Below are 281399 nucleotides of genomic sequence, written 5' to 3' on the forward strand. Positions count from 1 at the left end.
GGGGCCCTCCCCGGTCCCCCGGTCCCCCGGTCCCAACCTCAGCGCCCCAGTCAGCTGCTGCCCCCATCTAATATTATACTGCGGCCCGCACATTATCCACCATGCAGACTGGGGCCATCTGCAACTGCACACACAACACACACACACACACACACACACACACACAAGAAGAGAGGAAAAGTTTCTTATCATTGATGGCGCCTTCTGCCTGCACTCTCGCATTCAACCCCCCCCCCCACCCCACACTACACCACACACCACCACACCCCACACCCGCCACCATAATTCTCCCAATTTTTTTCCTCACAAACAACAGAAAGTTTAGTCCTGATGGACCGCCCCCCCCCCCCCCCCACCAACAACCAGAACCAACCATAAACATCTTGAATTAGTTTAATCTGTTTTAACTTAATCTTAAGTTAAAGGGAGAAAGTTTTATTTCACTTTTATTTCAATCTTTTTTTTTTTTATCTTATTTGAATCAACAAAGAGAAAGATTTTTATTTAACTTGTGAATAATCAGAAAAAAAGTTTATTTCTAGTAAATTTAACAAAAAAACTTACAGGATATTTTTTCCCCATTTTTAAAATATAGTGCATTGAACATACATGACTTTAAGTGTCTAGTATATTAAACTTTGCCAAATTAGTATTATTATTAGTTATTAGTATTATTAGTATTTACTCTAATAAGCTCAGATAAATGCTAAAATATATGAATCAGCTTATGACTTGTTTATTATAAGTCTATGATAAAAGTCTCATATAAAAGTGTATAAGTTCAATTTAGTTTTTGTAACTGAGTTTTTTAATCTAAGTAGGATTTAAAAGTCTTCAGTTACTAATTAAAAGACAACAAATATAAACATTTAAACTAATATTCAGTCTCATAAAAAATACATTTTGTTGTAAAAACTTACTGTATTTGTTTAGGTGTAAAAAGTGAGTTTTTCTGCTTCTTTTTTTTTTTTAACAAATTTGGTAAAGTAATATTCAGTTACAGTGTTTCATAGAAACTGAATATATATATTTTGTAGTTTATTTCACTTTTAACTTTTTTTTTTAAAGTTTTTCCACAGTAAGTTTTGACCTTTCTGACTGATGAGGATGCTTCAAACAGTGGTGTTTTATTTCAAAGCTTAAAGGTCACGATTGATTATTTAGAGGAATAAAATTAGTTCTAATTATTTCACTTCATTAGGAATAAAATGTGATTTAAATAGACAAAAAAATAAGCATAGATAGTTTAAGCAAATTACATCTTAGAATCAAGCCTGTTTTTATTTCTTAAATGCTTAATTGAAGTTTCTTTTTTGAATAAATAAACAAAATAAACATTAACTTTCGACTACTTGTGTGAGAAGGCATCGTCCACTTCTCCTTCATCTGCAGATAGTCAGCATATAAACAAAAACTTGGTCATTTAAACTGAGTAATTAAAGTCTGTTTTAATTGTTGAGGAAAACCTCATCATAAAATGAATGAATAGATCAGACATCAAGTGAAGAGACAGAGGCAGGGGAAAGGAAAATGATAAAGTCAGATGTATTTTCCATGTTATTAAACAACCATATGACACTGAGACAGGTTAACATCTCACCCAAACACGGTTTTCACTAAAGTATTTAATTATAAGTTTTCCCATTTGCTTTGACTAATTATCTTTTATTTGCTTTAAAATATGAAAAAAAAAATCTAATTATGCTGCTGAAATGTGACCAGCTGCACTGTGATACTACAAAAAACATTTTTATGTTTCTTATATCATCATAACAGTTCATAAACTCAGGCAGAAATGCGTTCACATGACGGTTATATTTCTCAGAAGTAACTTTGTTTTCGATGTTTTTATCTGTAGAACTCGTGTCATTGTTCAGCCCTTGCCCTGAGCGGCCGTTGAACCGGCTGTGTGTTCAGGCTGCAGCTCCGAGTGACGGCGGCCTGCTGAGGCCGAGGTCTTTGTCTCCTGAGAGCTGTCCGTGGTCCTGAACGTGGCTCAGCCCTGCTGCAGCACTGTGGAGCTGTCCGTGGTCCTCCAACCTCACAGGGCGGAAATCACAGCCGTTTCAAAGAACTGCGCAGGAAAAATGCACTTTCTCTGATTTGTAACCTGCAGAAACTTTCCAGCCCCCCTCCTCTCTCTGCTGGATCAGGGCCCGGGACTGCTCGAACCCCCTCCCTCTCATCCTCCTCCTTCTTTTGTTTACTGGATGGCGTTGTTGTTGTGCTGTTGTGGAACCTCTCTCTCCCTCCCTCTCCCGGCACCCACAGTCTGAAATCATACTGATGGCGGCGTGCACGGGCCGGTGATTGATTTCAGCTCCAATGCATAACAATAGGATTGCACAAAAAGAGCCTGCTGCAAAGAGATAAGAATTTAATAGAATTTCTGAAAGCGAAGGTTGGGCCTTTTTGAATATTCCCTGTACGAGCGTGGAGACAGCAGATAAAGGATGGCATTTGTGGGGACTATTCTCAAATGGCTTGTAATGAATGGTTGTCATTTCACTAATGGTTTCAAAACAGCAAAGCAAAAAGAGAGAAAAAGCAGAGTGTGAGAGCCAAGATTTTGGAGGGAGTTCCAAGTTGCACTCTTTAAGACCGGCTTATTTGTTGTTGTGAGCTGCTGCTGAGAAATCAGTGAAGCCTTAATAAAAAAAAAAAAAAGGAAGTATCAACAAATCTGGAAGTGACAGTGATCTTCAGTGTGAGGAGCAGGCGGGCGGGGGTAAACTCAGAGGTGAAGCCCCCCCCCCCCCCCCCCCCCCCCCCCCCCAGACATCCTGTGTCACCGAAGCCTCAGTCCGTCTTCTCCAAGCTGTCAGCGAAGCACATGCAAACTCTACGGAGGGCAGCAACATCAATTCCAGGTGCCGGAGGAGAAAAAAACTCACTCACGCATAAAGCCCTGAATGAATTTTTTTGGACGGTACCACTTTGTTGCGTGCGTGGGGGGGGGGGGGGGGGGGGGGGGGGGGGGAGACGCAGGCTGTGAGGGATTACACCAGCTCCTTATTGCATTTGTGGAACATCAAGAAGTTGTCAGAGGGTGAAATGCAGCTGTAAAAAATGAGCCGGGCGCAGTGGCTGCTCTCGCTGGAGCCTCCAGGGAGGGGGGGGGGGGGGGGGGGGGGGGGGGGGGGCTCAGAGATGGATGCCCTCATTCCTTCCATTCATGTTCGGCGGCCGTGTGCGTGTTTTAGACTTATTTTCCTCTTTGAGATCTGGAGGAAGTTTGGAGTTGTCTGTGTCTCGATGGTTTGGGATGATGTACGCCTTTCAGGGGGAGATAGGCAGCAGGGAGGGGGGAGGAGGGGAGTGCACATATGCCCATTGAGTTAGTGTGTAGTAAAAGGAAAGAGGGGTGGAGGAGGGAGGAGGGGGGGTGGGGGGAAGGGGGGGTGGAGGACCTGAAGCCCTGCCCATCTGATGCTGGAGGTTTTTACTACGGCTTCCGTGATGTCATGGCAAAGGGCGGAGGGAGGAGGAGGAGGAGGAGGAGGACGGGGGGTGGGTACAATGGCTCATGAGGGAAAGGTAAGTCAATATTACGTTTTTTCTCCCCCTCCTCCCCCCCTCCTCCCCTCCTCCTCCCCTCCTCCTCTCTCTCGCTGACAAAGGCAAATGAAGCCATGTTTTTTTTTTTTTTTTTTTTTGCTTACAAACAAGTAACATCTTAACGCCCTGGATACGGAGCCTGTGTGCGTGCAGCCGCCGCGGATGAGCTGCGTAAAAGGAGGCGGAGGAGAGGCCGGCTCGGTGCAAGCGACGCTCCGCTCATCCCTCACATCTGGACCTTAGGAACGGGATAGATTTCTTTTTTCTTCGAAACCACGGGATATTGTGTGTTAGAGGGTGTTTTTCTTTTTCTTTTCTTTTTCTTTTTTTTTTTTTTTAATCCAACTACTTCCCCGACCCGCAACTCTCCAAACACAGCAAGGACGCGGCGTCAAACCCTCGCAGGAGAATATTGGACACAGGTAACCGGGATTTAACGCTGTTTATGTGCACTTTGCGATCAGCAGATTTCATTTACAACGATTTATCCGGAACGAGCGGCTCGTTTTTCACCCAAACTTTGACGTTTCTTTGACGCGTCCTTGTAGTATTGAGAGCATCTCCTGCAGCTCGTTCGACAGATTAGTTTTAGTCACATTTTCCCCGCGTTATGGATGGAAACTTGTTCAATCCGTCGGAGGGGGGGAAAGTGTCCGGGGCTTTATTTATTTATTTATTTAGAGAATCGGGAAAGGGGTGGATGCTGGCGCTGTTTTTTTTTTTTTTTTTTTTTTCTTACGCCTGTGTTTACACCGCTGCCGCGTAATAAGTGGGAATAAACCAAGTATGGCGCTTTTCTCCGGAGCTCCGCGGTGCGCGTTTACCCACTTTCTCCGCCTCTGTGGGAGAGTTGGTGCGCGGGGAGGATCGCGGAGCAGCGCAGCCCCCCTCCTGGAGTGCATCCTCCACTCCTGTCCTCTAGTTTCACCTTCTCTTTTCGCCGGGGAGCGAAGCGAAGCGGGCTCCGGTTCCTCCCGCTCCACGTTTACTCCTCCGGCGGAGTGGACGTGTGGAGTTCATCAGCTGGATGTGCGTGCGTGTGTGTGCGTGTGTGTGTGTTAGCAAGGGTGGGCGTAGGAAGCGGGACTCCGGTGTGTTTTCACAGAGACAGTGAGGACGCACGGACAAATGGATGGACGGACGGACGGACGGAGTGTTTGGGGGAGGAGGGGGGGGGGAGGAGGCGGGATGGAGGGATGGAGGGAGGGAGGGAGGGGTTGGCCATTTGATCCTCTGCAGCAAAAAACAGAGATGCTCTCTTCAAATGTCAGCCGCCTTTAGTAGTGCGCAGATTAAAAAGAAGTGCAGAGAGGAGCGCTGGATATGCGCACCGGCTGCGCGCGGCTCCATTTCCCCTCGCGCCTTCTCTTTATTTATATCTTCAACTATCTTATTCTGAAGTGCTCACCCTGTCGGGCCGAGGTGCAGAATGTGTGTGTTCCTCCTCCTCCTCCACCTCCTCACCGCACCTTCTCGCTTAGATGGCCACGTAACATTACGCACGCCGCGCGCGCACGTTGCGTGTGTATGTGTGTGTGTGCGCGCGCGGTTTGTCAAAGGCACCTGCGTCCTAAGATGGAGGAAAAAAAGAGAGATGAGGGATGGTGGTGGTGGTGGTGATGATGATGATGATGATGATGAGGATCCGGTGGCGCGTGTTTTGTCACCTGCTCTGGAAGTTGCGCTCCGTCCGCGCGCCGGAGCCTCCCGGAGCGGATCCCCGCACGAGGAGCAGCCGCCGGTTCGTCCACGACTGGCTCCAAACTTACTTTTTCCCCAGTCTGCTCAGTGAAGGCGTCAGATGCTTCTCCGGGTTTATTTTTGGATTATCTGTGAATCCAAAGGAACTTTTTAATGAAATAGGTTTCTTGAACTTATGCTGACACGATTTAAAAAAGACTTATTGGACTTTTTTTTTTTAATTGAGTTTGAACCGCCTCTAACAGAGCTTCAACAGTCATGTAAATCAAGTTTTGTCAAACTGTAGTAACCCAGGTTAAACAGTATAGTTTTCTATTACTTTTCCATATTGTTAACAATTTCTAATCCCAATTTTTCTCCATTTGACATTTTTACACAGCACGAATGTTTACTGTAACATTATCAATAGCCTGACTCGCCGCTTCTTTTCATCATCATGACCTCTCATTAAAAACTGAAGGACAGGAAAAGGCATCCCCCTGTCCCACAATGCTCTCTGGCGCCCCTCAGAGGAGGCCTGCTCCACAAGTTTAGAATCCTCGCCCCCCAGTTTTACCTAAATTAAATAAATGTCCCCCTGTCAGCAACACCGTCTCCCATTTTTATCATTTTTGATTGAAATCAAAATAATAAAAACCTGTGACTTCCAAACTGAACTTTAATTTAACACTAACTTTATTCGATAAACTAATTTTAATAATCATAAAAAAGCATCAGTTTAATCAATTCAACAAGACAGGAAACAGTTGAGGATCTCAGGGCTCTTTAATCAGTTCAGTTATTCAGTATGTGACTGTTTCTGGCTGCTGAATGTTAAAATATTGCCGCTCAGACAGTATGTTATGGCGCTTCAGAAAAAAAAAAAAGCCACAGTGACTTTATTCATAGAGCACTTATTGAAGTAAAATGTGCTGCAGGAGGAAAAAAAAAATCGGATAAAAAGCAACTGGAGGATAAAATACATGAAAGAGAGAGAGATTAAAGAATGAAAATGATGAGGGTGGAATTATGAACCGGACCATAAGTAGTGAGATCAAGTCAAATCGGGATGTGCATTCGGATAAAAGTGTGTTTTTAGGCGAAACTCTATCTAATCTATATGAATGGAGTCTATTGTAACCCCGCTGAGCTGAAGATTTAACGCATCCACGGGCTGAAATGGTAAAAAGCACCTATTGTTTTTCTTCTGTTTACTTTTCCTGTGAAATGTAGCCCAGTTTCAGGGGATTACAGAATTAGGTTATTGGTGCCTTATGCTGCCAGTGGTGGAGGCCATAACGGCAGCGCTGCATGTTGCAGGCTCTGATATGAAGTTACTCATGTGTGTGTGTGTGTGTGGGTTTGTGTGTGTGTGAGTGTGTGTGTGTCTTTCATTTCCTTTTAGTCACTGTGATTGGAGGAAACCTCTCTATTTATGAAGGCCTGAATAGCCGCCGGTGAGGAGAGCAGGTGCCGGAGGAGGGAGGGAGGGAGAGCAATAAACATGTTGGAGGAGCAGCTGGGGCCAAATTGCACCCGTGTCATTCAAAGCCTATCAGAAATCTAAAGCAATACAAGCAAGAAAGGTCAGGGTCAGCCGGGGCTTTCAACGGCGAGCCGGCATTTCACAAGGAAATAATGAATTTCATGCTTTCTGCGCTCAAAGGGAAATAAATGAATAAGTAAATAATGGGAATTAATTAAAAAGTAATGTGTAAATATCTTGGCGAGCTCGCCGGCGTTCCAAACATTTTCCGAGTGTCGGACTGTGATCCGATCGCCCGCCGTACGCTTGTTTTTCCGCTCCGGAGATGCTGAGGAGGTCAGGGCTGGTTACCATGACGCCGCCTCCTCCTCCTCTTCCTCCTCCTCCTCTTCCTCCTCCTCTCCTCCACACCCCGCTCCCATACACGCCCATCCACCGCCGATAAGAGCGTGCATCTGCCACCCTGCCCCCCCCAGCCGCCTCTCTTCAAGTAGTTTGATTTGACCTTCAGGTGTGTGTGTGTGTGTGTGTGTGTGTGTGTGTGTGTGTGTGTGTGTGTGTGTGTGTGTGTGTGTGTGTGTCTTTAGACACAAAGAACAAGCTGTTTGGACAGCGAGTGTCCCTCTGTCTGTAACTTTTGATTCCTGTGTGTCTTCTGCCCCGGCTCGCTGTAATCACACTAAGTTGTGCTCTAAATCCTGCTTAACAGGAGCTCGGGTGTACAGCTGGGCCCCGGCCCCCACGGCCCCCGTACACACACTAATACTGTTACAGACAGTTCACCCTGGTATTTAATCTAACTATGGATTTAGGACTCTTTGCTCCATTGTCCCAGTACAGTAAGCTGTCCTCTAATGGTATTACTAAACTTTTGCTTTCTGGTAAAAGGTTTTAGTGTGTGTGTGCATGTGTGTGTGTGTGTGTGTGTGGTGATATTGAGGTCAAAAGTATTGATTAATTTTGTTGCTTTCATTCCAGAAGATAGGAAACTTCCCGACGATGTGAGCCTTGCTAAAAGCAGAAAACAGGAGTGTGTGTCGGTCTCCTTCAGCGAGCGACGTGAACGGGGCTGTTAGGTGTGTGTGAGCAGCTTGTGGGAAACTTCGGCCGTCCGGGTCAGAGACTCAGCTGACACACGGCCCCGGGCGGCCGGCCTTAATAGAGCGCCCTGGTGTATTTGGCATTTAAAGGCTCTCGTGTCCTCGTCCTCCCAAAGCCAACAATGCAGGAGGGATGCTCACTTCACTTCACTTCACTTCAAAAGAGGAGAGAGCGGGCGGGTCGGGGAGGAGAAATGAGTGAGATAGCTGAGACGGAGATGCAGACCAACAGTATTGCTGCTGTAATCACTTTTTCTCTGGGGTGGAGGGGGGGTTCGAGGGGGTGAAACTTGATAAACAAGCATTTTGTAAAGACTGCTGGCTCGAGCTTTGTGGAGGTTTGCGCGTCCTGGGCGAGGCCGGCTGCTCCGGGACCCTCGGCCCGGCCCTTTGTTGTCTCGCCGGGCCCACCATGTCGAGCGTGCGCCTCGGGGGGGCTTCAGGCTCGGGACGGGCCAGGAGCTGAGAGCGCTCGCTTTTTTTTTTTTTCCCTGCATCCTCTGAAAACTGCTGTGAAACCCAAACGGAGTGACTGCTCCGTTCTGTGCAGCACTGTTATTATTCAGACGCTGAGCTGCATTCAGCCTCCTGCTCCGGCTCTCCTTCTCGCGCTGACGGCGGCCGTGCAGAGATTATTTGATTGTTAAGTGAAACACTGAGTTCGGTGCTGCTGCTGGTCTGTTTCCCCTCCATCTTCCTCTTCCTCCCACTTCACCTTGACTGTAACTGAAAAGTGTGATGAATAAAGCATGACCGTCATGGCTGCGCGGAGCCCTGTACAAACATGTTCTCAAGCACGACGTCCCCGATGCTTCAGATCAGTGACATTCAGGGAGCATTTCTGTAGAAAAAAAACAGAATGCAGTAGAAACGTGGTGATCTACAGTATTTTTCTACTATTTTATATGAATCTGTTCAGAAATGTAGTGAATGTAGAGAATTATTAGCTAGAAATAATTGTGTTAAACACACACACGTGTGTGTGCACGTCTGATCTCGGCAGTGTTTGATAACTGTAAAAGACGCGGTGATGTCCGCTGTGTTTGACACATCACTGGTTGAAAAGTTCAGCCTTGAGCATTCGTGGAGAAATCCGCCACGCTCCGGGTGAACTTCAGACCGCGCCGGATCAGGGAGGATGGCGTTCAGAGCAGGCTGCGGTTCAGGGTTCACTGTTCAGGACTGAGTGTATGGTGGGCTGCTGCGTTCAGGGTCTGTGGCATTCAGGGCAGGTTGTTGTCCTGGGAGGTGTTCAGGGTGAGATGCGTTCATAATGGGAGGCATTTAGAGCTGCGTTCAGACCGGGTCCAGGGTGGTCCGGGTCCAGGGTGGTCCGGGTCCAGGGTGGTCCGGGTCCAGGGTGGTCCGGGGCTGCGTTCTCACACCTGGTGCCCGTTTCCTCCTGCGCTCGGTGGGAGGAAGCAGCGAGGACGATCCGGGGCAGGTTCACTCTGCTTCTCCCGGGCCGTCATCAGAAAGATGAAGCGAAGAGCTATTACCTTGATGAAAAAAAAAAGAAAAAAAAAAAAGTCGGAGGGTGGGGGAAGTAAAAAAGGGTTGATTTATGTATGATTCATTATTTACTGACCATTCTGAGCCCCCTCCTCCCTCACTCACACAGCCCCCTGAAAAGCTCCATAAAAATGCACAAATTTGATTGATTCTAATAGCAGACTGACAGGGACCCCAGCTGGGGCACCGTGTGTGTGTGTGTGTGTGTGTGTGTGTGTGTGTGTGTGTGTGTGTGTGTGTGTGTGTGCGCGTTCTTTCCTTAGTTAATAAAGGAGTGTCTCGGTTGGCTCGACCTCCTCCTGAAGTAGCATCCTCCCCCCTTTTGTCCACACATGATTTTTATCTGACATCTCCCGTTTTTTCCTCTTTTCTCCACCAAAAATGCCCCTCACCCCCCCCCCTCCCACCCCACCACACCCCCTCCCTCCTACCCCCCCCCCCATTCCCTCTTCTTCCCTGCAGAAAATGAGTTTCGAGGCGAGCTGGTGAACCAGCGGTGGACACGAGGCGAGAGGACCAGCAGCCGCTGTCAGGCCTCCCAGAGACTGCAGAGCCGTCGACCAATCACAGTGAGTGACAAGACCCCAACACACACACACACACACGCGCACACGCACACACACACTGAGCCCCCCTTCCACTCTCTGCACTCACTCACCACACCCTCCAACCTGATTTTGCTTCCTGGGCATTTTCCCCCGATCCCTAACTCAGCGGGGGCAGCGAGAGCGGGTGGAGGCAGGAGGGGGATGAAAAGCAGTGTGTGTGTGTGTGTGTGTGTGTGTGTGTGTGGGGTGAGGGTGGAACGGACAGGAAAAACATGAATCAAACAGCACACGGCGCCCCCCCGCCCGGCTGGGCCGGCCGGGTTTAGTTAAGCTCAGCGTGGCTCAGCGCAGCGTTTTCCTGCTGCTGACTTCACTTCACACGCTGGGTTTTTTTTTTTCTTCTTCTTTATCCACAATACAAAAAGAAGAAAGTCTAAAAGGACGTCCTTGAGCTGCTCATCTTATTTTTTGTCCATGATATTCCACCACCTCGTCTCTTTTCGCCCTTTCTCACAAACTTCTGCCTCAGACTGAAGGATCGGAGGGTCTCATTTCTGCTGCTCAACAAAGAGCCGGAGTGACGGAGGGGGGCCGGCGGAGGGGCGAGCTGGGGGCGGGGTGCCGTCCCCTGGGCCCGGTGAAAGTAGTTTCTGCTCCCCCCGATGGCTCAGGTTCATTTGATGAGAGGAATTTTATTGATCTGGTTTGAGTTCTGCTGTGCAGCGGGAGGATGGAGCGTCATGTGAAGCTTTTCCTTTAAATAAGAGCGTTTGATGCTGCTCTTAAATCACATCACGAGTTCAGCCATTAATGATTATTCATTTACAGAAATATTTTCAACTGTGTCACAAAATTGCACTGGAAAAAGACATGACCAGATTAAATTTTGTGTATTTTTTTATACGTTCAAAACATTTGTGACATTAAAAAATTACTGCAGTTTTCTATTTTCATATGTTTATTTTCAGTCAGATTTATTGTAGAATGATTTGTTTCCGTAATTTATGTCTTTTAATTCCTTTTTTCTATATTTGCAATAAAAATTTGAGCATAATTCAGTTTAAAAAACTGGCTTAAATAATGTAATCTGGAGCAATCTGCAGAAAGTTCTGTTCGACATTTTTAATACAAACAGTGAGCTATAACTTTTTCTTCCTAGAAGTTATAAAGCAAGAGAACAACTGTAAGAGCCTATTTTTCTTATAAATGTCTATTTTACAGTCATCCATGAGAGAAACTCACTGACAGTCATTTCTGCTTGTTGGTGGAAAACATTCCGGGTTTAACCGTCAGTGAGACAGATTTTCAGATATCAGTATAGCTGGACTGGAATGCTGCTTTGCTCTGGAGCTCGTCCTTTACTGCATATTTCTGCCAAACAGTCGGCGATGCTGAATGATTTTCTATCCTGGTCACTCTGCCGAACATGAAGCTTTGTGTGCTGTTCTGATTATTGATCCGATCGGATCTGATCGGATCCGATCGGATTGTCAGGTGGTTGTGGAGATGACGCTGCCAACGATACAGACAACACGCTGTTATTAGAGTCTTAGGAAACCTGAGATGGGAGAATGTTCAGTGATGAACTCTGAAGTCTTCCTCCTCTTCCTCCTCCCTCCTTCCTCCCCGTCACTCTGATCGTCCTCCATGTTGGCTTGTCAGCTCGATACTGTGTCTTTATCGTCAGCTGAGGTGTGCAGGTGATCCTGAGCTCACATCAGTCCCCCCTCCTCTCACCTGACCCCCAAGCTCCTCCCACCAGATGCCAAGCCCCTCCCACTAGACATCCAAGCTCCTCCCACCTGACCCCTACAACTCCTCTCACCTGACCCCCCAGATCCTTGCCATTGACCCCCCCTAGCCCCTCATCTGCTCATGTAAGCGTGAGGGTGAATGAAGGGTGGTTTATGTGTGGGGTGGGGTGGGGTGGGGTGGGGGTGTCGAAGGATGACCTTCTGTGTGAAGTCTTTGCCCCCAGCCAGCCATTTCCAGTAAGGCGACAGCACGAGGAGCGGAGTGGGGCGGGGTGGGGTGGGGCGGGGTGGGGTGGGGGTCTTCCTGCACCCACCGCTGCACACAAAGGACATAATTGATAATGTACAACACAGCCTGTAGGGATGAGCCGCGTCTTCCTCCTCCTCCTCCTCCTTTTTCTTCCTCCTCTGCTGCTGCTGCACACCACATTTCACACTAGTTAAACCCCCCCGACACACACACACTCACACACACACACACACACACTACCTCCTCCTCCTTTTCTCTGACATTTCTGCTGCTGTGTGAGCCCACCTACATACATCGTTCAAGGAGCCCAATTAAAAGACAGCAAGGTAAAGGACAAGTTTTGAACATACTTTAAAAGGACTCTTTGAAAGAGATGATGAAAATCAGGTGAATACCTGCCCGGCTGCACTGACTTTGTGTTCATACAAATTTAATGAGCGGGAATTGAGAAAAAGAGGAGAACTCAGATGTGCTTACCTATTTAAATGTGTAACTATGGTTACACAAACATGAAAGCAATAGGAACCCTATTCAGTCCAGGTTTTGATTCATGCAGCGACGCTGGATGTAAGGAGGAGAAGGAAGGAAAGCAGGAGTCACAGAAGAGTATGTCATCTTTTCATGAAAGAGGAGCGTGCGCTTCACTCTCATTTACACACACACACACACACACACACACAATAACACGCACACACACTCTCTCTCTCTCACGTTTTTCCTCTGCGCACAGCATGTACCACCAGTGTATATCTGATCTTCTTATGTTAGCATGAAATCCATGAGCTTTTATCATTTTATCTGAATCCACCAGCGTTCACTTCATCAGACCAAACACTTTGCAAGTTGATCGTAATAACAAAATGATGTCTGGTTATTTTATTATAAATACACATTTTATTCCGATTTTATTCCAAATGCCTAATTCTTGTAAAGTGTGACGATCCCACTTTAATCAAACTTACTTACAAGCTTTAGTTTTGTTCAATGTAATTAAAAATCAAGTGAAAACATAAAAACTAAGACAGTGTTAATTTATACATTGTCCATGTTTTCAATCTGAAAGAAATTCATCTGTCATCTACTCTGATATAAAATTGCATTTGCTGTGTTTTCCAGACCACAGGTCACAATTGTGTGTTTCTGTGTGTGTGTGTGTGTGTGTGTGTGTGTGTGTGTGTGTGTGTGTGTGTGTGTGTGTGTGTGTGTGTGTGTGTACAGACGTGCAAGTTTATCATGTTTTTATAACCTTGAGCAAATTAAGTCATGTGTTACCAATGTATTCCCAAAATACTGAAGGGTTTATTAATATTATTTATTGAAGCTTTTAATTTCTGCTGAGTTTTTGCAGATTAGATAATTTTACTTTAATTTAACATAATTTAACACATGAATTTAAAAAAAACTGTATTTTTTCTCTTCTCAAGCTGTTAAAGTACTGTCATATGCCTTCCAGGCATATTTTCCTCCAAGCAGTTTAATCTTTACAAGCTTGAAATGGTTATAGAATGTACCTGTAATAGAAAAGTCAGTATATAATCTGAAATATCACAATAACACAATGGAGTGTCAGAGACTAGTATATTATTTCCCCTTGAGAAAAGAAAAGAAAAGCAGATTAGAGAAGACAGGGAAGCACTAAAGTGAAGCAGAAGCACTTTGCCACAGTACCTGGAGTACTCGACTCCGCTGCTTCGTCCACAGACTCACATCGCAGAGTCAAAACTTAACATCGGAAAAATAGACTCTGTACTGCAGGGTGGAGAGGCTAACAGGGCTAAAGATGCTAATGAGGCTAAATGAGCTAGTGATGCTAACAGTCCTAAAGAGGCTACCGGGGCTAATGGGGCTAGTGAGGCTAAAGGAGCCACAAAGGCTAACAGGGCTAAAGAGGCTAATGGAGCTAACAGGGCTAAATGGGCTAGTGAGGCTAAAGGAACTACAAAGGCTAACATGCCGAAAGTAGCAAAGAGGGCAGTGCGGCTAATGAGGTAAAGGAGCTAAGAGGCTAGTGAGGCTAAAGGGACTAAAGGAGTTAAAGATGCTAAAGAGACTAGTGAAGCTAACGGGACTAAAGAAGCTAAAGAGACTAGTGAGACTAATGGAGTTGAAGGAGCTGAGACGCTAGTGAGGCTAAAGGGGCTAAAGAGGCTAGTGAGGCTTACGGGGCTAAAGGAGTTAAAGGTGCTAAAGAGGCTATAGTGGCGAATGAGACAAACAGGGCTAAAGAAGATAAACAAGACACAGGGACTAGCGATGCATAAAGGGCCCAATGGGGCAAATGGATGAAAGGGGCTAAATGAGCGAGTGAGGCAAATGGATCTAAAGTCCCTTTTCCATTGGCGCCTACCCAGCTCAACTCCACTCAGTCTTTCCATCATGGTGTTTCCATCTTGTGTTGTTACTTGATAGCAGATACTTTTCTAGTACTAACTTGGCCACAGTTCCAAGCCAGCTGAGTTGAGCTGAAGGTGTGGCGTCCATCGCTGATCGACCAGGCTGTGATGTCAGTAGAAGGGTGGGGAGGGCAGCTCACCCCGCCATTTTTAAAGCACACTCACAACAAGAACAATCATAGTCAGAGATGGATGCATAGAAATCAACCCCGAGGGACAACAACAAGGTGAAGACATTTCTCCTTGTGGCTGACGTCATTCGAGTTTTGGGTCGCCTCCCTATGACGACTCCACCCACTCCAAGGTCGTACTCTAATGAAAACCACCAAGACTGAGTCGAACAGTGCTAGAAATGTTATGAAAAAGCTCCAAAAATGGGATAAAGGGGCTAAATGGATTATAGAAGGGGCTAAAGAGCTAAAGCAGCTAAAGAGGCGCGTCAAGCTAAAAGGACTAAAGGAGCAAAATGAGCTAAAGAAGCTAAAAGAAGCTAAAGGTTCTAAATAAACTAAAGCAGCTGGATAGAATAGAATAGAATAGAATAGAATAGAATAGAATAGAATAGAATAGAATAGAATAGAATACTGGCACCATCATTGTCATCCAATGTTTGTTGTGGAAAAGTTATTGGCTGGTAAAGTAGCTAAAGAAGTTGAAGGTGCAGAAGGAACACACACACACGCACACACACACACACACACACACACACACACACACACACACACACACACACACACACACACACAGAGGAGTTAATTGCTCCGTTCAGAAGGTTCACAAAGCTGCTGCTTGTTGCAGCGACTTCTACATTAAGCATGCTAAATCAAAAGAGTTGCATTAGAGGGGCAACACAGCGAGGGAGGGGCTTCTCCCGGCCTGCACCTGTACGTCCGGCCAGACACTAAAGGCTAATGAATGGAGCGCGCCCAGCTTCAGAGTGGGAGGGTGAAAAAGAGAGGAAAAAAGCCCTCAACAACTACAACAACAGTGTGTTTCATCCTCTCATCTTCCTTCTTTTCATAAGTAGTCTATTAGCAGGAAAGGGGCACTGCCAAATAGAGAGAGGAGGAGGAGGAGGGGTAAAAAAGAAACAGGGACCCCGTGTTTGAATCCCACTGTGGCTGTGCCAACTCCACTATAGCGAGGCAACAAAGCAGCTAAGTGGCTGGGCATGGAGAGGAGGAGAACATGCAACTGGAGGGATAAAAAGAGGGCGCTTTGGAAAAAAGAAAAAGACGAGAGAGAAGCCTGGCTGCCTTAAGGCCCTTCAAAGGAGGCTAAACACTTTAATATCCTGCATGGAAAATCTGCAGATCTGCAACAAGCGCGGATCTACAGGTTGACCTGCGTGGAAACGGCGGATCAGCGTCAGAGTTCTGATCCAGAGGATCCTGCCCGTCGCCACCGGGCCGTCCTCACAGCTCAGGCTGCACACCCTCGCAGGATGGCCAAGGTCGGCCTTTGTGTGTGTGTGTGGGACACACCCACTCCCCTATCAGTCTCAGCAGAAGCTTCCAAAATAAAAGCTCGTACCAGCTTCCTGCCTTTACTTTGACGTGGAAATCTGAGACTGTGTACGCGGCAATGTTTTCAATTGAAAACTCAAAACTTTTGTTGCGTTTTGTCCGTTTACATGACGACGGTGCTCCGAGCCACTGAAAACACAACTTTTTAACAATGCTTCGTCTCTGCAGAAACAGCAAAAACACTGCGTTGTAAATAGTTCTCTCCTGCTCATGATGATTGTAGATGTTTTCCACTGGAGTGTCAGATTCTCCTGGGACCGTTTCAGTTTTAGTGCCCTGTGTTTTCATTGCAAAACCACACAACAGCACCCACCAGTGGCCCAACATGAAACCTACTTTGTTTTCAGCGTTTTTGCTGTTTCCGTGGAAACGGACATCGTTGTAAAAATGCTGTAGTGTGAACGGGAAGCTTTTATGAAACAACGCGCCTTTGCTTTAATCGATGTCAAATCTGACTAGAACTACAACAATTTGTGTGCTTGTTGTGAACACATGAAATGTTAACACTGAATTATGTTGGATAAATTCAGCATTTCAAAATGCACAGAACTTTGTTTTTTGTTTTTTGTTTTTTTCAGAGAGAACCATCTGGTAACTTCGTCAAGTAGAACCGTCCAGTTGACAGGAGTTCATCTTTTACCATTCACTATATACCATACTGGATAGATAGATAGATAGATAGATAGATAGATAGATAGATAGATAGATAGATAGAAAGATAGAAATGACAGAAAAAAGGTCTGTGTCCAGTAATCAAAGCTAATGGCTCCATTGTGTCTAAAAGCATCTGATAGCTTTAGAGTGCACTGAGAGCTGCAATGAGCGTAGAGACAGCACTGGGGAGGTGTGGTCAGGGGTGTGTGTGTGTGTGTGTGTGTGTGTGTGTGTGTGTGTGTGTGTGTGTGTGTGTGTGTGTGTGTTGTTTGAGGCGAGCTGAGTTAACACCTGCTCCTTTGTGGCTTAAAAGCTGCGCCTCTACTAAGTATCGGGCATGAAACGCACACACGCAGACACACACACACACACACACACACATGCAGGCCTCCTTAAAAGCGTTATTACAGTGGCTTTTTAGCAGCCTGTGTGTTTTTGCTTTATTATTATATTCAACATAGTTATGATTGTGGGTCCCTGAGCTGGAAGGGGCCGCGGCCCCTGAGCCGAGGCCGCCTGTGGCCTGCCTGTAGTCTACAATCACCAGCAGCACTCAGATGCAGGAAATTACAGGGAGAGTGATGGGAGGCGTGTATGTGTGTGTTTGTGTGTGTGCGTGAGGGGGGCTTGACGACGGTTTAACGATCCGATGGCCTCTCTGTTCCTCAGACTAACCAGTTTTAGTGAAGATGATTAAATCTAGATGGGAAATAGTGAGAACACACAAACCCTCTGCTGACGCTGTCTGTCTTCTCCGTGTCGTCTTCTTCTTCCAGATGAGTGTGGAGGGTGATGAGAAGCGAACTCGCACTCGGTCCAAGGGCATCAGAGGTGAGTATCGGCACTGAGCCGGTTCAGATGTGACTGGAGTGAGTGAGGAGTTACTGGATGACACACGTAGAATCCTGCTGCCAAACCCATTTTAATCAGTAACATGACAGCATCACAGCTGCCATTTCGAACAAAACATATCTTAAAATGTCCCTACCTATGCTGTTAATTTAAGGCAGATCTGCTGGAAGCAGCATGGTCTTGAAAGTAGCTGTAGTTTGCATGCCAGCCCTGCAGAGGGGGCTGTGTTTTTCACATGTGCACAGAGAACAACATTCAGAATGGCCAGTGCTTCCCCCTCATTTAGAGGTGTGGTTTTCAAAAAGTGAAGCGAGTCCTTTTTAGTGGTCGACAGGGAGAATTTTCAAGCTTTTTCAGCATCAATCATCTTGAAAACAAGTAATTTGGGAGTGAAGCTATAAATAAATTCAAATAAATAAACGTTGCTATTGCTTAATTAATTGTTTTTTGTAGGGTAACAGAGATGAATTAAAACAATAAATCTTCCTGATCAACCATCATTATAACAGTAGTTACAGACTATATACAAAGACTTAACAGATATTTCAAATTAAGTTTTGTTTATTTTGGACAAAAGCAAAATATTATTTAGATATTACTTGCGAGTCTGGCATTCATGCTCCCATGTCTCTCTGAGAAGAGTGTGTTTTGACTGAAGTGCACTTTAGAAATCATTTTCCTTGCATTGTGTGGCTGTAATCTAGTCAACAAACAGCCCAAGCTCAAAAACACTTTCCTGTTTCTCCATGAAAACTTTGAGGAAAAAGAGTGAAACACTCCATGTTGACATTTTACTCATGAAGTCTGGCTGTTGGTACTAGTAGTAGTAAAAATCCAACCTCAGCCTCCAAATCTGACATGAAGTCTGGAGTTCACACAGAAAAACCTGCTGCATTAAAAATAAATAAATAAATAAAAGCTACTTTATTTTTCCCTCTTCAGCCACAAGGGGACAGTGCTGCGGTTTGTCCTCCGTTATTTCCTCCAGTGAAGAAGTCTCCGAAACAGAAAATGATGCTGATCAGAAAATAAATGACTGTGAGGATAAATCCAGCCGTCATATAAAGATCCATTCAATCAATACACAATATCCAAATGTAACACGGCAATATTTCAGCGTATTGATTTATGTTTTATTACGGTCCTGGGATTTATTAAAAACTTGGCTTAATTTGACTTGATTGAGGCTTTTCAGTAGAAATTTAAACACTCTTACAGTTTGGTACCAAAGAGCCTCAGTGTTAGGTTTAAACTAACGCGGTGATGGATTTTAAAAGAAGTTTATAAAACTCTCTGAGTTTGTATAAATACATATTAGCAGTGTGTGTGTGTGCGCGTGTGTGCGTGCGTGCGAGTGTGCGGACACACATGCGTGTGTGTTTGATGTTTAGAAGCGAGACAGCAGTGCAACAGTTCACAGGGCGTTCAGAGCGCAAGAAGGCGTCCAGTCACTCTAACTGCATGATGAAAGACTGAGAAACTGAGATGCTGCGCACACACGCACACACACACACACACACACACACACACACACACACACATGCACTGGTGATGCCTGTGTGTGTGTTTACTTTGCGGCGTGTCCTGGTGCGCGTGCTGCCTCTGACATGTGATTAATGCATGTGGTATCAGCCAGCGCGCTGAATCCTGCAGGATTGTATTGTTTTCTCATTTTCGCTGTGGATGAAAAAAAGGATATTTCTCACAAACTCATTCTATCGCTCAAACTCCCGATCGATGGCCTGAGAGCTGCGCGCTCGCTTTATGTGCGAGAGGCAATTACTATAAGTCGCCCCTGCAAAGAACAGTGCGGCGTTTCCACTGATGGAGGCACTTTTTCACTCCTTTTTAATTTCATCTCTCCAATTATGAAAAAAAGAAAAAAGTAAAATGTGAGAGTGATTTAATTAATAGTAATGAATGCGTGTGATTGTTTGGCCTATTTAGGCCTTCCCGTGTGTGTTTGTGGGCGCAGTGTGTCGGCGTGGGGCTGTAATGTTGCTTGTCAGCGGCGCGTGAGGATCCTCGCCGGGTTTCATGCACATTTGTGATTTATTGATCTGAGTTTCTTTTTGAGCGGCGTGGCGTTCTGAGCAGTCACTCACCTTTGTTCTCCTCCCTCCCCCCCCCCCCCAGTTCCCATTGAGCTCGTAGGACAAGAGCTGAGGTAAGGAAACACCTTCATCTTTGTGCAAATCCCTTTCATAAAGTTCTTTTATGTGCACCACTGAGCGCCCCCCTCTTCCTCCTCCTCCTCCTCCTCCTCGCTGCACTCTCTATGGGTGCTTCTTCAGATGATGCTCTATATTATAATTACTATTTTTTGTGTGTATTTCCCACCATCAGCACTTCTCACCAGTGGTCAGAGCCTCCAACAGGCTGCTATTGATCTCTCACAGCCTTCCCCCACTTCCCGCCATGAACACGTACAGTAGATGCTATGAAAGAGGGAATATGATCTTTTCGCCATCCGATCGAAGGATAAAAGAGAGAGGATGGGGGTGTTGATTTTTTTCCCTCCCCTTCCCCCTCCCCCCTCCCCCCTCCTCGCTCTCCTCTCACTTTCTAAATGATATTTTCATCCCCTCTCATTTTGTCACACTTCACCTCAGAGCATTGATCTGCTCTCCAAAAAAAGCTTCAGGATTAGGAAAGGAGAGGGAAAAAAAGAACACACACACACACTTACACACTCACACACACACACACAGAGCGGAAACCAGGGAGCGTCTCATTTAAAATGCTAATTCAGCATTTTTTAATAAGTGAAATTAATAATAAGTATAATTGGAGTAATAAAGGGCGATTGCTGGGGGAAGTTAATGAGAATTGAAATGAGCCATCCTGAGGGGTCATAGCAACCTGAATCAAAGAGAGAGAGAGAGAGAGAGAGAGAGAGGGGGACGGTGAGGATGATGATGATGATGGCTAGCGGAGCGAGCCGAGCCGAGCAGGGGAAATTACAGCGGGCCTGGTCTGATCCCTATCTCTCACAGTAACAGGATATAGGCCAGGGTTGATGTACGACATGCAATATTATGTTTCCCCCCCAGCCTGATGCCACCTGCATTCACATGCATCGTGTTTGTGCGCTGGGAGTGGGCGGGGCCTGTGCGTGTGCGTGTGTGTCCGTGCATGCGTGAGGTCGGCTCAGTGTGCACGTCTCTGCTTTGCTTTGTTTGTCTCAATTTGACCTCTGTTTGCTTTCTTTACTGCCTGCTGCCGCCGCTGCACAGGGACTAAAAAAAGAAGTGCACCCGTGTCTTTAAGCATATCTCTAACCTCCATCCATCCATCCCATCCAGCTGCCCCACCCCTGGATGCAATGGCTCCGGCCATATCAGTGGGAGATACTCACGGCACAGAAGGTAGGGCAGATTTAAAAGAGACCCAGATGAAATGAACCCACCCCCCTTTCCTGTCCGTCCTCTCTGCCTGTCCGTCCGTCCTCCTCGTCCTCTCTGAACCACTGCATCTGCTTCCTGCTTTTCTTTCCTTCTACTTTTTTTTTTTTTTTTTTATAAAAAACAAAAAGTTTAGTGTTACGGGCAATGCACTTATTTGGTTTCATGGCGAGAGACAGATGAGAAAGATCAATACCACTCTGGTATCTGCGATCCTGAAGCGAGAGGCGACAGCTGGTGATTTCACCTTAACCCTTTAACGTCCTCTCAAAGACAAAAGCCACGGAGAAGTGCTTCCTTAAATCAGACCCGAGCTCTTTAGGAGAGAGCTGGACTCCTCAAGCCAGAACCAGACGACTAAAGACAAACATTCAGTCTTCAGAACACAGCTTGGCCTCTTGAAGGTCAAGGTTCAGATAGAATCACAGATAGAAGCACGATGCTGCAGAGTTAGAGGAAGAACAGTTTGATAGTCTGACCTGCACCTTAAACACTACAAAACATTGAAAGATGAAAATAAAAAAGCCTGTGAATGTCTGTAAATGAGGAGTTCAGTTAAATGTTTCCATGGCAGTGAGTCTGAGTTGTAGCTTGCGGCCGAGACACAGACTACAGATCGAACCTGAGTGTAACGATCCTCATGACGACTCGGATCTCTGGACGCAGCTTGGTTAAACACTGCGCTCTCTTCTGGTATCTATTAAACACAACATCTCAGAACTTCTTAAAGAGCAAAATGAGGCATTTCTGAAGTGATCTTACGCGGTACATGTCACGCAGAGTCATTTTTTTCATATTAAAGGAAGCTTAAATGCACAGTCTGTTCTTTAAGACATGATTTTTTTCCACTTTGTGTTGCATGTTTTTGCATGTTTCACCTCTTGTACTAAAGATTTCAGGTCTTCAGCAACAGGATCACATCAACCACTTCCTGCTTATTACAATCTGCTGCTTCACTTCACATATTAACCCAAAAATGCTGACGTTAAACTCACTTCAGGACGACAAAACCGAATGATATGAGCCTCTGGATCTTATACCATTCAGTCACAACGATCCAGTGTGACTCCTTCACGATTCTTTGCTGTGTCGACTGCTTCTGAGGAACACCAGTGACTTTTTGACTTTTACCATTGATGCTTTCCAAATCAGACTTGGGAATACGGCTGCTCTCACCGCATCCTTCTGAATAATCCTGTTCCACCGAGAGGAGCTGAGGGTGTGTGTGCGTGTGTGTGTGTGTGTGTGTGTGTGCGTGTGTGTGTGTGTGTGTGTGTGTGTGTGCGTGTGTGTGTGTGTGTGTGTGTGTGTGCGTGTGTGTGTGTGTGTGTGTGTGTGTGTGTGTGTGTGTGTGTGTGCTCTCACAGCCTGTAAATCCAGCCTCCTAAATAATAAACATTTAGTGGGCAGCAGTGAAATGTGATTTCTCCAGGCCTCCCTCCGTCCGGGTGTGTTTGCGTCGCCCTCAGAGACCCGGGGAGACTCGGGGCCGCTCGCTGGCTTGTGACTCCTTTATTGAGGGGCAGATATTAGCTATCTGTTTACATGTGTATTTGTTCAGCGTGCAATTTCAGATGTACTTTGTTTATAGATCGTGGCTCGTCTCCCCCGGCGTCTCCCAGGTGAGAGTAAGAGGGAGTTTATTGGATTTCACCCTCTGCTGCCTCGCCGCCCGCCTCTCCATATAAGTTGTTCATTAAACGTTCCACTCAATTGGCCAGGATTGGTTGTGATGTATGAGCGAGCGGGTTTGGCGCCCCCCTCAGGCCACATGCTGAACGAGCTCCCGTCCTCTGTCTCCACCTTTCCCCTCGAGTGTCCGTGTTGCTTTCAGTGACTCGGTAATCCTGATTCTCTCCTCTCCTCCCTCCCCCACAAGCATTCTGGGCTGCCCCATCGCAAGGAAGCGCCGCCTGGAGGAGGCGGAGGCCGAGCAGGAGCAGGAGCAGGAGCAGGAGTCCGAGCGACCCGCCTCCAAGCGCAAGTCCCACCCGCTGAAGCTGGCTCTGGACGAGGGCTTCAGCGCCGAGAGCGACGCCAGCAGCGAGGCCGAGGGCGACGGAGACAAGGATGCAGGGAAAGAGCAGGAGGCCAAGGAGGCGGAGGAGGAGGAGGAGGAGGAGGAAGGGGGGAGGGACGCTGCTGTAGAGGAGAAGGAGGAGAAGAAGAAGGAGGAGGAGGCGACAGAGGACGAACAGATGAACGGCCAAGAGGAGGAGTCACCAGTGAAGGACGGGGAGGAGGAGAAATCTGCAGCTGAGGAAGGTGCGAGTGGTCAGCCTCACTTCCCACAATGCAACTCAAAAGCACCCTCCAGTTAAACTGTGAACCTCTTCAAACTCTTCTCTTTATTGGAGACAGTTTGGTTTTTAAAACTGGGGGATTTGTTACGAATTTTGATTTATTTTCTAGTTACTCATCCTGTTTATTGAATCCAGCCATGCCACGCCACGCTGAAGCTGAATTAAAAGCTGAATATTCCCAAGATTTTCCTAATCTCATGAACCATAAACAACACTTGAGATGTCTAAAATGAGATGTTTAAATTTCAAAGAAGAAACCAGCACATTTTGAATTTCATGGCAAATCATTTAAAATCAGCTTTTCCATGAAATGGTAAAATATCTCAGTTTCACTTCAGTGAAGGTAAAGCTTCACGAAAGTTGAACCAGTCTGTAGATGAAAGATGTCGTTCAGTGTGTGGATAGTCTGGAGGATTGTGTAGTTTTGGGGCTGATAGCAGCTCACAGTGTGTGAAGACAGAGTCCGCCCTGGACGGCAAAGCCGGAGAGGCCCAGCTTACAGGACAACCTCGTCTGGAGACAACCAGACTTCTCTGAATCTCAGGGAAACGCTGTAGTTTACACGTCAGGCCACTTATTGTTTTTCTGTCAAGCCTACAGCTCCCGCTTCATATTGTGAGTTTCAGAAAAGTCGCTTTTCTCCCTGTTAATGTTGTCAAAAAGCAACAACAGCTTGAGAAGCTTTGAATCTGCGAGACAACAAAGTAGAAGTAGCAGAAGGTCCTTGAACGTGTCAGAAGTGTTCCACAGAGCGGTACACACCACACTTCCTCTCCAGCTCCTTCCTGCTTTTCATCCACAGATCGATTTCAGCGGGTTATTTTTATTTCATTGAGAGTTCACGGCGAACGACTTAGCAGGCAGAAAGGTGATGCTCTGAAGATACTGCTGACGGCGGCTCGACCTGCTATGGCGTGACCGGCGTGACTCACTCTCCCCGGCGTGTCGGCGCTCTGACCTCTCCGTCTTTGTTCCGCAGAGGAGGAGTGTGTGATCGTCGAGCCCGAGCGGGAGGCGGCGGCTCCGGCCCCGGAGGACTGCCGCTCGCCCTCAGAGAGCGCGGAAGACGTGGCCAATTCCCTGCTTCACCTGGGCAGGGTCCCCAACAACAACACCAACAACAACAACAATGCTCCGACGGAGGCCATTCAGCTGCCTGTTGCCATGGAGACTGAGGAGGATATCGCCACCGAGCAGGGTGAAGGAGTGAAGGACGAGCAGGAGGGGGACGTGGATGAGGGGGAAGAGGAGGAGGAGGAGGAGGAGGAGGAGGAGGAGGCGCACAGAGTTCAAGTGCTGGAGGAGTCGCCCGTTCTGCCGGAGGAGGCAGCCGACGTCGACTACCAGCAGGGAGGGCATCCAGACTCCGCCTACCCAGACTATCCCGCCCAGAGTGTCCACGGCGAGGAGATCAAAGGTGAAGATGTTATGGAAGAGGAGGAACATTTAGCCGTTTCAGAGGCAGAAACAGCAGCAGAGGAGGAGGAGGAGGAGGAGGAGGAAGATGAAGAGGAGCACAGGGAGCATATTCCGACCATTTCTGACGTGCCAACCGCCGTCCGCACCATCACCAGCATCGCAGCCGCTCAGGGAACACACATCAAGACGGAGGACCACAGGGCCAGCCCTCCAGAGGACTACACCCCCCACAGAACCAGTCCCCTCCACAAGCTGGACTCTCTGCGAGCGGCCTCGCTCCACGGCTTCAAGGCCAGCCCCCCGCTGAGCTTCGGCTCGCACCGGGCCAGCCCGCTGGAGGAGTTCTTCTCCCTCCCCAGGAGCGGCAGCTACAGCCTGCACAAGCCCTCGTCGTCCGCCTCCACCGACATCATCGAGGTCTGCTCCGAGAAGTCCGAGGAGAAAGACTACGACAACATGGACGGGGACGACGAGCGGGACGACGAGGACAGCCTGTCGCAGCGCTCCACCGTCACCGACGAGTCGGAGATGTTCGACATGACCCGGGGGAACCTGGGCCTCCTGGAGCAGGCCATCGCCCTGAAGGCCGAGCAGGTGAAGCCGGCCGGGCCCCGGGAGCTGCTCCGCGCCCCAGATATACACCACCAGCGCTACTTCACCATGGAGGACCGGCCCAAGCACCTGGACATCATCCGCAAGAGCTACTTCAGCAAAGGTAAGGCCAGCGCGAGGAGCGGGAACTGAGACGGTCTCGCATTGTGCTGGTGCTCGAGTGCCTCTTAGCAGCTGGATCAGACCTTCAGCCACAACAGGTTGCTCTTTTATCACCTGCAACAGGATTTTATACTAACTAATATATCTCGTTTTCAAACTTCATTTAAATAATTCCTCTCTGATACTCTTTAGAATTAGGAGATACTGTGAATCTACGGTTAGCGTTAGCTTAGCTTGTATCTCTAAGTCTTTGAGACAAAGTGAGGAGCTCAGTGAGTGACCCGAGTGGCACGAAGGATTGTGGAGTAAATTGCAGAGAGAGTTGTGTCTGAGTGTCTGCATTGCTTTCACTCCATGTGGATTACACACGTAGATTAATAAATGATTAGCGAGGATCCAGAGAAGACTAACGCCATGCCCCCGACGGCTTCCAGTCTGGACTGATCACATATTAGCAACCTCGTTTTCTTCATTAACTCGGCATTAGATGGAACTGAGAATCCGTTGAACTTGTTTCAGCAGTCAGCCGTCGGACAGGAGTGTGTAAGCCTCTTACCTGCCTGTGGTCTCTGCAGGTGAGCTTCCAAACAGAAAGCTGTATTCAATGTGGAAATGCTTTTCACAATACAGGTTTTCCCGTTTCTTTGATAGATGGCGTGAAATGATACTGAAATAGCTCAACTTGCCAAATGTGACTTTATAATGTAAAACATGTGGCTGAAATGGCTAAAAGATAGGGCTAAAAGGACTAAAACATCTAAAGTAAAACTGTTGAAGCATTTTTCATTGTTTCAAATAGCTAAAAGAGCTACAAACAGTTAAATTGTTTAATATATCACAAATTGCTGGAATAGCTGAACTGCTAAAAACTGATTTTAGGAAGATTCAACAGTTTTTAATCATAGTGATTCAATTTCATAAATTCAGCCAAAGTCATTTCTTTATTTTCAAGGCTGAACATGTTTTGCAGATGGGTTTTATTTCGTGGAATCAGCTCTCTTCGTCCCGTCAGTCGCAGGTCTGAGCTGTGGTAAGGCACAGATAGAAAGAAATGGACTCCAGAAATGAGAATCCGAGGCTCTGTGAGTCTTTGTTAGCGAACGAGCAGCTGATCGCTCCCTGGGTTCAGCCTGACGGTACATTCATCCTACAGGTCAGACCGAGTGTTTCAACACACTGCAAGAAGGCAGGAAGACTGTTCTGCCTTAATAATATGAGTGGAAAGCAGCGGGGAAGAGTCAGCAATTGGCCAATTGTAGGAAAGAGTACAGAAAATGATGTGCTAAAGCAGCGCGAGTTGTCATGTCCTGAACTTGATGTTTGGAGCGCACAAATAAACACAGTGTACCAAATAAACAGCGATGAGTCACGGAGCTCTGTTTAGATCCTCCCTTTTCTATTGTGATGGGAATGAAGTGCTTCCAGCTGAATAGACTTCCGTGAAAAGGGGGAGCGGGAGAGGAGGTGTGCGGGTCGCCGGAGTGTTTGTTTACGTGCTGCATGTGTTGGAAAGCCTTGTATTTGGCAGCTGGCGCGCTGCCCGCTCGTCATGCTCCTCACAGTATAGCAACAAGTGTGATTACATGGCTGCCCGTGCTGCCCTGTCCCCCCCCCCCCCCCCCCCCCCCCCCCCCCCCCCCCCCCCCCCCCACCCGTGACGTCCCCGTTCTGCTCCACGCTAATTAGGAGATGCATGTCTCGTTAACATTCAATTTGAAGGCCAACAGAGCATCGCGCCGTCCTCTCGCGCCGTTCCCCCCCTTTCCTCCGACACCACTGGAGCTGGGTGGCCGACCTCCACCGGCGGCAGGGAGGAGCGGGCCCACGATAGTCTCTGTCAGTTACACCGTCATGTCATTTTCCTCATGGTGTACCTTCACATTTTTTAGTGTTATTTTTTTTTTCATTCATTTTAAAAAATAGAATTATTGAGCATTGTGAGAGTGACTTTACAATCTGTTAACTACCTGATGCCTACCTGATCATTCCATAAATTGTTTCGGTCCTAAAGGCATGAACAGAAACACACAGATCACATTTGGAGCGATGCATTAAACGCGCGGTGCATTTCCAGGGATACATAAGGCATGAGGAGGGGATACAGATGGTGTTGCTTTTGTACAGTTGTCTGAAAAATGTCTAGATTTCATGCTCGGCGGAGCACAACGTCTGAGGGCTTTAACCACTTGCTTTTGTCCCCCTTGTTCGTCTCACCTTCCCGTCTCCGTCCTCTCAACCCTCCGCCCCTCCTCCCTCCTCGAACCCAGAGAGCAGCCGGCCCGAGAAGAGGGAGATAAAATGCCCCACGCCGGGCTGCGACGGGACAGGCCACGTGACCGGCCTGTACCCTCACCACCGCAGCCTGTCGGGCTGTCCGCACAAGGACAGGATCCCCCCCGAGAGTGAGCGCTCGCTTGATTTTCTTTTTGTTTTTTGTTGTTTTTTTTGTTTTGTTTTTTTTTTTTTTTGCCTCTGCTGCTTAGAACAGCAAAATAATATGCATGCAACATGATGTGCTGCTGTGATGACCATCAGCATTAAATCTAAATGACCCAAACAAGTCAATTTAGGCAGCTCACGCTAGTGTTTTTATGGCTTATTACTCTAGTTTATGGTTTATTGAAAATAATGTTTTTACTCAGGATTGGTTTGAGAAACCACCATTCGGTTTCCAACCGATCGTTTCTCTTTAAAAGTGTGTCAAAGTGTTCTACTGGTAAACGGTTCTGAGTTACCTAAAACAATGCAAATACCAGTTTTTGTGGTTACAATATTGACTTAAATGTAGGTAGAGTGATACAGTGTGTGCCTGAGACAGTCTGAGGAGGGCTTCAGGAACCTCCGCCACCCTTCAGACGTCAGGAGACGCCTTTCAGTCCAGGGCTAGTGCTCGTTCCTTTCTTGTTTTCATGAGACGAAATGAAAATCAGGCACAAAAATCTTGACTTTTGTCATGAGGATTCGGAGGGCGAGGTTATGCGGTGACAGAAAGCTCATGTCTGTTTGGTTCACTCATCCAAAGAGACTAATAACTATTATTAGCAGGTTTTTTTCTTTGAAACAGACAGCTGCTGCCATGTGGAGAGAGGAGGGGAGTGGAAATATTTATGAAATAAATGCAAAAAAGGAGTACAGGCTTCCATCCGAGCGCAGGAGTGCGCAGGCAGTCTTTGGAATAAAGAGTGTTTTCAATTATTTAAATGAGATTGTGGATTTTCCCTCAATGTGTGATTGTGTGTCTTCTCCGCAGTTCTGGCCATGCATGAAAATGTGCTGAAGTGTCCGACTCCCGGCTGCACCGGTCAGGGCCACGTCAACAGCAACCGCAACACACACCGCAGGTAATTACTCACGCGCCGGACGGCGCCGCGCTCGTTTCCATTGTTCCTCTGCGTGAGGTTCTGCAGGTGAGCGCGTGGCGCTCCCCCCTCTGTGTATTTGCAAGCTTGTACATTCATATATGCAGGACAGCAAATGTGTCAGCGTGCATCAGAGTGATGTGGACCTCTGCAGTCAGCAGCATGCACGCCTTTCACTATTCAGCTCCTTTCCTTTGCTTTCTTTCCGCCCGTCCCCCCCCCCCCCCCCCCCCCCCCCCCCCCCCCACCAGCCTCTCCGGGTGCCCCATCGCCGCTGCAGAGAAGCTGTCCAAGAGCCACGACAAGCAGCACCTCTCCCAGCCGGGCGCCGAGCACCTCAAGGGGAGCCCCAACGACCGAGTGCTGAGGTGGGTGGTCCGGGAAACAACAGCTTCATGTGCTCTGTGTGTGAAAAATACAATCATGTGCTATTCTACATTAAGTAGAACCTTGTTAGAGAGAGCCTCTGGCCCCCGGTCTGGAGTACATGACAGTAAAATGTCTAAATTCAACAGCAGGTCAACAGGAAGCTAGCTTACTGCGTGCTGCCTTTAGTAAACAAGAGGACTAACTAGCAGGTAAACCTGAGGTCAGTTCCTCCCAACGCCTTCCAGAACATCAGCCGCAGACCCAGGAGGAAGGAGAGTCTGGACCATGTGCCTCACCTCCGACCAGCTGATCGCCTCCCCATGCTAATGTCGCTAGCTTACAAGCCACAGAGGTCAGGGTCTGGCCCAGGACTGTAAAATCACAGCTGAAAGAGCATCAGCTGGTCCGTCTTTGCTCTGAACAGCTCAGATCTGGACAGAAACCCTGGTTTATTAACATGGTGAGGAACCCAGAGAGGGTCAGGAACTCTACATCCAGGAGCGCAAGAGTCCGAACCAGGGAAGGGACGGACCTGACGCCGTGCCAGGATGTGTTTTCCACCACAGACCGCCATGACCTTGATCTGAGCGTCGACCATGAGGGGCGGAGCCACCCTGTGAGCGGTCTCCATAATGAGCGGCTCGGCGCCCGGCGGCCTCGTCTCGACGGTCACCTGGAACACTGAGATCTCTCTATCTGCTCTCATCTCCACCCGACCGGCCGGGCGCCGCCGCCACGGCCACAAGAATGATAATTAACACCAGACAGACGTCGGTATTATGCTAAGTCCACGCTCTTCCTCGTTGGTATTTTAATTAATAATGCCACCGATAAGCTAATTATGCAAGTTATAGGGGCATTGCAGGGGGACAGGGAAAAATAATTGCTTTCCTAGAGGAAAAGCTCATCAGTGGTCGGACAAAGCATCGAGGATTAAAACATAATAAGGCCGGCTTTGTTTTCTTTTCTCAGATTGTTATTCAAATGAGCTCGGTTGTCTGTTGGATGTGCGGCCGAAGAATTCCTCGTGCGATCCGTCTTCTAATGGAATCCATGTTGAATTAATAGAAAACGCCTGTGATCAGTGCTGGAAAGTTTCTCCCTGCAGCAGAGCGGCTCGCCAAGTTCGAGTTCTGTTGTGGCGAGGACAGAAGGACAGGAGGACATGAGGACAGAAGGACATGAGGACAGAACGTTAACGCTCTGGTTTTCCTCCAGACTGAGCAGCACAGGGTCCGTTCAGGTCAAAAATGGTTTAAGTTAAACTTTTAAAGTGTCTTTCACTGTAACTTCCCCGTTGATGACGAGTTAATATGCATCTTTCAAGAATGAGAAATTTGTTTCTAATCATCGGATGATTCGAAAATGTGGCAAGTGTTTGAAATCGAGCATCAGAATGATGAAAGAATCGGCAGCACGTCGGCCATCGAGGGTAAAAACGCTCAAACCGGGGAGCGGCGAGTCGACAACAGGCGGAAAAACGGCCGTGTGCTCAGAGGCTTCCCCCGACTCGTCTGTCAGACGTTTCTGACTCTGCACTTTCATCAGTTCTGACACAGTTTAGTTAGTTTGAACTGAGTAAACAACTTAAATCCTCCACACATACCGTATCCTGACCGGGATCGATGTGCGTCTAGCTGCCAACGAGGATTAGCAGCGAAGTGGAGCCGTCTTTTCTGCAGATGTCGACAGAAATCAGTGTAACTTTGTTTTCTCGATGGTTGGTGTTGGTCAGTTTCTCTGAAGTGTAGTTAATAAGATTCAGTGTCTTGTTATTTCTCCATCAACGGGCCAGTTTGACACAACCACCATTTGTGGGGTTCACCAACCTCTTTCCTCTTAAAAACAAAAGCAGGGAGATATCATCAGTAACAATAACGTCTGAATGCTGCTGTGAAAATATCATAGCTTAAATATACGGACAATGATTTGATAAAAATAACTAATTTTTACTGTAAAGAAGTGTATAATAATTACCCACACTGAATATCATGCTAATGCTAACTCAGCTTTACGTGGTAAACCTGCGGGTCACTCCTGCTCTGAAGCTTCATTCCGTTAGCATAATTTAGCGCGCATCATGTGACTTCAGCCACGTTGGCCTGACATGCAGTCAGAAACACGTCCAGGAGTCAGCTGAACAGGCGGAGAGCTGACGGAGCCAAACGCTCAGAAGAGCGAGTCATGCTGCTCCGGATCGGACGATCGTACAAATTTAAAATGAGGGCAGGGAGTGCAAAAGTGTAAAAAAATAAGAAAGGTCACTCCCCTCTGTCTGCCTCCTTTATTAGCTCGTCCCCTTCGTCTCTGGGCCTGTCCTCCTCCTCCTCCTCCTCCTCCTCCTCCTCCTCCTCTGCTCTTCCTCTCTCTCTGCCTCTCTGTGGTCTATCAGTGGATTTACGCCAACAGGTCTGACAAAAGCCCGGGCTCTCCAGGAAAACGAGAGGGCTTAAAGCTCATAAATTCCATGCTGTACAACATGCAAATGTGCCCTCTGCTGATAAGAGAGCTTTTAATCCTGCTGCACTCCTGCTAAGTACACCGTTGCCCCTATCTTTACTCTCTCTATTTCACTCTCCACTCATTCTTTCACTCTCTCTTTTCTCCTGCTATCGGCGTGAGCATTCGGTGTCTCTTTATTGCATCAATCCTCTTTTATTGCCCATCTTGGCTCATCTCTTTGACTTTCCGCGGCGTCTCCTGTCTGTAATCCCCTCCGCAGGCCCATGTGCTTCGTGAAGCAGCTGGAGGTGCCCCAGTACGGCAGCTACCGGCCCAACATGGCGCCGTCCACGCCCCGCGCCAACCTGGCCAAGGAGCTGGAGAAGTACTCCAAGGTGTCCTTCGATTATGCAAGCTTCGACGCCCAAGTGTTCGGGAAGCGCACGCTTGCTCCAAAGATGCTCACCAGCGAAACCTCACCCAAAGCCTTCAAAAGTAAGACCGGCTGAGTCTGACTTTTCAGTCCTGTTTTCAGTTGTGGCAGTGTTAGCTGTACGCCGTGTTAGCACTGAGTCGCAGGTGACGCTAACATCACAGCTAAGTAAAAGAAAAAAGACTTCCTGTAGATTTTGAGTTTGTTGAGTGTCATTCATTCTGTCTTGGATTATATTGGATTCTATTGGATCGCACTGATAGCAGGAAGTGACACGCCCCCCTTTTGAACAGACACACCCACCAGTGGCAAGTGGGCGGGGCTCGTGTAGTCAAAGTAGAAGCACCTCCCCCAGCAAACCACAGAACTGTTGCTATGTTAACATGACTTTTCTCCATTTCTTCTTTTGTTTTGGGAGAATAATTTGCATTAAACCCGTCCGTCCTCTGCAGCTAAGCCCTCATTCCCCAAGTCGTCGTCGCCCAGCCTCAGCCTGCACGAGTACGGGAAGAGCTCCTCCCTGGCCTACGACTACTCGCACGACGCCGAAGCTGCTCACATGGCGGCCACCGCCATCCTCAACCTGTCCACGCGCTGCTGGGAGAAGCCCGAGAACCTCAGCACCAAACCGCAGAGCAAGGTGATGGAGCCGTCGCCCGCCCCGCCAGGTCCGGCTGATTTTCTGATTGTAAACCGTCGCCCGGCGCGTCTCTCCGTGGCACGCGGAGAAAGAGACTATTAGCTGATTGTGGTGCTGATGAAACAGGCCACAGCTGGGAGATGAGAGGGGATAGCGGTGGGTGTGCCCCCCCCCTCCTCCCCCCCCCCGCTCCTCCTCCCCCCGCTCCTCCTCCCCCCTTTCCTTTTTTTTTTTTTTTTTTTCGTCCCCCCCTCGCTCGGCATGAATATATCATCAGGAGGCGCTGGCTTACAGCAACAGGACGGTGTTGAGATTCAGTTGCATCACCTCTCCCATCGTCTTTCATCGTTTCATCCCTCCATCCCACACACTCCTCATGTTGTTATTGAATTTGGCTGACTGCCAGTTCCCTGGATTACTTTTCCACCAGGTAGCCTTTTTTCATTATCTGCCGGACGGATCTACTGCGCTCCTTCTCCACCCCCGCCACTCCGTCTTTCATTTTCTCTTTGCGTCTCTTTTTGCTCTCTTTTATCTTCCTCTCCCTCTCTCCCTCCATCCGTCCCTCGCTCGCCCTTCCCGCTCTCTGTGCGCAGGAGGTGTAATTGGAGCGCCACTTTCCCCCATATTGTGATTTTTAAAAGGTTTTCTTCCCTCGCAGAGGAAAGAAAGTGACTGCTTCATCATTTTTTCGATTCCCCGACATGGTTTAAGAAGATAAAAAGTGAGACTGAATGTCTGGCTGCTAAGCGGAGCAAGGTGTTGTTTCGGCGGGGCGGCGATCCAAACGGGGGCCTTCAGATCAGCCGGGGACTGATCTGGAATCAGAGCTGAAATCCAATATTGAAACAGTGGAACACAGAACTCATCAACCGGAGACATTTCTGGGAACGGTTCCCGGTTCTCCTGTGTTTTTTTTCTCCCTCCCCCTCTCCGAAACCTTTGATTTTCCTGGCCCTTGACCAGCTCATGTGAGCGCCATTTTACACGGATGTGGAGAACACGGCTCGTCTCCGCTCCGCGTTTCTGTTCACCTGCCAGCGCCGTAATGCGGCGCGCAGATGAATCCGGCCGCCGGTGCCGCTGGCACCTGAGATATCGTGACTAACGCGCTGAAGCGGGGAAGGTGGCGCTTTCCTGAACCTGAATGCGCGGCGTTGTGGAGAAGCGCGGTGCGTCTGCGATGGCGCTCGCTCCGGGGCGAGTTCTCTCCTCCCGTGAGCCGGTGGAGGTGGAAACAGGAAGAACATTTCACCTCTGGAAAGTTCGCCTCATGTTTGGGATGTTTAGTCACGATTCAGGAAATGTCTTCTTTAACAAACACACCGAGATGAGCCTGTTTAACCCTTCACACCCGGTGAAATCCGCCCGGCGCTGCTAAAGCGGCTATTTCAACGCTCTATTTCAGTTTCATAACATGTTAAAATCAACACCAGTACACACTATTTAGGTCAAATAAAAGCCAATATGTTGATAAAAAATACCAACAATGCAAGTGGTGAAGGTGAAAAAAATCATTTTGAACAGGAAGAAACCTGCAGAACCAGACTCAGAGGAGACTTTCTGCAGAACCACATCAGGAACTTCCTGTCTCACAGTCGAGCTCAGACCACAGGACTCGCCTCAGACCACTGGGTGTAAAACGATCCAAGACGCAGAAAAATCATCACAACACAGAGACTCTTTCAGAAAAGTTACATCAACGAAACAATTCTGACAGAAATGAAGAATCCAAGCTGAAATCAGTGTTTTCCAGTGAGTCATCCATCCCTTTTCAACATTTTTTTTTATCTCAAAACTCTTGAAATGTGTGTAATTTTGGTAAATTTTACACTTTCACACACATTTATTAGACAGTCTCAGAAATGAGGAAAAAGTCACAAAAACTGTTTGAACAAATCCTTAAGGTGGAAACTCCTTTTAGTAGTTTGTTTTTTTTTTTCAGAGTGTAAAACAAACAAACAAGCGGGTACTGAGGACGTCACATTCGCAACACTCTCTGTTATAGTTGTAAAAACTGTTTCACTATTTTAATCCCTTATTGGAAAGTTATTCTGGCTTTATTACGTACATGGAAGAAATTATTACATTTGTGGTTCCTAAGGGGGGAAATAGTTAACGGAACGTGAAAATGAAAATTTTCTACATTTAATCAAATATGAATCAACCTCAGTTCAAAGTGAAGTGAAGAAGAAGCTGATTTGTTTGTGATGATTCAGTCCTGCAGCTCTTTGCTGCTCAGCCGTTCTCCAGAGGAAGACAATTAGTGAATTCAAGTGATTTTTTTTTTTTTCCACGTTTCATCAGTTCTCATCGGTGCAGTAATTAGAAAAGTGGTGCTCGTAGGAATTTCCCACAATGCACGCCTCTGACTTCCTCCGCGTGCGTCTCCTCTCCAGGAATTGGACATCGAGGTGGACGAGAACGGCACCCTGGACCTGAGCATGAAGAAGCCCATCAAGCGGGAGGGCAGCCTGTCGGGCGCCAGCCCGGGCGTGCGCTCCCCGGACCCGTCGTCCTCCTCCTCGCTGCACCACGGCGGCAGCAGCGGCGTCACTTCGCCCAACCTGCTGGCGTACAAGCAGGAGGACTGGGAGGGGCCGCTGGATTACACCAAACCCAACCGCCAGCGGGAGGAGGAAGCGGAGGAGGTCAGTGCGGCGCCGCCACACAGGAAACACCGCAGCACAAACAACAACAGGCGCAATCCCCCCGAAGGACAAAACTCTTAATTGTTTACATCACTTTGTCTTCGTCTAATCCCCGTCGCTTATTTCCTGTCCCCTGCTTCTCGCTCCATTATTCATTGCTTTCAGAGTTACTGTACAGTTAAAACACCGCACTGTGGAGCCGAGGTGGTGTGTCAGGTGCATTGCACCATCCTGGATTTGGCATATGCTAATTTTGAGTCCTTTGAACTTTTTCAAAAGAAATATAAAGGGCCTTGAATGTTAATTTTTTATGAGGACAGTCTGCAATTGGAAACATCACTTGTCTACAGAAGAATAAAAGTGGATTGTGTGCTGCAAACTCTTTCGGCTTGTACACAAACATTCAAACTTGGCCTGCGAACGCCACGCGGCGGGAGGCGGGTCGGCGTGCGAGGATGCTGGTGGGTGACTGTGGGTTCTTCTTCAGATGGAGCTCACGGCGCCGTCCTACGTGTCGTCCGACCCCGAGGACTGCGACATGATGCAGGACTGTCTGGAGGACAGGAAGTACCCGGGCGAGGTGACCACCCCCAGCTTCAAGGTCAAGTTTCAGCCCAAGGACGCCAAGAAGGAGCTGCTCTCGTAAGTATGGAGGGACGTCATGACAGCGCTGTGCAGCAGGTGGCAGTAGTGAGCGCGCAGCTTCAGTCCAGCTTTACGTTTTCCTGAAAGCTCAGGACAGTAGAGGTCCGACCTTAAAATAAGACCCAATGTTACTGAAAGTCCGTGATTCTAGTGATAAAAAGATGTATTTTTATAGTTGACTTTCTAAAATCGGCACTTAATTGTCAAAGTTCTGCTGAGAACTGCGTCAGTCGTTTCTGTATTTGCCTTGAGAGGACAGCTCGGGGTGTTTCAGCTTCTTACATCACTTCAAACTTCATTCATTGCTAAATTAAAACAAACTACTTTTTAATATATTTCATAGTTTTCCATTGACCAGTAATGTAACAGTAATGTAACACCCTGAGCTGAGGTTGTTTAGAGTGTGTGTTCCTGATAACCAGTGTGTTGAGTGTGTGTTTGTTGCCCGTTCCTGAGCCCGCTGTCTGTTTTCTGCTTGTGCTCCACAGCGTAAGTCAGTTGTCTCTGGGCTCTGACCCGTCCTCTGTGTCCTCCCTCTGCAGGTGTCCCACACCTGGCTGCGACGGCAGCGGGCACATCACCGGGAACTACGCGTCGCACCGCAGGTACGCTCGGCCGCGGCGTCGCCTCTCTCCGCTCAGCCCCGCGACTAATTCAAATATTTTATTTGATCCCGACATGCCAGAGGCAATAATGTAGCGTGAGCCGAGGCAGCAGAGACCGTCATTGACTTTGATATGCATCAGTAATTTACTTCTTGCTGTCTGTCCTCTCCTTCCTAAATGACCTTGGTATGCCTTGCATTCTTGATTTCCCTTCACTCATGTCTTTCTCCTCTCTCCTTTCAATCCCCCCGGCTTCCCTCTCTTCCTCGTCCTCCTCCTCTGCCCGTCCTTTCTCTTTCTCTCTCAGTCTGTCTGGGTGTCCTCTCGCTGATAAGAGCCTTCGGTCCCTCATGGCGGCCCACACCCCTGAACTCAAGTATGTCTGCTCCTCCACCTTCGCTGCCTTCTCGCTGCTCCTGACGCCGGCCGCCGTCACAATGCTTCATCCTGCTGACATTAACGCTCCTTTGTTGCCGCCGCCGCCGCCACGTCTGTCACAGCGCTGGTTTTTTTTTCTGCTTGCTTCCACTTCAATCAGTTCTCGTGAAAGTGAAATGAAACTAATATCAAGCTTTTCACTCAGAGTTTATGCAGCAAGTCGCCTGGAAAGCTCAAGTTTAAAGCAGACAGAGTTCCTTCTCCTGGCTCAAGCCTGTGTCCATGTTATTAAGAAAGTTCTAAGTTGTGAAAGTGAGTTCACAGGAAGCAACAAAACAAACAAACAAATCCCTGCAGTTTTCAGACATGCAAACTACATTTTACCTGCATTAGTAAGAAAGGCTCCTTCTCTCAGAGACAGATGTTGTGTTGAATGGTGTCAGATTTGCTTTAACTCTCCCACTTCCTCATTACTGTGGTGTGCTGTGATGCTAATATTAAGCCAGCAAGTCGGGTCCTCATCCAAGATGGCGGCCACCACGAAGCCCCAGTGGCAGTCAGGTCTCTTTAGATGAGAGTATAAGACAAGTCCTGTGTTCAAGACCGTTAACGGGCAGTGTGTGTTCCCTGCTTCTGTTTGTCCCCATGACGCCACAAATCACCTCTAACACGTTGAAACTAAAGCACCGCAATATATTCTGACTTCACCACGACTGACAGCATCTTTAGCCGTACTGCGCCAGGAGAGCGAGAATCAATGTCATCTCATGAAATCTTCATATTTTTTGCAAATCAGATCAGCACAGCCGAGCTCGTCAGCATTATCACACGCTCATCTGATGCTGAATAAATAAACCTGCCAGCCTGATTTAGAACGGACTTTTCGTATTAATAATAGCGGTGTGTGTGTGTGTGTGTGTGTGTTTTCCCCTCAGATGTCCCACTCCAGGATGCGACGGCTCGGGTCACATCACAGGAAACTACGCCTCGCACAGAAGGTAACCCACACAGGAATACACACACACAGACACACGCAGACACACACACATATGTCCTCAAACACACACACAGAGACAGACACACAGCCACGCACGCACCCTCACCCACCCTCACACACACAGAGACAGTCAGAGAGGCCTAGTGACAGTTCACTGGATGTAGACAGGAAGCACATACTCACACACCTTTCACTCAGCCTGTCGCCAAAATAAGATTCTTCCTCATAATGTTCTCTCCACCAGAGCTTTTTTATTTCAACCCTATGTTATCAACTCCATACTTTCTGTTTTCAGTCTCTCTGGGTGCCCGCGTGCCAAGAAAAGTGGAATTAAAACTCCTACCAAGGACAACCAGGAGGACTCCGAGCTTTTAAAGTTCGTACCGCTCAGAAAGCCATAACGTCTGCTTTTAGCATGACTGACGGTAAAAGTAAAATGCAATAAAGAGAGAGGCAGAGAGAATGAGAGGGAGAGGGAGAGCGAGCCAGAGAGAGAGTCACTGTGAGTCATATGCAGAGGGAGGAACCTGCCCCCATGATTGAATCAAGCAGTAAGGTCCTTACTGATGGGAAAATACACTTACTACAGACACTGATTCTGAATGTAGTTCATGCTAGAATGAAGACGAGTACATGAGAAAAAATACATGAGCTTCATTTTGCATTTGCACACAAAACGAATTATGAGTCAGTGGCAAATAACGTTTGACTGGATGAGCGAACGTGAAACCCTTCCCCGAGCGCTGTGGAGTGTGTGTGTGTGCGTGTGTCCTGCTGATGTGTGCTGCTGCTCCAGAAACACATCAGTTCAACGCCACCACGAACAGACCTGATATTCTCGTTTCTCGGTTTGCCCATCCTGTCAAACCTTCTTTGTCGTTCACGGCATGCTCTGAACCCCGATAGCTGCATCGTCAATTATCATGATGATAAGATTTTATAATAGTGCCATGAAAACAAAACAGAGATGGATAAATTTGACATTTTCAGGCAGGAGCCTGACTTTGCGTTCTGCCTGCCTGACCTGTGCGCCTCCTCTCTCTCTCTCTCTCTCTCTCTCTCTGTCCTCTGTGGTCGTTCGACCCCGTCCTGCCTGCAGATGCCCCGTGCCGGGCTGCGACAGCCTGGGCCACATCAGCGGGAAGTACGCCACGCACCGCAGTGCCTACGGCTGCCCGCTGGCCGCCCGCCGGCAGAAGGAGGGCCTGCTGAACGGCACGCCCTTCAACTGGAAGGCCTTCAAGACAGAGGGGCCCACCTGCCCCACCCCGGGCTGCGACGGCTCCGGGCACGCCAACGGCAGCTTCCTCACGCACCGCAGGTCAGCTCACATTCCGGCCACCGACTCCGAGGCCCGCCGCTCGGTAGACGACGTTCTGTTGAGCAAGGCGGCGCTCTGTGTGTCTGCCTGCAGCCTCTCGGGATGCCCCAGAGCTCTGTACGCCAAGAAGAAGGCCAAGTTCCCCTCGGAGGAATACCTGAGCACCAAGTTCAGAGCCGGAGACGGTGAGACCGCCCGCCCGCCAGCGCCACGGGACCGGAACGGCGCCGGACGCCCAATCCCGACCTCACGCCCGCGCTCTGCTCCTTCCCCCGCAGTTCTGAACAACGACGAGGACATCAAGCAGCTCAACAAGGAGATCAGCGACCTCAACGAGTCCAACAACGAGATGGAGGCCGACATGGTCAACCTGCAGACCCAGGTGTGTGCCGAAGGACCAGACCGCCGCTGGTTCACTCTGCAGGGCAGAAATCCCACCGTTCCCCGGTTCCATGACGGCCGTCTCTGGGTTTCAGATCTCGTCCATGGAGAAGAACCTGAAGAACATCGAGCACGAGAACAAGATGATTGAGGAGCAGAACGAGGCTCTGTTCATGGAGCTGTCCGGCCTGAGCCGCGCCCTCATCCGCAGCCTGGCCAACATCCGGCTGCCGCACATGGTGAGCCTCTCACAAACACACACACACACACACACACACACACACTGGCCCCGCGCCCCCCCAGCTGAGCCTGGTTGTCGTCCCGCAGCAGGAGCCCATCACCGAGCAGAACTTCGACAGCTACGTCAGCACCCTGACCGACATGTACACCAACAAGGACTGCTTCCAGAGCCCCGAGAACAAGGCGCTGCTGGAGAGCATCAACAAGGCGGTGAAGGGCATCAAAGTGTGAGGCGCTCAGAGGAGCGGCGGCCGCGCAGCGCTACAATACATTCATTCAAAAAAACAAAAGGGAATTCAGGTTATTTTAAATACATGGCAACTTAAAGAAAACCAACCCAGGGAGCACTCAGCTTGAGGAGAATGACGTGGACCAAAATGCATCACTGCTGGGATTCGGAGGAAGCGGACGGGATCCCCGGCAGGCGGAGGAGAAGAACTCCGAACTCCGTGAGGGGGGGGCGGGGCTTAATGTGCTGTAGGTTTACCCGTCTCGCGGCGACGGAGCGACGGGGGGCGGGCTTTTCCCGGCTCGCCGCCCTTCGCCCGGCTCGCTTCGAGAGGCGGCACGAGGGGAGAGAGAAAACGTCCACGGCGACGCAGCAATACGAGGCGCCTGCGCCGTGTGGCGGCGCGCCGCCGAGGCGGCGACGGAAGAAAAACAGCAGATTAACCCTGAATCCTCCACCATTTGTTTTTTTGTTTGTTTTTTTTTTACCTGCAATGCTAATAGTAATAGTGTGCACACATTTCCAATTCAGTTAGTCATATCAATAGTATTTATGGAGATAGGAATTGCACTTCATTTCAATGAATAGTTTTGTGGTACGATAATTATTATTGTTATATATGAATTATTTAAACTGGTGAACTTTTAAATTGTAACTTATTGCCATTTTTGTTATTGAGGTTTATTTATTTGAAGCAATCTATTTATTAACTTTGTTTTGTAACACACACACACACACACACACACAAACACACACACACACACGAGAAAAAAGCAACTTTACTGATTATTGTCATGGGTGAAATTTGCTGAATATTTTAAAAAATCTATATAGACGAGGCATATTTTGTTTTTGGAGTAATTTAAGAGAAAAAAAAACCTTTTTAAGTGAAGATGTTTTATAACAGACAGAAAAATGTTTTTTGATAATTTTGCAGCAAAAAAAAAACTTTTTATTTCCTCCTTATTTTCCTCAATTTTTTTTGTTACTTATTTGTGTTTCTGTTAAAAACACACACACAGACAGACACACACACACAAACACACAAACTGCTGAGAAGAGGAAAAAAAAATTATGTATTTATTATTTATTTAATATGAAAGAAATGGACTGATATGGCTGTATATTTATTTTGTTATTTATGTGCGTGATGTGACGGTTGAGTAGTCTTAAAGATCCACTGCGAAGATTTAAATAAAAGACACAAAAATCGATTTAAAAAAGAAAAAAAAAAACACAATGTTTGATTTGCAAATAACCAGCAGCTGATTGTACGAGGAAAAAAAAGAGAAAAACCCAACAAAAGCAAACACGGTTTAGTTGCTGTCTGGTCTTTTCTTGTGTGTTTGCTTTTGTCAGGTGGAGGAAAAAAAAAAAGAGTTTGTAAAGATGTTACCTCTCCGAAGCGCTTTGTAGCGGCCAGCACTGGCTCACCCACACTCCTCTGGGATGTACCCTCACTCCTGTCAATCTGTGCGGCGGTACATCCACAGAGCTCGATTCCAGCAGTGTTTTAGTCCCACTGTAACGGATCTAAAACACACACACACACACACACACACACACACACACACACACACACACACACACACAGCGACATATCCAACCCTCGAGGATACCTGTAGGATGGCCTCCTTTGACAAACCTGTATCAGCTAAACATTCACACCCTTGTAGCCTTACTCTAGATTTTAATTTTTGATTTTTTGATGCACAAAGTGCCACTGAGAAGAAAAAAGAGACGACAAAGGAGAGCGATAAAGGGAGAGAAAGAAAGAGAGCAAGAGAGAGAGAGAAGAGAACTCACTTTTTTTCCTGATTCTTTCTGCAATGTAACAAATGTCTGGTCCCGGGACGACCACGGCATCGAGCGCGTGTCCGTGCGGTGGATTGTTTCAGATGCCTTTATTTCTCTGCCAAGATGGCCATAAGTACACTATATATACATTCTGTATAAATAGATTTTAAAGAAGCTATATATATGAATATAAACATACATATATTTTTCCAGTGTAATTGTTGACTTTGCTCTTCTTCTTCTCATTTATGACCTTATCAAAAAGGAGGTGAGATGCGAGGGGGCGGGGCTGTTACCAATAGGAGGCAGTTACACCTTATTCTTTTAAATATCACTGAGACCTGCTCAACTGTGGCTTTAAACATACCGTTCAGTCAAGCTGAAGTCGATGATCCGGTACAAAACTTTGGACGTGTTCTCATTGGTTTTCCTTTATTTCTCCCCCTCCTGCGTTTTTCTTTCATTGATTTATTCTTCTTTTATTTTTGTACCTTTTCCTGTCTGTCCTTGATCCAGATTTGTCCCAAACATCTACTGTGTGTTGTACTACTGAATCTGAGAAATGACTGTCAGTTTGAAACTCGATGGTTGACTCTTTGTTCCTAAGTGTCATGTGAGTTAATGTATTGTGAAAGAGTTAAAAAAGAGGCGGGGGTCGCCTCTCCGTGATGTTCTGCCGTGTTGGACGACGCGGCGCGGCTCCTGTGCTACGATGGGCGAAGGCCTGCGAGCCTTCTCTTGGGGTGGGGGGGGGGACTCGTGGTGTAACCTGCCTTTGAGTGAAGCGGCGCAGCTGCTGTGGTGTACAGTGACCATACCCGTGTGTAACTCTCATGTCAAAGGCATGTCGTCAATGTGCTTTAGCCAATGTAGAATGAAACTCCTTTGTGCACTTTCTGAAATACCATTGAAAATGCCAGCATTTTGAAGTCTGCACCTGTGAGGACCCCAGTCCAGGGCTGCGGGGACGGTGCATTTTTCTAGACTTTACCCCAAAGTTAGCATCCCCCTGATTCCCTCCGGCAAAAACCCCGAGAAAGTGAAAGAAGTCCCTGGCCAGTAGCTTTTGAAAAGTTTCAAGGAAATCTTGACACATTTTGGCACTTGAAAAGCAAAACTTGGCTTGAGCCAAATGAAAACACCGTCACAGGACCTGAGCGCTTCCATGGCTAAGCTAATGTGACTTCAAACGGCTCACGTCTTCTCGTGTTTCCACCATTTTGAAATCACTAGTAACTAAAAGAATTTTTAAAGAGGAATCCTTTCTTGAAACATAAGTAGTCTATCAAAGTGAAGTAATGACCAACTGGCTCTAACCACTTGCTAGCAAGCAGCTTTTCTAACATGCTAGTAAGAAACTCTCCTGTTAGCATGAACTCAGAAATTACACAAACTGATGAATGTAGACGTTAAGTCGCAGTTGTTTTCTAAAATTCACTTCAAACACAACAGCGTCAGTCTGTGTGTCGCCACAAGTTTCACGTCAGCGCCTGTCATCATTAGCTACTTCTTAGCAATCAATGGTTTAGGATATTTAACAGCTTTAAAAAAAAATACAAGCTGGCTCATGAGGTTTTTCTAACTGGCTCGATGGTTTAAAGCGCAAAATGGTGAACTGGGAAAGCTTGAAAAGCTACAGGCTGACACACTTCTCCGTTTTGACAGTCTTTATACTGGCTGAAATGCTGTAATCTGAGAAGCTATATTAATGACAAGAGTTTTTAAATTCTTTTGGTGAAGGCCGTCTGAGTGTGGTGTTATAGCATAAAGCCCATGACGGCCACGTTCACGACGATCTACTCAAACAGCTTCAAAGATCACGGGCGAACTCATGAGTCTGTCCCTTCTTTTGCAACATGTCGTCAAAAATACAATAATGACTCTACGAGTTTAGGCTTGAGCAGTTTGTGATAATGGAAGTAAAAACACGAGGAAAGTACTTTAGCATCTAAACCAGCTACATGTTAGCAAGTTGCTAACAAGCTATGTGTGGCTTTTTAAATATATGGAGATAAAATTTAAAAATCAGGAGGGTTTTTATAGTTTGCATGAACTTAATTTCTGAAATCCAAACAAAAACTGAAGGAAAAATGAATGTGGGAACCAGAAGTGCTGAATTGCTGACTTGTGTTGGGGTTTTCTGACTTTGTCCTATAGCTGTATGAAGATCCGGGGGCAGCGGCATTGTGCCACCCGTTTGTTTCTTTCCACCAATCGAAAAGCGAAAAGCAACCCACACGACAACATCAAATCAGAGATGTCTGTTTGATTCAGGGGCTTTTTTTTTTCTCTCACAAAAAAAGGAAATGTTACTTTCTTTTCCTGACAAATAACGAAAAAACAACAAAAAAAAAAAAAAAACCAAAAGAGATTGACAGGAAGCAGAGTTTGGTTCTCAGGTGACTGGGGAGAGCTGCGAAAGCAGAACAGAGCAATGCCATAGGTCAGCCAGCCAGCTGAGGCTACAGGCAACAGCAGCGGCTGGATCAAGGCCTCGTGTGAAATGAGATGAGTGTGTGGGAGTGGGAAATTGATTTGCCGGGCTACACAATCTCCCCTTTGTTTAGGGAGGAGGCGTTTGTTGCATAAATATGTGTCCGTCACTCAAAAGAATGTCAAAGCTTTTTATGACTTTTAAACCCACCCTCGGCCCTCCACCACGCCGTTGACCCCCCACCCCAACTTGTTCTTACTGTCTTGTGTAACCTTTCCTCAGGAAAGAGGGCTTGGATGCATTTGGTTAACAAAGTAGCGTATTGTTCTCTCGAAAAACTGCACGAGAACCCTACCCGAGAGTGTTAAGACTGTGAATATCCTCCTAACTTGTTTCATATGGCATGACCCCTTTTAAACTGCTTGATGAAATTGTCTACCGAGGTATGTAAATGAATAACACTGAGGCCTTGAAAGCAAGAGTGCTTTCAAGAAAAATGTCAGCTGAGAGAAGCGAACGTAGCCCGCGGTCTGTCCCTGCGCCCACGCGCTGTACGTTTCCCTTATTTACATAAAAGTACCGAGTGATGGAGTGAGGAGTTGTGTTATTCCAAATGGCAAAAGGAACAACAAAGCGGTCGCCAGGGCGCGAGTTTCCCTGAAGCGCCCGGGATGGAAGGAGAGGAAAAAAAAAAAGAATAAAACAAACCACAGGCATCGATGAAACTTTTCAGGGAAACCACCAAAATCCTGCTGTTTGCTGTCGTGGGGAAGGGGAGGAAAGTTCAGCCTAGCAAAAGAAGGGTGACACACACACACACAGGACACTCCCCCGTCCAACGTTTGCTAGCTTCGATTTTTAGCCCGTCCGCCAAACCTCCCCCCTCCCTCGCTGTATTCCCAAACTGTGTGGTCTTATCATGTGTGCCTTTCTCACTCCGCACGTTTCCGAAGCATAAGGGTATGTTTACGCCCGGTTCCAAATACCGCTGAAGAAAGCCCATTCGGTCCAGATCATGATGTCTTACTTTTAGGGAAGTGGGAGGATAGGAGCAGGGTTTTACTCTGACGAAGTAACAACCGGCCAAGGCCCGCCTGCGACGATGTGATACAACAACGAAAAAAAAGGAAAAATAAAACAAAAAAATACAAGAGTTTTCTTTATTGTTGTTTAGGCAAAAGAAACTGTGATCTCATTATTCTGTCGATTCAGGTACCGAACTGCACGAACAGTTTCTGTGAGAGGGAAGTCCGCAGAACGCCACCCGCCACTGTCACCGCCATCGATCGTCTCTAGATACCGCATCAGTGTGCAGGGCATTATTTTGAACCAAGTGGAAGTCTCTGTACATATTTGTATTCAGAAGAAACAGTGTTATCGTTGTTGTATTTGAAGACAAGTTGAAAACAGTTAAAAAAAAAAAAACAAAAAAAAAAGTTTGTGACAAAGAAAAAAAAAATCCACAGCCAAGGGTTGTCCTGCTAGCACATTTTTACAGAGAAGAGCTATTTTTACTGGTGATTTTCTAGGCATTGATATTGCTATCCTTTTAAAAAGTACAAAACTTCCAAAATTACAAGCACTTCCACAACAATAGATTGTATGGTACTTTTTGTTACTTTTGTAGATGTGGTCGTTCCTTTGCTACTGCACCGTTTTGTAAAGTGGGACAGGCCTTGGCTGTGTGTCCTCGGGGTCTCATGTTTTTGTTTGTGTTTTTTGTTTTTTTTTAATTAATAATTTATTGGGGGTTTCTTTTTGTTTGTTTGGGGAGTAAAACACTGTAGATGGGCCGAATTTGTGACTGTGTGTTTGTGTACTTGTGTACATGTTCCCCTGTTCCTGTGTCAGTGTTATAAAGCAGAGACGTGATGTCAGTTATCGTGGGGGTATGAATCATTTTAAATGTTCTCTATGAAAGACACAAATAAAGACTCATAGACAAGTCTGACTCTGTCCCATCTGTGTGTGTGTGTGTGTGTGTGTGTGTGTGTGTGTGTGTGTGTGTGTGTGTGTGTGTGTGTGTGTGTGTGTGTGTTGTTGCTGTTATAACACGCCTGATTTAAAGGTGGACTTCATAAAGTCTCTTTCCGAGGATCTCTGTAATGACACTGTCATTAGATTAAACCAGGGAGACGTCTAATACATGCAGGACAGGTGTCCTTCAGGACCCGGGTTGGAGACCACTGCAGGAGATGAAGCAGATGGGGGAAATGGGTGTAGCACTCTTAGCTCTGAGAATCATTGGGTTAAATTAAGGTTAGGACTCTGAGCCAGTTCCCAGAAGGCTGTGAAATACTGTTTTCGTCAGTAATGGTAAGATGATCATTTTAAGCACATTTGAACCAGGAATCGATTGATTATCCAAACTATTGCATTACAGTGTTTCAAAGGAACAAAATATGAAATGCCTGCATTCTGAATTAACTTAGATTCGATAAGTCCCTTTAATGCCATTCACTGCCGCAGTCCATGACAGTCTGTTCTCCATCACCATCTGGCCCTCTGGTCATGCTCTCACAGTCCAGTCAAAGTTCATTTCTAAAGCACAGTTGAAAACAACAGTCACCCTTCCTCGGCTGTAGCCTCGTCTTGGCGGAAAGGGTTGTGTGTCCTGCTGTGAGGTGGTCTACGGATTGGGACAGACGGCTGCAGTAATGCAGTCACTGTACCAGACTAGTGGTTCACGAAGAGCTGGGCCGTAAAGCGCCTCTCTCTGTTCACTGGTCAGTCTGCATTCCCACCCTCAACACCAACAACACAACAAGGGAGGCCAGGATGCTGGGTATGCGTGTACAATGTGTCTGTGGGTGATCTTTTCAGGTTTGTGGGACGGTTTATCGAGAGATTTAAACTTAAATCACGCGTGCTTCAAGGAGTAGTCTGCTCAGAGACAAGAGCCCTGCTCAGGGGTAACCTATCAGCAGGGATTCAAACCTGTGAACACACACTCACTAATCTAAACCTTGAGGCCACTGCTGCCCCAAGTTTTTGGAGTAGTTGAGTTTAGAAGGGAAGGAATCCGCTCGTTTGAAGCAGACTGTGTCGAGGGAACCAGCCTTCCTCCTGAACGCCAACATTTCATGGTGTTTCAGTGTGTACATACACACACATACACACACATACACACACACAGCCCAAGGCCTTTCTGACATGATGTAACACCGAAAAACTGAAGACTTTCATTTCATTCATTTATTTATTTTTGTTGAATCGAAGTCAGGCTTAAAGAGAGTGAAGAAAGCCTGGACTTTATAACTGCTCACTTATGCAATGTTCGCAATATGGATCATTCACATAAAACCAAGACAAAAGATTAGTTGCAAATGGGGTGAACATTGAAGCACAAACCATTTCTGCTCCCTTTTTAAACAGAGGACATATATAATTTATCAATGGTAAAATGTCCAAAGCTCAAGGTCATTTTTGTATATCATAATTTTACAGTGTATGTCACTTAGAATGATTCATTTGGTAAAACAAGGGTGTAACTTGAAACAGAAACATAAGGTTGTCCTTTGGAAAATTGAAAACTGAGCCAATTATGTAAAATGACTAATTCAGAAGTGCTGCTTGAGCAGTCGTCTTCTGACAGGTAGATAGGCTGTGTTAGTGTCAGGTTTAAGGTCAAAGGGCGTGGTTGTTTGGACAGAGGTGGTGGATGATGGGAGAAATGAGACAGACACAGTGTTTGGATGTTGTGTAACATGCTGCCTTTCCTTCTGCCTGCTGAACAAAATGCCGGACCTCCATCTGCTCTTAGCATGTAGTTCCATGTAGTTTTTATGTTGAGCAGCACTGACACCTGGTGGATCACACACAGCAACTCTGCATGTTCCCCACACTCACCAGCAGCCAGTCCACCAGCCAGAACCCTGCTGCCCTCCTCCACTCGCTTTACCCCTCTCCTTGGTTTGTTTGGTGGAAATTTAGCTTTCATCAATCAATCGTCATTCTTTAAGAATTGAATCATAAAAGATGAAGACAATTGACATTTGTGCTGTTCAGTGAATTACTACCATTTATGACCAATCTTTCATTCTGTGTGAAATGTGAATAAAATCATAGCAGGAATTGATTTAATTGAATGTTTAAATTTGATGCACGTATTTTTTATTTGTAAATGTCAACCTGCGGCCCTGAAGGGGTCCTGTGATGAGCAGGTTGCTGCCAGCGCACCGCATGTTTGACAACCCTGAAAACACTTCGGGACAACTGTGACAAGGTTTCAGTGAAGCTTTTATCACATGAAGGTTTCATGGAAGTTTTTTTTAAAATGTTCGGAACAATGACACTGAACTTTTTTATCTAGATGATGGAAAAAATGTGTGCATAAAGTGAAAACAGACACACACACACACACACACACACACACACACACACACACACACACGTATACATTTGGATATGACAGAATTACTGAACTACTTTTTGTCACTACCAGAACAAAAACATTGAGGTTGGTAGGTTGTCTCAGAACAAACTCTCATGTATTCAAGAAAGTCTGAGGTGGAAAGTTTTTTTTTTTTTTTTCTCTCTTATTGGGAAATGTCACAGTAAGAAGGCGAAGACAGAAAACTGTTGCTGCGCTGCAGACATGAGAAAGATCCAACATGGACAGAATGATGGTGACCTGAAACCCACACATGGGAAAGGTTTTTCTATTGAACGTAAAGCTGCACAATGCAGACAGATCATTCATATAAAACACTGTCTGCTTTTACTGATCAGGAAGTGATACCAAATCTACATCTAAGCACAAAAAATACACTATTTTAGGTCTTCGTTGATTGAAATCAATAAATAAGAACAGTGATAGGAGGAAAATTAGGTGAAATCCAGGCTTAAAAGAGTGAATTGGAGTGAGGAGTTGGGATGAAGCTAAAAGAAGTTACATAAACGGTTCGGAGACTTCAGACCTTCACCAAACTCAATGACAGGTCGTGTGTGTCAGACTGAAGCCTTCAGTAGTGTTCTGCCTGAATTTAAAAACCTCGTAATGCCACCATTAGGACTCATGGCCTATAAAAACCATCAATTCTATTCAGAAACGGTGTCTGATAGGGCATTGCATCGCTCCCGGTCTGAAAGCAATAAACCCAGTCAACACAATTCACGTTTCCCTCGACTGCAGCCACAACTGCACCACATAGTGCACACTCAAAAGCATCAACATTATTGAAATGAAAAGATAACATTTAAAAAAAAAATGACGAAAACGCAGCTTACTTACCAAAAGTGTCTATTTTTTGTGAACAAATCCATCCTTCTTGCTTTCCTCATGAACAGATGAATTATTCTGAGTGTCTTCAGCTGGGAAAAACCACAGAAGCAGTTTACTGTATTGTTTGCTGTGTTGGAACAGTTAAAAACAGGAGCAATAATCAAAGACTCTAGCCTGTTAATTACCCTCAAAATGAATAACTGAAGAACACAAACACTCCAGGGAAGAGGGTTATTTACATTTTTAACTGATTTTTGTTCCACTGATTGTAGGAGGCACATTATTTGAGGCATGTTGAGGAACATCTGACAAGATTATCAGTTCTGAATATGGAAATGTGAGAATTTGACAGCATTCTTTTGAGGAAAGTTTTGAGATATATGCATTTGTTATGTTTTGTTTTGGCTCGCTCTTCTGAACCCATCTGTGATAAAACTGAGTTTTGTTCCTCCATGTGCAAAGTAATGGTAGTTGTTGACATCCATGGCCTATTATAGGTATAAATTAATGTTCTCATGGGATGGTATTGAGGGTTACTGAAAAAAGTCACTGTTATCATTTCAAATAGCTATTTCTGGATGAAAAGCAAAACTCAAATGATAAGATCATCCTGGATTACAAATATACCTCTGCTACTAGCCAGGTGAATGTGTGTGCTGAATTCAGTGAGTTTTCATGAGTGAATGCACTGAGTGAAGAGATCCTCATCCAAGATGGCGGACATGCTCCACATCCGGGTCCCTTTGGCAGACAAACTAGGCCATTCTGCTGCGTGCGTGCCGTCTGACGTCAGCACGTCAGCTGGCTGAATGTTTACATCCAGCCGCGGTGTGTTTCTGAGCGGATCCGCTACACAACAAAAGGCTGAGGACCAGAGGAGCCGCTGAGAGCCGCTGAGACCCGGACCAGCACCCCGCGTCCCCAGCAGGTACGGTCCCGGCCCCGGCACGGCGCTCACACGGACGCGCAGGCCCCGCCGCTGCGCTCGGTCCGCGGCGGAGGCTCCACTTCCAGCCGCGCGGCTGCTCTCCGTTCTCCTTCTCTTCCAGGATTCTCAGCCGTATGTTTTGACCTTGTCGCTGCGTGACAGCCCGCTACCCGCACAGTGCGGGTTTTTTCGCGGATCCGCAGCTTGCCTGAAGGCTAGCCGCAGCTGGAGTGCGCGTGTTTCTTCGAAAAGAAGCGAGCCGAGTGGCGCAAACATCCACCGCACAGCCCCGGCGCAGCAGCCCGGTGCAGGCTGCGTGTCTGCGGGGAGGCGCTGCGGTGCAGCCCGCTCGGCGAGAAACACCCAGAAGAGCAGAATGGAGGAGTTTAGACGGAGCGGAGCTCTGGACGGAGGGCTTAGCGCTCTGCAGGGAGCGAGTACCCTACTAGCCTACTAAACCACTTACATTCAACACAACAACAAGACAACGGCGCCCTCTGCTGGGGAACCTGCTCACAGCAGCTGAACAGCAGGCCGGGGGGGGGGGGGGGGGTCCTGGACGGTCCTGGACGGTCCAGGAAGAGTCCACTCGTCTGTCCTGGATGTGGATGAGTGTCACTGCTCCAATACGTGAGGACAGACAGCCAGACAGACACATTGACAGCTGTGAGGGAGTTTGGAGTCATCAGTTAACCTCACATGACAGTTTGGACTGGGCTGGACTCAGAGGAACAACGCAAACTCCTCAGAAAGACGCTCAACTGAGAGGCGGACCTCCGCGACCCCGTGCAGCCCTCATGTTGTTTTCTTTTATCGTTATCTTTTCTGTTCAGGTGAAATCACCAGAGAATCAATTTCCTTCCCTCTGGTCTCTACGGGTCTCAGTGGCTGCATAAAGAGCAAACTACCTCCAACTCTGTCCCCTGAATCGTCCCTTTGGCCTTTTGGAGCAGACAGCAGCAGCTTTATTGTGATTGTTGACTCCTGAGGCTGGAGGGGACGGCGTTGTCCTGATGTTGGAGTGTTGGGGTGAAGAGCCACACTTCATGAGTATTTGTTCTGTGTCTCAGCTGTATGGAGACTTGATAATACAGACACTTTGCACGAAGCTTCGTGTCTTCATTAAAAACCTCCACACCTCGTCAGTATTTCAGGTTTGAACCGGGAGAAACTGATTCTGACCTCCCCTTTAATCCCCTTTAACCCCCCTTTAATTGGGAATTGGTTTATTTTGAATGAATTAATTCAGAATTATATTCATGAGCTTGGTGTTTACGTGGGAGAAACAAAGGGCATGATGTAGACGTCTCCCGGAAGTAAACAGCGTTTTTCTTGTCTTTCTTTCTCGATTAACTTTGACGCTAAAGATTTCAGCGAGTCCAGCAGGACGTCTCCATATTGAACATTTGAAACTGGATGTAAATGTGATTGGTCCCGCCCGTCACGTGACCGCATCACGTGGACAGAGGAGGCGCTGTGACAGGGCGATTTATACAAAACTTTAACTCATAATATGAAATCAACAGATGATTTATGTGGAAATCAGATTCTGGTGAAGCAGCGCGGCTGTAGAAACTAGTGATAGACCCCTGGATATGTTCTGAAACCAGGCGCTTTATGTTTATCTGCACTCTGAAAATCGACATTTTTGAATGGGACCCAGGCTCTTTTTGAAACCATCATCGCCCCCTGCTGGAATTTCCTTGGAATTACAGCTTTACAGCACTTCTGCATTATTTTCATGTTTTATGAGCGGAGGTTGGCGCTTGGTCAAAACTGTCGAAACACGTACAGCGGGCCGCCATGTTGGAATATTGCATCATCACGACGGAGCATGCGCAGAACAACCAGAATGAAGTCGTGCCGAATTAGCTTATAATTTCACTTCCAAAGGAGAATAAACCCGCCGGTATTCGGATTTAAACTTATTTCTGAATAAAGTTTTCAGGCGTTTACATGGTCATTTTAGAGCGGAATTAGGCTTTATTCAGATTTATAGTGGAATAAAATTCCCATGTGAAGACACGGAATGTCGTCCTTGTAGATTTCATAACTTGCAAAAGGCCGGTTTTGGCCTTCAGGCTGTTTCTTTACCACCAGTGACTGAGGGCATAAATACCATAGTTCTGCTTCCTGGAGAAGTTTCTACAGCACACACCCCAGAGCTCTGTTCAGGTGCAATAAATGCTGGACATCCCATAATAAACCTGGTTGTTCCTTTAATCCTTTACGGGCTGCTGGCAGCATTTGGCCCCCCAGGCCCCCCGGTGGCCCCTCCTTTACAGCCTGCTGGCAGCATTTGGCCGGTGTCTGGTGCAGCAGGACTCATCTGATTGGACACGTATCAGTTTTTCTTTACTGTGTCGATCTTGTTTGTGTAAATAACAACATGAATGTGTAACGGTGGGTCAGGAGACTTCACCCTGTGCTGACGCTGCTCTTCTCCCAGTCAGGATGGGCGGAGCTGTGAGTGCCGGCGAGGACAACGACGACCTGGTGGACAACTTAAAAGAAGCGTACTACATCCGCTCGGACCTGGTGGAGCGGGCGTTCCGAGCCATCGACCGGGCCGACTACTACCTGGACGACTACCGGGACAACGCCTACAAGGTGAGGACGGAGGGACGGAGGGACGGAGGGACGGGCGGAGCCTCACGCCCACTCACACTGCTGTCTTATGTAGGACTTGGCGTGGCGGCATGGAAACATCCACCTGTCTGCTCCCTGCATCTACTCGGAGGTGATGGAGGCGCTGGACCTCCACCCCGGCCTCTCCTTCCTGAACCTGGGCAGTGGGACCGGCTACCTCAGCACCATGGTCGGCCTCATACTGGGTACGCTCCTCCGTCTGGGTCCGAGTGTTGGAGCTCATACCGTGAGGAGCTCTGACACTAAGCTGAGACCAGATGTAGTTTTGTAAAGGTGGAGGAATATTCTGCAGTTCATAGAATCATTTCCATGCTTTAGTATCTTTCCTGCAGCTCCTCACTGCATTTCTGTCTCCTGAGAAGAGAAAAGTCATTAATGATGAAGAGCATCACTGTCAGAACTGAGAGAGAGGAGCCATTGAGGCAGAGTTCATGGTTAAAGTCCTCCAGATGTCACTATTCCTTACCAACTTCTAATCTCACACTGCCCCCTGTCAGCCACAAAAGGTACTGCACCATTTGATCTGAATCCGAAAGCTTCCAGAAGAGGAAGACACTGGACAGAAAGTACAGATGAAGAGCGCAGATGAGTTGTTCATGATAATAATGATTAGATTTAAATCAAGAGTCTTTTATGTTAAAGATACAGTTTGAGGTTCTTAAATGCCGAAATGAATATTTGCATCAGTTCAGTATTAAATTGATAATATTTATGGAGTGATGCATCCAAATCTAAAAAAAAAATCAACTTTGAAATAATTAGAGGAACACAAAAAAAGGTGCATTTATACATGTTAAATGTTAAAATGAGAGGAAACCATTTCAGGAGAATATTAATCCTTATTAAAGTAGATGGTTTCTGGTGTAAAACTCCACTTTGTGGTGCAGAACAGCACAATGAGCCTGACTGCCCTGTCTGTGCGTCATGATGGGAACATTGTTACAGATGTGTCAGTTTCATGTGTCGTGTGTGTTCATGTGTTCATGTTACGCGTGTCAGGCTCATGTGTTTGTGCACGAGATCAGATGTGCACACAGTCTGTCTGCATGCACAACAGCAGGGATTCATTAATATGGGCTTTTTGACAGGAGCTGGGTGTGCAGGTCCAGTTGAACCTAAACGTGCGGTTTTGGCAGGAGGTGGTTTGTTGATGAATAAAGTGTGTGTGGTGAAAATGCTCCAGGACCATTCGGGGTGAATCACGGCATCGAGCTGCACGCAGACGTGATCGAGTACGCCTACCAGAAGCTGGACTCCTTCATCAAAACCAGTGACAGCTTCGACAAGTAGGCGTCCTCGTCTCCCCTCCCCTGACGTTTCGCTCACGGTGGACCCCGGACACACCGTGACCTCTCACCCCTTCTCGCCAGGTTCGAGTTCTGCGAGCCTTCCTTCGTGGTGGGGAACTGCCTGGAGATCCCTCCGGAGAGCCGGCAGTACGACCGGGTGTACTGCGGCGCCGGCGTGCAGAAGGACCACGAGGACTACATGAAGAACCTGCTGAAGGTGGGGGGCATCCTGGTCATGCCCCTGGAGGAGAAGGTGGGCAGCTGCTTTGCTCATCGCTGGAAGAGGATGAATGGCTTCCTGGGAAAGCTGCTTGAAGTGTCTCCTCCGCTGTTTTGTCCCAGTTGACCAAGATCACCCGCACCGGAGGGAACAGCTGGGAGACCAAGAAGATCATCTCGGTGTCCTTCGCCCCGCTGGTTCTGCCGAAGCACAGCACCAACGGAAAACCCAAGACGGCCCCCCTGCGTGAGTGCCCCCCCCCGCCGCCGCCGCCGCCGTCTGCTGGCGTCCCCGTCCCACTTCCTCTCACGCCGCTTCTCTTCACAGCCAAGTACGAGGTCCGGACGCTGCAGGAGCTGGCTCGCATCTGCATCCGCCACGCGCTGCGAGTGACCACCGAGGGGGGGGACGCTCAGTCCCGGGGCCGGGGGTCCTCCTTCAGCGTGGGCCGGGGTCTCGCCGTGGCCGGCCTCCACAAGTACGGCCCCCGCTTCAAACGCCGGAGGGTCCACCGCCGCCACTGCAACGCCATGGTGCTGGCCACCCGGCAGGTGGTGAGCGGCGGCGCCACGGGCCCCGCCCCCGCCCCCCTGGACACCAACAACAACCAGGGGGGGCGGGGGGCGCCGGCCGAGGACGAGGAGGAGGTGGCGGTGGAGGCCAGGCGGCAGGTGAGGGGCAGGGAGAGGAGGGTGGGGAGGGGGCCCGGCGGCGGGGGGAGGGGAGCGGTGGTGGTGGAGGAGGAGGACACGGTGGAGGAGGAGGACGAGGAGGAGGAGCAGGACGAGGACGAGGAGAAGGAGACGGGCGAGCTGCTGCGCCCCCAGCCGGCCGTCAACGTCCTGCGGGAGAGGATCCTGGCGCTGCCGCTGCCCGAGCCGCTCAAGATGTACCTGCTCTACTACCGGGAGAAATGAGGCCCGGCACGGAGCCCAGACCCCCCACCCAGCCCACCGGGCAGGAACACCACCAAGTCCTGTACCCGGGTCCGCCTGGACCACCTCCTCAAGCCTGTCCCCAGCTCCTCCCTGGACCACCCACAATCCTGTCCCCAGGTCCGCCTCAGCCCAGCATCAAGTCCTGTCCGCCCCGGACCACCCTGGACCACCCTGGACCGCCCCAGACCACCCTGGACCACCCCAGACCACCCTGGACCGCCCTGGACCACCCCGGACCGCCCCGGACCGCCCTGGACCACCCCGGACCACCCTGGACCACCCTGGACCACCCCGGACCACCCCAGACCACCCCGGACCACCCCGGACCACCCCGGACCACCCCGGACCGCCCCGGACCGCCCTGGACCGCCCCAGACCGCCTCTCCTGAACCTCCTCTTATCTTCCTCCTCTTTCCTGCTCCTTGTTTAAGCCCCGCCTCCAGCTGCCAGCAGTCTGCTGATGCTGGGAAGAGTCCCGTTGCCCAGTGGGGTTTTGGGGGGGTTTGGGGGTGGGGGGGTTAAACTACTCTGGATCTCGGAGTATTTGGGCTCAAAACTTCCCAAAGAAACCCCAGATTGTTTCGTAGCTCGGCCCGCTTCATATGTGAACTGATCTCACAGCTTCTGCCCCCGACGTTCGCCCGGTCCGCCGTCAGGCCACAACAAACCGTGTAGCAACACCAGACGGGACTTCTAGCTCCACTTTCCGCAGACCGACTCACGTGGAGCCGGTCTCGACCCGGGTGGAGCAGAGTGAAGGAAAACAGAAGGTGAGGAGGTCTTTGTAGCTCTGCTGGTGACTCGTCTCCATTTGGACCACAGAGAGGTTCGCTGACCTCACTTCAGCTCACTTTTTAGAAAGTTAACGACCCTAAAGCCAGAGAGCAGAATTACATCCATCCCTCTTCTATAGCGCATCTTAAAGTCTGGAACTGTAAGCCTTATTTAAAAATAAATAAGCTCAGAAGAGAAATCTTTGTAAAATGTGGAGTGAAAGGAAAGGTGGTTGGCGGCGGGATGAGGTCCACAACCATTTCTGAGCTCCGGACTGAGCTGGCGTTCCCCTCTTTTCTATGCACATGCTTCATGTTTGTCTCCGTCCATCCGAGCGGCAGCCTCCGCCTTTCCTCCACATCCCAGTCTGAAGGGGAACAGGCAGGTGAAGTCCTCCCTCTTTACTAATATTCCATCTGACCGAAGTAAACCAGCATGATTCCAACACTCTCCTCTCACTGTGTTCTCTTTATCTCATCAGACTTGAAGTGGCGTGTACATACGGAACTGTTCTATGTTTTGTTTTGTGAATCATTAAAAAAAAAAAAAAAGATATTTTAATGTATCTTTAATTTAAAAGAAATCAGATGACCTGTTGTGGATTCTAGTTAGATGGGGCATTATTCTCTTCTCTCTTCATCTTTTTACAAACTTTCTGCTTCCTTCTGTGCCAAACTTCAGTCCGTGGAGGAAGTCAGTCATTCAGAAACTCTGAAGGTCTCAGTCTGTGTTGAGCGACGGAGAAAGAACAGCAGTGTGAATGTGGACACAGGTTCTGGTTCTGGTTCTGGTTTGGAGCCGCTGTGGGGAACATTCCTCCGGTCCTGGCACCGCTCCTCTGCTGAATGTCTTTTTCTTTTTCTATAACGTGACCTTTCAGTGAGAATGGCGTGTGTGTTTTTAAAAGTTGAGCTGTATTGTTGACTGCTGAAGATTAAAAGTTCATGATACAAAGAAAAACTGGCCTGTTTTTTTTTTTTTTTTGTCAGCAGATTGTCTTGTTTCTGAGCCAGATTCTCTCTTAATGCAACATTATACTTAATAACAGTTCAGCCATTAAAAAATGATCCAGAGCAGGGGCGTCAAACCTTTCTTTTCTTAGAGTCATTTTCTTCACAGAAACTGTTTCATTAGATAATCTGTGGCTTGTTTAAAAAGATGTGATAAATGTTCATTGTAAACAGTAATACTTCACCACAACACGAGAAAGAGGGGATGAAGGAGGTAAATAATAATCACTACATGATATTTCAAATTTTTTCTGTGATCTAAATGTTCTCAGAGTGAGTGAAGTTCCACAAATATTTCCATTTCAATACTCATAAAACAAATCATTTCAACCACAGAAGCAGAGCAGGATGGATTTTAAACTCTGGCTGATGAAGATGAAGATGTAATCAGGCCCACAGACGTCTGCAGTCAGTCAGTTCAGTTCAGTTAAAGCTCCAACAGGAGAGAAGACTTTACTCCACAGACACGCTCATGTTCTTCAGTTTATTCAGCTGTGAAGAGGGCAGCGTCCTCTGTCTCCTGACCGGGGACGGGCCAGACCCAGAGTCTGTCTCTGGCTCCTCCGGTTCCCTCCTCCTCCTCCTCCACTGGCTCTCTGGACTCTGCTCCACAGTTCAGTTCCTCCGTCTTCTGGAAAACAAGCTGAAGTTAGTCTTGGAGCCTGAGCCAGCTGGAACCAGGACCAGAACACTGGAAGCCAACGGCACGTCCCGAACCTTTCAGAGAACTGAGACTGAGCCAGAGATCCAAGCAGCCTCCAAATGGAAGTGGAAGAGGAAGTGGAGCCTGTTTGACGACGGGACAGATCTCCATCAGGCTGAAGGAATGGTCCTCCGTCACCTGCAGCAGAGTGACGTCCAGCCTCTGGAGCTCCAGGAAGCAGGACTCCCCAGCCATGAGGGACCCCCCCACTGGACCATGCTGAATCGCTGAGAGCCGAGACAGCTCATCAGGTTCAGACACCGCCTGGAGTCACAGACGGTCTCATGGTAGACACACGGTGTCAGGATTTATGCTCCACAAGTGAAATGTGGGAGACTGGTCTTGTTCGGAACCTCGTTCTTTGAGTCTGCGATCGACTTCTGGTCCTGAATGACCTTTGAAGCCACCAAGGTGTTTTTGACAGAGGGTCACTGTGCTGAAGGCGCCACGGTTCAGGACCTCCTCCACCCAGTAGTCCACAGCGGGGGAAGAGATGGAGTCACCAACCAGGACCGTGGCTGGTCCGAGCTGTGAGAGAAGACGTCGTTACAGATAAACATCGACAGCCGTTCAGCTGGAAGAAAAGGTTCTTCTAAAAAGGACAAGCTGGCATTAAAAGAGACATTATTTCTGTGTATCTGTCAAAGAGAGCAACAACGACCACCCTGAGGAAACGCTTGCCTGCCTGTGTCAACGGAAAGGCATAAATACGATTGTATAAGAATATTATTATTTTCATTCTGCCAGATTTTACATTTTTATTGATGCCTTTTCCACTACTACTGACACTTTTACTTTTCTTTTTTTTTTTCATTGTTTATTTGTTTGGAATGGACAGATGACTGCAACAGTTTTGCACCACAAGTCGAAATAAGAACAGATGTCCCTCCAGTTTTGTTGTTTAGAGTCCAAAAAGTGTGTATCGTCCATCATGACACATGAGTCCAAAAGGTGTTCAGACATGGGTTGTAGACCAGACTCACATTTTTCCTCTCACAACCTGAATAACATAACAATTCTAGAAGGTTAACGTCATTAGATACAGGTAATCCTCTTCAATATAGTATTTCCAAATTACCTGGAAAAATCAAAGCCAGGTAGGGCTCATATCACGAAGAAAGAACTCGGACACAACTTATTCAAAGATAGAACAGTTTAAATGAACTATTTACAGAGACTGGGGGGCGAGTTACCTGCTGTTCCTGTCTCTGAGATAACCAACAAAAAAAAAACAGTCAGAAAGGAGAACCCAAAACAAAACTGCCAGTTAAATCAAACAGTCTGCTCTCATAGGGGCCATGAAGGAGATCCAGTTGTTCCAGATTTGATAAAGCTTGAACTTTTGTGTTCTTAATCGATATGTAAATTTTTTCCAACTTGAATGAAGGTCATGCCTGTTGGGAATAAAATCTGAGTCACAGGCAAACCATCTGAACATCCTCAGCGTTTTATGGAGATCACAAATATTAATCACCTTTTGCCAAACTTGACGGGTGTGAGCCAGCCAGGGATTTCCTATCATCAAACCCCAATCTGCTATTGCAGCTTGGATGGGGAACTGTTTTGACAAATTGGACTCCAGCTCTTTCCTCTTAGCTATTTATGTATTAATACACCAATACAGAAGGGGAGTGATTTGTGCAGCATAATAGTAATTTCTTAAACACGGAACACCAAGCCCTCCATTCTCCTTAGCAAGCTGGAGAGCAGCATATTTAATCCTTGGTTTCTGGCTCTGCCAAATAAATCAGGAGATCCTTTTATCCCACTCCCTGAATTGGTTTTCACTCACCTCTATGGGTAAATTCCTAAAAAAGGTAAAGTATTTGGGGTAGAATGTTCATCCTGACTGCACTGATCCGAGAGCTAAGACTCAGGTAGGGGGTCAGATTCCATCTGCTTTTATACTTAAAGATATTGAGTCATAGTTTGCCTGGAAGAGCCCTGAGAGGTCCTGAGTCAGATGTATCCCTAAATATTTAATAATCTCATTATCCCAGTTTACCTCAAATTTCTTGCGCAAAGTCGCAGGGGTCGAATAATTAAGTGTCATCACTTGGTTTTTTAAAATATTAACTTTGTATCCAGATATCTTACCAAAACCCATCAAGAGCAGACATCAATTCACAGAATGAACTCTCAGGTTCCCCAGGCAGACCAGCACATCGTCAGCGAACATCGCCACCTTGTGTTCAACTCCTGACAGCGCAATACCCTTGATATTTTTTTAAAGTTCTGTGCAGATAAGCACCTTTCTTGAACAATCAAATAAACTAAGCAGCATTAAACTGACCAAAAACCTTGTTTTTGTGATTGTTTACCTGTCAAACTCTAAATTAGACACATTTCCTCATACATCTCTGTAAAAGACATGGCAAAACACTTTGACTCTGTTCTTCTGCCCAGAGAGTGAAATCAGATGGAAACACTGAAACACAGTCAGGTTAAAGTAGTCAAAGGAGGCGTCACAGAAAACGCTTCATTTTAATGATATTTGAGAATCAGTGATCCAACAGGCCGAACACTCACACACAATCAAACTGTCAACAACATGAAACTCAGAGCAGAGACTCGAAAATGAAAGAAGGAACAGTGCTTCTCTGCACTCAGTTGACCTCTTTGGCCCCCGAGGGGGTCACGGACCACAGCTTTGGAACCACTCATGTAGAAAGAGACAGATGAACGGTTTTTGGTGCCTCTATAGAACATCAGACAAAGTTATTATAATAACAAGGAGCAAATGTTGTGCTCTGTAACAATAGAAATGTTTTCCTTCATAAATATGTTTCTTTCTCCGCTGTAACGACTGTGCAACACTTTGAAACGAGCAAAAGCAGGAAAGGAAACAGCAAAGAAGAGCGAGCTTTTGTCCGTGAGCCGCAGAGCGAAGCCGCTACCAGTCCAGCTTCATGTCTGCTTTGCTCCACACATATTTCCCTCCTCTCCTCAGAAACATCTTCTCATCAAAGCCGCTGAAGCAGATGGCCGCCTTCACTCCCACGTCCAGGATGGACCTGGACGGCTGCTTCCCTCCTCCTCGACAGTCCAGGAAACGCATCTGGAGCAGAGAGACACTCCGTTAGCGCCGCGGTTCTGCAGCAGTCATGGAGCTTTCACTGACTCTTCCATGGAAACATGTCAGGGAGTCACTGGTTGATAGAACAAGACAATAATAATTTTAAAACACTTGAAAACCGTACGAGAATGAATGCAGAACCTAAAGATGGAGCTTGATTTGAACGGATTCCTCATGTTTCACTTTGAGTCAGAGACAGAAACTACGTACATATTCGTCCAGGATCAGGTAGGAGTTCCTCATCTGTGAAGGGAAACATTCAAACATGGTTACTGTGATTCTTCTGACGCCTCCATGTTTTTCTCACAGAGCTTCACGCGTCCAACCTTCTCGTTGGACTCGGGGACGAGGCAGGCGACGCCGCTGTGTCTGTCCAGAAAGTCCTCAAACTGTCGATCGCTGACCACGAACCTCCGGGCCTCCCTCAGAGCCGACTGTCCGGCGTTCTCCCCGTCAATCAGCAGACACTGGAAGACCTGAACACGCAGAGCAGACCCTCCAGGACCCGTCTGTCTCTGAGGACGCGCTCAGACGCAGAGCCGTCCTCACCTTCCAGCGCACCGGGTCCAGCTGGACGATGTGCTCGCTCATGTCCTCGTCCACGTTGAAGGCGTTGACGACCGAGTTGATCTTGAAAGCCACTCTGTACTGCTGGCACCAGGACCGGATCCTGTAGAGGTTCTGGAGGTGGCTCTTCCTGCCCTGAGCTCTGCCTATCAGCTGGTTGGTGTCTTCGTCGAAGCTGTCGCAGGAGACGGCCAGAATGTCCAGGAACTCTCCTGTTGGACAACGAGAAGACAGGATGTGGCTCCACATGTCCACACATGTCAACGGCGCCTCCTGCAGAATGAAAACGGTGGAGCAGCAGATGTGGCTGTTCTGGACAGTTTGAGTCCAGATTCACTCATTTTCCACTCACTGGCTGATCTGTCCAGGTGGAAACAGAGTAACACTCCTCAGAAACCACAAACCACGCAGCGGCTCACATTCAGCTGTAATAAACAGTGTGAAACGGGTTCAGTCTGGCCTCGTCTTTACAGGCTGGATTATTTCTGGATGTTTTGCTGTTCCTGCTCTGGTCTGAGTCTGATCGTCTGAACAGAAGCTCCAGACCGGCCCTGGTGGGGCCTGGAGTGTGTTCTCACCATACTTCTGGAACCAGCTCTCTCGGATCAAGCTGCCGTTGCTGACGATGCTGACGCTGGGCAGGTGGAGGTCCTGCTTACAGAACTGGACCAGCGAGCCCAGAAAGGCCCCCCTGTCCTGGAGGAAGGGCTCTCCTCCAGAGAAGTTGATCTTCTCCATGCCTACACACGAGAAGGACATCAAGTCCACGCACACTTTGATGTGTGTGTGTGTGTGTGTGTGTGTGTGTGTGTGTGTGTGTGTGTGTGTGTGTGTGTGTGTGTGTGCGCGCGCGCGCGCTCGTGCCCGTGCGTCCGTCCAGCTCCTCACCTGCCTCCCGGAGGAGTCTCAGCCCCCTCTTGGCCTCTTCCACCGGCAGGACGAAGGAGGTTTTGGCGGTGTGGAAGCAGAAGCCGCACTTGTAGTTACACTGGCGCGTGAAGTGGTAGTTGACGCTGGTCGGGGTGACCTCTGACCTCTGGCCCGGCGGTCCCGCAGCAGCAGCTGTCCAGTAGGAGCGGAGCCTGGAGAGGAGTGTGAGGATGGAGGAGCAGAGGAGCCGCAGGAGCAGCGCGGGAGAAAACACCAACCAGGACATGCTGAGAGCGCGAGCCCGGCGGAGGCGAGGCTCTTTAAATCCCTCCGAGGAGATCAGCTGATCAGCGGCTCCTCACTGCCAGAGAAACGAAACTGACGCTCAGGCGGCGCGCGCCTCATGGCAGCGCGCACCAGATGACAGATAAACAAACACAAGAGTGAGAGCAACACTTTACCATGTTTATTTATTATGACCTTTATTAAAATACATTTCATCAAATACATTTGCTTTTCTGTGTGTGTGTGTGTGTGTGTGTGTGTGTGTGTGCGCGTGTGTGTGTGTGTGTGTTGGGGGGGGGGGGGTCTTGCGTATATTTTTACATAATTTTCTCTTGATCTGTCCATTTTTCTAGTGGTTCACCCAGTGGCGTATTTACCTAGCACTGGGCCCTCATGCAGAATTCTTATATGTGCCCCCAATGCCAGAAATTATACATTTTTCAGACAAAAAACAACAAACAAAAAAAAAACATTCAGAAGAAGGTGAAAAAAACGCCCATAGAAGTCAAATATCTGTCAGTCATTAGAAATGGTCTTGTGTGGAAAAAAACAAAATTTGTCTGTAAATTCGTCCGTCAGGGTCCGCGCGGCATGAGGCTGAGCCAGGGTCTGCCAGGGAGAATCTGGTCTCCTGAGTACAGGAACTGCTTGTGAAACAGGTTAACTGCTAATAAGTAAATAAAATGTGTGGAAACGATCGTTCACTTCTTCTTTTTTACTGAAAAACGCTGCATTGCATCATTGAACATTTCACCACGTCCTGTCGGCTTTTTGTGACATTCAAAGACAACCTGCACTTCAGAGGCCCTTCTTCTTCTGTGGTGTCTGTGTGAAATAAGGTTGAACATGCAAACAGCACACCTAGTGGCATGAAGTGCAAATGCAGACATGGCCCCATTAGGTAGGTTCCCGACGTGTCTGTGTAAATTATCCGGGGGATTTCAAGTCGTGTCGCTGATATCCGCCGTCTGTCGGGGCCCCCTACCAGCAACTAACCGGGGAGTACTCGGAAAGGGCCCCATGCGGGGGATTTTCGACACGCTGTCGTTGCAGCGTCTAATGTGGCGCCTTTAATTTGTCATTGAAACTGACTGATGTCAGCCGTTCCTCGGGGCCCCCTTCAGCTCGGGGCCCTACCTGGGAGTGCCCCTCGACGTAATGGGCCCCCATGCAACTGCGTGCCTTGCGATACGCCAATGACGCGTCTGGGTTCACCTTTAGAGCTGGGCGGTGTTTCCAGTGAACAGGCTCTGGGCTCAGCTGATCAGATCATATCTGAGCTTTGCAGCTGCTTGATATAAGGATGAAGATGAAGGGACAGTGACACAGACGTCTGGACTTATTTACTCTCCGTACAGTCATGCTGTGACCCTAAAGGACCGAGCGTGGACGGATTGATGGAAGGTTTTGTCATAAAATAGTCCTTCAACATTAGAGCTAAACCAGAAAAGTCATCAGAAAGTGTCTGGAAGGAGAAAAACAGTGACTCAGAGTTTTGACTCCCAAACTGGTCAAACTTCATTTCAGCAGCAGGAAAGGTGTATTTTTCATTTCGGGGCGGTGTGTTTCCAGTGAACGGTCCCAGTTGCGTTTTCCTTTCCCAGCTCCTGCAGTCACTTTCGGTTTCCGTCTCTCTCCACCGCTGCGCTGTTTTGGCGCTCTGGACTTCTGCTGCTTCCCCGCGCGCACGATGGCTGCCAAGCACGCGCTGCCCGTCCTGCGCTGGTCCAGCCGTGTTTTCTCCGTGGAGCTGAACGGAGCGCCCTTCTACTTCGCGCTGGCAGACCGACCGGAGGCTGAAGCCCCGCGGCTCTTCGGGCAGCTGCCCCGCGCGCGGCGCTGCTTCTCGCTGCTGCTGCGCAGCGCGGACCGGGTGCACGCGGCCAGGCTGCACGCGCGGCTGCGGGACGCGCTGCTGAGAGAGCTGCCTCCGGAGTGCCGGCTCGCTCCGATGTGCTCGTTCCTGCCGGAGGTCCGGGACTCTGTGCTCAGGGGCTTCTTCCTGCAGGACGGCCCCGACAGCCCCTCCCCCACCCCGCGGCTCCTGGAGGCTCTCGCGCAGCAGCACGCGCTGCTGCTGTGCTCGTACACTCCGGACCGGGAGAACCGGCACTGGACTCAGCACGTGTGGTCACTTGAAGGAGGGACGCGGGTGGACGTGGGGACAGGGCTGTGTGTGGTTTGCTCAGAGGCTCCTCGGTGCCACCCGGCCGCCCTCAGCATGATCAACTCAGACGTTTTCCGCACGTTTCAGGACGCGCGCGACGTTTTGACGGAGGTGAGACTCAGCAAGTGTGTGTGTGTGTGTGTGTGTGTGTGTGTGTGTGTGTGTGTGTGTGTGTGTGTGTGTGTGTGTGTGTGTGTGTCCCTCCTCTCAGCTGCTCTCTCTGCAGTGTGTGGCCGTCCTCCCAGAAGCCTCCTCGGTCTTGGAGCATCTTCCCAGCAGAGCTCCGTCCTCTGCTCCACCAGCCTTCCCCGTCCTCGTGGTGGAGGGCCTGGACGCCACAGGTTGGACCAACTGATCCGATTGCAATGTCAGGCTGGAGACATCGCCTCATGGAATGTGTGTCCTCATCCCCCCCCCCCCCCCCCCCCCCCCCCTCCCGGAGCTGCAGGTAAGACCACCCTGACGGAGTCTCTGCGGGACGCTCTGGGCGCCGTCCTCCTGCGCTCGCCCCCCCAGAGCCTGGCCCCCTGGAGGGCCCTCTTCGACCGGGAGCCCCCCCTCCTCCGCAGGGCCTTCTACGCCGTGGGGAACTACGTGACGGCGGAGCAGGCGGCCCAGCAGGCCATGAAGACGCCCGTGGTTGTTGACAGGTGGAGGCGGCCCGGCGCTCTCTGCTGGTTCTCACCTTCTGTCTCCAGGAGGAAGTTCCTGGTCCCACAGGATCCATATTGACGTCCGTCCGTCCGTCTTGTCTCCCTCCCCAGATTCTGGCACAGCACAGCAGCGTACGCCATCGCCACGGCGGTCAGCGGCCCGCCCAGCGGCCTTCCGGACCCGGGTTCGGAGGTCTACCGCTGGCCCGCGGACCTGCTGCGGCCCAGCTTGGTGGTCCTGCTCACCCTGGACCCGGAGGAGAGGAGGAGGAGGCTGAGGGACCGAGGCCAAGGGAAGACGGAGGAGGAGCGGCAGCTGGACCACAACCAGCTCTTCAGACTCAGGTAAAGACTCCGGAGGACATCGTCCCGCTGCTGCTCGTCCCAGAGGAGTCAGAGAGTGGAGGGGACTCATCCGTCCTCCTCAGGAGGACAAGTCCAGGGAAATGCCGGTGTGTGTTCCTCCTGCAGGGTGGAGGAGGCGTACCGGAGGATCAGCGGCCCGCCCTGCATCGCCGTGGACGCCAGTCCCTCTGCAGACCAGCTGCTGCAGCAGGTGCTGCTGCTCGTACGGAGCAGATGCTGCCTGTGACCAGTTCAGGCTCCAGAGTCAGACCCAGAAAACACACACACACACACACACACACACACACACACACACACACACACACACATCTGGCCGTTGTCCTGGTGTTCAGGGACACTCAGAAGCTTCAGGTAGTTTTTAGTGCAGAAAAAGCTCAGGTCACATTCTCAAGAAACAACTGAATTGTAAAATGTAAATATGAAAAATAAAAAGATGTGATTATCAGTCTGTTATTGATCTGTCCTTCAGTCATGAGGAGAATTCTCTCAGCTCTTCAGCCATGTTTGGCTTCCAGCTCTCAAACTCTTGATTTTTCTTGAGAGCCTGAAAACACTCAACAAGTTCCTCATTCACCCTCTGCAGGATGAGGATATCTCCGTATCTCAAACTGACACAAATGCTGGATTTACCATTTAACATGATAAAATATTCTGAAACACTGACTCATCAGACTTCAGTCCATCATTTCTCATCTCAAAAGTTCGAGTTCATCTTTAATTTCTCTAAAGATTCCTGATGTTTCAGCTCCTCTCTGACAAGCCAACGCTCTATTTGCCAAAGAAAACAACTTCAAGCTTCTCATTAAAGTGTGAAAGCTTTCACCAGAGTCACGCTCACACTGTTTAGTGTTTCAAATGAAACAGTGAGGTGAACTGACTGGAGGGAGGAGAACCACAAAACCACCTTGAAGCCAGAATACACTGAAAGCCTTCCTCCATGCAGACACTGAGCGGACCTGCACCGTGACGCGAGGCCACAGCTTTCCCCACACTGTCTTCTGCTGTCCCCACTTATCTAACTTTACCGTCTGGAGGTGAATTGCAGCCACAAAACAAAAACAATGCAGGGGTCTGAAACATTTGGACCGTGGTTCAAAGCTGGTCCACAAATTGTTCATGTTACAAAGTAAGAATTCTAACGAACAACCGACTCTTCTGATTCTGCCTGATGCCTCGTGGCACCGTCACCGGAGGCTCTGGGTGCTGCAGCGGCGCCTCCCGGGCCTGGCCCGTGGAAGGACAGGACTTCCCGTTGAGGGTGTCCCATTGGGTGTGGCCAAGAGACTGTCGCCATGGATACCAGTCTCTCATGGTGGGGTGCCGTCTGGCAGCACAGGGCAGTTCAGGGCCAGTGGTCTGTGTGGGGCGGCGCAGATCACACCGGCGCGCTGGCAGGTCAGGTAGGACATCCACACTTTGGGCCTCCAGGTCGCGTCGGGTCACTGGTGCAGGATGTGGAGGGGCTCTGTCCTGTTGGAAAACGGTGGCGTTGAGGAGCTGCTGCAGGAACGGTGCTGCAGCAGCTGTCACTGTCCATTCTGCAGCTCCACTTTGTTCCAGCCAGCAAAGTTCAGTAAAGTTAGGCCTTACCATCCAAGGTCAGGGTCAAAGATCTATTATTTTTCATTTATGCAATGACCTAAAATGTTTTTTTAACTAATAATAATAAAAGTAATTAGCACCTTAGTGAAGGAGGTTCAGTGTTCATGAATTGGCCTGTTAAATTATTAACAGTATTTCTGTCAACCCAGTGGAGGTACAGACTGAAGCCCAGCAGTTTTGTGGGGAGGTGGCAATCACTTTGAAAAGGGGTAATCTGGCATGAAATGTTAAAGGGCAACTTCGGTTTTTTCACATCTGGACCTTATTTCTAGGTGTGTCATGCTCATATACTCACTCAGACAAACATTGTGCAGCTCGGAGGCCTCCAGAAGTTATTTACATCCAACCAATGTAGCCGCACTAGCGGGGGGGCCACGGCAATGGAGCTTCAGCGCGGGACATAATCTCTGCAAAATCGCTCATTTTGGCTGTATTTTTTCCTCCATTGGCACTGGGTTGCCTTTCGGTCGCCCGCGGCCTGGTGCGGAGCGCGGATCCGCCGGGCGGCAGAGATCTGGATTCTCCAGGCGAGGAGAGAGCTACGGCCGCGAGACGCGGCCGGCGTGGAGCGCGCATCCGCCGGGGAGCGGAGATACGCTTCCTCCCGGCGAGGAGAGACATCCAGCGGCCGCGTGCGAGCCGTGCCTCTTCGACGATGTCCAGAGCCTCCGTGGAGCAGCTGAGGGCCATTTTCTAACTCGCTCCCTGGAAGTCAGACGCCGGGGCACCGTGACAGCCGAGGCCGACTCAAAGTGCCTCTCTGCTGGGGAGAGGAGCTCCGCAACGTTCCCATCCGAGCTAATTGTGGCTAAGTTAGCGAAAACTGTCAGCTGACTCACCTGAAGACGGTAGACGTGCTGACTTTATGATAACACTGACGATGGATGAAGAAATACAGCCGAAATGAGCGATTTTGCAGAGATTATGTCCCGCGCTGAAGCTCCATTGCCGTGGCCCCTGCTAAGTGCGGCTACATCGGTTGGATCTAAATAACTTCTGGAGGACTCCGAGCTGCATGATGTTTGTCTGAGTGAATATATGAGCATGACACACCTAGAAATAAGGTCCAGGTGTCAAAAAATCGAAGTTGCCCTTTAACAAAAATATATTTTACCTCAGTAAAAAAAAGTGAAATATGCAGTTTATTGGATATATCAATGCTCTGTATACTTCTGTATTTCAATATCTTTCTCTGTATCCCGCAGGAGGTCAGGTCACAGATTCTGCAGGAGTCATCTTCACACTAATTCACTTTTGTTTTGTTTGTGTGTTTTACTGTTATTTTTATTTCATTTTATTCCTTAAAATAAATGTGTCTCCAGTTATCCTTGTTTATCACCTCTTTCCATCTTAATTTAAATGATCCTGTTTGAGATGTAGTGATGACAACATATGATTCCATTAATATTTTAGCTGGTAAAAACACAAGTATATGATTTACATAATTTCTCCCAATGCTGGTCAGTTATCAAGAGAAGAAATGTTTTGGATGAAAGAACCTTTCTTTATTTTATTTTATTTTGTTTTTTTGTAAAATAAAAAATGGGAAATATAACCTGTTATATCACAGGTTGAACACGGTTGGACTATAGGTAATACTTTTCAAGGAGCACTCCCACTCAGTAGATATAATTTCTGGGATCAGAATGAAATTGAAATACTCTTTAATTGAATTTTGAAATTGTATGTTTATTTTACATCCTTGGCAGACTGTGCGGTGCTTCCCATCCAGCTCGACAGGTGGCGCTGTCGCCAAACAGCGCGGCCCTCACGGTGCGGTCCCACAGATCCAGTAGGGAAACGGGGTTGCCAGATTGTGTACGCTTCACCTTGAATTCCGTACATTAACTGCAGGTTGTAACTTCTTAATTGTCCACTCTGTGAAGAGAGCTTTAAGTAATTTCCTGGTTAATGCTTACTTATGTTGCACTCACCCCCGATCATGCAGAGACATGATATTTACACGAGGTCGTGGATTTACTATGTAGTTTTTAACTAGGGGATGGTACAGTCGGACATGGCAACCTGCGCCGGACCGTAGCTGGGGAGCAGCCACGGTTTAACGGGAGACTGAGTCCGGGATTAGCTAACGCCCGCCGGTCGGAACTTTCCGTCTGCCCTCTCCGGGTCCGCCGTGGAGGTGACTGCCCCCGGGAAGCCGTGTCCAGTCCGAAGAGCCCGGTCTTTCCATTCTCCTCCGGCGGCAGGCTGGGAGGGAGCCCGCCCTCGCTGGGAGCGCTAGCCAGGTAATGCTACCAGCCGCCGGGGTGTTTGCCGTTGCTAGGCCGGCGCGGAGAGCTCTCTGCGGGGCTGCACACACCGGGAGCTAGCGGCGGTTAGCTTCCACAATTATTTACCGACTGCAGGGCGAAAAGCAGGAGAGAATCGCTCACTTCTGAGCCACATCCAGGCTGTCACACCGGTCCTACCGGCTGTCAGGCGACAATTCCCTCAAACTGGTCCTCCGTTGTGGAGCTCAGGATGGACGTTAGCCAGAAATACTGCCGGTCACGGTTTCTGCTGGACATGGTTACTACTGACCCAGAAAAAGATAACATGTAGGTTATCAGTGGTGAATCGTTTGAAGACATCTATTGGTTTTCTCAGTGGTGTCAAAGATAAGGTCCATGGGCCATGACCGGGTCCATTCATGTGTCAGCTGTTGTTGTTTTGTACAAAAGATTTTGACCAATGAATGTCAAGTAGAAGAAACCAGAAAACAATGGCTTTATGTGTCGTGTTACCTGGACATAGTTTTTAATGATGCAATTTTGTTTTGTGAATTTACTTTCCTGACTTTTCTCTTTGCGCTAAGTTGGTACTTTAATTCGAGTTGAGTATATTAAGCCATATATGTGTTTGTGTAATACATGCTTTTACTTTTTATTGTTATCATTTTTAAAGTAACTTCAGCTACAGTGAATGTGAGAAGTCTCTTCTCAGATTCGGTCCAGGAGTCCATCCATCACAGTTGAAAAGTGATGGCAGATGAGGGTGTGGTTGGTAACACTTTGTTGAAGTTTATTTAAATTTGAAAGACTGAGAAGCACACACACATTCATATGTATACAAACAGCCAAATGCTATAAGATAAGTAGACTTACTCAAGTAAAATACTAAATATTGTATGAGTTTGAACATTATCCTCCTAACCCCTTCAGGCTTCTGATCGATACACTCTAAATGGTGGATTCAGTGTGGATGAAGTGTGTTAGTGGTCTTCATGATATCAGCAGACATCTATTACTACAGACTGAAGTGCAGTGAATTTACTGTAAGTTAACATGAGGCAGTCCTGCTGCACCAAACCGAGCTTCACTTAACTACATCTTACCTGCTGGCAGCAGGACAGAACTCAGCAGCACTTAAACCACAGAATAAGAAAAAAATCACTTCCAGCATGAGCGTCAGTAGACGCCTGCAGTAGAATACAAAGACAAGTATTTGTCGTGCCATCCCGAGGATAAACTTCTTCTAATTTTCAATAGAAATAGCTGTTGTTTCTATGTTTTTAATGTGGCATTGCACTGTTTTGGCACCATTCGTGAGCATAGCCAAACTCGGAGGTGATGGAGACGCTTTATTACCTGTGTGGTTATATGAACGATAAATATGTACAAAACAAAGACTCCATGAACTCTCAGGAGAAGCTTTCCTTCAAGAATTAACTGTCTATAATCAGTAAGATGAAAAGAAACCCAGCATCTCCAGTTGTAAAAATGCCTTTTTATTTAAAATGTCACTTATCTAACATAAACATTTCCGTCATAATTCAGGGAAGTGTTTGGAGTTGTTATTCAGTCTGTACTGCTCGTATTTAGCTGATCGGTAACAATCCGGATCACGTGGAGCTGAGCTGAGTTTACACTCCGTGCGTCCTTCAGCTTCCTGTGAAGGACGATCACTGCATGGAAGACAAGAGCGCCCTCACATTTAGTTCACCTTAAAATAGACCTGTACTATTTACACCCTGTCCCTCAGCGTCCGCTGATTGATTTGATGCTGAGTCTTTATAGGAACCATGTGAAGGAAGGCGTGTCAGAGGTGCATGTGTTCACACTCGCTCTACCTCTCGCTACCTCTCAGCTAAAAAACACAGCTCTATGCAGAAATGTGACAGATAAATCACTTTATGGACAATTGAGCAGCAAAAATGTGAATTCTTCCTCAAATTATTGATGAAGATGGGATCTCTGCAGCTTTGGGGACGCTTCTGTTCACGTTCCCCCTCACAGCTTGGCTGCGATGCTGATGCTCTTTATGCAGTCAGCTCAGATCTCTGTGTTTAAATATTCTGCCCTTAATAAAATCCTCAGTAAATAAACAGCAGCTGCTTTTGTTCAGAGAATGCCTTATTTTTTTGAAAGGTCTTCAAAGATTAAAGGTTTCAGGTAAAAGATAAGAATATTGTTGTGGAATTTTTGGTGAATCAGAGCCAAAGATGACGAGTCAAGGTGTTGACGCTGCACAAGGAGGATTTATTGAGGATTGCAGAGGAAGCACACACAAATCAGCTGATTGAGAGCAAGGCTGTTGCTCCGGGGAGAATCCAACCCAACTCTGGCATGACTTCCGGCCATGCCATCTCATATAGCTAGATCTCACGAGACTAGCAGACGCTGTTTCCAAGTGACTTCAGACAAAACAGAGCGGCCTTCACACTGTGTTCCTGAGAACTTTGAAAACAAAGCATTATTCCACATCAATCCCTCCTGTTGTTAAATTTCAATTTAAACAAAACCAGACACAAAATAAATTCGAATTTTAACAATAATCTAACTCACTATCGGAAACAGTAAAGCCAGACAAAGTAAAACCAGCATTCATTTGCATCACTTGTCAATATTAATGTTTTCCATAAACATCAATAAGATCAGTTCCTCCAAGTGCATCGTCATTTTTTTATTTTATATGTCCTAAGTTACCTATGTTTCAACGACCATTTCCAACTGATCCACTGTCACAAAAACACCAAGCGACACTCAGTCATGGATGCACAATTTAAACAAATCAGCAACCCATGGGACAGTGACAGCTGGAAATACCTTCATGCCAAACAATCAATCCTGGTCCAGGCCGATCAACCAGGAAGGCAAAAGACAATCAGTGGCCGCGATGTGTCCAATCAAGCTAAACTAAGAAAAGAAAGAAAAACCATTAAAATCAGCAAAAACATTGAACACAACATTAAAACACTGAACATCTGGTCGTTCTCAAAGTCAGTCATCAATGTCAATGTTAGTTTGTTAGTAAGTTAGTTTGTCAGCCGTAACCCAGTCATAGTCACAGCAGATATTTCAAAGGTAAAATTAAAAACACAGAACATGGCTTCATAACCCGACCCCCCCTGCTGACAGGCACTCTGTACTTTATTCACCAGCAGCAGAATGTGACACATGTACCATGCATCCGTTGGCCCAAACCAAAACCTGCTGCAGTGATAATCTCTGCTGGAGCATCAGCTGCTCACAGACTATTTAGGAGCCCAGGAACCCAGTCAGGAGTCTGCAAGAGAAATAAGCATCAGGGTGAAACCGTGATCCATGTGTCCAAACCAGAATACCTGTAGAGAACTGTCCCTTCTCTTGGAATAGAGATAACAGGGTGGTCTGTAGCCAGGTAATCCCAGACCAGAGGCTGACGTTTAGTCTTCCTCCAGATGTTGACCCTCCTGTGACCTGGTCTCTGTTCCAGTCCTGCAGAAACATCCTTGTGTGGTTGTTTCGAACACAGAGTCTACAGCTGCAAACCAAAAATCCAGTGATGACAGCATCCTGCCAGACCCAGAAAAGACAACGTCTCCTCCCTTAGTCTGTAGCGGCAGATTAGACCACAGTTCAGGTCTTCCCGAAGACCAGGACCGGTTCTTCCCCTCCAGATCCTCTCCTCCAGAACGTGTCCAAGGAACGTCACTTTCAGCTGCAGCTGGGCTCAGGATGCTCGGCGGCCTCCCTCAGGAAGACGGTTCAGGAGTAGAACAGTGTCAGGCTCTTCAAGCTTCCTTCAACCTTTTAGTCTGAAAACATCATCCTCATACTGTATCAGAGTTCCACCTGACAGGTCCAGACCCAGATCCCCTCACCGCCGATGCACGAACTCCCAGACCAGAGACAAAGTCCTGGGCCAAATGTGAAGCAGTATTTACCTTTTTAGGTGAATGCAGCAAATATTGCCTTTCAGGATCCAATCTGAGTTAAAATAATGCAGCAGACAGGTCAGACAGGTCAACGACTGGACAGTAGCATGAGTCAGAGGCCCAAAAGACAAAATGATTTTAAAATCAATAGATTTTGAAGTAGCAGATAGTACAGTTCAGTTGATTTCTATAAAATCTTGGAAAAATGTCCACCCATCAGGTCTTCCTTGTCTTGGTGTAGAAAAAGTCGGTACTAAACATCATTGAATCATTCAATGACTTCATAAGACATTCAATACCTCCCATGACTTCTGGACAAGCATTCTATTGTCTATCTGTATCAGTTTGACATTTAGCTCCCGTGTGATTCTTCGAGGTTTAGCCAATGCTAAATCTGAGTAATCTCTTTATAGTTAGCTCACAAATACTCCAACTAAATCAAATAAGGGTGCAAATGTAATTCATTTCAGTAGATTTCTGAGTTAAGAATGTAGATTCATAGACAGTAACAAATTCTTGCAGCACAGTCATGTAAAAACATTGTCATGCTAGTTTTGTTATGTCGAAGGGGAAGGTCGAGATAAACCTGCTGCTTCTGTCTCCCCCTTCACTCAGTTTGAAAACCCGGAATGTGACCTCCAAGTTATTTCATTGAAACTGTATTGAAACAAATTCATTTAATTAATTAACTTTAATTCTTCACCCAACTGAGCAAGTGGTTGATAATTAAACCCATTTCACTAAAACTAGAAGCCCCTCCCCCTGTGTTCAGGTTACAGTGATGTGGGGGAGAAGTGACCATCATGGAGGATCCTGCTGCCTCTGGTCCAGTCTGAGCAGGACGGTTCAGCCCGTCGACCCACTGATATCTTCCTAGTGACTTGTCGCGGTCATGCTGCCTCATATTTTTCATCACGTTGCGGTACGCCGTTGTCACGTCCGATGTTTTCACGTCCGATGTTTTCACGTCGTAATCAAACCCACCGCCTCCACCGCCTCCTCCCAGCCAGCCACCCAGCCACCAGGAGCAGCCGTCTCCAAGAATGCGTCCACTGCTTTCGCAGTCACAACATCTCCCCTCCTGTATGGAAAGTCTCAGCAGAACAGAAGAACAGAGAATCGCCACACACGTCATCATCACAGAAAAAAACGATTTTCTCGCTAAAATCTGAGTTTCATCACTCCTGTGTGCGTGCGTGTGTGTCTGTACTTCCCGCTGCTGACAGAGCTTCTCCCTCCCGGTTGGCTGGTGCAGTGCAGCTGGCCGTGAGGATCGGGGCTGTGGATCGGAGCGGCGAGTGCCTGTACAGGACTTTATAACAAAACAAACACTCAAAAGAGAAAAACATATTAGTATATTATCATATTTGTCTATCAAACAGTGTGACTGGTGGACCTTCGTCTCCATTCTCTCACTAGTGCTGATATTTTCTCTGGATTGTTTTCTGTTCATGGTCCTTGGCTCCTCAGCAGTCTGATAAGAACCACTGAAAGAACTGCTTTCTTCAGCTCACTTTGGACGGATTAAAATAAACTGGAAATTTATGAGTTTTTTATGTTGCAATATCAACAAGTTGGTAAAAAACAGATGCTATGCGGGTTAACAGTTTTGTCAAAAAAAAATTGATAGCCTCAAATTCAGGTTGTCTTTTCTCTTTAACATATCGTGAATAATCATCCTGAGGATTTATCCTCAGGGAACCGTCCTCAAACCTGTCAATGACTCAAGCAGTGACCTCTGACCCTGCACACAGCTGGCAGTCTTGGAGAAATCAGTTTTCTCTCAAACAGGCCTGAATCACATGCTCTACAGCATTATCCAGGAAATGGTTCACAGGTGGAACTTCTGGCCTCTGCCCACCGACTGAAGATGGAAAAGAAAAGAAACTTACTTGGACAAACTTCCAGAGGCAGAGGTTTCTGAAAATTTAGCACTGAAGTACAAATACTGCTACATTGATTAATGCTCAATGACCCGTAAAAGTACCAGTATCAGAAAATACTTTTGAGTGCAAAGCATGTCTCTAGACAAACTGCTCAAAGTATTGTTACTTTTAACCAATGGATGTTTTGTGTTGTCAGTAGCAGACATTTTATTTGATTCTTCTGATAAAATACTGCATTCAGAGTTTGTTCCTCAGAGGAACAATGAAAAACTATGTCAAGACAGCTTGTCTTGTGTGTAGATATAAGCAGGAATTAATTTCTATTAAATGAATTCCCTCTCATTAGAAAACAGTTACTGGTTTTCTTCATTTTGGTCTAAGCTGCAGATGAATTCAATTTTTAGATTAATCACTTAATATAAATTCAAATCTTGGGTGTCCTCAGTAGACTTCAGGTTAAAAATAGTGGAGTAGATTACAAGTTCAACAAGCAACTTTGTTGACTCATTGATGGATTCCTTATTTTAAACATGTAAAAAAACAGGAAACAAAACAAACAGGTTGAAAACCTTCCCTTTGGTTAAAACCCTGCTTATTTTTCTTAACTTCCTGTTCTTCCTCCCTGTTCATCAAACCCTTCATCTCTTCACTTCACTCTGCCTCTCTCTCTTTCTCTCTCTGCCTCTCTCTCACTCTGCCTGTCTTTCTCTCTCTCTGTCTCTCTCACCCTGCCTGTCTCTCTCTCTGTTCTGGCTCTCTCTCTCTCTGTGTTCTCTCTCTCTCTCTCTGTTCTGTCTCTCTCTCTCTCTGTGTGTTCTGTCTCTCTCTCTCTGTCTCTCTGTTCTGTCTCTCTCTCTCTGTCCTGTCTCTCTCTCTCTGTCTATCTCTCACTCTATCGCTCTCTACCTCTGTCTCTCTCTCTGCCTCTGTCTATTTCTTTCTCTCTCTCTCTCTGCCTGGCTCTCTCTCTTCAGCATTTCTATCCTCACACTTCTCTTCAACAACCGGTTTTGTGGCATGAGTGAGGAGTCACAATCAGTGTTTTACACAGAACCAGCAAATGCAAAACCACCACGAATCAAAGTAAACTTTAATTCTCTCGGCGGTCTCAGATCACTCGGTTGTCTGCGCAACCAGCCAGAAATCATCGCTCGGGCCGTAGATTGTGACTCTTCTAAACATTCCAATATCTTGGTTCTGCCGACCACCCCGACCGGTGTGAACTTATCGAATAGTTGCTGAAAACTTTCAACGGGATCAGACCACGCCATGCTGTTCTACTTCCTGTCTCTTCTTTTCCTATGTTTAACACTTTGGTGTTTACCAAACGGTTAGCACAAACAATAACTGCACACAAAACAGCAACACAAACAGCAACACATGTCCTCTACAAACCTGAACAACCTCCCAGCATCATGACCTTCTTCTTTATTTACCCCCTTTTCTTTTAACGTGAAGAGAGAGTCAGAGTCGTGAGGTGTGACCTGCAGAATCACACTCACCAGGTTTTCAACAAGCTTCACCAGCAGAAATCTCCTCAGGCGACGCCGCTTCAGGGGCTCAGCCCTTCCACGCCCGTCTCGGATCTAACCCCAGTGAAAACCAGGCCGCTTCAGGGGCTCAGCCCTTCCACGCCAATCTCGGATCCAATCCGAGTGAAAACAAAGTCGCTTCAGGGACTCAGCCCTTCCACGCCAGTGGCCCCCAGGGCCGTCCAGACTCCAAGTCTAGAAACTCTTCCTAAGCTCTCTCAGCCACAGTTCCGAATTAGAATTAAATTATTATTACAACCCAATTGTTACTAATCATTAGCAATTGATTGATAAGAATCAATCAAAAAAATTTAGGGACATCTTTGGCTCTTTATGTTTAGAAATTTGCTTTTACAATTCCAATCAACCATGAAATAGTTCTTTTATCTAGTCAAACATCCCCACAGGTAAGGCAATACTTCCTGAGTTAAATATTTAACAGAGGAAACATTTGCACTTACCTCGTTTATGCTGTGTTTAGATCCCGGACGAGCCCCCAAACTGTTGTGGAATTTTTGGTGAATCAGAGCCAAAGATGACGAGTCAAGGTGTTGACGCTGCACAAGGAGGATTTATTGAGGATTGCAGAGGAAGCACACACAAATCAGCTGATTGAGAGCAAGGCTGTTGCTCCGGGGAGAATCCAACCCAACTCTGGCATGACTTCCGGCCATGCCATCTCATATAGCTAGATCTCACGAGACTAGCAGACGCTGTTTCCAAGTGACTTCAGACAAAACAGAGCGGCCTTCACACTGTGTTCCTGAGAACTTTGAAAACAAAGCATTATTCCACATCAAATATTATTCAGACAGTAGGAAGCTGGAACTTGTGGGCCGGTTGTTGGACACAGCTGTTACAAGGAGATTTAATGGCATTGAGCTCTTTGATCCATGTTTGGTCTGTCAGAGATAAATAACGTAGTTCTCTGCAGTACTTTTATACTGGAGCAGCTCTGATGTAAACACAGTGAAAAACGTCACAACACATTTTACCTTCATTTCAAAAAGTCTCACACAGACTGACATGTAAAGTCAGAAGTGTACATTTGAAAAGAGCTGAAATGTTCCCAGTCTGGCAGCAGCGTCTCTGTCCCTGCAGGTCCCGCCGTGGCCGTTCCGTCCCCGTCCAGTCCGTCTGAAGCTGCTCTGAAGACGGAGGACGCCGCTCCGTCACCATGTCCAAGACCAAGAGCTCCGAGACGGTCAAGGTGGTGGTCCGCTGCCGGCCCATGAACGAGAAGGAGCGGGCCGCCAAGTTCGAGCGGGTGGTCTCCGTCGACGTCAAGCTGGGTCAGATCATCGTGAGGAACCCCCGCGAGTCATCGGCCAACGAAGTCGGCAAGCTCTTCACGTTCGACTCGGTCTACGACTGGAACTCGAAACAACTCGACCTGTACGACGAGACCTTCCGGCCCCTCGTGGACTCCGTCCTGCTCGGCTTCAACGGGACCATTTTCGCCTACGGCCAGACGGGCACGGGGAAGACCTACACCATGGAGGGCGTGAGGAACGACCCCGAGAGGAGAGGAGTGATCCCCAACTCCTTCGAGCACATCTTCACGCACATCTCCCGCTCGCAGAACCAGCAGTACCTGGTGAGAGCATCGTACCTGGAGATCTACCAGGAGGAGATCCGGGACCTGCTCTCCAAGGACCAGCAGCACCGCCTGGAGCTCCGGGAGCGGCCCGACACCGGCGTCTACGTCAAAGACCTGTCCTCGTTCGTCACCAAGAGCGTGCGGGAGATCGAGAACGTGATGAACGTGGGCAACCAGAACCGCTCGGTGGGCGCCACCAACATGAACGAGCACAGCTCGCGGTCTCACGCCATCTTCGTCATCACGGTGGAGTGCAGCGAGCTGGGCGTGGACGGAGAGAACCACATCCGCGTTGGAAAGCTCAACCTGGTGGATCTGGCCGGCAGCGAACGGCAGACCAAGACCGGCGCCCAGGGGGAGCGGCTGAAGGAAGCCACGAAGATCAACCTGTCGCTGTCCGCTCTGGGGAACGTCATCTCGGCGCTGGTGGACGGCCGGAGCAGCCACATCCCGTACCGGGACTCCAAGCTCACCCGCCTGCTGCAGGACTCCCTGGGAGGCAACGCTCGCACCGTCATGGTCGCCAACATCGGACCGGCGTCTTACAACGTGGAGGAGACGCTGACAACGCTGCGCTACTCCAACAGAGCCAAGAACATCAAGAACAAGCCGCGGATCAACGAGGACCCCAAAGACGCCCTGCTCAGGGAGTTCCAGGAGGAGATCGCCCGGCTGAAGGAGCAGCTGCAGAAACGCTCCGGAAAGAGGAGGAGGAGGCTGAGGAGGAGGGCCGGAGAGGGGGGCGCCGACGACGACGCAGAAGGAGGAGACACGGAGGACGAGGACGACGACGGAGACGACAAGGGGGACTACTGGAGAGAGCAGCAGGAGAAGCTGGAGCGGGAGAGGAAGGCCATCATGGACGACCACAGCCTGGTGGCCGAGGACAAGGCCCGACTGCTGAGGGAGAAGGAGAGGAAGATGGAGGACCTGAGGAAGGAGAGGGAGGCTGGAGAGCTGCTCGCTGCCAAAGTCAAGGTAAGCCAGGTTCCACAGCCAGAGGAGGGACGTGTGGAAGTCCTTTTTGTTTGTTTGATGGCTGTTTGATGGCCTCTTTTCTCAGACCGGTCAGACTCTCCTGCCTTTTTCTCCTCACGGACCTAAAGTTTGTATTTTCCTTCATCAAGGCGATGGAGAGTAAGCTTCTCGTAGGGGGGAAGAACATCGTGGATCACACCAACGAACAGCAGAAGATGCTTGAGCTGAAGAGGAAAGAAATCGCTGAACAGGTGAAACACTTGACTTTCACCAGTTAACATGTGTCTTTAACCAAATCATCCGCCCGGTCTCCAGAGCAGGCTGCACAGCGTTCCCTGTTGCCTCCAGTCTCACTCGTCCTCGTGTGTGTTGTGCAGAAACGACGGGAGCGGGAGATGCAGCAGCAGATGGAGAGTCGAGACGAAGAGACGCTGGAGCTGAAGGAGACCTACAGCTCCCTGCAGCAGGAGGTCGACATCAAAACCAAGAAGCTGAAGAAGGTGAAGCTCCGGAACATCTGCTCGTTGTTTTCAACTCACTCCCAGTTGGTTGGAGAGAAAAGTCACGTGCACACATGCAGATGTTTATTTTGTCCCCTGCCTTCACATCAGGACACGTTTTGTCCCCTACACATTATGTAGAAGTAGCGCAGTAAACCCTTCTTGGTGAATAAGTTGAATTCCTGAATATGAACTATAGTTGAATTAAAAAAACAAAAAAAAACAAAAAAGTACTTCCTGTCTGATACTGGAATATCAGTGATGATAACTGGTCACAGTGGAGGAAACGACCACTGGAGGAACATGCAAACTCTGCACAGCTCAGCCCTCCATAATCACTGCATTGGTCTCACGTTCTGGATACATAAAAATACACTGAGAGCTCCAGTAAACAGAAGACTTGTCTCTGTTAGGGAAGTGAGCGGTTCTCCAGTGCAGTTTGAAGTCAGTGGAGAAAGTGCTGTGGATCTATTTCTGTCCTCTCAGATGAACTGTGAGACTTTGTAGCTGCTGCTGTTGGTGACGGGCCGCTCCTCTCTGTCCTCCAGCTGTTTGCCAAGCTGCAGGCGGTGAAGGCAGAAATCTCCGACCTCCAGGAGGCGCACATCAACGAGCGGCAGGACCTGGAGCAGAGCCAGAACGAGCTGACCAGAGACCTCAAACTCAAGTACGGAGTCCGCAGACCCAACAGACTGCAGCATTCAGGAGGACTTCAGTCCAGCACACACGAAAATCCCCCATGACTGAGGAAGCAGTCCTGAAGGCTTCCTGGAGTCTTCCTCAGTTCTGTGGAGAAATGCGGCTTGACTTCCTGTCTCCAGATGAAACACAAACACGTCCGGGCTTGTTGCTCTGTGTTTAACGCTGTGCTCGTGTGCTTGTTTTCCAGGCATCTGATCATAGAGAACTTTATTCCTTCAGAGGAGAAAAACAAAATAGTCAACAGAGCGTTCCTGGACGAGGAAGACGAGCACTGGAAAACCAAGCCCATCACCCGAATGGAGGAGTGAGTCCAGAGCGTTTCACATCGGAGTGCCGACATGTGTTCTTCACTCCTCATCTGAGCCCAGCAATAGAAAAACACACTTTGTTTTAGTGTATTTTTCACAAATTCTTCAGGCACATTCAGTCATTCAATCACGGGAACATTTACAAACCAGTGGTTCGCCTGATTTATGCTTGATGTTTCTCTGATCTAAAAATAGATCCCAGAGACAAATTCCTTTTGTATTAGTCTGCTAGACTTTAGAGAGTCCCTCCAAACTCCCAGTAAGCCTCCTAATGTTCAGACCTGGGACTGCAGGGAGTGAAGGCCATGATGGATTGGACATATCTCAAATACAATAATAAAAATCAGCGTTCAGATGTGACTGTAGCATAGAAATGTGTAGGTCTGCCTTTCTAACTGCAGCCTCAAACGTCAGTTTATCTCAATGACTGTTTGTCTGAGATAAAGAAAGCTCTGTGTCCTTCCAGCCACTAGGTGGCAGTGTTGTTATGTAGCCGCAGCCTTTTCTTCCAGAGAGGAAATCACACAATCAGCAGTGTGTTTGTGAGGATCTTTTTCCCCCAAAACACAATAATATGACAGTAACCCTTCATTTCCCAGCAGGCAGCTGTGACCGGTCCAGGACCAGGACACACAGCTTCCCCCTGAAGCAGAGTCTCGTCAGACTGACAGATCAATACAGCCGTTCGTTTTAGACACGGCAGTTTAGAGAACCAACCTAACAGCACATTCCTTTAAACGGACAGAGGAGTTTCCTGGCAGCCAGAATGTCAACATGAAGATTAACAGCTGTTAACGACTGTGCTCTGGTTTTATGAGAGCAGAGCAGCTCCTCAGTGTGTGTGTGTGTGTGTTGCAGTGACCATCAGATGCGGACCAGACCCCTGTCTGCGGTGGGATACAGCCGACCGCTCAGCCACTACGCTCGCATGGCCATGATGATGAGAGCAGACAGCAGATACAAAGTGAGCGTCTCCTCACCTCACTTCACTTCCTGCTCCGCTGTTTCCTTGTAGCTGCAGTAGAGGGAAGTTTAAAGGATAAAATAAGCCTGATCTTGAGTGGCTATATGTGTGTGTCTGTGATCACATACATTACATTTGCATTCCTCACCATTTTGAAGTTTTAGTACATAAAGTAGAATAACCTTTATCGAAACGTTGATCTTCAGAGGAATCGTATTTGATACTAAACAGCAACTGATTTGCAGCAGTTGACAACGAGAACAGAGGAACCTCAGGCTTGCTGTCACTGATATTGTCGCTTTGCTGTGAGTCAGTATGGACACACGTTCGGACTCTCCTGTGATAAATCACCGATCACTATCACCTGTGGTCGTTTGCCTGTGACCACGTGACATGAAGAGACAAAGTCTGCTTTTCAAAAGCCTCTTCATGGTTCAAGATCACGGTTCCTCCAGACTCACAGCCGACATCGAGAAACAGCAGGATGCTTAGAGAGAGAAAAAACACGGTTCTAAAACAGCCAGCAGTGAGTTCTGGTCCCAGTGAAACGGGTTTGGACTGAAACTGAAATCTGTTATTGGGGAGAAAATCCCAGCTGAGACGTTCAGGAAGGTTCTGGAGCCGATCAGCACTGCCCACCTGATCCTCGTTACTTTAGGCCTCCAGTTAAAAGGTCCTGATGATATAAATTTGGCACATTTCCATTCACTGCTGAAGGTACTGTACAGGTTATGCAAAAAAATGAAGGGGTGCCAGTGATGGTGAGCAGATTAAACTGGAGAATACTTTCTGAAAGCATTTTATCTAACGTCCTTTTTATGTTTTTATTAACGTGACTGCAGGACCTGTTGGGTCCTGCAGTCCTCCCTCAACCTGGAAGTGTTCAAACCTCCATCTCCTCCAGGCCGAGAACATCCTGATGCTGGACATGGACCTGCCCGCCAGGACCACTGAAGACTACCAGGAGCCGGTCATCGCCCCGAAGCTGGCGGCAGCTCTGGAGGACGCCCTGCGGGACGAGGACGAGATCCTGATCGACGCCTCGTGCCTCCACGCCGGCCCGGGCCCGACGCCGCCCGCCACGGCCGGCGGCAGCCTCAAGAAACCAAAGTCTGGGTAAGAAGCTCTGAGAATCCGCCTCAGGCAGAGACCGGCTGAAGTATTCAACCCCAAGACGTTTCCACATGTTCCACTTTACGAGCTGAAATGTGAAGTTTTCACTGATTTGATGGTTGAAAGCCTGAACTGTGCTGCTCTCTGCCCCCCAGCCGGCCCAGAACAGGCAAGAAGTCCAGCACCCCGACCTCCCCCTTCAGCCCCTCCAGTCCGGGATCGCCTCTTTACCCCAAAGCCCGTGGCCTGGTGCCCAAGTGATGGCTCCGCCCCCCGCCTGCTCCAGAACGCCCTCCCAGTGATGGCTCCGCCCCCCGCCTGCTCCAGAACGCCCTCCCAGTGATGGCTCCGCCCCTCGCCTGCTCCAGAACGCCCTCCCAGTGATGGCTCCGCCCCCCCCCGCCTGCTCCAGAACGCTGTGCTGCTCCACCAGTGTGTGTTTCCCTCACAGCAGCATGGCGCCTCACTGTATGACTCCACACACACTTCTGAATGAATGTCTGCACAGTTCCTTACTCACTGACACACATCACAATGTTCTTAATGTGCAGAACTGACTGACTGGACACGTGTCTGCTGGAGACACGTTCAGTGTGACGGCTCGCCTGTGTGTGTGTGTGTACTTTATGTCTGATTGTATTACATGGGAGCTTTAATGTTGCTGGAAAACATTTCAGGGTTTGTTGCCGAATTTAAACTGGGATGACTGAAAATGCTGAAGCAGCTCAGGGAGGTCAAACATGTGGCTTGTGGGCCAAAACTGGCCCAACAGAGCCTCCATTCTTACACTTTATAAAAGGAACATCTGGCGGACCAGCTTTGGACCACGGGCCACATGTTTGACACCCCACATTGGTTTTCTTCGTCACACCTGGCATTGAGTCCAGCACTTTATAGAAGATCCAGACCAGGACTGGATCCGAGGAGTCCAGCTGGAGTCTGATGGATCGTAGCTTCATGCTAAGCTAGCTTTAGCATGTGTCCACATGAAGACAGTCCAGGGTTCCCCTCACGGCCTGGACCAGTCCTGGATCAGTCCTGTGGTCCATCAGGGTGCCGCGGTGCCTTAACCTCCGCCCCGCTCCGCCCCCGTCTGAAGCTCCGCCCCCTCCACCTGCCAGAGCTTCAGGTGGAGTTTGACCTCAGAGAACTGAAGATCCACAAAGCATTCCAGCTGTGTGTGTGTGTGTGTGTGTGTGTGTGTGTGTGTGTGTGTGTGTGTGTGTGTGTGTGTGTGTGTGTGTGTGTGTGTGTGTGTGTGTGTGTGTGTGTGTGTGTGTGTGTGTGTGTGTGTGTGTGTGTGTGTGTGTGTGTGTGTGTGTGTGTGTGTCCGCTGCCTCTCCAGCCACTGTGACGTTTCACTGAGCCTCTCAAACTGATGCACATCGTTTCACTCAGTGTTGGAGGACAGGAGATTCTTAACATTTCAACCCAAACCATCGTCTTCATCACCTTCATCATCCTCAGTGTGTGTTTGGAGGGTGTGTGTCTGTCTGAGCTGCTCCTGAACTCCATGTATGTACAAACGAACGATAATTGCTCCTCAGATGTATAAAGAAATCTTAACTTATTGCAATCTTAATTTTTGATATCCAGATGTAGATATAATTTTGTATTGCTGGTTTTCTCTGTCTGCAGCTCTGTGATGTAAACTTCTTTTGTTTTCTGCCGGGACCGTCACGCGTCCCTCACTCCTGTCGTGTTGTAGCCAAACTGATTCTGCTGGTTCAGCCCGTTTAGAGTCCTGCTCTTTATTAAAGACACTTCAGTGACCTCCTGCCTGCTTCAGGTGAATTTGTTGGCGTTCAGGGACCAAACACGCCACGTTTAATCAGCTGGAATCAGATCAGATCAGATGAGGACCTGACCACACAGAGGAGGCTCCGATGGAGGACCATGAAGCTGATCCACTGGAAACAGCTTCGTTTGTAAAGTGGGGACAGCAGAAGACAGTGTGGGGAAAGCTGTGGCCTCGCTTCAAGGTGCAGGTCCGCTCAGTGTCTGCATGGAGGAAGGCTTTCAGTGTGTTCTGGCTTCAAGGTGGTTTTGTGGTTCTTTGAATTGTATCTTCACAGAATTTGATCCTCTCCTCCCTCCAGTCAGTTCACCTCACTGTTTCATTTGAAACACTAAAACAGTGTGAGCGTGACTCCGGTGAAAGCTTTCACACTTTAATGAGAAGCTTGAAGTTGTTTTCTTTGGCAAATAGAGCGTTGGCTTGTCAGAGAGGAGCTGAAACATCATGAATCTTGAGAGAAATTAAAGATGAACTCGAACTTTTGAGATGAGAAATGATGAAGTGTGATGAGTCAGTGTTTCAGAATATTTTATCATGTTAAATGGTAAATCCAGCATTTGTGTCAGTTTGAGATACTGAGATATCCTCATCCTGCAGAGTGTGAATGTGGAACTTGTTGAGTGTTTTCAGGCTCTCAAGAAAAATCAAGAGTTTGAGAGCTGGAAGCCAAACATGGCTGAAGAGCTGAGAGAATTCTCCTCATGACTGAATGACAGATCAATAACAGACTGATAACCACATCTTTTTATTTTTCATATTTACATTTGACAATTCAGTTGTTTCTTGAGAAAGTGACCTGAGCTTTTTCTGCACTAAAAACTACCCGAAGCTTCTGTGAGTGTCCCTGAACACCAGGACAACGGCCAGATGTGTGTGTGTGTGTGTGTGTGTGTGTGTGTGTGTGTGTGTGTGTGTGTGTGTGTGTGTGTGTGTGTGTGTGTGTGTGTGTGTGTGTGTGTGTGTGTGTGTGTGTGTGTGTGTGTGTGTGTGTGTGTGTGTGTGTGTGTGTGTGTGTGTGTGTGTGCGCGCGCGCGCGCGCGCGTGTGAGTGTCTGTGTGCGTGCGTGCGTGCGTGCGTGCGTGCGTGTGTGTGTGTGTGTGTTTTCTGGGTCTGACTCTGGAGCCTGAACTGGTCACAGGCAGCATCTGCTCCGTACGAGCAGCAGCACCTGCTGCAGCAGCTGGTCTGCAGAGGGACTGGCGTCCACGGCGATGCAGGGCGGGCCGCTGATCCTCCGGTACGCCTCCTCCACCCTGCAGGAGGAACACACACCGACATTTCCCTGGACTTGTCCTCCTGAGGAGGACGGATGAGTCCCCTCCACTCTCTGACTCCTCTGGGACGAGCGGCAGCGGGACGATGTCCTCGGAGTCTTTACCTGAGTCTGAAGAGCTGGTTGTGGTCCAGCTGCCGCTCCTCCTCCGTCTTCCCTTGGCCTCGGTCCCTCAGCCTCCTCCTCCTCTCCTCTGGGTCCAGGGTGAGCAGGACCACCAGGCTGGGCCGCAGCAGGTCCGCGGGCCAGCGGTAGACCTCCGAACCCGGGTCCGGAAGGCCGCTGGGCGGGCCGCTGACCGCCGTGGCGATGGCGTACGCTGCTGTGCTGTGCCAGAATCTGGGGAGGGAGACAAGATGGACGTCAATATGGATCCTGTGGGACCAGGAACTTCCTCCTGGAGACAGAAGGTCAGAACCAGCAGGGAGCGCCGGGCCGCCTCCACCTGTCAACGACCACGGGCGTCTTCATGGCCTGCTGGCCCGCCTGCTCCGCCGTCACGTAGTTCCCCACGGCGTAGAAGGCCCTGCGGAGGAGGGGGGGCTCCCGGTCGAAGAGGGCCCTCCAGGGGGCCAGGCTCTGGGGGGGCGAGCGCAGGAGGACGGCGCCCAGAGCGTCCCGCAGAGACTCCGTCAGGGTGGTCTTACCTGCAGCTCCGGGAGGGGGGGGGGGGGGGGGGGGGGGGGGGGGGAAGAGGAGGACACACATTCCATGAAGTGATGTCTCCAGCCTGACACTGCAGTCGGATCAGTTGGTCCAACCTGTGGCGTCCAGGCCCTCCACCACGAGGACGGGGAAGGCTGGTGGAGCAGAGGACGGAGCTCTGCTGGGAAGATGCTCCAAGACCGAGGAGGCTTCTGGGAGGACGGCCACACACTGCAGAGAGAGCAGCTGAGAGGAGGGACACACACACACACACACACACACACACACACACACACACACTTGCTGAGTCTCACCTCCGTCAAAACGTCGCGCGCGTCCTGAAACGTGCGGAAAACGTCTGAGTTGATCATGCTGAGGGCGGCCGGGTGGCACCGAGGAGCCTCTGAGCAAACCACACACAGCCCTGTCCCCACGTCCACCCGCGTCCCTCCTTCAAGTGACCACACGTGCTGAGTCCAGTGCCGGTGCTCCCGGTCCGGAGTGTACGAGCACAGCAGCAGCGCGTGCTGCTGCGCGAGAGCCTCCAGGAGCCGCGGGGTGGGGGAGGGGCTGTCGGGGCCGTCCTGCAGGAAGAAGCCCCTGAGCACAGAGTCCCGGACCTCCGGCAGGAACGAGCACATCGGAGCGAGCCGGCACTCCGGAGGCAGCTCTCTCAGCAGCGCGTCCCGCAGCCGCGCGTGCAGCCTGGCCGCGTGCACCCGGTCCGCGCTGCGCAGCAGCAGCGAGAAGCAGCGCCGCGCGCGGGGCAGCTGCCCGAAGAGCCGCGGGGCTTCAGCCTCCGGTCGGTCTGCCAGCGCGAAGTAGAAGGGCGCTCCGTTCAGCTCCACGGAGAAAACACGGCTGGACCAGCGCAGGACGGGCAGCGCGTGCTTGGCAGCCATCGTGCGCGCGGGGAAGCAGCAGAAGTCCAGAGCGCCAAAACAGCGCAGCGGTGGAGAGAGACGGAAACCGAAAGTGACTGCAGGAGCTGGGAAAGGAAAACGCAACTGGGACCGTTCACTGGAAAGACACCGCCCCGAAATTAAAAATAAACCTTTCCTGCTGCTGAAATGAAGTTTGACCAGTTTGGGAGTCAAAACTCTGAGTCACTGTTTTTCTCCCTCCAGACACTTTCTGATGACTTTTCTGGTTTAGCTCTAAAGTTGAAGGACTATTTTATGGCAAAACCTTCCATCAATCCGTCCACGCTCGGTCCTTCAGGGTCACAGCATTACTGTACGGAGAGTAAATAAGTCCAGACATCTGTGTCACTGTCTCTTCATCTTCATCCTTATATCAAGCAGCTGCAAAGCTCAGATATGATCTGATCAGCTGAGCCCAGAGCCTGTTCACTGGAAACACCGCCCAGCTCTAAAGCTGAACCACTAGAAAAATGGACAGATCAGGAGAAAATTATATAAAAATATACGCAAGACCCCCCCGCTCCCCAACACACACACACACACACACACACACACACACACACACACAGAGAAAAGCAAATGTATTTGATAAAATATATTTTAATAAAGGTCATCATAAATAAACATGGTAAAGTGTTGCTCTCACTCTTGTGTTTGTTTATCTGTCATCTGGTGCGCGCTGGCATGAGGCGCGCGCTGCCTGAGCGTCAGTTTCGTTTCTCTGGCAGTGAGGAGCCGCTGATCAGCTGATCTCCTCGGAGGGATTTAAAGAGCCTCGCCTCCGCCGGGCTCGCGCTCTCAGCATGTCCTGGTTGGTGTTTTCTCCCGCGCTGCTCCTGCAGCTCCTCTGCTCCTCCATCCTCACACTCCTCTCCAGACTCCGCTCCTACTGGGCAGCTGCTGCTGCGGGACCGCCGGGCCAGAGGTCAGAGGTCACCCCGACCAGCGTCAACTACCACTTCACGCGCCAGTGTAACTACAAGTGCGGCTTCTGCTTCCACACCGCCAAAACCTCCTTCGTCCTGCCGGTGGAAGAGGCCAAGAGGGGGCTGAGACTCCTCCGGGAGGCAGGTGAGGAGCTGGACGGACGCACGGGCACACACACACACACACACACACACATCAAAGTGTGCGTGGACTTGATGTCCTTCTCGTGTGTAGGCATGGAGAAGATCAACTTCTCTGGAGGAGAGCCCTTCCTCCAGGACAGGGGGGCCTTTCTGGGCTCGCTGGTCCAGTTCTGTAAGCAGGACCTCCACCTGCCCAGCGTCAGCATCGTCAGCAACGGCAGCTTGATCCGAGAGAGCTGGTTCCAGAAGTATGGTGAGAACACACTCCAGGCCCCACCAGGGCCGGTCTGGAGCTTCTGTTCAGACGATCAGACTCAGACCAGAGCAGGAACAGCAAAACATCCAGAAACAATCCAGCCTATAAAGACGAGGCCAGACTGAAGCCGTTTCACACTGTTTATTACAGCTGAATGCGAGCCGCTGCGTGGTTTGTGGTTTCTGAGGAGTGTCACTCTGTTTCCACCTGGACAGATCAGCCACTGAGTGGAAAATGAGTGAATCTGGACTCAAACTGTCCACAACGGCCACATCTGCTGCTCCACCGTTTTCATTCTGCAGGAGGCGCCGTTGACATGTGTGGACATGTGGAGCCACATCCTGTCTTCTCGTTGTCCAACAGGAGAGTTCCTGGACATTCTGGCCGTCTCCTGCGACAGCTTCGACGAAGACACCAACCAGCTGATAGGCAGAGCTCAGGGCAGGAAGAGCCACCTCCAGAACCTCTACAGGATCCGGTCCTGGTGCCAGCAGTACAGAGTGGCTTTCAAGATCAACTCGGTCGTCAACGCCTTCAACGTGGACGAGGACATGAGCGAGCACATCGTCCAGCTGGACCCGGTGCGCTGGAAGGTGAGGACGGCTCTGCGTCTGAGCGCGTCCTCAGAGACAGACGGGTCCTGGAGGGTCTGCTCTGCGTGTTCAGGTCTTCCAGTGTCTGCTGATTGACGGGGAGAACGCCGGACAGTCGGCTCTGAGGGAGGCCCGGAGGTTCGTGGTCAGCGATCGGCAGTTTGAGGACTTTCTGGACAGACACAGCGGCGTCGCCTGCCTCGTCCCCGAGTCCAACGAGAAGGTTGGACGCGTGAAGCTCTGTGAGAAAAACATGGAGGCGTCAGAAGAATCACAGTAACCGTGTTTGAATGTTTCCCTTCACAGATGAGGAACTCCTACCTGATCCTGGACGAATACGTACGTAGTTTCTGTCTCTGACTCAAAGTGAAACATGAGGAATCCGTTCAAATCAAGCTCCATCTTTAGCTTCTGCATTCATTCTAGTATTGTTTTCAAGTGTTTTTAAATTATTATTGTCTTGTTCTATCAACCAGTGACTCCCTGACATGTTTCCATGGAAGAGTCAGTGAAAGCTCCATGACCGCTGCAGAACCGCGGGGCTAACGGAGTGTCTCTCTGCTCCAGATGCGTTTCCTGGACTGTCGAGGAGGAGGGAAGCAGCCGTCCAGGTCCATCCTGGACGTGGGAGTGAAGGCGGCCATCTGCTTCAGCGGCTTTGATGAGAAGATGTTTCTGAGGAGAGGAGGGAAATATGTGTGGAGCAAAGCAGACATGAAGCTGGACTGGTAGCGGCTTCGCTCTGCGGCTCACGGACAAAAGCTCGCTCGTCTTTGCTGTTTCCTTTCCTGCTTTTGCTCGTTTCAAAGTGTTGCACAGTCGTTACAGCGGAGAAAGAAACATATTTATGAAGGAAAACATTTCTATTGTTACAGAGGACAATATTTACTCCTTGTTATTATAATAACCTTGTCTCATGTTCCGTAGAGGCACCAAAAACCGTTCATCCGTCTCTTTCTACATGAGTGGTTCCAAAGCTGTGGTCCGTGACCCCCTCGGGGGCCAAAGAGGTCAACTGAGTGCTGATTCTCAAATATCATTAAAATGAAGCGTTTTCTGTGACGCCTCCTTTGACTACTTTAACCTGACTGTGTTTCAGTGTGTTTCCATATGATTTCACTCTCTGGCAGAAGAACAGAGTCAAAGTGTGTTGCCACGTCTTTTACAGAGACGTATGAGGAAATGTGTCTACTTTAGAGTTTGACAGGTAAAACAATCAGTTTAATGCTGCTTAGTTTACTTGATTGTTCAAGAAAGGTGCTTATCTGCACCGAACTTGAAAAAATATCAAGGGTATTGCGCTGTCAGGAGTTGAACACAAGGTGGCGATGTTTGCTGACGATGTGCTGGTCTGCCTGGGGAACCTGAGAGTTCATTCTGTGAATTGATGTCTGCTCTTGATGGGTTTGGTAAGATATCTGGATACAAAGTTAATATTTTAAAAAATCAAGTGATGACACTTAATTATTCGACCCCTGCGACTTTGCGCAAGAAATCTGAGGTAAACTGGGATAATGAGATTATTAAATATTTAGGGATACATCTGACTAAGGACCTCTCAGGGCTCTTCCAGGCAAACTATGACCCAATATCTTTAAGTATAAAAGCAGATGGAATCTGACCCCCTACCTGAGTCTTAGCTCTCGGATCAGTGCAGTCAGGATGAACATTCTACCCCGAATACTTTACCTTTTTAGGAATTTACCCATAGAGGTGAGTGAAAACCAATTCAGGGAGTGGGATAAATGGATCTCCTGATTTATTTGGCAGAGCCAGAAACTAAGGATTAAATATGCTGCTCTCCAGCTTGCTGAGGAGAATGAAGGACTTGGTGTTCCGTGTTTAAGAAATTACTACTCTGCTGCACAAATCACTCCCCTTCTATATTGGTGTATTAATACATAAATAGCTAAGTTGAAAGAGCTGGAGTCCAATTTGCCAAAACAGTTCCCCATCCGAGCTGCAATAGCAGATTGGGGTTTAATGACAGGAAATCCCTGGCTGGCTCACACCAACAGCGAAAACTGTCAGCTGACCCACCTGAAGACGCTAGACGAGCTGACTTTATGATAACACTGGCGATGGATGAAGAAATATAGCCGAAATGAGCGATTTTGCAGAGATTATGTCCCGCGCTGAAGCTCCCTTGCCGTGGCCCCCGCTAAGTGTGGCTAAATCGGTTGGATCTAAATAACTTCTGGAGGACTCCGAGCTGCACCACGTTTGTCTGAGTGAGTATATGAGCATGACACACCTAGAAATAAGGTCCAGGTGTCAAAAAACCGGAGTTGCCCTTTAAGCATCACTGTTTGGTCAGATTTACTCTGAATAAGCTGAGCTTTGCGGAATGTCTTCACACCTCTGCCAGAAAGTCGTGAAGCCCCTCCTCCTTCCTGAAGGTACTTCCTGTTTGGGAGGAGCTTATGAAAAAAATCCCAAGAGGTTGTGATTTTATAGCTCCCAGAGGGCTCGCAGTTGAATTTTCAGGTCTGTATCTGCTGTAGAGGTCAAATAAGAGCAATAGAGCAACAGAGGTCAAAGGTCAGAACAGGCTTCATGTCTCAGTGAGGCCTCAGAGGGTTTAGTGACCTTATGGGGGACCTCTAAAGGACTGTCTGACAACAATCCAACTATAACAGCAGGAAGAAAGAGAAAAATAGGCCTTGCAGTATTTTACACTGAAGTTGGAGAGAAGGCCTCTGCAGCGCCGTCTTGTGGATCTGGTGCAGCACATCTATGTTAAAATGAGTTGATTTATCACCCTCAATACTTCAGAATCTACTGGAATACGATCAAAACAATTGAGAATGTATGATCTTAATGTTATGATACATAAACGAAGAGACAGTGATCGATTTGATTGTTTAACAAACTGTGTAACATTGTGTAAATTACAATTCAGAGACTTCTCCGTTCGATTGTTTACTCTTTTTTTATGGTTCATATTGTGCCCTCTGATCTGACTGTTTCAGAAACGATTTGAATGGTTTTGCTATGTTTTGAAAGTCTTGAACGTCTACCTGAAGTCATTATTCAATGCAGAGAGTTGTATTTGTGCTCAAACTTCTTGGAGCAACGCCCACTGCTTAAAAAAAAAAAACACTCCTGCAGTCCGTGATATAATTCACATGAACAATAAGAGACACTTCATTTTAAAATGTAGCTCTTGGTCGTAATTTGAACCATGACTCAACATTTGGATCATGAATTAATGACCAATGTGGTCGTTTGAATTGACTTGTCGTGAGGTGGAAGTAGCGAGGAGCATGCAGCCCACTGTGAGGGTAAATACACATTTATTTTATCAGAAATAAACAACAATTAAGAACGTATTGTTGAAGTCACTTCCAGATGATCGCAGGACCGCGTCTTGGTTTCCATGGAGATCAAGATGTGCAGCGCAGCGTCGGAGAAGCTCCAGCTGTCTTCTCTGGTGGCAGGTCAGGTCGGAGCGGCTCTGGAAAAAAAAAAAAAAAATCCCCCAATAAACAAGTGTGTTAGAAATACATCAGGAGGTAAATATTAGCTCCAAACCAGCCCTCGTCACTACACTATGTGAGAGGTGTCCCTGCATATTTAAATTAACGGCAAGAATAAGATGAAAAAGTCTGCATGAAACCCACAAATGTGAATAAAAAAAATAATAAAGAATTTGCATGAAAGATATTGTTTTTTCAGAAAAGTAAAGTACATCCCAGAAGAATACAAAGGGTCATTTTCAAATAAATAGACAATAAATAAATAAACTTAAAAAAAAGTGGAAAAACAAGGAAAACTAAGGAAAATGCACAGTCCATTAATTGAAGTTTTGCTTGAAGCACAAGACGAAACAAAACAAAAAAAGACGCATCTTTTAAATAAAACACAAAAAAGAAAAATTAAATGAAATCACGTTCAAAGTATTGAAAAACACCAAAGAAATTCTTTAAGTGTCTTTCCATTTAGGGCTGATTAATACTACATACACTATAACAACACAACTAAATCAGAGTTGTTACAGAGACGTATGAGGAAATGTGTCTACTTTAGAGTTTGATAGGTAAAACAATCAGTTTAATGCTGCTTAGTTTACTTGATTGTTCAAGAAAGGTGCTTATCTGCACCGAACTTTAAAAAATATCAAGGGTATTGCGCTGTCAGGAGTTGAACACAAGGTGGCGATGTTCGCTGACGATGTGCTGGTCTGCCTGGGGAACCTGAGAGTTCATTCTGTGAATTGATGTCTACTCTTGATGGGTTTGGTAAGATATCTGGATACAAAGTTAATATTTTAAAAAAAATCAAGTGATGACACTTAATTATTCGACCCCTGCGACTTTGCGCAAGAAATCTGAGGTAAACTGGGATAATGAGATTATTAAATATTTAGGGATACAACTGACTAAGGACCTCGCAGGGCTCTTCCAGGCAAACTATGACCCAATATCTTTAAGTATAAAAGCAGATGGAATCTGACCCCCTACCTGAGTCTTAGCTCTCGGATCAGTGCAGTCAGGATGAACATTCTACCCCGAATACTTTACCTTTTTAGGAATTTACCCATAGAGGTGAGTGAAAACCAATTCAGGGAGTGGGATAAAAGGATCTCCTGATTTATTTGGCAGAGCCAGAAACCAAGGATTAAATATGCTGCTCTCCAGCTTGCTGAGGAGAATGGAGGGCTTGGTGTTCCGTGTTTAAGAAATTACTACTATGCTGCACAAATCACTCCCCTTCTATATTGGTGTATTAATACATAAATAGCTAAGTTGAAAGAGCTGGAGTCCAATTTGCCAAAACAGTTCCCCATCCGAGCTGCAATAGCAGATTGGGGTTTAATGACAGGAAATCCCTGGCTGGCTCACACCAACAGCGAAAACTGTCAGCTGACCCACCTGAAGACGGTAGACGAGCTGACTTTATGATAACACTGGCGATGGATGAAGAAATATAGCCGAAATGAGCGATTTTGCAGAGATTATGTCCCGCGCTGAAGCTCCCTTGCCGTGGCCCCCGCTAAGTGTGGCTAAATCGGTTGGATCTAAATAACTTCTGGAGGACTCCGAGCTGCACCATGTTTGTCTGAGTGAGTATATGAGCATGACACACCTAGAAATAAGGTCCAGGTGTCAAAAAACCGGAGTTGCCCTTTAAGCATCACTGTTTGGTCAGATTTACTCTGAATAAGCTGAGCTTTGCGTAATGTCTTCACACCTCTGCCAGAAAGTCGTGAAGCCCCTCCTCCTTCCTGAAGGTACTTCCTGTTTGGGAGGAGCTTATGAAAAAAATCCCAAGAGGTTGTGATTTTATAGCTCCCAGAGGGCTCGCAGTTGAATTTTCAGGTCTGTATCTGCTGTAGAGGTCAAATAAGAGCAATAGAGCAACAGAGGTCAAAGTTCAGAACAGGCTTCATGTCTCAGTGAGGCCTCAGAGGGTTTAGTGACCTTATGGGGGACCTCTAAAGGACTGTCTGACAACAATCCAACTCTAACAGCAGGAAGAAAGAGAAAAATAGGCCTTGCAGTATTTTACACTGAAGTTGGAGAGAAGGCCTCTGCAGCGCCGTCTTGTGGATCTAGTGCAGCACATCTATGTTAAAATGAGTTGATTTATCACCCTCAATACTTCAGAATCTACTGGAATACAATCAAAACAATTGAGAATGTATGATCTTAATGTTATGATACATAAACGAAGAGACAGTGATCGATTTGATTGTTTAACAAACTGTGTAACATTGTGTAAATTACAATTCAGAGACTTCTCCGTTCGATTGTTTACTCTTTTTTTAAGGTTCATATTGTGACCTCTGATCTGACTGTTTCAGAAACGATTTGAATGGTTTTGCTATGTTTTGAAAGTCTTGAACGTCTACCTGAAGTCATTATTCAATGCAGAGAATTGTATTTGTGCTCAAACTTCTCGGAGCAACGCCCACTGCTTAAAAAAAAAAAAAAAAACACTCCTGCAGTCCGTGATATAATTCACATGAACAATAAGAGACACTTCATTTTAAAATGTAGCTCTTGGTCGTAATTTGAACCATGACTCAACATTTGGATCATGAATTAATGACCAATGTGGTCGTTTGAATTGACTTGTCGTGAGGTGGAAGAAGCGAGGAGCATGCAGCCCACTGTTGGGTAAATACACATTTATTTTATCAGAAATAAACAACAATTAAGAACATATTGTTGAAGTCACTTCCAGATGATCGCAGGACCGCGTCTTGGTTTCCATGGAGATCAAGATGTGCAGCGCAGCGTCGGAGAAGCTCCAGCTGTCTTCTCTGGTGGCAGGTCAGGTCGGAGCGGCTCTGGAAAAAAAAAAACCCAACAAAAATCCCCCAATAAACAGGCATGTTAGAAATACATCAGGAGGTAAATATTAGCTCCAAACCAGCCCTCGTCACCACACTATGTGAGAGGTGTCCCTGCATATTTAAATTAACGGCAAGAATAAGATGAAAAAGTCTGCATGAAACCCACAAATGTGAATAAAAAAAATAATAAAGAATTTGCATGAAAGATATTGTTTTTTCAGAAAAGTAAAGTACATCCCAGAAGAATACAAAGGGTCATTTTCAAATAAATAGACAATAAATAAATAAACTTAAAAAAAAGTGAAAAAACAAGGAAAACTAAGGAAAATGCACAGTCCATTAATTGAAGTTTTGCTTGAAGCACAAGACGAAACAAAACAAAAAAAGACGCATCTTTTAAATAAAACACAAAAAAGAAAAATTAAATGAAATCACGTTCAAAGTATTGAAAAACACCAAAGAAATTCTATGTGTCTTTCCATTTAGGGCTGATTAATACTACATACACTATAACAACACAACTAAATCAATCCTACAGGTACATAAGGTGCAAACTGGCATTTTCCTTGGAAAATAAAGCAAAATGAAAAGCCCATTAATTGCGGGCGGGGTGGGAGGGGAGGCAAAAAGAAAAAAACCCACATAAGCTCGGACACCTGAAAGTTTGCTTGAAGCATTGTAGCAAAGGCTTAAACTGTTGCTACAATGCGCTAAATTCAGCTTGTTGGAGAAATGACCTGGTCTTGACTGTCACTCCGCTCATTCGCACTGTTCCTCAGGAACTGCCAACAGGGGAAATCTTCCATCCTGCAGCTGTGTCCTCAGAGAGACTCTGGAAACTGTAGAAACACAAGACTTCATTTCCTTGACTCTGTTCCTCTGTGGCTTTGGAGACGGAGACAGCTGCCCTCCTTATTTCTACTTGCTGAAGTTTCTAACACAACTCAATACCGTTAAACAGGACGTTCCTTTATTTCCTCTGTCTGCTGGGCATGACATCCGTGTTTTCCCAAAAACCTGAACTGTGTTCACAGACAGCGATCACCAGACGTGTCCCTGAACCCGTGCAGTGGATTTCAGCCCAAAATTAGGTCTTAACATTCTTAAGGCTGTGCCGCCTGACAGCCTGAAGCTCACTAACATCCTATTCTGACCTGGGAATTTGTCAGTTTTTCACATTGTTCAATCAAACAGGTTCTGCGAAAAACAAAAAATCAAATAAGAGGCTGATAAGATACGGGTCAGTGTTTAACTAAGCACTCAGTAGGATTAAATGTTTCACTGAAAGTTATTCAGTTACGTTATTTTTTTCACATCTACACTGGCGTCATGGTTTGTTCTGCCAAGATCCGCAGTGTTTTTAACACATTTAGACAGATTGTCCCCTTTCTTTACTCCATTTTTGGGTAAACACATAACCCCCTGCATTGTCCCAGCTCAATGTCTGCCTCAGATGCCAAATTAGACGGCATCTAAGTTGTGGCAAAGCTGGATCAGATAATCGGACGATCAGGACGGGGTGACTGTTTCCCTGCCACTAAAAGCCAAATGCTATCAGCAGCAGCGGCAGCTTGACACAGATCAAATGAATTCTCTCATCTCAGTGAGATGAGAGAATTTGAAGCTGTTCCTCAGTGCCAAGGATGAAACATGCTTCTGATAGTTATCATCTGTGAAATCGTACCACTTTTCCAGGTATGTTAGTGCTGTCTTGTAGAAGTTGGTGAAATCCTGTCTGATTGTTGCAGTTTTTTGCTCAGGAAACTTTCTGAGTAGAGCACTGGTCTCCATTCCAAAAAAGGAATCAGATTCTCTCTTTGTTAGGGCCTGGTCTTAAGGCTGAGCATTATCTCATACAGCTCACAAATGGTCATGTTTTCTCCCTCCAACATCAGAACCACAGTGCTTTTGGGCAATGACTTTCTCCCAGGGACAGGAAGTAGCACTTCATGGCATCCCAGCTCTCATGTAGCCTCTGAACAGCCGGCCACTGGCTCAACCACCACTCCCCAAACCCAAGTTATTACAGGAAGTTGGCCAAAATCTTCATTACGATAATTTGGTTCAAACTGTTATGTATTAAATGTGTTGTAAACTGAGAAAGCAAGTTGACTGAGGCATTTAGAGTCACATTCAGTCTCTAAGTTTGGCAGTGACTGGTAGTTTGTGATTCCCACTCCTTCCTGGCAGGTTCCGGGTTTGAGTGTCTGCTTCAGTACCCCAGTCCGGCCAGGAGGGGTCAGCACGACGCTGCAGCTGGTTCCTGATGCTCCAAACCCAGCGAGAGAAGAAGAGGCAGCTGTAATGGAGGCTGCCCGGAGCGGTGTTGTTGTTTCTCACGGTGGGAATGTTTCACCTCCTGCAGCAGCGATGGGCTCCGTCCAGGCTCTGAGAGAGTTTATCGGCCAGAGACTGGCTGCTGCTTCGGGAGAAATATTCACCGCGTTTGAACGAACTGTCGTCCAGTACAAGGAGGAGATCGAGCGGCAGCGCAGACTGCTGGAAATAAACTGGAGACCTCAAGACAACTTCCAGAGAACAGGTCTGGTCACCTCTGAATGAACACACGAATCCTCACATTAATCCAGACAGCAGGTCTGATCACCTCTGAATGAACACATGAATCCTCACATTAATCCGGGGTGATGGTGATGCGTTCAGGTGCTGTTGGAAAATAACACGTCTGAATCAGCTGGAAGTGGAAACTTGTCCCTGATGTCTCAGATAAGGAGGACGTGTTGCATCCCGGCAGTTTATCTATTTATTTTAGGTTCCTTAATATTAAATTTGGCTGTATTGTGGTTTTCTAACAGTAATCTGGATCTTCAAACAGCCAATGTGCGAGAAAGTCTGTCTACATGCTGCAACTCAGAGCTTTTCTCCATGGACAGTGGAGAAGATGGAGGAGGAGGAGGTGTGTGTGTGTGTGTGTGTGTGTGTGTGTGTGTGTGTGTGTGTGTGTGTGTGTGTGTGTGTGTGTGTGAGTGATGGCTCAATCAGTGAATAATGTACAGTGGACTTCACCTTCTATTGCAGAACATTATACTTTACCTAAATCAATATGAGACTATGTGAATGTCAAAAAGATTAAGAATCAGTCCAAAAAAAAAAAAGAAAGAAAAACGGTTCTACCAGTAAGTTATTGGTTGATAATTACTGCAAATTTCAGGCAACCCCGTTTGAGTTCCAGGTGACCCCACATGGCTCCTGGCTCTGAAGCCTGGCTCCCAGAGTTTTCGCGTATCTTGTACTTGGAGAAAATTCGATTTGAGATCCCAGGGAAGTCGGCTCGGTTCCATCAGATATGGCATCTGTTTCTTGATCACATCAGGCAACAGAGGGGACCCTCATGACACTTTATACGTTCTGATTGTCCTTGGATATATATGTATTATGAGTGTGTGTCACTAGAGGGACTTTGACACTGGCTGAAATTCGGAACCGTGGCTGGTTTTGGGGAAATACGTTTACCTTTAAACCCCTCAGCTGCTGTCAGTTTGTTGAAATGAGCAGAGTTTCACGATGTTTCTATGTATTTTAAATGCAGCCTCTCTTGTCTCCTCCTTCACATCAGTCTTTTGTCTTGTTTCCCTCCAGAGAGTCCACAGCAACACATCGGTGAGCAGAAGACGAGCTCCAGTCTGGAGCAGGAGGAACACGAAGCTCCACACATTAAAGAGGAGGAGGATCTGGTTGCGGTGACCGTTACTGATGGCGAAGGAGACAATTCCCACCACTCTGTGAGAGACCTGACCACCCAGAGACTGACCGCTGCTGCTGAGGAAATATTCACCCTGTTTCAACAAGCTATCATCCAGTATGAGGAGGAGATTGATCGCCAGCGCAGACTGCTGGAAATCAACTGGAATCCTCAAATCAAGTCACCCGGAACAGGTATGAAAAGAAATGCCATTTTTTGCAGCGGGGTGAAGTCAAATATCTTTCCTCTACATTGTTTTTTGCCTCAATATATCGCAGTTCAAGTTGAGACTGTGTTCATATCCATGCTCTCACCTGTCTGGATTGATTAAAGAATCACTGCTCTGGGCTTCAGTCATAATCTTTTCCCAGTGTGTCTTAAACACAGTGGCCTGGTCACTGGCATTACTGACCTCTCGTCCAGCCAGCCAGCTTGGTTTTTCACATCATGAACGGGAGAAGCCTCGGGTGGAATGTCGTTATTGGTCATGGCTGGAGGGTGGTGCTATGTACATACCCCAGCTGCATTCAGCTGTGTGCAGAGGGAGGGTGGAGGTGCGCGCCAGCATCGCCCTGTCTGTTTTACTGAAGAGGAGCTATGTCTGTCTGAGGCGACGCTCGAATTCGGGAGTTGTTGGTTGAGTGGTGTGATGCTAACATGTGTTTAATGTTATTTATATCACTCATTTGACCTCAGTCCGGCTCATAGGAATATATGAATTCATGTCTGTGTGAGTAAAACATGAAGAAGCTGAAGGTTGACCTGTGGCATCGGAGTCATCTGCAAACTCTCTTGTCCTCTACCTCTCCAGAAACCCCCCAGCAGCATGGCTGGAAGGAGGAGCAGCTCTTTGGCCAGGAGAGAAGCTCTCAGCTGGAAGAAGCAGAGCCTCTGCAGCTCAAAGAGGAGCAGGAGGAATCAGAACGTCTGGAGCAGGAGCCCTGCAGCAGTCAGGAAGGAGATCCGCTCACTCTGAAAATGGAAACCCAACCCTCTACTGCGACTTCTACCGAAGAGGACAGCGACCTCTGTGACCCTGAAGCAGACGGCGAGCAGCTCCACTACGATATGGAAGGTAGGCCTGGGCCATATGGCCTGAAATCAATATCACGGTACATGGAGCAGTTCATCTCCACAGTGATACATGGATGATCACTACTGGAGGCCAGGGGAAGGGGGTGTATTCGTCATAACCTGTTAGTACGTATACCAGGCCTTTAGATGGCGCCGGAACTGTCATTTTGAAAGAAAGAAAGAAAAACTTTACCAAGACATTAATTGACTGAGATGACAGATTGTTTAAAGGGAATGTTTCTTCAATGACAGGTGAAAAGTGGGAATGAGTTTAACTAATTTAAGAGTAAAGTTCTGACTTATTGTACCTTTAACACTCGGACGACGAGAGAGGGACCATTTGTCCCTTTCCATGTATCAGACAAAAGAGGAGTCATTTGACCCAGAAAGGCGGGCTGTGAAGGTGATAAGCCAAGCTTTAGTTATGTGAATGGAGCATGTACATGACGACCAGGGCTCAGGCGGTGCCAGGAAGTCTACCCGTCTCTCCTGTCACGTAAATGAGGCAATCACAGACAATACTGAAAAACATCAAGGAACTTTCTATGCAAGAAGCGGGGCGGGAGGTGAACTACCAAATGTTTAAATACCTGACTGCACATTAGGGGTGTCAGTGTTTACAATTTTCTCTACACTTGTAACCGGGACTTCAAACCGACGTGTAACCGGCAGTCACATCAGAGGTTTATCTTTTTCTATTGCAGTTGCGCTATATGACCACTAGAGGGCTCTGTCTCCATTGAGCTACACTTCTTCATAATCCCATAAAATCAAAAACATTCCACTAGTTATCAGACAAAAGGGCCACTATTTCTGCTATTAAGTTGATATGTTCACTAAGTGTCTTGTCACATTTCTTTGATTTGTTGTGTATAAAATCCCTCATGCTAGCTTGTGAACCGCTAGCGGTAGCTTGCTAGCTAGCGTTAGCAGTCAATGCTAGCAGCAGCGTCTCTCCCTCCAGATTGTTGGGGTGTTTCTATGGCGGCTGGTCTCCCGTAGATCCCGTACTGCTGTTATGAACCAGTTCTGCCTGACACAGCCTCCACCCAGCAGTAGTTCCAGTTGGAAAAGCTGCCACGCCGCGCTCCGCTCGTTGTTAGCTGTCATCGCCTCCCCGAGTCCACTTGAACGCAACACTGGCTGTGGGTTTTTTTTTTTTTTTTTAAATCATTGTTAACTTTTCTCTGCATGTATCTATTATGTATGTGGAAAACTGCACGAGAGGGAACATTTAGTTAATGTTATTATCTGAAGCTTTCAGGTAACATCATTGCTCCAAAAAATATTATATATACGGTAGGTGAAAAAAAGAATGAGGAGGAGGAGGAAAATGTGTACATGGTTGTTGATTTTCCTTAACGGTTATGATTCTCTATCCGTGTACTCGTGTACTCGTGTAGACGTGTAGACATTGACACCCCTACTGCACTTAGCCCACCACTTCAGTTCATGCAAGGATTCAGTGGTGAACAGAACTCCTCTTGAAGGAACGAAGAGGCAGAGAAGACACACCCACGCAGAGGCATTGGAACTGATCCTCGCCGACATGGACCCTCATCTCTCGGAAGGAGAAGAAGTGAACCTTCGGCTGAGTTCCGACTCCGAGCTATCTTCAGGTTAAGATTTCTTTTCATGTTATTTCGTTTCATTTCAAACAAGAAAACGTTTCGTTATCTTTTTATTTTGTAAGACATTTGAGACAACATTCGGATAGAGAGGAGGAATATTTGTGATGTGCTGGAATTATCATGAGTGTCCATGCGAGCATTTGTGATGCCGTTTGACTTTCCCATAATCTGAATTTGTTCACACTGCAGATGAGGAGACTGCTCCTTCTCCACTGGAGAAGAGAGCTCGGTTGGAGACTGACCGGACAGAGACCGCGAAAGACGGCACAGTGTGGCGTGAAGAGCCGGTGGGGAGGCCTCTCCATTTCACCCCTATCGAAGCCCACGCCACTGATGGAGAGCCAGCAGCTGAGGCCAGGGGAAATGTCGGGAGTCGCCTTCAGAGCTTCCTCCATTTCATCACGCCGAAAATGCTTCGCGTCATCCAACAGTGGACTAATCAACACGCCAGGGAAACGGAGGATGAGAACTGGTCCGTGACCCTCCATGAACTAATGGCGTTTATTGCCATCGTCATCTTGCGGGGGATGACCAAGCTGCCATCGATGCGTGACTACTGGTCAGAAGATTTGGGAAACAAAAAAATCATGGAGATTATGTCCCGAAGTCGATTTGAAGACATCATGCGACACCTTCGCTTCGATGACAAGTCCACCCGCAAACAACGAGTGCAGACCGATAAGTTTGCAGCCATTTCCAGCGTGTGGGAGTCGTTTGTCACAAACTGCATCACATCCTACAGCCCTGGTCGACACATCAGCGTAGATGCACAGCTTTTCCCGTCGAAGACTCGCTGCCCTTTCTTGCAGTACATCTCAACGAACCCGGACAAGTTCGGGATCAAGTTTTGGTTGGCTTGCGACTTGAAATCCAAGTACATCTGCAATGTCCTCCCAGACCTCGGCAAGGACCCCAGTCGTCCCGGCGGAGAGACACTGTCCGAAGATGTGGTGATGCGTCTCATGGAACCGTTCCTGGACAAGGGCAGAAATGTTACGACGGACAATTTCTTCACGTCACTGTCACTTGCCCAACGACTGCTGAGCCGGAACACCACCCTCCTCGGAACAGTCAACAAAACTCGCCAGGAAATTCCTCAATCTGCCAGACAGACGGACCTCAAACAGTTCAGCACTCGGGTATGTTGCATGTTGTTGATTGTGGTTCTATGTGTGTGTGTGAAAGTGCTGTGAAATAAACAATATTTCTTTCTTTCACTTATTAGGTGTTTTCGATAGCTGGTGCCACGCTGACGGTGTATGCTCCCAAGCGGAAGAAGAGCGTCTGCCTTCTCAGCAGCATGCACAGCGAGGTTCAGACGGAGAATACCGCCAAGAGGAAGCCAAACACCGTCACCCTCTACAACACCACAAAGTGCGACGTGGATGCGATGGACCAGATGTTGCGGGAGTACACTGTCCGCAGAGGAACACAGCGCTGGCCAGTCGCCGTCTTCTACAACATGATCGACATGGCGGCGCTGAACGCTCACGTTCTACGTCAGGCGTGCACCGGGGAGAAGGACAGACGGGTGGACTTCCTGGTGAAACTCGCAAAAGAGTTGGCCAACTCTTATGTGAGTGCGAAGCAAGCACAAAAGGAGCAATCGCTTCGCCAACAACCGTCCACACCGACTCCTGGGAGAAGAGCCAAGCGCCAGGTCAAGAAGAACTGCAATAGCAATCCTGCCACCATGCGATGTGTGGGCTGCTATAAATACACCTGTGGACAATGCAAAAAGGAAACGCCATGGCTATGTGGAAATTGCCCTGCCACTCTCGAATACATGCACACACACACTGTGTGCTGATAATGTATAGGTTTTTGAATATGTGTGGATATGTTTTTTGTGCAATTTCTTTCAATAAATCTCACCAGCAAGAGAAAAATCTCACTTGTGTTGAAAAAGAAAAAAAAAAAAACCCAGGATGGGGAGCAAGCCCAGGTACATGTTTACCTCCGCCCCCCACAGACTAGAATTTGGAAAACAAATCTTGCAAGACAACTTCTTGGTAATCATGTACATTTATGGCCCTTCTCCGCTAGCACCGCCTTGGCCCTTCTCAGCCCCACTCGGCCCTGGAACCGTCATGTTTCCTCTCCGCTTTGGTCCTTCGACCAGGTACTTTTATGGTGTTGACCTGGCCCTGCTCCGGGGAGGTTCCACTGGGGCCGAGCAGGGCCGAGAACACCTCCCGTCTGTCTGTTGTTGTGGGTGAATTGAAAACGGTGAGGGGGAAACAAAAGCACCGGCCCACGAATGTCCCATATGAAGTGATGCTACTTGAGACTGACTTTTAGGCTTTCACATAAAAACTCGGCTTATCCCCAGCACGCCTCGCCCTTCTGGGTCAAATGACTCCTCTATGGTCTGACATTTAAAGGTACAGACACACAACCTGTCGTCAGTGGTGCTCACCATATGGACTTTTAGACAGGCTGAAATTCAAGACCCAGGCTGGATTTAGGGCAAAAACACTGAATAGAATGTTGTTGGAGCTCTGACTGCTTTGTGAAGTTGTTGAGAAACTCTGTAACATTGAACCTTGGAGTTACAGGATTTTGATCACATTAATAAGAACCTCTGTTGCATTTTGTTCTTCCAGAATTCCCTCAGCAACGTTTCTGGAAGGAGGAGCAGCCCTTTAACCACAAGACGACTTCCAGTCTGCAGCAGGGAGAACCCACATCTTCACATGCTCAGCTGGAACTGGAGACACAAAAGATTTTCCCGATTAAGGACGAAGTGGAGGAACCAGAGGTGGACGAACGTTCTCCAAGTCGAGAGGACGAACCTTGTCCGTTGAAGATTGAGGCCGAAACACTGATGGTGACTTTGACCGAGAGGCAGAGTTTCCTCAGTGAACCAGAGGCAGAACCAGACAGCGAGCAGCTCTTCTCCCACAGCTCTGAAGTAACCGACATTCATGACCTGAAAATGGACTCAGGATCGGTTCCAGATGAAGAGCTGGAGCCCAGCATGTGTCACAGCGGCGATGTGGACAACTCCCAGGATTTAGACTGTCTCTCTGAGAGGGAAACGGTAAAAAAGCCCTTCAAATGTGAAATATGTGGGAAATCGTTCAGGTATATGTCTCAGCTACAGAAGCATCACATCACACACACCGACGAGAAGCCGCATTCCTGTGAAGCATGCGGTAAAAGATTCAGGCGTAAAGATTCTTTTTTAATCCACATGAGAAATCACACGGGTGAGACGCCTTTTCTCTGCAACACCTGCGGCAAAAGCTTCACCAACTCGTCGTCGCTGAAAAAACACACAATGATCCACACAGGCGAGAAGCCTTACGGCTGCCTGACATGCGGTAAGAGTTTCATTCAGCAAAGTAATTTGTTGGTCCACATGAGGACTCACACAGGTGAGAAGCCTCACTCGTGTGAGACGTGTGGAAAAAGTTTCAGTCGGCAGAGTTACTTGTTGATACACGTAAGAACTCACACAGGCGAGAAGCCTCATTGTTGCGTGACCTGTGGTGAAAGTTTTAGTCGACAGAGCCAGTATTTGGTCCACATGAGAACCCACACAGGTGAGAAGCCTCATTCTTGTGAAACGTGTGGGAAGAATTTCAGCCGGCAGGATACTCTGCTGGTCCACATGAGAAGTCACACAGGCGAGAGACCGTATGCTTGTGAGACATGCGGGAAAGGTTTCAGTCGCCAGAATAATCTGTTGGTCCACATGAGAAGTCACACGGGTGAGAAGCCGTATTCCTGTGAAACTTGCGGCAAAAAATTCAGCCAACACAGCATCTTGGTGCGCCACATGAGAACTCACACCGGGGTGAAGATGTATTGTTGTGAGACCTGCGGTAAAAGGTTCAGTGCACGTGGTAATTTGTCGGTCCACATGAGAACTCACACGGGTGAGAAGCCATATTCATGCAAGATGTGTGGCAAATGTTTCAGCATACAGAGTAATTTGTTGGTCCACATGAGAACCCATTCTGACAATAAGCCGTACGTTTGCCAGAGGTGTGATAAGAGATTCAGACAACACAGTAATTTATTACGTCACGTGAAAACCCACGCAGGCGGAGAGCCGCTTCCCTGCGAAATGTGTCACAAAAGTTTCAGCAAGCATGAAATTATGCGCCACATGAGAACTCACGAAGATGTGAAACAATGCACTTGTGAAGCTTGTGGCAAAGTTTTCCGTCGCCAGGATAATTTGTTGGTCCACATGAGAACTCACACAGGCGAGAAGCCGTATTCTTGTCAGACATGTGGGAAAAGTTTCAGCGTCCAGGGCAATTTGTTGGTCCACATGAGAACTCACACTGGGGAGAAACCTTATTCTTGTAAAACATGTGGGAAAAGTTTCAATCAACACGGCATTTTGTTGCGCCACACCAGAACTCACACAGGCGAGAAGCCGTATTCTTGTCAAACATGCGGAAAAAGTTTTATTCAACACGGTTTGTTGTTGCGCCACAGGAGAAATAACAGATGTGGAATAATGGAAACTTCAAGGACTCAAAACTATTCTGGAAGCGAGACGTCAAAATGAGATAAGGATGGAATTAGGAACAGGAGGATAGAATTAAAACTTGGATAGAAAAGCAACTTTGGCCAATGTTTCTTCAATCTGTGTGTGTGTACTCTACTGATCAGAAACTGTGGATCACATGATAATTTTAGATATACATCCTACTTATTTCTAATAACCCTTTAACTGTTTGCTCGGCCATGTGGTTGAGCACATTTTGAGCCACTTTAATTTCAATGAGAGGAATGCTAAAGTTTTTACTCTGTGAACCAATCTCTACCACTTGGTTGAAGTATGTTATGCTAAAAGAAATCCACTGGAGGGCAAACTGTCCTGAAATATGGTTCATCTTTACCCCCTCTATGACCTTGAAGTGAAAATCAACCACTATATTTTGAATGTTATTACAAAAACTTTGAGAGAGGGGTTTTCTGACATGTTATAGTGTCAATAGTGTTACTTAACACAACTTTGTCACTTGATATCGTTAAAAAACCCAACTTACATGTGTGTGTGTTTTTTGAAACATGCTCAACCATGTTGATTTGTCTGCTCATGTTAAAGTTAGCAATTGAAGCTAATGTAAATAAAATTGACTTTTTCTATCCAATGCACTAAATATGAAGCAGAAATTGTTTTTTACAGTGGTATACATCATGATTATGCTAATAATTACTCTTGAAAGAACATTTTCTGAGTTGGTATTTGTAGATATGGTAAAAATCTTGGTAAAAAATGGGGAAATTATGATTTTCAAAACTAATTCCCTTAAAACCCTCTCGAGGCAGGCGTTGCAGATTTGCAACAGTCAAATTCTAATTACCTAATTACTCCACATCCATATTTATGAGGATTTTTTTATACTCCACTGCAGAACTTAGTTGTGCATTGGCAACAAACGGTTTCCCACTAGCTTACCAGATGGCAGTGCCGTCGCACTTCCAACATGTCTGCCACCTTGAGGTCACTGACAGGGATTTTCTGTCCCAATTTCAAGTAAGTATCACTACCAACCTCCATTAATTTCAAACCAATACTGCGTAAGATGAATCATGAACATATATCGATACAGTACGTGCCAAATAGTGGATTTGATCTCTTCTGTTTTTTCCCCAGGGGCAGTTCTATTTCAGCGTTGCAGATTTGCCACGTGTGGCCGGACAGGTACCCATGGATACCACATGCTTTATCTACTAGTTTGCCTATATTTTGAGCAACAGTTTAAACTAGGGTTATTTTCCTATCACCAGTGTTTACTTATTACTCTGAGGTGTCATTGAGGGTCTATCCTATGGAAAATGAAATGATTTGGACTGAAGTTACAAAACTATCAGAGGCAGATTTGATCAAAAACAATGGCATAATATGATGTTCATTTGACTGTGCAGTGAAGAAAACTGTTGTAGCCTAAATTCCATGCCACATATCTTAGTATAGATCTTTGTTTCACTGAAAGCTTTTTTTTGGCAAACTATCTTACAGAATGCTCTCTTTGCAGGATTTGCAGTGCAGTATGGCAGGCCGACGAAGATTTTATTCACTCGAGGAAGCTGTTGAGATGGTTTGCCTTCCTGATGGGGCTTTATCTGACGCAGGATCCATTTCAGATGATGAAATTGGTGATCCAAATTTTGAGGAAACTCCTGAAGCATACCAGTCTGACTCCAGCCTTGATGATGATGAGCCATTGGCAGCAATAGCAAGGGCTAATCGCAACCACCTTGATGTTGAAGTTCATAACGTACATGCAGACAGTGACACTGAGGCGCCAGGTGACGATGACCCTCAGACAGGCCCAGCTCCAGTCAACAAAGAGTTTTCTTGGAGGCAGAGGAAACCCCCAGCAGCTGACATAGACTCTTCCTTCCAAGGACCTGCGTTCTCACCTCCACCAGACGAAATACCAAGTCCAAAGTGGTATTTTGATCAGTTCATGGACAAATCCGTGTTTGAACATATTTCTCACCAATCTAACCTGTATGCAGGAATGAAGGATGGCCCAGAACTGAAAACAACCCCTTCTGAAATGGAGCAATTCATTGGTTTACACATCTTGATGACCGTAGTACGTATGCCATCGTACCGCATGTACTGGCAGACGGCAACACGCTACGACCCAATTGCAACAGTCATGGGACGTAAACGGTTTGATCATCTGCGAACATACATCCATATGAACGACAATACCAATGTGAAGCAAAAGGGTGAATCTGGATACGATCCGTTGTTCAAGGTGCGACCAGTACTTGAGAAAGTCCGTGCGAACTGTTTGAAAGTTGAACCGGAAGAAAATCACTGCATTGATGAGCAGATGATCCCTTTTAAAGGAAAGACTGGAATTAAACAGTATATCAAGAACAAGCCGCAAAAATGGGGAATCAAGGTCTTTACTCGTGCAGGCGTCACTGGACTAGTCTATGACTTTGAAGTATACACTGGAAAAGGGACTGTGACCAATGAGTGTGGACTTGGTGTTGCTGGTGAAGTTGTGCTTCGTCTCGTATCAGAAGTTCCAAAAGGACTAAACTACAAGTGCTTCTTCGACAGTTGGTTCACTTCCCCTGAACTCATTGTGGAACTGAAGAAAATGGGAATTTTAACAGTTGCTTCCATTAATCGTAACCGTCTCCGTGGATGTACACTCAAAAGTGACAAGGAATTTTCAAAGGTTGGGCGTGGTGCATATGAAGTGAAATACGAAGTGACAAGTGGGATGGCCATCGTGAAGTGGAACAATAACAAGGAAGTGTTACTGGCATCATCTTTCATTGACCCTGATCCTGTTGATAGATGCAGAAGGTGGTCGAAAGAGAAGAAGGAATATGTAGAAGTGGACAGACCCCACATTGTCAAGGTGTACAACAACAACATGGGAGGAGTAGACTTGGCGGACATGTTTGCAGCGCTCTATCGCATTGAAATCCGTTCACGTCGTTGGTATCTGCGCATCTTGTACTACCTGATTGACTTATCGCTGGTCAATGGCTGGCTCCTCTACCGCCGTCATCTCACCCAGAAGCAGGAGAAGAAGTACATGCCGCTTCTTGACTTCCGTGCTCAAGTTGCAGATGCCCTCATCAAGGTTGGCAAACAGGGAGACTTGAACAGCAGGAAAAGAGGACGACCATCATTGGAAGATGTTCCAGAACCCCATCAAGCTGCCTCACCTTCACCTCCACTTCAGAGGATTGTTGCACCATCAGTTGATGTCAGACTAGACCGATTCGATCATTTTCCCAACCATGCTGATAAACGTGGACGATGCAGACTGTGCAAGAGTGGCTACACGCAAACGGCCTGCCTGAAGTGCAAAGTACTGCTGTGCTTTACAAAGGACAAAAACTGTTTCTTGGACTACCACACGAAAAAGTGACATTCAGACATTGCCTTCTCAATAAGGGTTTGAGATGACTTTGTAACATTGTTTTGAAAAGTTTTATACAAATAAAGTTAGCGTTCATATCATATTCAGTCTGTAGTGCATGTCCTCGGTCCAACTCTCTTCACCATCTACATGCTCCCCCTCGGTCGTGTCGTCAGCAGGGCAGGCATGGAATACAATTCCACTGCTATGCCGACGACATTCAACTCTACATCAAGGTCACCCCCTCCTCCACCCCCCATCTTCTGTCCCTCAGCTGGACTCCTGCCTGGAGGAGATGAAGGCTTGGATGAGTGAAAACTTCTTACAGCTGAACTGCTCCAAAACAGAAGCCATTCATATCGGCACTCCACACCAGCTCCGTTCCTCTGTCATTTCCTCTGTTTCTTTTCTCGGCCACAACTTTACCCTTTCTCCCTCCGTTACTAATTTGGGTGTCAAGTTTCCCTCCGTAACATTGCCAAACTCCGGCCATCTCTCTCCCGTCCCGCTGCAGAGAAGCTCGTCCATGCCTTTGTCTCCTCCAGGTTGGACTACTGTAACGCTCTCCTCATCGAGATTCAGTGATTCATCTTGACTCGTGAAGGATCTTTGACGATGTCTCTTCCCGACCTGGATGAGAAGCAGCACTGACACGGCCCGCTTTTGGTACAGACCGAACTCCTCAACGGTCCAGAAGGCTTCATCGAGATCCACCAGCGGAGGAGCGGCATCCTGGAGCCCGGGCGGCGGCTCTCCGGTTCACCGTGTCCAGGAGGAGGGAGGATGGGGCGCAAGGTGGCGGGTCCTGCACTTCCAGCTTCGCTCTTCATTCCCTTTCCTTTTGTTTCCACTTTTGAGGGTTTGAAAAAAGACCAGACTTAAACACTCAGTACACAAGCAACTTCTTTTATTCACAAGGTAATATGATATTTGAATTCTGCAAATAAGCAAAAACTTTAAAATATAATTTGAAAGAGTAGACAAACAGTACATTCACACACACACACATATATATTGTGTGTGTGTGTATATATATATATATATACACACATATATATAGACACACACATTCCGACAGGCTGCTGTGCATACAAGAGGATAATGTTCAAAACAAAATACATTTTCAGAAAAGGTTCACATTTAGATGAGAACATTTTGAAAATTGTCCTGTTTACATGGGAATGCCAGAAATGTAATGAAACTACACACAAGAGACACATTAAAAATAAGAATCATGCCACTATGGATGCCAACATCTTTATGATTGCCCGTCTGCTGAGCTTGTTTAGGACTTGGGATTGAACCCGAATGTTCGACTGCTTAGCTCACATGAAAACAGCGTCAATGCATTTCATAAAAAGTTCAGTGGTTACAAGCACTGTTGTCATGTGAACACACATCCGAAATACTCATGCAAATGAGCCCCGGGTAGATATCGAATGGATTTTTAAAAAATAAACCTTTTAATGTATCTTAAAAGAGGCTCTAACCCTATTTGTACCACATCAGCAAGGCCCAATAATAACATTCAACGGACATGATGACATTTATCCTGCAGCTCCTTTAGTTTCAGGACAAAAATCTTGTTTGTGATTAGGAGGAAGCAGACGTGTCAAAAATGCCTGTTTTTCAACATTTGGGAAAGGTGTAAAGGAACGTTCGAAGTCATTTCTATTTGTCACAATAGAAGCTCTTTTAAGAAATGTTGGTCCTACTGAATTCTAAAACGGTGTCTCTAAAAGTTAAAAACACATTAAAATATGATATTCTGAGCAGAGACGTAAGTGAAAGAGTTTTGCTGTGTGCAGCCGCACGTTCAATGTTTGTTCAATGACTAGTTTTAGCTGTTTGGGTTGAATCAAAAGAAGATGAAGTGAAACTTGAAGGTTTTCTGCGTGAGGGGAAGAGAAATATTAGTGCAGCTTCCCTTTCTGAAGAACTCGCGGTTCAGTGATCTGAGTATTCAATTTATCATTTATATCCTCTCATTATAGAGGTACAGAAAAGTGCAGGAGACGTAATCTGACATGATATCAGCAGACTAAGCAGCAAAGGAGCCTTTTCTTCTTGAGATGGGGTCGTCTGAGGGCAGGCTGCCACTCTCACTGACCGGGGTCTTGATCCTGCATGTGAAGGTCTTGGGCCGCTCCTCTTCCTCCTCGCTGTTGAAGATCTCCATGTCCTTCTCGCCCTCCGCCCAGTCCTGCTCTCCCACCTTCCACCGGTAGCTGACGGCTGACGGGTTCAGCTCCTTTGGTCTCTCCGTGGCAACTCAGTGTGCATTTCGTGTCGCGGGGCGAGCGGGTCAGCGGCCTCGGCATCGCCTCCGGAATGGGCGCCACCTTCAAGCACACGACACTGTCCCCTGCAGCTGCAAATTTATCTCCACAGAGTACACACCCTCGTTGTCTCTGGTCATGTTGGTGATGTTGAGCACGCCGGTGGTTAATTCCATGGTGGCTCGATTCTCGAGGACTCCGTAGAAAGTCAGATCCACCATGTCCTTCACCCATTCCGCCACCAGGTCTTTATTGTGTTTCCACACGATGCTGACGATGTCTTCAGGGAACTGGGCGGGTGTCAGCACCAAGCTGCCGCCAAGCTTGAGGCGGCCTCAGCGATCACTACAGCCGCGAACGCCGACGCTGTCCAGACGCGGAGGAGCGCCGAGGGATCCATGTCCAGGAAAAATCCAAACCAAGGAAAAACTTTGATGTCCGGTCAAAGAAAAATGCAGCTGCTTCTCAGATCCCGGTAGGGGTGGGTGGATCGATCCAAATATCGATAGTATCGTTACAAAAGTTAGTATTGGTATCGGATCGATACTGTCAAGTTGAGATGGATTTTTTTGTTTTCTGCTCCTAGCAGAGTTTGTTTGTGTGCAAACAGCTCACTCCAGCGCTCTGAGCCCCTCCCCAGAGAGAGAGAGAGAGAGCGAGAGAGCAAACAGAAAGTGCTTTGTCGACTTATTTCACAACTTCAGACAAAGACACTGCATTATGTAATGCAGGACGGTAATTCCCTTCTGCGGTAACATATCACCACCAGCCTTAACATTTAAAAGCAGCTCGCCAAAAAGAGCACGGAGAGCTGCAAAGTAAACGAAGGGAGGAGGAGGGAGAGCCCCGACAGACCAGAGACAGAGGCCTCTGCCTGAGGCTTTTCAACAGGCGCCTCAAGAATACCCAGGGAGAAGATGTTGGTACTTCCAGCCTGGAGGAGCAGGCTCTGTGCAGGTGGATGGTTCCTCATCCTCATCCTGAGGGCCCAAAATCATCTCGGTGGTTGTGGCCTGTGTGACTGAGGAGAACGTAGATGGCTCCTCATCCTGGCCGCAGGAGGTCCTCTAAAATATTTTGAAAGTGCCCCTTAATTTCCATTGAAAATACAATATATTAATTACACAAGCGCCTCTGTGGGCTCTCTGCTCAAAAAAGACGAGGAAAACATTTTTTAACGGAAAAATACTCTTAAATATAAGTTCTTAGACAATATTTCTGGATGTTTTGTTGAAAGTGAGTTGTTATTTTGCTCTTACTTTGCTGCTGGAGCAGTGAATCTTGGTTATAAAGTGACACAAATGGTTCTGTGGGGTCTCTGCTGTTTTAGCTCTGTTTACAGAGATCAGCTGATTGTCCATGCAGTTTAAACATTTTTTGACTCTGTCAGAGTTTAGGTCTCAGTTTCAGTTTGATCGATTGCTATTTGGTGAATCTTTTTATGAGGTTTAGTTTCTGACCTTTCTGTGGTATACAGCATGGCTGTAAGTTTTGAATTTGTTTATAGCGTATTTGCACCTCTGCAAAGCTCAGCCCCAACTCGAAAAACTCTCAGTAGAGAAAACAAATGAATAGCAGAGAGTTATACTAAGTAACGTTAGCTTATTTTATCACATCCATTCCATAATATGGTAAATATAAGGAGATGACATGGCTTCACATCTTTGTCTTCTGCCCGTTTCTCCTCCTCTTCTTTCCTCTTTTCTCTAAATTGGGCTTTAATTATCGTTTTTCCATTTTTAGCCCTTTACCATCAACTTTCAAAAACATGACGACCCCCCACACCTCAACCAACAGTCAAGACTACGGTAAACATGACGTGATGAGCACAAATAAATGTCTTTTTTTCCTTCATTCCAGTGGCGCCCCCTAGAGCCGCCCTGGGCAATTGCTCATGTCGCCCACATCAGAAACCGCCGCAGACAGGAGGCGAATGACAGCCGCTGCATTTCACAGTATATTTGCACTAATGACTGGAGTTGTTTGAAGCACGTGACTCTGAGCCAGATGCTGTCTTGAACAAGCACGTGCGTTTTTAAATTTTTGTATTTATCGTGCTATATGCGACGCATTTTCAGGTATTTTTTTATTTTATTATTTATTTACTGTAGTATAACTACTCACGATATCCAGAGACAAAAAGGGGACCTCAGGGCATACACTCTAACAAAATTAATATTTTTAGTATTAATCTTTTTTGTGTGAAAAAGGCAAAATTATTTATTGTATTTTGAAATAAGGCTTCAAATGAAAAAGGAAAACTTTCTACAACTCCCCCTCCCTCAGTTTTGAATACCTTTAATTTTTTAACTGTAACTACTTAATTTCCAAATATTTGTGCTTTTCTGAGAAGAGATTATAGTTCATCACAGAGATTCATTCAAGCAGTGGATGATCTTTTCATCAACTCTGGACCAGATGAATGTTTACAGAGAAATAAAAGTCACTTCTACAAGCTGCAGCAGTGAGGCTCCGTCTGTGCTCGCTGTGTTCGGAGTGTCGCTCACACATCGAGGACCAACAGAGGAAAAGTAGTGTATCACTTTATTGATGAGAAATACAGTAGAAAATACTTCAAAACAGCCTTCAAGCAGTAACTACACAACGGAATGTTCAAAATGTGGGTTTGGTAAAGTTTTGACTTCACCCTGCATGTAAGAATAAATCTGACTTCGTTCTAAAAGGTCACAAATGAGATGAATCCTCTGAAGGTCACAGGATCCTCTCCTCCTCCAGGCTGCTGGAAAACAGACCCGCGAGTCCCGATGAAGCACCGAGCTCCTGTTCTCGGCTCATCACATCCACTAGTGCAAACCCAAACTCTCCCAACGTCTTCACATTCTCAGAGAAACAACACGGCAGTCCCAGAATTCACCGGGTTTCAGCTGGAGGTGAGAGCTCTGCTCTCCTGATCACTTCCTCAGGAAGAACGAGAGGAAACGCAGATCCTCAGGCAGGAGCTTCAGAGCTCCAGGTGAGTCCGTTTCCCGGGATGGTCCATGCCGAAGAAGGAGGACGGGAGGCCGTGGACGTCCCGCTCTCGCTTCACGAAGGCGGAGAAGGAGGAGACGCAGTTCCCGATGAAGTGGTCGGCTCGGCCCAGGATGTAGAGGTCCAGCTGGGCCGAGTCCGGCCGCAGGCTCACCACCTTCACCTGGAGACCAGGGCACAGAGGGTCAGTGAGGGAAGACGAGGCCTCGCCGTCCGCCGCCTCGGGCTCCTGTCCTCACCTTGCCCTTGAAGAGCGCCTCGATGTCTCTGCTGTGGGACTCCGAGTCCGTGGCGATGTAGACGGAGCGCGCCGCCGTCTGCTTCACCCACAGCCGGACGGCGCGGCGGATCTCCGTCAGGTCGGGCAGACACATGGCGGCGGTGAGCGGCAGCGCCGTCTGCCGGTTGTAGCCGACGCACTGCGGCGAGGCCATGAAGTGGGAGCCGGTCTCGCCGCGCTCCAGCAGCCGGCAGGCGTTTTGCTGGAAGAGCAGGACAAAAAAACGCTTTGATCCGCCGCTGCTGATCACACGTTGGGGGGAAACTAGCAAAAAAATCCAAATTTGGTATAAAAATGTAGAAATTTAGTTTTTTTTCTTTGCTCAAGTCTCCAAAATAACTTCGGATCCAAACAGTTCAGTCGAAATGACATTTTTTAACTCTTTAAATGGCGGATAAAAAAAAACCTTCAGACTGAACTACAATCAACATTCAAATATAAATCAGCATCAAAATGACTTTAGGAACTTGATATCTATTCATCTGATCATTCTGACAACTGAAAGTAATCAAAAGATTCAGAAATAAAAAAAGCAATACTGCCACCCAGTGTCTCAAATCAGAACTGCAGTCCAAATAAAAAACCAGAGCGTCCCTCAGATGCACAGATGCTTTATGAGAGTTAACCGGAGTGTTTACATTATTAAAATGTTCCCTCTGCTACCATGCAGCTCAAAAACATCCAAAGAGAGATGCCTCAGGAATAAATGTGAGCTGAGAACAGATGTGACCTGTGAGCAAATTAACCCACGTGAAGTGAAGGCCTTAAGCCTCCATCCTGCTGCAGTCAGACCTGAGCCTCAGCCGGAGGCGCCGCGCTCACCCAGTCCACGCCGATCCTCAGGTGGATTCCAACGTAGGGTCTGGTCAGCAGGTCGGCGATGAGCCGCTCCCCCTCCGCCGCCATGCTGTCGGACCACACCACGAAGCGCTGCAGGCCCACGTGCTCCTCCAGAACCGGGAACTGGGCGGGGGCTCCGGGCAGCGCCAGGACCGGGTGCTCGGAGGGGGGGAACCTGCCGGGGCGGAGCGGCGGTCAGTCGGGACGGAGCCTTCCGCGGCGAGGCGGCGCCGAACGGGACTCACCTCTTCATCCACTGGGGCTGGTGGTACGCGCTGAAGGAAATCCCCCCGAACAGCACCGAGCGGTCGAACTCCACCCCGACGTGATCCCAGAACGGCCCGAAGGGGTTCCCGTCCTGCGGAGAGCAGCCGCGTCACGGCGCTTCCCCGACGCCCGCCCCAACCCGCCGCCGCCGCCTCCCGCTCCTCACCTTCATGGGGCAGGTCTTCCTGTCCGGGCTGCGCAGCGCCGCCGTCTCGAAGCAGTAGGCGCTCCTCCGCCCCGGCGGCCAGTGCTCGTCCGCCAGCTGCTCCATGAAGGCCTCCAGGCTCACCACGCGGTGGAACGCCGCCAGGCTCTCCAGCTTGAAGAAGTCGCTGTAGGGAACGTGAACCTGGAGAACACGGGACCAAACCCAGCGTCACTCACCGGGGTACTGTCGCCATGGAAACCGATCCTCCAGCTCTCTGAACCATCGCAGACCCCCCGCTGTGCTGCTTACATTGGTGTACGGCGGCGTGTGGTGGCGGTACACGATCCAGGGAGGCACCGCCAGCGTCCGGTTCAGCATCTTGGCGAAGGCCAGCGAGCCCAGGAAGTGGTCCGCCTGGTTTCCAAAGCGACCTGAGAGACGACGACAGCAACGCTCAAGAACATGGACGCTCTGCGTGGAGCTCGCAGAACTGATAACTTTCATCAATGCAGCCTTTGTTGATGATATAAATATCAATAAAAACTGCCAGGCTGTGCAAAACCACAAATGTCAAGGCAAAATTAAAAAAAAAACATTTCAAACATAAGGACTGTGTGTCACAAATCAGCCTGCAGCATGCTCCAATCACAGAAAGTTAAAAGGAAACCAATTTTTCAAAAACACATTTCTCAAGAGTAGCAGAACATGCAGAACGCTACGGCTGCAGGAGAATTTATTGGACATTTCACTGGTTTTTCCAACAGGCTTCATTAAAATGGACTTCCTGTGGACACTGCCATAATTTCCAGTACTGAGTTTTGGTTTGTGAAATCATTTCCCACCATGTGTGATCTGCTCCACTACTAGGAAAAGCTTTACAGTTTACATTTAAAGGTGATTGTGGCTTCATTTCACTGGTCCGGGGCTCCTGAACTAAAATGATCCTGACAGCCTGGTGTTCATAAGAGGAGCAGGGACAGAGGACAGAGAGGACAGCACCCTGCAGTGTCTCCACAGCGCCACCCAGCGTATTTATCTGATATAACGTTACATTTCCAACACATTACAGAAGTTTAGACACTAGCTGGACCTGAAGAGGCAGAGAGGAGCTGAAACGAGCCACAAGAGCAAAGTTATAACAATGTGTGTTCAGAGACAGTCTGTCCACGGAGTGTCTCCGTCTCCTCAGCTCCCGACAGGACAGAACAAGTTTCACGGTTTGAACATGAAAAGACTCCTGAGAGGAGAAACTCTGCAGCAGGACGTCTGAGTCCGCCTGGAACTCATGAGAGGACGAAGTTTCACTGGATTTTAAATGAGATTCCTGAACGGAGGGAACTTTCAACATGAAGTGACAGAGCGGAGAGCGGCGGGACGGCGGGTCGGTACCGGAGCCCAGAGCCTCACCCATGCAGGGGCAGTACAGCACGTAGCCGCTCGGGTCCCACCGCAGCTCCTCAGCCGCGGACAGCGAGGCGAGCAGGGACAGGAGGAGACAGGGGAGAGAGTCCGCAGCCCGCCGACGGTCCGCCATCGTGCCTCATCGCCTCCGCTTCTTCTGTGGTGTTTTTAGGAAAAGGCTGAAACGAGCGGCCGAGCGGCCTCTGCCGCCCCCCGCTGGCCTGGCGGTGGAACAGTGTCACTGCAGCCTGGAGCTGCAGGTCAACTTTAACCTCTGTAACCTCTTTAATCTCTCTGCTCTCCACAAAATAATCTCAGCAAATAACAGATTATCAGTGGGACTGTCAGTGTTAACTGCATTAATCATGATTAATTAATGCAGGACTGTCAAAAGATTTTTTTAACCACAACTCATTGCAGAATTAAGATTAGGGTTAGCAATTAGCTCAAAGAAAAGAAAAAGGAGAGAAAACTTAGAATTCAGATATTTCTGAATCTCATGTCTAATGAATGGGATGTTGTTTTGTTCAGCTGTATTTTTAATTTTGAAGTAGACAAGTGGGTCTACATGGCACTTTATTGTGAAAGAAAATACAAACGGTAAAAAGGAAGTTCTTTTTTTGTGTTCATTTGATTCACAATTAAGACATTCTAGTGAGAAATGCTTTATATTATGGTCTTAAAACTGCTTTAAAATGCGAAATAATAGAATTTTAAATATGCACTGCAAAATGCAATTAATCATGATTAAGTATGGAACTCCTGTGATTGATCTGGGTTTAAAAATCGGCTATTGACAGCCCGAATTATCAGCAATTTGAGTTGCTCTTATCTTTGATTTGACTCTTACTCTTTAAAGATCCCAGGGATCAGTTGTGATTCTCCTTTCATTAAAATGAGGCTTTGTTGACAGGAGAGTTAAAATTTTTTTATATGGTGCCATTCAGAAACAAGGCAGTTCACACAAGGAAATGAAGAAAAAGTGTTAAAACAAAAGAGGTGAGGAGTGAAGGAACTAAAAGCTTGTTTCTTCTGGCTCTGCAGCGTTCTGGATGAAGAATCAAACTTCCTCCAAGTGAAGTACAGCATGAGACGGGAGCTTTTTAGAGAATTTGAGATCAGTTGTGTGACAATCCTTGTTCGTGGCTTCTTGGTTTCACACTTCTAGGGAGGTTTTATTCTGTCTAAAAGATATTTAATGTTTTTTTTTTCCAACGGCAAAATTTTACAGAAATTAGAATAAATAAAACTCAGACGTGGCCTCACAGAGAGAAGGATCTTTCAGGATCGGTACAGCCGTGGTGCGTATATTCACTCACAGCACACAGACAGTCGCATGAATGACAGTCACTCATTTAATCAGCATCCCAGCTTCATATCATCAAACCTTCACTGATGTCAAGAATAATGGAAACAACATGTCTTCAAATCACGAACCATCCATCACAGCTCCAGAATGCGAAATGGAAACATGAGAAGTGAAAGAGGAAACATCAGGATGTCAACAAGCAACATGTGAGGAAGAACTTCTCACAACTCAAACAGGTTAAAGCAGGAAAAGAGGGACAGGAAGTGAGTGAGTGCAGCAAATCAATGAATGGATGAATAAATGCCTACATGTGATTCTCTAATTGCTCATATTTCTGCCTGAAATAAGTGAGAAGTTTCTTATTTCGTGACTGATTGGCTGATGCACAGCTGAAGCTGGACGCTTCCTCCAGCAGTCTGGATCCGAGCAGAGACCGCCGGACGTCGTTCTAACAAACCTGCGTCTAAAACAACACAAAACAACACAACAGGAAGGTTTCACTCATCACTCAAATCTACTAACTTTCTTTTGTGTGTGTGTGTGTGTGTGTGTGTGTGTGTGTGTGTGTGTGTGTGTGTGTGTGTGTGTGTGTGTGTGGAGGGGGTTCGCTCAGTCTGGGGTTTTTTGTGCTGCAGTCTTTTTTTCTTCTTTCTTTGAAGGATAGTTAATCCGTCTGCATCCTCCGGTTCAGCCAAGCCCGTCTAACGGATTCTCTCTTTGTGCTCAATCACTCTCGTTTTTCTTTTCTCTGATGCTCGACAGCTGGCTGCTCTTTCCCTCTTTTCCTGTGTGTGTGTGTGTGTGTGTGTGTGTGTGTGTGTGTGTGTGTGTGTGTGTGTGTGTGTGTGTGTGTGTGTGTGCTCCTCCCCCATCTCCTCAACGCACACTGTTTCTCATTGTTGGAGATGACAGCAATGATAACAATGCGAAGAAGCACAGCTCAGTGCGAGTCTGAGGAGAGAGAGAGAGAGAGAGAGAGAGAGAGAGAGAGAGAGAGAGACTTCCTTCAGGTGGAAAACATCTCTCTCTCTCCCCACTCTGAGTTTTCTTTGCCTGTTTTCGACTCTTTGACAGATTTCATTTCCCTTTTTGCAGGACTGAGTTCCTCTAGACGTCATCTGGAGCTGCAGAGGACATTACCGTATGTCCAGCGTGTGTCCAGCGTGTGTCCAGCGTGTGTCCAGCATGTGTCCAGTGTGTGTCCAGCCTGTGTCCAGCGTGTGTCCAGCCTGTGTCCAGCGTGTGTCCAGTGTGTGTCCAGCGTGTGTCCAGTGTGTGTCCAGCGTGTGTCCAGCGTGTGTCCAGCGCATCACTGACGTCTCCCCATGTTGATCCATGTTCCTGCATGTTCCACCTCCGCTTGTTTGTTTGTTTGATGAACTCCTGTTATGCTGTTTACATGACTTAATTGATAGTTTAACCTCCATCTTTTAATCATGAGGCCTCATCGTGGAAAGTGATGGATGAATTCCATCCATCCATCCATCCATCCATCCATCCATCCATCCTTCTTGTCAGCCCACACGCCCCACATTCATTCACTCTTTCTGCTACTTTTAAACTGCTGTTTTCATATTTAGGTTGTTCTGCTTCCTGGAGTCCTGAGAGGGAACCTCAGCTCTCTCATACCTGCTGTTTTTCACTTCTTCTGCATGTGTTCGATTGATCATTTTTCCTGATTCTTCCATTTGTATATAAGTTACTCATGTGATACAAGATGAAATTCACTCCTACTCTTCACTTGTTTCTTATGCTTTAATAATAGAAATAGTTTTAAATGAAGGAAAAACAAGATAACAGGTGAAGTGAGGATGTTAAAGAGGTTCGAAGAACCACTTTTGTAGATATTCCTGAGAACATCACAGAGCGGCACAGCAGAATGTGTCTGACTGTGTCCTTTCATTCACTTTTATAGAGACCAGTGAGTAGAACCACTCTTCATTTCTTCTGGTTCCCTCATGCTGACGCTCCGGTGTGTTCCTGTGCTCTTGGTCATGGTCCTCCAGGTCCACCAGAGGCAGCCCGGCCCCCCGCCGCCCTGCTCTCCATCCAGCCGGCGGGTTGAGATTGTTTGTGGTTTTCTGATGGTCTCAGACCGTCTTGGAGTTATTTTTAGAGTCTCTCAGCTGCAGCGTGTCCTGGTGGCGATGCGGCCGCACGCCGCTCCACCCTTCCGCCTTATCACCGCGCTGCAGGCCGCGGCCGTCAGCTGTTTGGGGGGCTGCCGGCCCCGCCTGGCCTCCCCACCTCCAACCCTGCGTTGCGTCAGGAAGTTATCACACGCCAGATGATGGTGCGTCGCTGCGCCGCGTCGCCTCTGCCGCCGGGTTGTGTAAGATCTGAGGTGAGAGGTCCTCAGACGTCAGGGCTTCCTGCTGGACCCGGGTCCACAGCTCTTCTCTCCAGTCTCAGGAATAAAAAGACTCCAGAGACTCTGAGATCCGCCTGGCTCAGCAGCTCCGTCAGCCTCCTCAGGTCAGTCGACATCACGATGACGGTTAGTAGCCTCAGTCTGCTCAGGCCTGCTCGGTGTCGTGGTAAAAACTCCATACAGTCTTTCTGTGTGGAATCTGCATGTTCTCCCTGAGCACACGTGACTTTTCCTCTGACCTCTGACCCTGGTGGTTCTGATCGTGTCTCTTTCACGATGATAACCCGACAGCGGCGCTGCTTCTGCCCCGACCACAGGAAACCAAAATGCTGCTTTTAAAAGGAAAACTCCACATTGACGGCTCGGGGCAGAAGTGAGTCGCAGCGCGATGTGTGGAGCTGGAGTTAAAGTAACACGGTGGCAAACGACAGAAAAACAGACGAGTGAAGATGTCATTTAGCAGAGTGATTCACTGGAGCATCCTGTGCAGAACAGCAGATAACTAATGAAGCATTTGATTGAGCAGTCATCTGTTAAACGATGAAAACAGACTGGGAATAAATTCACTTTGGCAGATTTCATCACTCATGTCGTCACTGGGGGAACGCTGGAGACGTACGAGTGAACGTGGAATGTTTCCCGGTTGTGTTGTGCTGCTGTTTCACACATGTTGGCTTTATAGTGTGATTTGTAAAACACGTTGTTTGAACACAGAAATATACCGCAGAACTCAGGAATGGTTGACTTTTTTCGTTTCGTTCTTTTTGTGGAATTGATTGTTGATTGTTCAAAACCGAAGAAGGATGAAGTTTCAGTCTTCTGGTCACAGAGAGACATTAGTTTACTGAACAGCTGAATTTTCTGTCCACACTGTGGAGACACGGAGTTGAAAACCATTCTCAACTGTCTGAGAGTAAAAAGTACAGTTTTTCAGAGCTGAGCTGAAAAACTTTTTGGTCGGTGATCCACACACACACACACACACACACATACACACACACACACACACACACGCAGCCATCCTGTGAAGTTCTCTCATCCTGATGGATGGAAACACACTCCAGATGTGGACAAGTCGCTGCTCCCACTGATCACCTCTGTGCTCACTGATGCTGATCGTGGATCTCTGAAGTGGGATGTGTGTTCAAGTGTCAATGCATGTGTGTGTGGGTGTGTGTGGATCTGCGTGGAAGCTGGAGTGTTTATCAGTGTGGAAATCAGAAGAAAATGTGATGACAGTGTCATAAACACACACACACACACACACCTCGCAGGAAGTGGTGATGGTTCCAAGCTTGTTACTGGCTGTAAGAGACAGACTGAAGCTGAAATCAGCTGTGATGACAGGAACCGCGCTGGAATCCATACAGACACGGAGAGAAGCCTCCGTCTTCACGCCGCTTCACCTCATCCTGCCTCGAACCTCCTGGCTCTGCGGCAAACGCTCCACACTCGCAGGAAGTGCTGCAGAGGAAATCGAACTCCGACACGGCGGCTCCACACAGCGCAGATCTGACTGAACAACAGCAGAGATTCGAGGCTGCAACAGTCATGAACGTTACTCAGTTACTCCGACAAATCGCTGAAAAACGGCTGAACCGACGGCACATTTCCACTCATTTAATTTTAACTCAATTAATTAGTTTCCCGCTTTAATTAAACGGCAGTGAGCGTTAGGTTTGGTGTTCAGTGATTGAATTTGGGTTGAGTTGTGAGTCTGCTGTTAGTTCAGCCTCTCATGATATTGCAGGTTAAATATAACATCGGTTCTGCGGTTCCTTCCACGTGTTTACTGACGGGTTTTTCACATTAATTAGGATTTTCCATCATTTTAGCACTGGAGTGACCTCTGAGAGTAGTTCAGTTGAATGAACTCTCTGGTTCCAAATCAAGACGTAAAGGCCTTTCTGGAGCCCCGAGGGAAACAGCTACTCTGAATCACTGCTGCGGTGCATTCTGGGAGCTCACAGAGCCAACCTGGGATTTGAACCGGTGACCTGTGAGCTCGAGGCCAGCTGAACTGAACACTCACAAAATAGAACTTAACCAATGTGAGTGTTTGGAGTTTATTACTTCAGTCTGATATTTCAAACCTCCTGCTCAGAGTGTAAAGATTAAAAACGCTGATTTCAGTTTTTAATCTTTGGTAATTTGTTAGATTTAGTCTTCTGTATAACATGTGATCCTCTGTAGTCTCACCCCTGAACAAAACACAGCTTCTGAAATGATGATGGTAATAATAATAATAATAATAATAATAATAATAATAATAATAATAATAATAATAATAATAATAATAATAATAATAATAATAATAATAGAAACTTAGAAATTCTTCTGATATATCACTATGATGTGTAAATTGAAAAAAAAAAGCTTTCATGAAGTCATCAGTATCTGATCAGAAAATAAAGAAAATTTATGGATAAGTAATAAAAAGTCTAGTTTTGAACTCAAAGAAAATTAACCAAAGATTCTAGAAACCTGTAAACTTTTACTGTAAATCACCACAAATCAAATTACATGTAAAGATGTCAATTTCATGTAGAAAGACAAAAACTTCTTATAAACAAATAATTACTTTATTAAGTTGGATGAAAACAAATTTCAGGAAGCTGTGATAAATAAAATAAAAATTATAAACGCAACGTAATTAAGTAAGTAAGTAAGTACAAAACATGCTAAAAGTATCCAAAAGTATCCACATTAAATTAAACTTTAAATATTCTAAATGATCCAGCCAATTATTACACCATTAGATAAATAATTAGTTTTTATAAAGTTCTAAATCTTATTACAGATATCAAGAAAAAGGATTTGTATTGCCATTGTTTAATATTTTATATGTACCAAAAAATAAACTGATGGATAACAGAACCGCATAAGAAATATGGATATAGTTTGGTTTTCAATAAATTAATAGTGGTTATAAACTACATGTAACAATAAGAAAAAAGAACTCTACATGTGTCATTAAAGTACAAATAGCATTTTATTATAAATTTTATTATAAATATGAACAATTAAGAGTTTAAAGTTATAAACTATATGATCTGTAACAAGTAGCAAAAAACCCAACACTGAAAAAAAAGAAAACATCTATAACTATGTATGAATGTAAAGATACATTTTATTTATTTAATTTAAGAAAACATAAATAAATGTTGATTTCCATTAAAAGAAGAAATCGTGTTAAAATGTTATGAAACATACAAAGTTTACAGAAACAAGCAAACAAACAACAACAACAACCCACAAAGGATTAAAATGTTAACATGTAAATTGGTATTACTTCATGAATGAAATAATCCAATGTTGGGATTATTAAACCTGGATTATTCAGGTTTATGGATTATATTAATTTTATAAAAAAAATTAAGTGAATTTCATCATCTCATAAACAAATATATTCCTATAGAGAGTGAAACAAACCAATAGATAAGGGCTATAGATATAGGTAAGTACAGGTATATAATAATTAAATAGTTATTATAATAACAAATAATAATCTAAAAAACACAAAATAATCAATAGAAGTAAAACCATGAACAGAAAACACCAGAGGAGTCCGCTAGTTGTGACTTTATTGATAAAATAATAAAATTTTTTTAATATAAGTATCATGTTGTGTGTGTGTGTGTGTGTGTGTGTGTGTGTGTGTGTGTGTGTGTGTGTGTTTACCGGCTGCTTTAAAGCGGCCCTGAAAAAAAAAAAAAAAAAGGAAAAAGTTTGTGAAAGTGTCCTGTGACGTCACGCTCCCACAATGCTTACCGCCCCATAAGCGCGAGCTGCAGCCTGAGGAGCCACACGACTCTCAGGCCCCGAGACCCGCCACGAGCCGCTCCACCACCCCGCGACGCAGCGCGACGCCCCGCTACAGCCACGACCAGCCGCTCGAGGCCGGCAGGAGCGGCGGCGGCGCCGGGACTCTGCCGTCCCCGGGGTTCGGGTCCGGCCCGGTCCGGGATGGACGCGTCGCGCGGCTCCATGTGAAGCTGACTAATGCGCTGCTGGAAAGTTTTCGGTGGGTAAACTGCCTGTTTTTTTCTCTCTCCTCCTCCTCCTCCTCCTCCTCCTCCTCCTCCTCCTCCTCCTCCTCCCGGAGCTCAGAATGTGGCTCCTCGTGTGTGTTTGCGTGTGTGTGCGCGCGTGCGTGTGCTGCTTTTGAAAACAACTTTACGAGCTTTGTGCGCGCTGACGCGCGGCTGGCTGGAAACGCGTCGGCGCGGTTGCGCGATCCGCACTTTGCGTCCGGTTTATTCTATTTTTTTTTTTTTTTTTTTGTGGGGGGGGGGGGTGGTTTCCCCGTCGGGCGGTGTGGCAGGCTGTTTGAATTAGACTTCCTCCATGTTCCTGCCTCATGCCTTTCCCACTCTCTCTCCGCGGATAGATGCGCGGCGTGCGCGCACCCCGCCGATGTCCGAGCTCCTGATTTTTTGCGCAAACTTTGGGAGGCGGTGTGCGCTGTTTGTGTCATGTGCGGCGCGGTGCGGTGCTGCGCGGCGCGGTGCGGGGGGAGTTGGAGGTGGTCTGAGAGGAAACAAAGCTCCAGAGAGCCTCCAACGTGACGGCTCTCTCCGGTTACCGCCGCTGTCCGCACTCTCAGTCCGCCCTGCTTCAGCCCGACTGTTTTGGTTTGTGTCGCTGATCTGCTGGTGTGTGTGTGTGTGAGTGTGTGTGTGTGTGTTTTGTGCGTGAGAGAGAGTTTTTCCCTGCCTGAACAACAAGCCCCCCCTCCTCCGGAGCCGAGGGGTGTCAGCAGGGTCACAACGTGGGGGTTCACTCTGTGCACTTGTTGCTGATAAGTGATGCTGGAGTCCTGGAGGAAAAGTGTTTTACTGTCATGAAGAAGCGTCGCTGCAGCCCTCAGCGCCTCTTCTCTCCCGTTCAACGACAGAAACTCCTCTTTTCATCAGAGTTTTGCCTGAAATTCTTCCATGATGTTTAGAGTTTGTTTTTACTTGCGGTTAAAGGATTAAAAAGCTTCATCAGGTTGAGGAATTTTAATACAAATGAGAAGAAACTTGATTTAAATGCACTTTTCAAGTTTACTATAGTTCCATTATTACTCAATATAGATTAAAATCTGTACAGATGTCTAGAAATCCCCAAATTAAACAAATCCTAAAGTTTTTTTGATGTAAAAAAATAAATAAAAAGAAGCTCTGCAATGTATACTTTATTATATCTGTTTCAAACTCATTGATCAGGTTTGTTTTCTTTGCTTATTTTGTGTCATTTACAATAAATAATAATAAAACTTAGAAATGAAAGAAAAAGCGGATGATTTTTTTGTTTTAGAGAGAATTAAAAGATCATGTCAAGTTGAGATAAAATTGTTTTTAAGGCATCAGATTGTTTCCACAATTTAAACTGTTTTTTTAAGAATCCTAGTTTACATTTAGACAAAAAATTAACAATGAGAACAAAACAAAATGTGAAATCAGAAGAGGAAAAAGCTCCAAAAGGCCACAGAAATCTTCAACAAACACTTTTTATTAATATGCTGTTCACGTTGCAGACTGTTTTGTTTTTTCTGTTAAAATGAACTTTAACCAGTTTTGGTTTGGAAAAAAAAAGAAATATAGAAAAGTGAAGGAACTGAAGAGTTTTTTTTAATGTTGTGGAGGAAGTTAAAAAGGTTGAAGTTCTGTAACGGAATAGACTGGATATAAAATCATTCATCAGGTTTGTTCTTCTTCTGCTTGACTTTTATAATATAAATTAAATTTATTCAATCTGGATTAAAAAAAAATCTAGAAAAAAGATTGAATAAAGTTGTAAAATTAAAAGGATAAAGTTTATGTTTGTCAGGAGGAATTTAAAAACATTTGATCAGATATTTTGATAGAAATCAGAAACTTGTTTTATCATTTATTATTTGTTCAGAAATGAAGAATCAAAAGTGAAATTAGAAAACAAACTGAGTGTGGAGATTTTTAAGAGTTTTTTTTTGTTCAGTTTTCTCAGAGAAACCTTGAATCAGCTCGTTTTAAGATCAGATTTATTCACCAGGATTCTTCACATCTTGGTTCATAAAACAAGATCGAAACAAACTTGAAACAAAATCTAAAAGGATTTTATTTCAATTATTAAATCGTCTTTATTTGATTCAAATAGTTTGATAAAAATGGTTCTTGATTGGTCGATATTTTAAACAGAGAAAGAAAAGAATAACATCCCATCTGAAGAAGAGCTTTTACTCTGTAGGGAGGAAATAAATCATAGAATTCATTCACTCATTTTTCCAGCTGGTGCATTGAAAAGTGGAGAAGAAGGAATCCTGCAGCTGAAGCTGAAGAGAGTTTAGTTTTTCTGGAGGAGGTGACGTCAGGTCGACAACAGGCGACAGAAACGTCTGATAAACGTGTTTTGAAACCGTCCGTCAGGATTGAGCGCAGGTTAGATCGTCTCTGAGTTTACACAAGAATGAAAACAAACCTTTAAAAAGTGTTAAATGTAAAGAGTTCTGTTAGAAACCTTTGGTGAACGTCTTCTCTGACTGACTGTGGAAATGAGATTCACACCATTTCATTCCAGAGAAATTAGACATAGGATTAAAGTAGTGGATGAAAATCTGGACTTTTCTCTGTGGAAGAGAATCAAAATGGCTTTCTTGCTTTGAAATGTGCTAAAAACTCGATATAAATAATGATTTAACATCTGCGGATGTGCTTTTTGAGTTACAGTCACTCAGTTTTATATTAAAATTCATTAAAAATGATTTAAAAGAGAAGATGAGACTCAGACCTGATTTCAGTGGATTTGTTTGAGAAGAAAAGAAAGAAAAAAACTTGAAACTGTGATTTTATTTCATAAAATGATCTGAACTAAACTCTGAATGTCACACTTCAGGCCTGTTCATGTCTTTCTGAGTTTTCTGGATTAAATATTAATAAAAATTCTATAGAATTAAATGTGAAGCGACGACGGGCAGAGGTCTGTAGTAATATTAAAAATATTCCCTCTCTTGTTGTTTTCAGGACATTTGAAATGATAATGAAGGGATTTTAACTGAAAATGAGGCAGAAGATGTTGAGGAGGAGGAAGACGGTGTGAATGGATGAACCCTGCTGTGTGTTCAGCTTCATGTAAAGTCTTTAATTCATCCTCTCATCCAGCCTTTTGCCAAACGGCATGAAGTTAGTGTGCAGGATTTTGCAAGTTTGAGGATGTGGTTCAGTTTGAGGATTTCTGTTGTCGTTTTTCAGATCAGACCGTCATGAAAAACATTCTGAAGCGACCTGACTCCCAGCCTGATGGAGCGCCGCTCACTTCCTGCTGTGGCGCTGATTTATTCACTTTTTGGTCTTCTTGGTGTTTTTTAGTGGAAAACGGCACAAAACCAACCTGAGGTGGGAACAAACGCGTGGATCTCAGGAAGGATTTGTTGTGTTTGTGTGACTGTGGCCGCCCTGCGGGCCTGCAGACAGTAAAAGGACCAATAAATTTGCCGCTGTGTGCGTTTTGTTGCTCCTCGCTCACATTCATCCAGCGTCGTTTTGAGATTCATGAGCTCGCTGCCGTTTGTCGTCTTTGTCGAACGTGAACTCGGGGTGAACTTTGGGGTGTTTGAGGTGTTTTGGTGGCGTCAGGAGGAAGAAATGCTGCGATTCCATGAGAGGATCTGCATCAGTTAGGTTTGGAGAAACGCTGGAAATGTCTGTCGGGCTGTTTGCTTTCTGTGAGCACGACGTTTAGTTACAGTTACACATCTCGAAAAGTAACTTGCATCTTTAATTTTTCTTCAAGGGAGTGGGACATTTCAGATTTAAATCAGAGTTACAGAAATATGTTGGGAGAGAATTGCGGAACACGTGATAATAAAAAGTGAAATCAGTGGATTCAGGGTGAAGCTGCATCATTCTGCTCTTCTTTCATCTGCAGAAAAGAGTGATATCAGTTTACTCTGCTCAGTGCTGCAATGCAGAGCTTAAATGTTTGTTCATTAAAGACTCCTGATGCTTTTTATTGCCATGTGCTGCAGGCTGAGAGGAACCCAGAGGCTTCACCTGCCTCACCTGCTCTCAGCAGATCTGCAGAACACACTCCGTGCTCTTATTTTGAAGTCCTGCTTGTTGGCGACCAGGGATGTGTGTGATGGTGGCTGAATGAGGTTCAGGGACGACTCTGTCCGGCGCTCGCCGACGCACTGAGATCATTTTATGACGGGCTTTAAAAAAAACTCCTAAAACATCAGAGGAGCAGATTCGCGGGCGGGTGGAGCTCGGCCATGTCGACTTTCTCCGTCTGCTTCCAGAAACAAGCTTTTCTCTGAGGAGCAGCGCCGGAGTGAAAGTCAGGTTGGAGGGTGGAGAGAAGAGAGAGAGAGGACTGACTGGAGCAGAGAAGCCAAAACACAAACCGTCATCAGACAGGAAGTTCACCTCGTCGACGAATGGAGGCGCGATAAGAGGCTGGCATCGTTTCAGGCTGTAGAGAGTGTGGAGGTCCTCCTCCGCCTGAACCTACAGCAGCGTCACGAGAAAAGCAGTCCTGAAGCTTCAGTCAGTGATCCTCCGGGAAGATAACAGCTGGGCGATGCTACCGGCTAGGCCAGGAGTCTGCAACTGAATGACCAAAAGAGCCTTTTATTTAAATACTTTTCACCAAGACAAGTTGCTCTGGAACCACAAAAAACGTTTAACCTTTAAAATGAGGTGAATGCAGCTCATGAAGGTTCATGTATAGTTCTGATGCACAAATAAAAACTATGTCTTATTATGGTGCTTTTATGAAGTTTTAACTACGGTTCAGAATAGTGAACATTTTATTACAGTTTTTCTATTTCTGTACCTGATTTTAACAGTTTCGTTCCTCTTTTCAAGGGTTTTTTTTTTTTTTTTTGCTGATAATTTAGAAATTTTAGCAGTTTTAACACTTTTAGCTCTTTGTAAGCAGTTTGGAATGCTTTTTACAACCATATTTAATTTTCTTTTTTAAGAAATTCTAGATACTTCAGGTTTTTCAGCCGTTGCCTGATTTTCTCCCCTCCATTTCTTGTGGTTTTTGCAATTTTTCCCAATTTTACTTGTACCTTTCTTTGAACCCCTTTAGAACCAAGAGTGACTGATCATTTTGGAAAGTACTGTGGTGTGTCGCGATAATAAAATTTAGTTAAATATTTATTCACGTTTCGTGTTGTGAAGGCTTCATGGAGCCGCTGCAGAGGGGCTGAAGAGCCACATGTGGCTCCAGAGCCGCAGGTTGCAGACCCCTGGGCTAGGCTACCCAGCTAACAGCTGGTTGATGCTAATAGCAAGGCTAACAAGCGAACAGCTGACGGAAGACTCAGATCAGTGGTTTGTACATAAATGGGGACGAATCTGACTTCGAATCAGGATTTTACCGATGAAAATCATGGAAGTGAAGTGAGGGGAGCTCAGCCTCAGCCCTGCAGGACCAGAACGTCCCGTCAGTGTTCTGACAACACGGGATCGTCTCTGAAATGTGGAGAATCATGCTGGAGCTTGAGTGACGCAGTCAGCATGCATTCTGAGAATGTAAAGAAGTCACTGATATCAAATTCCACCTCCAGCTGAAACAGTTTTTGAGGCTCAAATTGAAGTTTAATATCCAGAAATCAGAAGTCAGAACGTGGAGACTTGAGATGAAATGGGGAGAATAAACTCAATCTCATGAATATACTGCAGATTAAGAGAATGAAAGCAAAATGTAGATAAGATAATGTGAAAAATGAAGAAGAAACATTAAAGAAATTAAGTGTTTATATTAAAAGAGAGAATACAGACAAAGTGTAGAGAATAAGAATGAAGTACAAAGAATTAATTGTTGATTGTTGAGAGAAAAGACAAAAAGCAGCGAATGAAGGTGAAATGTTGAGATTGAAGTTTCAGGCTGAACATGAAGAATCAACAGTTTTTGCTGAACTATCCTGACGTGAAGAAGATTTAAATGGAGAGGATGATGATAAAATGCCCGTTAATGTTATGAAAATGTCATAAACAGGAGGAAATCTTGTTTTTTTTTAATCTAGAAATTTCCTCCTAACTCTGAAAAGTTAAAGATAAGATGCGTTTCTTTCTCTCATTGGCGTGACGTCCGTCGACGTTACCTGCCGTTTCCCTCCGGACCCTGAACAGGACCGACACTCCGTCCTGCTCCGGAATATCTTTTTTTTTTTGGTCTGCTCCCATAAATCCCGGCTGATCGGTGTTATTCTGGTGTCGGAGCATTCCTCGCCGCGCCGCTCTCTAAAAATATTCCCCCGGCCGGCAGGGCCCGGGCCGCGGCCAGCTTCTTCTCATTAACTCCCATACATTACTGTACATTGCTTCCATGCCTCTGTGGTCCAGAGGCAGGGCAGCACGCTCCACACACACACACACACACACACACACACACACACACTGACACAGAGTGAAAGAGAGAGAGAGAGTTTTTTTGAGTCGGAGGGAGGTCTCCTCTGAAAATTCCCCACAATTCCTTGCACCTCTGGGAGCAGCAGTGGCAGCAGAAGCGGTGGCGGTGGCGGCGCAGCAGCAGCAGCAGCAGCAGCAGCAGCAGCAGCAGCAGCAGCAGCAGCAGCAGCGGCTGATTTCCATGAGAAAAGCACATCAGTTGGGTTAATGGGGGGGACGGCCCTCCGGGGGAACAAATGGTAGTTAATAACCAGGGAAGAATCGGAAAAGCTCTGATCCCTCTCTTTGTACTTCTTCACCTTCTGCAGGCAGGACGGCCGGGTGGGGGCCGGGTGGGGGCCGGGGTGGGGGCGGGGCAGGGGGGGGACGGGACACCGGGTTCACGCCGGAATGGAAGTTGTCCTCCGTGGGGCTGCGAGCAGATTGCGCTATTTGTTATTTTCTCAGGACAGCGGCGGCGAAGCGGGCGGCTGAGAGCGGCGCTGGGATACAGGCGGCGGCGCCGCCGCTCTGTGTTTGTGTGTGTCGGAGGAGATTTATTTATTTGGACGTGTGAGGCTTCACTCATCGCTGTCTGAGAGTCGGGACTTGTTGCTGCGTGAGGAGAGGAAGTGGAAGAACATGGAGTTTGAGACCCGACAAGACTTTTCAGTTGTTTGTTTCCATGACAACCGCCGAAAACACAACTTATTTAAAACGCTCCGACTCCATAAGAACTCAGCTTTTCGCACCGTGGCTGCAGTAAACACTTCTTCTGCACGTGCTCAGTAGAGACAACAGCCCCCACTAGTGGAGCAACATGAAAACTACTTCCTTCTCAAAATGTTTTTTAAAACGCAAAACCTTCCTGGAACTAAATTACAGAAACGATGCTTTTTGACCTGAGACGTGGAAACGGGACCTCATTCTCACGAAACCTGGTTCTTCTGATGGTTCCTGCTGTAGTTCACTCTCCGATGCTGGAGTTTGTTTATGTCTCTGTTCTGCTGAAGGAAAGTAAAGTTCCCCGTGACCCCATGACCCCATGACCCCGTGACCCTGTGACCCTCCGACATCACTTAACAACAACAGTCATGGCGGACTTCCTGCTGCAGAAGCTCCTCATGCTGTTTGTTTTGATCTTCTTGTGTTTGTTCACAGCACTCTAGCTGAACGTGAACGAGCTGCAGCTCCACCTACAGGCCTGGCATATGTACTGCATCGCTTTGAGTCCTGTGGACGCAGACATTTCCTGCACGGATGTTTTATTAACGATGAGGAGATAAAAGCTGACGTGTGAAGCTTTAGGAAGACGAACTGCGAGAAATGAGTTGCTGCTGGACATGCAGGACGCAGTGGAGCGGTGTTTACTGCTCAGCAGATTCATCTGGTCGTCAGGTTCGGTCAGGAAAGAGTCACTGATATGAAAACAGTCTTTCTACGTGACGACTGCGCCCGTCGTACCTGTTCTACTCCTGGATTTACTTTTTCATGACAACACACCTGTCGAGGCATACTGTGCCTCATGCCTTCCTTATCGGGGGCTTTCACACCTCTGCTTAGTCCTGTATTTATCGGAAGATGAGAAAAAACTGAAGCAAAACAAAACAACAATTGCAACATGAACTACTTCAAACATTGTTATTTATTTATGTACACTTATATAGACAATCTTGAGCCATAACTTTCTAATGTGAAAATAATAAGCCAAGTAGCACAAAAATAAGAATAAGAGATAAAACATTAATAAATGATAATATTATTATTAAAATAAATTAAGAAAACAACATTTTTTCAGATTTACATTAGCACAAGATAGGTTGCGTAATTTGAAAGTACACAATAAGAATAATTCTGAATATAGCTCTTAATTGTCAGCTACATACCCTTACATACATTTGGAATTAAAGAGTTTTTAAAGTCGCTGCTGTCTTCAGCCGGTGGGTGGAACAGATCGGATGTTAAAGGAATACTCCACCCAAAAAACAATTTGGCCTCATTTTCTACTCACCCTCATGCTGAGAAACACTCTGGAGCACTTTTTTGATGTTTCAAATGCAGTTGGAGATGTTTGGGGATTTTCGTTGTCAACAAACAGGGACCGACAGAAAAAACGGTCCATAAAGTCCACAAAATGTTCCCATTTTCCTTCATACTGCTCGTCCGCTGTAATCCAAGTGTCCTGAGTGCGTAACGTCCATAATTAATTCTTAACGAGGTCATTTAGTACATTTTAAGAGCCCAAACAGTGCGCTCTCATACAGCTCCATTGCATGTCTGCACGCAGCCTGAACTACGGAAGCCGCGGCAGACCAAGCAACACGCTTGTGCCCTTTCAGCAGGACACCGAATTCAAAGCTTTAAAACAGCAGCCAATCACTTTTGTGATTGTCCACAGCTCGGTCACTCACAGCAGAATATATACAGCGGAACTTCTTCTTCTACGCTTGCAATTTAGAAAAGTAGTCGCTGAAAGCGCGCAAGCGTCTGGCTTGGTCTGCCGCGGCTTCCGTAGTTCAGGGTGCGCGTGCAGACATGCAATGGAGCTGTACGAGAGCGCACTGTTTGGGCTCTTAAAATGTACTAAATGACCTCGTTAAGAATTAATTATGGACGTTACGCACTCAGGACACTTGGATTACAACGGACGAGCAGTATGAAGGAAAATGGGCACGTTTTGTGGATTTTATGGACCGTTTTTTCTGTCGGTCCCTGTTTGTTGACAACGAAAATCCCCAAACATCTCCAACTGCATTTGAAACGTCAAAAAAGTGCTCCAGAGTGTTTCTCAGCATGAGGGTGAGTAGAAAATGAGGCCAAATTGTTTTTTGGGTGGAGTATTCCTTTAAGTCCGTGTTCGGTCGGCACCTCAGTGGCCACGTTTACATGGCCCCAAAAATCCTCCGTATAGTCAGACTGTACCGTGAAGCGGATTGTGAATGATTCATATAAACACTGAGTGGATTCGCTTCGCTCGGAGCGGATTGTGTTTTGGATCAGATTGTACGAGGTCGTCTACGCCGATCGACAATCCGCTCCGTGTCTCACATAAAGGGTGCCTGACAGCGGAGCGTCTTTCGCTAGAACGACTACGATGTTCGGTCGGGTTTTCAACATCTGTTGGTCACAAGTTAACACGGACACCAGTTAATCTGAAACAGCGGCAGGCGGAGTGGAGCCCCGCCGCCGGTGTGTGATCGGCACAGCGCCGGGACGTGCCGCTCGGCGGGGCAGCGCATCATGAACACTATTTGAGCAGAGATCAGCAGATGAAAACACTCCGCTCGGCGCTGAGGACTGCTGGCTGCAAAGCTGCAGATCAGGACCTGAACGTTCCAGCAGAGACTTAGTGCCGTGTCTCAGATATGGCGTCCATTTGGGAGGACGCCGTATAATCCGCTTCTGATCGCAAATGCGTTTCATACGATTGTTTTCAATCGAATCGAAAGAAAAAATTCTCTCCCTCACCCCGCGCTCCCCATACACAAAACAAGCGCTCCCCCCTCTCCTTTCAACCAATCAGAGCTATGGCAGAAACAAAGCCCTCCCCCCGACCAATCACAATCACCCAGGCTGTGTTCGAAACCGCATACTTACCTACTACTCATACTAACTTATTGAGTATGCAGTGTGTTTACACTGGCAGTATGCGATTTTGAGTATGTGAGAAGTTCCCGGATGCATACTGCATTCGCCAGAAATGTTGAGTATACATCGTGTGTTCACTACTCATACTGAAATTGCCCAAGATGCAACGCGACGGACATTTGAATAAACTTTATTCAGTTCACAATGACTGTTTCTTCATGATGTACATTTAACAAGCTGAGTATGGTTCTAGATTTAATCTTCCCTCCATTGTTTGTGCTCGTAGGTATGTTATGTTACGAGATTTCTGATTGGATTGACAATGATTAAAAATAGTAAAAAAAAAGAAAAAAGAAAACACTTACATCTGAGAACAAGTCCATGCTGAAAGCGACCATGATGTACCGAAGACGGCGAGCCGATCTTTGTTGAAGAGCCGAAAAAACTCTCCGTCGGTAAAGCATCATAATTGGCATAATAAGTGGTCCGTTAACGGGACACCGGTCCAAACGGCGATGTTAAGCGAGATATATTGCTGAAAGATTGGCTTTTTGTTTTCAAAGTAAAAGCACAGATTTATCACTGAGGTTGTTTTGCATGAGAAAGGGAAAGGGGTGGTTTATTTTGGTGAAAATAACCGGAAGTGCGTTGCTCACTGCGGCTGGCTTGAATTTCGCCGAATTCGTCCGAACAAAATCATAAACGGCTCGTATTCGGACAAATAAACGACACACTCGGGCTCTAAACCACCACTTTGTCGCCTAATTTTAAAAAAAATCTCGATGAAGTTGTACATTTGACGAGTTTAGAGCTAAAGTGAAATCAGCTTTAGCAGATCGATTTCTGCTCATGGAAGAAGTGCAATGCATTGTGGGTTATTATGTAGTATGCTGTAGTGTAAACGCTTCGCATACTGTTTGATGGACTGAGTAAGCAGGATGCAGGATGGATAGTATGAGTATGTAAGGATGTAGTAGACAGTATGCGGTTTCGAACACAGCCCCAGACCTGGCCGTGACCTTGACTGATGGCCAGAATCTGATTATTGTTCCGTCGAGTTTAGGTTCTCTCAATCAATTTTTTTTTCGCGGTATATTTTTTCTTTTTGGCATAGCTAGTCCGCTGCCGAGGATGTTATCCTGATACGACATGGGACACATCGATCATCTGAGCTCATAGATTCTCACAGCAGCACGAAAAAACCTCAATCCAGACTGAAGAGGCGTTAGTTAGATATGTTTTTTCAACGTTTATAGAACTGTTTTTTTTCTGAATAAAAATAGAGTTAAACATTCATGTTGCTTCAATAAAGTTCTATTTTAGGATGATAAAAACCTCAAGCTTTACCTTTTAAATCGGAAACGCTGCGCTAAAGACAAACTTCACCTGGCAGAGAGAACTCGCTGATTGAAACCAGACGCGCTCACACACACACACACACACACACACACACACACACACACACACACACACACACACACCCTGGCACACACACACGGATATTTACAGGGCTAATTAAAGTCAGAGAGACCCTTCGCAGTTTGTGTTTTTACTGCGCACGGGCACAAAAGGTAGCGGCGCAGGTCTGAGGACCCCGGCGCATTCTGAAGGGGTCCTGCAGTATGCCGGGCAGAAATAGTAAGAGGATGCGACATGCTTCAGCCTGGCCGGGATCTTTCTGGGAAGAGCGGGCAGCTGCGGCTTTTCAGAACCTCGGTCCATCCATCAAGTGGCAGCTATGGTTTACAACACACACACACACACACACACACACACACACACGCCCCTCCTCCATGTATCTTCATCTCTCTCCCCCCCCTCCATCCATCCTTCCCTCCGTCAGACCTGGTTTACAGGCCCCGGGCCACTTCCGCCCGGCCGTCTGCGGCAGATTTATTAATAGGCTTTTTCTCTGCGCGGTAAACACAGCGCCGGCTTTTTGGGGGTCGTCTCTCAGACTCGTGCGTAACCCTGGGACGGCGGGGAGAGAGGAAGGCCTGTTGGCTTCAGAGATGATCCAGAGCAGATTAAATCACGGAGCCGGCGGCGGGAATAAACAGAGGGAGGAAGCCGGAGGGACCGGCGGAGTGTTGGGGAGTTTGTGACTCTGGAGCTGCAGATGTTGGAGGTGAGGCGGCTGATTTCATCCGTCGTTACGCGGACGGCGTTTTCGCTCAGTTTTCTGTGATGTCCCCGTCGCCAGCTTGGCCCGGTGTCTGAGCGGGGTTGACAGGACAGCGCCGACCCGATCCCCGACGCCCCCCGAGTAAAGACAGCTCAGTGTTTCTGCCGCCGCTGCAGACACAGGACTGGTTTATGCTTCTGCCGGTGTTTACACGGAAACCGCGAGGCTCCTCTGACATGTCCACACTGCAGCTCAGTGTGCATTCAGCAGACACGGCCGGTCCAGACCCTCAGAACCGGTTTCCTGACGCGGTTCTGAACCACTCGGCGGATTTCGCTAAGGCAGAGGAAGCTCACTGAAATGTCGCCCCGACGTTGATATCGAGGAAGAGGAACAGCAGGCAGCAGTGGACCCTGAGGACGTCGAACACCTTTAACGTCCATCAGTCACCTCAGGTCTCAAGGCTGCCGCCACGTGGCCGCCGGCGGTACTGCGGCGTTTCGTCGGCGTTGGTTTCCTGGAGACGGACAGAAATAGAGACGTCATGAATGCAGAGAGCAGCAGAAGCTTTCTGTGGAGCCACGTGCACGTCTGAGCGCTGAGCACGAATAAAGTAAATGTTTGACATAGTGCACGCACACACACACACACACACACACACACACACACACACACACACACACACACACACACACGGTTCCACATCCTGATATTGTCAGTGATATAGTCTCTCAGCGGACCTTGTTTTTCTGAGCCTTGGTGTTTGAAGGCCCCTGTGACGGTCTGAGTCCAGCAGAGACCCTGAACCGGTCCGGTCTGGAGCCTCTGAAGCTCCGTGGTGCTGAGCCGAGCTCCAGACGGCTTTGATTGTTCCTCTCTGGGCCACATGAAGACGTAAACACAGCGAGCAGCCACTTGACCAGAATAGGACGGAGGATGTGAAATACCACAGAGGGCTCCGTGCAGACCCTCCATCGCCTCCGCCGACTGGCTTTACTGTCGGGGAAACCAGGAATGTCTCTTCACGGTCGGCGCAGCAGCATTATGGAGATCTGCTTTTATTTTAGACGGTGACACACAAGTCAACACTTCCCCGTAGATCCAACAAAGACTTCAGAAACATTTAGGTCTACGATCCTCCGGCAGCGATGAGATCTCTGGCCGGAGCTGCTTCAGACTTCAGGCTGCAGTAAACGCAATGTAGGTTTAATGAATCAATATTGGGCCATTCAAATGGAAGTACTGGGACTCTGTGGTTCTGAGAAATCTATTGCATTTTCCTTTAGACTTAAACTACTTAAAAGATGTTTATTTAAGGGTCAAATGTGAAAAAAGTCAGCTTTAGTGTTGACGTTCCCAGTTATTCCAATAAATGATGAGTTGTCTTTCAAGTGTCAGTCACAGGAAGGAATAGGGAGTTTGTTGAAAATGTAGATATTAGTGGATTTTTGGAACATAATAAACATTTTTGTCAGTGACAGTATGTCCCTCTCTTCCTCCAATAACCCTCGCTATAACACTGACTGAGATAAACTTTTATAGTAATAATCAGGAATTAAACATCAGGCAGTTTTTATTTCCTCTCCTTCAATGATCTGAATGATATTTCAGTATTTAACGTGAATTCACATTTTCTTGGGTCCATTTGTTTCTGTGACGCATCTGGATGGAGAAAAAGTGAAAGTGGTGAGCTGGTGAGTGTGTGTGTGTGTGTGTGTGTGTGTGAGAGAGAGAGAGGGACAGAGAGAATTTCAGATCCATCCTGTGAGTCAGTACAGAGTCATGTAGAGTGTGTGTGTGTGTGTGTGTGTGTGTGTGTACACGTTACACACGTTTTTCCATCGTCCCCACAAGGATAGTACATTCTGACACGATGTGCCATGTGGGGACCTTTTTTCGGTCCTAATGAGGGGAAACAGTGTTTTCTTGGCCATGTTGTTGTTACTGAAAAAAGTAAAAGTGCAAAAACATGTCTTTAGGGTTAGGTTGTGTTGTGGTCTGGGTCAGGGTTAGGGGCTAGTAAATGCATTATGTTAATGAGTGTCCTCACAAGGATAGAAATACAAACCTGTGTGTGTGTGTGTGTGTGTGTGTGTGTGTGTGTGTGTGTGTGTTTCACTGGTACAGTAACACCAGGAGTGTGTTATCTGCTCAGTCGGGCCCAGAGATGTCAACCTATGACTCAGCAAATGTGGTGAAACTCGATCTTTGTGGTGCACAGGAGTAACCCCAGTGTGTGTGTGTGTGTGTGTGTGTGTGTGTGTGTGTGTGTGTGTGTGTCTGCGCCTCACACAGACGTTAATACAGTGGCAGGACAGATGATTGGGGTTTCCTTGTTTTGCTCTCAGTCAACCTCTTTAACTCCTAATGTGCCGGCTGAACGAACACGGCAGCTTCTTCTGGTTTTCTTCTTTAATGCTGAACTTGATCACAACACGCAGCACACAGCAGCAGGTTTTGCCTGTTGACAGATTTTCTTTTAACTATAAGTTGCCAAATGCAATACAATTTCATTCGGTTCTAAATTAAAGTTCAGGACACATAATTAATATTTTTTCCGTTTTTTGACTTTTGAAAGTCGCAAATGTAGAAAAGAAAAAAGTTTAAGTGATTTTTTTTTTCAAACATTTCAGTAAGTGCTCAATAAAGTGTCAGAAAACAGTACAACATGAACGGTCCAGTTCCCATGGTGCACCAGGAGACATAATGGATTTGTGTCGGAGTCGTCATGAATGAATCAGATAAATCACTCAGTGTGTGACTCACTGGAACTTTAATGTTAAATGTTTAATGTTTAAATATGTCACAACACAGAAAGAAGTTAAGAGTCTGGTTGTGCAGGAAGTCTCCTCCTCTATGCTCCATAATCTGATGTTAAAGGAGGAAGATGCTCTATAATCTGGATGATCAATCTGTCCTTCAGACTTCAGTCATTCAAACCACCAAAATAAAAGTCCAGTAGAGAAAAAGTGCTGCACAGAGAGGAATGTTCGTCCCTCTGGCAAAAAAGTGTTCTTGAAGCACTTCAGGAAATAGAGAGTAAACATATTGACTGAATTCAGTTTACCAGAGAGAATCTCTGGTCTGGATTTTAACCCCCCCCCCCCCCCCCCCCCCCCCGAAAAAAAAAACAAAAAAAACAAAATGCTGTGAAAATTTCAAACTTAGCGTAAAGGTAACAGAAAATCCATAAATAAAGCTCCAAATAATAATTTAAAAATAGGATTAAATCTTTGAAAAAAACCTGCATTTAAAAAGTATGCAAAAAGATAGAAAAATATTAAAAAGCTATAAAATTACAAATAAAAAGGAATCAAACCAAAATGAACGATTCTCAAGTAATTAAGAGTGCAAATTTAAAATCAAATAAGTAATTGCATGAAAATCCTTAAATCACTGAAGCTTGTGAAATAAAAAATTGTATCGCGTTAAAATAAAGTGTTAAACTAACAACGAACCTCTGCTTCACTTCTTCAGTCGTCACCTCTTAGCCTCCAGTGAGTGTGGTTCCATGGTGTTTTTAATTTGGAATGGATTTATTCTAAATTAAGTGATTCAGAATTATATTCATCAGCTTCCTGTTTACATGGGAAAAGCGAAGGATTAACTCCTCTCTCACGTCGGGGTCCGTGCAGCGTTCTGATTGGACGGGGCGGCCGTGACGTGTGACGTCTCCCGGAAGTAAACAGCGTTTTTCTCGTCTTTCTTTCTCGATTAACTTTGACGCTACAGCTTTCAAAATGTCCGCGTTGTTAAGCACCCGCCGATCCGCTCGTTTCATTATATCCAGTTCTTCTAAAACTGCCGTTAAATAAATCGTCTCCATACGAGTCGAAACGCGGACTGCGGGCCGCCATCTTGGAAAATTTTTGCAGAATGACCAGATTGAAGTCGCGCACAATTAACATATAAATCCACTTCCAAAGGACAATAAACCCTCTGGCCTGTGTGGATTTAAACCTGATTCTGAATGAGGTTTTCAGGCGTTTCCATGGTCATTTAGAGCGGAATTAGGATTTATTTAGATTTATAGAGGAATAAAAAGTCCCATGTAAACACACGATTCGCTCTCTAACTCCTTCTCAAACCTGCCTGCGTGGTTTCTGTTGCTCCTCGTGCTGCTTTTTGATCATTCCTCCTCCTCCTCCTCCTCCTCCTCCTCCTCCTCCTCCCCCCCCTGAACCCCCATTTCTCAAGCATACTTCTCATTCTCATTATTTCCTTCAAGTATACTCCTCTGTGCCATTCTCTTCTCCAAGCTTTGAATCCCCCTCCTCCCTCTCTCTCTCTCTCTCTCCTTCTCTCTCTCTCCCTCCCTCTCTCTCTCTCTCTCCCTCTCTCTCTCTCTCTCCCTCTCTCTCACTCTTTCCCTCCCTCTCTCTCTCTCCCCCCTCCCTCGCTCCGCTCCATGACCACTTACCAAATTTAACCCCTCACCCACTCAAATGCATTCCATCAGCTTCATAAACACACGTCCACCAAAACGCTGCTTTCCTCCGGCTCTCTCCTCCTCTTTACCCACATCACTCCATCTATTCTCTCTCTCTTTCCCTCTCTCTCTCTCTCTCTCTCTCCCTCGCTGAAGGACAACAACAAGTCTGAGGACAGGGAGAGGGGGACAGCGTTGAGTCCCCTCTCTGCGTCCCCTCCAGGGCCAGTGTGAAGTTTTCAGTTTGATTGAAGGCCTCCTTTCTGCGGTGTGCGGTGTGAAAGCTGTCCTAATTGAATGATAAAGTGGCCCGAGATGGAGTCCAGTGAATAGCCAACAATGGCCAGCCTGTGTGTGGTAGAAGGATTTTGGTTCACATCCAGCCTCTGCCTCTCCGCTCCGAGAGGGAGCCTATTATAACGCTCTCTGCTGGACTCGGTCACGTGACGCTCGGACTCGCTCTCTCCTGCCCCCCCCCCCCCCCCCGGCTCCCACCTCCCTGTTGTCCCTCCCCCCTCCCCACCGGGCTCCAGTGTGGCCCGGCCAATCGGCTGGCGGCCTCGGCCTCCTCTTCACTGCGCCGGTGTGGTTGGATGGTCTCATTCTGCCGGCCAGTGACTTTTCAGTCGCAGCCATCCAAGTGTGTGTGTGTGTGTGTGTGTGTGTGTGTGTGTGTGAAGGTGCTCGCAGCCTCGTGGCTCACTTCACTCCTGAGAAGCTGACAGAAAACGCAGGTTCATAGTTTGTAATGAGAGGAAAATCCCATCAGATGTTGTTTGACTGTTTTTATTTTGGCGTTTTTTTAAATGAACTTCCTGTCGGGGAGAAAAGTGGAGGATGTTCCAGTCCAGCTGTTCCCTACAGGGCAAACTACTTTATCCGTAGAAGCTTTATCCGTCCTCTTCGCTTTATCTGCGTTTTGACTGCAGGAACGTTTCTGAAGTGCGAGGAAGCGTTAAGGTAACCCGGGTCTCTGTAGTCCTGGGTCAGTGTCTGGTCGGGGGCGGGGCTTCCGAGAGCGCCTCAGATCGGGGTGGATGTCGACTCAGGAACCACGTTTTGTTTCCTGCTACAGGAGTGTTTAGTCCTAATGAACCAGTTGAAGGTGTACAAAGCTCCATCAGTTAAAGGCCATCCTCGTCTGCAGTCTTCAGGCCGGTGGACTGCTCTCTCCATCACTGATAAGACACTCTGCAGTCTGCAGTTCTCATGCCAGGCCACTAGTGGGAGCTGTTGGTTGTTTTTGTAATGAAGCCACCTGTTTACGAAGCGATGGAGCTGGAGTGTTTTCCAGAGAGGCTGAACTGTTCTGGATCACCTGAACTTTCTGCTCCGCCGCTTTTCTACAAAGCTCCTCGTTACGTTTTGATGGATCAGTCACCGAAATGTGGCGTTCCCGCTGCCTCTGTTACTGTCCTGGCCTCCAACGCCAGCGGAGCTCTCTTCTTCGTTGGTTTTCCAGACAGCGCCCCCTACTGTCTGTGCAACACCAGCTGGTCACTGAAGGCTGCAGGTTAAAATGAGACAATCCGTATCTGTTTTTAAAAAATAATCTTTTTCTTTGTTCAGATTTGCTCGACTGTATTGTTGATGGAGTGAAAAGAGGTAGAATCAGATTTCCACTGCAGTTTTCCTGAGATATAATAACATGACCACAAAACATTTATACAGTGAAATAAATATGTGGTCGTATTGCTGAAGTTCTGAGCTTCAGCTCCCCCTGTGAGGGCTTTGAATATGAAATGTAAGTGAATGAAATGCTGCACCTGCAGCAGGTGCGTTCGCGTCAGGTGTTAAACATGGACATACTGAGTGTTTCAAACAGGAAGTGAAGCAGCAGGCTGGAGCGGTGGTGTTTCCACCTGTCTGTGTCCCGCCTTCACCTTCTCCTCAGTGGATTTATTCTTCTGACTTTAAGCTTATTCCAGTCTGTGCTCGTGATCCGGTTGCTGTGCTCCTCTTGACTTCCTGTGTGAAGGGTTTCTGCTTCACAACAATGTCAAAGGTCAAAAATCAGTAGAATTTTCTGCTGATTTCTTCAGATTTACATTCTGTGGTGTTGATGTTCGATTCTTGAGAGAAATTGAAGTAAAAAGAGCTTCCTGTCGCTGTTTCTCTTGAGATAGGATTTAAAAACTGGAATTAAGAACCTGCTGGTGTGTTTCTATGTAACACTGAACTGAAACGTCTGTGAAATGATTTGTTTTACATAGTTAGAGGAGCTGTGAAGATTCACTGTGTCCACCTGAGAATATTTCAAACAAATTCACCAGTCACCAGTTACCAGACAAATTCTGACCAGAATCTTTTTATTATATCTGTTAAGTCCCAAAAACTATTTAGTTTTCTTGTCAACTTTTCGTTTTTTTTTTTTTTTTAAATCTGTTTCAAATGAAACTGTTTTTATGCCTGAGGTCGGTCCAGTAACTGACAAACAGTCGAATTGATTTTCTTTTAAATGTTTTTGGTCTTAAAAAATAAAATAACTGAATTTTAAAACAAATCTTAGAGAAAATAAACGATGAAGAAAATCTCTTCAATCAACAACAGAAGCTACCGGCAATATTTGCGTCTCCTTTTGATCTTATCGTTATTTTCTCCTGGTTGATGCTCTCTTTTTCTAAATAACAGTGCTCTTTCTCTTGGCCCTTTCTTCACTCTGCATCAAAAACGCACAGCAGCGTTTGTAGATTTTTTGATATTTTTGTCTTTGATTCCCCAGAAAAGCGTCTCGTTTCATTCAGCTGGTCTGAGGTAAACAGTTCATTTAAAATGTTCTCTTCAGTTCATCACACACTTTCTGCATCGTTTGAATTTCAGATCAGAAACCTGATTCTCAGCAGTGAGAGTGTTTTGTAATAATATGTACGTACTGTATGTTGATGCTGTGATAGTGCCACATTTGGATTGTTATTCAGCTTTTCAACTGTAAAAAGAAAGTTTTATTTCTTCACTTTTAATGAGAATAATATGAGAGTAATTAGCTCTTGATTGATCTGCTGAGCTGAATTACCACACTTGAATCTAAACACAACCATACTTCAATCATTTCCTCCTCTTTTCTTCTTGTTTATGTGCAAATAAATAAAGTTTGAATGTCCTCTCGCCTCCATCTGCAGACGAATAGCACTGATTTTTAAAGTGAACCATCTGTCGTTGATATTACACGGCAAACAGTTTCCAGTCACATCGGAACAGCTTCAGACCGGTCGACCAGAGACAGTCACACGTTTCAGATGAGCCGATCAACCAGCCTGAACTCCAAACATCTCCCACCCCGGGACGGAAGCTGAGCCCCGTGGCCGACGCCTGCAGCGGGGAAGTCGCTGGGTTCGGCTCCGCTCGGTTCCGTTCGAATCCGTTCGGCTCCGCTCGGCGCCGTTCGAATCCGCTCGGCTCCGCTCGGGGTCTGGACGGCGTGCAGGACGGAGCCGCGGCGCGGATGCTGGGCAATCTGTTAACTATTTTACCCTCCGACTGAAACCTAAACCTTCCCAGAGAAGGACGGAGCTTCAAACAGAGCTGCTCACATCCCCTCACCCACCACACACACACACACACACACACACACACACACACACACACCCTTAAAGTGGTGGAGAGCCAGTGAGGTGGAAGACCACCCTCTGGCATCCCAGTCATTCAAATGAGTGTGTTTTTATCTCTGGGGGCTGGAAGAAAGGAGAAGGAAAGTGCGGTGTTAAAATGTGTTAATGAATAACTCCTGAGCTCAACACTCCGCCTGCACACTCCCTGTCAGGTCCTCCCTCTCCCTCTCTCTCCCTCTCTCTCTCTCTCTCTCTCTCTCTCTCTCTTACCCCTTTCCCACTGGCCAAAAAACCCGTTTATACCCGCTAACAATCGGCTCCTCATGGCAGTAGGAAAGGGTTTTACCGGTATTTTGACCCGGGTCACTCCACCCTGCAATCGACCCGGGAATTTACGGGGTCAGTTTCTACCGGCTTTTAGTGGGAGGGACACATCCGGGAACTTACATGATGACGTCGACGCAGCGCGGCTACGTTAGCGCGCTAGTTGTTGTTTCTGGACACAGCGTGAGATTTCCTTCGTCAACATGACCCAGCACTGGCAAGATAGCGAGACGAGAGAGCTTCCCCTGATCCGTGGGGAAGAGGAGATTGGTCTACAGGTAACGGGGACGGTGTTCCGCTGCATTGTTTACTTTCGTTTTGCTCCGTCGCGCTGATGATGTCATCAATGTGGGACACCATCAGCGCGGGAAAACGCAGCGACGCCAGCAGGCGGCTGCAGGCAGTGGGAAAGGAGTCTAAAAAGCCGATCGTTAGCGGGTAGAAAACTCAGGTCGACCCGCTATTTGCAGTGGGAAAGGGGTCTCTCTCTCTCTCTCTCTCTCTCTCTCTCTCGTTCTTTGCTCCACCTGTCCAGGTAGTTTTGTTTCTCTGTGGATGTTTCACTTTGTCGTCGTTTCCTGTTGAGTTTGTGAAAACGCCGTCACCTCTCCTGGTTCTTCTGGTGCTCTGGAAGCGCTTCGACTCAGACGGAGACATTTTAAGGCTCCTTTCAGTTTGACTTTTGGTTCTTCTTGCATCTGAATCTGGATATTTGAGGATGAGCGTCCTCCTTCACTGGCATTTTGCTCCTTTGTCATTCATGAACTCTACTTTCTTCAAGTCTCCTCATTAAAACGTTTGGAAAAAGTCTGCTCAGCAACAAAACTAAAAGTCAGGAAACAGTGCAAAACCGAACCAAACTGAACCAAACCAAACCGAACCAGCAACAGTAACATGGAATCGAACATACGAGCCTGGTAGGTGTGATCTGTCAGGTCAGGATGTTTTTCAATGCGTTGCTGTAGGATACAGTGTTCAACTGTTACTATGTCAGATTTTCATTTTGTGTGAAGAAAAAAAAAACTCGCAATAACATTATTATCTCCATAGTTATAGACTTTAGAGGTGTCCCCGACTAAGAATTTCCATAGTCGAATCTGATTCGTCCGATCCTGCCAATAGTCGACTGATAGTCGAATCTATCATCTTGTTTGGCGGAGCGGGGGGGGGAGCGGGGTGAAGCGCACCTGCCCGGGGCGTCAGCGCAGCACAGTGCAGAGCGGCACTCACACGGCACACAGAGCGTCGGGGTGCCCATGCCTACAGCCGGCCCTGATTGCAGTAATAATAAAAAAAAAAAAAAAAAAAAAAAAAAAAAAAAAACAGCGCAGGCAGGTAAAACAACACTTTTTTCTTCCTACACACTGAAACACAGACTGGAACAAAGTGTCGGTAACTCTAAACATCAAACAAATGAAGTTCAAATGACCAGAACCAAACCCTCTTCTAACAAACGGGCTAAAGCATGTCATTTATTTATATCTATAATCTCTGCAGATAAGCTCACATTTTTTGGCTAAACACTTTCTCACATTATCTGCTCAAATTAAATGAAATAGGCTTAATTGCACTGTGTCGGTCCGTTTCGCATCGCAACATCCATGCAAAAACAAACACTGCATTAAATAGAATTAGCCTTTCAGATAAATAGAAATAATAATATAATATTAACCTGAAATATTACAATTAAACGAAATAAAAGTCAGCATTAAAAATGAGAATTGAGTAACAGAACCGTCTTTTATTAGCCCATTTATCTGGCTACTGACCCGTTTAATGTGGAAAGCCATGTTGTTGTGAAGTGATATGAAAGGACATAACTTGCATTTGACTTTTTTTGGATCATCTTTGACTTGGTCTGAAGTTCTGTTTTATTTTTTTTACCGACATTGTGAGCCTTTTAAAGTGAAGCCAAATCACCACGGAGATGCTGCTCTGTGACGGAGCTCTGCGCATAATCGGATTGTGCCATTCACCATGGTGGTTCATTCACAAACACTAAATAGACAGAATATTGAATAAAAGTACAAGTTAAGTAAATTTTTCCACAGTATATTTGATAGGCTAACATGTATATCAAATAGGCTTCATATCATGTTTATTTGGAAAAAAAACAAGCAATTCTATGTAAAACCAGTCATTCAGCACCCCCATACAGCTGTAATGGAATGGTCCTCTTTTAATAACCACATTTTTTTTGATGCTTCGACTGTATGATTGGCAGTCGAATCAGGCTCCTTCGAACGAATCATTGAATCGTCGGCTATCTGAGGACACCCCTAATAGACTTACTTCTTTGATGTCTTGTTTTTAACTTTATTGCTCTTTAACACTTGATTCTGAATCTTAATACCATGATTAACTATATGATAAATTGTCATTAATCTCATTGGAGCCCTGGATTATACACACAATATGAAAATGTCATGTACAATTTTAATATTGTCTTCCAACTTGTCTCTGTTCTGCAGTGTTACTGAAGTCTGAAGTCATGAAATAAAAGTTTGACACTTTTCTCAGACAGCTTCAGTGATGAACAAGTCATGAAATGGAAACAGACTAGAGGAAGTGCTTCTTCTTCTTCTTCTTCTGTGTTCAGAGCGACAGCGGAAAGCGCTCTGATTCAGATGTACAGAGTGAACCTTGAAGGGATCGAACCGGGATCCACGGGGCGTCCCCGCTTTAAGCAGGGGTCCCAGCAGGTGGACCCGGCTCCTCCTCCTCCTCTGATTCCTGACCACATGGTCCACATGCAGGAGCCCAGGCCTCGCTCGCCTGCCGCCGCCGCCGCTCCTCCGTCCCGCCGCCGCCTTTAATTCTGCCTGAAGAGGAGAAGAGCGGGTCTTTGAACTGCAGTAACCCGCCTGGACGCCTCTTTCCTCAGCGATCTGCTCTTCCTCTTTTCTCGGTTCCTGTCAGCTGCTTTCTCTTTCTTCTCTTTTCATCTCTGTCCTGTCGCCCTCGTTTACCTGAAGGCGCTCTCCGATTCTCAGAACCTGATCGAATTTCCTCTTAAAAAAAAAAAAAAGAAGAAAGTGAGGAATGTGAGCTGCCCACTGCCCGTTGTTCAAGGCCCTGCTCACCCAAGAATGTTATTTTTTTACCTTCCTGTCACTCGCCTGGCTCCCTGTGCCCCTGGACGTCGCTCAGAGCCAGAATCGGAGGCTGGGCGGGCGATCAGGAGGGCAGGTCGAGGGGACAGCCGCCGCCAAGCAACAAACAGACGGGAGAAATTCACACAGCAGGGCAAGAAAACGAGAAGTTGAAGTTAAAAAAACGAGCGTAAAAGTCTGGCGGCTGCATTGGAACCTGTAGATTTGTGTCACCTAAAGCCCGGCGAACAATGCCTGTTGTTTTAAGCTGAGCTGACGTTGCCAAACTTAGAGATTGTTTGTTGCTGACCCCATGTGAATGAGAGAGAGAGAGAGAGAGAGAGAGAGAGAGAGAGAGAGAGAGAGAGAGAGAGAGCGAGAGAGAGAGGGAGGGGAGGGGGGAAATGTCCCAGCTCGTCCCGGCGGCGGGATGGAGAGCATCCAGCTGCCATCAGACTCCAAACACTGCGACTCTGTCAGTTTCGCCGCTCAGTGTTTGAAAAGTGTTTTTACAGCTGAGACGCTGAGCTGCTGTTTCCGTCTGCAGCTGGTTAAAACGCAAACTTTCCCTAAACGGAGCGTTTTCACTGGAAACGCTGTGTAAACGGGGCTGCAGACAGACGAGCGTCGTCTGTTTCAAACATCATGGGACGACAGTAAAATACTGTCAGGATTATTCCAGATAAATCATCACGATAATCATCAAGACATGCTCACAACCTCAAAACCTTCACCTAATGATAATCACTTTATAGATCACTTTTGGGGAAACAAATATTTGTTTTTTGCACTTTTCTTATAAGGGACTTTTTTTTAAGGATCGACCGATATGGCTTTTTTAGGGCCGATGCCGATGCCAATTATTGGTACTTATAGAAACCGATAACCGATATGTTGAACCGATATTCATTTGCAGCAAAAATGAACATTTTGGCATCAAAATGTAGCTGTGGGCGGGACATTGTTCCACAGCCCAGAGGAGTGTCTTAGTAGTGAAGTGACTAGTGAAGAGAGATGTGATGTGCTCAGTGGAAAACACTTCTACATTCATTATACTCAGGCCTTTTGTTTTCGTTCAGTTTATAATTGTGTGATTACTTTATTATTATTGTTATTATTATTATTATTACTGATACATGTAATTATATTTATCACACACACACACACACACACACACACACACACACACACACACACACACACACACACAATAATGCAGTCATCTCATCCAAAACTTCCCCAAAACTCCAATATTCAACTATTCAACTATCTGTCGCTGCTGATGACACAACTCTTTCCTTCATTTTCTTGTATTTTGTCCCCTGTATGTCCGTGTACTGTAGGAATAAAAAATAATAATAAAATAAACAATGGAGAATCCTGGTTGAACTAAAGTTGTAGGCTACTGTAACGCTAAAAAATATGTTAAAATCAATGTTATCACTAATCGATGCGCCCCCCCCGTGGGGGGAGTCATTTTTCGGCAGGCAGTCTGTTCTCGGCACGGTAACCAGTCAACCCCCGGTCGCCCCGACCGACTCGGCCCCACGCGTCTTCTGTCACGCACTCACGCCACACATTGAAAACTGGAAAAAAAAAAAAATCAGCGGTAGGTCTGTGACAGGCTTGTGTTTGATTCCTCCCGGTTCCACAGCAGCGCACCAGACACATTTACCGGTATTTTTTTTTTCAGTTTTCAATGTGTGGCGTGAGTGCGTGACGGAAGGTGCGTGGGGCCGACTTGACTGTAATCCGCTGCCGGTTGACCGCCGCCGGCCGACCGCTGCCGGCCGACCGCTCCCGGCGTCCCAGCGAGCGGGCTGTCCGCCGGCGTCGGGCCGCTCCTCGCGGCTGTGCAGCCGCGTGCCGTGCTCTCCGGTTGGGAGACTTGAGGACAAACTGTGTGGTTCTGGTGACTGACGGGTCAGAGGCGGAGAATCCGCCTCAAGCTTCATATTTGCCGTTCTTTGGAACTGGCTAGCTTAGCTACAAGCAAGCAGAAGTTGTTTGCTCATGTGATCACATCACAATGCATTATGGGAGCCGTAGTCAAGACAACTGACTGACAACCGGGTGGTCTTTATTACCGTATTTTCTGAAAAAAAAGGCGCACCGAAATATAAGGCAGACAGTTGGGCTTTGAGACAATTAGAGGCTTTTAGGTGCACCTTATAGTGCGGGAAATACGGTAAAAAAATTTTTTTATCGGATATTGGTGGAAAAAAAGGCCGATGCTGATTATTAGAAAAATGCCCAATATCGGTTGATATTATCGGCCAGGCCAATAATTGGTCGATCCTTACTTTTTTTCTTTAAACGTAAAATGACTGACATGACATGACATGAATTCTTTTAAAATCACGATTGATCCTTTCATCAAAATGCCCAAAATTCCCTTCAATTAAATTAATTCCCTTGAATCAAAATGAAGATGAAATAAATGTGAATGTCAGGACGTCTGTCTGCTCTTTAAGGAAAGACGGTTTCTGACTGTAAACTTGTTTTGTACGGTGGCCCAGAAGGGTGCAGCATTCAGAAGTCCAGGATTTGTTTCCGGGGGACGGTATTTTGTGACGGACTATTTTAATTAACAGGAGAGTTCAGTGAACCGTCCGTCCCGATGTGAAGCGCTGGCCACCGTGTTGAAGTGATCAGAATGGCTTTAGTTCCAGTCGTGGAGCAGCAGCAGGCCACTCTCCTGAAGCAAAGCAGTCCGTCAGAAAATACTGTCCCCCGGAAACAAATCCTGTTCTGACTGCTGCTCACTTCTGGGTTTACTGGACCTTTGCTCTGTGGCTTCTGAAGTTGCGTTGACCCTTCTGGGCCGCAGTAGTTTTGTGGTTTTTGTGGGTTGCAGAAGCTGTCGTCTCATTATTTATGATTCTGAGTTAAATAACAGGTATTTCTCTTGTTTTGCCTTAAATAATTATATCTATTTAAATAATATTAATAATAATAATTTGTGTTCCACTTCAATAGCTGCTGTCTTCATGCAGAATGAAATTCTGAGAATTTTTCCCATAATTACAAGAACTGTTTCACTCAGGAGAAAACATTCAATTTAATTCATATTTATTAATATGATGAAGGTACCGAGAAAAACTGAACAACCACAAACAAACAACGGGTCACGGTATTGAAACTACAAGAGGAAAAATCCCTTTCTGTACTGTGTGTGTGTGTGTGTGTGTGTGTGTGTGTGTGTGTGTGTGTGTGTGTGTGTGTGTGTGTGTGTGTGTGTGTGTGTGTGTGTGTGTGTAAGGAACATCTTAATGTCATGAAAAAACCTTTGGAGAGCAGATGTGAAAGATGAGTTCTTGGTTTTGATTTTGCAGGAAGACGTCTTGAAACCAGTCTTGTTTTGTTTTTTTAGTCTTTTAAATATTTAGGACACATTTCCAAAACTGATTCCGTTGGTGTTCGTAACATTTAGAAAGAGAGGACAAAGACATGAATTTTAAAGTTACAAGCTTGTTTGGATGAGAAAAAATATGTTGAGAACATGAGACGGTCGTCTTCTCCTGCGTATAAGAAATTCTGAAAGAGTGAGGGAGGATGGAAGGGTGAGAGGGTGATTGAGGGTGACAGGGTGAGAGAGGGTGAGTGGGTGAGAGAGGGTGAGGCTGCCTGGCCCGGCGCCCGCTGGCTCGGTGCCCACCTCTCCGCTGCAGCTCCGTGTCACAGCCAGGACTCCCTGCCAGGAGGGCTTTCCCCAGAATCACCACACACACACACACACACACACACACACACACACACACACACACACACACACACACACAGACTTTCTTTGTGCGGCTTCAGGACTTAAAACACTTTGGATTAGTTGAAAACACCCTGAACACCAACAGGAAGTTGTGTTTGTGTGTTTTTCATTTCCTACCAGTGGAACAGAAACCTATAATATTTGTACAAGTTGTTCTCCTCTCACCTTTAACCTTTAACCCCTCATAGATCACTGCACTAACATACTATATAGCCACTGGATTTAATCTCATTTTGTCTTATATGCTAATTATATAGACGTTTAAATTGACAATATTACTCTTATGTGTCGAATCCAGACTGTCAGACAGTCGAGGCTTTGCTGGTGCAGTGGTTGCCTTTTGATTTGAAAATTGCAGGTTCAATTCCCTATCTCGGTGGTCCATGTGTTGAAGTGTCTTTGAAACAAAGCACTGAACCTCAAACTGCTCACAGTGAATGGACAGACTGCCTCACACGAGGCAGCCATGCCCATCGGCCCAGGAAGGCAGTGAGAAGACGTTCTGCAGCTTCATGTTCCTGACCAGCTGCTGCTGCACTGTTTTGATGAAGCAGTTCAGTGAAATGTCAAACTTCAGGACATCAGGAGTGTCAAATGCTCACGAAGCCTCGAGTCCGACGGCAGTGAGAATCACTGCAAACGGTGTGTGGCGAGAGTTTCAAAGTATAAACACTCTTCACAAATTACTGGAGAGAGAGAGAGAGAGAGGGAGAGAGAGAGAGGGAGACTCCCTGTTGATCTTTGTTTGTGCAGCCAGTTAATTCTCTCATTAGTCTCCGCTGTGGTGAGGAGGGATGTGAGAGATCCAGATGTCTGCCAGCAGCAGAGGGAGGGCGGAGGGAGGACAGTGAGGATGAGGAGGATGAGTCTTCCTCGTGTCAGCTCCGCCTCTCTCGGGCTCACATACAGACGGTGGAGGAGCTAAAAGTGGTCTGTTTGTTTAGATAGGTGCCCCCGAACACGTGGCCGTCCGTGGAGACCACAGCAGGAGACCGAGGGGGGCAAACAGAGAGAGAGAGAGAGAGGGGCGACCCGGGCGAGCGAGGGTGACGATCTCTGGATCTTTCATCTGGAAGCAGGACAGGTGTAGGAGATACACTCTGAGTGTGAAAATACAATAAACGCAGACATTTTTCATAGGAGGTAAAACTTTCGGGAACTTAAAATAATAAGATTGTCATTCGCTTCATTTCGTAAACGTGGATTAATCTGCAGGCCAGCAGTTGTAAGGACTGTTCTATATGTAATATATAAGTGAGAGCTGCTCATCAGTCAGTGTTTGTCGTCCAGCTCTGTCTGAAGCCTAGTGAAGTGAAGAATCGGATGGTTGGAGCAGGTTAAAGTGTTGGATCATGTGGGTGGAGCAGGTTGCTCCAGCAGACGTTATATGTCGATTTTTGTCGTTAATTTTTGCTGCATTGAGGATTGACGGCCGTCTCGTGGCTCTGTAGCTCCGACTAGTGGCCGGCAGGTGCATGACGGCTCAGCTTTAACATTATCGTCCTTCCTTCTGGGGCGAAGTGACGGAGCAGCTGTTCACCATTGAGTCAACCAGTCCTCTGAACTGGTCCAGCTGTGTGAAGCTAACAGGAACTAGTCTGTAACTTCCGTCATTGTTTCTAGATGCTTTTGTTGAGAAACCTTCTGACACAGGTTCTCTGTTAAACCTCAGACTAGTTATTGACCGGTGTTGTTTCAGCTCAGTCAGGTACCTTGTTCTGGACTCTTACAGTAGTTACAGATTCATCCAGGAACCCGTCTCTTCATCCTTTGCTCCTCTGTTCTTTCTGATGTAGAAACTGTTTTTGCGTGAACCTGCAGCATATGAGGCTGTTTCATTGTTTTTTTTCCTTCTTCTGGTTTTTTTCTGCTCGTGTCGCAGGTTTTGTAAGTTATGCTCATTTCTCAGTGTTGCATGTACAAACAGGCCCAGTCACCACCGAGTGTTTGCAGCAGCGCTGCAGTCAAGAACATCCCAGGATTTACTCCCAGTGAGCTTTCTGACTTTAGTTTTCAAGGATTTGTGATATTAGTTAACTGATCTGATCCAGACTGAAACATCTTTAATGCGATGGCTCACGGTCCTCTGAGGTCGAGTCCCAGTGACTACTCTGAAAACCCCGTTGATTGTTTAGCTTTGATCAGCAGGGATGGTTTAACCAGCGTTCCAAACAGACGAGGTTATTTTCCTGTTTTTTGTGAAAAAGTCTTGATTGAAAGTTTGGTCAGATTAAAGATGCTCATTAGAAGACATTCCCTGAATATCTCATGTTTCTGTTTAACCATCGCTGTAAACCACCTTGTATTTGGCAGCATTAGTTGATGGAGCAGGTCGAGTCCTTTCATCAGTGTTTGAGGTTCAGTGGCCTGTCTGTGGTCCTCATGGCGGTCTTCATGCTGGTCCTCATGGTCGTCCTCATGCTGGTCCTCATGCTGGTCTTCATGCTGGTCCTCATGCTGGTCCTCATGGTGGTCTTCATTCTGGTCCTCATGCTGGTCTTCATTCTGGTCCTCATGCTGGTCTTCATTCTGGTCCTCATGCTGGTCTTCCAGCAGCTGGTCTCCTCAGTCACATGCTGATGGTCCTGTCTTCAGTTCTGGTGTTCCTCAGGGTGAATTCACGTCCAGACCAGTTTTAAGCTTCATCTTTAATCTTTGAGCATCAGTTTCAAACAGCTGAATCACAGATAGCCCCTCCTTGTCTCCTTTTCTCCTCAGTACATTATTTTATCTATTTATTCAAATGACAGGACGTATTATCTTTTGCTCTTAAAGATATTTAGAAGTAAATGTTCTGAACTTCCTGGTCAGCTTCGTGCTCCGACCAGTGGAATCACTCTGTCCTCTTGCAGGACAGTCGTGACTGTTATTCAGCACTCTGAATGATTTCAGTTCCAGCTGAATGTCTTGCTTTTTTTTAGCCGTTTTAAATTGAAGACTTTTTTTCTTGCGCACCACAACAGGACGGAAATGATGTGAAATTAAAGTTCACTGCTGTTGTGTGTGTGTGTGTGTGTGTGTGTGTGTGTGTGTGTGTGTGTGTGTGTGTGTGTGTGTGTGTGTGTGTGTGTGTGTGTGTGTGTGTGTGTGTGGCGGTGTTCCCCGGCGACGGTTGGCCGTGTCCTGCCTGTCTGCCACACCGCAGCTATATTTAGGCTGAGAGGTGGTGGAGTTCTGGCCGCATCTCGTCCTGAAGCCGCTGGGACTAACTGCCGGGACGCCCAGGGCTTCTGGCACGGCGGTAGGCTCTTCCTCTCGCCTTACACCTCCGCCCGAATCGAGAGAGCGAGCTGAGCCCCGGCCAGAGCAGGAGAGGAACTGAAACATGGGGTGGGGTGGGGTGGGGGGGGGGTCACATCTCCAAGTCTCAGCACTCTGCTGCAGGACTTGAACACATCACTCGTTTCTAGCCGATGAAAGTGTGTGTGAGTCTTTTGTTGTTCTGGATCACACCAGACCTCAGGTGAATTTAACCGAATCGACTCAACATGAAAACCTCCATGTTTCCCTTCAGGATCCTTCTTCATGTGATTCCATGTTCGAAACGCCACATCCTGTCTGAGCCCTCATGCTTTCATTACAATCATTCAGTCAGTGAAAATACATAAAGGACAGAAAAACTTCTGTTTTATCTTGGAATTCAGTATTGCATGGCAGCCACCTCCACCGGTGGCTGAATGTGATGAACAGTTTAAAGATGATTTTTTTAACATTTTCTGTTCAGGTTTATCTTCAAGTCAGATAATAATGAGCTGTGTGTGCTTCAGCAGAGTCCACAGCGGCTGTAATGTTTTCTGTGTTTGGACTGTTTGTCAAAATGTTTGTCAAAAATGACAAACTGTGGACCGGTTTCCCAGGAGGCGAGTTGTTCCTACATGTTGTTCATACCTTCAGACCCCGTCAGGCCGAGGATTTCCTCCCGGCCGTCAATAACTGAGGCTCAGAACTGATTTGAGCTCTGTCGACCCACATCAGTGGATTTAAAGCTTGTTTCAGCAGAGTCGGATGTGAAACAGCTGATCAACAGCTCCAGTCTGAAAGTTTAAAAAGGTGAAATATTTTGAGTTCTGCCTCATGAAAAGTTGTTGATGTTAAAAAGTAAAAGTAAAAGGATTAAATTTTCCATTTTAAAGCTGAGCTACACTTGAAAAAAAAAAAAAAGCATTTCTGTGAAGTTTTCCAGAATATTTCTGTATTTTTAATCCATCCAACACAAAGAGAGTGTCTCTCCTTCATGTGGAAGATTTTCACTGATCTGATGATCTGAAGCTCACCTCCACCTCCCGGACTGCTGCTCCTGCTCAATGTGCTCAGTGGAGCATGGCCTCCCTGCTCCTCCTCCTCCTCCTCCTTGTTTTTTCCTCTTGACGTGTGATGTACCAGACTCAGGGGAGACTTTCTGCAGAGCCAGACCTGCTGTCCTCGTCCGAGGACACAGAGCCACATTAAACTAAACGACCTACTAAACAGTTCATGGTTTTAATCGTCGGCAGAATTCAGGCCCCGGGGGAAAACCACACCAAGATGAGGACGTTCCGGCGGCCTGTAGAGGAGCCATGACACCTCAGTATACAGCCTCACATTAAAAACACAGAAGAAGACATGAAACGAACTGGTGAAACTCGTGATATGGCTGTGATGAACAGGAGTGAGGAAAGGCTTTTTAATAACTCTGGAACATAGAACCAACAGCTGCAGGGACGCGGTGGTCCTCCATCATGTCGGTCGTCATGGTAACGTCAGCAGGGCTGCGTTGTTAGCATCGCAGCATCTTAACAGCGAGTGTTTTCACAATAACTCGGTTTAGGAGCTGGATTTAAAACGGACTGTTCAAAGGCAGATAAACGTTGGTAAAAGAACATTTCTGAAGCTGATTCTGCTGTTTCTCGGTGAAAACCAGTCGGCCGGCCGCTCCTGTCTGCAGCTTCTGTTGTTTCTCTCTCAGAAAGTTTCTTCTTCGGGTCTTTTTGTCTGAGAAAAACATGTGAAATGAAACTTGTGCTGCTGGAGCAGAGAGCTCGGTGCAGCAGAGCCCCCCCCCCCGGCTGCCCCCCCTCCCCCCGCCGGCGGCTGTTGTCACCTAAGCTCCGGACGCTGAACTCACCTTCTATATTTAGCGAGCCGCCGCGGTCCGGCTCAGCCCGCCGCCGCCGCTCTGCGGCTCGGTTCTGCCGCCCGGCCGGCCGGCCGGCCCCCTCCCGGCCCGGCGGCGGCGGCGGCGGCGAAGGGGTTAACAGCAGTCACTCAGCATGCGGGAGTCCTGTCGGGGAGGGGAGGAGGGGGGTGGGGGGAGGCAGGCACGCAGCGCAGAGGGTGACCTCTGACCCCACAGGAAAGGAATGTGGAAGCTCTTTCATCCCGGACAGAAACCAAAGACACCCGGCGGTTGGAAAGTGGCGCTCGGGTCCCGCTTTCAGGGGAAGTGAGCGGAGGCTCCATGTGAATGTGCTGAGCGGCATCTGCCATTTTGGAGAGGAGTTCATGGAGGCGCAGCGGGTTTGTTTCGCCGCTCCGGCGGCCGTGCGGCTGTTTGTGCTCGGGTTATTCGGCACTGTGTGTTCTGACCTGTAACCTACTGCCGACACGCAGTTATGAAACAAACTACTCACACCGGGTCTGCCGCCATTAATCCTCCCTCCAGGCTTTCAGTCCGACAATTAGAACACGAGAAATATTTAAGAGCTGTTTGTAAAGTGCAAGTTTAGAGATTTCCTCTGCTTTCAGAGAAGAGTGAAGATTCAGGTTGAAAGAATGAAAACAAATGAGTTTTAAACGTGTTGGGGAAGCATGCGGCTCGGCTAGGAGAGCGGGTCGTCCCTCTGTGGCCATGAGACCAAAACACTTCGGAGCTTCATGAATGAAATCCACTCAACAGGAGGAAACTAAGAATGGCGTTAAAATATCAAGAAAAAACTAGAAACACGAAGTTGAACTGTTAAAGTTTTCTTAAATATTGAAAAAAGTTCAAATGTTACAATAAAAAGTTGAGAAAAATCTAATTATTTGTAAACAGAAGTAAAAATGTGGAATAAAAACAAATATGCTCAAACAAAAAATTAAATATCTACCTTAAACAAGAAATTAAGTCAATAAAAATATGAACATGAAATAGATATTTTCCTGCCATTCGGCAGACTGCCTCTTCAAGCTGCTGTACGTCAGTTTAAATGTCCTCTTTTGTGCGTCAGGTGTTGTCAGTAGTTCTCTGAATGAATTCTGTGATTTGCCTGAGGACGGAGGAGATGCTGGATTTAAAGGAACTGACTCGTTATTGTGTGCTGAAGAGAACAGAAAGTCAGTTTTCCACGCTCTGGATTTGTTCCTCAGATTTTTAGGCCGTACTCAGCCTTCTTATTTTCCTCCATTGTGGAAACAGTTTTCTTTATTGATCATTTGAGGATTTCAGACGTGACATATTGAGATGAATTAGCAGTTCTTCACCGCCGAGCTGAAGTTTGCATGTTGTCAGTGGTGTGGAAGCGAGCCGGTGTTCTGCGTGGGAGTAGCAGGGTAAACACCGAGGACGCGCCGCCGCCGCTCTGATCGAGCTTCAGCAAATACATGAAGGACTCGTTTACAAAGCCGTCTGCTGGGAACCGCCAGGCATTCGCAGAAAAACACCCCGCTCTCCATCTTCTGGGAAGCCCCGGGACCGGTTACCTGAGCGAGCCGCCGCTGACACCAACAGCAAGTACACGCTCATTATCTGGCTTGAAAGGGATTTAAAGCGTGTGTGTGTGCGTGTGTGTGTGTGTGTGTGTGTGTGTGTGTGTGTGTGTGGTGTGTGGTTGAGATCTGTGTTTCCTGAAGGCAGAGGGCACAATGTGACGAAACACTCGATGGAGGGATCTTAACGTCTCTAAATGTTTTCACATAAAAAGTTCTGAAACGTGAGACACAGAACTTCAGCTTCTGTCACACAGAGACGGAGAAGAAGCTTCAGGATCATTTCTACAACCACAAGCACTGATTCAAATCTGATTTATCGTAGGAAAGACGGTTTTCTTGTGATATTGGTCTCACAGTGAGACTACCAATCCAGAGTTTCTTACCTCCTGAACTTGAAGTGTTTATTTCGTGAGTGAATCTGAGCAGGGTTGTGCTCAGGGTGATATGTTGAACCGGCTCGGTGACGGTTGACGGCCGAGCCGCTTCCTTTGGGTCAGGCGGCCTCAGGGATCAGCCGAGGCTCTCTGCTGAACTCTGCACACGGCCCGCTGGCTCCTCGCCACCGTGCACGTCCAGTGAAGTGACGTCTTCACCGCCAGATCCAGCCGGGTCACCGGATCTCACACACACACACACACACACACTGGAGGAGGAAGAGGTTCAGCTGACGCCGCTCCTCACGCCGGTCAGACGTGTTCGTTCACACTGACCCTGCAGCCGGCCGGCGGGTCAGGTGACGGTTAGATTCCCGGGCGGGCCGGACCCCGCCGGGACGTGCTGCCACCTTCAGGCTGGGAACTGAGAGATGCTTGAGTGGAGGTGAGCGGCATCATGGGAGTGAGCGGCTGGCCCGCAGGCGCGTTCGGGCCTCACGGCGTCCATGTGTGGCGCACAAGGCTCGTCACGGCGCATCAGCCTCCGGTTGGCTTTATTCCTCCAACTTGACAATATGGATTCTCTTCATTGTCCCACGACTGTGTGTGTGTGTGTGTGTGTGTGTGTGTGTGTGAGAGAGTGTGTGAGATGTGGTGTGCACTGCAGAGGAGAGGCAGGGCGGTGGCGACACGGCATGGTTCAGGCCTGGAATGTGCGATGTGGGGTGAGCTGTACAATAGAGCCGGGCTCCCTGAGGATGTTCAATGGGACGGGTGTCACCCCCCTGCTCCCCCCCCGCCGGGTGATGACCACCACACAACGCCACAGCTGTCAGCTCCTCTTAACCACCACTGTAAACACACATGTACGCTCTCTCACACACACTCCGCATGCGTGCTCAATGTAAGGGAGGAATCGCACCAACAACCTGGAAATGCACGGAGGCGCGGGGACGAGCTGTTTGTGGTGCTTGCTCCAGAGTTAGCCGTTAGCTCCTCACGGCCGCGGCGTCTCTGTGTGACGCGTTTCACTCAGTCTTGGGTTACTTTACGAACTTCAGGAAAGTGGCGCCTTGATTCGCCGGCTGTCTCTCGTTGGATGGTTTAACACGCTGAAATCATCAAGAAAATATTCATAGATTTTTAAACATCAGTAATGATGAAACAAAGCATTGAAAACGTATCAGAATGTGGAGATTTTCTCCCCCAACAGGGACGACAGTTCAAGTTTCCATCTACATGAGATCACAGCTGATTTGAGAAGCATGTATGCAGACGACGTCAGTGTGTTTGTTTTCAGATTTGTGCTAATAAGTAACAGGGATCGCTCTTCTCTTGGATTTTATTCACATTTGCTGTTCTTTTCTTCTTCTTTTCTAATATTCTTGATTTTGTCAGTCTGCATATCAACACTCACATTGTGGATTTTACGAACATCATCTTTTCGCCTCATGTTCCCAAACTTTTCAAAATCCTCCTGCATCAAGCTTCATTCACGTTCACCTGGCTTGACCTTTATTTTGGTAAAAGATGGATCCGTCCCAGGTTTTGTGGCACTGCGGCGTCCCTGACGCAGGTCGTGGCTCTTCTGCTGTCTTCTTGAACTGGCTGACCTCTCCCACAGAGGGGAGACGTTCGAGGCGTGCGTGTTTGTGCACTTCGCCACGTGCACGCCCACATGTGTCGGCCATGCCCGGGGTTCATGTGCGCGGCGCTCGGAGTGCGCGTCCGCTCAACCTTGGACTTAGCCGGTGTGTTAGCAAACAGGGGGGGGGGGGGTGGGGTGGGGGGTGGGGGTCACGCAGGTCACAGAGGATAAATAAGGGAATGCAGGCAAGAGAGGCAGAGAGAGAGGGAGAGAGAGAAGGAGAGAGAGGAGGGTTCATGCGGTCTGTGAGCAGCAGAAGCCGGTGTGGTCGGGGTCAGGAGGTTCCCTGTTTTTCTCCCTGCGCTTTAACTTCAAGGCTCGCGTCTGTTTTTGCCGTCATTGTCAAGAATTCAGTGAACTCATGGTGACAGGTAGCGCTGGTTTTAGGAAGCCCGGGCTTGTGGCGTAAACACTTTCCACCCCCCCACCCCCCACCCCCTCCCACCACAGCCCTCACTACCCTTGAGGCTTGTTCTGTGTGTGCGCTTCTGTTTTCCCAAGGATTACAGCAGAACACATCCAGTTCGAGTACATACCTGTACACACACACACACACACACACACACACACACACACACACACACACACACACACACACACACACACACACACCTACAAAGCTGGCCTTTGTGCACTGCTCTGTCTTCTGCAGACGCACCTGATAAAAGACGAGGCTGCATAATTGCGCCGGGCCTTCACATGTTGCCGCACACACACCGAGGTATTGTCCTGTTATTGTGCTGCGGCCTGTGAACCCTCATTCACTGAACAGTTGTGTTGCGCTTGTGCTAATCTTTGGAAGCGCCTGTCATCAAAGCAGCTTGACCTACAGCTCCCTCCAGTGGAACGTCACCTTTATCCATGTCAGTGGCTCCACAGTGGGGGTTTTTTTCTCCTCACACAGATTGTCTCTAAACAGAGACGTGGATCACCTCGAACACCTCTGATTACCCAAAACCTTCCAGTGAAGCCAAATGCTGACAGTCCCACAACCAAAGTGTCACATTCTGGTTTCCATTGGCATGTTCGACCTGTGCAGGCACATTTTTGGGCACCCTCTGGTGACTGGAGACGAGGCTTGATCTGTCTCTGAGTAGAAAGCAACAGGCCTTTGGGGGTGTTCAGGACCAGTTTGGACTGTTCGTCTGCCCGAACGCGTTTTGCCGTAGGACTGTAGGACTTCATGCACGTCTTTGTGGCTTACCTTGGTTTTGTGCTCTCTCCTCAGAGCGGTAAAGATGCAGAGCAGTATTTCCCACTCACCACCAACCATAGCTGTTGGGACTGGGTGAGGAGCAGAGAAGGCGAGAGAGGAGAGAAGATTCGGCGACTGGAGAAGCTTTGACGAACAGGTACCGCTGCTTGTTGAGACCAGTCGGTCTGGCGCTGCAGAAAACCGCTGGTCTTAAAGCGTCTTGTCTCCCTTCAGATTCGTGCGACCCTTGATGCTGCAGCGAGACCCTCAGGCCTTCCCGTGAGCCGTCAGCTCGCCCTGCCACGAACCCCGCCGCCTTCCCACGTTGAGCCTGCGAGGCAGGGGAGCCACGAGCGAATCTTTCATGGCAGCGGCACTCTAGGGCTGCCATGGCAGCTGCTGCCGCCGATGCCTCACACCGTATTACCGCACTGAAGCCGGAGGAAGAGGGACGACGGACTGCCGCCAAGCTGTTTGGGTGTGCCGCCCCGCTGCCACGGACAGAGAGAGAGCGAGAGCGAGAGAGGGGGAGAGAGCGAGACCGGGAGAGGGAAGAGGAGGGAGGGGAGGTCGGGAGAGCCGGCGGCAGCGAGTGTCTGGTGTGCGGGGCGCTGTTCGCCTCCCAGGAGAAGCTCCGGCTCCACGCCTTGAGCCACACAGGAGAGAAGCCCTTCCACTGCTCACAGCCACACTGTCCCAAGGCCTTCAGCTCCAAATACAAACTCTTCAGGTACCGACACAAAGTGCAGACCCACAAGGAGAACCTGTGAGATTGTCAAAGGGGGGCGGGGGTTTGAAGTGAGAGGTTATTTGTAAGCTTCATATGTGTGCCTGACCCTGAAGCCCTGTCTTATTCCCAATCTGTTGGTCTCTGCAGGCATATGGCCACACACTCTCCACAGAAGACCCATCAGTGCTCGTTCTGTGAGAAAATGTTCCACCGCAAAGACCACCTGAAAAATCACCTGCAGACTCACGACCCGAACAAGGAGGCCTTCAAGTGTGAGGAGTGTGGGAAGCACTACAACACCAAGCTGGGATACAAGCGCCATGTGGCCATGCACTCTGCCACCGCCGGGGACCTCACCTGCAAAGTGTGCATGCAGAGCTACGAGAGCACGCCCGTTCTCCTGGAGCACCTCAAGAGCCACTCGGGGAAGTCCTCCGGCGGCGCCAAGGAGAAGAAACACCCGTGCGACCACTGCGACCGTCGTTTCTACACTCGGAAAGACGTGAGGCGGCACATGGTTGTCCACACCGGGCGAAAGGACTTCCTGTGCCAGTACTGCGCGCAGCGCTTCGGCAGGAAAGACCATCTGACGCGCCACGTGAAGAAGAGCCACTCGCAGGAGCTGCTGAAGATCAAGACGGAGCCTCCGGACATGCTGGGCCTCTTGGCCACGGGGTCGCCGCCCTGCGCCGTCAAGGAGGAGCTCAGCCCCATGATGTGCAGCATGGGGCCCAACAAAGATCCGATGATGGGCAAACCATTTCCCAGCGGAGCCCCCTTCCCGATGGGCATGTACAACCCCCATCACCTCCAGGCCATGTCGAATTCCGGGGTGGGCCACCCGCACCCGCCCCTCATGCCTGGCCCTCTGTCTGCAGCTATGGGCATGGGATGCCACATGGAGTCCCCGGCATCCCTTCACCCACACTCCCACCACCACCATCACCATCACCACCATCACCACCACCACCATTCCCCCCCTCTGCCCCCCCACCACCAGCCTCCGGCTCCCCAGCAGCAGCACCAGCCCCAGCCTGCCCCCAAGTACCAGCTGGGATCTACCTCATACCTGCTGGACAAGCCGTTGAAAGTGGAGATGGACAGCTTCCTCATGGATCTGCAGAGTGGTTTGCCAGGCCCGGTTCCTTCCGCGGAGCCCCATGCTGCTGCCTCGCCGCCCAAGGACGGACTGGAGCCCACCTCGGGCCTGGCCGACGAGCTTTTCGGGGATCCCCTCCTGTCCAAGAGCCCCGTGGTGATCGCTGAGTCTCTGTGCGCTGCTAACATGGACTTCTCCCATCTTCTGGGGTTCCTGCCCCTCAATCTGCCCCCCTACAGCGCCCCCATGAGCACTGGAGGGCTGGTGATGGGCTACACCTCATCCGCGACCTCCTCCTCGACCTCCTCCTCCTCCTCCTCGTCTTCCTCGTCTCTCCACGCCACCGAGCCCCACGCCACCGCCGTCGTCACGGCACCTCTTACCTCTTTGCAACCGCAACCTCAGGAGCCGCAAAGCTCCAGTGGGGGTCTGGGCCTCGGACCCCTGCACCCGCTCCCACCAGTGTTCAGCTCCAGCCTTAATACCACCACACTGCCTCGCTTCCACCAGGCCTTCCAGTGAGGGCGCCTCCGCCCGGCCCGGCGTGGGCGCTGGGCGGCCGGGCCTCCTCCACGGCGCCGGATCGATAAGCTGGAGAAATAGCATTAAAGGAAATGAACACGTAGAAGCCTTAAATGAAAGTGTGCACAAAAAGCTTTTGATTGAGCCTTAAAAAGAAGGTAAACCCCTTTGAGCAAAAAAGGAAAAAAGGTGAGAGAAAACGTTAAAGCAGCTTTTATTTGGGCTTTTTTTTTGTTATCATATAGTTATATTGATATATTAACCCATGTTTCTTTTTAAATTGACATTTATTTCCCGTTTTATCCCCCTTCCATACCCTATCTAGTAGTATAGAGGGCAGGATCAGTAGGCCAAAAGGCGTGGTACTGCATACTTATAAAAGGAATAATAATTAAAAGAAAAAAAAAAAATCAAAGATTACTTTTAGTGAAGATTATCTGTCTTGTTGTGACCCAGAAAAAAATATAGTTTGAAGTGAATATTTTGTTTTTACTTTGTTTTTGTTTTTTTTCTTTTCCAAATGTAAGAACTTGGTAGAATGTGTCTCATCTTGAATTTTGAACCACCCGCGCTTAATAACCTAAACCCCGGACGGCGGTCAGCGGACGGAGAACCCTCGACGCTCTCCTCCGGGTGGCGCCGCCGAAAGCCGCTAAACCCCGAGCCTCGGAAAAAAGTGCTCTTCAAAGAAGAAAAAAAGAAAAAGAGAGGTAACGGCAGCTGACGCGCTCTTAGAGACGTCAGCTCGCTTCAGACCAGCTCACGAGATTCAAAGCTCGTTTAGAGGATGAAAAAAAATGAGGAAAAAAAAAAAGGAAACGTGCGCTCAAGTCCCTCAAGAGAAGCACTTTTTGTTAGCAGAAGGCACTTGACCGTCTGTCTTCTCCCCGCTCGCCACTGCCGGAGACTCTTCAGAAAGAAGACCTTCCTCCCTCCCATCGGCCCCCCCAGCATATCTATTAGAAAAGAAAACAAATCTTTATTTTTTTGAACACAGACACATTTTTTAGGCGCTCTTTCAAAAAGATGCATCATCATGGTAATGATGAACCCTGACATATGTGAATGACGACAAACAAGAACAAAAGAAACACAGTGAACGATGAGGAAAAATGCGTTAAAGAATGTTATTGCAGTGTACGAAATATCTCAAGAGAAGAATATTATAATTGCTTTCATCTCAGTAAGGTGTATTTTAGTTAGACGTATTAAAACTAAGTGATGATGTTTTTTTGATGTCTGGCAGGTTTACATTTGTGTGTATCTTGCATTTCTTTCTCTTTTTTTTGATCGAACAAATGGATGAAGTATTAGCTTTTTCCCTCAAGCTTTCTCTGTCATACTCAGTCTTTACGTGTACTTGAGTTAGTGTAGCGGAATCAGAACTGTGGATGGGAAGTATTTATAGAGGGCTGTTAGTGGCTCGCCGTGGATTAGGATTTGAACTAGAGCTAGATCGTGTCACAGGGATGCAGGTCGATAAGTGTTAGACTGTTATTCTTTTTACAGTATGGATGCCTGTATGTCTATAGAAGCCCTGAGTTTGGGTGAAATTCGGTCTGATTTCGCTTCGATCTCAGCGGTTCTGCATTTCTCTGGTGTTCTAACCCTTCACCACCAGCCTACGAAAAACCTCAGCCCAAAGTTAACCTAAGCCTCAACGTTGGAGGGACACTCTTCCTCGGGGGGGGCCCTTCCATATCCGGAGGGAAGCCTTCAATCTGTAGGGATGCCCCCGTTTTTGTTTCAAACCTGGACAGCTAGCTGCCATTCACAGTGACCAGAATGCACCACGTCCCGGTTTTCTGCTCGTTCAGGAAGTCAACACAGACACAACGTGCTGTCCAAAACACAACGCTGATATTCAGATTGATTCAAAAAGTTTTGTGTTACTCCTCAGTAATAATAGGCTGTTCAACACATTCACTCTAAAAACTGATTTTCCTGCATCAGGAGACACGGATAAATTAAGACCTGTCTCTGAGTGAACGTGGCCGTGAGGCAGCCTGAAGCCTTGATGATCCCTCCGCCGTGCCTCTTTCTGATTACAGCACGCCTCCTGTGTTTAACAGCAGTGAACTGAAAGAAGGAAGCTCAAAGGAGATCGCTTTACTTCTCATATTTATTGATTTTTAACCATTAACAGACTCTTAAAGTCACCCTAACAAGGTACAGCAACTTTTTATCTTCTGTTAATGCAGAAAGCTAGAACATAAAAAAACCAAAAATCCTACTTATTTGAGATCTAACTTTAAGACTTTGTTTTTATCACATATTTTGATCTATACTAATTTGCTGATGTTAGATTAGATGCTAGATCCACGTCCCGCTGGTTGTCCACGTTTTCCACAGCTAGTCAAACTGCAGATCGGTGCTTCAGAGGAGGCACTGTGTGTTTCTCCTGACCTAAATGTGGATCACGTTGCTCTTTTTGACCCATACATGCAGGAAACCGGACCTGGTTATAATCTGGTCACTGTAATGTAGCTTCTGGTGTCTGCAGCGTCATGCTAACGTTACAGCGTCATGCTGACGTTACAGCGTCATGCTGACGTTACAGCGTCATGCTAACGTTACAGCATCATGCTAAAGTTACAGCGTTCTGGAAAACTACTGCTTCAAAAGTTCTCCATTTTGGATTCAAGCTGCTTCCAGCTTTCTTCCAGAGTGATTTGAAAAACTCGGGTTTGAGACGTAACGACCTGAAACAACCGTTTTGCTGACACGTGAACAGCAGCGGTCTCTGAAAGCTGCTTTTTAAAAATTCACCGTTTTGGGGAAACGATCTAAATGTTAGCACGACCTGCAGACACACCTGCCCGGGGCTGGAAGGTCCCTCCGGCCGCCTCGAGCCCCGAACCAGAGTCAAGTGAAAGTAAAACAACAAAAAAAGTGAAAAAACAGGACAAGCCTAGCACATAGTGATGAAAAGTACAAGACGTATTGCTGCTTATAGCTACGGTTGCCGACGACGACTGTAGACCACTAGAACATTTCAGACGTTCTCTGAGGAACGTTTCCTGTTCCCTCTGCTCCTCCTCCTCCTCCTCCAGCTGCTTCGTAGAGTCAAAGGAAAAAGGGTCTGAAAATGAGAAGCGGCGATCCCTGGACGCCGGCGCCACGCCGCCCCCCCGCCCCCACAGAGCTTTGACATTCAAGGCAGCAGGGGGCGCCGTGCGCGCCGCCCCACGGGTCGCCCAGAGTCATATATTTGTTTTATTTGTTGTCGTATGATATATTATTTTTTTTTTCTGTTTGTATAAAACAGGACCTCGAGAAAAAAAAAAAAAAAACAACACAACACATCACCTCATTTTTTTTGTTTGTTTTTATTTTTCTTACCAAAACCTTGGGAGAAGAAACTACGTTTTTGCACAATTGCTTGTTACAAAATGCTACGAGTGTTAACCTCCGATATATATTTTTTTTATTATTATGATAAATATTCTGACTATACTGTAGGATGTGAAACCTGACGATGAGCAGCTGATAGCCCCCCCCCCCCGCCCTGCCCGGACCCCCTCCGCTCGGATGGGAGGTCGGAGCAGCCGACAATTTGGACGCAGTTTGACTGTTTAACCCGACCGCTAAAAGGCCCAAATGGCAGAAAACCAAGTTTTGAGCGCATCTGGCAGGTGATAGTCTCCCCCCTGGAAAGTCACTATTTTGATGGTGACTGGTGTAAAAATGATCGAACCGCGGTTTGATCTTAAATAAATTAGCTGTCGGCACCTTTTTGAGAATTTAATTTACTAAAAGAAAAAAAAGAAGGCGAGAAAATTATGACAAAAAAAAAAGTTTTCTTGAGGTAACGAAACAATTGTCTCCTATTGGTGAGATTTTATCTCACTGCTTCTGAATCGCAGACAGATTTTAATTTTCATTTTAAAGGTGCAGTGTGGAAGATTAAAGTCATCACACTTTCCTGTTCAGCTATTCTACAGAATATAAGTTGTACCTTTTTGAATTGTTTCACTATTCATATAATTTGAATATTAACACAAAGCTGCGTAACCTATCTGTGACCACCAGATGTCACTGTGTGACCACAGAAAGCTGCTACAGTCCAACAGAAGAACTGCTGGGTGTGACTGACAGAGCAAGAAACATGTCTCCAGGAAGAGAAACTGTCACCGTGATGCAGACAACAGAAGGTTCTAGAACATTCAGAGCAGCACTAACAGTTGGATGCTCTCCAGAACAGATGCAGTCAGAACTAAAGCGCCAGGACGACGTTCTCTTCATTCAGGAAAACACAGTGTTCCACGCTGCACCTTGAAATAAATGTCTCCTGAGATTCAGATTCCATTTTTAATATGAGCTTAAAAAAGTAGTTTTGAAGAAAAGAAAAGAATAAAGTTTGGCTCAAGCCAAAATTTGTAGCAATCAAAATGAGCATTTTATATTTTTGTAACAAATTTTCCTTTAAATCCTAAAAGAAATAAGAATTAAAAAGAAAAGAAGTGTAGGAAAAGCTTTTGGCATGCATTGAGTTTGTCCTCCCCGGGTTTCTGTGAGCTAATCTGAATTCTAGCACTTTCAACCTTTAAAAAAAAGAGTATTTTTTTTTCTTTTAAATTTCAGCTTATATGTTCATATGTTTTTAATTTTGTATTGATCCTGTACATGTATGTGCCATTAGTTTGATGTGTAGACCTTTGTGTATTTCTCTTCTCCAAAAGAATAACAGTATTTTTGATATACCTTTAACTAATATCATAAGAGCCCTTTTGCCCTTCTCCTTTCAGAGTTTTTTGTTTTTGGGTAACCGAGTCTGCCTTCTCTCATGAGTTTAATCACACTGTGGCCGAGGCCAGAGCGGCGGCGGGTCGGCGATCAACACTTCTCTCCTGGACTGAGGGAAAAGTGTTTTTCAGGCTGTTTTCGGTCAATAATATGGATTAATATACAGAAGCCCATCGCTGAACAGTGAAGACAGAGAGAGAGGGCCGGACTTCAGGATCTGCAGGGAAAGCTTCCTGACGTGACAGAGAGAAGATTTCTCTCATCAAATCCTCAGAATAATCCAGTGAAAGCAAAACGTCGATGACAGACTAATGAGAAAATGATGAAAAGTTTCAAAATCTGAGCTGAAATCACAACTTCTTTCTCCTTAAACTCATTTTTTACCCTCAGAACTCTAAATTGAACTCTTGTAATTAAGACGTCTTTTGTCATGACCGCACCACATTCTGACTGTTCTCACTGGGAGCACCATCCAAACTCTGAATTCCAACATGTTTTCTATATTTTCCTATAAAATCAGCTTCAAATTCATTTTTAAAACAATTAACAAATTTGTTTCTTGCAATTTTATTAAAAAAACAAACAAAAATGTTTAATGATGCCGATTTTTTAAAATGTTTCTCTTAATATAAATGATAAGATATGATAGGCATGTATCATGTATTGAGTGCGTCTGTGTTTTGATCTCTGTGACGTATTGGAAAGAGACTCCTGCCTCGCTAAATTAAACGGGACTCCCTTCCTCAGTCAGACCTGCAGTGGTTCTAGTCTAGACTACCTCTGAATCCGGACTGACTGCCTTTACGGTCCTGACTGCAGCTGCAGAGACGCTGTGAGTCGTGTTTCCCTTCAGCGGTGGGCTTCTGCCGGCGGACCGACCCTGTCCCTGACCCCTGACCCCTGACCCCACGGCGGACCTGCTGCCGTCTCGGCCTCGGCTCATTACCTCGACCTGCACCTGCTAGGGATGCACTTATCCTCTCCTCTCTTTACTAGGAGGTGCAGCACACTCTCACTCACACACACACACACACACACACACACACACACACACAACACACACACACACACACACACCCACACACACACACACACACACACACACACACACACACACACTCTCACACACTCATCTTAAGGGAATGCGTTCATCAGTGGAAAGCTGAGAAAAGCTGATGGGATTTGAGGAACTCTCTCTCTCTGTCTGCTGCAGACGACATCCACGTGTAGTTTTCTATATTTCTAGCTTAAGTCTTGCATTCCAACCTCTTTGTGTATCTTGTTTAGTGACATAGAGACATATTTTATCGCAGTCGCCTCTGGAACACGATAAGGTGAAATCGACTATTCGCTCACAGTTTATCGACTACAGGGAGAGTTCTCCAAACCAGGAAGACAGTGGAAGTCTTGCTTTTTTTTTTTCTTTTCTTTTTTTTTTTTTTTTTTTTGTTACATATCTCACATGCAATCAGTTGCTGCAATGTAAAAGTGACAGATTTGTATATTGGTTGATCCAAAGAGATGATGAACACAACAACAGAACTATTGACTTATTGTACAGTACAGTGTATCTTTGAGTTGTCATGTGTTATGTTGAAATGATTAAAAGACGAACCAGCGGTTTCATACCCTCTGTGCCTTCTCTTCCTCCCCCGCTCACACAGCCTGAATCCTCTCAGAGTAGGAGGCAGAAAGACTCTCTCACACAAGATTCTTTTCTTTTAATCACCATTAATTGCATGATTTCCATAGTTCCGATTTAAATAATTAAATTTATTAAATTCTGTTGTTTTGCATTTGAAGGTAGTTTTCAGTCCATAACCTAAAGCATCCATCCGTCCACACAGTCAGCTGAAAAGTTGAATTTAAAGTCATTGTAGAAGTTTGAGCATGGCGTCTTCCTGCAGCGGCTGATTTCTGACCAGAGCGTCTTGATCGGGAATCAAACACAGAAAGAATCTCCTGCTGGACCATGTTGGATTTTCTTTCAAAATAAAGCACCATGTAGACCAAATTAATACAATGTCTCTGTTAAAAATACAGCTTTCACACTGGAAAAAGCCCCAAGACAAAGCAAAATAATTAAAGGTACTGTAGGCAGGATTCAGCATCTCCGCCATCTTGCTTAGGGTGACCTAAGTAAGATGGCGATTTGACCCATCTAAGATGGCGATTTGAAACCCAGCACAGCCAATCCTGTCCTGTTTTCTCTGACATCATGCCCTTACGCAAGTTAAGCCCCTCCCACAAGAACGTGCGACAAACGCCCCTCGACCAATCACAGTTAGAGCCTCAGGGGCTCTTCTGATTGGTCAAAGATACCTGGAGCTGTCGAGATTCCTTTTCAGCTCAGAACAGAGACAGATGGAAACGCTGCGCCCTCGCGGTAGTGCAATTATTCTACACTCCTAAAGGATTATCAATGGATACTCTAACATTTAATCCAAAGAAAACACTGAAAAATTAGCATTGACTAGCTAAATCCTGCCTACAGCACCTTTAATCACAATTACTGCAATTGACTCTCGACACCCTGTAAAAGCCCAAATCCACTGGAATATCACCGTTTGATCTTTGTGCTACCAGGTCCTAAACGTGCAACACAATGTTCAGTTTGGTCAAAACAAACCATCAAAGGCTGGAAGGAACCGGCGGAGAACGCCAGCGTCTCCACCCACAACCCCCAGGACAGGATCCAGCCGCCCGACTGTCTCCCAGTCTGCCGTCACACACTCAGAAAAGACACCAGCTGACTCAGATTTCATGTGCAGAGCAGTGCAGGTCTGCGTGAGCCTGTGGGGTTTTTCGGGGAGAATGGGTTTGCAGGATCAACAGGACTGGGGAGGTGCTGCTGGGGTGACGCCGCTCACACACCGCCGAGTGTCAGGACCGGCCTAATTATAGCAGCGCTCAGCTCAACCTATACTTTGGCCGGCCCTGCAGACCCTCACACACACACACACACTTAAGAGATGCCAACTGTGCCGTAGCGCAGGAATAGAAACCCCGGTGTGGTCGGGTTCTCTCTGTGGCAGAGCCGGAGGCGGCGGCGCCGCTCGCCACATGCTGGACGCTTCACCGGCAGGCCGGGAGTCACTGCCTGAGAAGACGTGTGGTTTCCAGCTGAGGCCGACTGGTGGCTGGATCGGCTCGGGGTCCCACAGAGGAGCTGGAGGACGGGGGGGACACACCTGTCCGTCCAGGCTCTGCTCCATATTGACTTCTCTCAGGCAACACAACGGAAGCTACCTTTGAAATTCAACTGCTCGTCACTTTTATTGATCATTGTACATTTTGTAATTGAACATTCTGTAAAAGGAACCGAGAGAAAAGTAGCAGTAACAAGTTTGTTTCCGAGAGTCATTATGAGCGTCATGCTTTTGGCTAAAACGACGACTGGATTCATCACAGAGAGCGCCACGGACAGCGACAACGCAACAAATACAAAGCCGTGGTTTTTCCTCTTCTATGTACACTGGGAAAAGCCTCCGTCGCACTGAACTCGGGCCTCTCCCGAGTCTGTAAAAAAAATCTCCCCGGCACTGTGCTCCTCAGCAGCAGGAGAGGCGAGAGTCCGTCTCCAGGCGTCTGCTCGATCCGGTGTTCTGGGGCGCCGTGGACCCGGGCCCGTGTTGCTCTCTGATGGCGAAGAGGAAAAGAGGAGGAAACAGGAGGGCCAGTCTGTCACTGGAGAATCAGGATCCATCCAGGCGCCTCCTTCTGTGCAAAAACCACCGGGTGCATCAAGTGGCGCCGAAACCACCTGTCTGCGCGAGCAAGACTGCTTAAATATTTACATGGAGGTCTCGGAGAGCGCACTGCATGCTGGGAGCGAGGACTTCCACCGTCAAATACTGAGCGTTCCCGTTCTGGTTGCCGCCTGATGCTGATGCCTGCTCGGTCTGGGAGGCTCCACGTTAGCATTTCCCGCCACTGAAGAGCCCTTTTGACAAGAGTTAGAAGAAAAGATTGATACCACAGGATAAACCCACCGACTCCCGTCATCGGGAAAGCTGGGAGGGTCGGCCGGTGAACTCGGAATGGAACAGAGAAGTTACAACTAGCGGAGGCTAAAGCTAGCATAAAGTCAGAGCCTGGTTCTGTTGTGTCCTCCTAGCAGCTGTTTAGCTTAGCATAGGAACACAAGCAGCTAGCAACTTACACAAAACCGATTTCATGTCTAAAAACATGAAGTAAGAAGCTAATGTGTGTAGAGTTAGTTCTAAGTTCAGCATAAACAATGTTTTCACATGAACAAACTCAAAGTGTGATAAGCAGCAAGCCAAGACGCACCTGCTGAATTCAGCTGTTTTTAGCAGCAAGCTAACCTATTTTAGCATAAATGATCTCGTTCAAATAAATAAGTTATTTTAACTACTAATAACAGAAGGGAAGAAGCTCCAACTAGCATTTAGTTGACGGTGAAACAAGGAACAGTTTTTGTTCTGTAAACCAACCTGTTCATTTAAGTATACGCTATTTCAAGATGGCCATGTCTTCTGTCTGAATGTAAAGTGATTCTACAATTAGACGGTTCGCTCGTCCCACAATGTCTGTATGGTTTTTAAGAGAAAGTCGTTACTAGCAGCTGGTTAGCGCAGTTAGCAAAAAGGCACTAAAGTTCATATAAAGCTACTGGTACGTAGCAGCGTAGCTCAGTTAGCACATGTCTGGATGGAACGCAAACGCTACCGCTAGAGGGGAGCTAGCTTAGCACAGCCGCTCATATATACATTCGATAAACAGCTGCTGCTGGCAGCCGGTCACAATAAACATGACTGATTCCAGCCGTCTACTCTAGTGAGAACATGCAGTGGACTCATGCCGTCGTTTCAGATTACATTTAGGAAAAAAAAAGCAAACAGCAATGAACCACAGAGACACATCTGATCAAGAAAATCAAAAAACAAAACAGTAACTCATAAAACCACAACGTTCACACAGACGTAGAAAAACCTCGGCCATCGTTTTCTTTCGGAGGAGAGGTTTTCGGGCGGCGTGGCGGCGGGAGGAGTCTCCAGTTGGAGGCGGGTCAGTTTGCCGCTCTGTGGTATCAATCTTATCCGTGAGCTCTGGCCGTGCACGTGAACCGGAGCCGTGCACAGAAGTCCTTCCACACCGGAATCATGATACAAATCGAACTGGTGCTGCTCGTGTGAACCCAGCGGTGTCGATCGGCTGATTGTTTTTAATGAAGCGGGGGGGGGTTGACCTCTGACCCCCCGCGTGACGGGGCGATCTCAGCTGGATGTATCGGAGAGCCCTCGCTCGCTCGCTTTCTCTCTCTCCAGTACTGCATAGTTCAGCAGGCTGCAGCGCTGCTCAGGCTACACTGACGGCGTTGGGGGGGGAAGAGCGGCGAGCTCAGAACGACAGGGAACGTACAAGTAGAGTAAAAAATAATAGAACATTTAATTTAACCTTTTTTTTTTTCTTTTTTTCTTTTTCTGGTGATACAATGTAGAACTCCCCGAAATGATTTCCATCCCCGCATCGGTCCCAGACAACAAACCCCACGACCACCGGCAGACGCCCCGAGCCTTCCCATCAGCCCACACACAGGAGAGACGAGCCAGGACAGACACACAGGAGCAGAGTCCTGCAGAGACGGCGACACAGAGCAGGGGGCGTGCAGGAAGCTTCGGCCCGCCGTGTGCGCGCGCGTGTGTGTGTGTGTGTGTGTGTGTGTGTGTGTGTGTGTGTGTGTGTGTGTGCGCGCGGGGTGACGAGGCAGAGGGGCGCCGCTGCCTCCGAGTCTCTGAGGGGAACAAAAAGAGGAGGAGCCGCCGCCGTCCCGTCCGTCCTCCGCCAGCAGGCGGCGCTCTCTGCGCGCAGGTCAGTGTTTGTCGGACGTGGATAAAAATACACAGTTTAAAAAAAGAACTAAACAAAAACAAAACAAAAACAAAAAAAGTGAGGAAGGAGAGCGGCGGAGCGGCCGCTCAGTCGATCTTCACCGCCGCGTAGATTTTCCTGATGAACATGTAGGCGGCGTAGAAGCCGATCGTCCCCGTCAGCAGCCAGAAGGACAGCACCATGAGGGCGGTGTAGCCGAAGTACAGCAGGGAGGGGATGAACTCCACGATGTCCAGCTGACGCACACACACACACACACACACACACACACACACACACACCTGGTTAATACAGCTGATCACTCTGATATTCCATCAGCTGGTTCGATATCAAGCCGGTCGCTGTGGCAACTCGCCACCTTTACTCACCTTGTTGACAAAGTAGAAGACGGCGTAAACCAGGACGTAGAAGGCGGAGCCTCCGGAGACCAGGAAGGTTCTCCACCACCAGCGGTAGTCCTGACGGCGGGCGACAACACACGCTCAGCTCAGCTCATGATCGGGACTGATCCCAGACCAGCCCGGGCTCGCGGCTCACCTCTGCACACAGCTGGAAGTAGACCATGACGATGCTGATCTGGGAGCAGGACACCACCAGGATGATGAAGACCAGGAAGAGGAAGCCGAACAGGTAGTAGAACTGATTCTCCCAGATGGCCTGTAGGTGGCGACACACACACACACACACACACACACACACACACACACACACACACACACACACACACACACACACACACACACACACACACACACACACAGTGACTTCCACATGCGCTTCACGCTGCGTCTCAGCAGGAGGTCATCTTTACTCTTTACTCACGCTGAAGATGAAGAAGAGCTCGATGAACATGGCTCCGAAGGGAAGGATCCCCGCCATCAGGATCCTGGAGAGAAGCACAGCAGCTCCGGGTCAGACGCCTCGGGCCGCGGCGGTTCGGACATGGCGGTTCGGCGGCCTTACCCCACGAACTTGTTCATGTACCAGCGCTGCTCCGGGACCTGCCGGGGGATCTGGTTGGTCCGCACCGGGTTGTCGTACGGCTGCTTGCGGAAGCCGAAGTAGTAGCCCAGGTAGACCAGGGGCATGGAGATCCCGAACCACATGCACAGCAGGGCCAGCATGGTGGTGAAGGGAACCTGCACTCACACACACACACACACACACACACGATTCTGGTGCCTCCTCTTCACTGTTTGCTGCTCCTGCTCCGCCATGCGTTCCTCTTTAACAACAGGAGTGAGCGTCGGAGCGTTACTCACGGCGCCGGACGAGTGCTCCCCCCAGATGAAGCAGTTGAGGATGAAGCAGATCCCAAACACCACGGCGGGATACAGCGTGGCGGTCTGCAAGGGAAGGTCACAGCGTCAGCTCGCCGTTCCCACACACCGGTCCTCTGTAGAGGCCATCACTCACGTAGAACGCTCCCTTCTTCCAGCGCTGGCCCTTCAGCGTGCGGTACAGCCGGCCGGCGAAGTAACCGCCAAACACACTGCAGGGGAGACGTACACACAGACAGAGTTACACCGACTGTTACCTGGCTCGCTCGCTCGCTCTCTATAAAGAAGCAGGTTTCTGTACGAAGGCGGAAACAAACACGATCCTCCTGACGTTACTCTGCCTCGCATACAGAGGAGACGCCTACCCCATGAACATGAAGAGGAAGCAGGCGGTGGTCATCAGAGCTCCTCTGCTGGACGGAGACAGCATGCCCAGCATGGCCACGACTGAACACACACACACACACACGCACACACACACACCGTTTGTGTCTCAAACTGGATCCATGTCCGACTGGATTTCAGAAATAACCCTTCTCTGACAGCAGACTCACAGATGACGATGAGGACCATGCAGAAGAGCTGGATCCCGGAGCCCAGCAGGGAGCTGAGGATCATGGGATACTGGGGGGGCCTGAAGACGTCCCCGTGGACGTTCTTCCAGCCGGACTCCTCCATGGTGTCCTCCTGTTACAGGGCAGAAGAACACAGTGGTGGGCGTCAAACCGGCAGCTGCTTCCTGCTGTTCTGAGGCCAGCCGGAGCGATCGGAGCCGCTCAGCACTCCGTCCTCACCAGGTCGTCCTCTCGGTTGTAGTTGGCGATGTCCTTCCTCAGGGTCCTGATGATGATCATACTCAGAATACCTGGGAGAGAGGAGGCGGCGGTCAGCTGATGGAAACAGCGTCAGGTCCAGGGATAAAGTTCGAGTTAACCACGACTCTTCATGACACAAAACTCAGAGTCTGAACATCAGGAGGCGGAGGAGGATCAATAAATGAGCAACTATTTAACATTTTAACTGTTTTTAAAAGCTGCACTCTTAAGGATAAGCTACACTCCTTTTGAAAAGCAGTGCACAGTAAATGATGTTTTGATGATGAGAATTTTTACGTTATTTAATATTAGAGAATTTTTAAATATAATTTACTCTGCATTTCACATATCCGTGACTCAGGGTCAGTTTGTGTAATAGGCTGGTGATTAAACATTAACACCAGGCTGCTGCTGGCTTTTCACAATTCAGCCTAAATGGGTTTTTGCTAGTCTGTGGAGCAGGAGGTAAAGCACTTTTTAAACCACCAGAGTTCTTGGATCATTCTTTGCTGCACAATTTCTCTCAGAGGAGAGACGGCCTGGATGTTTCCTCAAGTTCATGTCTCTAATTTGGAGTTTCAGTCTCTTGAATGCATGTTTAAAGAAGGTAAACCGCCGTTCTGAAACATTCAGTCCATCCATGAACGTCCTGGTCAGCAAGAAGAAGATTACTTGCATTACTTACATTAACTAAGATTATCATTATCAAATTAAGAAAAAATACTGAGATAATTCTTAATGCTCATATCAGGCCCCCCTAAGACACAGCAGTATAAACACGAGTAACATCGTCTGTGTTAACATCGTCATGGACGTTTCATTCACTGACAGCAGCTTGTCGTGTATTTACAACAACTGCAGTCAGAGGAAACGTTATAAAACCAGGAAATAACTCACAAGACTTTTAAAACATAAGAATTCAGGACTGGAAACAGACGACGTCATACTGGAGGCTGAATATTCAGCTCCTGGCATCGAGAGGGCCTCAGAGACAGGAGGACTCATGAAACCGTCACCAGGAAATACCGGAGCAGCTCGGCATAGTTTCACTGTTAAACACACAGCGGTCGCTCTGTGCTCCTGATTTCTTTAAAGTGTTTTTATTACATTCGCCCTAACTGAGATAACACAAGACATTAAAAAGAATAACACCAAAAATTACAAATGAATGGTGATCAATAACCAGCTCACGTTACTGTGGTGCTGAGCAGTGACTGTATGAACGTCGAAGCCACAACATCAAATCGGTTTGTGAGCCTACGTTCACCTCACATGACCTCTCTACTCGCGCCGATCCTTCCATTTCATCAGGATCCCGTCATGCTGAACACGTCAGATTAAAAAGCTACATCTAATGTAGTTTCTGTGAGGAGAGCGCACGTCGTCGTATTCTCTGATGATCTCTTAGAAACAGATCGTTACTGTCTGAGCCGTCCGGTGTTTCTATCAGACTGATGGATCCACAGCAGAAGGCCCGACGCCGTGTGAACACACCCCGACAGTCAGGCAGGCGCCTTCCGTCCGTCCAGTTAGACCTGCAGGGTTTCTGCAGGCTGGTGAAACCAGTTCTGCCACCACACAACAGAAAGCTCCTGCAGCAAAGCAGATGTTCTGGGAATTCCAGATGTTTCTGCTGCAAAGCTGAAACTCAAACACTTTCTTATAGGATACAGACACACAGCTTTCGCTTTGCCTGATTCCCCTCAGTTTCATGTTTTGGATTTGTTTTAGTTGATGTGAATAAAATGTTTTCAGCAAGAATAAAATGCCATTCACCTCCGTCCACCGCCAGCAGAGGGAGCTGTGCTGGTCTGGGAGGAACGGGAAGGGATTCTGTTCTCACTGCAGCCTGAAGCCTCAGGACTACACGGTAATCAAGCTCACCACGTAGAGAAAAGCTCTGACTGTAAATCCACCAGGTGGCGCCAGCGCTGACACTGTGTATTGGTGAGTGAAGCTCATGAGGACCGGACTGTGATCGCACACAAGCTTTCAGTCAGACTGAAGCATGAAGAGCGGCGTTGTGTTCCCAGCAGGTTTCTCGATTCCTGGTCAGTTTCTGCCGTCTCAACGCAGCTCTGGTCCAGAACGCACGGCGCCGTCTGAGCTCCACGGCGGAGGAAGGCGGAGACATTCTGAGCCGGAGGACGCACCTGACAGGAAGAAGACCACCACCACGGAGTTGACGATGGAGAACCAGTGGATCTGGACGTCGCTCATGGTCAGGTACGTGTCCCAGCGGGACGCCCACTTCACCTCGCTCTCCTGCACACCGGCAACAACAAGCTCTCTCACACACACGGCTTTACACTCTGAACTGGAACTTGTTCCGGAGCTTTAGATTTCCAGCCAATCAGAGCTCGGTGGGTGTCTGTCGTGCCGGCTGTGCGTCACTCACCTCCCAGCGCACCGAGTAGGTGAAGAGCACCTCGTTCTCCTTGCTGGGGTCGATCTCCTGGGCGGCGGAGCCGCTGGCCTCGGGCAGGGTGCAGGTTCCGTCTTTTTCCACAGCCTTCAGGTCTGAGAAGAAACAACACAGAGAATGACGGCCTGTGCATGAAGAGCTTTAGCTGGAGCTGCGGGTGTGAGGAGGAATGAATGAACGCTGAAGTGCTGGAGCCAAAGCCAAGAGGGCGGGAACAGAGGCGGCGATGGAGGCCCAGAGGCCTGAAGCATCATGACACCGACCTTCTACTTTCACACTCTGCGGGATGACCTCGAATCGCACCACCCTGTAGTCGTGGACGTCTCCCTCCTCCAGTTTCTCCCGGTGGAAGTAGAGGATGAAGGACAGGTGGTTGTGAAGGTAAAACTACCAGAGGAACAAGAGGAAGCAAAACAACAGCGGTACTGTCAGACTTTCTGTTTGAAACACCAGGCAGTGTTCAGGAATAAAGGCCATTTCAGTCATTCTCTGCAGATTTAAGGCTTCACAGCTTTGTTTTTGGAGATACTGATTGTAGAAAAAAAGGATTAACTAGTGCAACTTGACTGCTGTACTGAGAGCGATCGATGGGAGGGGTGAAATTCAGTTAGTTTTATTGCAGGGAAGCAGGCTGAGGGGATGGCTACAGAGCAGTGTGTGTAAACAAAGTGTTGGAGTTTGCATTATTCATCGTTTTGATGCCAGTATCTTCACTTTAACTGCAAATGAATATTGGCTCCAAATACCACGAATAATCAGCAACAAACTATGAGATTAAAATACAGACTCCTGACTCCGGAGTGAAGATTACAGCCAGAAACAACCGCAGAGCGTCTGTGCTCTCTTGCTATTGTAACTGGAGGGTGGCGGAACAGCGCTGACCTTATTGTTGTCCACAAAGCCCAGCCTGTAGCCGTGCTCAAACTGGACGTCCTTCACGATGTCCTTCTTCTGCTCCTCCTCCGCCGCCGCCTCCCTGCTGGGGTAATACTCTAACCTGGTGGCCACTGGGAGGTTATCTGCGATGCTGAAAGGACACAGTCGCAGTTAGAACAGCTGAAGTGTGAGTAAAGAGATCAAAGCTGAAGATCTGAAGGTTCAATAGACAGAGGAGAACCAGACTCCAGTGTGGAAGTCAGAAATGATGCTCACAGGTGAACATAATACTCCTCCTGGATTCTCTCAGCCACCAGCTTGCTCTCTTTGATGCTCAGCTTTTTCTTGCTGCAGACGATCTCGCATTTCTTCTCCTTGTTCATGGCCACGTTGTACGGTGTATTTACAATCCGGTCTCCCCGCAGCACCTCGCCTACAAGGAACCAAACGCAGCCCAGTTAACCCGCTGCACCCCCGGCAGGCCCTGCACCCCCGGCTGCCCCCCACTCACCCAGGTTCTCGCCCTTGTAGACGACGTCGCCCGGCTTGCAGTACGGTATGGAGTAGTATTCGTAGGGCAGCTGAGTCCGGGAGCTGGTGAGCTTCACCGCCTGAAACCAGCCAAACACACGTCCATCACACAAAGAGCGGGCTGACAAATGAGCACTCACACACTCAGAGTCAGCCATTGATGACGGAAGCCTATGATCGCTGTGCAGTAAACACTTAAGCCAAACTATGCAAGACAAAAAACAGCAACCCTGCTACACCATGACGCTGGTTCAAGATGTCTTGGTCTTACCTTAATATCTACAGTTTCACCTTCACGGAAGTTCTTCGGAGCGACTCCAGGAACGTAGAAGGTCGGGACCACGGGCACTGAGGACAGCAGCATCAGGGCGGCCCACCACCTCTCCTGAAACACACACGTCACACACGTCAACACGACACAGACGAGTGCACTCACACTGCAGACAGCTCCCGCCTCTGTCCGTCAAGCCTCCAGCACTGGCTTCATTAATACCGTGTCTCACCGGAGACTTCATGCCTTCACGCTGTGATACAGTCGTTTCAGTACGCCGTCACACGACTAGTTCCAAGCCGCTAAATAATGAACCTCTAACAGATGTTATGACTGAGACAGTACAGCCCTATTAACAAAAAGAGCCTGAATTAGGAGGGACACAGCACCAAATAAAAGCCAATTCCTCATAAAACTTTCATACTTGTGAGAACAACAGATGTGACTGCTGGAAACTTGGAACTGTGGGAAAAAAAACATTCAGAAAAGCTGCGTTTTCTGCACATGCACAAAGTGGTGAAGTAGTAGATGAACACTTTATTATGAAAACAAGTTTTCCTTACCAGAGTTAATTGACCTTTACATACAAACGTATGAGCAGGACAGCCCGACGCTGACAGCCTGCTAACGGTCAGCTACACTGAGGCGACTGAACGAGGCTGTTTCCTCTGCAGAGCCTGTTCAGCACGTCGCCTGTACACACAACCAGCTGTGTCTACAGGTGTAATTACAGACATCCGCGTTGTGAAGTTTGAATTGTTTCCACTGTTAAATTGTCATTCCTGTGGTTAGCTTTTCTTCATCCCTCTATATTCCTGCGTCAAAAAGCAGCACTTCACACAGTATTGGTGAGCTGCTGCTCCCGATCATCATCTGTCGTGTCCTAACTCGTCCTCACGGTAAAGATTCGCCTGGTCATTTGACGCAGACACAGCTTTTAATCAAAACACTAAAGTCCAGGACATCAACTTCTGATAAAAGCTTAGGGTACTTCCTGAAAATCTTTATATTCAAAGAACTTTAAGGAAAACCTGATATGTAAAATCTGAAATGAATAAAATCTAAAACACTTCCTGAGCCTCTTATTTCCTGATAATACAGGTGACAAGCAGTCACGTTCAAGCTTCTACGTGGACACAAACATCAAGAAAGACAGCCTTAAGGGAAGGGGAACATGTCTCTGGAGAGATTCTGATCCGTTGGGTCCATTCAGGAAAAAAGTATGATCAAGAGTGGCGGTCAGCTCTGATCGTTTGTATGGAGTCCACGTAAACACTCATTGGAATCATGTTTTCGAGCCTGGGTCAACGGTGATGACGTCTGTGAGATATTTATGGGTGTGAGGCTTCGGTGACAAACATCAACTTATAGTCTACAAAGTCTTTGAATAATCAGAGTTTAAACAAGGACAACGCTTCTCTGATGTTCCAGGTCCTTCGATGTCGGCTCTTCCTATCATTGTGAAGCAGAATTCACCAAGCGTTGGATTGTTCACCCACTAATAGGGAACGTGAGCTGGGATTAGACCGTTGTGAGACAGGTTAGTTTTACCCTGCTGATGATGCGTTGTTGCAATAGTAATCCTGCAGAGTAATTCAGCAGGATTACTATTGCAACAACACATCATCAGCAGGGTAAAACTAACCTGTCTCACGACGGTCTTTGATCAAACAAATCCAGCTGTGATATTTTCAGGTGAAGCTGGATGTGGCACATCACTTTGCAAAGCATGATGGGATTGATCCGCTATCGGAGCGGGATGTTACTTCTAGTGCCTCTAAACTCACATCAACATAATCTTGATTATGTCTTAATTATGTCGACCTGATCTCCCAATCTGAGAGAACAGTGTTATTTCCATCTTTGTTCCAGAGCTCAAAACGGTGAAAATTACTGAAATAAATGCAGTTAATGTCTTTCCTCAGTCCTGGTACAACACACAGACTGTAGCTCATGTTACACACGCTGAGGAGGTTTTATATTATTAATTTAGATTTGATATTTATGTCCAGCACAGACATGGCAACCGGAAAAGCTGATCCCAGCTGGAAAATCCTGGGGGTCCTCAAGACCACATCCCCCCGAAGCTGAAGATTTTTAAGCTATTTCTACCCATTATGTACAAGAACGATATGCTAAGAAGACCTGGAATAAATCTTACATATATAAAGAAAATCAACTTACAGTCTATAGGGAATAATTACTAAGATGAGATGTGATATTTTCTGAACGTTTGACTTCCAGTGCATGATCAATGCTCCACTGCCACAGGAACCATGGTTAAGAACATCGCCTCATTGTAAACATTTCTTTACAAACTGTCCAAGTGTCTCACTTTGTCTCGTTGACCTTTTCCCCAGTTTACCCTCACTAAAACTTCTTGTTGAGGCTGTTCCCAGAGAAACGTGTTTTTTAACATTTTTGTCAATATCTGACACCGATGCCTTTTAGTCTTGTGTCAAAAACAAAACCTAAAATCCAGCAAGTCGCACGCAATACGGCAAAGAGTGAAACAAAACGGGAATTCTCATTAGTTGAAATGGTCCGTTCTCAGCCAGGACACTGGTCCATTTAACAACTCTTTAAAAGACACCATTCATTTCCTGCTGTTGGTGAGTCAGTAGGGGGACGTTTGGTTTTGATACAATCTGATGGTAAAATGGGAAGCAGTGGATGGAAATTCAGAATTTGTTCACTGTCACCACTTTAAATCAGACTCATGGTTTTTTTCACATGCAGCACTGTGTTTTACCTGTGGTTGATTTAAAAGTGCCAGAAGAGAGAAAATGCTGATTAGAGGACACGCCTCAGTCATTCAGAATATTATTTAGTACTTTGAAATTATTCAGAGATGTTTCTTTGACTTAACCGCGTCTTTTTGGCGTTCACATTGAATCTCCACGAGCACACCAACTGCAGCATCAGGATACTCTCAACCCCTGTTTGCGTTCAAAGAGTGGACTGAGATATAATCACCTCATTGTGAAACAAAGCTGCCTCTGGGACTATCCAGTAACCTGATCCTGATCGCACTGATCAGTGTGAAGTCTCTCCTCTCCTCTAGTGATTGTGACACAGCCTGTGTTGCTGATCTCTTCCAGATCCTATAATGAAATACTATTTACCATATTCCTTCAGGGATTATTAAACCAGGAACACCACTGACACAATAAAAGTATGGTCCCTTTTCACGCCACTAACCATTTGTGTGATCCGGGTAATAAAGAAACGGATGAATCGACATAAAGCCAGTAAATCGGTAACAGGTGCTTGCATTGTGTTGGTGGCCAGGAGTAGGAAGTTACCGGGCATGGCTCTCAGTCTAAACTCCATCAGTGATCTCCTGGAGGTAAATAAAACAAAAGTACCCGGGTAGAGATCACTGCGGTGCCGTGCTGTCACGCTCACATGTTCACGGGACCGGATGACTCCGGGACCCGGCTCTCAGCTGCAGCTACATCCGGAGTCTCCTCCTGGGTGAGCCCGGGGTGACAGCCCGACAGCCGGGGCGCGGCGGCTTGCAGGCTCCGCCAGGCACCGCGTCACAGACCTGGGGTGACAGCCGCAGCCCTCCCGGTGAGTCGCCACGGAGCGGCTCACACGGACGGCTCTTCCGGTCACAGCAGCCCGGACGAGCCGCCGCTCGAGCGCACATCTCTTCCGGCCACAGCCGCCCGGAGGCTCCGCTGCTAACTCGGTTAGCATGCTAACTCTGTTAGCCGGAGCGTCAACAGTCTCAAAGCGGCGCGGCTTGACCCGGTTCAGACCACCGGGCGGCTCAGGGACCGGCCTGGACCCACGCTCCGCCACCTCCACGCCGCATCGCGTGACTCACTCCGCTCACAGAGAGAGAGAAATGTGGACTTAGAAGGAAAAAGACTTCGCTCTCCACTTACCATTCCTGCAGCCGCCATTTTGAATACGTGTCATTGGTGACGTTCCGGAAGTGACGTAGTGTCTTTGGGAAATAAACTTTAATCCTGAGAATGAGCGACTTTATAAACCAGATCAACAACTAAATAAAATAGATGTTTCCATTAGAAATAATAATGAGACGTCGATTTGTGTATCAATAGTGGTTTATTCCTTAAAGAAGCTCCGAGTGACTGAAAAAGTCTAAAGATAATGAGATACAGCAAGTCCTAACAAGCACTTTGAGTTGGAGGTCCTCTACCAGGGGTCTGGGAGTAGGAGGCTCTGTGCAGTGTGTTAGCTGTTCATAGGACTGCTCTCTTCTGGACTGGGGATTCAGATGCTGTTCCTGGGATCTTCTGCAGCCACTTTCCTTGTTTAGGTGTCACCACCCCGAGCGCTCGGACTACTACAGCAATGCACTCCTCATCGGGATCTCTGGAAGAAGCCTACAACGGCTTCAGTCGATCCAAAACTGTGCTGCCAGGATCCTGATGAGGGTGCCAAAAAGACACCATATCACTCCCATTCTCCATAACCTTCACTGGCTCCCGATAAGGTTCAGGCTGGAATACAAAATCTGCCTCCTGACCCATCAGTGTGTCTATGGTAGTGCACCAGTGTACCTAAAAGAACTTCTCTCCCCACACGACCCAACCAGACGCCTCCGCTCCGCCGACATCAACTTGCTAAAGGTCCCCAAAACCAAACTGTGTTCCATGGGGGACAGGGCTTTTCAGGCTGCAGCACCCCGACTGTGGAATGCCCTACCTGCCCACCTGAGGGCGCCACAGTCGGTGGACTTATTTAAATCTTGCTTAAAAACGTTTTTGTTTGTGAAAGCGTTTGAATGATTTTACTGTTCTTTGTTGTATTTTATGACGTGCAAAAGTATGAGTGTTTTTATTGATTTAGCCTGTATCTGTTACTTTTAATTGTCACTGTTGTTTTTAAATTCCATTGTAGCACTTTGAGATTTGTTTTACAAATGTAAAGTGCATGATAAATAAAATTCTTTATTATTATTATTATTATTATTATTATTATTATTATTATTATTATTACAGGAACCGCATCAGCTTGAACCCTCCACATCTACTCCAGCTGTTCTTTCAACCTCTGGTCCTTCTCAGCCTTTTCCTCTTCGTTCTTCCTGATGCTTCTGTCAGCCACCACAGTATCCAGTGGGTCAGCCAGCAGCTGAAGACTCACAGGAAATTAGCCCATCTGGTCTCACCAGCTCCACCAGGATTTTGGTACTTTGTGTCCATACTGGTGTTTCTATACACTATTCCAGACATTCGGCGGTGTCTCTCCATGTACGCTGCTCTTACTTGCCTCTTACACCCTTTGAGCTTTGTAGACCAATAGAAATAGTTTGAATTCTCTGTGAACGAGAGGAACCAGTGCAAAGACCTGAGAACCGGGCTTAAAGATATGTGAGAGATGTGCGAGAACAGTGTCTCTTTAAGTGGATCTTTTGCACAGACCTTAAGGACCAGTAGTTTTTTTCTTTGACCCAATCGATACATGCATTACATTGCATGAGGGTGACTGCTGTGGTGTGGAGACAACTAGGTCACATGGTCTTGAACACTGCTGCTCTGTGGGTGGCTCCTGGTCTGCAGTGGTCCATATTGATCAGGAGTGATTCAGGGCAAAACAACAAAAGAGGTGAACCAGTGAGATGCTCTGTGATACACATGAGGATGAAAGCTGCCTCTTGTGGTCCGATCCAACAGATAGCATCTTAATGCTGGTTCTGACAGAAAGCTGCCAGAATGCACAGTGCTTCATGGTGTGCTGTTTAAAAACTCTCCGTATAGACTGATATTCATTATTTAGGAAATCCCAGTCATGACAAAACATTTAATATCAAATAAATGGCACAGCTTTGAAGCTTTAAAAAGAATTTATTGAAACATTTTCATTACAGTTGAAACAAGCCTCTCAGAAATATTATATAGATTTTATAGATAAAGAGAAATCTAAAATAATTTTAAAATATATTTAACCTTGTGAACATCATTATATACAGTGCTGGGCAACGATTCACTTTGTCACATTCAAGCTATTTATCATAGAAAAAGTTTTAATGGACCAGTGCAGGGCCGGCTGTAGGCATAGGCGAACTAGGCGGCTGCCTAGGGCGCCACGTCCCGAGGGGGGCGCCGCGGTCGTACAAGGGGCGCCACGACGGTCTGTGTTCCGTGTGCCCCGCTGTGCAGCGGTCCGACGCACCGCGCTCCTCGTCCTCGCACGCCCCCCCCCCCCCCCCCCCCCCCCCCCCCCCCCGCTCAACAAATGTCGGGACCGCTCGAAAAACACGCTCCCAAGGGGCGCTCGTCTCGGGCTCGCCTAGGGCGCCTCTGAAGCCCGGGCCGGCCCTGGACCAGTTAATAAATTAGCCTCAGAAAGAAGTGATGAACTCGGACATAACGTTCTTCCCTTTAAAGGTAAAGCGTGAATCCTCCAGAGAAGGACCAAACACAAGACTTCACTCGGTCTGTTCAGTGAACACACGGCTTTCAGCATATCAGAATGTTCAAACATTTAGTTTGTGTTCACTTTGTGGAGCATCAATGGCACTCTAACCTTGTCAACTGGACAAATTTCAATCTGAACAGCACATGCCACTGGTCCACCGTGCCACATTTCTTCAGTGAAACTCAGTCAGAACAGGATTGACACAGAACAAACCTGATGTCGGATTTTAAAGCAAACTCGGAGAACAGCCGAAGTCAGTTCAAGCTGTCACCGACTTCCTGCTCCGAGGACACAGAGAGTACGCAATTTCCTTTAAATAATTTAAGCAACTAGCAGAACAATAAAGACATAAAAACAATTAAAAAAAATCATCAAACATTGTTAATTAAAGACCCTTCATGTGTTGAAGCATTCACACTCAAACACTGTAGAACTAAACGTGGATGTTTGGAGGGAAGCATTGCTGGAAGGCACAGCGAGAAAACGTCCTCGATCTGAGAGTTTCACAGAAAATAAAGAGGAGGTGAGCAGAAGCAGACCCGGTGAAGCTTCCCTCTCAGCGGGAAACAGTGGAGGTGTGAAGAGGCGGGAGGCGGTCGTCTCGGGGCGGCCAGCTGTCGACGGGGTCGTGTTATCATGGGGAACATCTGTGTTGTGTCTGATGGCTGCACATCGTGTGCTGGACCATCTCAACTACATCCAGATGACCTGCGACCAGGAGCGGTAAGATCAGGGCCTGCATGCAAACTGCAGCCAGGGCGGCAGGGTGCTTTTAGTTCAGAGACACTAATTTCTGCCTTTCGCATAATTAAGTAAAGTGCTGTATTTGGTCAAACTGAACGTGCAGAAGCAGGGATTGTTCAAAAAAAAAAAAAAAAAAATCATCACAGTGACTGAGAGACGTGTCAAACTGCTTTCATCCACCTGACCTGACAACAGGCCGCTGCTTCACTCACAGGCGATCTCAATGGCAATAGATTCATTTTCATGCAAAATACATACTCTCATGGCCTTTTTCGCCTTTCTCTGTGGTCAGAAAATGTAATTTATTTGTGAAAAATAATGTAAATGACGCGTTTGGCAGAAACAATGACGTTTGATGGTTAAAAAATAAATACCAGGTGTATTTCCTCCCTGATTCACCTCAACTTATTGGCTACAATATCTTTTCAATTAAACAAAAAAACTACTCCAAGTTATAATCCAAGCTCTCAAACTAGAAAATATGGCTGCATACCAACATTTGAGCTTCATCTTGCAGAAACAGAACCCAGCTGAAACACTCAGAACATTTTCTGATGATTCCAGAGACGATTACTCCCGCTTCACAGCAAACTGTGTGTGTGTGTGTGTGTGTGTGTGTGTGTGTGTGTGTGTGTGTGTGTGTGTGTGTGTGTGTGTGTGTGTGTGTGTGTGTGTGTGCTGGTCTTTCTCCACACATTGGAAAGACACAGAAACTGAAGTTCCTGCAAATATTGCTTTTTGCAAAAAAAAAAAAAACAGCTTTGTGAAATTTTACATGAAATATTGCATTTGTAAGAAAACATTTATTTGAAGAAACAAACATGAAATCTCTTGTCGTTAAAAGCTGCTAAAATGAAATTCATAGGTTGTAAGATTAACAGAAAAATTATTTGAAAAGGCCTTTTAAGAGAAAAAGAGAATAATTTACAGTACAGTCCCTTCTTACTGTGTATTATTGCAGGTGTGTGTGTGTGTGTGTGTGTGTGTGTGTGTGTGTGTGTGTGTGTGTGTGTGTGTGTGTGCTTCATGGCTGCTGCTGGTACTGGCTCTCTGTGGCTGTGTAGAAATCCTCCAGCACGCTCTGCAGGTAGTCGAAGGTGGGCCGCTCCTCGGGCTTGTTCTTCCAGCACTCCAGCATGATCTGGTGGAGCTCGGTGGGGCAGCTGTCCAGACGCTGCATCCGGTAGCCCTTCTCCAGGGCGCGGATCACCTCCGGGTTGGTCATCCCTGGAGGACAGGACAACTGGCTTGAGGAAACCCTCTTCTTCTTCTCTTGCGTTCGAGCGAACGGCGTGCGGCGGCCTCACCTGGATATGGCGTGCGTCCATAGCTGATGATCTCAGTCAGCAGGATGCCGAAGGACCAGACGTCGGATTTGATGGTGAAAGAGCCGTAGTTGATGGCCTCGGGAGCCGTCCACTTGATGGGGAACTTGGCTCCTGGTTTTGACCGAGTGAAAATGGAAGAAGCCCGTTCAAGTTACAAGTTTAAATCAAAGCACTCTGAGCTTCTACTTGTCTGAGTCCTGAACGTTTCGCCCTGTCTCTAGTTTCTCAGTGCTTCTTCAGGAGGGGAACCCTTGACGGTGAGCGGTGTGTGAGCCTCGCACCTTCCCTGGCTGTGTACTCGTTGTCCTCGATGATTCGAGCGAGGCCGAAGTCGGCGATTTTGCACACGAGACTCTTATTGACCAGGATGTTGGCGGCCCGCAGGTCCCGGTGGATGTAGTTCCTCTGCTCGATGAAAGCCATCCCCTCGGCAATCTGCAGGCCAGGAATCCAGTTTGTAGAAACGCAACACTCAGTAATGTTTTCAAGAAGGGTGTATACAGAAAAGGTGAAAATTAAAACGGTCATGCATATCGACTTTCCATCAACTAACAATAACCACAAGTGACAGTTTGTCTGCTTTTGAAGGTTTTATCTTATTTTAAGTAATCCTCAAAAAACAAGAACAAAAACTACAGTACATGACCAGAGAAGTAAATGCTTTGTGGCATCAAGCAGGTGTTCATGAGACCAAGTGATAAAAGACAAGACGAGTGTGACGGAGGATAGTTTTAGTCACCTGGGCGGAGAAGTCGATGAGCTTTGGAAGCTGGAGACGGTTTCCTTCATCACTCTTCAAGAAGTCTAATAAACTACCTGAAAGCACAAATATCATCGTCATGATCATTATTAGATGATTCATATCAGTTCTTACCCTCATGAGCTGCACTGACTCAACCTGTTGCAGCTTCACATGCTGACCTTTCTCCATGTACTCTGTGATGATGTAGATGGGCTCCTCCTTGGTGACCACGGCGTTGAGCCGGACCAGCTTGTCGTGCTGCAGGCTCTTCATCAGGTTGGCCTCCATCAGGAAGGCCTCCACCGACATGCTGCCGGGCTTCATGGTCTTCACCGCCACCTTGGTGTGCTTGTTGTACGTGGCTTCGGAGAGAAAAAACAGGAGTCAGGACGGGAAAGCGGACCGGCTTCATCCACGGCCGCCGGCGCCCGGATCGCTCACCCAACCACACTTCTCCGAACTGGCCGGCGCCCAGCCGCTTCTCCAGCTTGAGCGAGGACCTGGGGATCTCCCAGGCGTCTTTCTCCCAGGGCTTCTCGGGTTTGGGGCTCAGGCAGGCGGTGGTCAGGGCCTGGCACAGCCCGTCTCCCTGCTCTGAGGTCACACATTTCAAAAACAACACAGTGGGTCCAGTCAAATCGTCTTCCCAGAAACCCTGGACAGTTTCCTCTCTCAGGACAGTATTGAGAATATTCCAGCGTCTCGCTGCGTGTGACTCGTCAGAGCAGGAACTCACTCTTGTAATGGCTGACCAGCTCCTGCAGCGTGCTGAAGGTGATGCGAGGAGAGATGTAGAATCCTCCGTTGTCCAGCGTTCGGATCTTATAATGTTTGACGGTGTCCCCGGTGTGAGCATCGTGGTCCCTGACCGACAGAGAGTAGCTGCCTGCAGGCAGGAAGAACAGCTTTCAGAGCAAACCAAGCACACGCCTACAGTTCTGTCTTCATAGAAACAGCATCTCATCATAAAAACGACAGGTTGTAGCGATAAAATTGAGTAATTTTGGGTTGTTAAAACATTTTTGGAAAAATTTTCATAGATTATTAGAAAACAGCTGATCATTGGATCATCCAATGATCAGCTGTTTTCTGTCTTCCTGGTGTGGAAGCTCTGTCCACTAGAGGGCGCCAATACATACACAAATATGTGTGAATACTTTTTCAAACATCTCTATTTTATTTGGACGTAAATATCTGTATTTTCTCTTCCTGACATGATAAAAAAAAGCTCTGTACTTGTTTCAACCTATCATAAACCATTAGTGATTTATAGTGCTGTGCAGATCAATACCAAAATATCAATACTTCCAGTGCCTCTCATATGTTTATTTTGGAGTCAGTTTGCGCATTAAATGATCAATATGAGCATATGTATGTATTCATGAATAAAAGCTAATGTAGCTTCTGTTACAATGATGGTCCACATGAACCAAAAAACTCTCCAATGGCTCTTCATGGTGGCGCTTTCACCCCTCTATTCTATTCTATTCTATTCTATTCTATTCTATTCTATTCTATTCTATTCTGTTAGATTCCACACTCATTCATATGTATCCAGCCTGGACGTGCTCCACTCACCCTTGGTGGTCTCGCTGTCCCGGATCATGAAGGAGCCCACTTTGTTGCCCTGCGCCAGGAGCTGCCTCTCTGCGTCTTTCCTGCTGACGCCCTTAAAGAACCACCTGGAGGACCGGGAGCAGGACGGTCAGACCCCCATCTTCCACTGTAGAGGTCTGTGTGTTTGAAGAACGATTCAGACTTACTCCTCTGCCTCCAGAGTGTCTTTGGCCACATAGTTACTGGGGATGTATCCTTCTTTCCCGGTGCTTATCAACATCGCTCTCCACCACTCGCCAGATCTACAGACGGAGAACGACAGGCAGGTGTGTGTGAAGAAAACCATCCTGAAGTCAAAACTGTCCAGTACTGAAGAATGAAGGGGGGTGGACTCACTCCTCTAAGATTCTGAGCTTATCTCCCTTCTTGAACCCGAGGTCCCCGTCATGAATGGCCTCATAGTCGTACAGCGCCATGGCAATGCTGTCTCCTGCAGGAAGCAGAAGAAGGCCTGGTTTTCACCATCAGCGGTCTAAAGTAAATCACTCGTTGCGCTGCCATGTGAAAGCCTCACTCAAGAGCAGAGAAACTTTGAAAAGAAAGGCTTTCATGACATGACAGGGTGAGCACGGTTGACTGTGTCCTTTTCCTTTCAGCTGACTCGCTTCGCTGAACTGATCTCAACTGTGCTGCAAACGCCGGGTTCCCCGTGCAGCGCTGAGAGGCGGACTTCCTGCCGACACCCCGAGCTGCTGCTCGGGGTGTCAGAGGCCTCGTGCGGCGAAGCGGTTCCAGGGGCTATCACTCTGTGCCCATGCAGCGACTCCGCTTCCTCCGTCTAACCTCCACCACTTCACGCTGCTCAGAGCAGCCGCTGCAGCCAGAATGAGGCCCTGCAGACAGCCTTCACACACATTCTGACACACTCACGCTCGTCAACGCAAAAGGAGGACGTGATCTGTCGGTATCTAATGACGGATTCACTCATCCAGCTGAAGGTACATTGATTAATGTGAGGAAGATGCTCTATAATCCGGATGCTGGAGGGAGGACGATGCTCTATAATCTGGATGACAGTGAGGAAGCTTGAGCTGAAATGCCACCATGTTTACAGATTCCTCAGAAACAGGCCGAACCTCACGTTAACCACATTTTGGCAGCTCTTCACCATTCTAAATCAATAATTAGAAAACACATCTGTTTTTCTGACACCAACACCTTTTTGTAGGACAGTGGCACCATTTTAATCTCTATCTTTTAGGTGATCTAGTGAGAAACAAGTGACGTCATGGAAACTTGATTGTACAACGCCTGAAGTGTGGCAATAAGTTACAAAAACAACACGGTCAAAAGCAAAGGCTGTTCTCCATGAGGAGCATGAAGTGGTCCAGCTCTTCCAGCTGTTTCCTGTCCTGAGAAGCCACGGTACAGAGACCCTTCTGCCGGACTCCACAGCTCTCAGCCCCATGGTGTTGATGCCAAAGATAATTGGAGATATATCAGTGAGCAGGCAGGGTTTGTAACTCACCATCTGAAGATGCAGCGTTGGCAGGAAGTTTGCTCTGTTGAGGAAAACGATAAGCGTCACTCATGTAGGATAATGACCTCCAACGCTTTTAGTTAAAGGTGCTGTAGGCAGGATTTTGCTAGTCAATGCTATTTTTTCTGTTTTCTTTAGATTATATGTTAGAGTACCCATTGATAATCCTTTAGGAGTGTAGCATAATTGCACTACCGTGAGGACGCAGCGTTTCCATCTGTCTCTGTTCTGAGCTGAAGAGGAATCTTGACAGCTCCAGGTATCTTTGACCAATCAGAAGAGCCCCTGAGGCTCTAACCGTGATTGGTCGAGGGGCGTTCATCGCATGTTCTTGTGGGAGGGGCTTAACTTGTGTGAGGGCGTGATGTCAGAGAAAACAGGACAGGATTGGCTGTGCTGGGTTTCAAATCGCCATCTTAGATGGGTCAAATCGCCATCTTGCTTAGGTAACCCTAAGCAAGATGGAGGAGATGCGGAATCCTGCCTACAGCACCTTTAATGTGAATGGAAACACTTTAGAACAAAAAGCAGGGCTGAGAGAACCTAAACATAAACAGGAGAAACCAAATACTGAGCTCTTTGCATACACCACCTCACTGTTTCCATTCACTTACGTGACCCCGACACGTCTGTGGTTTTTCAAGACCTGCACAGGTCACGTCACCTCAGGACTACCATCAAGGTTTTCCACTGAAGAAACCTCTGATTTTCTGATGTAGAGTTCATTTAATGACGTAAAGCATTTTTGGTAACACTTTACTTGAAGCACCCGGTATAACACATGATAAGTGTTTATAAGTAGTTTTCAACACTCATAAATGATCACAATGCTTTTTAACTCACTATACAGCACAGGATTAGGGTTAGGGTTAGAGTTAGGGTTAGGGTTAGGGTTCGGTCCTGGCATTGTGATCATCTATGAATGTTTATAACTATAGCTACATGTGTTATAATGGCATTATAATGCTTTATACATGTGCTTATAATGTGTTATACAGGGGAGCTTCAAATAAAGTGTTACCGCATTTTTTAAAAACAACAAAACCCAGAGTCTTATTGTTGGTAGACAAACACATCAAACACGGCCATGCACAATTAGAACATGTAAAGGTTGAGATGAAGGTAAGAAGCGTCCCGTCAAACATAGAAACGAGCCGTTATCTTAAGAGCGTTGAGAGACTTATTGTCGCAGTGGGTCAGGTAAATAAAGCCTGGCCTTGCCGGGGTCACACAGCTCTACAGACTGTCTATATATTTAGACGTGTGTGTGTGTGTGTGTGTGTGTGTGTGTGTGTGTGTGTGTGTGTGTGTGTGTGTGTGTGTGTGTGTCAGTACAGCGTAGTGTGTCAAACGGCCTGAGCAGCTCTCGCCTGAGCGCTCTGTCACTTCCTCTTTCGCTGGCGAGTGTGAGAGAGGCTTCACGCCTAGCAAACAGGAAGCTGCAGCGCGGGGAAGAACATGAAGCCACGGCAGCACAGCCACTTTCACAGACACATCTGACCACGACGCAAAAAAAAAAAAAAACCACGGCAAACCAGCAAGACGGGTCAACCCTGCAGCTTGAGGACGGAACGAGTGACAAGAGTTCCTCTACTGGAGAGAAATCTTCTTCTTCTTTACTTACAAAAAGTTCAAATGTGGTGAAGGACCATGAAAGCATTAATTAGTTTGACTTTCATTTTTCAACAGGAAGTATCCTAAAGGTTATGACAGGGACCACTGGCTTGTGGCCAAACGCTCATGGCTGTGGAAACACCCTCTGTTAAAGAAATACTCCGAAGATTTTGGCCCCACGCCCTATCCCTATCATTGACAATGTTAGACAAACTCATAAATACCCTTTTTGTGTCTGCGCGTCCAGTGGCTGGTTCCCAGCTGTTAGCATCGTAGTTAGCTTAGCTCAATTGCTGGAAATCAATAGGAAACAGAGCCGAACTGATGAAAGTGGACAAAATACTCCTTCCAGTGGTCCAGGGGACGGCGTATTAGCACGTAAATTAAATGGTTATAAAACATTCTAAAAGACGTGTTTTCTTTTCAATCCGTTAAAATAACGTTTTGATACACACAGATCTGCACAAGCATAGTGCTTCGCGGAAGGATATACCGGAGCACAGCGGCTGAGTCTGTGGCTGCTACTGACCACTGGAAGATCCAGCCACTGGATGCAGATACACAAAAAAGGTATTTATGAGCTTGTCTAACATTGTCAATGATAGGGATAGGGCGTGGGTCAAAAATCTTTGGAGTATTCCTTTAACAGTGATGCTCTTCTCTGGATGTACACTGTTTCTCAGTTTTAAAGCAGAACTATGCAACTTTTTTACCTCAATAAATGTGTTTCAGAATCCCTGTGGGGGTAAGCAAAGACTTGACACGGTGATTCGCCTGTCCCTCCACGGGATGCGGAGGACGTTACGACAGTGAGCTTTCACAGGAGACCAGTAGGGGGAGCGCTAAAGCAAATCTTGCATAGTTCTGCTTCAAAGGACGAGGTCGTTCTTTAGCATGGGTGCGTGTCCATCAGCCTGGTGTCCGACGCCTGTTGGTGCTTACGGCTTTGCTCCCGGAGCTTCCCATGGTGGGGTCTTTGACGTAGTGAGGCGTCTGCGCTCGGCTCTGCTGCTCGTCGGTTCCCGTCCCTTTGCCGAAGGACTCCTGCTCTTTCTTCGAGCCGACACAACCCATGGCGCCCTCTGCAGGACCACTGCCAAGGAGAGGAGAGAGCAGTGTGTCAGTACGGTCAGACCGGGGGGTTAAAGGTCACCTGCAGGATAAAAAACCACCACAACGCTGTTGCTGAAACGGTCGGAGAACAATGAGGGTTTCATTCAAACTGGATGGAAACAGGGGAAGTTAGCTGTTCAGGAATAGAGTTCCAGCTACTCGCATACAGAGAAACCCAGCAGTTAACGAAGTAGCAGACATTTACTGGCCACAGTTAAAGCAACTCAAACTGTTTTCTCCGTGAAGCCGGCGGGAGCGGTGGACTGGACCTCCTCCATTAAACACAGGATGAGGAACAGGTTTCATCCTTCTACAAAAACCTCGGAAAAACATATCACTTTTTCTTGTTACCGTGTTATTTTGGTTTTCTAGGAATCAGTGGGCTGATTGTTTCATTTGTGCTCAAGCAGTTGTGTAATGAGGATTACTTCACTAAACTGGAGTCCTGTCCAGTGGAGCAGGAGCTGACGCCGCCCTGCTTCAGCATAATGAGAGACAACTCACCGAGGTTACAGCTGGTTCTGCAGAGCCTGCTGTTCATTAGCAGGATTAAACAAACATGTTGGCAGTTCAGCTGAAGCTCTGAAGCACCAACATCCACATTATCGAGCATCTTCCTCTTCTAACATCAGATTATGGAGCATCTTCCTCCCATGAACTGATAGAACTTCAACAAACATCCACATTAGAGAGTCTACATCAACAGACAGACTTCCTTTGAGTAATTATTAACTATTATATCACTTGTTAAAAGTAACTGCTACTGTCTCAAAGTCTAATTTGAGCTCAAACCGTTTTCTTCAAAATAGAATCTGCCGTCTTATATATTTAAACGTGTATAAATGCAGGTCCTTCAGTCCGTACCTACCCCTGTTCTTGTCATGGTATGTATGTGCACTTTGCAAAATGTAACTACTTGTAATTGTTGCTTTCATGTACTACCATGGAGAAAGAATAAATGAAATGAAATGAAATGTACTGAGCGGTTTGCCATCATGCTGACTTTATCTGCATGTATTCATGTTAATTTACATTTCCACTGCATCAGTGTGCTCTCCGCTGCACTGGGGAAACACACCCTTTACTTTGTTCCTCGTTTTATGTAAATGTGCAGCACACACGATGCTGTGAATATACTGATGTTAGCCTGAAACAAGCCGAGCGGCATCAACACCAGAACAGAGAACCATCGGAGTTTACGTAATGGTGAAGTTCTTGTCGCCTTATTGGCGCTGTGTGATACAAACCGGACTGCGAGCTGGGACGCTGCGTTTCCCCGCCTGCAGCTGTTACTGTAACTGTATGCAGAAATGAGGGTAATGTTGGGTGGAGGAAGCGTGAAAATCACATGATGTCGTCCAACAAGCCCAACAACAGAGAGAGGACTGTGAAGACGAGCAGGCGTCGATGTCCTCCTCATCTGTGCTTCTTGATCATCCTGAATAATTCAGATTTTCACAGCTGCTTCAGTCCTATATGAGGATTTCCAGATGTTCAAAACCAAACCCTTCCAGATCTTTTGTTTTTTTCCTCTTCTGTGTCCTGGAGCGATTCAACTGCTTCATCAGCGGCCACTCCAGAGAGTGTGTGACTCTTCCACTGCACACATAAAGGACACACTGATTCTGCGCTCCATCCCAGCAGATTAATACAACTTCAAACTACCAGGAGAACAAGCAGGGCTTCACTACAGAATGCAAATTTATTGTTACTGTGATTTGTAACACACTGTCCATTCACGCTCTGCCTGTCAGAACATCTGGCCAATCAGAAGGAGTCCGACTGCACTGCATGGAGTTGATCTCTGATCACAACAAATATGGAGGAAATGGGATTACAAACAACAAAGCGGCTGTTTCTGAAGAGTGGATACAAAAGCAAATGCAGAACAGATCTTTATGGTTCCAGTTCGGTTCGACCAGAAGCAGAAATCCCAAGTCACAACGACAAATCCTCGTCCTTTACCGGAGCGTTGCTGGATTTCTCACAGTCTGCAGCATTAAAGCAGCTCCCACAGCAGAGCACAGGAACACTGTGTGAGCATGATTCCTAGGTGAAGGATGCAGCAGATCGTCACAGATGTATGCAAATGTCCAAACACTGCATCACCTGTGATCTGTATGAGGCTTGGTTCCTGTTTTCTCTCCCATCGATTTGTTTTCCTCTCAGGTTCAGCCTCCAGTTCTACTCCATGGCTTCATGCTCCTGTGGACCTTCATGTCTTCTTCTGTGCTCCCTCACTTTCCTTCCACTCTGACTTTATTTTGTTGGTTCTTTTCCTGTGTGAACCCAGTCTGCCTCTGCTGGACCTGCGTTTCACCTGGACTTTGACTTTTGGCTGATTTCCTTTACTCAACCTCAGAAAACAGCAACACCAGAACATCATTCATCCACTCACCTGTTCATTAGTATACATTCATCCAGATACTCATTCAATAGCTTATCCATCCATCCATTCATCCATCCATCAGTTTTTTTCATCCATCCATCCAATTCCATCAAACCGTTTAACTGATCACTGACCGTCTGTTTCTCTTGAACAGCGTAAAAGACCAGAGAGGGGTTTGAGCAGGGATTACCAGGTAATCAGCACAACTGTTTTATGAAGGTCTTTATGAATTTTCAGTTATAAGCTGCGAACAGCAGCAAAACCTAATGTTAGTGTAGGGAGAAGATAGCTAACGCAGAGTTTTGGATTTGAACTGTAATGAACAATCAAACTTTCCACATATATACAGTGAATATGACGGGACCAAAGCAGAAAGTGTCATCATGTCACATTTAAAACGTTCAGAGGGAGAACTGGGAAGGATGGATGGATGCAAAATAAAGATTTCATTTACATAAACGGGGTTAAAATCGCATGAGATTAAAGATGTTTCACATAGCAGATATTTTCTGTGGCATTCCACCTAAAACGCAGTTCTAAAACCTCTTGAGGACATTACAAACGGGTTTAATGTTGCAACCAGGATGCCGCTACTGCTTCTCTGGGAATGGAGAGTTCTGAAGAAGGACGTTATGTAAGGACAGTAAATGAGTAACATGCTAGAAACCAGTCACCATCCTGAAGCATGACCGGCTCATGACTTTCCTGCTGGATCTAGAATGAACTCAGTCTTCCTCACATCGCCATGCAGGTCCAGCCCTGCTTCAGTCACGTTTGATCCAGGAACGGCAACATGATTATTTCAACTTCTCTACAGCTTGTTTCAGTTGAATTTGCCGTCTATGCCTTCATTCCTCTTTCCAGGCTGAAGATAATGCTGATCAACACAGGATGAAAGAATGAAGCAAAGCTCCTCTGCTGTGTGCGGAATACAGGAAGTGGTCCGCTTAAACATGTTCTATTAAAGTGAAAATACAGAAATATTCTTTACCAAGAAAATGAAACAACACACGAGTTTATGTTCTATTAAAAAGTATTCTACACATTGCTTGCAAATGAAACAATCCTGCGTCAAAACCATCGAATAACAGTCAAAATCTCCAACAGCACCACCGTCCTGTTCATCACAGAACACGGCCAGCTCTTCAGACATTCTGAGATATGATCAGAAATAAGCAAATCAAACTCAGAAGCATGCAAATCACTTTCTGAATGACCTGACCTTTCATGATCACTCAGTCGACTGAAAACTGCTGAACTTGTTTCATTTCTGCTTTGTGGTGAATAGATTCAGTGAAAACAGTGCATGGATCCAACACCGGGCTTTAAACGCTCATCTGTCAGTCCGCTGAATTTAATGGCGTGAGATTTAATGAGATTCAGACTGTTAGAAGGTTTTTTAAATTGAAGCCACTGAAGCCACAGAACCTGGATCCTGGTGAACTGCAGATGAACCACATACGGTACATCACAGACCTTTAGCGGCTGACTTACTCCTATATTCCAAGACTTGAATTAAAACCTTGCATGTTGAACCAACTGCCACAGATCAGACACACTTAACCCGTTTAAATAGCCACGCTGCTTTATCCTGCTTCTTTCCACCTGAGACTCAGAGCTGCCACTCATCCGTCCTGCCTCCCATCAGCCTCTTCACACCATATCATCAAATCAGAGACCACGCTAACGCTAGCACCGTCTCGGTGTGTGAGCCGCGTTCACAGCACACACACCGACAGAGCACGAGGCCAGGCGTGGCCCGACACCGAAAACTAAACCAGAACGAGAGAAATGAGGAGCAAACATGAGAAAACAAATCATCGAATGAGGGCAAAGCACTAAACCACAACACATTCTAGATCTTCATCTGAGCGGCTCTGCTAGCCGAGGCGCTAAACACAACTAACAATGTCAAAATGGCCGACACCATGGAGAAATACGACCCTCTCAGATGCAATGGAGGCAATAATGGCAGTAATTTTCATCTGATGGAGGAAGCCGTCTGATGCCCACGTCTGCTTTCACACTTCAGAGACTCCGGTTCGACCAGAGAAGTTCCCAAGTCTAATCCTCCACAGCAGCAGGACGGACAGGCGGACCGGCTCCCCGGGGACAAAGGACAGGAATAATTTATACCCCGAGCTCTGCGTGTGTGTGTGTGTGTGTGTGTGTGTGTGTGTGTGTGTGTGTTCCCTGTTTGGAGACTGCTTCAGGCCAAAACATGAAAAAAAAAAACAAAAAAAAAAACCACGACCAACCTGCTCGTCTGGCAAAAGGCCAAGAAATAAAGAAAGAAAGAATAACAGAAAGAAAGAAGGAAATAAAGAGGAAAGCTCTCATAGCCTCAGACATATTTCTGTGTGCCGCTGCTGTTATTCAGTAACTTATCACCCGGAAAAGAACAAAGTGTAAAATTAGCAACTGTTTGACGTCTTTGAAAAAGAAAAAGTCAAACAGACGAGCTTTAAAAATGATCCACTTCATCAACCGTAAAACACGAGTTGAGAAAAGTAAGTAAAATGAGCAGTTTTTCCGTCGTCCTGGGTAAACCCTGATGGGTGTAACAATCAGGCCTTTCTTCATCCTCCTCACGCTCCGCCTGAGCTCCAGCAGCTCATCTTCATCACTCGTCATCCGCCAGGCTGCAGAATCACTTCTTTATTTGAAAGCAGAAGTCATGCTTTCCCAGATGATGCAGGAATAATTTCATTATTATTAGCTTTCACACAATTTAATTTAGACACAAAGTTTCCATCCGTCATACATCTGGTTTTTTTTGGTCTGCATTAAGAATTTCAGTGTGAAATAAACAAATTCAGAAAGATCACGAGACAGGAATGAAACGGATCTATGGTGTGTTTACTGGTAGATTGACTGGTTCTGACCCTACACGGTCCCAGGGTTCCTCAGGGTTTTGCTTTGTGATGGAAAAATACTCACAGGTTGGTTTGGATTCACTGATTTAGTGGAAGGCTAAGGAAAGCGGTGTCAAACATCAGGCCTGTGGGCCCAAATCAGATCACAAGAGGCTCCAGAGCAGCACACCAAACCGCCAAGCATTAAAGGAATTACATTTCACAGAAAGCATCAATCAGTAAATAAAAGGTTCGCTGGAGTAGTGGACACACCACGACACTCAGACTGGAGCGGGGATAGACTTGAGCTTGTAAAAACTTGCATCATTCAACATTTTGTTGACATTTTCACAGTATTTTGCACCAGATGGTTTCAATAAAATTGTCTTTATTTTGAGAATGCAGCCATTTCTGGTATTAACAGTAAAAATATAGATATTTTCATGACATTTACTCTGCACCACATCAAAGAAAGCCTCTTAAAGTTTAAATTTAAAGATAATTAGCTCTAATTGGCTCTATTTAACCAGTCCAACCCGTTCAGGATGACACTGGGCTGAATGTGGCTCCTGAAGGGAGGTGAGTTTATCTCTCTGCTTCAGGGAAAACATGCTGTCAGAAAAGCCTTAAATTAAAGGAAAGTCTTTAGATGAGCGGCGGGTAAACGGATCACTGATGGCTTGACTTTAGCAACGCAGTCTGACACGAAACAATCGAAAAACCTGTAAATCAGTGATTGATTGGCTTGTTTGAAACTGGAGATTTCAGTTTTTCTTGTTGTTGTGGTTGAAGCAGAAGGTGGGAGAACAAGCGTCCCGTCTCAGAGACGCGTTGTGTTGTCGACAGAGCAGCGGCCACTGCAGCGTCTGATCGGACCAGGAGAAGCAGAACCAGGACCAGGTCCACCAAACCCCCCAGAGGTCAGGACCACGGAGGCAGAGAGCCGAGGACTCAGAGTCAAGCAGTGAAGGTATTGATCCAGAGAATATGACGCGAACCCAGTGACCCCGGGTCTGCTCTGACGTTACGTAACGCTTCATAAAGATTTCACTGTGCTTCAGCTTTCTGCCACGCAGTGATGTTGAAGGTTGAGTCGAAGTCACATGAACAGTGGAGACGACTCAGCTGCTCTCTCTGAATCCACATCAAGCTTCCCATTGTTCCTCCAGGAAAAGATGGGTTTTTCCTCATTTCATGCTCACAAAGTTTGACGATTCAGTCTAACTTTATGTCGAACATCAATAAATAACGTATAAATCCAACAGACCGGATGCATGTGGGTTTTTTTTAGATTTCTGACACTTGTGTCATTTCCTTGAAGGAATTGTGTCATTAGAGAGTTTTGGGTTGCAGTAACGACACACTCCTTGACGTTCTGTGCTTGCAACATTTCAGATGGAGGAAATTTGAGGCACTAATTGCAAGATAAGAGTCTGCCGGGGGAATCTAACATTTGTCACGGAGGTGATGTAACACCGGCGTTTCTGCAGTGGCCTGCTCTGAGACTGTGAGGATTAAAGCAGGAAGGCACCGTTAAAGACACAAACACAAATGCTCTGTTTCCATTTCACATCCACTTCCATCCATTTCCTGAAGGCTCACATTAAACTCGCCAAGCAGCAACAGCTGGAACACACCCCGGCTCAGAGTGCAGTCAGCTTCACAGCAGAGAACAGAAAAGAGTCTTCTTTTAGAGCAAATGAGAACTGAAACTCATCTGGACTCTGCTTGAGTCTCAATGGAGGCTAAAAATAACTGCTGTGCATTTACACACACTCTGCTGGAATGGAGGCAACTTCTCCAAACTCCATTTAAAAGAATTTATGAGAGAAATAATGTCTCTTCATCACCTCCAGCCATGTTCTGTACTTTTCTATACAGACAAACTCTAGTTCCTCTTTTTCAGCCCTCAGCACATTGTTTAAGCAGTTTTCCTTCAAATGGCAGATCACAGCTCATCATCTTTCTTAATGACTTTGTATGTTTTGGTCTTTAAACCTTTAATTCTCATGTTTTCCAACATGCAGGGAGGAGGATAAACTCACCAAATATCCGATCCTCTGGAATTCCTCTGCTCCTGGACGGGAAAACTCTGTTAGATTGGAAAGTGCGTGTTTGAAGAATACTCCTGTCCTTGCAGTTTCTTCTAAGTAGCTTCCATCCCTCCCTGATGCAGTCCGGGTTCGGATCCTGATGCGGACAGGACCTCTTTGAGGCTCTGAAGCAGCGCGCTGAACAGTCCGGAGGAGGAAGTGGCCGAGGCGGCGGAGAGCAAAAGAGGAACCAGCGCGCGTCAGAGTGTCCTCTGCAGGGTTTACCTGCTGAAACAGCCTTTTCTCTCCTTGTGTTCCTGCTGATGGCTGGACGGTCCCTCGGTTAAGTGGAAAAAAGCAGAGAGGAAGAGCGCGGCATTGTGCGTAAAAGCGCACCGCAAGTAAGAACCAGCCTCCTCTCCTGAAGACCGTCTCCTCTTTGGGGCTGGTCGGTGCTGAACTGGCGGCGGATTAGCTTGGTGAACCTCTGCGGCTGGGTGCACAGATGTGAGGGGGGCATTTGCATGGGGGGACAGGTATTCAAATGTCAGGAGAGCGGCAGCAGGCGACGCGCCGCTGAGCGCGCAGAGTGGACCGTTTGGAGCGGCGGATGGACGGACGGACGGAGGTGGGTGGAGGCTGGCGCGGCCAGGGGGCGTGGTGGTGGGCGCTTCAGCTCCCCCTCAGCCGCACCAGACAACTTGGTATTAACACACGAGACAAAGCCCGTAATCCGTAATCACCAACCGGGATTAGAAATGAAATTCTCCATGTGATGGAGGAGCAGGAGGAGGCGGATGACGTGAGGAGGGAGGAGGAGGAAGAGGTAGGAGAGGAGGAAGAGGAGGAGGACACAGAGCTGTCCAGGCAGGATGGATTTAGAGGCAGTTAGTAGAAACTGTGTGTTTAAGCGTCAGTTTGTGACGCTGCATGTTTAAACTGGACGGAGAAGAGTTCCTCATTTCACGGTGAGCTCAGCTCAGTATTCACCCAGGCCCTTCACTAAACACTAACATGACTGAAGGTTTATGTTTAACCTTCTGCTCCAACTGACTGATGCAGTTTGATCAGCATTTCACTGCACTGTGCAGAATAATCCATCATCAAGCATCTTAAACTCAAGTTTTATCCAGTTCTACATCATACAGTGCGTGCCCACCTACGGGCTTCGCTATGGCGACCTCACCCTCTTGACCAATCACTGAGACAAAAAGGAAGCTTGACACAGCAATTCCCTACGCGCGATGGCGCAGCGCCACGCCCCTGCCGAGGGTATATAACCTCAAGGGGCCTTCTGCAAATCCTTCTTCTTCCCCAGTTCTTCATGAGACTAGAAGCTTTCTCCGGATCAAGACCACGGATCAAGACATGGATTCACCGGCCCGCGACCAGTCACCATCGGGCGTTGGGCCTTTCACCTGCCGCTCTTGCGGCGCTCCGCTCTGCGAGGGAGATCGTCACGAGCGCTGCTTCCTCTCCCTCAGCCGACAGCATCACTGCCAGCGGTCCACCTGCTCGGCCTGCCCCGCGCTGCCGCCAGAAGAGCTTCTTCGGCGAACCGCCTTCATGGGAGACACCTCTCCGGTGCCCGCGCGCGAGGACGACGCCGAAGACGCCGTGGACATCACCGCCCCCACCACCTTTGAGTGGGGCAAAGCCGCCGACAGCAGCAGCAGCAGCAGCAGCGTCTTGGTGTCGCGGAGTTCCTGCCTCGACGACTCTGCCTCCACTGTTTCCCGCGCCAGCCGTCGTGAGCCCCCCCGCAAGCCTGTCGAACACCTCGCGGAGTTCCTCACCTGCGCCACTGAGCGGATCGGCCTTGCGCTGCCGCCGCAGCCTCCGGGGCCGGCTCAACGTGATTTTGCACTTGGGCTAGCAACCCAGTCACGGACATGGTCCCGGACTGCGGTGTTATGTCCCGCTGTGCCTTCATTCCAGGAGAACGTACAGAAAGATTGGGGTACGCCGCTCACCGCCAAGGGCGCGGTGAAAGGCTACCGGAAAATATTCATGCGTGGACGGCTGGGCCCTGTCAGTAAGCATTGCTCTGCTTCCAAGGGTGTCCCTAATTACAAAATGATTGTTCTCAAATGTACAGTATCTGTCTATGTTGACAATTTTGTCATTTTGCAATTTGTAATTTTGTAATAAACAAGATGAAAGATGAAAGAAAGCTGACCGCCGGTCCCCGGAGTGCCTGCAATTGAGGACTCTATGAGACTGTGCCTTCTCCCCAAGTCCTCCTCTTGGCCGGGCAGAAAACCCATGCTGCCGTCTGAGAGAGAAAGGCGCATGGCGACCTTCCTGGATCATGGTTATGCCAGCGGCAATTGAGTATTCGCCCTGGCTAACAACATGACCATCCTGCTGGGCTCCGTGGATAAGATATGACACGAGAGGTCCCAGCTCACTCCAGACGACATCGAGGAAATCCAGAACGTGGCCGAGGTCCTCATGCGGATGTGCAGGGCTGTCACTGTCAATGGAGGCCGCGTCATGGCAAGCGCACAGCTCACCATGCGGCACCTGTGGCTTGGCCCATCCTCACTGTCTGACCGGGACCAGCGGGGAGTCCTGGACCTCCCCCTGTCCACCTCCTCTCTCTTCGGGCCTGACATACAGGCCATCATCGAGTGCCTGGAAGCGGATGCGCGCGGCTCGCTCACAACTCCAGCTGTGAAATCTGTAAATGAAGGCCGTCGGGCACGTTACAACTATTTCTGTGCAGCTGTCACTTCTTCCCCTCGGTGTTTACACGATCAAAAAGTGTTAAACTCGGCAGGGTCTCTCCACCTCTCATCTCCCGCTCGGGATAAAGCGGCTGAGATCGATGAGTTGAATGCGCACTCACGCGCTTGCCACACGGCGGCTGCGCATACGGGATGCAGCAGTGCGCCTAGACCGCTGGCTTCCCCGTCAAAACGGAGCGCTGCTGAGGTCCTTCCAGCACCCCATAAACTCTCCAGGCTGCATTATCTGTCAGCTTCAGCTCAGGTGAGCATAGCAAAGCGTCTCAGCAGCGGAGTTTCGCCGACCCGGGTCTCTGCCACCGGGCGCCCCACTCCCGGCGTTGTTCATCACGCTCCCGGCGTTATTCATCATGCTCCCAGCAGCGTTTCCTCTTGGGGCGAAAGAGCCGTACTGCTCCGGGTTATCGCCGCGAGGCGTCCCGTTATTGAGCGTCCCGGATCCGGCTTCAGGACCATGGCCAGCGACCTGGGAAACCCTCTGCCCGGGTTGTCTCCAACAAAGCTCGAGCACGGGACGCCTGCTCCACGGCCCTTTCGTCGGGGGCCCCCCATCTCCCGAGGCCAGGAGGACGGGTGGGCCGTCCCCCCTGGCCATAGTGCAACCACTCACTCTCCGTTTTTACATGTGGCGTACCATGTTGGGTCAGCTTTCTCCCTGGCTGTCCAGGACACTGAAAAACGGTTATGACCTGCAGTTCGCCTGTCGCCCGCCTCTCTTCAGTGGCGTCCTTCATAAGCAGCTCGCTTGCCCTGCGGGGGCGGCTCCTCTCGAAGTGGAAGTAGCCTCGCTCCTCCACCGGGGTTCAGTCACGGAGCTGAGTGCGGAAGAGGCACACTTGGGCTTCTATTCCCCCTACTTCTTGGTTCCCAAGAAGTCCGGGGGAGTGAGACCCATTTTGGATCTGCGGGTCCTCAACACTCACATAGCCACCAGGAGGTTCCGCATGCTGACGGTCAAACACCTCCTGGAGAGCATCCGACCTGGGGACTGGATGACTTCGGTCGACCTGACGGACGCCTACTTCCACATCCCCATTCTGAGGAGGCACAGGCCCTTCCTGAGGTTCGCCGTGGGAGACAGGTGTTTTCAATACACCCGGCTCCCTTTCTCTCGCTCCTCGCACATTCACCAATTGTGTCGAAGCAGCACTGGTGCCCCTCCATCGTCGCGGTTTGAGGATCCTCACCTACATCGACGACTGGCTCATACTGGCGTCTTCCCAGCAGGAGGCTGTGCTGCACACGACTCAGGTCCTGCACCACATCGAGCTCCTGGGTTTCACGGTGAACCGACACAAGAGCGCGCTCACCCCGGCTCAGCGGACGGCTTACCTTGGGTTGGAGCTGGACTCGCTCTCCATGACAGCCCGTGTCTCCGAGGAGAGATGAACCTCCCTGCTCTCGGCCCTGAGGTCTGAGATGACCACACCCCTGGTCAGGGTCCGATTGATCAGAACCGTCCTGAATTTGATGGCTGCTGCCCACCCAGTGGTTCAGTTGGGCCTCCTGTACATGCGCAGGCTGCACGGTGGTTCACACGCCACCGCTGCGTGGGGGCACGGGACGGTCACAGAAAGCTCCCGATCCCACCCCACGCATGCCAAGATCTCATCTATTGGATGGGTCCGGCTCTCCTGACGAAGGAGTCCCCCTGGGCTGCGTGTGGCATCGCGTCGAGGTGTTCACGGATGCGTCTCTCGCAGGATGGGTCGCAGCCCAGCTTTGGCGCCGGTTCGGACGCCCAGTGGCAGACCTTTTCGCCAGTGCAGAGAACACACAGTGCCCACTCTGGTTCTTGCTCAGATCGTCAGACGGACCCCCTCTAGGGGTAGACGCCTTCGCAAACAGGAACTGGCCTCCGGACCTCTTGACCCCACTACTGCGCCGGGTGAGGGTGCACAGTCTCCACGTGATCGTGGTGACTCCGGACACCCCGAGTGCACGGTGGTTCCCGGACCTGGTTTAGTTGGCGGCCGGGGACCCCTGGCCAATTCCCGACGGGCCCGACACGCTACTGCAAGCAGGGGGCGCCCTTCGTTCCTCCCCCTTCCTGGGCGGGAGGCTCCTGGTTTGGAGGCTGAGCAGGTGAGGCTAGTGGAAGTAGACCTCCCCCCAGTGATGGTGTCCACCATCCAGAATGCCAGGGCCCCCTCCACTGTCAAGGCCTACAGGTCTCGGTGGCAGCTCTTCACGTCGTGGTGCTCGGAGAGGGGTCTGGACCTGGTCTCCAGCACTATCGGTGGAGTTTTGGAGTTCCTCCAGACCCTGCTGGGCAGCGACCGCGGTGCATCCACCCTTGCGGTGTTTGCATCGGTTCATGGTGGCTTTGGCCGCTTCTCGGCACGCAGCCATCCACTTGTGAAGCGGTTTCTGCGCGGGGCGTGTCGGCTTCGGCCACCCCCCAGGCATGCGATCTCCCCATGGGACCACCACATTGTGTTGGAGGGTCTTAAGTGACCCCCCTTCGAGCCTTTGGAGCAGGCGGAGGACCGCTTTCTCTCCTTCAAGGCCGCCATCTTGTTAGCACTAGCATCCGCCAAGAGAGTTGGGGATCTCTGCGCTTTGTTGGTCCACCCATCCTCCTACATCTCTGGCCTAACCCGGCCTTTCATCCCAAGGTGATCACTTCGGACTTCCGGTCGCGAGTGATCCGGGTCAGGATGCTCACCTCCATGCCTGGCTCATCTGGGGAGGACCCATGGCTATGCTTGTTGTGCTCTGCGTCTTTATGTCCATCGTACAGCTGGCTTTCGCACTATGGACCAGCTGTTTGTGAGGTATGGAGCCCGGGGGCATGGATCCCCGCTGACCTCTTAGCGTCTCACCCACTGGGTGGGGGGCGCTATTGCAGCTGCCTATGAGGCGCAGAATCTCTCGCCACTGGCGGTGATACTTGCTCATTCCACATGGCGTGTGGCTGCCTCTGCGGCCCTGTGCAGAGGGGTCACAGTGGGTGACATCTGCCAGGCTGCTTCCTGGGCCTCTGCTTCCACCTTTGTGCCTTCATATCTGTTGAATATGTGAACAGACTCTGTGGCCATGTCGGTTTTTCAGCGTGAACAGGGGTTTGGTCGCTTAACCGTTTCGGTCCTCTGGCCTGTCTCCGCATCCCTGTGGGGGGCCGCAGTCCGGAGTTTTCCTGCCTGTCGCTCGGCTGTGCCGCGGCCAGCGTGTGTGTGTCGCTGTGGCAATGCTTGTTCATGTCGCGGACTGTGCTTGGCGCATGGATGCCCGCCTCGTTCTTCGGGAGTTCTACGATCGTTCTGGACGTACGGTTTGTTACTTCTGTCCTTCACACCAGTCCTGTCAGCATGCCAGCTGGGAGTACATTCATCCTTACGGCCTTCGCCTTTTGTGAGTATCCCATAGCGAAGCCCGTAGGCGGGCTAAGCACTTATGATGTAGAATTAGTAGTTACTGGACGTAACTCCAGTTCTACGAATAGGTGCGTGCCCGCCTACCTGCTTGGTCCAGCTGTCTGCTTCTTTACTTTTCGTCAGAAGAAGGATTTGCAGAAGGCCCCCTGAGGTTATATACCCTTGGCGGGGGGCGTGGTGCTGCACCATCGCACGTAGGGGATTGCTGTGTCAAGCTTCCTTTTTGTATCAGTGATTGGTCGAGAGGGTGAGGTCTCCAATGCAAAGCACGTAGGCAGGCACGCACTTATTCGTAGAACTGGAGTTACGTCCAGTAACTACTAATTTATATCATCACAGGAAGCTGGAGCAAGCTGTGAAACATTAACACATTAAGATTAGATTAAACGAAACATAAAAACTTATCTTATTAAAAACAAATCATTCAATTAAATGTTTTGAAGTGGTCCTTTACCCATTGTATATCCTGATGACTTTTTAAACTTTTACTGCTCTCCTGCTCTGGAACATTTTGAGATTGCTGAAATGCATTATTATTATTATCATTATTATTATTATTTTTTTTTTATTATTATTTTATTATTATTATTATTATTTATTTATTTTTATTTATTTATTTATTGAATTTACTGTTAAATTTTGTGCACAAATGTTTACATGAGGCTTTAGGTGGACAGTGGAGAAAACATTAGGTTCTAAACTTTAGTTCTCTGAAGACTCTGAAGTTCTTTCATAATGAATAAATTATCATTCATCTGTCACTTCCTCTGGCTGAACTGTGACCACACCAGGAAATGTCACCTCCTATTCTTGGACCTGCACCTTGTTTGAGTTCTGAGGTGACACACATCACATCAGTTTTCTGCATTGGCTTTTGATCCTTGGTTGAAGACAAATTTGTTTAAAATGAACAATATATACCAGTTAAAGGTGTCGTTTGACAGTAACTCTAAAGCTCATACATGTTGTCTGTGACTGCAGAATCTAAATACTTAAAGTTGTGACATTTTTATTTAAAATTAGAATGTTTCCACAGTTAGATCAGTGCTCTAGCAACTTCTCTCTCGGCGTTGTCTGCATGTTGGTGCTTTAATCTGATGTACACAGTGTTGACAGCTCAGATAAACTGTCACAGCAACACAAAAGATGACAGAAAAGAACTTATTTTTCCATATATATATTTTTCAGTTTTCTAAAACGTGTTTTCTCCTTCTGGACAATGATAAAAAAAAAGGAAAGGTCAGCGTGCAGCTTGATGGATGGACATGGCGTGGGAGTCACAGGGCCGCGGAGCACTCACAGTTACAGTCAGTCATATTTTAATTAACACAGATGCATGGAATGGAAAGCTCTTCCCTGGGACACTGACCAGATTCTGCACCTAATGGACAATAATGGCATCAGAGAGGCACGAGAGGAGCAGCAGAAATCAATCCGGCAGCGTGAGGCCGATTCTGACATCAGTATTAATATATCCAGACGAAGTGGAAACTTCACGGTGCGGTTTTTATCAGGCCTGCCCAGCCGGGACTTAAACAAGAAGCTGTCGCAGCCGTGAGTGGAAAAACTTCTGTGCAGGCTGAAAACGAAAAAGAGGAAGAGGAACATGGTTTTCTCTCTCTTCTGTCTTTCTCTGTCGGCCATGTGAGACTATTTGGGGGGTGGCTGCGGCAAAAAATAGCCTGCCGGCAGCAGAGATGACGGGAAAGTGAGCAAAAGTACTTCTTGGTTTGAAGACGAGAAGAAATCAGCAATATTACAGACTTTCTTGAGAAATGCACACTAACCTCCCCCCTGTCCTCTGTGACGCACAAATACAAAGATGTGGAACCTCGAGGACAATGAGAAGAACGAATATGCACAAAAAAAAAACCCCCCCAAAAAAAACCTTCTACTGGATGATGGTTGGTAAAAGCTCTCATGGGCCAAATGAGCCACAACAGCAGAAAACACCAAGAATTTAGTGAGTTTCGGAAGCGTTTCATGTTTGCACAGCAATGTTTTGGAAATGAAGTTGGCAGACACACTGAAAACAGTGTAGTTTTCATGTTGGACCTCTAGTGGGTGCTGTTACTTGTTTTGTAATGAGACCAAACACACAAGCTGCACAGAACAAAACACTATACATTAACAATGGGACAAAAACTGCCAGGACCAGGACAATCAGGACTGGGACCAGGACCAGGACCAGGAGAATTTGGACTGGGACCAGGACCAGAACAATCTGGACTGGGACCAGGACCAGGACCAGGAGAATCTGGACTAGGACCAGCATTTAAAAAAATGGCGTTTTCATTGGCACTGTTCCGTGCAAACGGAGACTCAAATGAAAAGTTCAGCATTTTCACTTGGAAACATTGTCGTGTAAACGAGGTCTCACAGTCACCATCCAACCTCCTGTGCATGTTTATGGACTGTGGGAAGAAAAAAGAGAAAAAATGGACACATGCACAGGGAGATCATGCTAACGCTTCACAAAAATGTTTTCTCTAACAACAGTAAAGCTGACTCTCTTTGGCCTTCAGCAGTCGGAGTCAGGTCCCATCTCTCTGTCGCGTTTCTCGATGTTGTGGCATCTTGTCTAATTCGATGTGGATTCAGTACCCAGACAACCCACAGGTAGAATATGCAAACTCAACACATGCAACTTGAACGAGCAACATTCCTGCTGTGACCTGAGAAGATACAATGTTTGTCATCACCTTTGTTTTCAAACCTACTAAATTCATTTTCAAAAATGGCGTTTTTAAAAAGATGATTTCCGGTACAACTTTGAAACGGTTTTATTCAAACAGACCTTAGTTACTCAATTAAAAGACTGTTTAGATGTGAAAAAAGAAACACATCCTCATATAAAAGTACAGAATCTAATAATTTCCAGTCCAAAACTTTCTCCACTCTGGATAAAAACCAGAATTTACTGAATTATTGTCTGGTGTATGATTGATCCATCCATCCACCCCGTTCTCCTCCTAATACTAATCCTCTTGACATTGCTTTCTGATCCACTACATCAGATCATCTTTTGCTGCAGTTTGTATCCTCTCTGCAACAAATCACATTAATGCAGTCCATATATTCAACCGGAGATATTTGGTGCCATTCACATAATTTCCAAGTGCTTTTTTTCCCCTTGCTGCTACATATAAACAACTGTCAGCTGATGTCTGTCGGGGGTCTACAGTGGAAGTGCCCCCTTGTTTCTACAGCAGGTTTCTGTTCATTGAAAAAGGAAAAATCTACTTTGCTGTATCTCATTTCACTCTTGAATCCTGAAGTGTTTCCTGTGAAGTGGACAGCTGATCACAGAAAAACAAAAACCCAAACTATTTATACCTTCTGAGCAGCAGACGATCAAGCTGAGAAAACAGACGGTAAACATGAATATCGCTGTTAGTAAGGTCCAAATGTTCCTCATGAAGGACTGAAGAGTGAAGCCGCTACACCTCATGGTCGGATCTTTGGAAACTCCGAACCGCAGTGGAGGTGGCGCCCGGTCAGCTGGGTGAGTGAGTCCTCACTGGACTGAAACCCACTGAAGTGTTTGAGTCGGTTCATGTAGATTTGTGGGACGTCGACGGCGCATCGTCTGCTTTAGCGCGGACTCTTCTCAGCTCTGGATACGCTCTTAGGTTTCTTCTCCTGATGGACGTCTGCAAAAGAAAACACATTAAATGTTCCAAATTGCTTATATTACGAGATACTTTAGATACTTAAAGGAATACTCCGAAGATTGTTGACCCACGCCCTATCCCTATCATTGACAAAGTTAGACAAGCTCATAAATACCTTTTTTGTGTCTCTGCATAGTGCCCTGGAAGGATATACCGGCGCACAGCGGCTGAGTCTGCGCATGTGCAGGTCTGTGTGTATCAAAACCTTATTTTAACAGATTGAAAAGAAAACACGTCTTTTAAAATGTTTTATAACCATTCGGATTTACTTCATGTGTTAATACGCCGTCCCCTGGACCACTGGAAGGAGTATTTTGTCCACTTTCGTCAGTCTAGCTCTGTTCCCTATTGACTTCCAGCAATTGAGCTAAGCTAACTACGATGCTAACAGCTGGGATCCAGCCACTGGACGCAGAGACACAAAAAAGGTATTTATGAGCTTGTCTAACTTTGTCAATGATAGGGATAGGGCATGGGTCAAAAATCTTCGGAGTATTCCTTTAAAGCTACACAGGGTGGTTTGAAGGATAGCTGCTGCCGTTGTGCTGAGAGACATTTTCCTCAACTGGCTCCCCAATGACTTTTACTTACAGACTTTATCATGCGTGCATTTTTCTGCATTTAAGTAAAAGTGGGGAAATATAAAAAACATTTCAGAGAAATCTGATCATTAGACGCTCACTGCTCGGGTCAGAGTCCACGTCGGTGTCCGTCTCTACTGCCGTCCTCTTCCTCCTGCAGCCCTGACTGCTCTCCGGTCCGGAGCCGCTCTCCTCGTCCGGCTCGTCGGTGCTGCTGATCGGCTCGTCTCCAGGTGATGACTGCTCGAGACCATCAGAAACAAGTCAGGGAGAAAATTCAGCTTCAAGTGAAACCACTGAAAGTTATCTTGAAAGAATGAAAGGAGCAATGTGAGCTCCTCTGTGTCTGCATGGCGGACTGAGTTACCTTTCCGTTGGACGATAAGGCTTCTTGTTTTTGAAGGGCAGAGTTCAGAGTTTCCAGCACTACTACTGAAATGGAAACATGAATGGTACAAACATTACTCATGTGGGACACCAAACAAATCATGGTTACATCCAGATTTACCAAATTAGGATTTCAAATTGTTTTCTGAAACAAAAGTCTGAAAAAGTGATCTGGTATTAAAATCAGGCTCAACGAAAAGCAGATTTCTGCTCTTCATTCAGTCTTTGAAACTCTGATTCAGTTTGTATTCCATGAGGGTGGAAAAGTTTACTGAACACTCTGATAACGGCAACTTGTGTCTAAAAATTGAGCAATGAAGCAATCACCTGGAGAAAAAAACCCACCTTTTAACATTTCTACACATCTGGACAGTGTTTAGAGTTTTGCTGGTTCTGATGATCCAGACTTCTTACCTGGACGTAGTGAGATGGTGAGGGCGGGCACCTTCTTCTCGTTGCTTTGGTCCGTCTTTCCGTTCACCTCCTCGTTCTGCTCCTGCTCCGTGTCGACCTGCCACCACACCATCATGGAGTTTTGAATATTGACTCTGATCTGCAGTCTTAAATCTTTAATCTGACCGCTGAACGGCCTGAAGTTACCTTGTGGTTTTGGTCACTGGAGGAGTCCTGCTCCTGTTTGGCTGGAGGGGAGCAGGACGATGAGTACTGGACGACAGGGGAAGGAGATGACACTGGCGTGTTTGAACTTGCGTTCACAACAATGTCGGGGCTCTTCTGGACTCTCGGGGCCTGGCTGGATTTGGACTTTCCTCGATCCGACAGATCCAGAGGGGCATCGCATGCCTCTTTGAGACCCTCTTCAGAGACACTTTCAGTCTTGGACGACAGGTTTTCTTTTTTCTCCAGGGCCATCCTTTGACTTTCAACGTAGTCTGGTAAACTACTTAACCTAAAGACGACCGTTGGCTCTTTGGCAGAGGGCTGAGGGGTGCTGTGCTTTTGCCAGGACTGGTTAAAAACCGGCCTTCTGGGCGCCACATGTTGGTTATTTGAGATCAGGTTGTTAAAGCGTGCCAGGTTTAGCCTGGGAGAAGGTGGGATGGTTGAACTGGTTCCAGCAGGAGCTAGAGACCCCCACTCAGAGGGCTCAGGTAAGGCCCACGGGAGGGAAACAGGGCTGCTCTTGATTGGCTGAGGATGGCAGGGAACCGGAACATGAAGCACATGTCTGCTGGGCTTCATCTCTCCACTCATCGAGGAGGAAGAGCTCCTAAGAAGAACTTGAGAAGGGATGGAAGAGCGCTGGTCAAGTGCTTCAACACCGGGAACTCTGGAGGGAGACGAACAGAGACAAGTACAGGTCAGAAGAAAACTGCTGAGTACTGATGCATCACCAGCCAGTCTGTTAAAGTACTGAAGAATCCAATACTTTTTTCAAACATGTTCCTTCCCACCATTAATGCTCAAATACTCTAATTCCTAGTATTTATTTTTCAAAAAGTACCACAACAGATTGTTGAGTTACTGCTCATGATGAAGGTTTGCAGGTTCAGATCCGTCGGCTGCCTTGGACCCTCTGAGACATGTATTGGTCGAGAAGATTTCTCTGCTGCGCCAATCCCTCTACACCAAATCCAAAGTAACAAACACTGCTTAAAAGCAAGAGTTCAAACTGCATTCACTGATAAGATCTTCACTCAAACCCTGCACATCCTCCTTCTCGTGCTCTCAACCGAGCAGCCAGTCTCAGAGTTCTGCTGCTTTAATAACTTTTAAAGTGTTGGGGACTCTTGCACGAATCGTATTTTCTGGTGAACTAGCTCAGGCAGAGCGGATGGCACCTCAAGTAAACCATAAAGAAGTGAGAGAAATGGATGACAGCTTCCACATTGCTCAATATTAATGCTGGTTTCTGCTCGAGTAAACATTAGTACTCAGACGTGATATTATCTTTCAGTTAACTGAACTCTCGTGTGTGTATATTGCATCTGGAGCAAGCGCCCATGACAGCAGGGTTTCTGACTTGACTTGTGAATGAAGAAGGATCTGTGAGCTTAGAGCACATGGTGTGTTTCCTGGTGTATTTCTTAAGGTTTCTGAGCCAGTGGCTCATGAGCCCCTCCTCGTCTCACCTCCTCTCCACAGCTCGGGTCGGGCTGCGCTCCGTCTTCCACGGTGACGGTATCGGGACGCCTGGTACCAGAAGTGACTTGTATTGGTCCTAGTGAGAGGAAAATCAGAAACGAGTATATATACTGAGGGTACACTGATAAATGCTGTTACTAATCATCAGTAACACTCACTTCCTCCACCTGATGGTGACATTACATAAATCTGACACCTTCAACACACGATTTAATCAACAAATGTAAATGAGAAACTCACAAAGTGACTGCGGCTCGGCCTCAACTGTCTGCCTTCAGCTTCTGTTGGATCGAAGCAGAAAACATACATGTGTGAAGGAAAGAGTGCTGCAGTCAAACAAAGAAGCAGACTTTATTTGTTTTCTTCTGCACTCAGACCGTCAGGTCTTGGTTCCGCCTCAGTCTTCACGGCCACGACGTCGGCGTCTGCCGGATGCTCGCCGGTCCTGAGCGCCATGGGCCCTGAGGAAGGCGAGCTGTCGGGGGAGCTGTGAACCTTCACCTCTGCTCCTCTGCTGCAAACACAAATGTTTTGCAGGTTACAAAAAAAAAAAAAAAAAAAAACACCACAGCGACTGGTTACTTCTTTAAAAAGACTGGAAGAATGTCTTTCTCAGTTGCCCAGATTCACTTGATGTTCACGCTCTGTCTTTCCGCTGAGATTCTCTCAAACCTGTTCGCATGTTTTCTCTGTATAGACCTGGTCTGTTCCCCAAAACATACGGTGTGTGTGTGTGTGTGTGTGTGTGCGTGTGCGTGTGCGTGTGCGTGTGTGTGTGTGTGGACTGCTCACCTGTTCAGGTGCGGCCTGCTCTCACCCGCGGTCAGCTGCGATCGACTCCAGCTCCCGGTCATGCTGAATCAGATGAAGTGATTTAGAGGATGGACTGATGGATGTCTGAATGAACAAAGATCACCTGTGGGGTTCCTCAGGGATCCGTTCTGGGACCACTTCGCATCACATGACTACAATCCCATACTTTCACTGTGCCAGAATTTTCTCCAGGTCAGTCCAGACCCAGACATGGCCCCAAACAGAGAAAGTCAAAGATCTGTGCTCATTTTCACTCTGAATCAAGGGTAAACCTAAAATCAGAAATCTTGGTGCAGTTACTGACTCAGACCTGAACTTTAAAAATGGCTGTTGTTAAATCTGTCCTGAAAAAAAAAATCTAAAATAAAGAGTTTTCTGTCTAGATAAGTCAGAAATACCAGTTCTTGCTCTAATTTTCATCAGACTAGATTACTGTAACAGTGTTTTTACTGGTTTTACTTAAACTCGATCAGGCAGCTTGAGCTGGAACTGAGTCTGAACAAACCCCAAGACAATGGACCAGATCACACCGGTGCTCAGAATACAACACTGACTTCCTTTGAATCAAGGGACACACTTTTAAGTCTATTTGCTGGTCTACAATGTGCTGGATGGTTTTAGACCAGAATATATTTAAGATGTATTACTTCTTGATGAAGCATGGAGATTTTACAATGAGAAGTTTTTTGTGCGCTAACCTTTAGTGCTAATGTCTCAGCGATCAGACTACAACTACTACTACTACTACAAGTCCTGGGATTGGTTTCCAGATCGAGACCCAGAAGAGTGTTCCTCAGCTTTTAGCCCACCACTCGTCTTCTTTGTTTTCTTCTTCACAGACAGTTTCTTTTCTCCAGTCCCTAACACCTTCTCACACACTCCGAACTCTTCCTGCTTCCTCTTTCAGGAAGCGTTTTTCATGAGACATTCTCAGTCAGTGAAACTCAGCAGTAATGGAGGGTTTTCTGTAGCAGGTTTCTCTGGTCATACAGTGACATCTAGTGGTCATAGATCATACATGTTTTGACATTTAAGTCCTTTTCAACAATGAATGAATAATGAATTTCAGAATGGCGAATGTATGTTTATCATGTAATTTCCCAATTTTCCACAAAAAAAAGGACTAGTTTGGAGAAAAACACGTGGGAAATACAGATAAAATGACAAAAAGCTTAATTGAGAACTATAAAAGTCTGATATCTTCTACTCACTCGAGTGCTGCTTTCAAATTCCTGATGTCTTCTTTGAGTTTTTTGTTTTCCTTTTTCATGTTGTTCATCTCTGTGGCTGCAACACAGAGTCTCTCCGTCAGAGGAGGAAACAGGAAAACTCCTGAAAGCCTTCAGAAGGAAGCAAGGCTGGTGTGAGTGGCGTACCGAGGAGGGAGATGTGCTGCAGGCTCTGGATCTGCGAGGCCTCAAACTCCTGCTGCCTCCTCTTGGCGACCTCCTGAGTCACGGTGCATCTGTCACACAGTCCGGCCCGCAACCTGCAGAGGAGCCACGAACACACCGGCTCAGACACACTCCGAGTCCGAAACAGCAGCACCGCTCCCCCAGAGCGGCCAATGAGCCGGCACCTGTTCTCCAGCGTCTTGATGTTCTCGGTGAGTAACCTCTGCTGCTCTTTCATCTGCTGGTTTCTGGTGAACAGCTCCTCCATTCGCTTTGAGTCACTGTCGACACGAAACAAAACCATTTCCACTTTTACAACACACTGCTGCACTGCATCAGGTTCCAGGTCACACACTGTGCTTCACACTGAAAATATTTCAGGAGGAACGGTGAATGGATGGATCTCTGTTGTATCAAAGCGAAATGGAATTAATTCATCAACATTAAACATATCTTTTAAAAATGTTTGTATGATTTATGGATTCTAAAGCTACATTGCTTACTTTTTTTTCTCTGCATGTTTCACAACCTTTTTCCTTCCATCCATGCTCACACACAGCGTTGTGTACAAGTTTCAAGAGGTTGTGGAGAAAAAATGTGAGGACAGCTTTTAAAATGGACGTTTGCAAAATACATTTTTAGGAGAGGATTCAGTTTTTCATTAATTCTGACTTTTTTCGGCAAAATGGTGGAACTTTTGGAAAATGTTCAGACTCTGTTCCCAAGGAAATGAGCGAAAACATGGCATTTCTGATATAGTGCTAATGCACAAGGGCACTACGGCGGTAGTGAGTAGTTGTTCTGCATATGTTTAATCGATGGACAATAAGAACAAAGTTCTTAAATCCATCACACCGTACTGAACAGGACTACAAGTTTTAAGACATCGTCAGACTCGTCATGAAGACACTTCGAGGTGGAATCGGAGGTCTTCTTTCAATCTTTATGGACGAGCCTCAACATTTCTGATCAATAAAGGCCTCAGTATGCTTCCCCGTCGCAGCGACGTCGTTCCTTCGCCGGCAGCCCCACGCCACCGCTGAACATATCCTGCTTCTGCATCAAGGGAACACCCTCCTCTGCAATTTCACCGCCAAGCCGCTAGGCGGGCGTGGCGGTGTCTTTGTTTCGCAATCGGCAGTCACAACAACAATGCGGCTTCCGTAGCTCCGGCTTTACCTAGACATAGATCTATAGACATAGATATCTAGACACATGTGCACTTACCGAACATATATCTGCATATATGACATATCTGGCGACACCAGGCTGTCGTGGAGGAGAGGCTGAGCGGACCGTGATGAAATATTGGTGAAACTAATGAGCTTTTGGACGATTAAAGCCGTTTTAGGAGCGGCTATACACATAGCCCCGTCTGCTAACAGTGCTAACACTGCTAACAGTATAGGGATGTGCGCCGCTCAATTTTGGATCTGAATTTCTCCCGAAGCTCTGTTCGGATCAGAAAAGCATTCAGGAAGAGGATATTGTTCTACTTCATTCTATAAACAACGCAAAAGCGGACCAATCACAGCCCTCAACGTTCACGTCACCACGCGTCGCCTCGACGCGTTGTTAGGACTTTTGGGAGGTGCGCGTTAAGCCCTAGCGTAGCCCCGACGTAGGGCGCTACGTACACGGTGTAGGAACGGCGTCGCTGCGACGGGGAAGCATACTGAGGCCTTAACTGTTGTTTTGGAATAAACAGTTTTGAAATCTGGCATCACAAGTGGTCCAAACCATCACCGTGTTTCTACTAAATCAACCTAATCTCAAGTGAAGGCCCCATTTGGGGCATTCAAATGGACCTAAAGTCACCTAAATTAGATCTACAGATGTTTTAGAAAGGCCAAAAGTAATGCTTTCTGAGATCCAGACCTGGAAAGAGAAGTGTTGAAGTGTGTTAATGTTAGTAAGTGGGGATGATCATTCGGGTTCATCATGAGGAGAAACCAGGATTTCAGCCTCTCTTTGAAGCAATTTGGAGGGGCTCCAAGAATACAGTGAGTCCAGAACTAGTTTAACAACTTTAATGCAAAAAGTCTGGAATCAGATTTCAAACAAATAAGGTCCTGCTTTGGCATTAATTTACTATAGCAACACTATGTTCTGCCTCATTGGACTGGCTCGTGCTGAGAGTCGTTTTCTACCTTAAACCATCCAGTTCAAAGTGTTCCTGGACAGACTGGAGTGGATGACGGTACTCTTCTGATCGGATTCACTTCTTAACTGTTTCTGGTTTATCGACCTCCAACCTGGAGGATAATACTCCTGTTATTACAGTAGCTTCAGTATTATTTGTTCAATCTCATCCAATTTGAAGACTGTGGCAGTCGATTAAAAGCAGTTTGGAGGTTTTAGAACTTTACTGAGTACTGAGGAGGAAGACGACAAAGGCTTCGGCGCTTCAGACTGAAACAGCCTGTTGAAACTTGAGTTTCCAGTCAAGCTGAACGAGTTCAGGGTTAGGTGGAGGACCTGCCTGCCGCCTCACAAAGAAACCTGCGCCTCCTCCAGATGAGCTTGAACATCTTGTCAGCGCTGCGTAAACAAGCCTGTCCGGAGATGTCAGTGCCGACTCCACTCACCAGCCCTTCTTGTTGGACAGCTCCTGAACCTTCACCTGCCACCCTGCACGTCCAGAGAGCAGAAGACATTTGCTTTCAGAGTTTTCCAGACTCTCCCAGAAATACAGACCCAACCCTGCTCACCCTCCACTTCGCGCTCGTGGACCTCCCGCAGTTTGAGCAGCAGCTCATTGAAGCACTCCATCATCTTCCAGCTGTGAAACACAACGGAGAAAACTGGTTGGTAGAAGATGGACAGATGAACCCAGACCAGACCAGAAATATTACAGATTCAACATCAGTTTCTCATACAACTGACTGCTGTTTCTGATTTATGGTTGTTAAAGGTGCATTAAGGAGTTTTTCAACTTTAAAAATACTTATTTTCCACCATAAATATGTTACACATTTTTAATGATGTGTACAATGTGCCCTGACATATTCATTACAAGTACCGCTAACAGCGCTAAATTGTCACTTGAAAGCTGCAGTGCCGGTCCGGCACCAGAATTTTTTGGGGAGAATTTGAAAGGAATGAGGTAATGCACGCTCCGGCTGGCCTGATTTAGTTAGGTTTCGTTTTGTCCGCCATTACTCCGCCAGATGCTTAGTGAGCAACAACTGAGCAGGATCTTCCAGAAAGTAAGAACAGACTGGCTTCTAGCACTGCCACAGCTCCACACAGACTCCACCAGGTAAAAGAAACTTCATCTTACTCAAGCGCTACTAAAAGAGCGAGGAAGGAGTTCCTCTCTTCCGTGCACGCAAGTCACAGGCACGAGTGTTTCACTAAGCTGCATTACACCCAAGGCCTACAGGGGCCGCTGTTTCGCATAAAACGTGCAAACTCCTTAATGCACCTTTAAAGAGCAGCAGTCATGAAAATTGGAGGTTTTTTTTTTTTTTTTTTTGGAAATATCTCCAGCATTAACTCTATGATCATGTATCACGTTTGCTATATGGCTTTTTGAGCCCTCTATATCTACGGGTGTGATATTAATATTCCCTGAAAAACCTGATGCATCTGATCGGTGCGGCCCAGGACTCGTTTGACAACTACTTTTTATTGAAGAAAAACAAACTGTGAGCAGCAATTCATGCGAAGACTGTTTGATGTGAAAATATAATGCAACACCTAAGCAAACTGCTATTTTGATACTTTTTCAAAAATACATTTGAAAGGTTCAACTAAGCAGTGTGCTTTAAAAAGAATTGGAAATTACCATGTGGTTACTGTGCTGTAATTGTGAATTTGATGAATTTGCATGTTTAAGGCTGCAGAAATCTTGTGTCTTGGAATGATTTCACAAACATTATAAGCAATATACAGACATTATTTTAGGATGTTTTATTTTCTCCTGCATTTGACTGTTTGTAAAACCAACACACTTTGCTTAATTTTGAAATTACATCTATTTTTCTTTACAAATTCAAACTTTTTTTCAGGTTTTGTAAAAAAGATTGAAATGCAGTTCTCTGCAGTTCAGTGCAAGTTCTCTTAATTGTCTGCACTAAACCCAAGGGGATCTGTTTGGAGATGTGGTTACTGTTGAACATTGTGCTGTTTTTTTACTGGTCCAGGTCAAGTTGACCTTCCTGTGGTCCCTGAACTCAGACATGTGCGACACCGCTGTAGATTTGATTACTTTTAAGTGGAACTTTACTTTTAGATGAATTAGACTTGACTGGACTTGACATTCCACACCCTCATCCCATGCTTTCATGAAATAATACTAAAACTTTGAAGTGGAAAGCAAATCAGACAGTTATTAAGCACACAGGCGTTATAGCCCGAGGACTCGGGAGTGCGTCTGATTGCGCTCAGCGCAGTGCGCTTTACTGCCGCTCACATGCTCCGGCAAATTTTTTGTTGTTATATTGCGGATGATAAAAACTGGTTGGACCAGTCCTGTCAAGTCTGAGCTCCAGGTCTGCAGTTTGTGTATCAAGGGCACGAGAAACTCAGCTCATTCACAGTCTCTGCAAGAAACTTGCTTTTCTACACATTTTGTACTTTTTGTAACTGTGCATGAAATTAAATTAAAAACAGAAAGCACAAACTTCATCCTCACGGTGACATGTTCTTAATTGGGTAACACCTTAACCTGTTCCAGAGATTTGTAACAAAAACAGGAAACGTTCCACACCCAGGTTAAAATGATTGTAGCTTGTGGATATGTGTGCAGTAACATAAGCTGCTCTAAGACAGCGTGGATCTGAGAATCCTCACTGGAAGTATCTGGACTGCAACAACATGAAACAGCAGCAGACTGAATATTGGCGGATATTAGTGTTGTAGATAAACTACTGTCCAAAACAAAATTTGTAAATAAAATTGTAACAAATCAATCACGTTTATTAATCATGTGAAGAATCTAAATGTTTTTCAAAACTCTGATATACCAAGCTACAATGCTAATTAACCCTCAAGTTTTGTCATGTGAACTTAAAAGAACACATACACACACGCACACGCACACGCACGCACGCACACACACACACACACACACACACACACACACACACATTTTGTTTAGTTTGTTTAGCTTATCGAGAGATTAAATGAAGAAAGGAAGGAAGACAAGTTGTGGATGACAGTAAAAAGGAAGGAAGACAAGTTGTGGATGACAGTAAAAAACTGAAACAAGGGTTGTCTTTAGGGGCAACTTGGTGGATTGTATTTCCTCATGTCATCACCAACAACTAACTAACCTCAAACGGTGTTCAGATTTTCATCCATTAATCTGTATTATTTGCACAGTGATAAACTTCACCTGTAGCTTTGAGGATCATCCCATCAGTGGATAAAAACTTCTTTTCTACACTATTGGATTGTTCCAGTTTGCTGCATTAGTCAAGTGTTGGTTCATATATCAAAGATTTGTCTGATGATTCAAAATGAACATTTTTATAGTATATATAATTATTATATAATTATATATAATATAATTGGAATATAATTTAGGGTACTTTAGTTTGGCTACAAACTCTTTCAGCAATGGATGAATGAAAGACACTGCAGTAATCCAAATTACTGAACCTACCCTACCCCAAACCCTTACCCTTCCTTCAGCCATACCTCTGCCCCTCTGCCTACCCCTAGCTCTAAACCAAAACCTACACCTATAGGCCCTAGCTGCACCCTCAGCCTTAACAGTACAAATACTCTGCTCAAGAACTCAACCAACAACTGTACCCCTACCCATACTCCACAACCCTACTGCTGACCCTAACCCCCTACTCCATAGCCCTACTGCTTACCATAATCCTAACTATGCCCCTTTACCCACCCCTACACCTACTCCAACTCTACTGCTAACCCCAAATCTATGCCTAATCCCATGCTGTACCCTTGACCCAACACTACAATTACCCTCCCCAAGAGCCCAACTCCTCTGCCTAAACCTAAACCTAATACCCCATACCCCTAACCCTAGTCCACAACCAGACTGCTAACCCTAACCCTACCTCTAACTTTGCCCTTCTATCCCTAAACCTGCCCCTACCCCTGAATGACAAGAACACCCCTCTTCCACCTTTCCCTACCCCTACTCCAAAACCCTATTGACAACCCTACCCATCACCCTACCCCTAACTCTGCCCTTCTACCTATCCCTAAACCTGCCCCTACCCCTAAATGACAAGAACTGTCCTCTACATTACCTTTGACTCTCGAATCACACTGAAGGATCTTTGGACAGGAATAACCTCTGAAGTGCTACCGTTGTCCTCATTAGCAGGGCCTTTAATGATGATCAGTTCCTGAAGAGGAATTTGATGTTGTGTAACCCAACAAAAAAAGTCACCATTGCAGCAAACCTTCTTGGTAGCCTCACATTCACCCCCTGATAGCTCAGACCATTTAGACTCAACTGTCAAGAAGAAAGTAAGAATTCTTACCGCCCAAAGCCCAAAATCAAGAAGCTGCTATTGTTGGTTTTCCCTCTAATTACTCTCCATGCTGTGTAATTTATCTCATGAAGTAATTTGAAGTTGCATGTTTCAGTCAGTCTGCATATGCCAGTTTATTAGTAGAACTCTCTATTGGGTATCAAATAACCTAACCCTAACCCAAGGCCCAGACCTCCTGCTGATTTGTGGACAAGGTTTAACTCTTCCCTCATGACAACTGACAGAGATTTATTTCCCCTTAGCTTTAGAAGTTCATGCAAACACACCACGCAGCAACACTTTTTTTTTCTGCATTTTGATTAGTGTGGATTCGACTCCTTGACATGTCAGGATACGTCAGGTTCACATCACCTGAGCAGAGCAAGAAAAGACCTGTCTGCCTTTATGTGCCTGCTTCACTATCTCTTGATCATTGTTCACACACACACGCACACACACCTTTGACAGTGAGAGACACACACTGGCAGCAGATCTCACCGGAGCACCTTTCTCAAACACCTCCCACCCTCGAGCCCTTTCAGTCGAAGCCTGGAGGATGTTGGACGAGGCTTCCTGCCTCAGTCTGAGTGGACACTGTTTCAGCTGATGCTGTCTCAACCAGAGGACGGCAGCGTTACCTTGAAAACTTCTGTACCTGAGTCCCAGTTTGACCGGGTCTTGAGTAAACTTGTCACTCATTCAGGTGAAGTATGACGACAAGGTGTGTACAGAGATAATGTGTTCTTGCGACAGGCGATGATAGCCTATACATTTCATCAGAAAGCCTTTACTGTGTCATACTTTATATCTAATACTTTCACAGCAGAATACTTCAAGGCCTCTGTGCTGTTTATAACTGCTGATCTGATTTGGGTTAATCTAGATTCTACATGGAATAAACTATTACACTTCAAAAGTCCCCTCAAGTTGACAAGGCCATGACTGAACCCTGCCCACTGTCCCCGTCCTGGTCAAATGCCACAACCTACCCAGCACGCCACCAACCTGTCAGCGTGGCGTCCTCTTCAGGTCCTCACGGCTCTGCTCACCATGCACGATGAGGGGGATGAGGGGAATCGCTCCCTCCAGTCGTCCCTTTGGCCGAACGCTCAGAGCTGCTCACAGATGGACTGAGTGATAGAGACACGCAAGTATGATAAAGACGAGAAAGAGAGGAGAATGAGGAGAGGAGGGAGAACGCCCCATACACCCTCCTCCACCTCCCCACTCGTTCTCTCTCTCTCTCTCTGTCTCTCTCCCTCTCTCTCTCTCATTCTCACATCTCTCCACCCCAGAAAACCGGTCGGAGCGGTTGTCCCCTTGAGGAACACAAACATCGAGGCCCGGGCAAGTTCTCCCTTGATATTCCTGTTCTGCTGAAATCCCACATAACCGGTTAAACTGGCTGCATAAAGCCCTGTGGTGATAGAGGGACAGAGCTGACTGAGAAGGAGAAATGTCCACTGCACAAGTGTGCTATTATACTTCTGAGAGCCTAAATGTGACTTCTGTATGAAAAAACATATTAAAAAAAAAAAAAAGGTTTGGATTTTATCTCTAAAGGTACTTTGCTTAAAGGAAAGTCTCAACACTCCTCAAACCTTTCTCTACTTGTGTGGAAGTGTGATCACACATAGTAAGGCACGATAGTAATGAAAGCGTTTATTGTGCTAACGTACAATGAGGAACTAATAGCTGGTCTGGTTTCTGAGGACACGAAGGGTGCATGAGGGCAGCTGTGTGTGCAAAACGAGCAGCAGGGTGTGGTGGACCTGACGAGAGTGGCGATGGCATGCAAATTCGATGGGTCAACACAAGAGACAATAGCAACATGGCACATGCATCACGAGGAAAACTCGACACGCTAATGCAAGAAACTCAGCCGACACAAAGAGGTGCCTGAACCGGATTCCTCACAACCAGTTCGATGGAGCTGGAGTCGGTCATCTGCATCGTCACTGCGTCTCCGCGGCCTGCCGTTCTCTGCAGTCACACACACCAACGACGTCGGCTCTTCTGCTTTTCCAAGAAGACGGAGGCCTGAATCTCTGGAACCCCTCAATTGCAAACCTGAACTTCTGCCTCTTACTACTAACGAAAGCAGAATATCTTTAAAAACGTCAAAATCAGCCTCTTTTCAAAGAAAGACCTGACAATCCACCTGCTGACTGAGGAACTGTGAAGTACACAGCATTGCTGTCATGCTTTGCTTCAGATGACAAACATATTTTGACAGCATGAGAGGAATGGCCGAAAGGTCTCATGCACACTGACACTGATTCATCACGCACACTCATCACCATCGGGCTAATCCACCACAGTTCCTTTCAAAGAATTTACCGCCAGAGACACTTCTGGCCATTCAAATCACAAATTTGCCTGCGTGGGTTTTTGCAAGAAGAGGACATACTGTGCCCAACTCCTCCCAAATTTGCAGGTACATCCTGAAACTCCTGCCGTGTTTCAGGGTTGGCTTCATGAGTTAGAACTGACCATCCACTCGTCCATCCCAATGGTTCCCAACATCTCGAAAACCACTCAAAGGAATTTCTGTAAATTTGGGAAAAGGCCTTTGGTGTAACTCAAAACTGAACCAAACATGTTTTGAAGGGAAAAGGGTCACAGTTCAATATCACAGTGGTGACCAGCCAGAAACGGAGCAGATGAAGATGGTTTAAGGCCAACAGACAGGTATATGAGTTTATAATCATATAGGATGAAAAGTAACTTCAGTTTGAGGTTATATGCATTTTGCATGCAAATAATGGATTTTTGCGAAAGTGTGGGTCTGCCATCAATTGATTGATTGAATGATTTTTCAAGCACGTTCAAACAATCTAAGAATAGCAACAGTTGCAAATTATGAAGACGTTTCTTCAAAATCAAGCAGTCTTTGCAAATTGAGATTCAGCGTGAGCTCCGATCGACGTTGAGATTGCTGCTTAAAACCGGTTGCTGCTTATTCAGATATTATCTCTTGACTCTAAATAGCTGAAAAGCATTCTTATCTTAGCTTTTTGTTCCTGTACTGCAGGTGCCATGGAGGGTCACGTGCTGATTTGTGCTCTTATCTTTTTAAGATATGGCGCTGGCATGAGTTTGGGTTTTTTTTCTGTACAGAACGGGTTTATTCTGTTTGACAGCTTTGCTTGTTGGTTTTTTTTGTTCTGCCCACTGAAAGTTTGCCACCCACCCTGCAGAAAGACACTTCTCCCTTTTAACCTTCAGTAATTGAAAGCAGTGACCATTTTTGTAATAAAGATGTTGTTTAGGATATTTTGATGCACAGTGATTGTTGACTTCATTCTTGAAGTCAGTCTTTTTGCAGTTTAGAGTTAAGTTGGATGTCAGGGCCAATACTGCACGGTCTGCTTGTACTTACATTTGAAAGATCCCTGATAAAACTCAAGACTATTATGTAATGTTATCAGTCATCAGCGTTTCCTGCAGGTATGCAAGAGAGCGCGAGTGATGTCCGCAGTCTGGAGATTATTTAAAATGAAGAAGAATGACAAAAGTCAGACAGACTGTAAATTATATTCTGTCCAAGTACAAAGACAAGGAGAAAGACATTTGGTACGACACCAGCCGCGTAATCAGCAGAGACGTTTGGAGCAGCAGAGTTAGCTAAATGTCGCTCAGTAGTTTAACTATAGATGCTACGCTCTGTGCTATACATGCTCACCTCCATCAGCGGCTGTGCAGAAATCATTTGCAATAACACAGGCCTTTCTATACTTATGGAGGTGAATGAGGTTTTATGCTAAGTACTTGTTTCAGTATGCAGTATTGGCAAGTAAGCTAATGGCTAGCTTAATAAAACTCATCATGGCGAGTGTTGTGATTGGCATTATATGACCAGATTGCTAAGATTTTACAAGACATTGCCTCACATTGAAACAACTTACCTCTTATAGATCCTTGTGTCTGGTTCTGGCGTTGAGATGTCTGTGTGTGGTCTGCCACTCTGCTTCATCCACGGAAGACATTTGTCCAGGTTTTGTTTGGGTTTTGGAAATGGGATGAAATAAACCCAGTTGCGTAAGCTTTCGGGATACCTTGTGTTATTGTTCATGAGTCTCGGGTCATTCGTTTGAATATTTTTGAGTCTTGAATAGAAAACCAGTTTTAATGCCTCTGTCGGGAGTTTCTGAGAAATCTGAATCTGGGAAGTTAGTAGTTGGTATTGGCTGGTTGACGTTAGGGTCAGGGTTTAGTCAAAGGTCTGTTGGTGACTCCGAATGGCCCATCACTGTCCAGTACCTGACGCAGTTTCTTCAGCCTGGGCCCTGAAGACGATGTGGCGTATAGAACTTGGCTGAATCCTAAGTGGTGTCAACTCAGACATGTTTCTGGACAGCGTTGACGACACAGCAGGTCTTGATTGCTGAGTCAGTTCTGTTGATTCCTTTGGAAATGAGCCGACACGTGGCGACCTTGATAACCTGGCCAGACTGGTGCCGGCCCGCTGCTGCAGCTCCTCCCTGTGATGTGGGGTGGAATGTGTCCAGTGGCATGGAGCTTATGTAACCATGTGAGCCTCCAGTCCTCCAGCTCCTCATCTGAGTTCAAACCTGTTCAGTCTCTGCAGCTGAAACTGACCAGTTCTGACAGAGCATGCAACCCAGAGCCACCGTCAAAATCTGGTCTTCTGTAGGGTGGGCCCTGACGTGAGCGCACACAGCCTTCAGCGCCAAACCTAAGCAAACTAGGATAAATGTAGAGGCTCAGGCCATGAGGTCCACTCACATCGGTTCATTATGAATACAGGAGATCTCTGATATTGAAGCAAAAAGAAGCTGAAAGTATTTGGACACAGTTAACATTTAACAATACAGGAAAATTTGGAGCTAAAGTAACTAAAAGTGTCAAGCGTCAAGAAAATGTGCAAAATTCCTCCAATAATGCATGACAAGATTCAAAATTGGACATGGACAGGACATGAATCCAGGAAGAAGGGAGCAGCTTCTCGGCCTGAGCTGATTCTCGTTTTCAGATGACAGAACACTCACTTCAAAGTCCATTTGAATTCTACACAGAATAAAGTGTACCGCCAAACTTAGCTGTAAATCACAAGGAAGCACCAACATACATAACACGAAACATGCAGCATTCTTCCCTTTTCTTCTAGTGAAGCAGGACAGAAGTGAACTGTTGTGTGATGATTATTTTCCTCCACTAGAGGGAGCAGATAAACTTCAGCAGAAGAGGAATTCAGCCTGAGGTCAAGAGAGCACAGTGTGACTGGAGAGAGAGAGAGTTTCAGACATGAAACACTGCAGGTAAGGAAGAGGAGGAGTCTTTCTGGAGGAAAGAGCTCAAGGTGGAGGCAGGAAGCTCAATCATTTAGTTTATCCCCTCTCAATGGTTAAACTGTTTTGGCCTTAAATGCAAAAGGTTCTGAGGATCTGATGTTTAGGTCAATAGAGACATGTTTTGAAAAGGCAATGAGATCAAATGGAAGAACATAAAGTGTTGTATTTATAGTGTGAGATGGATATCATCTTGGGCTGCAGTACAAGCACTGATTTTGTGAAAAATCACTGTCCTATACTTTCAAAATCAAAGTCATTTCCACAGGATCACCCACTAAACCCACAGAACTCATTAAACCCACTGAACCCACTGAGTCCTCTGAGGACAGAAGCTTCAAGGTGTTTGAAGGCTTCACTCTGTCCACATCGCTGCACTAAATTTACCATTTGGGGATCAATAATGAACATGAGTCTGGTGTTATTTGATTCCAGGAAGGACGTTTTGGCATATATGAAGATGAAATCCACAGAAAACTCCGATAAGAGTACCACCATTGTATTTTTGTTTGTTGATGTGATTCTGATTTGTTTATATTTTATCATGTTACTCAAATAAAGAAGGAACAAAAACACCTCTATATTAACTCTTGGAGAAAAAGACATAACATTTTAAATTTTGGGATATTAACTCCTTGAAGCTGAGAGAGCCGTCTTCAAATGGAGAGCGCAGCATCAATTTCCTTTCCACTTTTAGATTGTGCGTTCAGTAGCTGAAGGCAGAGAAGTGCTGCGGAGCTGTTTGGCCCTCCTGATCCCACAGCGAGAACAAACACAGCTACAACCACACAATCCTATCAGAGAGCCTGTGTGCTTTACAGGGAGAGCCCGTCTCAAACGCTTCCTACACCAATCACTCAGACTCTGGGGAAGTCTGCAGGTGCACGCACGTGGGTGTGAGCGTGTGTTTGCACGTCTGAGCCAAAGCATTCAGTGAAGTCTTTTTAGGGAAACACTCGGAGTTTAGCGTTTCCTCTGCAAGGTGCTGGACTGTGGGAGGAGTCACAGAGAGAAACAGCCGCTCTTTACCTAACGCTGGGTCAGAAAGGTTCCGCAGTGAATGGATGAATACATTGATGAATTTGCTCTCCTTGAGTTTTGATATTTGAGACCATGAGGAATAACTTATAAAGATGTTTCTGGACTCTAGAAGTAAACCAGAGAACCTGAAGGAAATCCGTGCATCAGTTCTCATTCCATCCTGCAAGCATCCACCGAATGATTCCATCCTCACATCTCAGACGATGACATGCAGCTCCACCTTCACACATTCACCCTCAGTAAACGGGATGTGGCAGCTCAGGCACCGCCTGACTCAGTGTGCACTGATCATACTACTTATCTGAGACTCTTTGGGTCCCTCAGACTCTCAGGCATGAAAACCAGTGAGGATGAACCTGAGAAGAACTGACCACCGTACTTTAGAGCACTTCAGGATACAGCGTCTGTCCTCAGTCACGTGACTTCTTTACTTACAGTACGAAGTAGAAATGTTACAGCGACCAGAAACAGGTGAAGAACTAAACTTGTTTCATTACGTCGTCGTCCATGAATGACAAAACCTTCACAAGGCGGTCCACCTTCCTGCATTTCTCTGACGTTTCATTCATCAGTTGGTCCCTGACTAGTTAGTGAGGCAGCCTGGCGGAAGTCTAAACTAAGAAGAAAATTTCACCCTTCAAACTCGGGCACATCGTCCAGGCATTGCCGTCCTTCACATATCTCATTTGTCAATTTGTCCTGACCACAGTCTGCACGAGGGGCCCTTCTGCTCCACCTGAGTGAGGACTGATGGCTGAACGACACACCGGGAGAACTACCTTTTTTTCATAGACGTTCATATTCTACTGGAATCCTTTTAAACAAAAGCATTTAGTTTTGCAGGACATACAGTAAATCCCGGATTTGGACAGATCACATCGTCGGCGGCCGTTTCCACGGCTCCGCTCGGGTCGCCGTGTTGCTTTAAGTTACGGCTCGTACGAGCCACAGGAATTTGAACCCGTCCTTGTTATGATGTTCCTCCAGCCTCGATCCCTCACCCCCCCCCACCTCCCCTCCTTTCCTCTCCTGCACCTTTTATTTATGATCATTACCTTGACCTGCACCAGCCATCACTAAAACACTCACAGGCTTGTAAATCACTGGAGTCGCTCTCTCTCTCTCTCTCTCTCTCTCTCTCTCGCTCTCTCTCTCTCTCTCTCTCTCTCTCTCTCTCTTCTGTTACATAAACAGCGTTTAACAAATCTGTTGAGGAGGCGACGGGCCTTGAGGGGCACTAATCTGGAAGACACCGTCCCCGTCTCCGTGGGAATATTAAGAAAATATTTAGATGTATAGTTTGTTTTCGCTGCCTCAATTTATTGAGCCGGTTCATCTTCTTCCCATCCAGCTGAACGACGGGTGGTTTTCAGAGGAGACACTCCCAGGGGGAGGATGTGTCTCACTCGTGTCTTTACTTAACGTATCGCCTCCGTTCACTGGAGGAATCACTCGCTTCTTATTCTTCAGGTAAATCACAATTAGGGTTTTTCCACTCAATGTATGTGGATGTCTTAATCAAAGACTGAAGATATGAAGGACAAGACAAGTAACACTCAACAAAGCAAGAAAGGAAAAGTATGTTTACTCCCTGGATGTGAAGCTTTGAATAATTTTGCTTCTAAAAATTGATCCAATCTGCATCTGAGAGTCCCTTAAATTCACATCAAAAAAGCCATCTTTTATGTCAATCCAACACACACACACACACACACACACACACACACACACACACACACACACACACACACACAGACAGATAAGGCAGATTTACAAGACACAGCAGAGGGCCTTTAAAAATTACTGCTGTATAAATGTTTATGCAGCTCCGTCGCTGTCAGACACCAGGGGGAGGCCGGCGAATCCAGCACGCCCTCCAGCTTTGGAAGAGGGTGGCATCGTGACCTCTTTAGGTGGTCGGAGGCGTAAATCTCTGACAGGTGCACCCGGAGGCGGGGTGCAGTGTTCGAGTTCGTCTTATTCAGCAGCTGAACATTCTGACAGCTAACGTCATTTAACCAGCTGATGGAACGTTTGACAGTGTTGTTTATCCTCAGATTTCATATTTTTATGTTCTGCATGCTCGGTCAGTATTGTTCCTTTAATTTAAGAAGCAGCCAATCAGCCCCGGAGTTTGATGGCACCTCCACTTGTTTTATAATCAGCAGGCTTGACTTCAGAGGCCTTAAACTGAACTGATGAACTGCATTCACTCAGCTCTCTACTCTGGTCTCGTGTGTGACCTCTGACCTTTCCCCACAGTGATTGTCTTCGTGTTTGCTGTTTGTTCATGTCGTCTGAAAGCAGCCCATCACTTCATTCCAGCTCAGTCTGAACTTCTTTAAAAGACTTCCTGCTCAGGAGGCATCAGAGCGGTTTCACCTTGGAGAAAGCTGAGACCTGTTGAAACAGGGATCCCAGGATCTCTCGCAGACGACCCGAGTCTGTAGAGATGTTGTTTTATGCTCCCAGCGAGCTCTTTGCTCCTCACTTTTGTTAATAAGCAGCCAAACCTTCATTTATTGCTTCTTTCAGGTCGTGTTGCCACTTCATACGAATCAGAGGAATTTACTTCAAAGGTTTCAATCGCTAATAAATAGATTCTTCTTGCTTCCAGTTTGCTGACGTTGTTTAATAGTGTAAGCATTTCGGTGGGCAGACAGCGGTTGTTTAGTCTCTTCGTCAGCGGCCCGTCCGCCGGCTCCATCTCCAGCTCGTCAGGGTGAAGAGTCGCTGTGCGGACCCAGAGCCCTCGGTGGCCCACCAGACCTCATCCTCCCCACCCGGGCTGCGCGGCGTGCACGGGCTGGTGTTGGTGTGCACGTGTCGCTGGCTCTCGGTCATTGGCCTCTGAGTCATGGGTGTGTTCGACCGGAGCAGAGGGTGGAGCCGCTGCAGCGTGCCGCTACTACAGCATGTCTGCTGGATCCATGCCCATGTGGGCGTGTGTGTGTGTGTGTGTGTGTGTGTGTGTGTGTGTGTGTGTGTGTGTGTGTGTGTGTGTGTGTGTGTGTGTGTGTGTGCGTGTGCGTGTGCGTGTGAATAGCCCAGGAAATTCACACTAACAGTAGGACAACTCTGAGAAACAAAGGCGCCATATTTCACCTTTGTACAGTCCGAGTGAGCCGTCGTTGGAGAACAGCAGTGCGAGCAGAAACCTGCTGGGAAGTCTGAATTCCTGCTTCCTGCTGTCTGAATTCAGAAGAAAACTTACTGTACATAAAACTATACCTGCAGCAAGCTATCCAGCAGGGGGCAGCAATAATAAGCAATAAAACTACCGTAGCATTAACAATTTACATGTTGTAAAATCTGCTCCCCTTCATCCAGAAATGCTTCTCAATAAGAAAGAGTCCAGGGTGTTATAAATTCAGCTTAACCAGGGTGTAATATGTTAGATAAACAAGGGTAATTCCAGTCCTCTGGTCTATTCATCCTCATGAATCCCAGTTATTTATTTCAATCACTACTGGGACATAATCTGCTCCCATCATTCTGTAATTGTCCACTGGTGTTGAGTGTCCAAAGCCCTGCGTCCCTCACTGTGGCCTGAAAGTCTAAACTGGAAACACATCCTCTGTAGAGGAGCTCATGTAACCACAGAGATGAAGAAAGAGACTGGGGGGATTGACCGTCCTCAAGGTCAACGTCAAGGTCACAGTCAGGGTGACCTTCATTATCCCCGAGGGGCGGTTTGTTGGATAACTAGCAGAAAAACACACATGAAAACTTTACAATAACATCAAACACATTAACACGACTGCTTACAGTTAAGGTTGGAGTGAAAGAGTTCTTGTGCCTGTCGATCTGCTGGAAGGGAAACTGAACCGACCGTCTGGCTGGAGCAGGTGAACCACTGAACACCGAGGGCGACTGCCGTCAATCAGGAGCGCCTGAGCTTTTCTTCAAGGTTTAAATCTTGATTCTCTCAAGACGAGAACCTTGAGGAGAACTCAGGAAAGCAACAGACCGAGAACAACAAAGAAACTTTCCCTTGAAAGTTGGATCAACATTAAAATGCCTCAGTTTGCTTTTGTCCACAGTGCCTGGACACGGTTTCCTAAAGGACACTCTGATGCTGATGTGGAGGTATTTATAACTACCTTGACAGCCTTTTTCTTAAAAACACAGGTGAGAGCAAAAGGATTCTTCATCTTTCTCCAAAGCTCCTCCATTCATCTTGTTTTTCCAAGAAAATTACCTTTTTGACCAATCATCTCTCATCGTCTTTTTTCCAAAATATTGTTGCTGTTCTGAAGCGTTTGAGAAGTTCCTCCTCCAACTCCGTCTAATCCCTCCAAGACTAATCCAAGGTACACAATCCTTATGACAGCACTCCTCTAACACTCCATATGATGTCTTGATATATGAATAATGTTATATTGAATTGATCTGAATTTATCTGATGACAATATTGATCAATCACAAAATACATGCAAACAGGAAGTGTCCTCCATTGGTGTGACCACACAATGTAGGACTCTTCATGCAGGACTTTAAAGTAGGCCCAGTGAGTCAGTATCATGATGTAAACTGCCAGGAGATCACCTAATACTGCTAGTTTTGTGTTGAATATTGCCTGTGCTGAACTCGAAGGCCATGGAGATGCTTCCTACCCGTTAGTACAAAGTTGTTGCTTTGGGTTCTATATAAGTCAGTTAAATTTTAAAAGAGACCACAAACTCGGGTGAAAGTGTGACCTTCTGCTTTTCTCTTGGGTTTTATTCGTTTAATATTCTTTGAGGTTACTGTTTTATGAGATCGTGTCCGTCGTTTGCTTCAGGGAGAGAAACATTGCACCTGCTGTCCCGTCCAGAAGTGACAGAGCCCAGAGCCAAAACATCCCCAGCAGAATCGCTCTGAGTCCCTCCGGATCGCTTCCTGAGCTGTAAAACAAAACAGCCGTGGCAAAGTGACTGATGCTGCGTGCGCTCTCCAGCTGAGCCAGCAGAGCGCCGGAGGCTGGCGGCACGGGCCGGGCCACCCAGGACGATGAATAAACCGGCCCGTCAAACAAGCACAGAGGCAGGATAAATGTTTCAGATGCCGTCAGAGTGGAGGACGAGGAGAGGCTGAGCAGGACGGAGGGACCACTGAGAGAAATGAGATTACAGTGAAACACTGCTGGAAAGTGTGTGTTTGGGGATATTCTACCTGTGTGGACACAGGTGTGTGTTGGTGTGTGTGTGTTTTAGAGGGTTAGCCAGTCCCTGGGGTTTTTATGACTCTAGACCACAGGTGTTGACATACCATTTAGTATGGAGCTGGTGTGTGTGTGTGTGTGTGTGTGTGTGTGTGTGTGTGTGTGTGTGTGTGTGTGTGTGTGTGTGTGTGTGTGTGTGTGTGTGTGTTTGAGGTGATTTCTCTCTTATCATATGTAGATATGAAATTGATGTTTACAGTAGAAATACAGGAAAGAACTGAGAAGACAGAGGACGTCTGAAGGTGTCCTACTTCGTGACCTCTCTTGAGTCCTCGGACAAACACACACACGCACGCACGCACGCACGCACACACACATTGACTTGCATGAAAGTGCATGTAGATTTGTCTGCAGTGCATTTCAGTGTGAATTTCTTATTCTGTCTTCCTGGTGAACGTATCCATCAGAAGGTGGATCACTGTGGTCATCAGACGTTCAACGACAAAGAGTTTCTGCTCTGTTGGTCTTGAGGAGGTCAAAGTGCAACAAGCAATCCTCTCAGACACCGTAAAACCAGTGACAGCAGGACGCGTCGACGCCATCATTACGTTTCTACCAATTCTGAGCCGACCTTCTAAATGCGGAGGCAGAAGTTAAAGCCATCGGGCCAGGAGATGTTTTCCAGCCTGCTCTCAGTTTCCTGTTCTCAGCTGACAGCAGTGACACATGCTGGGATGTTCGGATGCTGAACAGCCTCTCATTCACAGTTCGATTTGACCTCCTTTACCGATAGAAGGGGGCTGATGGGAAATGTTCACCTTACTCACATCTTTCAATTATTTGCATCTATTATTGGTTTTCTGGTGGCTTTTTTATTCAGTTAATCTTATTTAAATTTGCCACCCTTTCTGAAATCGGGGTCAAAAACACAGTTGGGCTTTCCCACCATGTTGAGCTTGTTTGTCTGTCGGTGCCTGACCATGGAGCGAGCGCCGTCGCAGGACTGTGTGAACCCTGTTGTTGTGTTGCCACAGACTTCCTGGCTGTACCAGCCTGTATCCTGATTGCCTCGGTGACAGGACGCCTCCAGGCTTCCTCTCCTGGACCAGAGCGGCTCCTGCTGATAAAAAGCACAGCTCCATTTTTAGGACTGCGCACTCGCACGCCGCCGCCAGCGGAGCGGCTCGAGAATGGATGACCATGGGAACATATACAATGTCCAAATCTATCTTCATTCAAGCTAATAGAGATGGACAGAGGACAGAGGGTCTGAGAGAGAGAGTGAGGCTATCTGTCACCCGGGGCTTTCCAGCCAGACGTGTTGGCTGAAGAGCAGCTCGCTCAGGGTGGGGCGGGGCGGCGAGGGGAGGGCTGCTGAAGGATTGTTTTGCGATGGCCAATATGAGGCGAGCTTTCGTCAAATTTTTCTTCCACTCGATACAGCGGGCTCGTCCCTCACTCACGCCTCTCCGCCTTCGGCAGACGGATTGCTTAGCCTTGGATGGAGTGAGTGTGCTCGAGCGGAGGGAGCGTTGGAGGAGGGAAGCACGGCGAGGCAGAAACTTTGTCCTGATTTATGCTGTGTTTCTAGGCCATGACCTTCATGTAGCACCCTACAGCATTCAATCTCCCTGTCCTCAGAAGACTTTAAGGACTTTAAGGTTACCCTCCAAAGCCCGAGAATAAGCCAAAAACACAGCTTAGATCTCACCAGCTCCCTTTAATAGTTAACTGAGTTAGAGATACTCCTAAGAATCCCCAACAAAGAGAGCCAGGCAGGTCCCTGACTCCAGAAAAATGCTGTTTACTCTGTGGCTCGCCCTTCTCACCCTGCTGTGGCCCCATTGGCTGTCAGTTGGGCCATTCGTTCTGGGAGGAGCCAATGAGCAATGGACCCGGCTCGGAGTGAAGCCAATCAAAGTGCACTAAACGGTGACATTGAGGGAGAAGCTGGGAATGGCTGGACAGTGTTTATGGGGTCCTGCCTGGCTGACAGAAAGCAGAACCCTCTTGACGGAGAGGAGGGGAAAAAAAGCAATTAGGCAATTACACCATCTCGTACTATAAGGATCCCACATCACACTGTTTTCTTAGCCTCTTCACGGTCCGATAAGCGAGAGCCGCCGCCGAGGCCGAGAGGATGGCAGAGAGAAGAGGGATGGGAAGGGAAGAAGGATGAGGGGAGGCTGGATAAGAGGAGGAGAAGGAAGAGGCAGCGAAGAGAGGGGAAAGTGAGGGAATGGAGGTCAGAGAGCAGAAAGTCGAGGAAGAAAGACGTATTAAATAAAAGAGATTTCTTTGAACAATGATCATCTATTAAACATCGTCTAACTCTGAGAGCGCTTCAACTGTAGCCCTGTGAAATCCAGATTTTAGACCAAATCAGGACTGTCCTCATCTTGATGCATGTGTGAAGGCTCCTCTGATCCAAGATCCAGATCTTTTAGGTGAACTCTGGTCCTCCTGAATTTGCCGGTCTCGGAGCGGACTATTGGACTATGGAACAGCTGCAGCAGGAGGATGAGACGTGGAGCACAATGCATTAGAACAGCAACATAAACAAAGTGTGTCAGAAGAAGCCGACACACAAAGAAACAGTTAGAAATGGTCTCGTGGTCAGACATGGAGTGGGGAGGAAGTGCAGGAGCTCAATGACAGATGGTCAGAAGAAGGGATAGGTACCGTACAAATAAACCGTTATGGTACCTGGGGATTGGTTCTGGAACTCAACAGTACTGGTTTTCAGTACTTTTGTGTGTGTTTATGTGGTAATTGGTTTCTGGCTGCAGACGAGTTGCTAATGGATGCTAGCATGTTAATGGACGCTAGTGTGCTAACTGATGCCTGTGTCTGAGGCTCGTCACTCCTTAGCCTTGAGAGAAATCTTGTTCTTAACCAGGAGGTTCCTAAGATTAGAAGTATTCTCGCCGCAGCGAGTGTAATCTCCATTGCATTTTGAAAAGTGGAAGCAAACTCGAGCGCTTTTCAGTCACACTTGCTTTGTTGACATGCTAGCTACTTACCTCATTACGCTGTGCGTGCGATGCTGTACTCAGGTCCAGTATGGAAAATTCTCAACGCTTCTGCTGACTCACAGTCTCACGGACATACCTAGTCAGAAGACTATAAATCACAGGTGTTTGAGGTTAGCTGTTAGCCGCTAGCCCTCTACTGAGGCAGGACCTCCGGTTTTGGTCTGCACCACTCAAATGAGCTGAATTTCTTTTACTTCCTGTCAGGTCAGTATTTGTTTTGGCCGACAGCAACAGCACGACACTGTCAGTGTGTTTTGTCCGTCAATATTCCGCTCTCAAGAGTGCAGTGTGCAGCAAGCCCAACCCAAAGAAGGCGTGAAATCCACCACCCCCAACACACACACCTCCCCAGGAGAGCCGAGGCCCAGACTGTTCTGGTGACAAAGCAGGTCTAACCATGACTGGTTGGAAGGTCTGCTGCTTGGCAGGTAATGCCAGCTGGAGAAGTGGCCCCGAGGTGAGTCCTGGGTCCCGGACCTCCTCAGGACATCATGGTCCTGCTTCACGACAACAACCCACTAACATCTAGACTGTCTCTCCATTCACATTCACACAGCAACATGATGAAAATCATTTTCAAACAAACCGAAATACCTCAAATAATGAAAACTCCAGGCCACCAGTTTGTGCTGCTTTTTTGGTATTAGTATAGGACAGGATGAGAAGAAGGATGAGAGGTTTAAAGTTACCTTAAACTGTTTTTGTTGAGCACAAAGCCCATAATCAGTGTCTGGAATATATTGAAAAGAAAATAAACGATTCTTTGTATGTGATGGTAAACGAGTTCTTTTGGTGACTGTTCTCTAAATTACAGTTCCAGCACTTCAAATCTTCTCTTGTTATAATTCTACTCACACATGTGTTAATAGTGACCCAAAGATTGTGCAGAATTCTGTGAGTTTTATTTAGAAAGTATTGTCCTTGCAGACACAGAGACAGGGAGTGGAGCTTTTCCACAACAGTGCATTTTCCATAACTGCTATTTCCAGTGACTGTTGTGCCACTGAAAAACACCAAAACACTGAAAGTTTGCAGATTTCACTTAAAAATGTTGTAAAGGGGGCTGAAAATGAGCTGCCTGTTCCCCAGGATGAGCTGTATGTGGGAAAAAGCAGGGATGACGTATGGAGATAATGAGAATAAGAAGATAAAGGCCATACTTCCCTGGAGGAATGCCACTGACCACTCTGACCTCCACAGCATTACATCCCGCTCTGCTCACTCTGCTCACAGCGTGTTGAAGGCTTATGAATCAGCCCAATATCAACAGAGTTCACAAAGATATTCAGCGTGAGTCGTATTACCCTGCTGCATGTTTACCCAAATAGGAGAGGAGAGAAATGAAAGATAAGGCCGCACATTTCTGTATTGGCTGATCAGATAACAGGAACAAATAAAGAACTTTTGCTCAACTGCTTTCTCCTTCGGTGACCTTTCAGTTCCATGTGTATTTCAGCATCTTCTGAAAGGCCCAATACACGAGCGACTGTGGGGTTTCGTGGCAGCAGGCGCCAGATCTGCGGAGTCAGGAGGGCGTGGACGCCGAGTCAGAATGGGACCTGAGGCTGGCAGAGAGGCAGGAATCAGTCAGCGACATCTGGGTGGTCTGCAGGCGTCTCTGCTCACCCATTCTCTCCATGTATGTCTTTCTTTTCCTGCTCTGCTCGCCACATCGCACTGCAGTGACCACGATGCCATTCCAGTCATTCACCCGCACCGTGCACCTCTGCTGCCAGCAAAAACTCACCGTCACAACTCAGATAAAACCCATAAACATTTTCCTCTTTTTTTTTTTTATTGCCCCCTCTCATATCACTGGACTGCCTTTGTTTCCTCGCCAGTTATTCTTCCTTTAAGTATGTCATTGAGAAGCACATCAGGTCCTCAAAGAGCATTTCAAAACTAATAAACAATTGTCAAGTGAGAGGGAAAGCAGACGAGCACGGGCCACTTTAAAAGCACATCAAAGGCCGGAGGAAGGAAGAGAGGCACGAGGATGGACACACACACAGACACACACACACACACACACACACACACACACACGCACACGAATATGAACTCAGATCAGCCCGTGTGTGTGTGTGTTTCGCCATTCATGTATCGAACATCATTGGCGGAGGCAAAGACCCAGTTTATAACATAAACAGACATTAAACCCGGGGTCAGTGACCTTTACGAGCAAAAGATCTGCTTTTATACATTTACCACCAAATAAAACCCGTCTGCATCCAGGTCATGAAGCCATGAGCTGTCACTGGCATCGGTTCCAAAGCTGTTAACGTGCGCTAACAGAAGGAACTTGTACAAACTTCAGTAATTGTAACGGTGTAATTAGGGTTAGGGTTATAGCAGTATTGCCTCAGTGTTCCATTGCTTTAGAATGGATTATTCATCACACTTGTTCTTTTTGAAGTGTTTCCATATTGTAGACCACGAAAGAAAGGAAAAAAAAAAAAAGCATATTCAGGTTGTGTGTGTCTGTGAATGTAATTTGGGATCTTCAAGCAGAGTGCAGAATCTCCGTGTTACCAATCCCCTTTAAGACTCTTCATCTTCTCACTCGCTCTCTGACTCTCGTGACGCCGCTTGACAACATTCACGCAGCCTTCGCCGCGGAAGCTGAAAGACTGATTTAAACTGTGCTCAAGCTCACTTTCTAAAGTCGAGCGCTGTCTATAAATCTGCCAACTCCTCTCAACTATTTGGTGAGCGTCACTTTGCGAGCGAGGTTTCTTCTTCACCCTTATCTGCTCCCATAACCACGCACATAAAAAGAGAATGACTCCAGTTAAGGCCATGATTTACTAGGCGGGTGGATGCTTGCAAAAGAAATCTTCCCTCACACCTCCACCATCTCACACCTCGCTGTTCCCCCTACCTTCAACCCCAGCCTCTCCTCGGTCGGAGGAGCCAGGCCGGCTGAGACGGCAGGAGGAGGAGGAGGAGGAGGAGGAGGAGGAGGGGAGAGGGAGACTTGGGAAGAGGAGGGAGATAAGTCGGCTTTACAGCCCGTGACATAAATCACATCAAGACATGACAGTAGGACATTGACCAGGACCACTGATAAAGCCCAGCAGGGAGGGAGAGACAGACAGAGCCAGAGCAAAGTGAAAAACAGAGGAGGAGGAGGAGGAGGAGGGGGAGGAGGAGGAAGGTGAGGAGGAGCCGGGCCCCTTCAGCTTATTATTACCCCAACAATCTCCTAATCTGCAGCCATCATCAGACACTAATGAGCGAGTGTGTGTGAGGCTGGAGCAGCGGCTGGGTGGGATTGTTTAATCCGGCCGTCTGCCGCCGCTCTAACAAGCCGCTCCGCCGCGCTATCGGGACGCATGAGCTCACATCTGGGAGGAACCTTATCCGAGTCCAGAGAGCCTGGAGGGACGAGACCGGCTTCCTGCTGTTCTGTCTGAGCAACCATGAAGTGACTCATCCACCCATCCATCCATTCATCCATCCATTCATCCAACCATCCATCCATTCATCCACCCATCATCCATCTAGCCATCTATCCACCCATCCATCCACCCATCATACCCATCTATCCATCAATCCATACATCCATTTATCTATCCACTCATGCATCCATCCATCTATCCATCCACCCATCATCCACCCATCCATCCATCTACCCATCTGCCCACTCATCCATCCACTCATCATCCATCCATTTATCTATCCACTCATCCATCCATCCATTCATCCATCCATCCATAATGGACAGGTCTTCAAACTGAAGTGATTTAAGTAGTGCTGTCAGTTTTAATCGCATTGATCACAATTTAATCGCATTGATCACAATTAATCGTGTTTAATTCATGGAGAACTGTCAACAATTAACTTTTTTAAAGTTGAAATAATTGCAATGAAGAATCTAATCATCATAAATCAGTCCCTATGTCAGGAAAAAACACTATTATCCTCTAGTTCTTTTCTTTGACCCAATTGGCAGACCTCAATGGATTAATCGCGATTAAAATTGACAGCACTAGATTTAAGACATTAGATCATCGTTCGTGTTTCTGTGACAGAATTATGGTAAAACTCCAGTCTTGATCTAAATCTTGAAGAATTTTCTGGAGCTTTGTGTGGAAAGGCTCATTTCTTGATTCGGTCTCTTGCATATGAACTTTCTGGCGGTAGGATTGTGCTGATGTCTCTGTGGACAGAATTTTCAAATTCTTCCCCTGTTGAACTGTGTGCCAGCAGAAGATTAGCAAAACCAGAACCAAACACTGGAAACGTTCTATCATATCAAAACAAACAAACAAACAAACAAACAAACAAACAAACAGACAAACCCCAATAGAATGCCTCAGGTTCGTGGCTGGGTTTGAAAAAGAACATTTTACAGAGGCACAGCCTTTGTAAAGTGAAGCACAGCAGACATTCGTCACAAAAAGGGAAGTAAAGCTACGTGTAAAAATGGTGGATACTTCAGCTTCTGGGCCATTTGAACAATTGCAAAAAAATAATCACCACAAACACGTGATCAGATTTCATCATCGACAAAACTTTTCAAGGCATCAAGAGGATTTGTCTATAAAAGTCATGAGATGTTTCACTGAACCAGATTTCTTTAAATCTCGATTCATGCTGATGATGTTCTGTTTGTCTGAACTGTGGTGAACCGCTGGAGGTGGACTCTGGAAGAGATGCATGAATGATTCAGATTTTTATGATTCTATTTTGGACTCTCTGGACTCCCTATTAGAGCAAATTCACCGGTCAAAGTTCGGCGAGTAGCCACTGACGTGCACGCTCACCGTGGAGCTCCTCCGCCTCTGCAAGGCGATCTGTGAATCACAGCAGTGGAATAAATCTGCCTTGTCACTGTAAATTCTCACCTTGGACAGTAGAAAACCAGCCGAAAAGAACATGAAATGAAAACTGGTCTGGCGCTGAATTTCTTGATCATTCAGAAACGTTGAAGTTTATCCTTGTTAATCGCGACGTTGTGTTTTTGAGGGACTGTTTCTCGTGCCGTCCCCCGTCAGCCTGGTCTCTCTGGGGTCTCGGTCGGGGTTTTCCCTCTCAGCTCCTGTTGTCCCACTCATGTGGGCACCTCTGAAGAATGGGGACTTGTAAACTGTTTGACGTGTCGACATTTCTGCCGCAGGGCTTTAAGTTAACTGTTTACTCCAACAGGTAATTTGTTCCCGGGACGGAGTCTCTCTCGGAGCAGCGGAGACGGAGAGCGCCGTGTGGAGCGTCGGCCGGAGCGTCGGCGTGGAGGAGCCCGGCAGAGAGCCACGGTTACAGATCGGCAGCAGGTCGCCGGCAGGCCGCAGAGTCCAAACAGCTGCTGAGTCCAGCGCAGTGCTTTTCCATTGAGGTGCTTTGTCTGCATGCCATCAAAATTCAGCCTGGAGGTAAAACAGGACAGTTTGAGTCCAGGAGAAACTGAGGAGAAACCGTGAGAGCAGGCTTTAAACTGTTAACATGACTACATGAGCGGAGAACGAACTGGCTTCAATGACAAATTTCAGGCCGAGCTCACACTAAAAATACTACAACTTTCAGTTTTCGGCTTCCTGGTGTCCGCCATCTTGGATTCTGGGTGTGCTCGCAGGGAGCGACTGGACTTTCTGTTAATCAGATCAAAAACAGCAATCGTCAAACGCACAAGGAAAGTTTTGAATACGATTCAGTTTTTGTGAACACTCTTCAATTCAGTGTCACATACTTGGATAAAAGTTGTGTTTTTGTGATTGATATTCTTTATTCATCCACTGCATGCACAGACACCAGCTCTGCTACTTTACTTTGTTCTTTTTTAGGCTTATATTTTATTTGTACCATATTGAAGAGCTATGTTACTGAACAACTGCTTGAAAATCTCTTTTCCAGATTTACTGTTGTGTAAGATTATCTTATTTCCAGGTGCAAAAATGTGTGTGTATCATTCTTCACATACATATTTTCAAAACTGTTTTATACATAAATCATTTTGTATACATTTCAAAAACAGTTCAAAAGCAGGTATTTGAGGTTAACTGGCAACAGTATGAATCAGTGTGTGTGTGTGTGTGTGTGTGTGTGTGTGTGTGTGTGTGTGTGTGTGTGTGTGTGTGTCTTGGTCCATAGTTACCTGGGATTGATTCCAACACAGTGTGAGCCAGAACTGAAACCTTTTAAAAGATTAATGATGGATTTAAAAACGGCGGCTGATCAAAGTGCTTCAAATCTGGTAAAGCAGCTCAACCCAACATTACACAAAACAATTATATCTTTATAGTTATGCTATTGTGATTTTTAGTGAGACAAGTGAATGAAAATATTTTTACAAAAACAATTATTCAGGTAGAGGCCAGAAGAGGAAATGAATATGATATATTTTCAGTCAAACTTGACCTGACAACAATCACTTCAGACCACAACTAAAAAGTTTTACCTGCAGAAAACACGAATCTACATTTAGAAGAGTCAAAAAGTCCTGAAGAAATGATTTTATAACACTGGTTCAGTAAGGTACAGTGCTAGAGACAGATATGTTCTTCTTTACTCGTTTCTTTTTCAAAAAGTTGTAAATGACATGAAAAAACTTAACAGAATTTACCGAAACTTTACTGAACAGACATTCTTAATAGTTATGCCACCACCAGTATGAATGAGTTTTTCAGGATCTTTTTTCAACTAATAATTGATGGAGAATCATCTAGAATTTGCAGAGTTTCCTTTAAACACTGTTTTATTAATAATGTGTGTGAAGCTTCTGAAATATTATCTGGAATATCGATCATACCAGCGTCGTGTGACATGTAGAGAGGATGCCGGGACATGCGATGGACTAACCTCTCACATTTCTACCATTTCAGTTTATTGCCGATGTGGACGCTGATAAAGCTGCTGTCGGGCTTGCACGTCCTTCTGTTTGTGTTATCAGTGTTCCAGCCGTAGATGCAGTTGGGCGGACGCTGAAACTTCTGTATCACTTTTCACATCAAGTTGTAAAGTAGCTGGTAAAATCAGATACTGAGCAGCAAGAGACATAAGAAAGTTAATTCATACAGAAAACCTTCGCCTGAACAGGTTTTAACGTACTGCAGGTGGAAAAAGCTCCTGAACTCCCGACGTTCCCCAAACGCCGAGCCGATCAGCCGCTGACAGGAGAGGCGAACCGCCGCGAGAAGGGTTGACGTACTGTTCCAAGAGTAATCCTGTAAAACTGTCACTGGTGCCAGAACATCAAACGTAGCCAAGAAAAGATCAAGTTCCTCTCTCAGGAAAAGATGCAGTGAGAAAGAGACTTAACATTTCAGACATTAGGACACAACGCGGCCAACGAGAGCAAATCATCTGGATCAATACATGAAGGACAGAGGCACTGTGTCAGGAGTGTGTGTGTGTGTGTGTGTGTGTGTGTGTGTGTGTGTGTGTGTGTGTCCATGCTGGGATTCCCGATGCCTTGCTCATTGTCCTGGGTCCTGTAAGACAAAGGGTTAAGTAAATGTTTGGGGAAGATAAGGCCACTCACCCTGACAGGCAGCAGGCCCCACTGTCCAGACACACACACACACACACACACACACACATACACACACACACACACACACACACACACACACACACACACACACGCACACGGCTTGTTTTTGATATGCGGCCCCCTCGATTGCCCGGCACACGCTCTGCTCAGACCTCATTACTTCCCCTCATTTATAACAATCAATTGTCACACACTGAATCACAGCGTGAGCGTGGCGTGTCCGTCACACTGACCGGAGGAAGAATTACAGACTGAAAACACAAACCTCAGAAGCTCTGATCCAGTGGAAAACTATCGAAGAACATTAGTAGAATGTATTTCATGGATTTTCCTGAGCAGCTTGGTTTGGCATGTGGATGGTATATGCATCCATATGGATATCTCATCTGAACAGGAGCTAACGACGCCTCTGGAATGAATCCTGAAGCTGCCTCACTTCCTCTCATAGCAACATAAAACAGCTCTGAAGGAAAACAACAACAAACGAGACAGCACTGCTCACTGCACTGAATGATCCATGGAATCCAGAGGTGACCGACGCCCAGCCTGTCGGGTGTCGTCTATAACCTGGACGGAAGAGGTGCTGTGTTTCTATTCAGTTCAGTATCTAATTCTGTACTTCCTCCTTGATCCTGTGAATATGAATGATTTGAGGCTAATTGCTGGTTTGATTCCAACATGTTGAGCTTCATGACTGACAGACTTTTGCACGAAGCACAAATTCAGTGAAATTCCATTTGGAAACTCTTGTATTTACTGGAACTCTGCAGCCAGTTGGTGGGATTGTTGGTGAGATCTCAGCGATTCTCTGCCACGGTGTGGTGTGATCCCGTCTCTAGTGTGATTGCTCTGATTGCCTCTGGTTCTGGCCGAGCTGGCTGCAGCTATTTATTCCTCCTCTGTGAGCTGCTGTAAACACACACTTATCTGTACGCTGAAGAATCCAGCAATAAGCCTTTGTTTCAGACTCAGCTGTGTGTGTGTGTGTGTGTGTGTGTGTGTGTGTGTGTGTGTGTGTGTGTGTGTGTGTGTGTTGTATGCGGATTCACTGGTTCTGAAGAAGAGGTGGGCGGAGATGCTGATCAGAAAATTTCAACCAGTTTCTTTGTCTTCATTTTACGACGCTTCACATCAGCGGCTGCGTCACTGAGGGATCGTTACCCTGCTCTGTCCCTGTGTGTGTGTGTGTGTGTGTGTGTGTGTGTGTGTGTGTGTGTGTGTGTGTGTGTGTGTGTGGCAGCGTCAGGACTGTAACCAGCAGTAATTTAAGCGCTCAGCCTCATTGTTTGCTGTATTTCAACAAGCGCCTATTGAACGACATGAAAGATGATGAATAAGAGCAGAATTCAGCTTTGCACTAAAATTTGGGGTTCAGCATTCCTGTCTTTCACAGGATGTCCAGGACGTCCTTTTTCCAGTACCGTCGTGTTCAGTGAAGCTCCTGAGGGATGAACGGAGACGTGCTGTGGACAACATGTCCACCACAGGAGACACGAGTCCCTCCGCTCCGTCCTTCTCCGTCGCGCTCGGTAACCTTACACCCCTGCCAACGCTCGGCCCTCCATTACTCACGGGCTGAACCCCCGCTAGAGGAGGGCGCTGAACTCTTGATCCTGAACGGGAGATAAAGAAACATTGACAATGAAGAGAAGAGCAGGACTGAGTCTCCGAACCCTCGTCTGCAGACCGATCAAGACCAAAGAACATCTTCATATTAAGAAACAAAGGATGTAAAATCCAATCCTTCTTTTTTTTGGTAAATATAGGTGTATCTCAGCCTTAGAGGCCTCTCTCTCTCCCTCTCTCTCTCTCTCGCCCAGGCTAAACCCTCTGCAGACAGTCAGTCTTTGGTCGACACATTCTTTCCCTCTCAAGAATCAAAGAAATAAATAGGGTGCATCTCGGCGCAGGAAGCGGAGGGGAGGCTGCTCCGTGGGTTATCCAGAGTGCACATTCAGAAGCTCAGACAGAAACAGATGAGCCAGAAAGACGGATGGAGGCGGAGGCCGGGGGGAGGGAGGCGAGCGGCGGGGCAGGGAGGGAGCGAGGAGGGAACGCAGGGGATCAGGCTAAAATGACGAGGAAGACTTAGTCCGTCCGACGAGCGCAGCCGAGGGTTGAGGAGGAGAATAAAAGGCACCGGAGCGAAGCTGAAGCTGCACAGTCAGCAAATCAGAGGATGAAGGCATTAAAATGAGAGAGGTTTACTCCGAGGGACCCGGAGGAGAGCGGGAGCTCCGAGGGGAAGGGCAGATAATAGAGACGGATGAGAGAGCGGCTCGCGCCCGACACTTTACGATGCTCATAATGATTGTTATTTAGTGCAGCGTTTACGGACGGGGGGGCGGCGGTGGAGGGGATCGCTCCGCCGAGCGGAGATCAAACGCGGCGACTGTCGAGGCCGCTCGTCAGCGCACCGCCCGGATCGGGTCCTCCGACGTTCCTTCAAAGAGAAACCAGATCCGGGAACGAAAACCTTAATACTGCGGCCTCGTGTCCTGGAGTCACAGGGTTCTGCTGTCTCTCACTGACACTGAAACGATACTCAGGGTTTCCCCTAAAGCGTTATAGCGTAGCGGGCCTGCTACGCTTTACTTTTTGCCCGCTACGCTTAAAAAATTTAGACAAATGCCGCTACGCTATATGAGGCTGCCGCTACGCTATATTTTTACAGAGCCACTAGCAAGTGTTATCCGCTAGCTACCAGGGAAGCCCCGCCTCCGTGTGTGCGTATCCCGCGCGGATCGGTTGTGTATCTGCGTCGTTTCTGTGTGTTTTGACAGCCGTTAAAGAGTCTTTTGAGGGTCTAAATGTCAGGAGTGTCCGGACGGAGAAGCTAGCCTGACGTTAGCTTAGCTGCTAACGAGGCAGGGCATGCAGCAATGTAGCCCCGCTAAGATACCTCCAGCACTGCTGTAAAGGTCAGAGCTAACATATGATTAAAGACAATTAGAAGGCGTGAGTTGGTATTAGTGTGTTATTAAAAGGTAATTAAATGTGCTAAAAAGCCGAAGCTAGCAGTTCACCTGCACTCTATCAGAGCTAGCAGGACGCTGGATACACGGAGCTCCGAGCCAGCCGCTATAAAACATTTTTTATACTTATGTCTGACTATTGCTCCAAAATATGCATTATATCCCAAGTAAAATCCATATTTTCAAATGGTTAATTTCATAAACACACTCTAAATACCATGTCTTATATTACACAATTTTCCGGGGGGCCGGTGCCCAGATGGCCGCTACGCTTTAAAGGACCTGTATCATGCTTTTTTAGCTCGTCCAAACCCTATTATTGGCATTAACATGGTAACAGTTTATTTTTGGCGCTAAGGAAAGTCATTTTGTGTTAAATAAAGGATTTTTGGAGGTTAATTCTGAAACCCGGAAGAGAAAATGCTCTGTTTCACTGAAAATCTCGCCTCTCCCCCTGTGGACTTTGACTGACAGCGTACTTCAACCAATCGGAGCTGCGTTAGCGTCTCTAAGGGTTAGCTTTAGCTCTTTAGCTCTAGCTTCTCTACACGCAAAGACACACGCAAACGTGTTTTCCTGTTAGGAACTCACCAAGCGCAGACTCTTGCTCTTGCTTGATTGTTGCTTTCAGACGATGCTAAAAGTTTATATCCGTAATCGGAGATACAAAAAGCAGCAACGCTGATTGCCGAGGGCCTGCGGGGGGGGGGGGGGGGGGGGGGGTCTCCTCAGTGGAAAATGCGAATCAGCTGCTGCTGGTCAGAGGAGAGTGGGGTGTTGTCTGCACGGGGTGGGCTGGGAGAAGAGTGGTGGGGAGGAGTTCAACTTTGTGACGTACTTAGGTTTGAAGAGTTTCAAACGAGCTGTTTTCTACCCGAAGGGAGGGGCTGCTGTAGAGAGCAGCAGACTGAGAGAGATTACTCAGACATGGTGGATGAAAGGAAAAAACGTTTTGGGGGTGGTTTTTAAGGGAATTCAACTTTGGGGCATGCTAAAAACCTTAAAAAAGTGGATTTTGCATGATATAGGTCCTTTAATTTTTTCCTGGGGGAAACCCTGGATACTGTATGTTTATTCACATCAGACACGACGACCGTCACACTGGAACAGTTTATTTGTCACACAGCTGACTCTGAAGCTCCTTCCTAATCATGGTTGTTAATTAAAAATCCATATTGTACAAGAACACAAAACTGAAGGGAAACACAGAGTCTGGACAAGAATAAACATAAAACTTTCCAATCTTAAAAAATAATAAGAGAACTGTTTAAACGAACAAGTGGCATCAACAACTCTGGGCAGGATTACCATGAATCCTCTGGTCAGTGTGCTCCAGTCTTTACCTGAATTTACGTTTCCTCATAAACATTCCTTCTACGTTTCTCATATTAAAACTTTTAAAACATCCAGCATCACATGTGCTTGGCCTTTGTCAGCTTGGATCATTTACTCCAGTGTAGATTTCTCAAGTCTTGTTCAGAACTATTTCAGCTGCGGGTTTTTCTGATGTTGACATAGTTCTTTCAAAAGGTGAAAGTATATTTCAAAGCCCATCTGTCCATCTTCCTTTCTCCAACACAGCACTTGAATGGTTCTGTCTTCATGTATTTCATGTAAACGTGTTAATAAGCGGCTGTGTCTGGGAGCGATGGACTGTGCTACAGTTGTGAAGCGCTCTTGGCAGCTCGGGGAGTTGAGACGGCGTGCCAGACGATAACGCCGCAGCCTCCCCATCTTGGCTTGTCACATTAACAAGCAGTTGACACTCCATAAAATCAGAAGTTCACTCCTGCGTCCGCCGTGACTCAGCTCGCCGTCCGCCGCTGTGTTCGGGTTAATGTTCAAACTGCTTTTTGTCATGTGAAAAACTTGATTTGAAAATGTGACATAATCCAGGCGGCGTTTCTGGAAAACCGCTTTTTAAAGTTATGCTTTCCAAAGCAGAAGACCTGAGCTTAAAACAAGGTTGAAAAGTGTATTTGGGAAGTCTTCCAGCGAAAGAAAATAAATGCACATCAGCATCCGGGTGCTGACAGTCACTGCAGTACGAACCATTTTTACCATGAAGTCAGATTTAAATGAAATCATGGATTAGACCCTTCAGCTGGCACCGGCTCCAGTGTTATTCAGAAAGCCTGTAGGATTTACTAATATATCACTATATATTAACGGTGTTAATTATTACACGTACGTATTTATGTAAATCAATCAATGATGACCACCATAAGTTTGACGAGATGTCATTTTTCTTCTTTCCACTGGTAAAATTAAAGATATCCTCAGATCAGTCTGGACCTCTGATGGTCGAACAGTCTCATTTTAGACCACATTTACACAAAGTTTTCATTTCAGTACGGCATTAGGTGAATTTCCTCAAGAGTGACGTCCTGCGCTGTCTTTGAGGAACACGCCACTGCATTTCTCTGAGAGACATTTAAATAAGAGAGTTAGATATATGTGTATTATATGTCCATGCATGCAGCTTCTCCTTCAAAAACACACAAAAAGCAAAGTAATGTCCTTAAGATTGTCAGTTAGCCTGAAGAGTCTCTGTTCTGCTTCTCTGTTATTCAGTTCTTTAGTCTCTGAACTCTTTGAGCCAGACTGGTGGAAACAGACCTGGACTCTTTACATTTGACCCAGACTCCATAAAAACCACACCTGACTGTATTTACGACTCAAACCCTCCACAACATTATAATAAGACGTCATCCAGACCCCAGTCACTCCTGGACTTTGTGTATCAGATGTTTTTATATCAGACTCTGAACCTTTAATCACCTGTGGAGAAGTTTAAGCAGAACTGAATGGAATCAAACCTGGAGTCTTTCTAGAAGCTACAGGTCCATGAAATCAGTCTGCTACTCTAAATTTTACCCAGAATCATGAATTCTGACTCTGAATTCAAAATTGTCCATTTCAAACAAGCAGTCAGACATTTCATTCCTCACCTGTCCAGGTGTCTCTGTCCTCAGCTGTAGCTAGCTGGGATTGGCTCCAGCACCCTGTGAGTCTGAAAAAGAGACATGCGTTACAGAAAATGGATTTTATTCCATATCAAGACTTGTTGAACTAGATTACAACCCTCACCTGGCCAATTCAACCCCGATGCAGTCTCTATTACAAGATCTGAGCCCTTCAGACTTCACCATTAAATCAGATTTGGTCTCTTTACACCTGAACATCTAAATAAGACCAGGACTCAGCCAAGTTGGAGAGATTATATTGTGTCGGTGTGTGTTTCCCTTGTGACAGACTGGAGAGCTGTCCAGGGAAGCTGGGAGATGCTAACGGGTTAAACCAGAACAGGACAGACTCCATCGAACTGCAGCTGATCTAATAGAGCAATTCTGAATTGGGGTGTAACGATACACAAAAATCTGGGTTCGATACGTACCTCGGTTCTGAGGTCACGGTTTGGTTCGGTTTCGATATAGAAGGGAACAAAATGCAAAACCTAAATGTTCTTGTTGTTGTCCATGCCTCCCATGTCCGCCTGTCTGTGTCTGCTTTGCGGCACATCACCGATGCCAACGCTCTTCTCTCCTGCTACATTTGGGCTCAGCTGTGCACGTTTCATGCAGGCGCACTGATCCACGCATCCTCCAGAAGCTTTTCCGGCTCTCTAGACTGTTGATCTGCTCCTTTATTTCAGATTATTTACAGGAAATGAGGCACAGACATTGTCAGGACGTTATCATTTAGTATCAGAGTTTATTTAGCCTTTTTTTTTGTTTGTTTCTGAATCTCGGGGCGGCGCCCGAGCGATTAGATACTTTCACTCAGGGTGCGAACTATGGGGGGCCAGGGGGGTCTCAGCCCCCCTTGATGAGACATGAGCCCCCCCTGAAAACATGATTTGTGAAATTTTTGGGGGGGCCCGAAATATTAGCAAAATGCTGTTTCCCCCATTTATTTCCTTTATTTTATTGTTATTATTTTTGCATGATCATTATCATAGATCATATGTAGAATCAGGCCGTTTTTAATGGATGATCTGCGCATCACTATTTCACTTTAATAAAGATGCCAACCTGCATGCAGTACTTGTCCTCACCATTGAAGCGTGGGGGCGCTATGCCTTAAGAGTCCCCCCCCCACCACCAGTAAGTGAGCCCCCCCGACAGCCGCGGTATAGTTCGCACACTGCTGTCTCTTCTGGGACAGACCTTCTCCTCCTGACAGTCTGCTCTCTCCGTCCACCAGCTTTTCTCTGAGTTTCTTCAGACGGAGTTGCAGCCTGTTCGCTTCACAGACTCACTTTTCAAAGTTAGCGTCTGTCGTGTACCGGCGCGACCTGCGCAGCATACGCGCAACGTGGTCACAAACTCTGTCCTGCGCGCGGACGTCCGTGGACAGAAATTCATGACATTATGTCCCAGGGACCAATGCGCCACGCGGACATGTGAAGCATGGACGAAGCTGCTAGCAGTAGCAATCATGGCTGCAGGTGTAGCTGCACATGCTAGCGGCAGAACGTAAACTCACGCACCATCCAGCCCGTAAGCCGGGGGAAAAAAAAACAAAGAAAAACTTTGGCAAAAACACATGTATTGTTACACCCCTAATTCTGAACATTAGGATGCAAATGTCTGACGGTCTCTCAGTACAGAGTGACAACAGAGAAGTGTTTGGCAGCAGACACGCTCAGCTGACAGAGTTCTGTTACTGAAGTGAGTTTAGTGGTTTGGATCATATCAGACTGGTTCCAGTTAAACAAGAAAACGAAAACAGGCAGCGGTCCATCTGATGAGTCAGTGACCTCAAGGCCAATCCGGAGGTGATAGTGTCTCTGTGTGTGTGTGTGTGTGTGTGTGTGTGTGTGTGTGTGTGTGTGTGTGTGTGTGTGTGTGTGTGTGTGTGTGTGTGTTAAAAATACCAGCAGACCGTTGGAGCCTCTCTGCCGGCCATCGCTGACGCCACCCTGACATGGTGGTGCTGTGAGAACAGTGGCGACGCCCACTCTGTACCTGGCACCCATCACTCTGCACCCTCACACACACACACACACACACACACACACACACACACATACACACACACAAAGCTCTGATCCAAGATCTCCCACAGCTCTTTCTCCTCCACAACTTTATCCAACCAGATTAATTACAGCTGAACTCCTGAAACGCCTGACATGATGGCTGAAGGTGGCTTCAGCCGCTGCCGGCTTCACCTTGATGCTTCTGAAGTGAAACGAGCCGACAGCAGAGAGAGCAGAAGCTCTTACTACGGGGAGATCGGAGAACTCCTCGGTTAACATGAGTCCGCAAAACTCCAGCAAAAGTAGATTCAATAGGAAACAAAGCACATTTTATCTAGATAATCACTTTGATTTCCTCAATTTAATTTCTTCACATTTGGTTCTTATTGCATTTCAAAATTCTCAATACTTTTCACAAGTGTTTAAAGTTAGGGTAGACGATGTTGTCCAAAAGCACTTTCTGTCATACTGAGTGAAATGCTCCTTGCCCCCTGGGAGAAGTCAATACATTATGTGGACGGAAAAAGGTGCAGAAAAAAATCTGACCACTGTAGCGGCCACAGGAGTGTAAAAACTCCGACCAATCGTATCGCGCGGACCGCTCTTAAGAAACCAATCAAATCCCTTCGCCGTTCTACCAGCCCCCTGCGCGTTAATTTCAATAGCGTGCACTGGCCCTGGTTCAGCGCGCGTTGCCAAGGAGCTCTCGGCGCTCGCGGCTCACGTGAAAAATAGAAGGAAGCGGAGCGGGCGCGCTGCGCTCCTATGCGCGTTGTGTGCGGCAGTCAGAAAGGTTAATGACATTGGAGGCGATCACAAACTCCGTGCGCGTGGCGTTTCCGCACGCGTGGCGCTTCCGCGCGCGTGTGGCACTTCCACGTCCAGTGCGTTCGCTCCCAACGGGAGCTCCTCCAATGGGGTGGGAGCTGGGCGGAGCCTTGGGGAGATGCTACATTCGTGCTACATGCTAGTTTTCCAAGATCGTCGACCCGAGCTTTAAATTAAAATGTGTTAAGATTAAATTCATTCAGAGCTTCTGAAGCTCGTGTTGCAGCCTGTTTCGCCCCCCCCTGCATTAGAGCGGTGGATCTGTACTGACCGGTGAGTTACTGCTCTGCAGTTTGAGCTCCAGCTCCTCTCCAGACTGTATCTCTGCTGCTTTCAGCAGGACTGATCCTCCGGGTCCGGATCTCAGTCCTCCCTGCTGCTGCCTCGCCTCTACATCTCCTCCTCTTCTCATCAGCTCGCCCGCTGCCTTTCACGCCTCCCCTCCACCCGCCGCCCCCGTCCGAGGGCCGACGGAGGAGCTGGGGGGTGGGGGGTGGGTATGGGGGGGGCGAGGGCGGGAGGAGTAAGCCTGGACTTGACCCCTGATTTCTGGGCTCCAACGAGTCTCCTCTCCACTCCGGCCTAGTGACGGATGGAGAGACAGCGAGAGGCACACACACACACCACAGACACACACACACACACACACACACACACACACACACACACACACACACACACACACACACACACACTATGCTCGACTCCTACGAGCAGAATACAGATAGCAGCTCTAATCTGAATTTCAGTCTTGGAAATGTGATGTGAAATTAAGTGATGTCCGAAGTGGCGCCTGAGAACAAATTCTTTACTTCCGATGCATCCAAACGTGAGACACGTTTCCAAATTTCACAAAGATTTTGAGAAAAACACCAACCACGAACAAGAATCTTTTTAGAGGCAGTTAATCACATTCTTCATGGTTCACACAACAACGTTTTCAACTGAGACGGGAAATCAATGCTCTCCCATTTCGAGTGTATTGTTCTCTGTTTTCATTACAAAACAACCAGCAGCGCCCATTAGTGGCCTTAACACAGCCCTTTTCTGAAACAAAAACCCAGAAACGATGGGTTTTCACTTCAAACTGTCACTGAAACGGGATTTAAGATAAAATCCTGACTGTAGGATCACTGCTTAGATGACACTTGAACATAAATACAGTTTACATTTCAAAGCATTTTAACACTGTTGACCAGTTTTCACAATTAAATATATATTTTTGGATTTTCCTTTACCATCAAACTTTGAAGAACAAATAAATGAGCAAAAACCTTTAAAGGATTGAAATGACTCTGCCTCATCTTAGAGTTTTCTCGTGGGATCAGATCTGAGTGGCAGGCAGTTGATTTGCTTTGTGTTTTGCTGGTTTTCTGTCAGCATGTGATTTCATTCCTCAGAACCCCCCCCCCTCCGTAATGATTTACCGTCCTCTCCGCTGATGAGCTCCTTCGCTGAGGAGGAACATCTGCTTCGACTGACTGAGGATCAGCGCCGCCGAATTCTAACAAATCAAAACTGAACAGTTTCTCCATCGCAAAATGTCATTTTAATTCAGTGATCGCAATTCTAGACACCAGAGGCGGTGTAGAGATAACTGGTGGAGCTCATCCTTCTGTCTATCGGTCAAAAAATGTGCAGAACAAAGGTTGTCGTCCATAAAGCAAAAATACTTAAAGCTTCAAATACTGTAACGTAAGTCGCGTTCACAGAAAACTGCCAGCTCTTCAGAGCAGCGGCGTCCTGCTTGTTTTCAGTCTCTCCCAGTCATGATGCACCTGATTGCGATAAGAGCTTTATACTGGATTTTTACAGGCTTGATGAAAACATCAACAGCAGATGGAGGAGTGCTGAAGAAGCGAGACGTCGTCCCTCGAGGCCCGAAGTGGATCAGCTCTGCTACTTCAGAGGAAGTATCACAGGCGTATGAAGGATGAAGCAACAATAACATCGACAATGAGATACAGAGATACTTTCCTTTATTTTCAGAACTAGTGCTGTCAGATCCATTACTGCTCATTTTGGTCCACTCAGTACCGTTTTGTAAGAAAAAACGAGTGTCTGCTCCTTTTGCTGGACTCCTTCCAGTCAGCTGAGCCTGACCTTTGCTTCAGGGGTCAAGGAGGTGTGTGATTGGTCACCATTGTTCCGCTCTCCACTGAGGTGTTGAGGCCAGCATTGTTTTTCAGCAGCATGCTCCTCATTCCTCACCGCCTCCAACCCGCCCCCCCCTTCATTAACCCGCAGGTCACCGGCGTTTAGGGCGTCCTCCTCCGCCGGGACAGACTCATGTCTTCACTGTCTCACCAGCGACTCGTCACCGTCGCCAAGAGACCTGAACTCACCCCTTTGGTTTATACGGCGGGAAAACTTAGAACGCGTCCAAGTCCAGTTTAAACTGCAAGATTAAGAAGCTTCATTTTACTTAAAAAATTAAAATGTGAAATAAAATAATATGAGAAGACCTTCCTTCCACCGCTATTTCTCAGTCTGCTCCAGTAGAGTCACAGCTGAAGGCCTTCAACAGCTTTGGTTTCTTCTGTGACGGTGGAGTTCTCACATGAGTTTGATGGTGAAGTGAGGAATTCTGTTCACACACTGCTTCTGTTAATGATGAATTACTTCGCTCCACACACAGTCTGGACTTAGAAAGACAGCGCTGAGCCGGCGGACTGGAGAAGCATAAAGAGCAGAGACGGGTTCTAGACTGAAACGGGTTCCAGTCCGTCAGAGGACAAACATGAGGGACAGACAAAAAAACAGGTAGAGACAGCACAAAGACAAACCATCGGACGACACACACCTCAGATCCTGTGGTCCTCCAGATCTAAAGAGTAAGAACTCTGAAGAGTGTGTGTTTGTGTGTGTGTGAGTGTGTGTGTGTGTGTGTGTGTGTGTGTGTGTGTTTTCTCCAGCTCTTCAGCTTTCCTCCCACAGGCTGGATGCCTGCGTTTGAGGTGTGTAGATGTGAGTGTTTCCCTGTTTGACCTGAACCCTGTCTGCAGCTCCACCTGCTCTGACTGTATAGAGTCAACAACACCAACCCCTGCTCGATGGCACTACAGCACACCCGCGTCAGCGGCCAGCTTACACACTGGTAAATGTTTCATTGTACTTCATGTGACCTTGTTTCTTAAGCATTTGTGCAAACGGAGAGAGAAAGGCCGACTGGAGCTGCCAACCGTCTGCTGCTGTTTATTTTCCCGGTGAAAAGACCATGAATCACGCAGTCTCCTGATATTATTAGCTAGCCCAGACCGGGGCTATTCACAGGCTCCTTCTTCCATTTTTAGGCTGAAAAACAGAAAACACGACAACAGCAGAGGCTGATCGGGGCCTAAAATAAGACGGGGAAACAACAGGGTGATGGATTTCACGGAGACACAGGAGAACGATGACTTCCGTGGCCGTGAGTTTGATTGTTTCCTCTGGAAAAACAAGGAAACAAATTACAGGAAGAGAGCAAGAGGAGGAGGGGCGGCCAAAATCCAGCCTTGAGGGGGAAATGGATGGAGCGGCGTTCCTCCGTCCGTCCAGTGACTCTCTGGTGCTGGGTACTGTAATCCACCTGAAAAACACACTGAAACATCTGCAGCAGCATCCAGCGCCAGCCTCACACTGTGTGTGTGTATACATACCGCTCCTCTGCAGTATTTATGGCCAGTTAGTACCAGCTGCTCGGCGGGACTCCTGGACTTAGTGCCTACGGGCCACATCCATTTCACACACTGTGATTTGTCTGCCAGGTTTCAGAGGTGAAGGCGGTATTTCTGGATAAAAGCTGCTGACCTCTCTGTTCTGCTGCCTCTTTATCAAAACCGGGTTTTAGGATTGTCAAGAGCAGAGCTGAAACACAGGCAATAAAATCGCAGGTAAAAATGTCTTAGTTTGACCTCCCTTCTTCATCCTCTCTGTACTTTAATGAAGTTTTTCTCTGTTTTCTATTCCGCCCCTGTCTTTCTGACTGTCCTCCAGTTCACTTCTGACAGTGCTGAATGCATTTTTTTCTTTCTACTGCCACCAGTTGGTTCCATTTGAATAAAAAGTCCCATGAGATAGGTTTCCCAGACTGTAAGCTACACTTGATTCTAGCTGTTAGGCTCTTAATGGACCTTATGTATGAAAATATAGGATATATACCATCTGTGGCCACTAGGAGTCACTGTATGACTTTAGAAAGCTGCTAATGCTCCAAACAAAAACCTCCATCACTGCTGTGTTTGACTGACAAAGTGAGAAAAATGTCTCCAAAACAAAAAGCTGCACTAAAAATGCTGTGATATAAACCGTGGAAAGAGAAAGTGAGCAGCAGGATTCATGAGGAGCAGGCACCTGATTCAGTGGAGTCCAGGATGCTTCATTCCCTTTGGGTCCAGTATGATCTGTGACATTTCCACAAACATCGGATTCATTTTATTTGGGCACTAAATGAAGTCTGTTGAGCTGTTGAGCAGACTGGGAGGCAGCGAAGCAGAGATCCAGGACAGTTTGATGCTAACCGCTTCCTCTGGTGCCTGGCTCAGGCCACAGGCTCACTTCCTGTAATGAAGACATGGATCCCAGCTTCACTGAAACATCCCACCCTGATGAGGAAATCCAGCTCTGCATTATGGTATGGCTGGCGGTTCTGAACATGTTGGAGTTGTGAGTTTGACGAACAGTCCTCTGGAGAGAGTTTTATCTGGTCTGTTCTGAGACGCCACATCAGGCGGCCAGAGGATCAGAGCTGTGAGAAACAACACATCCCAGCAGGACGACGTCAGGCTCTGGCAAGGAGCAACACGCACACGCACACACACACACACACGCACACACACACACACACACACACACGTTCTTTTGTTCGTGTTGCAGAGTGAAAAATAGGACCTCGGGGTAAATCATCGAGAAGACAGCTGGTGGAAGTTATGATTTAAAGGCTGAAATTAGCTGAATAATTGTGTGTGTACTCTGCAGCTCACTCGAGCTCTCACACTCAAACACACACACACACACACACACACACACGCAGTTCCTTGAAAGATGGCAGACTGCAGGACAGTGCAGAATATCCTGTTTGTGAGCAGTAACTGAGCGGAGAGCAGCTCTGGGAAACACCGTCCGTGACTGATATGTTCGCTGTAATGTTTTCTTTTTTCTCTCTGTTCTGCCAGGAAATTGAGTTACAAGGCGATGTTTGCATGTTAGAACAAGGTTTTGTGAAACCTTTCAAGAGTGTTGTTCTTTTCATCTGAGCCACAGTCAAACACAAAGTTAGTGTTTTTAACTTTCACAGCTTAACTCGAAAGTGAGAATAACAGAATAAATTATTAAAATAAAGAAAAATTCAATTCTTCTAACTCTGAGAGAGTCCAGCAACCAATAAAAAAAAAAAAAGAGTGAATAGAAGAAGTCGGTCAGGGTTTTTTTTTTTCAAATGTCGACAAGAGGAAACGAGTGAACTCTGGAAGGGGGGCAGAGGTGGAAAAAGGATCAAATATTGTCACTGAGTAAAAGTATCTTTAATTTGCTAAAATTCTACTTACTAATAGTAAAACTACTCATCCAAAAATCTATTAAAATAAAGTAGTTGACTTAAAGGCGCATTGAGGAGTTTGCACGTTTTATGCGAAACAGCGCCCCCTGCAGGCCTTGGGCATAATGCAGCTTAATGAAAAACTCGTGCCTGTGGCTCCCGTGCACGGAAGAGAGGAACTCCTTCCTCGCTCGTTTAGTAGCGCTCAAGTAAAATGTAAGTTTATTTTACCTGGTGGAGTCTGTGTGGAGCTGTGGCAGTGCTAGAAGCCAGTCTGTTCTTACTTTCTGGAAGCTCCTGCTCAGTTGTTGCTCACTAAGCATCTGGCGGAGTAATGGCGGACAAAGCGAAACTTAAGAAGCCGGAGCGTGCATTACGTCATTCCTTTCAAATTCTCCCAAAAAAAATGCTGGTGCCGGACCGGCACTGCAACTTTCAAGTAACAATTTAGCGCTGTTCGAGGTACTTGTAATGAATATGTCAGGGCACATTGTACACATCATTAAAAATGTGTAACATATTTATGGTGGAAAATAAGTATTTTTAAGGTTGTAAAACTCCTTAATGCACCTTTAAGGAGTCACTCCTCGTATAAAAAAGACAACAGATCTTAAAGGAATACTCCGAAGATTTTGGACCCAAGCCCTATCCCTATCATTTACAAAGTGAGATAAGCTCATAAATACCTTTTTTGTGTCTCTGCGTCCAGTGGCTGGCTCCCAGCTGTTAGCATCGTAGTTAGTTTAGCTCAGCTGTGGTAGGTGAAGAGCAAACAGAGCCGGACTGACGAAAGTGGATAAAATACTCCTTCCAGTGGTCCAGGGGACGGCGTATTAGCATGTGAAGTAAATCCGAATGGTTATAAAGCATTTTAAAAGACGTGTTTTCTTTTCAATCCATTAAAATAACGTTTTGATACACACAGACCTGCGCATGCGCAGTGCTCCGCAGAAGAATATACCGGAGCACAGCAGTGGAAGCCATAGACTCAGCCGCTGTGCGCCGGTATATCCTTCCGCGGAGCATTGCGCACGCGCAGGTCTGTGTGTATCAAAACAGTAGCTAACGCTAACACTACACAAGGCCCAACTGGAGGACAGGGCAGTGTTTTTCAAGCACTCTGCCATCATGGAGAGGGTGAATTATGTTTTCTATAGGGATGTGATGCTTTAAGATATACTAAATAAACATACATTACAAAAAAAAAAAAATCTGCTAGCTTAATGCTAACGTGTATGGAAAAACCCATTGACATGCTAACAGTTAGAACAACAGTCACCGAACCTGTTGGAACAAATTAAAGTAAACATTTCACTAACTCAATACAATGAACAAACTGTAACTACAGTATTTCAAGAATAACAGGCATATATATTCTCCATTCAGAAAAACATTGATAATACTCCAAATTTTTGACAAAACAGATGGTCACTGATGATCACGAAGACTCATTGATGGTCACAGACACTCACTGACGCTCCAGCACACAACAAACATCCCTATTTCATTTTTAACAGGAGGGATTTCCAACGTATGAGGTAAAATACTCGGGTCAAAATGTCCTCAAGTAAAAGTTTTGAAAACTGCTTAAAAATTGTACACTACTTAAAAAAAAACACTTCAAACCATGGTGTGTGTGTGAAACCTTCTTTTCCTTTCAGACCCACTGTGTACTTTTCTGTTTTCTTTCTCACCAGAATTGACTCAATAAAAAAGCTAGTTATTTTGCGAGAAGAATAGATTTTTTTTATTTACAGGAAATCATTAAACCCTGTGACCAGTCTTATATTTTCATTTAAAATGAAACCTGGAGCTCACAAATATCACAAATAATCAAATAATCCTGATATTTTTCAAACGTTTCAGTTGTTCCTGGAGTTTTTACAGTGATGTCTGACTCCTAAAATAGTTTTTACACAGCTGGTGATGGATCTAAATATGGAATCTATCTGGAGGGTTTTCTTTGAGAGGATCAACTGGGAGCTGCTGTTCAGCAGCTAATGAGCAAGACGAAGAGTTTACTGCCAGATCACACTCTCAACTGATTCCTGTTTCAAAATGCTGCTGAGTGATCCTCCGGGACAAAACGCCACTGAAACCCCGGCGGAGGAGGGAACCTTCACATGGAAGGACCGAGGTGAGTCAATCCAACACATCACTTCCACTCACTGTGACCTTGACACCAATCTGACTGCAGCCTTGATGCCCGCAGTCCTAAATCAAACCCAAGGTTTCTCCGTCACGCCAACAGCTGGGAGAATGAATGGATTCGCTCCCTCAACCCCGCAGCAGTAAATTACTGAAGCTCTGCGGCAGTAAAATCACAGAGTGGCAGAGAGAATAAACTGTAGAAGAAAAGTGTCCGTCAGCACAATCCTGTCTGGCTGCGTGAAGAAACTAATGGATCCTGTATTATTTACACACTAACAGTTTGCTTTGAAGAAAATGACAGATGTGGGAATGAAAGAGCCTCGGCGCTGTGGAACAGCGTGTCGCCCTGTTTCCTCACCTGGGCTGCAGCATGTAAAGCTGATGAGTGGATGAGTCCACCAACAGCATAAAAACGGTATGAAATGTGATGATCAGAAACAGAAAGCCAGGTAAAGAGCAGGTCCTGAAGCGTTGCCCCGTCACACTCCACAGGTTTCACACAGCTGGAGTGAGGCCCCCTCAATTCACACACAATTGAGTGTAAATGTAGCCTCTAACAATGGAGCGAGCGGAGGAGCTGTGGAAGAAAGGCAGCACTGTGGGCTCGTTTGTTTAGACACTGTGTGAGCCCAGGGAGTGTTGACTTTACAGATTACAGACTCTCAGCTCACTCATGGAGCATTTCAGTGTAAATGCTTCAAATGTTCACCTTTGAGATGCATTCAGCCGCATTTCTGACTGTAATGAGTCACTTCAGTCTCTGGACGACGTCACAGGAAGGATCGGAGAAACAACGCAGGAAAACAGAGCAAATAAAATATTGACACTGTAATAGTAAATACTCCAGCCAATCAGGAGCAACACACCTTTAACCTGAGTGAATGAAATGATGAATCACTGCGTGGTGACAACCGGAAACTCTTTAGACCAACACGACCTGGATGGGAGCTTCTATGGAAGAAAAAATGTCTAAACTAGATATAAAAAGACAAATATAATGGAGCGGCTGTGGATCAGTGGGGAGAGTCTGACAATCGGGATGTTGTTAGTTCGATTCCCATCTCCCCCTGACTGCATATTGAAGTGTCCTTGCGCAAGACACTGAACCCTGAATTGCCCCCGGTGGATGGACTGAGCGCCTTGCATGGCAGCTGCCTCCACCGGTGTGTGAATGGGTGAATGTGATAATGCAGTGTAAAGATGAAAAAGCGTGATATAAGTGTAGTCCATTCACCATTTATAATGATAAATAATTTAAGCTACTTTAAAGATACTGATCTGATGCTGATGATGCTGAGCCAAACAGAGAGAAAACGTCCACAAACGGATCAGAAGAGATTCACAATGTGCCTGAAAACAGACGACAGAACCACAAGATGTTAAAGCAACCTCAGACACAAAATGGCCTCGCAGTCACAGATAAACAAGACCAAAAAAATGTTTTTCATGAAATGACCTGAAACACAAAAGGACCAAAAACACGAACAAAATAATAGCAATGACACAAAGTGAGCCCACAGAGCAGAAACAGTCAACAGACACAAACTGGACAAAGGAAGACTGTAAAACAATGTAAAATAAGAAAAACAACCACAAATAGAGGAACGATGAACAATACTGAAACAAATGAACACAAACTGTCACCAAAGAGAGGGAAATCGCCAAACAGAAAAAATAAACACTACAGGAAAAAAGACTGACTCAAAGAGACGACAATCCACTTGACTCCGTCTTGATTTTCCCCTGTGTGTTTCAGATCGTCTGAATCTGATTGGATCTCTGAATAGTGCGTATCGCCTGAACCTCAGTTCTGAATGTTAAAACGTGAGGGATGCTGGAGTCAGTATTTCAGACTGGTGTCTGAAGCTCCTCTCTGAGCCTCCTGCCGTCACTTCTGGACGCCGGCCTGGCTTCACCGCTCCCAGCAACAGGTGAGACGGCAGCGGCCATAAAGCCGGCCGCTGGGCGCCGGTGCCGGCGTGGCGCCGCGGCGGCAGTAAAGCCGGACTCTTTCTGCTGACGGGCCAGGATTTCCCTCGGCGGCGCAGCCTGTTTAAAGCCAGCCGTCATAAAGCCGAGCTGGAACGCAACCTTTGGTCGACACGGGGAGAACACACCCAGCGTGCACACACATGCACACACCGCCTGCAGTCTGGACCGCTCAGACCCCGACAGCCAGGCTCCGTGACCTGAGCGAGCTGGAGCCACGGCACAAATCAATTCAGGAGGCCGAGAGACGTGAAGCGTCCTAAAACAGGATGAAACGGAATATTCATGACATGAATACAAATTAAAACTACGTTTTTTTAATGGACCTGGTGTGCAAATCCAATAATAATCTGAATTAGATGTGCAACACCTGATCATTTTGGACAATTCTGAATGGAATATAGCCATCAGTGTAATAAAACATGGTGTCAGTCCCATCAATTATTTCCTTTTTTCACAAGCAAGCTGCAAAAAAAAAAAAAAAAAAAAAAAAAAAAAAACCCACAAGAAAAACTGACAAACAGGCTCTTATCTCTCAGAAATGCTTCCCTGTTTATGTAATGTTACAGTATTAGTTGCACTTTGATAGGATTTCTCATTGTACTTCAATCTTTTAATAACATTTAATTATAGGCAAAACATCATCCTGATGATGGATCAAACAAGATATTAAACTATTGACAAATATGAACTTTGTGGAGCTCTTCAGGAACTGCTGGATTAGTGGAAAAAGCACAACAGGAGTTGAATCGATTCACCATCTAAACTGTATCTTTAAACCAGTTCCAGTCTTATAAACTTCACTAAACCAAAACTGACATTCAGACTCAGAATTCTTTGAATCAGACTCTATCCCAAAAAGTGAATTTCACCCAAACTGTGTGTGAAACTAGCACGTGACAATCTGCTCTGCCTGTTGGTTGAATTGAAATAAGATGGGAGAGATTAGAGTCAACTGGAAGCTGATGGACACCAACAACTCCAACCATCAAGCCAAAGCTGGAGCAGAAGTCTGAAATGCTGTCCTGGACCCCGTTTTAGTGACGTTTTCAAGTGAAAACACATCGTTTTTCTGTACTTGCTTCAGAAAAGTCTGGGGTTGAAAAGTGCGAATGTTTATAGCAGAAACGCTGAAAATGATGTTCTTGTACTGTGATTGTACTACGTGCAGAAGAAGGTTCTTCTAACATTTTACTCCGTTTCCATGGAGACAGAGGGGGAGCGTTTTCAAAAAGCTGCATCTTCAGTGTCTGACCGCCGTCGTCTTCCCAACCAACACCCAAAATGCAAACAAAGTTTCCGGTTTTCACTTGAAAATGTTGGTGTGTAAACGGGGTTTCACATCTACATGAGCGTCAGAGATTCACAGAACACAAACAAACAGGCCTGGATAAGAACATAACATGAGAATCCATTTATTGACCTGAACAGATCCCACAGGAAATCACAGAGGAAACACAGGCACTTTAAAATTCCCTTACATGAGGTCAAAAATACAGATAATAAAATAAGATTATGCTCATAATTTCACACTTTCCGTGGAGCTTTGAGTCACTGAGTCATTGCACTTTCATTAAAATGTCGAAGCAGTAAAGTGGTAAACGTCTGATATGTAGTCGTGACTGAATGAACTTCTGTCTGCTGCAACTTGTAAAAATGAATCTGGAATAATCCCGGCGTCTCAGCTGAGGCTGCGACGGGCGAAGGAGAGCGGCGCGTTACGAGTGTCTGCTGTTACGACCAACAATGACTTTTAAACTGTCCTTATCTCAACATAAATAATGCGCCTGTAAAGGTTAATGATCTACACGGCGGTAATGAGACGTGTTCAGCAGCCATAAAGAGGATCTTTTCCTTCAGCGGTGACAACAACAAGAGGAAAGGGTTCTGGAGAGGTCCAGAGCAGGCAGCGAGGCGGCGGCCATGACGGGGCTGCAGCTCCCGGACCTCCGCGCTCGTCATGACTGTCTTTGCCCAAAAAGCAGGTTTCTTCCAGAAACAGGTAGTGTTTGTTGTCCCGTTGAGGTCAGTCTGGGAGCTCGGGTCTGAGTTCTGTCCCGGTTCGGGTTTGGTCCTCCGGAGCAGGGCCGCTCCGTTCCCGTTCAGTTCCACGGCGCCGGGCCCCGGCGGTCCGGCGGTCCCCCGGCTCACGCCTGGGACAGAGCGCACCAGGAGTTCTGTGGGGACATGGAGGTCGGGGTAAAGGGATAATCCTCGTATTTAATGTCCACGTGTCCCGATCCTGCGCCGTCTAACCGGGAGGCCGCCTGCGGGGGCGAAAAAAAAACATTTTCAAAAAATCAATAATTGAGCAGGAACCAAAAGACAGAATTCCCCTCAAATTCACATCATGAATCATGTAAAACGGTTTTCTGTTGCGCTGGATGAAACTTTCCACGGCGCCCGGAGACAGCAGCATTTCCACTCTGAAATATGTGGTGGGAGCCGACAGCGGCGTGGAACTGCCAGGAGCCGGGAGTTCCCTCATGCTTCACCAGAGAACCAGAGACCTGGGAGCTGCTTCAACTGACAGACTCAGCTCTGCCTTGTTGAGGAATAGAAATCTGGACTGGACCAGAAAACATCCAGGTCTCCAGCTGGTCTGGGCGCCGGGCTCGGCTCCGGCTGTCTTTTGATTCGGGGATCTTTTTAATCTTCCGTCTCAGGAGCGCTGCCTCTTGGAAACTGGAGGATTACGCTTCTAGAGACTCTAATTTATTGGAGTTTTGGGAAAATCTTCACCATCCCATTATAAGTCCAGTAAAAACCTGTTGCTCCATCAGTAAATATCCTCACTGTGGATGTAGTTTTCAAACACTCAGACTGTTTCAGGTTTTTCCCTCTCAGACTGTTTTCATCTCCTCAAATTTCATCTAAATTCAATTTTTTAGAGCTTAGTCATTTGCCCTCTTTAAAGAAAAAACACAGATCAGGTCCCTGCTCTCCCCTCCGGGCTGAAATCCGCCCGGCGGCTCTTTCCTCACATCCGTCCTGCCTCAACGTCTTGTGAAAGGTTCAAGTGATTCTCCCTGTTCTCAGATAAACTGTACTCGAATCTGGCATTCAGGAAGTCACAGCCTGTTGGAAACACGTCCATGGTTGCATGTAGTGATCATACATTCAGCCTTATTGGGGATTATTGACTGTACGTTGTACAGGAAGTCAATACAACGATCACGGTATAGGCGGAGCTGTGTCCAGCTGTCATCTCCCTGACAGACCAAAACACTGACGTTTTGCGAAGGAGACACTTAATTTCTGGTTTTCTGTGCTTGAACTGTAAATGACAAAATGACAAACCCACATTTTCAAAACTGCTCCCAAGGTGGAACGCTTCTGTGTGAACGGAGATCGTTTTCAAAACAATAAATGACCAAAATGAAAACACCTTGAGTTCTCATTTGATGAGCGGTGACGTAGTCTCTGTTTCTTCCAGCATTATCTCAGTGGTCAGCAGAGTAAACCGCTCTGCTGACCGGCGAACCACTTTTCTGCTGTTATTTTAGAGGCATGATGTGATTCAGTCTCTGGATCTCTGGTCCCTAAACTGTTTGTCTTGGACCCAGAACACAGGGAAGGAGCCTCTCTTCAACATCTGGTACGGTGGGAGCCGACACCAGAACCAGAACCAGGAACCCAGAATCTGTCTGGGCTCCACTTCCAGGAACGGTCTTTATTAGTAACCACTGCTCGGTCAACTTATCCTGAACCAAAACAGAGTTCAAACGTCCTTCTCTTCGGATTTCTTCTCTCCGTAAGAAACGTGGACCGTGACGTTTCTGCCTACCTGAGTGGCAGAGGCGACCGTCTGGCCGGCGTACGGCGACGGCGCCAGGCTCGGCTCGCTCTTGATGGTGGAGGCGTGTTCCGACACGGAGAGGGAGGTCGGCGAGCTCGTGTCAGAGGTCACGGATCCTGCTGGGAAACATCACCAGTCACTTTAATCCACAGTCACTTCACCAGTGCAGCCCGAGTGTCAACTCAGTGCCTTCGATCTGAAAATGAAACACTTCAGCTGAGTTGTATTTTCTTGACTCCGAAGACGCTGAGCGTCTCGTACCTGTGGAGGTTTTATTCTTGGGCACCTTGGGTTTGCGCTTCCTGGTCTGAATGCTCTCCTTCTTCATGGCCAGAGGTCGGGGCACCTGGAGGGAGCAGAGCAGCACGCATCAACGCCACGCCGGCTCCCCTCCCACACGGATAAGAGCCGGCCTTGGAGCGCCCTGCCCCCCGCCGCCCCCCCGCCCGCCCCCCGGCCCCCCGGGACTCACCCCGTGCAGCTTCATGTACAGGCCGCAGGCGTTGCACACCGGCTCGCCCTCGGCGTTGCGCCTCCACAGCGTGGTGGTGCTGGTGTGGCAGTTGGTGCAGCACAGGCCGGCCCGGCGGGACGTGGTCTGCTGTGTGGGGGGGGGGGGGGGGGGGGGGGGGGGGGGGGGGGGGCACATTGGAACGTCAGCTGGCTTCACACCAAAACACACAAGTAGGACACACACTGCTACCCTTGAGGCAACGTTTGAGAAACCTGATTCAAGTCGTTCCCTCGCCGTTTCCAATGAATCGCAGGATGCATGAACGGTTCACACAACAATGATGAACAGGACGTGAAGAAGAAGGGAAAAAAAAAAGAAAATCCCTAATAATTCACGAGCTCGACAGCGAGCATGCCTCGTTCTGACGGAATATTGGGAATATTGGTTTGGTGAGGAGGAGAACGGTCCCACTCGGCCGCAGGGCCTCGTCTAAAAACGGCTCGGACCAAGGGCAAGGTCAGCCCGGCACAAATAAAACAGCAGAGCACGGCTCCGTGTGCACGAGGCGGCCGGCGAGGAGAGGCAGAGCCTGGGAAAAGCACAACTGTGAGGCCTTGAAACGAACCGACACAAGCATCCTGAGCGGCAGCGTGTTCTCCCTGCAGAACCAAAGTCCACTCCTCCCTGATCTGATGGAAATGCTGAAACACCCTCACTCGTCTCTCAGTTTCACTGCAGTCGGTGAAGCTCGTGCTTCTTCTGTGACTCGTCCAGCAGAGTTTAAGAATATTTCAACATAAACTACAGATTTTGCACCGAAACCTCAAAATCAGAAATCGACCACAACACTACACACTAAACCAACACAATCCACCAGAGGAGAGCTGAGCCCAGCCTCCGATTCTCTCATACTGCTGCCACCCGGCGCTCAGTCAGGAAGGAGCTGAACCATCCTGCAGCTGGATCACTCCCAGGCACCTGCAGCACACTCATTCATCCGTTCACTCATTCACTCTGCATCAATGTCACTCAGTCCACAATGATTGCTTTTAAGGGTATCTGCCTGAAAAAATCTAAACTAGAAATTCAAATAAATGAGGTGTTTTTTGTTACTAAAATACTGATTATGGTTCCTTTTTAAAAACGCATTCAAAATTATTTCAAAAGCATCTCAAAATGTCAACATTTTTAATGACGTCTGCTGGAGAAAAAACTCTGAAACTTTGCAAAAAAAATTTCCAGTTATGCTTTAAAAAATATTTCTGCAGCTAAAATTGCAAAGATGGTTCATCCTTCATGTTTTCTGTTGTGACAAAAACCATGAAAACACCAGTAAATAGAAATGGCAAATAAAATGTGACTCTGATGCTTCTGTTAGATGCTTCATGATATTGTAGGACCGGGATGGACTCTGAGGCGACCAATTTAGGGCCTGGAGCCATATTTTTCACACACTTGGATTATCAGTGTTTCTCTTAAAGGTTATAAAGCAGAATTTTAATTCAGCAGCTAAGAGGAGCTGGGAAATTAAATTCCTGGGTTCAGATTGATGTTACAGCAGGGAGCCAGGGACGGGAGAAACGTCTCCCTACAAACCTTTGGATGGATCTAAGTAGTTTTTATTTTACTTATTAAATTTAAAGTAACATTATATATATTCAGAAAGTAAAAGGTGAGAGCTCTTTACATTTGGCAGCTTTAAAGCATGCCAGCTGGTGCGCAGAAATCTGAAATGTCCAAATCTGACACCATAAAAGCAGTTATTGAACTGAATCAGAGCTGATGTTGGACCTGGGCGGATGTTTGATGTGTTCCCGTTTCCTGGAGCTTATTTGGTCACCTCAGCGTGCTTTGACCACATTTTTCTTTTTCATTCCGCTCAGCTGTAAACACGTCTCGTCTAATAAAACCAAATCAACAGCCGTTAACTTTTATGATTTCTTGTAAATCCTCACCAGGCGCTTCTGCGGCTTGATGAGCGGCCGGTTGATGCCGTTCATCTTGTGGTAGAGGCCGCACGCGTTGCACAGGTAGTGTCCGGTGCCGTCGCGGCGCCACAGCGGCGTCGACACGGAGCCGCAGTTGACGCACTCCCGGCCCTCCGCGGGCAGGTCGTCCATCATGTCTACACACACACACACACACACACACACACACACACACACACACACACACACACACACACACACACACACACACACACACACACACGGACCACAATTAATAAACCAATTAGCGCGTGAGTGTGAAAAACCGCGACGGCTGCGCGTAAAAGCTCGTTTATGCTTTCCAGGCGCGCAGCGCTTCACAGTGCTGCTCCATCTCCTGTCAGACGCGCGTTTTTCTTTAATGACTGCGGTTTAGGCATGCATGGAGAGGATTTAAGTGTGTACTGATCGCAATCATCTGCCTGTTCACGCGCCTCACGTCGCTCCGCGCGAATGCGTGAAGCTCCATCAATCTGGAGGGTTTGAAGTCTGGGGTGGCGGGGAGGGTCAAAGTGATGAACTGCAGGCGGAGGAATTCCTCCTCCTCCTTCCCCCCGGGGAGGGGGTGTGGGGGGCTTTTCTCCCACGCGACAGACTCCTGCCATTAATTGCCCAAATTCCAAATCCCTCAGCTGGGGAGAGAGGGGGGATCCAGGAGATCCTCAGATCCTCAGATGATCAGGTGATCAGGTGAGGATGAGGAGCAGCGGACGGTCCAGACTCTGAGGTTTTCCTGTCTTTTCACAGATCTCTCTAACAATCCGGTTTATGATCCGGGAAACTCCGAACGGCTGTAAAATTAAATAAAACAACAAATCCAGACAGAGCCACTGTCAGAACCTGCAAACCCGCTTTTCCTGAAGGCGCATTTATTGTTTCTATTTTATTCGTTTGTCTTGATTCACACATTACGGGTTTATTTCATATTTCCTCTGTTTTAATTTAATGTGGTTTCACTTTGCGTTTGTCAAGCCACTGGTTTTCTGATTGATTTTCCACTCGGTTTGTTTAGTCACACTGATTTGAAGCTTTTACTTCATTCTTGTTCTTTATTTATTCTGTTTTTAATTGTTTTATTTTAGAATCAATGTGTGAATCATCTTTTTTCATTTAAATTTGATTCAGACAAACATTATCAAATAGTTTTCTTTTGTTGTTGTAAATTAACACATCAGGCTTGTTGTTAAATTTCTACTTTGCAGCCTTCCTCGGGTTAAAATTAGACCCCAAAACAAGAACATCTCTTATTTTATCTACAGATAAAGGAAGGCAGTTTGGACTGACTCTGCCACAGATGTGTTGAAATGGATTATGGTTTAAATTTTCGTTTATTACCAAGACTAATTTTTTTTGGTTTTTAATTTTCAGATGTATCTGGAAATACTGACTAAACATTAAGGAACTGAATACATTTGACCCTGAGAGATGGAAGGTTATTTTCATTATCAGATGCACACACAGTAAATTGACAGTTTTTTTTTTTTTTGTGTGGAAATGAAACAGTTTTAAAACATCAATTGAATCTTAACTACTGTATCTATTTTTATTGATTTATAAATAAAATACATATATTCATTGTGACGAAAAAGCAGCATTAAACAGAAGGTCAAGTTAAAAACCCTCAGGTGTGAAGCTGCAGAAATATCTGTTTTATGCTTTTTTCTAAATGGAGGATAAATCATGGGTCTAGTGGACTAAAGGAGCCTGTGTGGAGCAGGCAATAAAACCTATAAATATATTTATACATCTCAATTCCTCAATGTATCAAAAGATGGCATTCTTGGGTCAGAAACATATTATTTCTACTTTGGCTCTGATCTGAAGCAGTGCACAATGTCTTCAAATAGAACTCAGTGGATTTATGATTAACTCTGAAACAATAAAGTGAATTTCCTGCAGGAGGTACTCTGCGTTTTAAAGCTCTGTTTGTATTCAAATAACCAGCATAAAGATCCTGATATTACAAATAAAATCAGCATTTCCAGAAGGAAATCTCCACAATTCTGTTCAAGCAGAATTTACACATTGACTTCATTTCTACCGGAATTATGGCGACTCAGAGCATCAATCTCTGTTACTAATGATTAACAGGAGTTTTCCAGCTGGAGTTCGATAATTCAGCTTCTTCTTAATGTCTATATGTTTATCGTTTCAAAATTTGTCAACAAGGATGATTTTGTGTTATTTTCCAACATTAAGAAATAATCCAACAGCCTCATTTTAGCATGAATTTTACTCTGATTCTCAGGATTCAATCATTTTATGAGCACTTTTATCATCTGGAAACAAATTAAAGGTAAGAGCCAGTAAAAGGGGGGCGAGTGGGTGGGGTGGGGTGGGGTGGGGGGGTCCTCTGGGCTGTGTGTGTGTCTGTGTGTGTGTGTGTGTGTCCGTCCAGGTGTGTATTGAAGCGCCTGATTTAATTAATTAGCGTTTTAACGGGTGTTTCGGCGCCTGGCCGCTGCGGGGTGTGGGCTCTCTGGGTGTGAGATGGAATCCATCTGTAGCTGTTTTTTCTTCTTCTTTCTTGATGAAACTTTGTTTCTCCGGTAATAAACTGCTGCGGCCTCATAATCTAGATTTCCCCAACAAGTTCTATTAGGATCACAGGATCAGGCATGTTAAATTATTCAGATTGTTACAGTCAAAATTATTTTAGGGATGATTTAAATAAAGTGGGATGATTAAAGCGCGTTTCAAAGCAGAAAGTCTAAAACTGGCTCTGTAAATATTTAACCCATCAAGAAAACCTTATCTTACACCTACGTTTAGACGAAAATACAATTAATAAATTAGACCAAACCCACCTCAAAATGTGAAAATCAACACACTGACATTCTGGAATAAAAAGATAAATTTAGTATCTGAACACTTCTTCTCTATCTATATTAAAGATTATCATATGAGATACATTTCTGTGCAAAAAAAGCCACGTTTGGAATATTATTTTGAAATATCTGACAGTTGAATTGAATGAAACCCTGCATTACTGAACATGAAGACACGAACTTTATTCACAAAAAATAATATAGTAGAATATAATAATAAGTATTCTGAAAATCTGAAAACGCTGCTTTGATTATTAGAGAAACAGAAAAGATGAAGCTCATATTTCATGACGTTCAGGTTTTACACTGAAGTCTGTCTGCTTTATTTCGCTTTTAAAGATTTTGAATCCAGACTGGACTTTTCCTTTCATTCCCCTCAGAAGGTCCAGATTTATGAAGCAGCTGCGCTCTGGACCTTTAACCTGACAGACATGTTTCCTCTGACAGTCTACATGTTTCGGATCGATGAGAGGATTGATTCCAAACCAAAGCCGATACTGATGTGACTAAGCTGGCGCTGGGCGGTGGATGTGCGGGTTTCCGATCTGCTCACCCAGACTGGACCTCCTCCCGGACAGGCCTCCCTGGCGGCCCTGCAGGCTGATCACCCCGCTCTCGAAGGGCCCCGGGGTCCAGGAGGACGAGGCCATCTCCGGGCTCATGTACGCGTAAGGGCCGGAGTAGGATCCGCCGACGGGACGCACCAGCGCGCCGCCGTACTGCTCCGCGCGCGGCGCGCCGCCGCCCAGCACCAGCGGGCTCTGGTAGGCGGCGTCCCGCGCGCCGCCGGAGCTCCCCGGCGGGCTGTGCGGGTAGGAGAATCCGTGCGAGGCCGCGTGGTGGTGGTGGTGGTGGTGGTGGTGGTGCGGGCTGCTGCTGGAGAAGGCCGCCGAGCCGTCCGCCGCCGCGGCCTGCGGCCAGCCGTGGTGCGTCTGGTGCGGCGCGTCGCAGCTCTGCAGGTAGGGCAGCGAGGGCAGCATGGCCGGGACCCGGCTGGGGGGCACGTACACCGGGGAGCCCGACGGATGCATGTAATTCCCGGAGTCGTGCGCGTAAGGCGACTGGTTGGAGGGCAGAGTCAGGCTCTGGTACATTTTACCGAGTCCCGCAGCCTCTCCGGAGGGAAGGAGTCCTGGAGGAGAAACACCGGAGAAGACCCGCATCAGCGGCCACTCCCCAACCACCGCTTTTATTCATATTCTAATTAGGAAAACTTTACTTCTCTGCAATTAAAAAAAAGATGTATGTTTGAGCAGTAAACGACCCGCCACTCATATTTCTCCTCTATCTCCCTGACGGACATGAAACTGATCAGAATGAGATTAATGACTGCTGATATCTGATATCGCTGCTATCTCCTGCCCCGGCTCTGCCCCGGCTCTGCCCCGGCTCTCCATCTGCCCCCCCTGCCCAAATATTTTATCAATAGAGGCTCGAATCGCCCAAAACCTTGATAATCTGGAGAACATAATTTCTTTTCCAAGGGCCCTGAGTGCATTATCTCACCAGATAAGGGCGGCCGGGGTGATAAAGCGGCGCGGTCCTTGAGGCGGTCCTCAGCGGGGACAGGAGGACGCGCCGCGGAGCTCCGGGTCTCTCCGGGTCTCTCCGGGTCTCTCCGGGTCTCCGCTCCGCTGCGCACCGGCACACCGGCGCTCAGATGGACCCGAGAGGTTCGGGTTTTTCTGATGTTTTTGTTTCTTTTTCTTTTCTCTTTCCCCCTCCGATCTCGCAGGACTCTTCCTTCCTCTCCGTATCCTGCAGATAGACCCTGATAGCGGCTGATAGGACTGAGCTGCTCTTCTCTCTCTCTCTGGAAAGTTTCTGCGGTCCAGACGCACGTGACGCGTCTCCGGCCGCCCGGAGGAGGTCGGGCCCGGAGGTGGGTGTGAGAGGATGGAGGGAGGGAGGAGGAGGAGGAGGAGGAGAGGAAGGCCCGCTTGCATTAGTTACTTATTTAGTTTGAGCAGATGTTTCATAAACTCACAGAACTCCGAGACGCGCATCTTCAGGCCAAACATCTGGAACTCAACACGTGTGCATTTTAGAGACAGATCCAGGCTACACCCGTCACCTCTCCTCTGGTTGATAAAAATATTTAACGACGACTGATCAGTGAGACACGAAGAGAAAGTTTATTATTTATTGTTTTCAAGAGAAACGTGAATCTGTTGAAGAGCAGCGAACAAACGGATTTAAACCGATCAATCCCTGAACTAATTCAGCTTTCAAACAGACATGTGGTCACGGGAAATATCGCTCTCCTCTGAGAGACAGACCGAGACAACATTAAACCCTCAAAGGTCTTTTTAATATTCAAGTATTCACTTTTTCAATACATCTAAATCGGAAGAAAAAAAAAACAAATAGAAGGTAGAAGTTTTAGATTCAGTGTATTTTTCACCCAGAAGCTTTAATAAAAGAGAGTCATACTGTATTGAAATTCAGGCCCTGACAGTGAGTCCATTTTACATTCAGCTCCTTTTAATTCAGCAGCAGGTTTTAGTTCGTGTCAAAAAAATATTTAATTAAATATGAAAATTTTCGTAATAGTTTGGATTAAAATAAATGGGAAATATTTGTTAAAAAAAAATCAATGTTTTTTTTCCTATCAAAAATATTTTAAAGAAAAAAACCATGACGAGGAGACGGATCAATAATCCAGATGATTCTGTTCAGTTTCATTTTGCGGATTTTTTAACATTTAGTCCGATTTTTGTTTTTTTTTTTTCTTGATTTAAGATGAAAGCTTCTGTCTTGTGATTTAATTGTGATTTTTCCCTTCAGTGACACAAAATCTCTAATTTAAAGACGTGTCAAATATAACCTAAATAACAACCTGTCTTTTAAAAAAAAGTGTTCAGCCTTCTTCTTCTTTTTGAAATGCAAAATCCAACGTCCCTGCTCCTTTATTAATAAATCAGAACTATCCGGAATAAATTCGCGTTGTTTCACCTCAACGTGCTGGCTGGAATAATTTACAATAAATATTAAAACCTGCATCAATTCAAGCAGAGCAAGTTAGAGACATAAAGACTTCCTTTCAAAGAAAATGTCTGAAAATGTTCAAAATGAGTTAGATTTTGATATTTAATTCGTCAAAAGAAGAATATAAATACAAAGAGCTGGGATTCAAATCGGCACATTTATTACATTAATACTACAGTCAGGTCTTTAAAGAGGGAATACGTTTTCACTTAGGATTATTACATTCATTTTTTTTAATTGAAAATAGAAATAAAAGTGAAAGAGAAAAAAAAAGATTAATGAAGGTCTGTGTAAATATTTGATCTTCTTTGTAACATGTCTTCTGGTGTTCAGCCTGGATTTTCTGCTTTTCTGCATATTTTCTCTCAACAAACAAAACAGTGTCCTCTCATTCCTCATGAAGCGGCCTTCAACACACACGCACGCAAAGTGTGTGCGCGCGCGCGCGCACACACACACACACACACACACACACACACACACACACACACACACACACACACACACACACAAACAAACTGGCAGATATTAAAATTACCACTGGCCTTTAAATGACTGGGAGGCAACAGACAAGTCGAACATGCAAACTCAACACCACACAAGATTCAAACCTTCACCTTACTGCTGTGAGGTGTGAGTGCAGCCCACTACAGCACTGAGGCTTCTTCTTGAAGACCTCTCACTCTGATGTCCTTCACAGTAAGGCTCCAGCTCTTTGAGAGAGGAAGGAGAATATTTTGCGTCACACACTGAGCTGTCTCCTCAGACTCAGCGAGCCGCCGTCTTCCTGCCCCTGAGGGCCGACCGGCCTGCAGACTGCATGCCGAAGCCTTCAGCTTCTGCTGGAATCATGCGTTTATAATCTCTCTTTTTACTGCATGCAGAACGTGTTTGATTCACTGTTTCATCGTCGAGTTCATGTTTTAACTTTCAGTCCACCGAGTTTCCTTGTTGGTGAAATCTACAATGAAAACATATCGAGTTGGTTTGATCTGCTTTTATTTCTACACACTGGTTAGTTTTTGGAGATATGAATCAATATCAGTGTTCAAATGGCGGTTTCATGAAGCAGCAGGCATGCAAATAAAAAGTTTAAAGGAGAGCAGGAGAAAACCTGCAGCTTCGTCTGGAATTAAAAAGGAAGTTAAATTCAATAAGAACCCTTTAAGCTCCTGTTCGCACAGCAAAAAGAAAAAACCCTTCCTGCAGGGAGATCATACCGCCATGAGATTATGACTGACTGATGTGAAACGCGTTGCGATAACCAGGAGACGTGACCCTCACCTCCCAGGCCTGCAGCGCAGAACTCCCACGATGCACCGCTGTGCAGCTTCAGCTTCAGCCTGAAAGCAGAGAATTCAGCTTGATGCTGAAATCAACAGACACACACACACACACACACACACAGCCGTCCTCAGGTTATTCAGGAAGAATCAGAACGACAAAAAACACTGAGGCGAAGCTGGAAAGACAGGAGCAAACATGGAAAAAGAAAAACATCTTTAAACAGCAGAATGACCAGAAACACATGAAGAAAATTCTGATGTTCCACATTAAAAACCTTTCCTGTAAACACCATGCCATGTGTTGTATTTTAACGACTTTGTGTTCGTCTTTCATCTCCTGAGTTTTGCTAATCAGCTCTTCTACATGTTTACACCTGAAAACCCCCAGTGTGTGCACGAAGCCGCAGTCCAAAACAGGGTTTGAAAATACAAGCCGCAGGTGAGAACACGCACAGCAGCGACCCTCAAGCTGACCGTCCTGCTGCACCTGAGAGGAAGAAGCTCCTCAGCGCTGAACAGAGGAGCTTCAGTGAACTCAGGTCACACAGTGAGTGTGGTTACAGGGTGTTTTTAATTCGGAATTAGTTTGTTCTGAATTAAGTAATTCCGAATTATATTCATGAGCGTCGTGTTTACGTGGAAAAAAACCCGAAGAATCCCCTCTCACGTCAGGGTCTGTGCAGCGTTCTGATTGGACGGGGCGGCCGTGACGTGTGACGTCTCCCGGAAGTAAACAGCGTTTTTCTCGCCTTTCTTTCTGGATTAACTTTGACCCTGCAGCTTTCAAAATATCCGCGTTGTGAAGCGCCCGGTGATCCGATCATTTCATTATATCCAATTCTTCTAAAACTGCCGTTAAATAAATCATCTTCATACGAGTCGAACTGCGGACCGCGGGCCACCATCTTGGAATGTTGCGTCATCACGGAGCATGCGCACAACGACTAGAATGAAGTCCCGCCTTATTAGCATATAATTTCACTTCCAAAGGAGAATAAACCCGCTGGTCGGATTTAAACTTAATTCTGAATACAGTTTTCAGGCGTTTGCATGGTCATTTTAAAGCAGAATTAGGCTTTGTTTGGATTTATAGAGGAATAGAAGGTCTCATGTGAGCACAGGGAATGTGGCTCACACTCCAGAACCTGACCGGACGTTCTGACCCTGAAGCTGACTGTCTGCAGACTGAGCCGGTTTCAACTCTGTGTGCACCGCCGGCCGCGGCGTGGAGCCGTCAGCCCTGAGAAAAGACGGTCCGGCACTCGGAGTGATTGTGGTCTGTGAGTGCAGGAGTCAGATAGCGGCCTTATGAATGAGGTGCCTGGTGAGGACGCC

At 46.9% G+C, this 281399-nt stretch overlaps 15 protein-coding genes and 1 long non-coding RNA gene across 27 annotated transcripts; 8 read left to right on the top strand and 8 right to left on the bottom strand.

The window, feature by feature from the left end:
• Positions 1-9827: 9827 nt before the first annotated feature.
• On the top strand, positions 9828-39941 carry myt1b (myelin transcription factor 1b). The gene is made up of 22 exons (XM_030117922.1): positions 9828-9905; positions 17238-17292; positions 19450-19480; positions 20619-20681; positions 22597-22982; positions 24000-25154; positions 27421-27555; positions 28404-28494; positions 28764-28880; positions 31604-31818; positions 32209-32396; positions 34796-35047; positions 35535-35689; positions 36235-36297; positions 36605-36673; positions 37611-37673; positions 37968-38048; positions 38772-38993; positions 39087-39178; positions 39272-39375; positions 39470-39613; positions 39705-39941. Exons 2-22 carry the CDS (start codon positions 17238-17240, stop codon positions 39843-39845), a joined length of 3822 nt encoding a protein of 1273 aa, XP_029973782.1. The 5' UTR covers positions 9828-9905; the 3' UTR covers positions 39846-39941.
• LOC115407548 (uncharacterized) lies at positions 18685-45004 on the bottom strand. Its single transcript, XR_003933639.1, has 3 exons — positions 44893-45004; positions 24140-24152; positions 18685-18858 (listed from the first exon to the last, which is right to left on the bottom strand). It is a non-coding gene; the product is annotated as an uncharacterized LOC115407548 (long non-coding RNA).
• Positions 45005-50081: 5077 nt separating this feature from the next.
• pcmtd2b (protein-L-isoaspartate (D-aspartate) O-methyltransferase domain containing 2b) lies at positions 50082-55611 on the top strand. Of its 2 annotated transcripts, none has more exons than XM_030118123.1 (7): positions 50082-50226; positions 52676-52836; positions 52910-53060; positions 54059-54161; positions 54246-54417; positions 54507-54630; positions 54712-55611. In XM_030118123.1, exons 2-7 carry the CDS (start codon positions 52681-52683, stop codon positions 55299-55301), a joined length of 1296 nt encoding a protein of 431 aa, XP_029973983.1. In that variant the 5' UTR covers positions 50082-50226; positions 52676-52680; the 3' UTR covers positions 55302-55611. The 2 variants fall into 2 exon arrangements, with proteins under 2 accessions (XP_029973983.1, XP_029973984.1); XM_030118124.1 differs by having other exon boundaries at positions 52680-52836.
• A 4642-nt stretch (positions 55612-60253) lies between these two features.
• On the bottom strand, positions 60254-62646 carry LOC115407691 (radical S-adenosyl methionine domain-containing protein 2-like). 2 transcript variants are annotated; one of them, XM_030118129.1, is made up of 6 exons: positions 62341-62646; positions 62031-62192; positions 61435-61664; positions 61212-61361; positions 61096-61128; positions 60254-60867 (listed from the first exon to the last, which is right to left on the bottom strand). In XM_030118129.1, the coding sequence occupies exons 1-6, from the start codon at positions 62606-62608 to the stop codon at positions 60703-60705; spliced, it is 1008 nt and encodes a 335-aa protein (XP_029973989.1). In that variant the 5' UTR covers positions 62609-62646; the 3' UTR covers positions 60254-60702. The 2 variants fall into 2 exon arrangements, with proteins under 2 accessions (XP_029973989.1, XP_029973990.1); XM_030118130.1 differs by lacking the exon at positions 60254-60867 and adding an exon at positions 60880-60958.
• A 1284-nt stretch (positions 62647-63930) lies between these two features.
• LOC115407687 (UMP-CMP kinase 2, mitochondrial-like) lies at positions 63931-87139 on the top strand. Of its 2 annotated transcripts, XR_003933665.1 has the most exons (6): positions 63931-64885; positions 65001-65115; positions 65223-65424; positions 65539-65772; positions 65899-66100; positions 87091-87139. XR_003933665.1 is itself a non-coding variant. In XM_030118126.1 (5 exons), exons 1-5 carry the CDS (start codon positions 64298-64300, stop codon positions 66017-66019), a joined length of 1260 nt encoding a protein of 419 aa, XP_029973986.1. In that variant the 5' UTR covers positions 63931-64297; the 3' UTR covers positions 66020-66235. The 2 variants fall into 2 exon arrangements, 1 of the variants encoding a protein (XP_029973986.1); XM_030118126.1 differs by lacking the exon at positions 87091-87139 and having other exon boundaries at positions 65899-66235.
• kif3b (kinesin family member 3B) lies at positions 69405-84376 on the top strand. The gene is made up of 9 exons (XM_030118110.1): positions 69405-69641; positions 78051-79527; positions 79677-79778; positions 79905-80027; positions 80576-80694; positions 80917-81033; positions 81896-82001; positions 82906-83117; positions 83270-84376. Exons 2-9 carry the CDS (start codon positions 78127-78129, stop codon positions 83373-83375), a joined length of 2286 nt encoding a protein of 761 aa, XP_029973970.1. The 5' UTR covers positions 69405-69641; positions 78051-78126; the 3' UTR covers positions 83376-84376.
• LOC115407686 (UMP-CMP kinase 2, mitochondrial-like) lies at positions 85641-88115 on the bottom strand. Of its 2 annotated transcripts, XR_003933664.1 has the most exons (6): positions 87145-88115; positions 86947-87061; positions 86631-86832; positions 86291-86524; positions 85969-86165; positions 85641-85938 (listed from the first exon to the last, which is right to left on the bottom strand). XR_003933664.1 is itself a non-coding variant. In XM_030118125.1 (5 exons), exons 1-5 carry the CDS (start codon positions 87730-87732, stop codon positions 86045-86047), a joined length of 1260 nt encoding a protein of 419 aa, XP_029973985.1. In that variant the 5' UTR covers positions 87733-88115; the 3' UTR covers positions 85641-86044. The 2 variants fall into 2 exon arrangements, 1 of the variants encoding a protein (XP_029973985.1); XM_030118125.1 differs by having other exon boundaries at positions 85641-86165.
• Positions 88116-88437: 322 nt separating this feature from the next.
• Positions 88438-90748, top strand: LOC115407470 (radical S-adenosyl methionine domain-containing protein 2-like). The gene is made up of 7 exons (XM_030117817.1): positions 88438-88444; positions 88486-88824; positions 88915-89076; positions 89443-89672; positions 89746-89895; positions 89979-90011; positions 90240-90748. Exons 1-7 carry the CDS (start codon positions 88438-88440, stop codon positions 90402-90404), a joined length of 1086 nt encoding a protein of 361 aa, XP_029973677.1. The 3' UTR covers positions 90405-90748.
• Positions 90749-98267: 7519 nt separating this feature from the next.
• Positions 98268-107306, top strand: LOC115407670 (zinc finger protein 271-like). Of its 5 annotated transcripts, none has more exons than XM_030118107.1 (6): positions 98268-98515; positions 98787-98887; positions 99571-99867; positions 100485-100748; positions 102238-102366; positions 104985-107306. In XM_030118107.1, exons 2-6 carry the CDS (start codon positions 98857-98859, stop codon positions 106904-106906), a joined length of 2643 nt encoding a protein of 880 aa, XP_029973967.1. In that variant the 5' UTR covers positions 98268-98515; positions 98787-98856; the 3' UTR covers positions 106907-107306. The 5 variants fall into 5 exon arrangements, with proteins under 5 accessions (XP_029973967.1, XP_029973968.1, XP_029973964.1 ...); XM_030118108.1 differs by lacking the exons at positions 98787-98887; positions 104985-107306 and adding exons at positions 102568-103517; positions 103604-104246; XM_030118104.1 differs by lacking the exon at positions 98787-98887.
• A 12-nt stretch (positions 107307-107318) lies between these two features.
• LOC115407675 (piggyBac transposable element-derived protein 3-like) lies at positions 107319-110281 on the top strand. Its single transcript, XM_030118112.1, has 2 exons — positions 107319-108049; positions 108384-110281. Exon 2 carries the CDS (start codon positions 108399-108401, stop codon positions 110256-110258), a length of 1860 nt encoding a protein of 619 aa, XP_029973972.1. The 5' UTR covers positions 107319-108049; positions 108384-108398; the 3' UTR covers positions 110259-110281.
• Positions 110282-115065: 4784 nt separating this feature from the next.
• Positions 115066-118607, bottom strand: pofut1 (protein O-fucosyltransferase 1). Its single transcript, XM_030118127.1, has 7 exons — positions 118462-118607; positions 117364-117485; positions 117073-117255; positions 116885-116997; positions 116622-116814; positions 115759-116001; positions 115066-115682 (listed from the first exon to the last, which is right to left on the bottom strand). The coding sequence occupies exons 1-7, from the start codon at positions 118586-118588 to the stop codon at positions 115491-115493; spliced, it is 1173 nt and encodes a 390-aa protein (XP_029973987.1). The 5' UTR covers positions 118589-118607; the 3' UTR covers positions 115066-115490.
• A 3454-nt stretch (positions 118608-122061) lies between these two features.
• Positions 122062-171979, top strand: plagl2 (pleiomorphic adenoma gene-like 2). Of its 2 annotated transcripts, none has more exons than XM_030118114.1 (4): positions 122062-122239; positions 163288-163411; positions 163489-163984; positions 164132-171979. In XM_030118114.1, exons 3-4 carry the CDS (start codon positions 163644-163646, stop codon positions 165603-165605), a joined length of 1815 nt encoding a protein of 604 aa, XP_029973974.1. In that variant the 5' UTR covers positions 122062-122239; positions 163288-163411; positions 163489-163643; the 3' UTR covers positions 165606-171979. The 2 variants fall into 2 exon arrangements, with proteins under 2 accessions (XP_029973974.1, XP_029973973.1); XM_030118113.1 differs by lacking the exon at positions 122062-122239 and adding an exon at positions 124522-126159.
• A 1629-nt stretch (positions 171980-173608) lies between these two features.
• On the bottom strand, positions 173609-186342 carry tm9sf4 (transmembrane 9 superfamily protein member 4). Of its 2 annotated transcripts, XR_003933661.1 has the most exons (19): positions 186302-186342; positions 182406-182519; positions 182115-182214; positions 181880-182036; positions 181610-181754; positions 180991-181114; positions 180701-180822; positions 180456-180567; positions 178282-178352; positions 178042-178174; positions 177853-177934; positions 177624-177699; positions 177470-177553; positions 177171-177346; positions 177030-177093; positions 176745-176864; positions 176576-176665; positions 174149-176443; positions 173609-174071 (listed from the first exon to the last, which is right to left on the bottom strand). XR_003933661.1 is itself a non-coding variant. In XM_030118111.1 (18 exons), the coding sequence occupies exons 1-18, from the start codon at positions 186317-186319 to the stop codon at positions 176294-176296; spliced, it is 1938 nt and encodes a 645-aa protein (XP_029973971.1). In that variant the 5' UTR covers positions 186320-186342; the 3' UTR covers positions 173609-176293. The 2 variants fall into 2 exon arrangements, 1 of the variants encoding a protein (XP_029973971.1); XM_030118111.1 differs by having other exon boundaries at positions 173609-176443.
• A 3781-nt stretch (positions 186343-190123) lies between these two features.
• Positions 190124-205267, bottom strand: hck (HCK proto-oncogene, Src family tyrosine kinase). Its single transcript, XM_030118117.1, has 13 exons — positions 204732-205267; positions 197272-197422; positions 194704-194737; positions 193572-193665; positions 193382-193477; positions 193197-193300; positions 192355-192504; positions 192060-192212; positions 191798-191980; positions 191616-191692; positions 191158-191311; positions 190856-190987; positions 190124-190775 (listed from the first exon to the last, which is right to left on the bottom strand). The coding sequence occupies exons 2-13, from the start codon at positions 197401-197403 to the stop codon at positions 190573-190575; spliced, it is 1512 nt and encodes a 503-aa protein (XP_029973977.1). The 5' UTR covers positions 197404-197422; positions 204732-205267; the 3' UTR covers positions 190124-190572.
• An 8346-nt stretch (positions 205268-213613) lies between these two features.
• rbbp8l (retinoblastoma binding protein 8-like) lies at positions 213614-227491 on the bottom strand. 2 transcript variants are annotated; one of them, XM_030118116.1, is made up of 15 exons: positions 227265-227491; positions 222513-222583; positions 222390-222432; positions 219987-220082; positions 219784-219896; positions 219619-219694; positions 218387-218449; positions 217972-218108; positions 217835-217875; positions 217582-217670; positions 216089-216779; positions 215903-215999; positions 215469-215530; positions 215203-215341; positions 213614-214499 (listed from the first exon to the last, which is right to left on the bottom strand). In XM_030118116.1, the coding sequence occupies exons 2-15, from the start codon at positions 222574-222576 to the stop codon at positions 214441-214443; spliced, it is 1770 nt and encodes a 589-aa protein (XP_029973976.1). In that variant the 5' UTR covers positions 222577-222583; positions 227265-227491; the 3' UTR covers positions 213614-214440. The 2 variants fall into 2 exon arrangements, with proteins under 2 accessions (XP_029973976.1, XP_029973975.1); XM_030118115.1 differs by having other exon boundaries at positions 215469-215533.
• A 41377-nt stretch (positions 227492-268868) lies between these two features.
• On the bottom strand, positions 268869-276884 carry gata5 (GATA binding protein 5). Its single transcript, XM_030118128.1, has 6 exons — positions 276344-276884; positions 272930-273099; positions 270993-271121; positions 270782-270866; positions 270509-270636; positions 268869-268988 (listed from the first exon to the last, which is right to left on the bottom strand). Exons 1-6 carry the CDS (start codon positions 276882-276884, stop codon positions 268869-268871), a joined length of 1173 nt encoding a protein of 390 aa, XP_029973988.1.
• Between the last annotated feature and the right edge of the window lie 4515 nt (positions 276885-281399).

This window comes from Salarias fasciatus, chromosome 20 (genome assembly GCF_902148845.1).
Source record: "Salarias fasciatus chromosome 20, fSalaFa1.1, whole genome shotgun sequence".
In the NCBI taxonomy this organism is placed as follows: domain Eukaryota; kingdom Metazoa; phylum Chordata; class Actinopteri; order Blenniiformes; family Blenniidae; genus Salarias; species Salarias fasciatus.

Excerpts from the sequence above, each read along its gene's own strand:
- myt1b (XM_030117922.1), top strand. The coding sequence starts at position 17,238 with ATGAGTGTGGAGGGTGATGAGAAGCGAACTCGCACTCGGTCCAAGGGC. Across the intron at positions 38,049-38,771 it reads GAGGACTCCGAGCTTTTAAA|ATGCCCCGTGCCGGGCTGCG; the intron begins GTTCGTACCGCT and ends TCCTGCCTGCAG. Across the intron at positions 39,179-39,271 it reads CAAGTTCAGAGCCGGAGACG|TTCTGAACAACGACGAGGAC; the intron begins GTGAGACCGCCC and ends CTTCCCCCGCAG.
- pofut1 (XM_030118127.1), bottom strand. The coding sequence starts at position 118,588 with ATGGCGGACCGTCGGCGGGCTGCGGACTCTCTCCCCTGTCTCCTCCTG. Across the intron at positions 117,486-118,461 it reads GCTGTACTGCCCCTGCATGG|GTCGCTTTGGAAACCAGGCG; the intron begins GTGAGGCTCTGG and ends GTCGTCTCTCAG. Across the intron at positions 115,683-115,758 it reads AGGCGCTCTTCAAGGGCAAG|GTGAAGGTGGTGAGCCTGCG; the intron begins GTGAGGACAGGA and ends CCTGGTCTCCAG.
- gata5 (XM_030118128.1), bottom strand. The coding sequence starts at position 276,884 with ATGTACCAGAGCCTGACTCTGCCCTCCAACCAGTCGCCTTACGCGCAC. Across the intron at positions 273,100-276,343 it reads CGGGAGGAGGTCCAGTCTGG|ACATGATGGACGACCTGCCC; the intron begins GTGAGCAGATCG and ends GTGTGTGTGTAG. Across the intron at positions 270,637-270,781 it reads CAAGAATAAAACCTCCACAG|GATCCGTGACCTCTGACACG; the intron begins GTACGAGACGCT and ends GTTTCCCAGCAG.
- LOC115407687 (XM_030118126.1), top strand. The coding sequence starts at position 64,298 with ATGGCTGCCAAGCACGCGCTGCCCGTCCTGCGCTGGTCCAGCCGTGTT. Across the intron at positions 64,886-65,000 it reads CGCGCGACGTTTTGACGGAG|TGTGTGGCCGTCCTCCCAGA; the intron begins GTGAGACTCAGC and ends CTCTCTCTGCAG. Across the intron at positions 65,116-65,222 it reads GGAGGGCCTGGACGCCACAG|GTAAGACCACCCTGACGGAG; the intron begins GTTGGACCAACT and ends CCGGAGCTGCAG.
- rbbp8l (XM_030118115.1), bottom strand. The coding sequence starts at position 222,576 with ATGATGGAGTGCTTCAATGAGCTGCTGCTCAAACTGCGGGAGGTCCAC. Across the intron at positions 218,450-219,618 it reads AATTTGAAAGCAGCACTCGA|CATGACCGGGAGCTGGAGTC; the intron begins GTGAGTAGAAGA and ends CATCTGATTCAG. Across the intron at positions 217,876-217,971 it reads GGCGGAACCAAGACCTGACG|AAGCTGAAGGCAGACAGTTG; the intron begins GTCTGAGTGCAG and ends TCGATCCAACAG.
- tm9sf4 (XM_030118111.1), bottom strand. Across the intron at positions 178,353-180,455 it reads GGTGGTCTTCTTCCTGTCAG|GTATTCTGAGTATGATCATC; the intron begins GTGCGTCCTCCG and ends CCTCTCTCCCAG. Across the intron at positions 177,347-177,469 it reads GGGAGCACTCGTCCGGCGCC|GTTCCCTTCACCACCATGCT; the intron begins GTGAGTAACGCT and ends GTGTGAGTGCAG.
- kif3b (XM_030118110.1), top strand. The coding sequence starts at position 78,127 with ATGTCCAAGACCAAGAGCTCCGAGACGGTCAAGGTGGTGGTCCGCTGC. Across the intron at positions 79,528-79,676 it reads TGCTCGCTGCCAAAGTCAAG|GCGATGGAGAGTAAGCTTCT; the intron begins GTAAGCCAGGTT and ends TCCTTCATCAAG. Across the intron at positions 81,034-81,895 it reads CCCATCACCCGAATGGAGGA|TGACCATCAGATGCGGACCA; the intron begins GTGAGTCCAGAG and ends TGTGTGTTGCAG.
- plagl2 (XM_030118114.1), top strand. The coding sequence starts at position 163,644 with ATGGCAGCTGCTGCCGCCGATGCCTCACACCGTATTACCGCACTGAAG. Across the intron at positions 163,985-164,131 it reads TCCAAATACAAACTCTTCAG|GCATATGGCCACACACTCTC; the intron begins GTACCGACACAA and ends TGGTCTCTGCAG.
- LOC115407675 (XM_030118112.1), top strand. The coding sequence starts at position 108,399 with ATGGCAGGCCGACGAAGATTTTATTCACTCGAGGAAGCTGTTGAGATG.
- LOC115407691 (XM_030118129.1), bottom strand. The coding sequence starts at position 62,608 with ATGTCCTGGTTGGTGTTTTCTCCCGCGCTGCTCCTGCGGCTCCTCTGC. Across the intron at positions 62,193-62,340 it reads GAGACTCCTCCGGGAGGCAG|GCATGGAGAAGATCAACTTC; the intron begins GTGAGGAGCTGG and ends TCTCGTGTGTAG. Across the intron at positions 61,665-62,030 it reads GAGCTGGTTCCAGAAGTATG|GAGAGTTCCTGGACATTCTG; the intron begins GTGAGAACACAC and ends GTTGTCCAACAG.
- LOC115407470 (XM_030117817.1), top strand. Across the intron at positions 89,077-89,442 it reads GAGCTGGTTCCAGAAGTATG|GAGAGTTCCTGGACATTCTG; the intron begins GTGAGAACACAC and ends GTTGTCCAACAG. Across the intron at positions 90,012-90,239 it reads ACCTGATCCTGGACGAATAC|ATGCGTTTCCTGGACTGTCG; the intron begins GTACGTAGTTTC and ends TCTCTGCTCCAG.
- hck (XM_030118117.1), bottom strand. The coding sequence starts at position 197,403 with ATGGGTTGTGTCGGCTCGAAGAAAGAGCAGGAGTCCTTCGGCAAAGGG. Across the intron at positions 191,981-192,059 it reads GTTCGGAGAAGTGTGGTTGG|CCACGTACAACAAGCACACC; the intron begins GTGAGCGATCCG and ends TTCTCTCCGAAG. Across the intron at positions 191,693-191,797 it reads CACAGAGTACATGGAGAAAG|GTAGTTTATTAGACTTCTTG; the intron begins GTCAGCATGTGA and ends TTGTGCTTTCAG.
- LOC115407686 (XM_030118125.1), bottom strand. The coding sequence starts at position 87,732 with ATGGCTGCCAAGCACGCGCTGCCCGTCCTGCGCTGGTCCAGCCGTGTT. Across the intron at positions 86,525-86,630 it reads ACGCCCGTGGTCGTTGACAG|ATTCTGGCACAGCACAGCAG; the intron begins GTGGAGGCGGCC and ends CTCCCTCCCCAG. Across the intron at positions 86,166-86,290 it reads AACCAGCTCTTCAGACTCAG|GGTGGAGGAGGCGTACCGGA; the intron begins GTAAAGACTCCG and ends TTCCTCCTGCAG.
- LOC115407670 (XM_030118104.1), top strand. The coding sequence starts at position 98,278 with ATGGAGGCTGCCCGGAGCGGTGTTGTTGTTTCTCACGGTGGGAATGTT. Across the intron at positions 100,749-102,237 it reads GCTCCACTACGATATGGAAG|GAACGAAGAGGCAGAGAAGA; the intron begins GTAGGCCTGGGC and ends CTCCTCTTGAAG. Across the intron at positions 102,367-104,984 it reads CGACTCCGAGCTATCTTCAG|AATTCCCTCAGCAACGTTTC; the intron begins GTTAAGATTTCT and ends TTGTTCTTCCAG.
- pcmtd2b (XM_030118123.1), top strand. The coding sequence starts at position 52,681 with ATGGGCGGAGCTGTGAGTGCCGGCGAGGACAACGACGACCTGGTGGAC. Across the intron at positions 52,837-52,909 it reads ACCGGGACAACGCCTACAAG|GACTTGGCGTGGCGGCATGG; the intron begins GTGAGGACGGAG and ends TGTCTTATGTAG. Across the intron at positions 54,162-54,245 it reads ACCAGTGACAGCTTCGACAA|GTTCGAGTTCTGCGAGCCTT; the intron begins GTAGGCGTCCTC and ends CCTTCTCGCCAG.